At 45.4% G+C, this 255,925-nt stretch overlaps 3 protein-coding genes and 2 long non-coding RNA genes across 11 annotated transcripts in view; 1 reads left to right on the forward strand and 4 right to left on the reverse strand.

The window, feature by feature from the left end:
- PRDM4 (PR/SET domain 4) overlaps positions 1 to 7,747 on the forward strand; it is a 16,220-nt gene extending 8,473 nt beyond the window's left edge. The window contains exons 6-11 of one of the 2 annotated variants that reach the window (XM_035340722.1): positions 582 to 700; positions 1,437 to 1,522; positions 2,625 to 2,752; positions 3,038 to 3,352; positions 5,101 to 5,269; positions 6,562 to 6,868. In XM_035340722.1, coding sequence (XP_035196613.1) covers positions 582 to 700; positions 1,437 to 1,522; positions 2,625 to 2,752; positions 3,038 to 3,352; positions 5,101 to 5,269; positions 6,562 to 6,868 — 1,124 coding nt within the window. Of the gene's footprint in view, positions 1 to 581; positions 701 to 1,436; positions 1,523 to 2,624; positions 2,753 to 3,037; positions 3,353 to 5,100; positions 5,270 to 6,561 lie in introns of both variants that reach the window. The other variant, XM_035340731.1, reaches the window with a different exon arrangement.
- A 1,213-nt stretch (positions 7,748 to 8,960) lies between these two features.
- On the reverse strand, positions 8,961 to 25,101 carry PWP1 (PWP1 homolog, endonuclein). The gene is made up of 15 exons (XM_035340741.1): positions 24,960 to 25,101; positions 24,783 to 24,841; positions 23,598 to 23,782; positions 23,080 to 23,165; positions 20,588 to 20,684; positions 19,895 to 20,005; positions 19,081 to 19,211; positions 17,651 to 17,724; positions 15,433 to 15,529; positions 14,739 to 14,800; positions 12,868 to 12,979; positions 11,762 to 11,852; positions 10,937 to 11,058; positions 10,368 to 10,473; positions 8,961 to 9,614 (listed from the first exon to the last, which is right to left on the reverse strand). The coding sequence occupies exons 1-15, from the start codon at positions 25,023 to 25,025 to the stop codon at positions 9,499 to 9,501; spliced, it is 1,515 nt and encodes a 504-aa protein (XP_035196632.1). The 5' UTR covers positions 25,026 to 25,101; the 3' UTR covers positions 8,961 to 9,498.
- Positions 25,102 to 36,821: 11,720 nt separating this feature from the next.
- On the reverse strand, positions 36,822 to 206,146 carry BTBD11 (BTB domain containing 11). Of its 3 annotated transcripts, XM_035340754.1 has the most exons (18): positions 205,013 to 206,146; positions 114,545 to 114,694; positions 100,766 to 100,970; positions 89,528 to 89,680; positions 76,212 to 76,377; positions 72,937 to 73,026; positions 69,579 to 69,680; positions 68,371 to 68,464; positions 68,125 to 68,260; positions 67,549 to 67,572; positions 66,202 to 66,422; positions 64,326 to 64,504; positions 52,634 to 52,739; positions 51,735 to 51,837; positions 50,163 to 50,244; positions 49,111 to 49,179; positions 45,917 to 46,030; positions 36,822 to 42,161 (listed from the first exon to the last, which is right to left on the reverse strand). In XM_035340754.1, exons 1-18 carry the CDS (start codon positions 205,992 to 205,994, stop codon positions 41,952 to 41,954), a joined length of 3,186 nt encoding a protein of 1,061 aa, XP_035196645.1. In that variant the 5' UTR covers positions 205,995 to 206,146; the 3' UTR covers positions 36,822 to 41,951. The 3 variants fall into 3 exon arrangements, with proteins under 3 accessions (XP_035196645.1, XP_035196662.1, XP_035196653.1); XM_035340771.1 differs by lacking the exon at positions 69,579 to 69,680; XM_035340762.1 differs by lacking the exon at positions 67,549 to 67,572.
- A 7,825-nt stretch (positions 206,147 to 213,971) lies between these two features.
- LOC118160941 lies at positions 213,972 to 218,510 on the reverse strand. The gene is made up of 2 exons (XR_004747769.1): positions 217,207 to 218,510; positions 213,972 to 215,665 (listed from the first exon to the last, which is right to left on the reverse strand). It is a non-coding gene; the product is annotated as an uncharacterized LOC118160941 (long non-coding RNA).
- Positions 218,511 to 227,286: 8,776 nt separating this feature from the next.
- On the reverse strand, positions 227,287 to 242,096 carry LOC118160821. Of its 4 annotated transcripts, XR_004747692.1 has the most exons (6): positions 241,320 to 242,096; positions 233,101 to 233,283; positions 232,860 to 233,003; positions 228,871 to 232,612; positions 228,582 to 228,699; positions 227,287 to 228,051 (listed from the first exon to the last, which is right to left on the reverse strand). It is a non-coding gene; the product is annotated as an uncharacterized LOC118160821 (long non-coding RNA). The 4 variants fall into 4 exon arrangements; XR_004747690.1 differs by having other exon boundaries at positions 228,582 to 232,612; positions 241,907 to 242,096; XR_004747691.1 differs by having other exon boundaries at positions 228,582 to 232,612; positions 232,860 to 232,991.
- Positions 242,097 to 255,925: the final 13,829 nt, after the last annotated feature.

The following is a 255,925-nucleotide window of genomic DNA, read 5'->3' on the forward strand; positions in this document are numbered from 1 at the left end:
AGATTACACTTGTTCTTTTCAAGCTCCACTAGTTCCCAGTTTATTCCTGAAAGCAATTCAGTGTGTTCATGTAGATCTCTCTATATCAATGTTTAATAATAAATAATATGCACGCAGGAATCCCTCTGCCCATGACAGAAATACAGCTGCCTCTGGGGAGAAATGCAGAAGCTGCTTAACAATGCCCAGCAACAATTCTGGAAATTCCTGGGGATTAGGTAGGCAAAATGTAGTTACCGAAACTAGTATTTTCTGCTTCTGCAGAAAGTGCCACGAAAACTTGAATTGGTACAAGTGGCTAGCCTCTTAGTTTCATAGCTTACTAAAAAGTAAATTACCTGCCTTTGACAGACCAAATAAGTATTTGTAATTGCAACAAAGCGGCTCCCACTAGTGTCATGTGGTGGTGGTGGTTCTTGTCTCTGCATTAGGTGTGTTCTACATGTGAAATAGAAGCTTTGATGATCTTATGCCTAGATAGCCCCCTTGGAGCATTATCTCATAAGCCTCCCACCTTTTTGTTAAGCTTCCTTCGTTGTTTAAATAACTGATTTCTGCAGATGTCGGTCTTCTACTGATAGGTGTGTGGACACGAGAAACCATTCCTGTAAGGACTTGTTTTGGACCTCTGATCGGGCAGCAGAGCCATTCTCTGGAGGTGGCTGACTGGACAGACAAAGCAGCTAGTCACATCTGGAAGGTCGGTGGTGTTATGGTTACGGGCTCGGCAGGCACGACTGTATCTGGTGAAATGACACAGCAGCTTTCCCATCATCATCCTTGCCAAAACCAAAAACTAGTGCAGTCTGATTGCTTAACACTTAAACTCAGCAGAGCAGAGCAGTATATCATGTGATATGCTGGTAGTCAGTCCTGGTGTACGCCAAACCTCTTTAATGCCTTTTCTTTTAAAGGGCTGCGTGTGGTTTCCAGTATTTGTGTGGAGTTGCAGTGGAGATTGTATATGAATTTCTAGGCAGCACTTGTTTGTTTTGTATTATTTATAGAAAGTTTCCACAGGTAATAAATCATTTGTTGTAGGGAAGCTGCTTTAGACCTTTCTTTTTCACATCATTTCATGTTGAGAAAATAAAATTGATTATATAAATAAAGTAGGTAACGTATGCCCAGATGCTATGATTCAGAAGGCTTGGCTTGGAAGAAAATGAACTAGATGCGTTTCTGCTGGGAGCTGAAGGTGGCGAGTGGGGAAAGCTGCTGATAAACGGTTTTTCTAGTCTCCTGGGTAGCAGAGAGGTCAAGATTTCTGTGTGAAGGGGAAAGTAGGGTGTAAGAACAGGGCTGTGGTCTTGGCAGCAGAAATGGTGACCTCCTGGCACATTCTGGTTAAACACATCCTCTTAAAGGAAGAAACTGTCTTTCACTGTGTTTGTTGCTGCGTTTCATCCTAAGACCGCATCTGTTTTTCCTGGTAGATCTATCACAACGGCGTCTTGGAGTTCTGCATCATTACGACGGATGAAAATGAATGTAACTGGATGATGTTTGTACGCAAAGCCAGGTGAGAGCCACCTATGCTGTGCTAAGTAGCTGGGAGTCTGGGCTCATGGCAGGCTGTGCTGGCTGCCCAGACATGAGCTTGGGACCAAGGGACCTGCAGGAGTTACCCAGGCATCTTGGAGTGAGGGGAGAGCAGTGAAACAGGACCCCATGGAGAATGTAACAGGGGAACCAGCAGACATGCTGTAGTAAAACAGCCCCAAACCTGTCTGCATAGATTATTTTTCTTGTGCTAACGCTTTAAACGTTCTTTTTGTATTGGCTTACTGTGTATTAGCTTGTCATTGCCTTCCTTTTGTCCCATTCCTTTTGGTTATGTCTGTGAAGACAGTGTTGATTGTTTCTTTTGATTGTGACCTTTGTTAGGAAAGTGTCCCTGGATTCTTTTGGCCAAGTTCCAAACTCTTAGGGTTCATTTCAGTCTTTCTAGAGCCTGCAATGAAAACTATAAAGACTGGCTTCCATATTGTTCCACACGTGGGCCAGTGGCTGAACCTCTTCTGCAGCTCTGCAATGGGTTTCCCTGCAATTCATTTCATTGCTCCCGTACGCAGGAGTCAAGAAGTTAGTGCCTGATCTCCCTTGATCTCTGAATGCTTTTGCAGGTTTCAGATACTGGGAACCAAATATATGTGAGGTACAGCTTCAAAAGATGAGTTATCACACTTGGAAATGGTGTTCAAGAGTTAGGTTTGAAGATAATTTTGCTTTAAGACTTGCCTAATATCTTCTCTCATGTGTTCTTTACTGCTTAAGGGGGTTATTATGAAAAATATATGTATTTTTTTTTAGTTCCTTAAGTGATGATAAACTCTCTTCACTCAGCCCACTCCAATTTCTATTAATAACTTTCTCAGTAAGATACCACAGTTTTGTTCAGTGGAGCAGATTGGTTCTCAAGGTCCAGTTTTCCTTTACTTCCCTTTAAAATAAAGACAGACAGAAGTGACAGACAGATGTGATTTTTTTTATAATGTGCTGGCAAGCACTGAGGTTCTCTCATTACCTATTTATAGGAATCTCCTCTTTTTTTTTCTTTTTTTTTTTTCCCCTCTTTCTGTATTTCTGGAGCACTTTTTTCATAACTCTCTTTATTGCTGTAGGAACCGGGAAGAGCAGAATCTGGTAGCTTATCCTCACGATGGAAAAATTTACTTCTGCACCTCCCGGGACATCCCACCTGAACACGAGCTTCTCTTTTATTACAGTCGGGACTACGCACGCCAGCTCGGTAAGGAAGCACTCGTCTTCATTGGCTTTGCAGGGAGTACCCAGCATGAATTGCCTTTTAGTGCCATCTCTGGGTATCGTGACTTGGGAGTGCTTGGTGTTCCTTGTCAGTTCCTAGTGGTGCACATCTTAGTCTTCTTTTACATTACTCCGGAAAAGAGCTGAAAGGAGCTGGAGTGAAAATGGCTCCAGCTGGCTTTGCTACCACAAAGTGTTAGCATGGCTCATGCTCGTGCTCCGTCAGGCCTTGCCGTGCCTCACTAAAAGCAATGTTTTGTGCCCAAAGGTGTCCCCGAACATCCAGACGTGCACATCTGCCACTGTGGAAAGGAGTGTGCTTCCTACGCGGACTTCAAGGCCCATTTGAGCAGCCATATTCACAGCCACCTCCCCAGCCAGGGCCACAGCAGCAGCCACGGGCCAGGCCACGGCAAGGAAAGGAAGTGGAAGTGCTCCATGTGTCCCCAGGCTTTCATCTCCCCTTCCAAGCTCCACGTCCACTTCATGGGGCACATGGGCATGAAGCCGCACAAGTGCGATTTCTGCAGCAAAGCTTTCAGCGACCCTAGCAACTTACGGACACACCTCAAGATACACACAGGTGAGGGCTGGGGACTTGTGCTCATAAAAACACTGGGGCAGGACCTGCTCTCTGATCCCTGGGCCAGCTGGCGGGGTATAGCTCATGTCCATAAAGCCAAAGCCAAGCTCTTGCCCCCGTTCTAAGAGCAGCATCCTGACTGGCTAGGGGTATGATCTCTGTGCTGAGCCTGACTAATCGCTGGGCATCATCTAAGAGAGCTCTGGTTGGCACGGGATAGGACAGTGCTTACAGGACAGTAGTTAGCCCTCTGTTCTGGCTGATAGTTCAGTTCCGTGCCTAGTAGAGTGTTTGGTAAGTTGAAGTACATTGCAGTTGGGAAGTATTATCAGGCTTCATCTGGAGGACAGAAATCCCTTGTTCCCTCCTGGCAGCTCCAGTGCTGGCAGCTATGGCATAACAAGGGTTCCCTTCTGCTTATGAGAAGCAGCCAGCTGGGTTGGAGGGCTCGTAACGGGAACAGTTGTACACCTACCTGTGGGGCTGAGACCTCTCCCCTCGTTCCTACTTGTTTTTTCATCTTAAGCAAACGGCACAAGACTGAAATTGGTGACTGAAGTAGATAAAACTCAGCACTGTCACTCATCAAAACTTAAAAGTCTGAGTACGCTGTTGACCTCTGTGTGCATTTGGATATCGCTAGGGGCTTTGGAGATAAAGGAAGAATTGTCAGAAGATCTGAGAATGAAAAAATGGAGGAAAAAACAGTGAAAGATTTTTCAGCTTTGTAAGAATGTGATAGAGGGTAAGAAAATGCATTAAACACAGGGTGAGAAGAGGGGAGAGGGTGAAGAGCAAGTATAGTCCAGCAAGAGGCATGTGGAGAGCTTTCTTCTGTTTTTTCAGTAAGGTTGAAATAGCAATGGGGAATGAAGGAATGCACATCACAGAGCTGGAAGTGGATTAAAACTGGGAGTTTGGTGCACTCGAGTCAAGCATAGGAAGCTGCAGGCTCAGTAGTAAACTGCTGGAGTGCAAATGTAGAATATCCCAGTGAGCATTCTGTGGTCACGTGTAGGGTTCAAGTGGTATTCAAACTTAGTCTGGATTCAGTGGTATGTGGGGGTTTGGGACTATTTCTGGCAAAGAATAATGAAGGAACTACAGATAAGTAGAAAAACGGGATAAAACAGGTTACCAAAGAGCCAGTGAGCTTTGTATGTGTGTGTTAGGTAGATAAAAGAGCTTGTTTTTCTAGACAAGATCTGTGTTTGGGGTCCAGTAAGGCATAGAGACAGTTCCTGTGGGAAATTAGTGGAGATAGGGATGTATTAATGTACAATACCTAGATGGTTACTATTAAAAAGGAGGCTACCATTATTTTTACTCAAGAATTCATTTTGGATAATCCTAGTCTTCTTAAATGTTTGTGTGAATCTGGTGGCTGGAAAGTTTACTAGTACCTTGGTGATGTTTTGAGACCCCAAAGAGGGAGGCAGGGTTGGTGCAGACAAGCAGTGGAAAGTTTGACTTACAGACAGAGAAGGCTGAATGACTTGAAGTGGGTTGGTTTTGGCTTGGTAGGGGATGAAATGCTTTGGGAATGATGAAGTGAGATGCTTGTTTTGCCTAGCTAACGGGAGATTGTAACTGGGTAGGTCTTTATGCAGCGTCTGAAAGAGCTGCAGGAGGAAACAAGTCCAGTTCACAAAGATTCCGACTTTCTTCAGAGTAAAATCTTATTTTTCAAGAAGCAGACAGGCTTGTTTGCTTACTGTCAATGTGTGGGTGTACGTATGTAATCGTAGGTCAGAAGAATTACCGCTGTACCCTCTGCGACAAATCGTTCACCCAGAAGGCTCACCTGGAATCGCACATGGTCATCCATACCGGGGAGAAGAATTTGAAGTGCGATTACTGTGAAAAGCTCTTCATGCGGAGGCAGGACCTCAAGCAGCACGTACTTACTCACACGCAGTAAGTGGTCTTCTGGGGATGTGTGCGACTGCAGTAAATACTGAAGCTTAACGGCCCGAGAATTTGCAGTGTGCAAATAGTTTGGCCCGGGGAGTGTAGGTTCATCCTCTGAAATAACAGAGATGTCGGTCTGGATGAATGCCTCGTTACTTGGCCTGCTGCTGAGGCTGGACTATTCTAGCGTTTGTTTGCAATCCTTCAATGACAAAGGAAATTCCAGGCACGCACACTGTCTTGTGAAATAGCATTCTGGAGTGCTCATCACTTTGAAGAGGGGGTCAGTCAGTCAGTTTACATTTAGTTCTCTGCTGAGAACTGTTTCTGAGTCCCAACACGACCATAAAAAATCACAAACTCCTCAAAACTGTTATTCCAAAACTGTTAGTGAAGTCTCTCACTGTTTGCACCTGGGGGAGTGCATCAGCTCCCACCTGTTACTTCCCCCCAAGCCTCATTTGTGCACTTTGCCCCTTCTGTAGGGGGAGATGCCCACAGGCAGGGCAGGGCAGGTCTCCGTCCGCCTCCCCCATTTATCTGTAGCTCTGCCAGGCCCTCAGCTCTGAGAATTTTATCCATCCTGTTTGGAGTTACTCCCAGTCCAAGTTCCTCCCTTACAGGCTGCTTGCCCAAACCTAATCCCTCTGCTTGTATGCACTTCAGATCAGCTTGCTGCTGCTTTCCTGCTGCCTAGGAGACAGCACAGTGCAGCTAGCACCAGGGAGGGAGGAAGAGACTTGCTTTGCTGCTTGATCTGAGAGCCAGAGCTGGGAGCACTACTGGTGGGAAGCGTTCTGCAGAGTCATCTGCAGAATTTGACTGCAGCAGTCTGGTAATTCTCCGCTTAGCATTTACAGCTGAGGTTTGCTATAACACTCAGCAGCTTTGTTCTTTTTTTGTTGTGTGTTTTTTTTTTTCCTTCCTGTTTGTGCAGGATGGGAAGTGGGGAGACTAACCCTTCCACCATGGCAACACCTCTGTCCTTGCCAAAACATGGAGCTTAACCAGGGTTTGGTCTTACTTCAAAAGACAAACAAACACCTCGTAGAATTCTTTTTAAACTTATCAGAAAAGATAAACATTGGGCGCAAGCTAGGAGTTAACCCAAAAAGCTTGACTTTTGCTAGTGGTGGGAGAGCAGAGAATAAGGGCTTTGTGAACATGCTGCTTTCTGAGAGAAAGCTGAACAGCATTTACACTTCAGTGCTGCAGTAATGCTGGCAACCTCCCTACTGTTTAATACAGCATCAGCTGCCTTGCTGCAGAAGCAAGCTGACTTTTTTTTTGTCTCACAGAGAACGGCAGATCAAGTGCCCCAAGTGTGACAAGCTGTTTCTGAGGACAAATCACCTGAAGAAGCATCTCAACTCACATGAAGGAAAGAGGGACTATGTCTGTGAAAAATGCACCAAGGCTTATCTAACCAAATATCACCTCACTCGCCACTTAAAAATATGTAAAGGTCCCACATCCAGCCTGTCAGCCCCAGAGGAGGAAGAGGAGGATTCCGAGGAGGAATTAATAGACTCAATGAGGACTGAAGACTGTAGGATTAACAATGGAGTCTATTCAACAGGTGATACCCTCACTGGACACAAATGAAGAAAACAGAGAGGGAAATTTTCTTGGGTATTAAAAACTGGGGAAGAAAGAAAAACACCACAAAAAAAAACTTGTTTCCCCAGCCAACTGCGTATGTCAAATGAGGAGTTTTCCTTGTTGTTTTGGTCTCCCCACTACCGCCACTTAATAAACTCTGTAGCCAAAACACTGAATGAGAACGGATCATGCACTTACAGTTGCTAAGAAAGAAAGGTGAGGAACGGAGATTTTTCACACACGCTGTGCATACTTCTTTTCCGAATCACTCAGATTAATCCATCCAGTGCTAGGATACATGACACACCTCGCATCGTCCTTTGAGTGAAGAGCCACAAACCAGAAATGTAGTCGAGTGATCGCCGTAACCTGTAAGCCAACTGTCCTTAACTGCCAAAGCCCTGACAGTAAGAAAAACAAACAAATGCTGGTGGCAGTTGATGTGTTTTTATTTTTAATACTTTTTAACTGAAGGATGTGGTTTGGCACAGAGCAAAGAACGTCAATGCTCAGGGTTCCTTCTAAAAATAAAAAATAACAATACTTGGGTTGGAAGTCAGTGAGATCAGCATGTGCAGACAAAGCAATTACCCCGCTACAGAAGTGTTCAGAAAACCAAAAATTGGCTATTGGAGAACAGTCATTGCCTCGTCTCACTCTTGTTCGCTAGAATAGGTACGTGAAGAGGTAAAGGCTGCAGACTAGTAAGGAAGAGGCTTACAGATGATCAGTGTTTACAGTATGCATCACGTCTTATGCTGTAAACCTTTTACCACCTAGAGTGATGGGAGGGTTTGCTGCTACTATTATTTATGGAATGAAAATGTTATTTCATTCACTTGTTTTTTTTCTGGAAAAATTAAAAATGTGGCTCTTTTCTAATGTTCTTCTTTAATTAACACATTCTGAAAGAAACAGCACTTTTTCATTGTCTGCCTCTCCCAGGTTTTCCTGTGTTTAGTCAAGGGAGAGCTGGGATACAAGGTGCCTGCTTGCAATGAACAATTCCTCCCTACAAAACAGAGCCCCATTTCTAGAGCCAATAATACCCACAGGTAGAGCTAGAAGAAACTACTACCCTCAAAGAGCTTAACATGAAGCATTTATTTCAAATGGAAGCTTTGAAAAACTTACAGCTTTTCAATGCAGAGCACTTGATCAGAGGTGGTTCTGGTGCTTTTTACCTCTTCAGCTTCACAGACCCAGTTGTTCATGTGCTGTCCACACGCTGTTCAGTGGTGCCTGGCAGATAAAGGATTGAGACTCTATCCAAAGTAGTCTTGGATCCTGCAGAGCCCTTCTAAACACCTGTCACCAGACTGGAAGCAGCTGACTTGGAAGCTTAGAATCACTTAGGTTGCAAAAGACTCTTTTGTAACCGAATTGGATTAAGATGCAGGCACTTAGAGGAATGGAACAGAAACCTACAGCCCTGCCTTTTCCCATGTGCTGTCTGTACCGATTAATTTCTCTCCTTTACCTCCCCAGAGTAAGTTCCATTGAGCTAGGGTGGAAAGCAGCAGTAACAGCTTGTCAGCTATGTGCACAGACACCACAGCTGCTTTGACACCACTTGTTGTAACACCCAGGGCATTTTTGCTGCAGTAGTGCTTTAACAGACAACCTTCTGGAAGGTGGAGAGGGAAGCACTTCACAGGAGGATGAGCATCATTTAGCTTCTGGCCTACGGGAAGGCACTTGGTGCTCATTTTAAAGGCAAAGAACCTTGATGAGGATCCTGCTGTTACAAATGAATTCAGTCAGTGGTTAGGCTGACACTCGGTGTTCCTCGGGGCCTTCAGGTTTCAGGCAGAAATGCCTGTGAGGGGTTAAGAACACAAGCAGGTAAAATGGATAGCAGTGACAGGGACCAGCTGAGATCCCTGCTCCCACTTTGCACCCTGACAGCCTCTTACCCTCTTCTGAATGGTAGCTCCTTATTTCAATTCAAATTCTTCTTACAGATGTTACATTTAGACTTTAAAATAAAGAAACAAAAACCCTAACAGCAGCACATGCGCAACATCAGTAAGATTCTGGTGCCGTGGAACCAGGGAAAAGAAACCCTTGGTCTTGATAGGAAAGAACAGTAGTATTTCTGGTTGGACATTGGTGATCTGAGGTGTTATATTTAATGAATCTACTCAGGGACTCCAACTTAGTATTCAAGAAATACTCTTTCAGACATAACTTTTTTTTAAAAAAATCTTAAAAACTTAAAATCTGTGTTAGAAATCTGCAAATCCAGTCTCAAGGATAAATCATCTGACTATTTACACTTGCCCTTTCTTTCAGCATTTGTCTGACATTACACAGCTGTTGATTGAAGTACCGTTCCTTTTGCCATTACACGTTATTTACCTCCTTTGCAGCATTCGACAAACACACAGCAGCCCCTAACTCAGGGATCATAATCTCAGACACACGGAAGTCATTCAGTCTTTCAAAGCTGGTGCTAGAGGCAGAAACTCGGAACTCCTGACTTAAGAGCTAAACCACGTTTCTTTGAGATGAAGAAGCCTGCAGATTGCTTGACACGAATCCTTTCTCTGAACTATGTCCAAACAGGGGAATTTGTAGAATACACGCGTTGCAGTCCCTTTAATTACTTTGAATTTCTGAGGTTTGGTCCATCATGATTCCATTGCTGTCTCTGAATTGTTGCTGCTACTGCTGGCCACGGAGCTGCAAGCTGCAGAGTTTGCGCCAGTAAGAACAAGTCTCTCTCTTTTGCCAAAAACTTCGTTCACTGCAACACAGGTAAGGGATTGCTTATATGTTACTTTCCCAGAGATGAGCACTACGGCAAATATACAGCATGGCAAACAAATAGAATGGAAATTCTAACCTGATGCAGTTTCAAAGCTTTCCCCCCATTACTCAGAGTAGAGATTTTAAACTTACACATCAAAACAATCCATCTCCCATGCAGGATAATAAAAATCACAAGTTGTGTTATTTCTCCCCCAGAGAATCTCTACATGTTTCCCTGTGCATAGTTCCTTCACTCAAGTACTGTGAAATGGATGAGTTTTGTAAAGCTAAACAGTTTAAATTATTTATTTCTGGTTCTAGTCTCTCTGGTTCTCACCAAGCTCTTAAAAGCCTTCTAAAAAAAAAAATCACATCACTGAGTTATATGCAACTAAGACAACTGATCAAAACCAGTCCTCAGTTTTATTCGTATAAGTACTCAAGAATGTGATACTTTTTTCTTTATGTTCCTGGTGTAAACAAATACGACATAGGTATTAAAAAAGATAAGGTATTACACTTCAGCTACAAGGAAATAATTCATGGCAAACACAGTTCTCCAAGATAGAAAAAAAAAATAACAAAACACAACAGTTTTAAGCTGGAAGCGTGAAAACATCCAGTCTTTGGGTACTTCGTTAAAAATGTTAACTGACAGTTTCTCTCACAAGCATACATTACTGTATATACAAATACACTCTGGGGGCAGGGAGGAGAACATCAAGATTCCAAAAAACGAGAATGTTACCTGCAGAAATGGTGCTTATATCCCAAACACGCAGCCCTTCTCGCTCTCCTCCGAAGGCAAAAACAAATGGGAAGTCAGGGCAGCAAGCTGCACAGAAGAGAACACCCTGGGAAGGAGGAAGAAAGATTTTATTTTATTTATTTTTTAAATATCATCTTTAAATGATTTTACCATCTGCAAATACTTTCACCAGGCAAGTTTTAGCGAATGTAAGTTCTCTGTTTCTTGAAACTTGACTTTAATTTTGTGTCTTTATAAAACTTTAAGAGCTGTTAATTACAAGTAATAAATCACATCTTCATCTTGACCCCAGCAGATACACACTGGAGTACCCATAGTTCTACTCCTTAACATGGTATCTGATTTTCAAGTCTAAGGCTTTGAAGCAGTCTGCCAATTACATCTTGAATTGAATGCTGCATTGTAAGGAGAACGATTTACACAGAATACACAGTTGGGATTATTTTTTTTCCCTAAAAGATGTCACATAAAACAAGATTCAAGTTAGAAAACAGATTCAGCAGACAGTTTATATAAAAACCTTCTTGGAACCAAGAAATGAAAGTTACCATTTTCATATCCCTGGAATGGATTAAACTTGGTTTGTCTCCCAGGATATCCCAGATTTTCACATATTTGTCTGCAGATGATGTCACAAGGCACCCTTTGACCTGACTGCTCAGCTGTAGCCCTGGAAGATTAAGAATGCAGGGCTGTAAGAACATCACGGAATCACTGTTTCAGACGTGAAGATACATTTTGAAGTGAAATCATAGGAACAAACCTAATGTTCTCCTCACACTAAACTGAGTTTCAGCAAAAAGATGCAAATAGTTATTAACAGTTTTATGTTACCACTGCTCCCTACCCTGAGAGAAGTAACAATCTTTTGAGAGGAAAATTAACTTCACGAAGGTCTATTTTGTTTCTCAGTCTAGTGACAGTAGCAGGACAAAGTTGCTTCTTACTTCACACAACCTGACTTCCCCAAGTAGTTTTTTTCCTTCATTTGCCAAGCACCATCTCTGTAGCTATCCAAGATGACAGGGCATACTCATATGATCTCATTTTAGGCAGTTAATCAGGTGCTTCAAGTTGTGTTTTTGAAGCTCCTATACTGCTCAGCACAGGGACCGTGTCCCAAACGAACAGATCTGTTTTGACTTGTTTATTCTTCTCAGTATTTGCTGAGAAAGGTTCACCGTTTTTAAAGTCCTTCACTTACAGTGGCTTCTCAACACAGATTGTTTCACGGTCCAGCTACTCATGATCACTATGCACAACCGTTTTGTTTTGTTAAGGAAGGATTCACTACCACCTCAGTCATATCAGTTGAAGACATCTTCCAGGTAAGCCTTACCACTGGGAACAAACACGATACACGCTCAACTTACCTGATACCTCTTCCTCGTGAGCCTTCAGAGTAAACAGCGGCTTATCAGAGCGAGCATCCAGACAGTACACAAAGCCATCCTCTGTGCTTGCCTAAGGAAACCACAATACTTTAAAAACAAAAGCTGTAGCCATTCATTTGAAGAAAGCTTCTATGATATAACACCAAGCCTCTATTAAATCCCTGTAGTATGAGACAGACTTACAGGGCTTCTCTGTCGGGCATGTAACGTTGTACATAGTTCTGCACCTCCCAAGTCAGACTCCACATGCCTGGTGCCTCAGCTGTTCTATGTATCTAAACTACACTGCACTGACGTATGTAGAAGACATAATCCTGGTCAAATTTCCTAATTATATTTTGAAGACGTTTGCACTGCTAGGGTTGGTTGTAATGCTAGGCAATGAAATACAGAGCCTTTCATCTCTAAAACAAAAGTTCAAACTTTCTGGAGCCACGTAGTAGCTGCCCAGTAGGCCTGTGCGAAGTTAAGTGTGACTACACTGAGAGAGATCTCCATGGCAAACCCAACAGAACTGAGCAGCTGCTTTTGTGGGCTGCATACACAACAGAGAACGAGGCAGATAACTGAGATATCAAAAAAGATTTGTTTCTAAATTCTGTTCAAAAGCTTTATTGTAAAAATCTTGATAAAAACGAGCTATTTTTACTTTATACCGGATAAGAGAACAGTGCCCTCTAGTGCTGATGTGAAACACTGAATTAGTATTCAGGATCTTAACTGTAATTAGCTACTTCTCAGCTGCAATTGCCTCACTGTATGAAATATAACATTAACTATGAACAAGACAATATATCCTAGCCACTGAGTGCTATGACAACATAGCAAAGATGCCACCTCTGGCAAGAAAAAGGATCAGCATCAATTGCTTTTACACTGTCACAACAAGAAGATACCAAATAAGTAACTGATTTCTATATATGTATGTTGAAAAATCTACCTAAGAACAACCTCCTGCATGTTGCATTTTGAAATAAGCAATGCTGACAGCCCAACTCTCCATCAGCTCTATTATCCGATTCAGAAACATAAACACAAAGATACGAAACAGCCAACAGGCCAAGAAGAGAAGCGTATATACTCACTAAGAAATTACAAGGTGAAAAATGATTCCAAGTTACTCTTTCAACCTGACCACTAAACCGCCAGATTCGATGGTTATCCTGTGGGCTTCTGCAATCATACAGCACAGCTGATCTATCAGGAAAACAGAGAGGAAGGGGAAAAATAATAAAAATCACAGCAGAACACTTTATGAAGTTTGTTTTACCACTGGCACGTCTAGAAGATACGTGTAAACTACAATTCCAAAATTAAAAGGGGAACGACTTCAATATTTAAGACTTCTAACTAAATACAGATGCTGAAACCTCTCAGATAAGCACAAGGTTTTTGAATAAGCTTCACAGTTGCACCTTGGTTACATTCAGCAGGGCTATTTGAGACTAAGCAAACAGAGCCCAAACTCGCTCAATACACTAGGTGCTTATTATATAGGAGACCACAATGCGTATCACTGAATTATCATATATCGACTTTATTCAAGTCAACTAATTGCTGTTCAAAAATAACGCCCTAATTCAGAAACCAATTTATGATACATATACAAAAATTTTTAAACATGCTTTAACCAAAAAAATATTTTAAATTTGGTGAGGTAAATGCTACACTGTAAAGGAGAACGAATAGATGGGAGTTAGCGAGTCCTTTGGGATTCTTTACAGACACATGCTCAGGCAAGTGGTGGCAGAATCTGTCCAAACAAAAAAAGCTCCTGGATGCAAGCACAAGAAAGGAGCAACGCTGCCACTCTTGCAACATCTCACTGCAACCAACATCCACAATGTAACTCATTCCCACTCTACCTTTAATTAAAGCCAAAGAAATGTGAGATCTAATTTTCTCAGTTCCTTTACCAGGCATTTTCTAAAACTGTTTTAGTACATACAGAATTTTTTACGGTCTAACTTTCAGGTTTTGAAAGCATCTGCTGTCATTCACTGAATTGCCTGCAGTCCTTGGATGCTTTACAAGAGAAATCCACAAAGGCAGTCTACTAGTTTATGGACACTATACTGGTTTATAGGTGTGCATGAGATTAAAGGGCTAGCTAAAAAGGAATTGAGAAGCTGAAAGAAGTCCAAACGCTGAGACCATATTTTTATGGAATAGAGGGGAAGAAAGTGGACAGAAGCAGATTCCCAACAACAACGCAAGGTTTTTCTCCAATACTTTCACTTAAGCAGACGTAGCAAGAGCATAAGGCAAGCCAGAGAACAAAAAGGCTTGGCCAAACACCTGAGTTTTTAAATACATTAACACAAGGGAAAGCCTTAAAAGCAGAATAAAAATTCATTTAAAATAAAACTCATGGTTATAACACAAAATTAAAAAGTTATCCCTGTGAGATGAGAGAACAGAAAAGTTTTTTTGGCTGGCAGAACTTCTAAGTATCTAGTCCAAGTGAGCAGACAAACCATTTCACAGCAACTCCAGGCTGCAATTACAGGACTGCCTGCTCAGCTTTGGCTATGGCATGCCTTTCAACAGGGGCTATGCAGAGCTGACTGGGACTTGAAAGCCCTTTATATCTCCAGTCTGATCTTACAGTTTGGAAAAACATAGGTAAGTTTTTGCAGGGATGAGCAGTGGCACACTCCTAATGCAGAAAATGCCAAAATGCCGAATTACAAAATAAATTCAGTTTGGGGCAGACACCTGGCACAGAAAATTGCAGTCCAGATGGTTAAAAGATTTAGCTTAGCTGAGAAAGAGGTAAGGAAAGCTGCATTTTGGCCACGTACAAACCTGGCTACCTTAATGGAAAAAAATAATAACCCTGCTAAAATTTGGCAGTGCTACAAGCAAGTGAAAAAAAAAGAAAGAAAACGTGAGACTTAATTCAATATTAATAGCCCCGCTAAGTGTAACATTTGAAAATATTACCCTGACGTACTTATCGTAAGATCCAGAAATAAGGGTCTGAGTTTCAAATGGATGAAATTGCAAAGTCTGGACCTAGATAACAGGAGATTTCATTAAAAAAATAAGTATTGAGATAACACATACAGAGACTTTCTTTGAACAAACACAGACACAGACACACACAAAATAAACAAACAAAAAACTCTCAGCACTTTCACCAAAAGAAATAAGATGATTAGTTCATTTCTGATGTACCTATCACTCTACATATATACATTTTCTAAATTATATATTTTGGTAAAATTTATTTTAAAGCTTTCTTACTTAGAACACACTGTAAAAAACACTAATTTCTTTACACAAGACTTAGAGTTTGACTTATGTTCAGAGATCTGCTTTTTGTAGATTACAGCAGCACTATCAGATTCCCAACCTTCAGGGCTTTTAAACAAAAGGCGTTTAAAAAAAAAAACAACAAGCAAACAAACAACAAAAGCCTACTGCAAGTCTTCCCAAAACTTCCTTAAGGATAAAGTAACACTTTTAAAAAATCAAACACAATGTCTGCAAAAGGAACTAATTCAGAAATCTAAAGAATTCTGCACAGTTGGCTGGAAAATTATAGAACTGTTGTTCTAAGGGTTCACTTCCAAGCAGCTAGTGAAAAACTGCAGTATTTTCTCTCTGTTTTTCACAGTGGAAGACACACAGCAATTACTACATACCTTGTCTGTGTGTAGCGTCAGGCTGGCTGCTGCCTTACCCACGGACATATCCCACAAAATCACAGTGCTGTCAGCAGATGCACTTGCTAGAACGTTCCTGATAATGCATCAAAAGATAAGTTTAAAAAAAATCTTTATATAAACACAAACTAATAGCAGTCAAAAATCCTAAATACATACAGAGCCTGATTAAGCACACTGCTCTATGGTCTATATATCTCAAGCCTAAGGGATAACTTCCCTGAAGGTAATTCTAAGTTACAAGTAAAGACTACAAACAGACCATATTATTTTAGTAAAATACTTAGAACACTGACATTTTTGCTTGCATTTCCCCCACACACCACTTAAAAATATCATTTAATGAAAGACTTTTTGAGCAAAGCAAAGTGAGAAAGGCTTTGAGGCACTTTGTTTCCTTTGACAGAGCTTTTTAAACATTACCTACACAGCTTCACTTTGTCATCATACCCATACAGCTAAGAGCCAGACAAACTTATTTTTAACAAAATACTTTGCTCTCTGGTATCTGAGTGTTTATATAACCAATAAAGACCCAACACGGTACGCCCATCTTACAATGTTCACGGGAACCACTAACATTTAACAGTTAGTTTACAGACCCCACATTTCAACTTAAAATTGATCAACTGCGTCAATAGCAATAAAAGTTTTGAAGTTTAATCAGAACAAACTCAAAACATTCCTAAAGGCTTGTCAAATACACACTATAACCACTGCCACTGCACTTAAAAAACAGATCTATAACCTCAACATGCTGCTTCTGCTTGAAACTGTTCTTCTCCCATGTTTCCCCCTGCAAGGAAGTGTTTCTGACTGAGAGACCTAACAATCTCCTGGAAGAACTGTTCTCCCAAACAATGTTTCATGAAAAAGTTACAAAAATGCATAGTGAAGGCTATGAGAATATTTTACATTAATGTAAGTAACATTAAGACCTACAGGCAGACAGTTATTTATAGAGAGCTGTCGCAGCATGTCTTGCTTAAAGAAAAAAAAAAAAGCATTCAAATATAAGCTGCTCCAAGGAGTTCTTTGTTTCAGCCCACAAGCCTCCCATTTCAAAGACTGCTTTTATTTCTTGAAAGATCTATCGGTATCAATGTGTTAACTCTGCGTATTGCTGAATTATACATTCCAGACACTGTAATTCTTGTAGCTGTAATTTCTGTGATTTGTCTCCATATTATCACAAGACAATCATTTCCAGAGAGCATGAAAGTTAGTATTTTGTCATATGGGTAGAATGAACGAGATAACTAACACACTCTGCTCCTATGTATAATTTAAGAACAGACTGCACTGTAAATTAAGAGTGAAGCTTATGTATGTTTATTGTATGTCTATGTGGGTGTTTCCTCCTTTGTCTAAATAACAAGGATGCTGATACCTGCTGATCGGGAGTATGCAGAATTGACTACGTATACACCTTCAGAGACATTTATGACAGCAGGAAAAAAAAATTATCAGTCTGTATCTGACTGGTACCGTTTCAAGGCCCATTCTGAGGATCCTTTGACAGCTGAATCCTTAAAAACCACCTAAGCAATAACAACAAGTGGCATCTTTATTTCAGTCAGCACATCGCCCTTGACCTCTCCCCCAGGATGGGCCAGCTTTGTGTTGCTTCAATAGCACCACTTTATTGCTAGCTCATTCAGGCAACACAGAATTCCCAAAAGCCAGAGTCATTTCTATAGCTGTGCTATCAGGGCTTTCACACTGGTTTCTGTTCACGGCTCTAGGGCAAAAGCCAGAGGGGAGAGAAAACAAAAAAAATACGCAAAGTACAGCAAGGACTTTCTTCTATAAAGCTTCTTCTATCTGTTGAAATGGTGTTTTAGGTCATTGGCAGATTGGCACAGTCAGGGGAAACCTTGTGCTATTCCAATTTGTCCATCTGACTTAAATGTAGCTAATTTATTGAATGGCCTGGACACACCTTAGCCCCGCCTTCATCTGGACAACTTGTAAATAAAAATGATCTGCAGCCATATTGACAGTAAAAAAATAAATAGAAATAATAAAAAATAGTTTTGAAAAATAAAAAGAGGGCAGGTATTTTTGAGAAGTGATTCATTTCAGCACTGCTGAAATGTTCAGTGTTATACTACATAAAGTTTTGAATTTGTGAAAAAAACATGCCTAATTAAGTACGCCGATTTGTATCCAGCCATTGCTATTCAAGTACTTTTACCTGCTTTGTTTGTTCCATGAAAGATCAAGCACAGCATCAGTATGTCCTTCCACTGTTCCTTCTGCAGATAAATTCTGTATGTGCAGATACAACATAAAAAGGCCTTAGAATGCTACACCTTCAAAGGAAATCAAACATTAACAGGAATTTTTTATACGGCCTCACAAATAACGGTATTTTCTCTTACTTGCTGCAACAACGCTTTCGACAGAACTGAATCTGCACTACCTGCACTTCTACTTCAAGTCTACTGCTCCATCCACAGCAGGAGAGCTTACAGAACCAGTAACTCCCTTCAGGCTATAGAAGTAGTTTCATTTTCACCAGCTAATGTGCAGCTTCTTCAACTTTTTTCTAAATGCTCCTGGCAGTTTCCTCTCTCTTCTCCCAGTCAACTGCACTTTTGGTCCTTGTAAATGCCAGCTCCTGCAAATTCTAATTTAAAGTGGTTAAGCTTTGAAGGAGTCTCCCAGGACAGCAACTGGAAACCATCTATAAGTCACCCCACTCTTTACTGTTCTTTCCTCCAGACTTCATTTATTCATACACAGAGCAACCAGCTTTTCAAATTGAGGTGACATTTATGAACGGTTATCTTCAACAGCAATTCTAGTAACTCAAGGATTTTCAGAAGCAACTTTCAAAGAACAAATTCCCTTTCTAGGGGTATTTTTTTCCTATTGTTTTTAAAATGAGAAGGTTTGAGAGCTCAAAGAAGTAAAATCCCTTCCCAACTATGCAGAGTGGGTTCTTCAACTGACTAACACTGAAGTGCCCCTTTGTTTGAGAAACCAAGATTAGCTATACATCAAATGTTCTCAACCATATTTACCCTAAAGAATCTTTAAGTACTTCATGAAGCATTTATCATAAAGTCTAGAAGATTAAGTTATGCTACCTTCCATCATTGCTCTACATACCCAAGAATTTGGACAAATCACCAAGGCACATTCAGGTCTACAATGAAGGCAGGATTCAGATCACAGAACTTGGCATTGAGTCAAAACCTACACTTTACTCTTTCATAATTAAGGTTTTCTCCACAGTCCACTGAAAGAAACTCAGTCATTCTCTGGGTGTGTCTCTATGTGTTCACCCGAGATAATCTCAATGACTAGCTTAAAACATGCTTCAGTTCCAGATGGATAAAGCTAACAGAGGTGAATCCTGACTAACAGTGTTTTATTAGAGTAAACCTTGTCCTTTATTGCTCAACGCCTTATCAACTCTCTAAGTCATGGGAAAATAGCAGTTTCAGCCTCCTGTATGCTACACTAACATTATTTTCTGTAACCTGTCTAGACACCATCTTTCATCATGACAGTGGGAATTAAACCAGACTACCCATGGTTTTATTTTTTTCATTGTAGGAAAGAAGCAACAACAACATTATCCTTGCTTTACGTTTCTTCCATTTAACCCATACTTACTTTTTTTCCTTTCTTTTTCTTCTTTTTCTCTTTCTTGTTGCCAAGAGAAAAGACTGGTTCTAAGCAGTCCACTATATCAAGGTCCCAAATATCAATAACTGGGGTCATGTTACCCACTGCAACGTAATTTCCTACACAGAAAAATGCAAAGGCAACCACTTTCAGAGTTATAAAAACAGTGTATCTGGCAACCCAGCTGTTGCTTCTTTCTTTGATTAGGTAAAATTTATGTTTACATGCCAGAATTTTCTATTTGAACGTTTTTGATGATTACAACTGACAAGAAGTGGTTTAAAAATACTGACAGCAGATGTTGCCAGAAAATTTTGACTTGCTCTTTAGTACGCTTCCCCTTGAATACAAGTAACTTTTTGAAGAAGACATATAAAGCACCACATGTAAGGAAAACAAAAAAACAAGCTCTATGTGACATGGAAAAAGTCTGTAAAAACAGGAAAAGGGTTACTAAAAACATCAGTATATATAAATTTCATTGTGTTTTACAGTTAACCAACTGCATTGGCCATAATTTAATTTCATTTACAAATGTGAAAAAAAAAAAAAAACAGATTAGAGAAGAGCTTGTTTTGGTCTGCTAATTAACAATAACTGTCTAATTAAACCAGTATTCTAGTCACGAGTCATTATGCCAGCATCACCAAGATTAAAACTGTTACACATTTTTTTCCTCTTAACATCTTGGGTTTATTTCTTAGTCCCACTGGAGAAAACTATCTAGTGACAACATGGCAATAACATACTTTTCAAGTAAAAATACTCTTACTTGACAATTACAGTATCCTGTGTCATTTACCTAATGATTCATCAGGATTAGGATCAAAATTCAACCACTCCAAACTTAGAGGGTAAGCAGGCAAGATAATATCATGATGTACATAAAATGAGTCCTCTTCATGATTATAAACTGAAAAAGAATTAGAGATATACATGACATCAGTGAAGAGGAAAACCGAGCAACTTATAGTTCACCTCTGTAGAAGGAAGATGTAGCAAACACTACATTCCCAAGGTGACCTGGAACGCAAATTTGAAATGTGTTCAGAGTTTCAATGCAGAGGCCAGAGCCTCCAAATACTAATGTTATGGCTCACAAAATTATACATAATGACCTAACATTCTCCTGCGTACTTTAGATATGGAAGTGACAAGTTCAGCAAAATTTAGACAGTTTGTTCCCAGCTTTCCATACGACTTTGTAAGAATCACTTCAAAATAAATGCTCTGTGCTCACTATCACCATTTTCTACATGAGGAGACATTAATGATTGCTTAAACATTAATTTTACAGAATCAATAATTAAAAAAGGAAATAAGTCTAGATTCAGTCACATGGGAAATCAAGGTAAAAGACAGTTTTCACACAGCAGGGAGCTGAAGACTCCAAAAACCAACCCCCACTCCCTGTTCTACACAGCCACATGGAACAAACAGGCTAGGCAAAACCTATTTCCTAGCCTCATTGTAAGGAACAAATCCTGTTACTTACCATGGACCTCCAAACTACAGTAGTCTTTATCAACTCTGCCACAAAGGACAAGATTGTCACTGGATTTAATCAAAAAGTCTTCCTGTTCATATTGATCCTGAACAGTGAAAAGGAGAGGATGACAGACGTTTGCAAGGCACGTACACACACACACACGACTGCACCAGTACAAAAGGCTGATTCAGTAATATTTTCTAACCAGAACTGAAAGCACTGAAAAACCAACACCCTGCAGCCCACCCACCCAAAAAAACATCTTCTGATGGTAAATGCAGAAAGGCAGGAACCAGGCTCCATTGTGGGGTACTGAATAGTTGTAATGCAGGCTGAAGGAGCGTTTATGCAGACCTAGCTGGATTTGGAGAAATGTTTAATTACTAAACATGAAACCATCCCTTGAGGCTACCACGATGCAACCCGTTGCTGAAAAGAAAATCACCACCAGGGGCCCACAGTTGTATCTTATTTCCCTTGGGCTCTCATGCCTGGAGCATTTATATAATGTAACACAGTTTTACACAATAAGCACACTGTGGCTGCTCTTCACACACACAGGAAGCAATTCCAAGAGCATTAAAGCGTTGGCCACTTTCTGGAAAATATTTCCAGAAAAGTACTGCCTGCAGCTATACTGGGCATTCAGCTGCACCAGAACAGATGTAGCTTCCATCCAATTTCCATTGTTACTGAGGAACGGAAAGCATTCCGGGAATTTTTGTTAGTGGAAAACTAAGGACTGTACATAAAAGTCAGTAATCTTGCACAGACCACCACCCTTCAAATATACAATGCACGCAGGACCTTTCGGCTTTCATGTTGCAAGCTTTTAATAATTTGTTTTTTATTCACTCCAAGCATTTTTTCAATATTTGAGTTCTATTGGGTATTGCAATTCTTTGAATTAGTCAAGTTAATGCTGTGCAGTGCTTGGTCTTCAACAGCGGTGGTAATAAACACCAATAACATAAACTGCAAGCTGGAGAGTACTAAAAAGTATCCAGAACCTGTGGAAAGGATTTGAGCATAGACGGCTGAGAAAAAGGAGCTCCCCTTTTCTGTGTCTGGAAGAAAGCCAGCTTTCCTGACACAGAATAAATAAAATCATAGAATATCCCAAGTTGGAAGGGACCCACGCAGCTCATATCCTCCCAGTGCAAGTACCTCTGACTATAAAATCGCTTTCAAAGCATTTATCTTCTCTGCTGGTACATGTGAGCAAGAAAAATCACCGATGGCTCAGTGGAACACACATAAAACATACAGTGCTCCAAAACACACATAGCAAGTAAACTCGTTTTAAGGATGCACTTCTGCCTTCCTCCCTGAGCTTTGTTATGGTACGTGAAGACACCACAGCAACTTCTCATGTGAGATCACACGTTTGACAAGGGCCCTGGAGAAACAAACTGGACGCTGTGTTAGGAACCTACAGCTACAATTTTCTTTCAATTTTAAAAGCTTTGTGAAGAATCTAAAATAGTACTGAAACTACAGCAACCAGAAAAAAATCAGAACCTTTTGCTTCGAAAAGGTCTCAAAAATTCACCTACTCCACCCCCCTGCCCCAGATGATCACAGTCCTCGCTGCTCTCTAGATTATATTCTCTCTTCTCATGAAACCTCTCCTTCTGACTGACTTCTGTAGCCTCTGCCTGTACATTAAGTCAGACAGCAGTTACAATCAATCTTTCTAAATTAAATTGCTGGGCATTCTTTGAAATCTCTCCATATCACTTCTGAAGAAGCACCCAATATTCTAGCTAAGGCAACACCACTGTTACATACAGTGGAAGGATCATCTCGTGCCTCACATGCTGCACCTCTGTTTACCACAAAAAGAGGCTGCGCCACAGGACAGCACTGACAGTCAGCCTGTGTTAGACGACAGCCAGAGATGACTTCTCCCCCTGCAGAGTTCCTACGAGGCTCCTGCCAGGATGTTCCCCATCTGATGTTCAACAGAAACTGATAAAGGCAGAAACAGGCGATTACGTGGTATGTTGTAATTATAATTAACGCTTATTTAACAGGGATGTATTTCTTCAAGCCATAGTCCTAATATCACATGAGTATTTCACCTAAATCCTGTTTCCTAAAGTAGCCCCAGTCCATTGGTATTTCACCTAAATCCTGTTTCCTAAAGTAGCCCCAGTCCATTGGTTTCTTCCACAAACTGGTGGGAGATGTATGAGTCTTGTAATCTCACAAGTTGTCTAATTTTGGTCATTAGTGACCTGAGATACTGAGACTTGTTATTTCTTCAAGCACTTTCTGTGTCCTATTAGCTGACAAGTCACCTCCATGTACAGAAGTACAAGTCCTAAATCACAAGCAGCCTTAAAAGGAAAATGTTCTTCCTGAGCAAAAACCTGGCAAGGCTTTTAAAAGTGCTGCAAGCACCTAAGACCCCAAGGCTGTCTGGCAGAGAATTAGACTTAAATGAATTCTAAGTTAATGCTGTTTAAGATATTTAGCATTTGTATAGTACTTACAGTGGTTTTTAGAGTGATGTAAGGATCCTGATCGTTGCTCCCATACACTGCCAGGCCAGCCAAAGTCTCTCCAAGCTTTGTGTCACCTAGATGGGAATTTCAGAACATCTTTTACATATGTCAATGACAGGTGAAGTTAGACACTCTTGTACCAGTACCTGTATTGCAAAAATATCAGGAATGGGCTAAATGAACTTCCAGATTCCAAACACGAGGAGAACCTCAGTAAGCTACATTGCTTAGTGCTTTCAGGGACTCTGGCTGCTGTGCACTGACACTGCAGCAGGGGGAGTGACAGCCTTTCCAACGCTGCTCAGGTCTAGCATCAGTGAGGACACTGAACTGTTTCATTCACTAAATCACTTCCTAAACTGGGACGAGGAAATAATTCAGCATGTGAATTTCCAGCACTTGAAAGAAAGCACTCTATAGTTTTAGGGTACTCATGCCTCAAGTACCACAAGAAGCGAAAAGGTTCCTCATTTGCAATGTGTATCTGACGTTTACATTTCTCTTACCTGTGTCTTCTTCTTCATCATACTTATCCAAATCATATTCAGCCAGTTCGTCGTCAGTCAGCTTTTCAGAGGTTTCCTCCTGGTCTTCGTTTTTAGGAGAAGACTCAGCTCTTTCAGCGGCGGCAACGTCCATGCCATCTGCTGTCTGGCCCTGCTCATCTTCATCGCTGTCATCAGCACCTTCCCTGTTCAAAGACACACATCCCCTGAGGAAGTGACACGGACTGTATGCTTCCAGGAGATCATTCAGCGGACTGGTAACAAGATTTCAGCATGCACAGTTCTGGCTGCTCACATGGATTTCTAGTCTTTATATCAGTAATTAGAAGACCTATTCACTCCTTTCCTGTCTTTTCCCAATAGAAGACACTGTTATTATCAGGTTGCCAGAGAAAGTTTTTTCTTGCACATTTTCCTGACGAAGTGTGGCATAAGTTTTGTTTGTTTGTTTGTTTGTTTTTTGTGGAACTAAATTGAAGAGTGTCTAGATCTCTTTCTCTTGCCTTTCCTTGTGGATAATTCAGTTTCTGTAAACGTTTGCGAGGAATTCAGCAGAAGGAGCACCCAGCAGACGTTGACTGAGGACCTAAAGCGGACATGCCAGGCCGCTCAGTGCAGCACGCTCCACAGGAGCTCATCCCTGCCGAACACAGAGTGTGCTGCCCTCCTGCTCACAAAGTTCCCGGGCAGCAACCAGCCAAGATGGCTCTCACAGATGGTCGGACCAGATGATGTTGGAGGTCTTTTCCAACCTTAATGATTCTGTGATTTCTGAAGCAAGTATCAGATGTCTGTTTAGTAGAAGCACTTTGTATGACAGTGTAAGAGCTGACGGTTTAGCCTAGTGTAAGAACTGGAAATGGGATAATTAGAGATGCTAAATTCAAGCCTGATTTACGACCTTTGCACAGGAAAAGAAAAAGCGGTCAATGTCACAGAATCATTAAGGTTGGAAAAGACCTCCAGCATCACCTGGCCCAACCATCCCCTCGCGGAGGGTGCACTCAGCTCCCTCATGCAAGTCATCGGTAAGGACACTAAGGAGGACTGACCCCAACACTAACCCCTGGGGCACACCACCGGTGACCGGACACCAACGGGATGTCACTGCGCTCACCACCCCTCCGGGGGCCCGTCCACGGCCACCGATGGGCGCCCAGCCCGCCCCGTGCCCCCCCAGCTCACCTCAGCCGTTCGCGGGCCTCCCCGACGAGGCGCCGGAGCTCGTCGCGGCTCAGCTGCACCTGGGGGGGACATGGGGCCGTTAGGGGGGGACCGGGAGGGTCCGAGGGGGGGACACCGAGGGGACCGGGGGGATTCTGAGGGGGCTCTGAGGGGGCTCTGAGGGACCCCCCCCCCCACCTTGTCCGGCGTCTCCTTGGCAACGCCGCGCCGCACCCAGGCTGCGCACGGCACCGTGGAGCTCATGGCGGCGCCGCGTGCGGGACGGGGGCGCGCGGGGGTGACGTCACGGGGCGGGGGGGGAGGAGGAGCGGAGGAGGCGTCATCGCCGCGCGCCGTGGGGGAGGCAGAGGCGGGGAGGAGGGGGCGATGGAGGGGGTTTGCGTGGAGGGGGCTGGAGGGGGGGGCTGGTTAATTAGCGGCTGTGTGCAGGGCTGTTGTTAATTGTTTTCTGCCCAGCCGCTCCTGCGGTGCTCCGTGCCCCTGAGCCGGCCTCGTGTTTAGCGAAGCAGCGCCCAGAGGGGGCACACACGCGCCGCCTTCCCTCCGTCCGCACGCAGCGCGCTGAGGGGGCGCTCCGCAGAAAATGGGTGCAGGGGGGGGAAATGGGCAGGAAAGCTGCCTGCAGGGCCTGCCGAGCTGCGGTTACCAGTAAATAACTTATATTTTGAGCCACAGAAACATTAGGGTTGGAAACGCCCTCCAAGATCACCTGGTCCAACCACCCCCCTACCACCAAACCATGTCTCCATGCACCCCGTCCAGCCTTCCCCTGAACACCCCCAGGGACGGTGGCTCCACCACCTCTCTGGGCAGCCCGTCCCAGTGCTTGACCACGCTTCCGTGTTTCCTCTGGAGTTGTTTTGAGCCTCGAATCTCTTAGACCCATTTCTTAGCCTCTAATGAGCAGAGCTGAATTTCATTTTCTCTTGAGGGACCTCCGCAAAGTAAGGCAAGACTTGATAGCAAGTTTCACCGTTTCAGTTCAGTCACCTATTCTGGTGTCAGAGCCTTCTGCCTGTCTGAAGTGAAAAGCACTGAAACCCTGTCCCTAATTCTGGATCTGCTTATGCAGAATTTGAGGCATTTGACCCATCCCAACCTGAGGAGACAAGTGCTGGGTAGTTCTCATCCACGTCTCATCATAATGGTTCAGCTGGGTGAAGGTACCTGGCTAAGCAGAGCAAACTTTTATTCTGGCATGGACTTACCAAGTGAAGAAAAGCAGGGTCAGATGGAAAAAAATGGCTCCTCTGAAAGGAAGGGTCAACTTCTTTTTTAGGGTGTATGTCAAAGCGCTTGGAGAGTATTACCCTTCACACTAAGTAAGGCTGGAGGAGAGAGGAGACCTGAAGAGATACAGAAGCCACCAGTGCCAGCAAGCTTCCCAATAATTATTTGAAAACTTGCCAAAAGGGTGCTCCAGAGTCCAGGGCTCTGCAGAGACCTTGAAATACCTTGAAACTGTCAGAGACAGTGTAAGCCTTTCTAATATGGCAGCTATAAGGTATACTACAAGGCCATGAGAAGGTTCATACTGGAAATCATACGGGCTGTAAGCAAGAAAACAAAGGGAATTTTATGTGTTTTGAGAGAAGTGATGCTGCAGGCTTGTTGCTGTGGTTCAGCTCACCTCTTCAAAGGGTAAAGGCATTGATACACTAACACTGAAAAAAAAAAAATATTCTCTCAGATGAGCTGCAAAGTACGTGTTGTAGTCCCAGAGATGCTGAACAGCTAAAAGGGAAATCACTACATCAAGAAATCCTCTAACTTTGGACAGACATAAAGAAGTGCTTATGAGTGGCTTTGAAACACCAAGGGCAGCCACAAAAGTCCTCAAGGTTACCTTTTGATTCTCTATGTGCATTCCCTGGGTGATTCTCTGAAATAAAGAGCATGAATTGGAGGAATCCAAAGGAAGATCAGATCCCAGTAGGGCAGCATCTTGTCAGGGGAGACAACATACCCTGCTTGCACACAGCAGCATAGCCTGGAGGAAAGAACTCTTGGACTGATAGCTAGGCGTAGGTAAGTTTTCAGGTGGTTGAAACAAGGACACTTTGGTTTTCTTTCATCCATGATCTCAAGGTGTTGTCTGGGAGATCACCAAACTCCACGCTTTAGAAGATAAAACATTCTTGCACCAAGGCTTATTCTCCAAAATCTTAGGTTTGCTTACCTTTAGAATAAACTGTTATTTATCCATTAACTTATTTTTTATTGCTTACGGAGCATCTGTTTCCCCAAAATGTGCCCTGAGAGTTTGGGAGTGAGAACGCTATCACCCCAGCAATAACTGCTGTAAGATATTACTGGAGCCAACGCAGAGGAAGAGAGGGAAAACCAGTCAGCGACCACTCGGCAAGCTGGAGAAAGGATGGCTGGGTGTGGAGAGCAGTCAGGTTTGTCCTCCATTTGAGAAAAATTACTTCAAATATATTGGTAGGAATCCAGTAGGGAGAAAAAGGGAATGTGGGAGGGGAAGAACCAAGAAGCACATGAGGGTAGGACACAGTCAAGGCCTTAGCAAGCCTCACACAGAGAATGGATAAAGTTGAAAATAAGCATAAAATGCTACAACACACTAGGGCTCCGCCAGTAAAGGAAAGTCAGTAAACATACAGGTATGGGCAAAACCAACAGGCAGTGCTCCAGGTGCTGTGATTCTGCCAAGATATGCAAGTTTTACTTCTAACCGTTGTTCTCACAGCCAGCAGGGAGTGGGGTCTGTGTGCCTTCATGTTGGTGTACACATGGGTGAGCACTCGAGGAGAAGGGTGCGAGGTACGGTGTGTCAGGGCACCGTCACATTTCTGTGGGCAGATGCACTCGTTAAAACACCACAAGACTCCCACCCCTCCAGCTGTGCTGCAGCACGGCAGTGAGGGGAGATGCTAGGGGCTGTATTTGTCTCAATGGTGGGGCATACTTGCTACTTCAATGTCTAAGAATATTACCCAATACCAGTTGCTTCAAGTATTCATGATTTCAGGAAGGGACCCTTGTTTTTACATGCTTCTTGGCTCATAGAGCAGAGGGGCTGAGAAGCTCTAGAAGGGGAGAGAGGCAGCAGGGCTGTACTGTGTAAAGCAGCATCCTGGGCTGCCAGGCTATCTGCACAGATTTGTAGATATCATCTTAGATCTTTGTAGCAAAGCTTGGAGATAGACAGCCCACCTCTTACTCTGGAACAACAACCCCCTTAAAAAAACACTCATTAAGAAAAAAAAAAGTCATTGAAGAAGCTTTCATTAAAATATAAAGCTGTCCTGACGTGGAAAAGGTTGGCTGATACTGCTACACACCTACAAATACGCCTGTATAAGTCACTATGCAGTTTTCTTAAAGTTATTATTTCTGAATGCTTTTAATTATACTTCCTAAATAATCTAATTTAAACTGAGATGTAGAATGATCTTCTGTGTGTGTTACACAGGTACCTCTGCTACCAGGAGACCTTCATCAACCACTTCAGACAGTGGTCTCCTGTTTGGACATGGCTGCCCACTTCTGCCTCGTAGAGGAGAAAACACAGCAGTGGGCGAGACTGTCCTAAACCTTAATTATTTTAGTGAATGTGTGCCAAAGTCCTCAGTTTCTACATGTTAAAATTGTCCAGAAAACCTACGAAAAATATAAACTGGCTGTAACAGAAGCACAGATGATTTTGCAGAGAATGTAGAGCAACGTTGTTAATGCATATGTCTGAACTTCTCTGTTTTTCTCAGGGAAGAGTTAACTCAGATGGCCTCAAGTAATATTAAATTGCTCCAGAAATAATACTAAATTGCTCCAGTATTGATATTCTCCTTGGGAAAGGAGACAGACCAGACCAGTTTGCTCCAAGTGAAGCTTGCTTTGCTTTTTTCCTAGTGAATGATACTGGGGAGGAAGGCAACTAATTTTGACATTTGTAGTCTTGCAACCTGTCTTTACCACACTCAGCTCCTGGATAGCTGGGCTTGCAGAGCCTGCAGGCACCTGACAGTGCAGGATCCTGGTCTGGAGTCACCCTGTCGCTTGCAGCAATGTTTAACTCTCATGGCTCACGTGTGGATTTTTCCTTCTAGCCATAATGAAGGGATGTTACCGCCTTGTGCCTCCTGGATCAACCTGTTTTGTAATAATCTGATACATTATAAAGAAAGGATTTGACTCTAAATCTACTAAAATTTACAAGGTACAAAAAAAAATAAAAGTTAAAAAAGCACTCAAAATATTTTTTCAAAGCTTGATTTTACTGTCATGCTAGAATTAATCATTTCCCTCTATTTACTCCTGAATTCTCCTTGATACCCATTTGGCACTTATTTGTATGCACTTACAGCAATACTGCATAACAAAGCAAGCGCCCAGACTTTTGGGACTTCACAAATCCAATCTGGCTGGCTACCATGCATCTGCAGATGCCTAATTTTAAGCACCATGGCACTCGATTCCCCTGTCTTACATGCAGTTTTTTTTAACAGATCAGGGCTCGGACAGAAATTTTTGGAAACAGCCTCCATGTCACTTCGTCAGAGGCACAGCAGCCATGCTGACAGCAGCGAGTGGGGAGAAAAAGCACCAAAAGTTCCCGATGCAAAACGCTGAACACAGGTAGTTTCTGGGAGATGCTTCTTGGGAGCGCCCCCACGGTCCTGCTGCTGTCTGAAGTACACCGAGAGACACCTGAGCAGGAGAAGGAACAACAAAAACACTCACAGCAGCCATTGTCTAGGCTAGAAAACAATGGAATTTTTATTGAACAGAGATGGCTCATAGACACACTCCAGAGAGATCCACCTGCTGTTCAGCCATACTCATTGCCATCTGATAATAACCTATGGGGCAGCTGTATAAAATAGGAATAAAATACCAAATTGCTATATTCATTAATAACTTTGCCTTCCAAATACAGAACCGTATGTTATTTAAAGTCTGAAAATAGACTACAGTTGTTAGCATTTAAACCAAACCTTTATGATAACAAATATACAAAAAGGCAGTCAATATATTAAACATTTAAATCAATAGCATACATTTCTCAGAGGTAAACATTGAGCAAACAAAGCCACCAATGATGTTCAGAAGTCAGGTAAAAGTTTTAAGGTCAAGCTCCAAACACTGTAGCTTTCCTAAAGCCATAGTGGTATTACACTTGTATCTAGCCCCTACATTGAAAACTACATAGCATGAACATCTGAAAATACGACATTTGCTATCCGACAGGAAATTGGAAGTTTCTTCAGTCCTCATTGTATTTATATTAAAGCACCTGCGGAGACAGAGGGCAGTAGGAGTTAAGCACTTTGCTTTGCTAGGTTGAGGTTTTAGTTCTGTTACAGCTGAGGGCAACAGCATCCTCACATCAGACACAAATTCCAGCACTGACGGAAGAGAAGTATTGCCTGACAGATAAACTGCGTGAAAAATCAGCCTTGCAGCTTGCATGAAACAGCATGGGATTTGCATACCTGTCTATTTACTGAAAGGCTGCGCTATTTCTACTGCACAGAAAGAAGTCTCCTTCAGTAGTTGACCTAATGCCTGAGTTTGAAAGCTTGGGATACATACATACGGTCAAAAATAATGTGACAAATTTACTACCAATAAAAACGTGTTTTAATGCCAACAACTGATAAAAGTTCATATTGCAATATTGCTCACAACATAAATGTACAATTTGCACAAAACATGGCTCTTCAACATGAATATTTTGCAAGCTACAATATATATATATATATATATAATATGTATAATTTCTTTCCTTAAAGAATTATATGCTGGAGTGCATGCAGAGAATTTCAAAGCAGTAACACAACAGGAGCAATCACTTGTTTACAGGTTACTGAAACCATTCAATACAGAAACACCGGGATATTAGATAAACAGACAGACAGGTAAGTAGATGTACGGACACACTGCTTTTTCGTGGACCTTCCCCTGTTACACAAGAAGCGCTTGTTCCTTGTAAGCTCAGGTTCCTACGAAAGACTGATCCAAACAGGGCTCTGAACGTCCCCCACACTCTTTGACCATCTGAAACCACAAATCACTTCTGCTGGAGCTGACAGCAAAAGAGGCACTTGTCCTTTAGCCAGGAGCGGAGGCAAGCGATCTTCTCCATGGATAACACCTGTTCCAATCCTATTCCTATGTTTACAAGCAGTGGGTGGTGAGCATCTATCCATCCTATGTTTTGGCTGGTCCCAAGCAGTCTCCTGTAGCCTTTACAGTTGGAAACCCAAGACGGGAGAACCTGGATCCCCTAAACAGCAGTGCACAGCACCGCCACCATTCTCATCAGATATGTACAAGGCATGACACGTCCCCTCCGGTTAAAAATTTACATAAAGTATATACAAATAAAGCTATTCTATCAAGGTGCAAGTTTATTATTCTCCGGTGTGTTCTAGCGAAGATTTCTTAAAAACCTTTATACAAACCCACCGGGAGAGTTTACACAAAGTTGACGTTTTGTCATAGTTCGCTGTGTAAGCTTTGTTCTGCAAGCTCCGGAGCAGAAACTCCCATGCCTTTCCCTTGGAGTTCTGCCTGTGCACAGGACTGGACTTGGTAGACTACAGTCATGTCTAATATATGTTTTTGACCTCAATACATTTTTAACTGGGGTGAATTGGCACCATATTTATTTATTTATTTATTTATATTGCAGGAAGTCATCAATCTTTATGAAATGAAGCAGGACTTGTAACTGGACATCAGGGGGTTGCGGTTCATATGCCCAGTCCAGCTTTCCTGGCTCGATGGGACTGTTTGTGGTATGTGAAGCTGGCACAGTTTGGCCCTAAGGGTATATTTTTAAGCCCTTGGCACTATTTTACATTAGCTGACAGCAGGCAATGCCCTCAAAGAAACATTTAAAAAATAAAAAATAAAAAAAAAGAAAAAAAAGCAATTTGCTAAACAGTAAACATCAGCCTGATCCCCTAAACAGATGGATATGGAATGCAACTTGTCTAAAGTTAGAATGGTTGATGTTTTCTTGGGCAGGTCTAAATTCATAAAAATCTTTCCCACCCCACACAGGGCTCACTCTACAGCATGTAAATATAAGATGCTTCTAATAAAGTCACTGGAAATGCAAGGGCTGTGATCAAGAAGCAGAGGGGAAGCCTACCCTCTCCCACTTCTGCTCAGCAGAAACCTCAGACTTGTGCAACGAGCTCACGTATCTGAAGTACATGTTTGCGATCCCTGCCGAGACAGGGCTGTTCTGTGCAAGGGCAGCAGGGTTCGGCCTTCAGCCCTGCTGGTGTGCCAGCCACAGCCGTGCCGGCGGCTGGATGGGAAATTCTGTCTGCTAGGGCACTAAAAAGCCTTACAACCTTGCTGTATTCCCACTGACTGAAGGAGAAATAGACCAGGCTTAATGAGTGCACGCTCAGCACCATGGAGGTAAGTTTTTTTTCAAAAATCTTCCTCTAATACCATTTTCCTCCATTTTGTGACTCAAATTGAACGAGATGTTCAAGGAGAGGCTTTGCACACGTACTTTCAAGCTACAGGGAGCGTTTTACACTGGGAACAAAAATCTGATTAGTTTTTCTCTTTTTCAGAGTAATACAATAATGTAAAGAAGAACTTACTGCTTTGGCATGCTGTCCCGCATTTTCACAGTGTTAACACAATGACATTTAGCAATGACGAATTAAAATCTAATTGGAGGTTTTAAAAGGATTAGCGTCAGGCTGAAGGGGGTTTAAGATAACATAAGGTGCACTCAGAGAACAGGCCTTCAGAGTTTTCACATTTATGCTAAGGACCTCATTATGTGATGGAACACGTCAAGCTTTCCGATCCAGCTGACTGAAGGAATATGTTATACTCGAGGGAGAATTATGTTCAGATTAAAAAAAGAAAGAAAGAAAAAAATGTAGGATAAACACACTTTCCAAAATAACGTTAAAGCTGTGGACACAGTGGGGTAAAGCTGCCACTTTGAATTATGTCTGAGCTCCTCTATTTTTAATGCATTTCCTCCTAGCTTGTTTCAAAGTGCCCTAAGTTGGTGTCTTCAGTGGAAACGTTTCCTCTGGAGCATTAACAGCAAAAAATGGGCAATTTTCAGAGGCATCTAGCAGAACTGAGAGACTGATACCTTTGAATGAGCTACAGTTATCCCTCCGTCTTTTTGAGGTGAAATACTTGGTTTTTCTTTCTTAGTTCTACTTTTTGTCTGACAAATATCTGCCATCCTAATTTCTGTCCTCTGACTGCGCCATTTTAGAAGCTGAACATTCACAGAAGGACAAGCAAAGGGAAGGAAAGTTCCACCTGTGTTGCTAATTGCAGATGACCTCAAACGCGAGCGTGAAGCCACAAGCCAGTATTGAAGCTACATCTGTGGGATGGAGGACAACCTCTTTGTGTTTGTTGCCGATTACTGGTGGTTTGTGTGATCTTTCATTTGTTTCTCAATAAAAAGTGAAGAGAAAGCTTCCCATACAACCACAACAATGGATGGCAGCAAAGGAAACTACTCCGCTAGGAAAAGGAAAACACATGCACACGCACAAAAACCATAACGAATGCAAGACATTCATAACCATTCCTGGTTTTATATAACACAAATTAGGAGTCTGCCCAAAAGCCATGAAAAAATAAAAATCAAAATCAAGACTCACTCGATGGTTCTGCACCGTTCCAGAAACCATCTTATTTCTAACACATCCTTTCCTCTAGCTTTCATCTTTCTCTTCTGTCTTGAACTTCAAAGACATCTCAGGGACAAGTGGGAGTGGATGTTAAGAGGGATGAAGGAAGCAAAGAGTTGTCACAAGGACAGTGCCAGCTCTTCTGTCTTCTCAGGATGCCTGCACCGGGATTTCCCCACTCAGCCGCTGTTTTCTTGGTAAACAGAAAGATCCAAGATCAGTCCTTCAGAAGTGGATGACAGAGGAAGGGCTTCTTCCCCATTTAAGGACCAAGATTGCTCTTTCTAATTACAGCTATGCATTCGGCTTGGAGAGCATGAGATGTAAAAGGACTTCAAAGGTGACACAGTATGAAAGAGAAAACAGAACTAATCCAGACTAGAAAAATCAATGAAAAGGCTTCCAGCAATTTTAATGGGGCAAATTTCATTTCATGCTTTCATGTTTGGTTTGTGAATGATGTTATAGTAAAAACTCAACTTGCATTTTTCCTAGAATGTTCATATATCCTTCATTTAACATGTAAATTACTTCTTGAACCTTGCATCAAATATTTATAAATGCTAAACTAGGTACAAAGTGAAACCCTTTTGGGAAAGTGGAGCAGAGGGAGGTTTAGCTGCACTAATGGATATTGCATTAATGCTTAGCATCAAGGAAGCCTGACTGCCATTAACAAGAAATCTCATTACAAACATGATTTCACGCCTCATAACATATCCTGTAGATCTACTCACTGTCCATCTCCCGCTCTTGAACACATAAACACACAAAGATATGGATGGAAAGTCCAAAATATTTCATAGCCTTTTCTCCCCAGTCATAATAATCAAATAAAAGTTAAAAAAAAAAAAAAAAGGCAGAAAATTCACAGTTCAGACAATACAGAACAAATCACTTCACAATGCCACTCTGTCCTGAATGACTTAAGATGCTTTCCAGGCAGCAACCTAATAAAAAGCCTGCTCTGAGGACAGTTGGTGCACAGACAAGCTTTGAGATGAGCCAGGACTGTAGGACACTCTAGCAGCCCGCCTGCCACCATGTGGAAGGTGGGACGATGCTGTACTTCCAGTGGTTTTTGTTTGTTTCTGCTGCTCTTCATTACGTTATGATTCAAAACATGCAGGATCCAGATCCCTCTGCTCTGCGGGAGCTGGCAGTGAGAAGAGGGGTGGGAAGTGGAGCACTGGCCCCATGGGGGGACTGTGCAGAGCAGAGATGCGTTATCCCACCTGCCACGCGATGCTGATGGACCGGTGGAGGCAGCATCCTGCGTTGCGGGGATTTGCCTATCCATTATCAGGATAACGCTCAGGCGCCTCTGTTCCCCACTGACACAGCACATGCAGCTGCAGCGCTCAGAGAAACATGAACAGGAAGCACATACCATTACTGGTCGAAATGTACAGATAGGACTTAAATAGATCAAGTTTTTTTCTTTTTCCGGTATTAATTGGAATTTATCCAGGAATGTGAGGACAAAAAGCTCTCAAAATATTTCCTTCAGTCCTCGTTTTCTTCAACGGATGAACACGAACTCGGAGCTCGAGGAGGACCGAGCACTTCACCACGTCCCCAAATGGCACGATCAGTCTCTAGTGCCGTAATCGAGAGGCAAAAATCAGTTCCCAAGCTGTCGAACCGACTGTCCCAGACTTATCGGTGGTCTGCCAGGTGTGGTGGGTCAAGCAGGGTGCTTGGCTGGTGAACGCCTCGATGCTGGGGCAGCTTCCACTCTGTGGAGACCTCAGGGCCCTCCCCAGGGAGCAAACCTCAGCCCGCAGAGTGCCCCGGGCTCTATAAAAGCCACTCGGAGCAGAGCCTTTTGAAAGCAGGCTTTTGAAAATCTCATCTGAAAGCCCCTCATGCAATGTGCCACAGGACAGTCAATTTGTCCACTGCTGGGAAGGGGAAAGGGCAAGGCGCGTTGTCGTGAACCTGTGGCTGGAACAAGTCCAGATGCTTTGAACCGCACTAATCCGTCCCTGCCAGGATATCGGCGGTGTGGAGGCTGCGACCTTAATTAATTAAAATGACCTCCTAACAGACTGGCTTTTTCCACTGCGGCTGTCATTTTTTGTGTGTGTCTGAGCATCTCCGTTTTCTAACATGGCTTATTTTAAAACATGAATGATTTCTGACTGGGCATTTCAGGGAGGTTTTTTTCCCTTTCTTTGTTTGCTTTAGAAAGGCAATAAGAAACAAGATTGCCTCTCACTGTGCAGGGCAAAGCCGCGTAATGGAAGTTTTAATGAAAACACAGCAGCAGAGATGATGGGAAGTGGGAAGACCAAAGTTAACCACACACAAAGGGGTTCAGGCAAATTCGTTCTTGCAGCTGCAGCAATGGAGATATTTATAAGGCCAAAAAAAAAAAAAAAAAAAAAAAAGCTACCAATTTCTGGAGCTCCATGGCCACATCTGAGCAGTGAGACCAAGCAAACCCTGAGCACTGCAGAGACCAGTGCTTGGCAGGGATGCTGAGTGAGGGATCTGAGATGCTCCCCTCTTTCCTCCTGTCCTGTCCTGTCCTCTCCTCTTTCTCCAGCTCTCAGCTGGAGAACAAATGAAGCAGGAAAGAGGGAACTCCACACCTCTGAAAACCAAGGCAAAGACCTGCAGTTAGACACTGGACCTCCTCCCTTACCGAGACCTTTTCGTTAGCGTGCCATCCAGCACAGGCAGAAACCTGTGCCTACCCTGAACATGCCTGCTCACACAGCGTCATCACCTCTGCAGGATGAGACAAAAAAAGCAGCAAAACTGTGCCCAAAGAAGGATGAAAAGTGCCTCTCCAAAGGAGAACAAACACTAAAGTGCTGTTCTGGTACATCGTGTACAATCAGGCGAGCAGACTTGCCAACGAAACAACACAGCTTACACAAACACAAGATGTTAATGGATTTTAACCTATCTAGCCACTGTGACCCCTTCTGCAAGTCGCTGCCATGTGTCCTGGGCGTTTCAGTGACAAGCGATCCCAGCAAAGCACAAGAAGCATCATCTATCAAGACTAGATCAACCTGAGGAAAACAAAAGCGACCACATCTAGAACCCTCTGTGTGAAAAAGTCTAAGACAAACTAGGCCACCCATGACTGATCCACACAAGAAGTCGTGAACCAAACTAAAATAATGAAAATTTAGTGGTAACAAAAAGGAATCAAACAGGGGAGAGGGGGGGATATTTCATTCCCCCAGACCTTGAGCTCACTGAAGACAGCTGACAAATGCCCATTAGCTTCTGCAGATTTCTAGATTTTCCTGCTGCTTTGGGCACCACACTCATAATGTTTTCAGCAGTGGTCTCAACTGAACTTACAGGTCATTGTCTCTCAGCTGAAGACTCAGCTTCACTTTTATTTTTATTTTTATTTCCCTTATAGGCCAGTTATAAATGGTGGGTTGGGTGCAATTCTGCTGAGAAGTGATAATCTGGTCAGAGCTGGCAGCCTCAGTTTTCACCCACCGAAGACAACAGACCTCACCTCAAAATAAATGGCACGTTAAAGAATAAAAAGCATTAGTTTTGTTATAGATGTGTGGAAGATGTGATTGGAAGGCCTAGGAATTAAGAGATACAAATGTGCTTATGTACAAGCATCTAAAATTAGTGATGTTCTCATCTGTGGTGTTTCAGATATTATTTGGCTGTTAGTTCAAGGCTAACTTTCTGAAGGTTGGTTTATTAAATATTAGGACAAATCCTAAGCAGCCTTTTTAATGCTTATACATCTCAACAGGCCTACGCCTTTGTGCTAGGGGATGAAAGCAACATCAGGCACTTCATTTCTGTAAAGCACTTGCAGATCCTCACATGAAAGACACTTTGTCAAACAAACTAACTTCAAGTCTTTGACTTCAGGTAACTCTCGTTCATCAAAAAAAGAAAGTCATCCACTAACTTCAGAGGCAGCTTTAGTGAATGCAGGCTTCGGGATGTCATCCTGCAGGAATGGTTTTGAAAAACAGAACCAGCTCCTGAGGGACACTAAATATACGCAACAGACTTCAATGAGCTCTGCGGGATCCCAGCCTCTGCTGGGATTTAACCCATGGACAGCAGCACAAGGAACGGCCTTTTCTCCAAGATGGCCAAGTCTTGCCTTGACTACGTAGATGCGTGAACTTTAACACCTCTACTTCTCTGGAACATGAAAAAATAAATCTTGTAAGTAGATTTAAGTCCCGCAAACCTGAGCCCCCAGGGGTTTAGTGGCAATCCGTGCCGTAACAGAACCTGCCTCTGATCTGGGGCAGGTCTGAGGGGTTGGGGGTGCCCTTTCTTCCTCCTCACCATACCTCAGAGTAGCTTACTTCAGTGCAAACTGATGATTTTTTTTTTCTTTTAATCTTCAAAAGGCAGCAATTGTTCAACACTGAAATAAAAAATAGAGTTCCCCAAAGTCCCCAGCACACCACAGGCTGCAACACAACCGAGACAAGTTCACTGCTTGGTAGGAAGCCAGTGGTCGGTGGCTGTTCAAGACAAGAAGGCTCAGCATCAACAGCAGCACGTGGAGGAGATTCAGCTCTCATAATGCCAACAAGAGACTGGCTACTAAGCCTTCACACCTCTTCAAAAATGCCTCTCCTCTGTCTTTTAATAGGCGTTTGCACAAGTCTACTCAGAAGCCGAGTCCAAGCAGGCACAGCCTTAGCTGGGAAGGAGTCTCAGCCGTTACAAAGCTGGCCCTTCTCCAGAAGCACAGCATCTGGCCACCAGCTGTCGTAAGAGGACAGCAGGCTTAAGGAAGAGATCAGGGAAAATCTGAGAAAGGAATAGACAGTGCTGAAATTTGTCCTGAAAAGAATACCAGCCTTCCTCTCTGATGTCCAAAACCTTTGCCCTCATACATTCCTCATCCTCTTCTCTTCCCAGCTCTGAAGCGGATTATTGGAAATTTGCCCGTCTGGGAGAACGCAGACACCATTTCTGGGCTTGGGACGGGATCCAGCAGGGCTCCGGAGTAACAAACTGGGAAGTGTGGAAACTGGAAGCATGCGAGGCAAAGTGGAAATGTGAGGGAGTTCAGGAAGTTAAGGGAGGGCCTCGTGGAGTGGCAGAAGGAAAGGCCTGCAGTGAGGCAGGGCAGGATACCTGCAAGTCCTCAAATATTACAGCACTGGGCTCATATGAAAAAAAGACAGATGAAAGGCACTGAAACAGCCCTTCACCCATTACAAGCTGGAAAGTTATGATAAGAACAAAAATTACAAGTTTTTCTACAGATTTTGTATTTTTTCCATCTCACCTAGAGTGGCTGGAGAGCACAGAGGTCACATTTTCCCTCTAAATTTGTAAATTACCGCAACTCGTACAAAGCCTAAAGAAGCAGAAGGCCATTTACTTTCCAAAATGATAATACCATCTCTCCACAAAATGCTAATAAAACGCTCTGATGGAAAGAGCCGTATCTGATAGGGATGGTATTCACAGGCACCCACCGAAACTCATGCTGCTTTTTAGATTAAATTTACAACAGAGCCCTTCCTCCCAGCCCCAGATTAATGGAACGGAGAATCCATGCATGAAGCCACATATAATAAAGCCAGGAGATTATGAAACAGGCTAGAAGACAGGATCAGAATTGAAATTGATTTTGATGAAGTGGGGAAATTGTCCCAATTAAACCAGCACAAATTTAATAAAGACAAGTCTAAAGCGCTATACTTCATAAGGTGTAGTAAACAAATGCGCACATCCAAATGGGAACCCCTGGGAAAGGAGCATTAAATCACCCAGGAATTATAATGCAAGGTAGAACAGATCAAAGCCATGGGATGTTCTTGTAGAAAATATTCTGGGGTATATTTTCTGATATGCTCTACATAAAACTCACGAGAAAGCCACTGTGCTTTGGCTGTTACTGTGTAACTCCCCTGCAGGAGCAGAACATTTTGGGGAAGCTGGGGAGATGAGGGGAAAGACAGCAAAATTTAGAGGCCTAGAAAATATTATTGAGAGGACTTGGAAAGGCTTATACTAGTGAGGAAAGTAGGACAGTTCCTCTCATATGTAGAATGATCTTATAAAAAGGCCGTGGATCATCATCTCTTCCTGTTGACTGGGACCTGAGGGAAAAGTGGCTTGCTTTGCAGTAGCGAATTTCTAAAGAGTCTGTGAGGAAACCCTTCTGACTGTGAGGGTGGTGGAGACTCTGGATCCCTGTCACTGGATGGTTCAAGAGCCTGCAAGCTACACGTTGTCTGGTGTGATCCAGCTATCTCAACCAGAGACAGGAACGCCGGGGTTACACAGGAGCTGGCTCTTCTACTGCCAAAAGTTATAGGGGTTACAGGATGAAAAAGTATTGAAAATTATGACTTTTTAAGGTTTCTTTCAGCTATGTATCTATGACTTTGGGATTACCTGTGTTTTGAAGGACAAAAGTAATTCCCTTTTAAATCAATAGTTGTAATCCCTTCCTGTAAGAGCTTTGAACGCGGGACGTGACACTTGTGGCTACCACTGTAACATCCGATGCCAGACTGCGGGATGAGGACTGCTCCTGCCTAGTTGTTACTAGCACGGGAGGATGGCTTTCCTTGGATGAGGAGGCAAACCGAACAGCAACTGCACGTTGTTGCTGCATCAGCCTCAGTTTTGCTTCTCTAAGATGGCAACGGCCACAAGGAAGTTGCTGTTACCTAAATGTTCCCGACAACATCTTGTGTGGACATTCACTGTGCAGGGAACTGTGCAGGGAAAAAAAAAAAAAAAAGGTTTAATTGAATGACATGCTGTGTCTCCGCGACACTAGTGGCAGTTTAGACATTTTTGCAATTTGTTGCAGAAACTGTACAGGCTTTAAAAGACCAAGCACCCAGGAGGATTTACACCTCAGAGTGATAAAACAGCTCCCTACCGTGTTGATAACTAAAGCCAAAGCTATGTTCTCTGAGCATGCCAAAAACTATCACTGTGGAAGAGCAGCCGACGTAGACACTTCAACAGAAGAACAAGAGGTTACCAAGCACTGCCAAAATAAAACTTCTAAAGTCTATGAACTGGGCACAGTTTCTGAACAGCATGCTAGAAAATAAATATATTAATGTCATTTTTGCCATGGAAAAGGCGATATCTTTGCCTATGTCTTGCTGTGGTTTTCTCCACATTTTAAAATCAAACAATTCATGAAAAGTATCATTCAAAGACAGAGCATCAGGAATGTTGTGGCACGTAGCAGATTTATCTTGCCAACAATACGCTGCAAAGTAAGTGAAGCTCTGACATCAAATCGCACCCTCCCATCCCACCCCACCCAAGCCCTGCATTGTAGATAACCTATACATTCTCAGGATATAACAAGAAATCATTCTATAGTACATATTTAATTATAATTTAAAAAAGAAAAGTCTAACTTGGACACAATCTCTGGCCAGTAGCAAAGTATTGACACGTTACTAGAGGATCTGTTATTATCCCTTCACTGTAACAAACAGACATCAGCATCTCGAGAAGGGTCTCTGGGGCTATCATATCACAAACAATTGCACTGGATAAAATAATATGCTAATTTCACAAATGGAGTTTGACAAGAAGTAACATTGCATTTGTCTTGGCAAAACGAAGCACGAACAGAACATTTCACAGGTACAGTTACCATGCAAATGCATGTTGAGTTTGTCATTGTTTTTAACCCCAAATCACAATTAGCATGCAGTTTTTCCTGCCCCCCCCAACTACTGTATTAGAGATAGTCTGGGTAATGTACCTCTTTGGCGTAACCATAGCCTGTCAGGCAAGATTATACCACCTTAGGAAAGAATACAAGCAAAACTCGATCATATGTATGTTTACACAATGTACATTTTAACCATTTATAAAACAAAACATGTTACATAGATTCTCAAACACAGCTCTGTCGAAAATGAAATTTTAAGCTTAAGAAATAGTTTTTAAACTACAAGGCCACCCCATTATTTTTTATGAACAATTTAAAAAGTTCCCACCCCTAAAAATCTGCCAGTATTATTTCCTCAGTTGCGACAGTCTTACCCACTCTCTAACACAACTGGTCTTTGCTCAACAGCAGTAACAGTTCTTACATTTCTTAAGTGTACGAGAGAATGGACTCCAGGACAGACACAGTTCTTAAATGCGAAACACTGGGACGAAACCGCCTTGAATGAGTAATTGGTCGATTCAGGTGTTCCCTGGCACCACTGCTCAGGCTGGGGCTTCTGCTGTTCACTGATGTGAGTTCTGGCTTTTGTTGGCATCTAGCTCCACGACCACACTTTCATGTTCAGAATTTGAGTACAACAGCGATGCACTGGACGCTCTGGTACCCCTGTTGCTCAGAAGCATGCAGGAGCTACATTTTCTGCATTCCCTCATCCAAACGAGGCTGTGGCCTCAGCACACCGCCTTTGGCCAACACAGAACTATTTGGATGCGAAGGAGAATCTATTTTTTTTTTTTGTATTTGTTTAAGCAACTGCAACAGGAGACTTAACTTGCAGGGTCTTTTATTATTAAAGCGTTACCATCTTCCTCAGCTTTATACAATGGAGCCCTTTGAAGAAGACAAATGAATTGACTGAATCCTTGTAGCCAACGTCCTCTGTAAGTCCTGTAGTACATTTTGACCAGATGTTTCTCCGTTCTTGTCATACAGCAGCTGTTTGAAAGCTTCGTTTTCAATGAGGACCATCATATTTTTTAGAAAGTAGCCTTCACAATAGGAAGATAGCTCTGTGACTCCGAGAAACTACAAGAAGTGAAATTAGAGAAAGATAACCATTCTGATAAAACCTGGTCATCAAGCACAGTGCGTAAGAGCTGCACACAAACAAATACACAAATTAAACCTTTCAGACAGGCACAGTGACACTTACAGATCTATATGTTGGGATGGGGGCAGGAGGTAACCACACAGTATTTTATGCCTGTGATTCTGGTTATAAGTTCCACGTTGTAAGGCCCTGGGTGTCCAGGGCTGACGCTTTGGTCCCTTGGAAATTGGTAGCAGTTTTACCACAGAGTTCACTAGACCCATGACTTCACACCCTAATCCTACAGGTTTGGGAAGAACTACTAGAGCCCAAGTTTCATGAATGCCAACTTTCGCAAGAGTGGGACCATGACTGCAGAAACCTGTCATGCAAAGTAACAGCCTTGAGGGATCTTTGGAGGAGAAATGGAGGCTTTAAGAGGATGTGCTTTGGGCTGTCAGTATTCCTCTTATGCTGAATGCTGTGGCTGGGCAGTAGGCAGGGATACTGTGAAAGCGTGAGCAAACCTTGCATGCGTAAACACAACTGTGTGAGCAAACCTCAGATGACCCATACCAGTCATCTGCTGGGTGACCAGCAGTGGGCATCACCCACTGGCCATCTACAAGGAGTATAGCCATGATACTCCTCTGCAGGAATTATAAGCCGTGCAAATGTACAGAGCAGGGCTCAGCCCGTCCTCCTGCCCAGGTATGCTCCTGCTGGGGCTGAGCTCTGGGAAAAGCAGGAACCGTTGGCTCTGGGGTGCAGCCAGAAGGGCCAGAACTGCTGGGACATTTCAGAGACCTGGGCCCAGACTGGAACAACTGCACAGCAGCGTTACCCAACACCACATTAACATCGTGTTTGGAACTAAGAATGGAAACTGCTAAAAAATAAAATAAAATAAAATAAATAAGATTAGGACTAGGTTGGACTTGTCTTCCAGAGGGAAACTTGGTTTCAAACCACACAGGTTTTCATCAAATTAAGAGTGCATTGTTTTGCACCTGGATGACAGTGTATGTATAAATCAGTATTCTCCTCTTAAACACCATTCATCCCTATTCATTATTTCAATATATTCACAGCATTGAGAAAATAACGTACGTTTCTTTTCTTTTTTTAGACGTGTTCTGAGGCCCAGATTGCAAATTGTGCAAGCACTGAGTGTTCTAGGCGTGTATTTGAAAATATGATTGATTTTGTTAGGAGTTTGGGGCATTTGTGTAAAACACACCTGGTACCCGGTGGTAACTAAGCAGTCACCATTATAAAACATATTTGCCTGGTTACTTCATTTCTTTCTGGAGGCAACATGAAAATGAAACCCTGGAAGTGATACTAATCGGAAGGCTGCCTTTGTAGGTGTTGCAGTCCTAAGAATGGAAAGCCACAGATTATTTAATGCTCTCTGTTCAGCTTTTAAATTGTGAGTGTGAGAAAACCCACATTCTCTCACCTTCCTACCAGTACTTCACCTCTTTAACCCAGGGCTCCAAACAATCGTCCCTACAGCTCCTACTACACAGCTCACCACCCTGCTAAACGCTCCCCTTCTACAACATACGCCCCCACCACAGCCTTCCAAATCTGTGCTCAGTTCATGCTATGCTTTCACCAAATCAGGTCTTTCTCTCAGTCACGATGAGAAAGACTGGGCTCCCTGTGTCTCCAGGCCAATTTGCTCACACATCTTCATCTGGAAAAGTACATCTCAGCATCACCCGACTTCCTGGAGGTCTTGCAAAGTAGCAAGGGCTAGAAATGCTACCTAAAACAGGAGCAAGTTGCGTAAATCCATCACCTGCTCCTGGCTGACATGGTGGTTCCTGTCTTCGGTGCCAGCTCACCGTATTCCCATCCTCACTACTGTCTAACACGAGCTCCTTCCACACTTCAGAGAGCAAGGGAAGGCAGACAGTTGGCTGGCAAGCTGCGGCTGACCTTCCTGTGAGCTTCCCTGTCTCCTGAGGTGCATCTGGCGTCTTCCACCACATACCATCATCTCATATATATGTGACAAACCCATGAAGCTGCTGTATGGCGGGAGCACTCTGAGCAGAATGAACTGGGCTCAGATTGGTAACCTGCACAGCACACAGACCAGGAGCAAAAGGATGGACAGGTCTACTCTGCCAACTGCACAGCAGAGAGCTCTGAACTAACTTTAAATGTGTTAGTTCAAGTTCTGGAAACAATCTAGCTACAGCAGTACGAATCTTAGCCCTGGTAATTTACTGGAAGCAAGGTAAATTGGCCCATGAAGAGCTCTAGGGTGATGTAGCTTAAGTAATTCCAGAAGTCGGGACTTCATTCACAGCTAGCTTAGCTATCCCTGCAATGCACTACATGTCAATGCAAACATGACCCTGGAATTAAAAGCCTCTCAAGGAAACCATTCCCACTGACTCCACTGAGAGATGCAGGCACAGGAAACCTGAATGCTGAGGCCCTTACAGGCAAACAAGGAACCAGATTTACCCACAAACGCTGGGTTAATTCAGTCCCAGCACTGGCAGCGTAGAAGACCCTCAAATAAGTCTAAAGCTTAGTGTAAGAACGTTCTTCAATCAGGACACAAAAACCAGCCACATTTCAAAATTCAAAAAAAGTATGCGAGTTTAAAACAAAATCATTCAGTTTACTTTTAGTAAGAGTAATATAAATTGAGAAGTTCCCACATGAGCTAGAAGACAAATTGAGTATTTTTCAAGATTCCTGCACTGCTGATTTTATTTCCTATTACAATAAATGGACCTGCAAATACACCTAATTTCTTATTCTTCAAGAAGTGGAACTCTATGCTATTTCAAACACTGATTGCATGTTATCTGTACATCAAGACCTAACATTACTAGTTCTGTAGGAAATACCTGAGGGTTGGAACAGAGGTCAGATCTGCAGGGGTTTGGAGCAATCTGCAGGATTACTCTGCTCAATCAAACCTCCATGTCACACTGCAACATTTTCTCTTTCATACAACCCATGCACGTTACAGAAAAATCATTCAAGCAATGCTTTAAAAATATTTAATTGCAACTATATTTGTATCATTTCCATCTTCCAAGTGAAGGTCTAAGCAAACGAGAAGGGGAAAAAATGAAACGAATCGATGTACAATCACTTCCATCAATGACGTAAAATAGTTTTTTTGGGTCAAAAAAAAAAAAAAAAAAAAGCCATGCTTTTATGCCTGATGGTTCTCTAACTAATTTGATTCCAATAAGAAGCTGGGAAACCCTCTTCTCCAAGACATGAAACTCTCATTACCATCTTTGCATAGCTGTGAGACACTGTACTTTGACAAAAAAGTTATCACCAGCATAGAATATATCACCCCTGTGTGGGCTTCAGGCAGGAGGAAACACAAAATTTTAATGTGAAAATGCAGCCTAGAAGGTGAAAAAGAGAAATCTTATTCAGTTAGGTGATTCCTGTTGAATAACTCAGCAATTTGGGTTGCTGTGATAAGGGATAGGTCTTCCGCATGGTAGTACACACAAGTAGAGTTTAAACCATTTAGGACAATTCTGCCCATTCTGGGCAAGAACTTGCCACAGATGCTCTTAGATGTGATTTAGGACTGTAACTCTGCTAGGTATATCTATTACAGTCCCAATAAATTAATGACAATTCTTAAAAATGTAACAAACATACTAAACATATGACATATGTATTACTACTTAGCATAAAACTGACCTACGAGTACAAGGACAGACATATAACACGCATGTGCAGTTATTTTTACCTTGGCATGATTATAAATATCTACGCAGTTTTCTGTATTAATGCTTTTTGCGCAAATGATCTCACAGTGTCGTTGTAAAGCTTCGAGCTGGAAAAATTTAGCAGCAGAGAGAAGCTAAAAAAAAAAAACAAAAGAAAGGAAAAAAGTCAAAACTGCTGAGTGGCACACATTCAGAACTTGCTTCTTTACTGCTTCATTATAATTTTTCTCTGCCCCTGCTTCAGTTTGAATGGAAGTACTGACCCCTGGCAGTCAGCCAGAATGAGAAGGTTGCTTGGTTGCTTTAACCCCTCGCAGTCCCCTCTAGATCAGCCTGTACATGGGGAAGGTGGACATGGACAGACCTCCAGGGGCTGTTGAGGTCCACATGCTGACTTTGGGCCGGGGTTGTGTGTGTGTGTTGTAAAGGAAGTGTCAGCTTGGAGAGTCTTGTGTCACTTTGCAAATGTGACATGGCAAGGAGAGACCTGCAACTACATTCCACGAAAAAGAGGTTTGTGTTCAACAGCTCCCTAAGCTCTGGCTGAAACAGAGCACCTGGGTTAGATGTGGGGATGTCAGTAGAAGGGCCAGGACCAAGTGTACGGAAGAATTCAAACCAGATGACAATAACTGCTCTGGGTAGTTTAAAAACCTAGAGAGGCAATAAACTTCAAACCTGTCACCTGAGCAGGCTCGAGGAAATGGAGTCAGATCTCCATCTGCTCCTTGCTCTAGCTCGTCAGCAGCAGTAAGGTCATGTCTAGGCCACAGGTGCACAAACACTGCCTGGCTCCAAGTGGAGTGGGTGTGCAGTGGGATGCAAATGGGAACCAGCCTGGTGCGAGGCGATGCCCAGCAGCACTAGCACATGGGTAATGTGTCCGCATCACTGTGCTGGCATGGCTCTTGTGCCATCAGGACTCCAGCTGACCTCTTTGTCCCTGCGCCCACCCCATGAATATGCTGCCTGGACTGGCGCTGCTTTGGGATCTCTGCATGCCACTTTACGTGGGGAGCATGACCTGAAGCATGCAGGGCAAAAAACTGGCTTAAACTGTGATTTCTCCAGCTGATTTCAATATTGCTTGGATTTCTTCTGTTGCTTCTTTTATGTCCTTTTACAGCTGAGGAAGGGGATTTCATCATCTTTCCATGGTAGGTTATCACCTCTGTCTCTCTGCTCTGGCTTAGGATGCAGGTTGGGGTTCTTCATTGCTTCACACCTTGCTTTAACCCAGCCAAGTCCCTTAGGCGAGGGCCTTCAGGCATTTATATGGATCTTATCATCTCAGACCCCAGGACTGTGTGACAAAGAGCCTTCCTGTGATTACTCATCACTAGGTAGGGGCGCTGGGGAACAAAACGCCAAAACTGTCATGACATTATTATTCTGACTTCTCCTATGCAATCCGTTCAAGTTCTGCTTTAATCCCATAAATAAATCCAAGTGCTGGAAATCTGCAGTGCTGATGTGATAGCAGCCAGCTGGCCTCAATTATGAATTGCAGCAAAGATTTCTGTGGAGTATTTCTGGCACTTCTTGTTATCATATTTGTAATAAGGCAAGTTGCTAAATGCAGTTCTGAAAGATAAAGCCAAATCCTATTCCAGCTGCCTCTGTGGCTCAAGCAGTCACGTGCTGGTTTGTAATTACTTTAAACTGTGAGGAACCGTGGCCAGATCTGTTATCAACAGATCAATCAATCAGCCATACATTCTAGAGTCACAGAAGTTTTGAGATGTCACAAAAGTAGAGCAAGCAGCCAGCTGAACTGCAGCACAAGCTTTTTAACAACCTAGGTGATTACATATGCATCTCTATAAAGTTGTTGTGCTGTCTTGTCTGAGACTCCTTATTTCAGAGAAGGTTAGAAATTCAGGAGCTTTTTTCAAAACTAGTGAGAGAATCAGTGACTTTTTCCTGTAGAACTCAGATAGTCAATGTGGGTATGCTTAGTTAAAAACCTACTGCTTGCATTGGACAGGGATGATTTCATTCCGGACTAGTTCCATCCTCCAGTTGCTAGCAGGATTCATACAGATGCCCTCATGTCCATCAGAACTGGTTCCACCTGGCCACTTGTGACCCAAAGAAGAGTTGCTCCCAATTTCTGGTTTGCAGTACTTTGTTAAGAGTTAAGATTCACATGGGTGCCCCAGACGGCAATAAAATAAAGGATCATGAGGGCAGACCATAATCTCCACACTGATGATTACCAGTTATATAAGTAGCTCTGGTTTTAGTATTTACTGCCCTGTATCCCTTTTGGCTACCATAATGTGGTTACTGTCAACAGAAAAGCTCCCCAGAATGACTCTCAAGAATTTGCTCAAATGTGTCTTAGTTTTGTTGAGTTGGAGTTATTGGATTGATCATAGCTGGTACTGACAGTGCACGCTATTTGGAAGAGCCTGACTTAACACAGGTTATGGATGTGTGGCTATGCTGAAGGCTCAGTCAGCTCCAATGGGTTTGGAGTGGCTTTTGCAAATGGGCACAATGTCACTGGACTTTTAACACCCAGTGAGAAAGTGGCAAAGAAATCTCTGTATCTCAGGTAGCAGCTTAGTATTTTATTCAGAAAATGAGGCAGTCACATGCTTGAAATTGAACTAACTCCAGTAGGATTTCTCCTGCGGTAAAAGTCTGGTGCATGCCCAAGAATTCTCCAGAGTGATGAACTAAATTGGATTCTGTAATATTGCTGAGATAGGTCTGAGCATGTAAGCCTGAGCTAGTAAGCCAGAAGTAAGAGCGCTGTAGAGAAGCTGACTGGGCCAGCTCTACAGAGCACCTCACCTATCAGGCTGAGAGACAGAGAGGACAGCATAGTATGCTGTGGGAATTGGTTCCAGATTTTGAAAACACCAGCTCTGCATTTCCTTGAAAGAGCCTCTCAAAGCATCTAACTGGATGTTTTGATTTCAGATAATTTTTTGGCTCGATGATCTTGATTTTTCTACTCTTTCTTTTGTGAGTCAACTTCATGCTGGCAGAAATCACCATAACGGGGGACCAGCAGAGCTGGAAAGAGACTGAGTGTCTTCTGCAGGACTGTGGACAGCCTAAACACTCTGGGCACTCAGTGAGGGATGGAGCTGGCTCTTTCAGGAGTGCTCACGTCTTGCTCAGTGGCTCTGTGCCCTTGTGGTGAATGATATACAGATCACTTAGCATTGTTCCCATTGCAATAAAGATGAATGTCTCTTACCTCCATGATTTCATTGTTTTTAATCAGGAGTGACTCTGCACCTCCATAGTAAAGATACTGCATAACCAGCTGTAACAAAACAAAGGGAGTGTTTATACAAACAATCCAGGACACCAGGGAGCAGGGAGTCATGTAAAGATAGCAGGTAACACCAAAGGCTCTTCAATACCACCAAGGATTTGTACATAAAACTGGCCCAATCCGACTGATTTCAGGATATGTTTGCTTACTCTGTTTCTGCACAGTTCAATGGTTCCTTCTCACAGGTAGTCTGACATCTCAGCCCTCACCAGCCATGTTGTCTGTAACTTCTTGTGACCCCCAAACAGTGTGCAAGCTGAGTTAATTCTTTCTGAATTTTCAATGTGTTTTTCAGTATGTACAGTACATCATTGATTCAGGGTAATATAGCATTTCTAATGCTTATTCCCTTATTCCTCTCCTGCCAATGGCACTCACACCTCCACCCAGCAGTTTGTGGGCATGCAGAGATGATGAGAAATAGTGGTGGCGCCTTCGCACTGTAATATGAGCTAAGATCCCTCTGCAGTGAGCTTCCAGCATGCTCAAAGTTACTGTAGGCAGCTGGGAAACATCTGCATCTCTAACAGTTGATACATGGAACTGCCTGAGCTCTGACTCCAGTAAAGGGAAGCGTATACAAGTATATGATACAGATGCAGAAAGCAAACTGTATTTTCATGGCAAAAAAATGATCAAAAAATATTGCTAAATAAAGGAATTAACTGTGTCTGGAAGCCTATCCATTAAACACTGAGAAAGCCAACAACAGAAAAAGGAATCAAGTACTTCATACTGACATTCCCTGCTTTATCTGCATACCCTGTATAAGTGAAATGCTTGTTATTGTATCTGGTTGGGCATGACATTTGCAATCAATAGCACTATGCAGCTTAGTGTATGCAAGAAGACGGAGTCTGTGCTCATGAAACCACAGCTGTAAGTTTATCAAATACACATGTATTAGTTTGGACAGGGCATCTACAATGTTTCTATGTTCCATTCAAATTCAATGTGAGAAGTGACTTTACCTGAAAGATGGGGTACTTCACATAGTTGATCTCAATACAAGTACTATCAGTTGAGGGCTTGCTAGACAGCAATGCTTTAAACCTGAACAGAAAGGAGCAAGGTTGAAATACCAGCCCAATTATCTCTGTGGAAAAGTATGGCAAAGTGGAAGGACAGCATCAGCTCTTGCAGAAACAGTACACTGAAACGCATGGATTCGTCACTGAAAAGCTTCAAGATTTAGACACATGAAATACAGTTCAGACTAAAAGGAAGAAGCCTTTCTTTTGGGAAATTTCAATTGGAAATGTTGGGAAAATATATCTGATATCACAATGGAAAAAATGGGTACAGAAGACTCAGAAGCTGTAATGATGTATATTACAAAATTTTTTTGGAAACATAATCATTTAGAAAGAGTTGCAACATTTAAAAACTGAACAACGTATTTGAAGAAGATCAATTTTAGCCTATTTCCATTATGCTGCTTTAAAAATGTTTTGGAACAAAATATTAAAACAACTCCAGTATGAACTTTAAGGCTTCTATGCAGGCTCAATACAATTGTATAAGAAGAGGCAAGAGAGAAAACTGGATAGGTTGCTTCCTCTGATTATCAAAACCTGAAATTCAGACAGTTTTCAGGATAAAACCCATTTTAAATTGATAATTGCAGATGTATGTAAGACAGATACATGTGTAGCAATCTATTTCTCAAAACTAGATATTCCTATTTGATTAGAAGGTGAAAATGGGAAGTACACTCTCACAAACACAAGCCCTTGTACTTCCTCTTCTCGATAATTCATCTGACCTTCTAGATGTAGTACAAAGCTTGGCTTATCTATCAAGACCAGCATTTGCTGGATGGTAACCTTTTCCATACCACAACTGCATCTTAATTAAAATATGGATAACAACTGATTTGATCTTAATAGTGTCAAACTCTATTGCAAGTACAATTCAATAAGCTTAAAGCTGAAGTTTGCAATGTGCTCGTACACCTTTAATTATAGAGCTGTGTAAGAGTAAGGTTTGTGAGCAGTGTAAGAAAGGAATACACCTGAAGGCTGAGCTGAGCTGGCTGACCCACATCTGGCCTTCTGAGCAAAGGAAACAAACCATACGTACTGCCTTTCAATACAGCATGACAAGTTTTGTAGATATTTAGTTTTACTAAAAACAATGTAAAATCTTTTCAATGAATTGTGTCATAGTAACTTGCTTTTCCTGCAGACTGCGTACGCTGATGCAAGGCAGGTTTTAGCTGCACACAGGGTAAATGATTGCTAAGAATCAAACTATTAAGACTCTATGCTGGATGCGGAAATGGATGCAGCAACGAGCTCCATGCAAAAGTGCCTCCATGGAACGAAGTCAGATGCATGGCCAGAAATTTACAGGGTGGGAATTTAGGATAGGAGCCCTTGTTAACATCCTGCAGATCAACCAGAAACGGGCTGTTGAGATTTTCTGATTAGTAAAAACTTGAAGGTTCAGACATTAGCCCTCAAAGAATCTTAGCAACAGCAACAAAAACAAAAAATAAATTTCTACTTTTGGTTAAAAATAGAAGTATCTTTATATTTTACCTTGGTGATGCAGTAAATAGCAACACTCTATGTGCATAAAATGGTCTTCCTTCCACCAGAAATGTAACATCTGACATCTCTTTGTTGTTAAGAAAATGGGGATCTGCAATCACAAAAACAAAAACAAATAAATAAAACAACCCACCAATGCATTTGGTTTGGAAGAGTTTGTGAAGGTACATAATATCTTCCTGTTTTGACAAAGGAAGACAATAGTGTAAAAGGATATTGTTTTTAATGAGTAAAGCCCATAAAGCTATTTTGGACAGTCTGAGACAGAAGATCCACAGACAGCCACTTGGAGTTCAGACGAAGGAAATTCAAAGCTTTGAAATCCGTGTTGACCTTTGCTGAGATGACATCCAGCCAGCCCTGCTGCAGGGAGCTGGCACAGCTTCCCAGCTCCATTACCGAAAGCAAACTTCATCTAAATGCCCTCAGGCCATACCCTCACCCTCTCCCTGGGCAGGAGAGCCTTTGTGCCAAGGGGAAGAGAGTCCTGGAAATTGGCTCACGTCTTCTCTAGGTCACATCAAACCAACTCAGGCTCTGTCAGCAGGGCTGTGAGGGCCGTGCTGCCGCGGTGTCACCTCCAGCCAGCCACAGTGGTTTGAGATGCGGACAGACGTTTGGCTTTGGGCCCTGGGCTGGGATCCCAGCCTCGTTAGCAACACAGACAGATCTTTGCAGATTTACCGTCCCACTCAGTGCATCTGATGATCCTACTGATTTCAGTGGGAGTTTTAGGACTGGCTAAGTCTGGGGCTTTCATTTTTCTAGTCCTGCCTTCTGAGTCCACATTTTCTTTTGGCTTGCACCTCCTCAATCACCCAGCCTGCGACGCGGACTTCCCACAGCTCTCCTTAAACAACCAAAGATCATCTCCAAGTCATGCTTACCTAAGCGAGAGGTCTGCTTGCGCTTGATTTCAACAAGCTTTGGAATAGGGTAGGGTCCGTAGCAATGAGTGAAAATGACGGACAGCTGCTGACTTATCACTTCGTTCTAAGCAAAAGAAAACAAATACAAGCAGCGTAAACTTAGCATTCAAAGGGAGGTGTTGTATTGTTCTCAAGAGCTGCCTGTTTTGAAGCTGAAAAATGTAATTGCTGAAGCTTTATTAAAAATTGGAACTTATAATTATTGGTAATTGTTGTAAACTAAAATTCCCATTTAGTTGTTTGTTACATCCCCTGTAGGAAGCAGGTAAAATGAAATGACTTCTCTTTGGACTACAAGTGTTCTTTTCCCAACAAACTCTGTAGCCCACGTTCCCTCCAGCTAAACAAAGATCCTTTACAATAGCCTCTTCATTTCATTTGCAGATTTACTTCACTGTAAAATAACTTTTTGCTGCTCTTTGGAAAATGGTCATTGCTCACATTTTAGAAGACCAGAGCTACCAAACAGATGCGCAGCCGGCGTACACTTCTATGCGCAACACCCTCACAAACAGACCCTCCTTTACAGAATGATAGAAGCATCACAGCCTGCCACAGAAGCTCCTCATTTAATCCCAAACATTTCATTAATGTGATCTTATATTCCTGGCACCGGCCTTAGCACCACTTCTCTGAGGAGGCCACCAGAACCTCACAGGGCCATGTCTGGTCCCTGGCCCTACTCATCTCTACCCAGGGCAAGGCACCTGTGAGATGCTTTCCTAAGCAATTCAAGTATTTATTTGCCAGCCTATGCTGGAGTGATAGTGAAATGGATTTAGTGCTTAACTATCTAAGTCACATCTGAAAGCAGGATTTAAAAGCTTTTGCTAACTTTATCCCACTCTTTGCTGGTAACTGAGCAGGTCTAGCCAGGTTCAGTGGGGTAAGATGGCTAATTCCTGACAATGGAGTATTTTGTCTTTTAACTGCAATGTTGGTTGGCAATTCCCTTCCGAACTGGGAAACTGTGCTGAGACACTTAGATATGAGAAGGTTCAAGACCAAGAGAGTAAGCAGGTTAGGGAGAAAAATAATACTAATATAACAAACTGAGGAGTTTAGATGTTATACTAAAATGATCTCCAGGCTTTTAAAGGAGAAAACGAAGCTTTGCTTTCTCTGAGCACATTTCAATTCAGTTCTAAAAGTAGAAATTCCTTAAACCCCACGAGGGGTGAGGAGGAATGGCAGAGATACTGTAATGACTCTTGCACTGTATCTAATTAAACAGGGTGGGAAAAGGAAACAAGCTGTGCCCTCATAGGCACAAGCTGATGTCAAAGGAAATTACATACACTCACCCGCAGGCAGAAGTCGGCTCCCACTACTACGTCAGACATAATATTAAAAGAAATACTGAGATAAGGGAGATACTAAGAAATACTGATACCAAGAGAAACCGTTTTGCACGGCACAGGGAGCAGCCTTCAGCGAGGGCTCACTGCTGTGCCTCTGGGACGGGGAGGATGCTCTGCCCCGGGAGCATCTCTTTGCTCAGTGTCCTGAAGTCGGAGCTCTGCACAGCCCTTCATGAAGGGAGTGAATCACAGGGCAAAGAGAAAAGGAAGATTTAAAGCCAGATTTACAGAAGGAAGTGACTCAGCCGCTGGGAGAGCTGGGGGGAGAGCTCTAGACAGACAGGGCAGAAAGAGCAATCGCTTCTCTGCTCGGAAGGGCTGTGCCGAAGAGCCGCACTGACTGAGTCAGCCAGGGAGGAGCGCATCCGGGGGGATGCCGATTACCAGCAGGGCAGCTCCGAGCTGGAGGCGGCAGACGCTAAAAAGTCAATAAATGCAATGCAGTATGGGGCTAATGCTGTGTTTCAGAGCGCGGGGAAGCTTCTGGAGAGGAAAGGTAGAAGAGCAATGCTCACCTTAACCTGCAGTGAATAAGAGTGACTGCGCTGCCGAGGAGAGCTACTGGCAGCTCCTGTCAAATCTGCCAGGGTGCCACTGTGGTTTCAGTGGGTCCGTGCACTCATCGGCCCCAACCACAGCTGAGCCTGGGCAATAGCTTATTAAAACAGATATATATTTCAATAATGACATCTCCTCCTCCTAGGGGCATCTGTGGGAATGCACTGATCAAAAGTCTGGTATCAAGCTCCCAGCACCTCATTAGGAGCCAGAGGTCTCGCTCGCTGCAGACCAGGACATCCAGGTGCACCAAGATCAGGAAAGAACAGGCCAACCCCAGCCATGCAGGGGCAAGAAGAGGATCCACACTTGTAACTCGAACTGGCACGATGGGCAGATCATACACTGACAAGCCCAGGGGAGTCTGCTGGCACAGGCGAGGCACTGCCAACTCGTGGGGTAACAAACAGGGCACGAACCCTGCCCACGGTGTGCAGACCCCAGCCCATTATAAAGCCACCTTGCCACTGAATGCCCACAACTGTGTTAAAAACTGGTGTAGATTAAGCTCTAATCAGCTCAAACTATGACACATTCACATGAGAGAGGCTTTAAAAACACTAAGGTGCGGAAGAAAGAGGGGACACAGGGAAAAGTGACAGAAAGGGAAGACCTTAGGATTGATGAGTCAAAGAAGGCAGGGCCATCAAGCAGGCAGCGATGCTGTGCACTGCGGACCTCCAGAGCTCTAAGGCAGGGCACTGCTCTTGTTTGGCAGAGAGGAGGTTGGAGACCTTTGCTTTTTGTCGGTAACTTTAAGAAATGCTTGCAGCTAGAAAGCAGAAGCATGTGCTCATTTCGAGTCATCACTAACAAATCACAGCAAGTTTTCTCCCAAAAAAGACACGGAGAGGGGAGCGGTGAGCTATTACTGCAGAACAAGTCCACTCCCCACACAAACACGCACACAGCCAAACCTCCTGGGGCCCTGGCTCTGCTCCCTGCAGCCTGCTGCCTTCACCAATAACCCGTGCAGAAAGAATCGGCAAAGAGGAGAGATAAAAGGGATGCTTTGTCAAAGGTACAGTCTGCGACTGGATTGCTGGGGAAAAAATCTGCTTTTTCAGAAGCCAAATGTTGCTCTTGGAGCAGGCTGAGCTGGGCTGCCTGTGAAGTAACTGGGAACAACTACAAGAGACCATGACCTGATGCCTCAGAATTGCTCTGGCAGAAGAGGATGTATCCAGCCTGTTCAACCTTTCCTCTTCCACAGCACCCATGCCAAGAAGCTCTGAAGCTGCCCTGGTTGCCACATCCACCCCATTTATGCGCTGAGCATAATTCTTCCCTGTTTATCCATCCCCCTACCAGCTGATTGTGAAAGAACAGCTGTAGGAGCTCTCTGCAGCAGTTGTGGGCGGTGATATTAACACCAGAGGAGCAAACCCAAGTTTGTTTTCTTGCCACAGTTTGATGCTGAAAAACATTTTGCCTGGATGTGTGATGCCAAGATCTGGAGCAAGGCCAACTTCCTTTCAGACACTCAGGAGTTCATGAGCAACTTCTGTTGTGGGAGGGGAAAGAAAGCTTGGCATAGGATATAATGAAAATATTTACCTAGCCATGGGGTAGTTTACAAATAGGCAAGAGGGAACAGGGAACCGTGGTGAATCTTCTTAGGGAGATGGTGCTTCCAGCAGCGTTGGTCGATGAGCAAGCAACTTTGCTTTGTAGATACAAGCTGCTCCTGACTTAAAAGCATTCTTCGGAAAAGATCCAAAGGAATTCCCCACACTTGAACTGTGGGGGGAATTGAAGCAAAGCTGAAGGTTTGCAAGTTGCCAGAGATGAATATTTGATTGATCTTAGGTGAAGAACTGCGTGGAGGGTGCAAGGGCACCTCTTCCTGAATGCGTTTCTGATGAAGGTCTGCAGCACGACACAGGAAAGGCTCCTCCAGACTTAGGCCCAAATGCTGCAGAAGTTCGCTTCAGTTCAGCTTACCAGGTTCAGCCTGGACTAGCCATTCTGGGATTTGGTCCTACAAGGTCGTGGACACAGCTGGGAAATACCAAAACAGTTTTCTCCAGTACCTGGGGAAGTTAAGTGTCATCTTGATGGCTCATGGTCCAGACTCTCAAGGGGAAAACCCAGGTTGGCTTTAGCAGTTAGGCTAAGGTCTTGCCCTTTGACTTCCCAGTTTTCTGAGATCACAGTTTGCATCAGTTGACTCCTCTTCAAAGGTTCCCACACTGATTCTCCCTTGACTGCTCAAACCTCAGTGGCTAAGACTCTTGACTGATCTACAGACATCTTGCCACCTCCACCTGGTTGCCCTCTACAAGTTAGGCTGCTTTTCTTCACCAATTTAAGCCCGTGTGTGCCAAGCCCTCAAATTCCTCTACCACAAAGCCACAAAAACAAACGCTCCCAGTGTTAAGCAGAAAAATGGCACTTATTCTGGGCACAGTGTCTGGCAGTTAACGCACATCTCCCCAGCAAGCAGAGAGACCATGCATACAGGGGTTCTGGCAAAGGTTTCTTTTTTCTCCGTGGTCCTGAGGATACCAGGAAGACCCATCTACAAAATACAGAGCACCAGAAGTGCTGCTTCCAGTCACCCATTCTGCACGTGGTCCTCAGCTGCCGTTCCAGCACTGTTGAAGCCTCAAGATGCCCCAGACCCACTGAGGAGTCACCCATGAACTTCCTTCCATGACAGGCTGGGATGGCCTTGACTTATTCCTCTATTTATGCTCCTCTTTTTCCATTAAGAGCCAATAAAGGGTAAAACAATAGAGGGCTTTTCTCAGACCTCCCTGGCTTAAGCACTCAAACTTTGCTATGAGACTTTGTTCGCCATGTCTCTAAATCTTTGTCACCCTTCCCTAGGTGTTTCCGCTACTGTCCTCCAGAGTAATTCACTTTTGCCAGCTGCATCCAAACTGACTAAATGCCACTTTAGAGGGTCACTCTTAGGTGATTAAGCAGCATACACATAATTAATATTAGTCATCAGTTGCAAAGGTAGGAAAGTCCCAGAGGTTGGAGATACAGTTAGAGGCAGTGAACTGCATAACAAAATGGGTTTTGTTAGAGCCAGGCTCAAGTCCTTCCACTGCAGATAGAAATGGAAAGGAATTAATCACAGGTAAGTCACAAATGGACCCTTCAGTTAGCTCTGGGAAAGCTGCCAAGCCTCCCTTTCAAAAGGCTCTTTATATCACAGCTGTGCATTGTATGTAAAAAGCTCTGATCCCCAGGCACGGTCTAATCCCTGGGTGAAAGCCCAGAAAAGGGCAGGTGTCACATCCATGGCATTCATTTATTGTAAATGAAGAAATGGCTCCTGCCTCTGGCAGGGAAACATTTTAGAAGGCAAACATAGGGTAGGAAAGAAATCAAACCTGTGTTAGTACGAAGCCGAATCTGTGTTATGAAAACACAACACAGGGTTAACAGTCTGTTATTAACATGCCACTCAGTACCTGGCGTTCACATCTCACACGGAGAATGCACGACGTACATGTGTGGATGACTTGCGTCCCGGTTACTCTGAACTGTTTAGACACAGAAGTACTACAAATGACAATGGGCAACATTACAGATCACTGCAATTAGGTGAGAACAGTGAAACCTGCCTTAAGAAATCACTCAAAGTCCCAGTCAGAAGATCAATCACTGAACACAAGCTGGGCATTAGCTGGCACACAGAAGGTTATCAGCCACTCCATGGAGCCTGTACGCAGGCACTTTAGCATCATGGAGGGAGGTCTTCAGGGTTATTTCTAGTGCTGGTTTTGATGTGCCTGTCTCCTCTGTGGAAAGTCCATTATTATTTTTTTTTCACTCAAAATATTTCAGCTGTTGGCCAAAATATTCCGTTTCCAGGTATTAATTTTTTTCAAGAAAAGTAAAATATTATGTGGAGAACAAATATTCTAATGAAACCTGTCATTATAATAAAACCTCAATTTTCTGTTGAAAAGCTGTTCCACAAGAATGTGAAAGTTCACCCAGCGTAGAGGGGTCTTTCCTGATCTGTTTCCAGGTAAGAGAAACATGTGCAGCCAAGAGAGGCTTTCCTCTAGAAGCTGAGCAAGACCCAGTGCCGGCACATATCCTGTGCAGGGTTCACTTCTCCCCTCTAACCTAAGCCCTTTGCACAGAAGAGGACAGTCTGGCGCCACACAGCAAACCCAACTTCATTAAGCCCATCAGAACAAATATTCATTGCGGCCCACTGTGATGCAAGGGACAAGAAGGGGAATTTTTTAGCTCCATCTTCCAGAGGCGTGTCATGTGCAGGCTACAGGGAAAGATGATGTTTGCTGACCACTGTGTCTGGACTTTGTAGAACAGAAGCACAAACTGAGTCTGTTGACATTATTCTGAGGAACCTCTTCTGGTGTTTGTTTTAGAGGAATTAAAACCAGAAAGACCATAGCAAACAAGTCCAAGAAACAGGACACCCATCTTAAGCTTCAGCTTCTGAACATTTTGCTGCAACAGAGCAGGCAGGTGTTTCAGGCTTTCCCATTGCTTTTTGTTTGTTGGAGCCATCAAAAAAAAATTTAATAGCTAATGCACTCGTGACAGAGGCTACATGCTGCTATTTCTGAAAGGATGTACTAAAAATATTTACTTTCTAAGAGATTTTGGATTCCAAGTGGCTAAGTCATTGGTTAAAGAGTACTTTGGCTTTTAAATTATATAGGACAGGTTTCTCGAGATATCTACGCACCTGAATCCGTTTGAAATTTTAAAAACTGTTTATTGCTTTAAATCGTTATTTATTCTATATAACTGTCAACATGGGGCTGTTATTCCAACAGCTCAACCTTCCAAAAAAGTCTGTGCACTCCTGCAGGTTTCCTCAGCTGCCTATAGATGCATTTGTAGTGTGTGTGAAACTTGGCATGAATTTTAAATTCTGAGGAAACATCTTTGCAAATAGTTTTGTGTGTCTTTCAACAAGCCTTAACGCACAGTCTAATCAATGCCTTGCTAATGGCCTAATTTTTAAAATAAACTACCTTGTCACTGACAGAAACTGATGGAAAGGATGAACACTACTGAAGAAGGGCGATGAAGGACCTCCCAGGACTTTTCAAGTTGCTTTTGCCTTGGATAATACACTAGCAGGAATACTTGCAGTCCTGAGCCAAGGTTTCCTGGCATGAAGCACCTCTGGTGTCAAGCAGAGCTTCAGAGAACACTTTAGCATGTGCACTTAACACATGTGGACTAACACATGCACTTCAGTGCTATGTTCCCACAAAGGATCCGAAGTCCTGGTAAATAGCAGTTCCATGCCCATGCCACAGGGGGAAGGCAGAAAGTTGTATGAGAGATTTTTTGGAATTAAAAGATTCTTATTTTTCCTCCAAAAATTAGGCCAAGGACAATTTGATCTAAATGGCTGCACACAGAAAAAGCAGTGGATGAAGCTGGCTCACAACCCAGTACTGACAGCAGCAGCTCTGGCTGGTCTGCATGGACGGAGCTGGGTGATTTTAATGATAATTCAAGCTCATGCTGAGCTCCACAATGGAAACCTAACACCAACCTCTTCCAAAGACCAGATGTTTTCAACTTCCAAGGTTGTGGTTTTGAGTCCCTCTCTCTTCAAGTTGTGGAAATGTCCACCGAACAGGATTTTGGTAGACAGGGGAATGAAGAAGCATCCCCCACATTCAGCATGCTAGCCTCAGGAGATCCTCTTTGCAAAAATGGAAGAGCATACATGCACATAGATGTTTTCTTCCCCTCGACTGCTGCCCACCAGCACGAGGGAATGGCCATTAGCCCTGCCTGCTGTCACGTGTGGTTAACCTGCTCCACCTCAGGGCTGGGGGTAGACCTGAGCTCACCCTGCCTGTCCTCCCTGGTGGCCACAGCTGATCTGTCAAGTCCTGCCTCAGGCACTACAAGCCTGTAATTGGGGTGCTTCCTCCACATGGCTCTTTTTAAATTCTCTGTTTGGGGGGCCCAAACTCAGCACTGCAGGCAGCCCGCTAGCACAGCCACTCCTCAGGCAACTGCAGTGCTCTCACACAGTTTGGGAGTTTCCTCAGGCCATGAAGAGTGCACCGCGGATACTGACAGGCAGCAGTTCGGTTGCATCTTCCTATCTTCTTCTGTAACAAGATCTCCACTGTCATCTTAGCTTTGAAGGACTCAACCCTGCAGATGAAGTTTAGTTCACGGCTCCTCGCTCCCAGAATTGTCTCTCCAGCTTTTGTCACACACAGCCCTGTCCAGACCACTCTGAGCAGGCTGTTTGCGAGTTTGTCTGCCTCAGAGATTCAATTGGTCCCGAACTGGCAGAGCCTTTCCTCCTCATCTGGTGCCTCAGATCCCTTGGTGAACCACCACAACTTCATCAACAGTCTTAGTGTTAGGTTTGAATTTTGCCTACTCTTAGGAAAGTACCCTGAAGTAAGCTTTCCACATCCTTCCTACCACCACTACCTTCTGTGGTCTTTGGGTTGGTGCTGGGCTGACTGCAGAACAGCAACAGGGGCAGAGCCATCTGCCTGTTCTGGTAGCTTTGCCTCGGCTGCACGGAAATACTGTCATTCCTCCACACTCAGTCTGAGCAGTGCAGCTGATAAAGACATTTAAAGGCATGAAAGGAAATGAAAGCGCTCAGTCCCACCTGCAGCCACCAGGAGCTGGGTACTGAACCCTGATTCGTGCCTTTAGAAGTCTTCCCCCAGGGCTTCAGTGCAGCAGCGGATGACCAAAGTGCAATTTATTAACTGTTCTTTCCCTCTTATTTCATAGCTTTAGGAGAAGCAATGAAACCAGGGACTTCAGCTTAGCCAGTTTTGCCTGCTTTGCCAATTTTTGTTGCCAGTCCATGTTGCACCACCAGGCCTTCTGAAATTTTTATTTTCTTCTTTCTGGCATTTCCTGGCATATAAATGGGAGCTGAGTGCCACCCTGCCAAGCTCCGGGACACTGGCATCAGTGCTGGTGGCAGAGCTTTCAAGCAAACTCTCACATCTGAACCTGAAGATAGGGTACAGGCATTTTAAAAAACACCTATAAGACAAAAGGGATTCCTTATATCAGGTACTGTTCTTATAGATGTTGCTTAGTTTTTCTTCAGTCTTTTCAGTTTTGTAATACTTGCCCTTTTTGCATATCCTGGGAACCAGCACGAGCCTTATGTCCCAGTGCAGAGTGGAAGCTGGGGGCAGGCCTGCTTCCTATTCAGAGACCTGCCCTATGTTTCTGTGTGAATTTTGAAGTCTGTCAGGCCAAATTACTCAAATTACAAACTGATGTCTGGCTTAGCCAGGCTGTCACAGCTTCTGAAGCTGAGACTGTTGCTGCGAGGCACTGAAAATTTACCTGTTTAATTACCTCAGTTTCCCTATTTGTAAAAGGACTAAGTTCTTCTTCTGTATCTCAACTAATTAATATTTGTAAATTGTTCTGAGACTGCAGGATAGTTGGAACTACTTCCAGGAATGCAAAGTGCCATTTCAATTACGTACAAGTTGCTATGCAATTAAAATATACTGAGCACCATGATATGTAGCAAATGGGGCATCTTGTTTCATATCAGCCAAGAAATGCTAAGTGGCTCTGTGCTTTCTAGCTGTGTCTTTTATATTTTTTTCCCTGAAAAACTCATTAAGGAAATGTATTGGGACAGATTGTGATGTTTAGCAAGAGTTATTATGTCTGTTGAAGTTCACGGCCCATGGGGAAAAGGATGTCCATGTGGACAAAACTCCTCTCCCCACAGCTCTACAAAATGCAGAGCTCTACAGTTCACTGTAGAAAGAGAGGGACATGAACCACAGTTACAGTCCTTCTACACCTCTTAAAGGAGATTTCTATTCTGTGGGTATATAGAAAGAAGAGTCTCTGCTCTCAGCCCTCCCAGAGAAGGGGAACAGAAGAGCCTTAGAATCTCAGTTTTCCTTGGCTGCCTTCTCCAGAGTGACCAGGGAGAACTTTTACTGGCTCTTTCTTCTGCAAATGAATTTATTTTGATTCCTTTCAAAGGGCTGCACAGAATCTGTCCTCATTTCTTTTTCTGAGAGCTTTCTGAGAGGCTTTTTGGACAAGACTGCGGCAATAACTCATGCCATTTGCAGACAATTTGTAAACCCTTACAGTGTCTCAGAATGATTCATTATTTTTCTAAGAATATGAAGCAGTTTGTGTGTGTGCATTTGTGAATATGCATGCTCATGAAAAGTGAAGACAGGCAGTTCCCCTAGGCCCAGAGGTGGGAACAAAGATCAGCACAGATTTTTTTTCTTTATCCTATTTTTTTTTTTTTGTGGATATATCAGTTGCTTCACCCCTGTGCATTTTAGCTTTTAAGTGAACCCAAAGCAGAAGGTAGCAGTCCTATTTTGCTGCTATGTCTCCTACAAGACACCCTGGAAGACCCAGTCTGATATCTCCCAAAGGTATGATCCTATGTAAGAAAATTATTCTAACAATGATCAGCTACAAACACATTCGCTTTGGCTTCAGCCACCCAGGAGAACCACAGTCAAAGCTATTCCTCATCCTAGATTACAAGGCCTAAACTTAATCTCTGTTAAATTTTCAATACAATTCGTCTCATATCAGCTTTCAAAATAAACAGCACCTTGCTGGAAGTCCCTGGATGAACATGCATTAACCCAAGCCAGTTCAGAGCAAGGACTCTAGAAATCCTAGGATTTTGAATGATTTCCTAAAAGATATATCTAGATATTTTCCATAAATACCTATCCAATATAAACTGATCCCAAAGGGAAAGTTCATGGAAGGAAAAATCTGAACAACTGCTGGAGGAAACACTCAGCATTTGCACAAGACTGCACTCGAAGCCCTCTTTTGCATCAGGATCCATGTAGGTTGTCACTAGCTATACTATGTCTGGAACCCTGGGTACTGAGTGCATACAACAGACCTCCCTCCTTTCCGCATTAAGGTTATTGCTGCAGGTGCTAAAAAATACTCCTTGCTGTTATATATAGAGTTGGGTGAGAAATGTTACTTGCTTCCCAGTTAAACAAATAGAAGAGTGTACCAACATGCAAAGCATGTGATGAATGCTTATGTGATGCATACAAAAGAAGCTAACCTTCACTAGATAAGACATGTTCCTCTCCTTGCCGGCCCCATGATCCTCCCTTTGCTATTATACTTGCATACCTAATGGTATCTCCCTCAAAAGGCTTTGTTAGTCTGATATGTCTGGCTAAGAAAATGTCAGCTGAAAGAATAAATCTGGGAAGGCTACAAGTACAAACACACAGAGGATTTTAAAAAATTATTCTGTGTGTGTGCTTGTAGAAACCAGTCTCCCCACAAGTTTGAAAGTCCAAATCCCACATGAAGGAATGAGAAAGTCATGTGAGAAGTTAAATAAATCCAAAGCAAACACGACTATTAGCTTTGTTGCATGTTCCTGTAAAACAAGCTGGGTAAAGTTAGTCTCTGGGTTGTTTTGTTTATCAACATCTCTTGCTGTACTGCAGTTATCCCGGTGACTTGAATTTCACCGCTATGCATTAGCTTCTGTTGTCTCTCCAGCTCATTATCAAGCTTAATACATCAGTATTAAGCTGTTCTAGCACAAGATGTGATTAGCTGGTGTTTTTAACTCATGCTTCCATGGTGAAGAAATCTGAGATACACAACACAAAAAGTAATCATCTTATATGGTCTAAGCAAGCTCGGAAGCAACTGTGCAAAAACGATATTGCAAGATTTGCGTCTTACAGGATCAGCATGAGGCTGATTTCTTTAAAATGCATAATTTATCCTACCTTGCTGGCTTTCAGTATCTCAAACATCAGAGGCAACCCCTGTGTGATGAGCTCCTCTGTGTACTCTTCTTCTTGAATGGACTTGAATTCCTTTAGCAAGCACTGGATGAGGGGTCGCCTGTGCTGCTGGAAGGATGTTCGCAAGGACTCCAGCCATGTGTGCAGCGTCCAGGGAACACCTAGGGGTGGAGGACAAAGCTCATTCTCAGCTCCAGAGAAGGATGTGCCTTTCTGCTATTTCTACCTTTACTTGTGTTAAGATTTTAAGCAAAAACTGCCAAATAACCCTAAAAATCAAATTCCCATTTATCCACAACTGAGAAAGTGGATGGTTATCAAGACATCCCAGACCTAATACACAGAGGCTCTCCTCCAAGTGCTTAGAGAAGACTGTGGTCTCTTTGCTCATCTAGCCTTCAGCTTCTCTGCTGAGACTGCCAATTTGTGGTAATTGCTGTGGTGCTCTGTGATGCAAAACCCTTTTGGAAACTAGATTTACACTAGCTCATTTGTTTGAATGCAGCCCTGGAGAGCCATTAAATGGTAAAAAACAGATTTTGGTCACTACCCACCTGTATTCAAAGTGGTGGTCTTCAGATTACAACTTTCTTTAAGCGCTACCCCATGTCCTTTACTGATCATTACTATTTCCCTCAAACAGCACTGGGTGAGTTAAGCAGATCAGCCTTTTCAAGTAGCCATTTGTCATGGCAGAACCACTCTCCAGGAACTTAAAGGGAAACGTTCCCATGCACTGACTGAGAAAACACACAAAGCTAATATACTACTCCAGGCGTTAGGCTGGATGTGACCTAGTTTCTCTTCTCGCGGAACAGAGTGGGAGGAAACACAAGCCCAGGGCTTGGCAACAAACGTTTTTTTCTTCCACTTCAGCAAATGCCCAGCACCTTGAGAGCAGCCCTGGTGCTCTCACCTTGCTCAGCACCAAGTGCTTTGGCTGCTCAGCCTCCTGGCAAGCCACCACTAAGACCCCATGCCCTGAACCGTGCAAGAGGTCTGCAGGGCTGAAGCACTGCACCATGTGGAGGCACACTGGGCACCCTGGCCTCTCTCTGAAGGCAAATTAATGGGGATTGGGCACACATCAATGAACACACAGCCCAGACTGATTCCTTCCTGTGCTCCCAACTGTCATTGCATGGGCAGAAGCAGACTCCCAACAAGCCGGTATGATGTTCAAGCCCGATGCTGGCACAGTTAGACACTGAGAAGCCAGTTCACTACTCCTCCCCTCACAGGCTCACAAACCTTGGTAAAGAAAGAATTTTTAACTGTGGGACTGCATTATGGCAGAGTGCAGAAGAGGAGCTGTTGGAAGCAGTCTGCAGCAGACAAACACTGCCCCAGAGACCTAGTTAATACTCTGCCAAACAGCAGTGAAGATGGCTGCTGGTGGAAACAGCTCTATCCTGCAGAAAAGTGACTCTGAGCAGGGTATGCTGTGGAGCCCACCTAGGCCAGGAACCTGCAGGATCCCCTATCATGTTCCAGATGAAGGTCAGAGAATGAGGGGCTGCTGCTAGCATGGGTCTAACACACAATTTGACATGTAGGGTGGATGCCTTCATGTTGGCCTCCACCCTTCTGAAGGCCCATTTGAAAGGCCTGTGCCTTCAGTTGGCATAGGAAATGGGACACTTAGCTGCCTTGAGAGATGCTCCAAGAGCCTTGGCACTAAATCTGGGTTGACTAAACTCACTTCCCCATCCTTACCCACAGACTCACTGGGAACCCCCCTGCAATTACCACTTCCACAGGAGTTCACGGAGGTGCAGCTGTGGTCGGTTTAAGCAACAGCACACAAAAGACATGTCTTACAGTGAGGAGGGGGAGAAGAGAAGGTGCTGGCACTGACCTATACTCCGTATGTCAATGGTCACATCCACGTATCCGTGCTCGGCACTGTGGTACATGGCCTCCTTCAGGGCTTTCAGCTTGGCCTTACTGTTGCGGCTGGCGCAAAGCGGAGCTGCTGCAGAGTCGGGCAAGTCTGTCCCCTCAGCCAGGATCTCCTCCAGTGACAGGATATCGCTCTTTTCCTTCTCTGGCTGAGCAAGCAGCTTACGGAACACATTCCTACCAATCACAGCATGATACAGAGAGGGAGAGAGGAGGAAAAAAAAAGAGCAGGAGAGCAGAGTTAGAGGTGCTGCTTTTTTTGTGCCTGGGATACTTGCTGCAGCATGACAGGTTAGGACACCTATCCAGCAGGCAGGTCAGAAACTACTCCAATTAACGGACTAGCTTACAACAGTCCCAAGACAAGCACCACTCCTGCTAACCCACCAGCAATGCCTGGACCACGACTGCAAGACGCTGCTGTAATGACAGCAACAGTACAGATGTCATACAAGTGGCAGCATCTTGTGGGAACACAAAACCATGAGCTAAACGTGACTCTCACGTGACTCATGACTTCTGGCACTTGCCCCACCATCGGGAAAGGCTGAGTTGCCTTTGGACAAGCTTGCAGGACTTTCACCAAGGAGGCCACTTGAGAAGGGAGCTGTCTGGAGCTACCAAAAGCACCACCACTCAATTAACACTCAAAGCAGTCTGGGAAAGCCAGAGCAACTAGACATTCAACGAGGCCAGTCAGGGCAGGTTCAAGCACTTGTGGGACTACTCTGGCTGGGCCATCAAACAGCAAAGCCCAAATTCAGCCACAGATTTAGTACCTTCGGGTTCATACCAGCATAACCTCATCAATATCAAAGGAATCACTCACAGTTTCCGTGGCTGTGAGAAAAGAAACCAGGCTGGCCCCCAGCCCACCTTCCTCATATTCCTCCCTGCACTTGCTCAGAATCTGGCATGGAGTGGCTGCATGGCAAGGGGTGTCCCCAGCAAATGAGTGGTTTGGGAAGAGAGGGAAAGAGGAGGGAGTCTGTGTTCATGGTATATAGGTAGGAACATAAAATCCAGTACTCAGAATGAAGTTGTGGGTCTGTGACATGCACAGGCTGCAGCCAAGCCTCGGAGTCCTCCTCAGGTGCTCAGCTCCCACCCAGACTGGCTGGCGCCACAGCCTGAGCAGTGAATGTGAGACTCCAGCAAAAATACTGTCCTCTCTGTCCTCCCAGAGATACCTCACAGGCTCTAGATGGGCAGCATTGCTTGAACCCGCCCTGACATGCCATGAGCATGTTGTTAGACTGGCAGCTCTTCTCTAAGCAAACAGATGGTAGGTACTGTCTCTAACCTGTATCTATGTTCCTCTGGATGGCTACAATCAGAAAAGTAGGAATGTGAAGATCATGATACTAATCCGTTGTACTGCAGTTAACTCCTGAATATTGCAAGATCATGCATGCCAGGTGCTCGTTTCATTACTGTCTTTAAAAAACTTCCAGCATATGTACAACATTAAGGCACACAGGACTTTACAGTAAACACAGATGCAGAAACTCTGTTCAACAACAGTGAATGGTTCAGCAGTACAGACACAATCCGCCCCAAACCTCAGAAATACATCAACAAGAAATTCAGAAGGAATGTCTTTGGCATTCCTTCCTATCACATCAGCTCCCGTTTAACAGACATCACATTGCAACACACCATGTAGAGTCCCCTTCCATTTTTTTTTTTAATCAGGTATTAAAAAGCAGCTTGTACCACCAACTGGTTAAATTCACATGCCAGCAAAAAGCCTTACATCTCTGCCCAGTTGGTGACATGTTTAATTGCTCATGCAGAATTTTCACCCATCTGCTCAAACCAGACTCCCAGGCAAGAAATAACCACTTGAAGTATGCCACTAGACTTGTTCCCACTCTACCTGTGTCCATGTGCAGCAGCCTGACTGAAAGAGTTCATGTCACCTTGTGGAGTCATGGAAATGCCATTCCTGTACATTGTTCCTATCATGGGATCAGCTCCTCGCTCCAACAGCAAACTGACCAGTTCAAAATTTCCTGCAAGTTAAGAGACACACATTTACTTCTTTTAAAATCCACTATTTGTTCATCCTAATTCACAGATCTCAACTGAAGTACTTATGACAGAGGGAGAAGAAAGTCCTTACCAGCAGCTGCTGCCAACTGTAAAGGAGTTTCAGAGTAATTTTCCTCTCCATGCTCCAAGGAACCTTCTACCTTTGCTCCAGCATCCAACAACAGCTAGAAAGAAAATTCACCATTTAGAGCAACTGGGGGGGTATCACAGTGTTCAGAGCTCATGAACAGTGACAAATGAGAGTCTAATGCTTCTTGTTATCCGCAAACCAGATACGATGGAGACAAGTGACATGCACATTCTGCTCATTCTCTCACAGAGGCAAATCGATCCCTTTTTTAGCTCGTTTTACACTGTCAAGACACCAGGAGCACTAGTGTCCAACTTCAGAGCCAAAAAAGTGTAACCCAGCATTTCTGAATGGGAAATGGGGATAAGGTCGGTGTTAGGAAGTAATGCACTGAAGATGGATATACTGAAAATTAGCCCAACAAGCATCCTTCCTTCATGGTCTAACAGAAGCCCAGCACCATCTTAAAATGGAGCAGATTTCAATTGCCTCCATCTTTTATATAAAGACATGGCCAAAGAAAGGCAATTCTTAAGGACAAATCGCAGCAATGAATCCAAAAGCTGTGGTCTCCATCGGGAACACTTCCACATGAATAATAACAACGCTGAAAACAAAAGTGGCCAAAGACAGCAGGACGGAGCCTGCCCTCCAGCCCCTCTTGTCTATTAGGCTTTCACAGTTTTGGCGCTTCATTATGTGTGCCATAGACACAGCTGTTTTGAAGAACAAAACCTTCTCGACTTTTGCGATGCCAAAGCACAGAACCAGCATATCCCACGCGACGCCTTGCTCGGGTAAGGAGACTGAGTGCTTCTCTCCCTTTGGGACAGGGCGACGGCTCTTGCGGTCTGCCTCTCCCCCACCAAGGCAGCCGTCTTGTGTTTGTTAGAGTATTACAGCGTAAGAAAGTGTAATGAATGAATAAACAAACACAGAAAACGAGTGGTCAGGAAGGAGCACAAGGAGTTGACAGACTTTCTTTGGTGCAAGTTTGCTTTAAAATTGTCCTATTTAAACCTCATATTGGTTAAGGTTTGAACACCGTATTCATTATATAATAGGTTTATTATATATCAGTACACTCTAGAAGAAGCAGAAGTAACCAATATGAGTATGACAAGAGGATACTGGTTTGAGATGAATGTAATTATAACTAAAGAGGAGAAACAAAAGAATGAGATGCAGGTAGGGAAATACAATAATACCTGAACTACAGGAATATGTCCATGCAACACAGCAAATGTCAGAGCTGTCCAATGGCGGGTCTCAGGGTGGACGGATGGGTATTTATGAGCAGTACTGACAACCTACAAACAAATTAAAGTTATTTTTTTAAAGAGCTATACGTAAGAAAATTCAACCCGCCTGAAAGCCAGGCACGTGAGGGAGTAGGTGAAATAGAAAACCTGGGAAAGGTGCTTTATAAAATGATTGGTTTCTTTTTTTCCAGCAAAAATTTTCTTAATACTAAAACTGTTCATGCTGATTTGACAGCTTGAATAGAGTTCATACCAAATGAAGTCTTTTTACCAACTACTGTAGCTCCATCTAAACCACTGGCCACCAGATACTTTTGCACAAGGTCAAAACATCCACAGCTGTTTACAGCAGCACACACTAGGGAAGCAGGGACGGATCAGGACGCTTACAGCTAAAGGCTGCTCCCACTGTCTTCTCCAGACCATGTATTGACAGCCCCAGCTCTTGGAATTGCTTCCAGCCCAAAGGAATTCTTTCCACATAAATCAGTAGGACTTTTGTTGTTGACATCAAGAAAGAAACATCCCAGTCCCTGCCCTAGAGTTTCCAGCAGTACTTCCAGGCTCCTCCTCTTCCACCAGAGGAAAAAAGACGACTGAGAATAGATGGGGCAGAGTGGCGTTTCACAGATATTTTAAGAAAACTCCTTTTTACTTTTTTCTCCTGTCTAAGTTGAGTTAGAACAAAGCAGGGTGGCTACAGTTGAAAGAGATGCAAACTATATCTTCAGGAAAAAAATAAAAAAGGTATTTTTCACATTTCTCCTTCCATTTTCTGTTTTAGTGCCTGTTTCCTCTAATGGAGATGTTGGGGAAGATGAATAACCACTCTCTACTTCAGGTTCCCTGCCTTAAAGTCAGGGATATTAATATTGATGAGGTTCACAGAGATGGAACAATCTAATGAACATTTGCAATCTGAGCTTGCACACTCAGATGGAGTGTGACACTAAAATTCAAAATCTTATTATTGGTCTTTGAAGGAGGACTAAAATCAGCGTAAAAGATGCACCATCTCTCTTCCTCATCAGGCAGCTATGCTTTCACTATCCTGCCTGAATAGTTTTATCCACGTAGGGGAGTGTGGTCAGTTATTAAATGCTTGGTTGCTTTAGCAGATTGCATTTCCAAGTGCCACATGCAGCGTTTTGCTAGAAGCATACGACCAAGCCCTCAGTCCCAAAAGTGAGGGATGAGGACAAAATCTAAAGAGCCTGTGCAGATCCCGCAGCTTGCGAGAGGAGTGGATCTGCACCAGCATCTGGCTGCATTGCTCAGATTTGCCAAGGAGAGAGGTCAAAGTACCTTTCTCTCCTGTGCAGCCCTGGAAGGACCAGTGCTCCGTGAGCCCTGGTGCAACAGAAGTGTGCAGGCATCTGGGTTTGCTTAGAAGGAAAAGGATCAAGCAGCTTGAGCCTTTGGGTTTAGGCTGGGAAGCAAGAGCAGCAGAGGTTGAGAATGGTCATCACAGTTCAGTGAGACACATATCCAGCTCATCCTCCTCCAGCATGGATTCCCACTGCTGTTTGGGGCAGACCACAGCAAGCAGCAAAGAAAATGAAGTCATTTTAACTCCTTTGCTCCATATATATATATATATTTTTTTTTTTTGGGAGGGGGGGGTCAGAATTGTTTTCAGTTGACATTGTGTTTGCAAAAGACCTGTGGCTCACAGGGCTTTTAAAGCCTCAGTTGAGATTTGCTGAGCAGCTACAGGTCCCACTGACTCCAGAGTGAATTGCAGCTTCTCAGAACATCTGGAAATGAGTCCATTTTCACTAAAGATGGGCAATCAGAAAGGGAGGCACCCAGCATTTGAGGCTACTTTTAGAAACACATATATATATAACTGATTTGCAAAAAGAAATAGGGAAAATGATGCAGGCACCTGACAGAATATTTATTTTCGTTCATGGCTGATTTGCCTTTTTTTGCCGTAATTGCCCAATTTGCACAGTTGGTTGTGGTGTGCACAAATCATCTTCTAATTGCACACCATAATTATTCACAGTTCTTGTCCCAAAGTGTTTTCATTTGATTTTAGAGCAAACACTCTACAGAAATGAATCAGGGAGGCTCAAATTCCTCACTGGAGCTGTACTTTCAGATGTCAGCAGTTTCAGGACGACAAAACTCTTTAAATTTGCATTTGGTTCAAGTCTGGAAGATTACTGGCACAACTGGGAGGACAGGACTTTCTGCTCCTGATGAAAGCCAAGTAATGCCCTCCCACCTATGAGCCACAGACTGAGAGCAGCAGGAGACATCAGTCCCATGTCCATCCAATCTTTGATCTGTCTATCAAGAGTGCTAACGAGGGCTCAAGTATTCAGTTATTGCCAGCTCTGAGGGTGGTTTACTTGGATTTTGTGAGGGAAGAAGTGACAGTGAATTCCTTAAGGAACTGAACTGAAATCATCAGATGATTTCACATAAGCCACCAATCAGCAATCAGATAGTAATGACTACCAGTCTTGTGCAGGTGACATCTATTTCTACTTTTAAATTAAATTTTTTAAAAGTGCAAAACACCTGGCTGAAAGTAGTAACTACAATTTATCAGCTCTCTCAAATCCAAACAGAACAGATGGAACACAGATAAGTGAAGCAGACAGCTTAATTTACTCATGACCTCCACAAATTGAAACTGGAATCATTAACAAATAATTCTTTCATGGATTTTCAAACGGCTCTTTAAAATGTACATACCTGCATTGCACGGAGTTGGACCACAATCTGTTTGGTGGACAGATTGTGTAAGTTTATGATGTGCATTCATCAAAGAGACGTTTATGTTCTGGAAGCTGTAAGCTCCTCATCCAACAGTTTTCAGCCCAAAGCATTTCACAAAACAGAACAGTGGAACTTACGTTGCGCTTCTGAGCTGGGGATGCTTAGACAGAACATCCCAAGGCATAGAAATGCTCAAGGTTTGGCAGGCTATCAGATGGGTATTTCTTTTACCCTCTTCATTTTAACTCAGCTGAGATTCAGGGAATCCTTCCAATACCATCAGAGCTGTGCTCCATGGCTAGTGCCTGTATTCATTTGCAGTGTGGAAACACAACTAAATCAGTATTACCTGTGGGGTAAGCCCGAAGACTTGCCCCTTTCTGTGCAGTGAATCCCAATGTTAACCTAATGCAGTCTGATTTCACTATTCATTTCAAGTAGTGCTGTCCCAGACAAGACAATTTTCTTTTATTTTTAATTCCTGGGATTTTCCTTCTATTACTGTTTCAGGAGGTAGTTTAAGACGTAAACAAATAACAGAACAAAGATACAACCAACAAAAAGTCCTCACCTCAGCATTCAGATCTGCTCCAGCATCTAGCAGCATCTGCACCATAGCCTCATCACCCCTGACACAAGCATACATCAGTGGAGTCATGCCCTAGTCATTTTTTGGAGTTAAAAAACAAAGGAATTGACAAATTTAACACAAAACTCTTTTCATTTAAAAATAAATAAATAATTAAGTATATATCATCAAGACTAACAGTATGTATTTAATGACATCCATTATCTCTGTTACAGACATGCCTCTCAGACTAACAAAAGCAAACCATTTTGTAAAATCTCCATTTTCACTGTCACTTTTTGTTGTTGTTGTTTTGTTTCCACATTATCCTTGTCATTCTTGGCCCAGCTACTGAAATCAGGTTTGTGAGCTTCACCTTCATGTTCATGTACTAAACTTAGCATCTTTGTCCTTGGGGCCCCAGCAGAGAATGTTTTTATCAAAACAACCGTATTTCCACAGATAGTTTAAAAAGACAATAAGTCTATTCAGTTTTCTATGATCACTGTTTCTCAAAATCTAACTTTTTAAATAACCACCAGGGCCATTAAAAACATCCAAAGCTCCTCTTAAGACAGGGCAGATTTGGGCAGTTTTTTCCATGTAGGTACCGTAAGGGACTGGAGATGCTAAAGCTTTGCATAGCACTCCCTGGTAAACAAAGACTTAATTTTAAATGAAATGCTAGACAGCATTGTTGCAAGGAAAACACAACCCTGTCTGGAGGAAAACTAGATTAACTGACCCTTTGCTACCGAACCACCACAGCACAATTTGTATTAATCTGACATACCTGCTGCGCCTGATCACCATTTCCCTTAAGATAAGTATTATTATAGCTGTGGTAATGAGTCTAGATGAAACCATGAAGAAATCATTAAATCTACCATAAATTAAAACAGAAAAAGCCACTTATTAAATGCAGTAGGGGGTGTTGATCAACAGTCACCGGTTGTTTTGCAGTAAATTTACCGCAGCGTGCGGCTACCTCTGATGCATGTTTGTAGCCGATCTTGAAGTTGCCTGGTAAATTTGCTGTCAGATGGCAGCAGGTTCACTGTTTAATCTGAGTCCTGCCATGAAGTGAAATTACTTTCAGAGGCACACGGGATGCCCAGAGTGGCCAGACACAGAGCCATGCCACTTCTCTTCCTAGCCAGAGCCCAGCACCGTCATTCTTGCTTATGTGTGGAAGGGTTGCCCTTGTAGAGAAAATACAAATTAAGGTTTGTCCCTGCAAGGTAGTGAGAGACCCCTTGAAAGTCACTGAGAAATTCACAGGATCAAGTCCACTTTTGGAGATCCAGAGAAAGGGAACAGGAATTTGGGGCCTCCTGCCATTATTAACAAAAAACTTCACCCCAGGCAAGGACAGGTTCGGGTGACTTGAAGATACTTGCAAAGAGAATTTGAAATGAATTCAGCTACAGTCAGTGACAGAACATTTCCTTTGGCAGTCAATAAACAGTACCAGAGTAAACAAGACCACCAGAATTATCAAAAAAAGTTGTGCTTGGGCCTTGAAACACGGTGACTGGACAGTAGCTTAAAATTAAGTACATGTTACTTAAGCTATTACTTCAAATTCTGTAAATGGTATAGTTCAGAAGTTAAATCAAGTGGTTAGCACATGACTTTGAAATCCTCATGCATGACCCAGCACTTGTGCAGCCAGAGCCAAGAGCGCCGCAGCAATCCCAGCATATGCAAAGGGGCTGCCTGTGTACCCCATGTGGTTTCTGGCCCTGCTGAGGCTGATGATGGACTTACCGTAGACTAAAAGGGGCCCTGAATGCCATGTGACCGTATCAGGATTTTAAAGAGTTAATGAGGTTTCCAAACTCCCCTCCTCTTGCACTGCTGCCCCTGTTTCTCAAGCCTCTGCCAGTCCCCAGGCTTGCTCTGCAGCTCCGCCTTGTGCTACAGCATCACTCAGCCCCCATCTCTTTGCAGGTGGGAGAAATGGGTTTTTAATGAGCCCATCATTACTGCTCCACACACACAGGAACACAGTAACAACATGAAAAATCAACACCCAGGGCGTTTGGTTTTTGGGAAAATAAAAAATGACTCTTTTTCTTTCAGCCTTGTATCACTTAGGGTTCTACCCTGCAAGATGTGGGATGTCTGGTCCAGGGAAGCATTTAAGCACTGGCTTAACTTTCACTCAAATGGGATGTAAGCATGTGTTCAGAGTTAAGCATATGATTAAGTACTTTGATGAATCAAGCCAGAGTGTTCCCAGGTTTCAGCCTGGAGGACAGAGGAAATATGCTGTGAAAAGTTTCCAGGTTCAGACTAACTTAAAATAATAATGATTTTTAAAATCTGATGTATGACCCTTGGAATGGGCTCTCTCATACATTTTTTTTTTCAGGGAGTACTGCTTTCTTCTAAAGCTTTTCTCAAAGAAATTCACGATATTGACCCAAACTGAAACTACTGAATGCAACATAGCTCACATTCCTAGAGAAGCTTTCCTCTCAGATGACTTAAACCTACTTACAATCCAACTGTGACTTTCACTGGGGGCATCAGAAAATTCAGAAAACTCAATTTCAAAAGGAAGCGGTAATATCTATGTCCATCATTACCCTCTTGGGAATGGGGAACAACCTCGTGAGGGTCACAGTCCAACTGTGCCAGCCACAGGGGCAGGTTTATCCCTGGACACAACTACTCGCCTCCTGGAGAAGCAACTCCAGAGAAATTTAGGCTCCTCAATTGGTGGATGTTGGCCACAAAACTAATGGAGTGGTAACATTGCAGAGAGGCTTTCACATCTAGAAGATCAGTTCAAACAGGACTCAACTCAGTCAGAGAGTGCCAGTGATTAACCTTTTCCTGACAGGGGATCGAGGGTTTATGTAATACGTGTTGCAAATCCCAGGGCAGTTTTCTCTGGGAAAGTGTTCACCTCAGAAAGCCCTGTCCCGCACCACTGTTCAAGACATTTAAACCATTTTAAGTATTCAGATCAACTCTAAGCTGTCTCATGATCTCCTGGCTTCACCCGATTCACTTCTCTGCTAAGAATATTTCAGGGGATGCATTTGCCCTCACGCTGAGTTGCCTCAGTACCAAAGAATCAATATGACTTGAAATGACCAAGCTTATCTTAGATATTCACCTGATGGTGCTTTAACTAAATGTGAAGTGATGCAGGGTAAACGTTAAGGTCCTGCCTTTATTTAGCTGAAAGCTGGGGCTCATTTGCTTCGATAAACAGAAAAAAACTCTCATGTTTCATGATTTTCTTTACATTTCTATCTTGTTACCTGTTCACTCATGCTGTTAATCCCATCCGGCCCCAGCAAGGATATGGCCTGTTTAACCAGATCCGTTCGGCCGCAGTTGAGCATTCGGAAACCCAGGTCTTGCTTGAACTTCGCTTCAGTGGCAACTGCATCCAGTTTCCGAGATGCACAAAAACAGTCGTCGATTCTGTGAACACGAGAAATAAACTCCCTCAGAGGACAGTCACAGGACAGACCTTGCTGTCCCTAGGAAAATAATCCTTTGCCCTGTCTTTGAAGGACGTAGATCATGCACACATTCATTCTCCTTTGACCTGTATGCTCAAGGGACGTGCTGAATGGGAAACGTTAATGCATACTAATGGAGATTGCCCTTGGTCTATCTTTCATGGGGCAAGTCATGTATTTTATTTTTAAAAAATGGGAAAAAAAAGAGCTTTCACTTGATTTTTTTTTCCCTATGGAAGCAACGCACAACGCATTCTCACCACAAGTTCTCTTTCCGCATGGCGAGGTGATCCAGTCCCCCCAGTCTCTGAAAAGCTTCAGTGGCTTCAGTAAGCTTTGAACTAACATCAAACGGACGTATCACCATTGACAATACAACAAAGAGAAAACAACATAATTCCCAACGCCTTCAAGTATCTGACCAGCACAGCCCCAGTAACAGAGGTGCCTTTGTGGAGGAGAAAGCACGAGTCCCGTGGACAAGTAGGGCATCGTGCAATCAGGGAGGAGAAAGCATTCTTGCTAGGTAATTGTGGCAAAATCCCATGAATCCTTACTGGCTGTGCATAACAGAGAATGTCATACTTTTAAGGTCTTATTAGAAAGATCCCCAAACTGTAAGCTGCTCAAAATATCCATTTCAAATGGAAGAAGGGATAGGAGTTAGTTAGCCAAGACGTGAATCTACAGCTCTAAAGAGGGCAGGCAATTCAAATCCGATGTTTATACGACCCGGTTTCATCTTATTAAAAGACAGATTTGCTTTTCTTTCATGCTGAAGAGTGTCTGGGGTAGAGGGTGGAGTCCAAATCCACAGTGCTTTTGGCGTGAACTTGGATAAAGAACTGTTTGGAAAAACATCGCTTTCATTCTCCAACAACACTAGGTCAGAAAACAAGGGGCTACTTATGAATGAAGAAAAAAAATCAGGATCAAAAGTGAAAAAGACAAATAGACATCAAATATTTGTTTTCTATTTTGAATGTAAAAAAATGCAGCAAACCAAAAAATATACAAACAGCACATCATTATCATTTAACTTTCTCCTTTAACGTGTGTTATCAAAGCTTTACAAAAATATGTGACACACTGCTTAATATTCAACAGCAATATGCAATGAATACGCTGTTTATATAGAAGCAGTGGTATGTGGCAATAGCTGTCGTTCTTCCTCTTTCAGAGGAAGGAAAGTGAGACAGGAAATACAAAGCATTTTGATCAAAGCTTCTGCAGGGCTCAGAAACTGGCATCTGAGCTTAAGTTTGTTCTCTGCCTTGCTGGGCCACAACCAGACTGGAAATCAAATATTTTGTTCTTTCCACATGCTCAGTTTTGCTTTTGGCTGCTTAAAAGTTGATGTCCTACAAATGCAAACAAAGTTTGGAGTACCATTATTGAGGGGAACAAGAGCGACGCTGCATCACCACAGCATGCCACAAAGATTAACGCACGACACTCAAACACAATAAACACCACCAGCAGTAACAGATTCTGCAGAAGTAATATGCCTGCAACAGAGATGAAGAAAGAAAACCATAACCAGGCTGTTTGTTGCACAGTTGTTTCTGAGCAAGTTTCAGGAACAAGATAAAGGAGCACAGATATGCAGGGCTGAGCTCGATGACACAGAGATCCGCAGGAGCAATAGCTGCTTTTACACGTTCACACCGTATGGCACATTTCTGGCACAAGAGCTACAGCAACATTTGGTACTTGCTACCCCCATAGCATGGGATGCTAGAGATCATCTGTGCCCTCCTTTAACATATAACAGGGATAAAGCCAATCAGAAGTTAGATGTTGGGATTTTCAGTGCACGGAGAGAGAGGCCGGGCTTCCCAGCTGCAGCTGGCCATTTCCAGATGACTCTGGGCTGAAAACAAGGTGGTTCCTCAGTGAAGTGCAGCCATGGAAAGATCCAGACATCCTCTGAGGACTGCAGAGGTGTCTGCCACTATGAATCACTGCTTGTGTTAAGCCACTGTTTCATCATTTGTACTGAGGTATGTAACAGAGACTGAATAAAATGGGTCAAACTCAGCGCTGGCAGAAACAGGCAGAGCTTCACTGACGTCAGCCAGGCTTGGTGCAAGCAGAACACTAGTGATGATCTTTTCTTCACAAAAAAAAAAAAACAAACACTGGATTTTGACCTGGGATGCAAACCCACACGTGGGAGGAAGGAGGAACAAGGACTTATTTTACCTATTCTGTAGGGGCTGCCCAGAGTTCTGCTCTGGCATGGCTTCAGACATTTCTTACTGCTGCTGCTCTGTGAGTTTGCTCCTCTGTGAGTTTGCTCCAGTCCCTAAGAACACATCAGTTCACCCACTTATAGCCAGGGACTCATTAGTTACTACTGGCATTGGATGTCAGCAAATTGGTACTCTTCGATCAGCTGGGGAGGATGATAGTCTTGGCCCAAGGCTACAGCTCTGGGATGCTACAGCTGTACGGGCACTGTAACAATAATCCAGATTCAGAGGAGGGCCTGAGCTGCGAGGCTGTTGGGCAGCACTGAAGAAACTGCCAACTAAAGTACCACAAAGCAAGAAACCACATCTTAGTGCCTCTACCAGTGGTCTACCCCTCAAAAAGCATGAGAGCCTGATTTATGGGACAAAGGAAACCATGGTGGCAAAAACTGACACAGAGCATTGCTGCTGCCACCATTATGTTGACTAATAAAACAGATAATGATCAAACTGGGGAGTTTAATAAAACCAGAGCATGACACAAGGGAAAAAAATGGAAAATGCTTCAGAAGGGAAAGTGTAGAACCATTTTAAAAAGCTGGAGAGATGAATGAGTTAAGGAAAAGGAGATTTAACATGTACAGATATAAAGCAGTAAAGAGACAGATCAAAAATGATCAGGAACTACAAGTACAGAATAGGAGAACATAGCATCACTTTTAAAACCAGAGAAAGCCAACTGGGAAGATGGTCCAGCAGAAAGAATGAGCAGTCACATTTCAGAATGAAAACAGAAAAAAAGAAAAAACAAAAAGCCCAAAATCATCAAAAATCAACCCTAAGCCGACACAGCACTGCATTTGCTCCCAAGTCCTCCTTCTTACCAGTAGCTGTCTAATGCTGACTCCACCAGGATCACTCTATTGAGTGGAAGAGGGGGTTTCTGTTCCATATTACTCTATGTAAGTGGATGCTGGTCTATCACGGACAACACAGGCTCACAAACATTAAAGGATGCAAGATAAAAGGAGGAAGGGAGCAAGCACCCCAGCCTGACACACTCCGAATTCCCATCTTCGTAATGCAACAAATATACTGACAAGCTATGAAGAGGTGGGAAAAGGATAGGAAGAAGTCTGAAAAATAAGGTTGACGAGGGACGGTTAAGTCAGCTAAATATACAGGGTCTTGCTTCAGAGCTGTAAAGCTGTGCGTGCAAAGTAAGGGACACCAGCATCAGCGATGCTGAAAAGCGCAATGCAAACAGAACTGGAAACCAGTCAGTTCACGGCCCTTTTGCCAGAAAGTATTTGGGATCTTTCCAAACGCACAGGACACTGACACCGGCTCGACAGCTGGACATCGCCTCCAAGGCCACATCAGCTTGCTGCCAGCTCTGCCGGCTGACAGAGCTCTCACAGGTTTGTCCTTTCCCCACGTCCTCACCCTGCAAAAAAGATGCTTCTCCATCAAAAGGACAGGGCTGGCTGATGGGAGGAGCAGAAGATCACAGGGGGCCATGGCTCTCCATCCCCTTTTCCCTGGGGACAGTCTCAGGAGGGCAGGATGTCACCACCCTGGCTGCTAGCCAGGGCTGGTCAACTTTGAGGTCTCTGAGTGGTGACACAGTGGCAAAGGTAGGACTGACCATCACTTTTGGAGTCTGATATCCTCCCTTGAATGGCTAAGCCCATTCTGGATTCCCACATTTAGCAGACTGTGGAGCTGGGCAGGCTCCCTGGGACCACCACCACTGTACATGTGCTCAGACTTCCAAAACTGAGAGGTTACATATATTGCGCTTGACTTAACGCGCTCTGATCACAGGACTTGTGCTCAGCAGCAAACCCGTCCCCGTTAACTCAGGGGTTCAGTCAGACAGCCTACGAGCTCACTAACTGCTCCTTCCCTATCCTGAAACAAGCAAATGACTGCCTTCTCAGGTACAAGGAAAACCAGAAGCAAGTGAAATCCTGATGTTATTTTTGTAGCTAAGCTGTGAGCATATTTTTTAATGTACAACTTTCTCCCAAACCTCTTTTAATTCCTCACAGATATTGCTTCTACAGCAGTTATCTTCAAGATCATTACAGAGTTACCACCGCACATAATTAACTTTACTGGGGCTTTATATGGGCAGTGCCATGGTAACATTAATTATGTGCCAATGGCCCCTGTCAAAAGCTGCACGGTGACCATGACACTCCATCGTACTCCGAAACACTCGAACCTCTGAAAGGAGTCAAAGGCAATCTTCTTCATTTATAACGGCTCCTAACAGTAGAGCAAATTATTTTTATCTTTTCCCAAACTCGCGTTATGAAAACATAATGCGGCACTTCTACAGCGACGGTGAAAGGCAAGTTTTTTCATTGTCACTTGGACTGGCTAAGATAAGGTCTGTGCAGATCTTTAATAAGTTACTCACGGACTGAATGCATTTGGGAAAACAGATGATTCAAAGACAAAGTGTTTCCATCGTAACTGGTATACGCAGCAGTTCTCTTATTATATAGCTTTTTAATTATTTGTTCTTTTGGAGGGGATTATTGCCAGAGTCAGTAGTGGACAATTAAAAAAATGCAACGCTCTGTAAATGTTATAAAAAGAAAAAAATGTATGAACATCCTAATTATGTTCTAAGCTATACACGCCAGCATCTCAAGCTAATAGTTAATTTAAAAGAAATGGAAAGCAGAATTTGATGAGCAGCAGGACAAACACTTCCCTCAGCTGAAATGAACAGATCATCATCGTGATATCCAAGCACTAAAACCTTCTTTGGCCACCTGGGACTCAGTCATCAGCCCTTTCAATTAAAAGAATGATAATCTATTAATTAAGTCCATTTCTTTAGCTCTGTGGAGTTTATTCACTCTGCCTCTGTCCTAAATATGAATGAGGTCTCACGTCAGAAATTATAGTTCAGCTGGCTGCAAGTCTGGAAGGAGTCATATTTTAGCTAGCTACGTGCATGTATTTGCAATGCTTAATTTCTTGGGGTCAGAGATCACGGTTTTGATCTGGGTGTGCACAGCCCATAGCACAAAAGGGTCCTGTGCCTTGCCTGGGGCTCTTCAGTGAGGCTACAGACATGAACGGCAGCAGCAGGAGCAGTAGATGATTTGATTTAAATTTGTGAGTGCTCTTTTCCCAGTGACGTACTCATGGGAAATATGATGTTAATATTAAAAGGACTCCAATATAAATACTATATAGAGTCAATTATTTGAGTTTTTGGTTTGGGGAAAGTAAAACATAAGCACAAACACGTTGATCAAATTGATGAAGAGCACTACTTTTTAATACAGACATAAAGTATCCCTGTTTACTTTAAGCAGGAGCCAACTTAGACAAGAAAATAAAAATACGCTGGATATTTATTAACGAACCTCTTATTCTTGTCAAAGGCCTGACAATAAATCAGTTACAGATACCAGAAAACACATTTAAAAAGTGACGTAACTATCAAAATCAAGACCCAAACCTATATTTCAAAACACTTCTAATATTACAGACTCACATCATATAGTCCAGGAACCATATTCAGAACTGAATCTGACTTCAGACTTTGAAAAAGGCTAATGTATCAGGGGAAAATTTGAGTACAGATTCATCTTTCACTAATCTAAGGTTTCACTAATTACTGGAAGGCAGTATGTTACCTGTATCCTGATGATTGCATAAAGGAATGTACATAGCATCAGAGCATATGAAGCACTGCTGAACTTGCTCGCAATGGAAAAAAACAAAAACAAAACAAACAAACAAACAAAAACCAGAAAGTCTGTTTATCCTTAAGCCTGTAAAATACAAGTGTGTTCTGCCCTGGAAGTGAAGGTGAACATAAGGAGAAGTCCATCCCCTTCAATAATTTTTTTATTACTGCTGTCTTCAAACAGCTGGTTGGCAAGACAGGTTGAGATTCACCTCAGGAAACCCATGCTCTATCTTTTAAGTAATAAAATCTCCCTCATCTACTGGCACCATCTGCCCCAAGGGACTGCTGGATTTTGTCAAGCAGCTTGTTTACAACTGCTTGCTGGTTTGGCATTTTTTTGCCTAATTATGGCAATAGACACGGTTGGTGTTAAAGGATTAGTGAAAATTTGTGGGAAGAACAAGGACATTCAAGGAGGTAGCCAAACACCACCCGTCCCTACTTAACAGTGGCTGTATCTAATTAAATAGCAGATTTCCTTAGCAATTTTCTATTCCCTCTCTCCAGAACCTCAGCCCCTCACCCTGTGCATTTTAAGAGAGTGAAGAACAGTGGAAATATTTTTGTGCCTTCAAATGTCTATTTATTAAGTCTATTTATATTTTCATGCTCTAGTACAAACAGAGGATTTCCATAAATAAAACATTAAATACAACCCTTCTTTCACTTGAAAGTAAGAAGAGTGTATGTGTGGTACGGTATTAAGATGACATGAAAAATGGTGTAGGCTGCTCTGAAAGAAGAAAAGTGCACATCTTGCCTTTGCGTTGCTGTGTCTTTCCCTTTCCAGAGTCTTCAGAAAACTTTCTACAGTGAGCCAAGGATTCCTCATGCTAAATTAGCTTCACTCTTGAGGTCGATAATCCTATTTTCCTAGAGAACCTTCATTAAGAGGGATGGTCCCAGACAGAAAAGCAGACTAGGTATTCCCGGTTCAAGGCTAATTGGAAATTAGGACTGATTTTCAATTAAAGACAGATTTTCAAAGGCATTCAGATACTGAAATTGCCTAGAGATCTTTCTGGATCAGAGCTGCAAATGCAACTCATAGCCCTGGGTGAGGTTGGGATGAGGCAGCCACTGTGGAAGCACACGAGACTGGAGTGTTAAGAATCCCCATCCCTCCCTGCAGCAAGGCTTAGACCCATTTGCACTTTCAGCTTAAACTTACTCATATCCACATATTCCCATGTCCCTTTAAACAGAGAGCATGTTTCCTTCTGTGGTGTTTACTCCCAATATATTTAGAGAACAGCCCCATGTTCCCATAGCAGTCACTCTGCTCAGCTAAATGAGCCCCATTCCTTCAGGCTTCCTCTACAGCAACATTTTGTCAAAACTCAGATCATGCTAGCCCATTTCTCTGTGCCTGGTCCAACGTGAATATTTTCTTGATGTGAACACAGTATTTGCTATTCCCCATCACTTCCTGCCAGCTCCACCTGCAGAGGCACCAGTATTTTCCTCTTGTCATGCACCCTCAAATTGCATTTGCTTTTTTTTCCTAGCTAAGGAAACAGCCATTTGGGTGGTTCACAGTCACCCTGTGATGAAATGCTAGTTTTTACTAACCCATTTCCAAAACTCAGCTCCTGATACAGTATAAATTATACTGTATATACTGTGCATTTTTTTAAAAAAAACTAAGCTCTGTGTGCGTTCCTTACAATTGTGGAAAACTGCATTTCATCTCACTGCTGTTGTCCCAGCCCTCAAGGTCATCCACTCTTTCCTGGATGATTTCCCAAACTTCCTCTGTTTGGACAATGCCTCTCAGCACCATGGCATCAGCAAATTTTAACTTCATGAGCACGCTGCTAATAATCGTGCCAAAGCCCTTTCTGAAAATTAAAAAAGCACAGCTCTTATGATGGAGAGCTGAAGAACTCTGCTGTTAACCTCACTGCGGCCAACCCCACCCCTTGTCACCTCTCTTTAGGCCAGCCCTTGCCCACTTTCCAGTTCCTACTCTAATCTCTAGCTCTCTGTCTTAACTAAAAGCTCTCTGCATGGACTGCATCACTCAGCTCCAAAAAAGATGAAATCTATTGGATTTCCTTGGGGTAGAAAATCAGTTATCTTATCACAAAGTTATTAGATTAGTCTGGCAAGCTCTATCTTTAGAAAATCTGTGTCACATTTTATCCCATTTTCCCCTCAACAACATGTCTTTAATTAGCCTTTGCTTCAAAAACCATTCTAAGGCCTTGCATATTATTGACGTTACACTAAGAGGCTGGAATTTTCCTTGGATCATTTTTCATCCTTTTCAAATATTGGGTACTGCTCTTATTAATCCTTAGCGTTATGGTACCACACTCTGGGCTTTGTTAAAAATATTTCTCTCTGACCTTCTGGTTTCATGAGGCAGCTCTTTCTCATCTCTGGGACAGAGGTTATCTGGTCACCCCAATTTGAGTGCATTAAGCTGCATAATGTGCTCTCTTTTTGATTACTGCTTTTCCATTCCCATAACCTTGTTGTTATTGTTTAGTTTTCCTTTCTCCCCGGGATTTTCTTCCTGAAAACAGAAGCAAAGTATTCACAATTGGGTGCTGGCATCTGTTAGCACTGATGCACACCTCCCCCGGTGCCTTCTCAAGGCTGGGACATTAACATACCAATTTCATCTCTGCACTCCAAGAAGAGAGGAGAAAAAAGGGTACGACCATGGTCAGGAACAGAGACAGGACTCAGCTTCACAACTGGTCAGAGAAGAAACGGGATATTTGCTGTGGTCACCGTATGTGAGCCCAGCACCCTTGGAGAACCCACCCATGACTCAGAAATAGTGCCTGTGTGTATAAGCAAGCAATTAAGGTGGATAAGTTACCTTGGCTTAAACGCCTGCCACTCATCAGCTGAAGGGAAGAACAGACTCTGGGCCCTGAAGGATCGAGAGGAACATGTCAGAGGTGGCCAATGACGCGGAGGAGATGTTTGGGATGCCGCCAGCTGCCATGCTGCCCTTTGCAAGTGGGCTCTGCCTTGCATGAGGCTGCTCTCAACCAGCTCTGGGACAAGCAGCAGCAATGGGGAGCCCCGTAGGCTGCATTCACATTAATCCGGGATGGGGCAAAAAGACAACAGACCCCTGTGGCACTCACCCATGAGGAGCCTGATACAAAAGAGCCACTGCCCATCACTGTCCTTTGGTTACAGCTGCCAAAATGGAGTTCAGCCCTCTTTAAAGAAATGTCCTGGGCTCCTCCTGCCAAGACCTGCCTCCAGTGAAGCAGCTGTGGCCTGTGAGGGACAGCAATGAATGCTGCTGAAAGCAATCTTGTTTCTCCAGTGTACAAGAGAAGACACAGGCCTTTTCAACTATGGACAAGAAGAAAATGTTCATCAAAACTAGTAAAGTTTGCTTCTCTTCCAAATGCCAGCTAGGAGCTTCACAGCCTTCCGAAGAGCTGGGCAAGGGGACAGGGCACTAACGAGCGTGAAAGGGTTTCCAGCCACCAATGTAGCTGCAGAGAGATGCCTAGCCTGAAGGGGAATTGAATTTTTGCTGCTTCTGGATATCAGAATGAACATGCTTGCCCACACATGCAATTGCACCCCAGACCATATCCTTCCTTTAACCTCTGACTGTCCAGAAAATAGCACTTTTACCAGTCAGGAGCAGGACTGACCACAGTCTCTTGCATGACACTACTGCCTCTCTGGTATCAGTTTGTTCCAGCACCTTTACATCCTCCAGGATTGCCCTAATATATTACAAAAAGGAATAAAACCACTGACCCTGATAAAAAGCATGGCAGCCTTTGTGCTGAACAATACAGGATGCTCCTTCTTTGCTCTGTCTCTCTCTGCCTTCAGCCTCCAGTCCCCATATGTAGCCATCCATTAGCCATTCTGCCCAGCACATGTCTAACACATTGGGTATTTTTTCCAAAACAAACATCCTATGGATTGGAGGAAGGAAAGAGACATGTGAAGAGCTTGTATTTTGGCTGAGAAGGTCCAACACAGTTGTTACCAGCATGTCCCTTTTTGACAACAAATTACCTTCATCCCTGATACCTCCATTAACCAGAGGCCTGGTGCTGGGGGCAGAGCGCCCACCTTCACTAGATCTATGCCAGTAGAGAGCTGCTTGGCACACAACTCTCTGCTGACTTTGTCCAGCTGCCTCAGGTGGCACAACACGTCCTGGGAACAGGTGGGGTGTTATTTAAGTCTGGTCTCCCACCACAACAAAGAATATTTTGGACACAACTTGGGCTTCAGTCTCAGCTAGCTGCTGTACAACCAGCAGTCAATCCATCTGTGAAACCTAACTCCTTGCAAGAGGTAGAGACAACTGCTCTATTTAAAGCTCCCACTCCTGGGGGAAGGTGAACATTTAGATCCCTGCTCATTTGACAAGGCTGGGAAAGGGTAGAAACTTTCTGGCATGTCTGCTGCTGTAAAATGAAAAGAGATTAGGAAGGAGACAGACAGCTCCTGCCTGACTCCAGCCTCCCTCAGTCCTCTACCCAGAGCAAAAACAGCTCCTCTTTCAGGAGATGAAAACATCGCAAGAAATTAAGGAGATGGATTTTTGAAGATCAGAAGAAGGGAGAAAGAGAGGAAGTATTGGAGTGAAAGGCAGGAAGAGAGCAGAGATGATTTACAAAGCCACATATCAGGAACCTCACTGCTGGAGTATGTGATTGTGCTGGGAAGTGTCACACAGCTCCGCTGGGAGACCTCCATGCTGTACTTCAGATAAGAAACCGAACATTTGTTTTTTATCTGAACTTCATAGCCTTTGAGATTCTGCCAGAGCTCTGCCTCTCTCCGTATGCGTATTTTTCCAGTGTGGAAGCTGATTTTGCTTTATGCGTTTGCAGTGACAGGTTGTGAATCAACGCCACGGAATGATGCGATATCACAGCACAGGACACGGGCCATGGGATGTAACACGGTGAATTTTTTGGTTTGGGTTCCTGTATTTAAGGGACTAAAGAAGATTGCTAAGAAAAGCCTAGAAATTTTACTGGTTTTAAGGTTCTACTTACTAAGAAATATTTATCCAAGTCACAAAAATATATCAAGCTCACATCACTTAAAATCCTCCAGCTGTCATCCATCCCACAGCTTATTTGAAAAGCCATCCCCTGTACAGCTGTTGGGTCCCCCCCCCACACCCCGTGTTTGCACTTAGGGCATTGGTGCTTGCTGAGGAGCTGATGGCTGGGAACACTTCCTCCCTGCCAGGGAGGCATGAAAGGATGGTGCTCGGCTTAGTGGCAATGAGAAGCGGTCAGGGTCTGTACGGAATTCAAATAAAAAAATTACAAGCTGCAAGATTTCGAATTAACATCCTGATGCTTCACATTATTCTTCAGAAAAGCACGGTCCTTCCTTTGATCTCGGGATTACAGGCACGCAGGACCAGAGCCTCAGCTACACAAAGAACCTCCTGCACAACGCTGGCAGTACTCACAGACCTCGACATAACCACCAAGTACATCGACACTCGTTTGCAGACCCCTGATTTGAGATTCCTGAGATTCACATTTTGGGACATCAGTGGGACAATCAGGCCCCTACAGTCAAATAAGAGCATGCTGCAAATCCTGGTCTTCGTGAAATCCAGAGCTTGTCTCTGGCATGATTTATTTTTTCCCTCCCACCTGATTAATTCTGGGCTGCGCTCTTCAGGCTCATCCCCACTTGTGGGATAAGCAGGACAACAGCCACCACTTAAATCCATTATGAAATGAATTCTTGATGGCAACTTTAAACTAAGTGCTGATTTGTTCCTCATCATTAATACTTTTTCCTCTAGCATAATACAACTCTCCCCAACTTTAAGTGATTTTGAAACTTCTGGAAAATCATCTAACCAGTTGATGGTGTTTTATATTATGTGTGTGTGCGTGTGCATACACACTGACAAAATATAACTCCTTAGAATGATGCAGATCATGCTTTTTTAAATGCACAAATATTATACCTTCATTTTTAAGACAGAAGATTTAGAGCACAAGCCTCATTTGCAATCCTACCTAAATACTGAAACAGAAATTTAATTAATTGTGCCTTTTCAAGACCAAGTGCTAGGTCCTCAGAAAACGTGTAGTACCTATAAGTCCTGACACTTCAGTAGGGATGCAGAACGCTGCACTTCTGGAAATGAGGGTCAAGATGTTCACACTGAAGGGAAGCAATTACAGTCAATATTTGAAATATGAAACGCTCCAGATTTAGCTTTCAAAATTCAACATCTTTCTTCAATTAAATATTCAATAGCCATGACTATAAAAACCTTAGGCAGATCACAAAGTAAAGTATTATACTCTCTGGTGAGAGAGCATGTCAAGGCCAGAGTCAACAATACACAGCTGCTCCGACGCAGGTTGTCACAGCTAATCATGTAGATCGTTCCTCTGCTTTCTGTGTTGCAGGGAAGAATGCACCTACTGCCGTACGAGAGGCAGACTACCGAAGATTGTTTTTTACCTACAAATTTGTAAAGTAGTATCAGTGAGTAATTTCTGCTTCGGCAGATTCATAATGCCTTTTCATATGAAAATCCAAACCAAATCTATTCTTGACTCCAGCACAGCCCTAGATCACGCTGTTATACATGTACATAATAATAAAGCAAAACAGACACTAAAAGCATATCCTGGCAATAAATACTTTAGGACTTCATTAGAAAACCAAAAGGTCACACTTGATACACGAAAAAGTCAAATTATCCAGGCTGACATTTACAACTAATTTGAACTGACATTAGCATGAAAAATACAATTTTACTGCAAGAGGTATTCTTACCTATAAGTTTAAATGTGCCCTTTTACCATTAATGCTGAAAACAAAGCAGTGAAAATATCTGCAGCCCTGCCAATTATATCTCGGTATTCTAGAGCGAAGCAATACGAAGCAGACAATTAGCAGAAGATTTCAGCCCCTCATTACCAAGCAGAACCTAATAGTGAGAGAAAAAAAGCAGGCGAGCAGATGATGGGCTCGATCCAGCTGTGAGATATTCAGGCACCCATTATCATGCAACCGGCTTATCCACGGATGTGAGCAAATACCAGAGCCGATTTCGCAACGCACGCAGCGACGAGCCCGAGCATCCGTGCACCTCTCCGGGAAATAAGAGAGCCCTCTGCCTGCCTGCTAAATCGCTGTCACTAGGAGAGAGAGAGACATTATTTTGCACAAAGCATCAGATCTTTGTGTGGACTTACTTTAACTGTCGAGGTTCACAGTCAACTCCAGGCAGTAAGAGCCTCGCTGCCTGCCGTACGTCATCACTGTCCACCGAGAAGCTGCGACGGTGCCCCGCGTGAGCCACGGCAACCCGTATCCACTCCATCAGGGGAGGCAGCACAATGAACGGCCTGGGAAAGCACACAGACATGAGTGCTATGGTACACCAGCAGCAAAATAACAAGTGTAGGGTGCACGTGTGTGTGTGTGTGTGTGTGTGCAATGTACAGAGAGCACATACAGTAATACAGGGAGAGAGAAGGGAAGATGCAAAACGAAACCATGGGAGAGCAACTGGCTCAGCAAATTTCACGCAGGTCTAAATCAAGATGTCTCACCCTGTCTCTAGAGCAGGATTATCTGAAGAGTGAGATTTATGAACCACACTCATCTATGGGGCTCCGGCGAGGTCGGTGTGGCCCCCCAGCAAGCCCTCCCCCCGCCTCCCGCTTCGCACCACGTATCCCAAAAAGAGGGCAGGAGCCCGGCACAGGACCACGTCCCGCCCTGGGTGACACGCTGGGGCTGGGAGTGCTTCCTTGCTGCTCTGCAAGGACTAACCAGGGCAGAGAGAGGGGACCCCCACACCCCAGGGTGCCAGGAGCGTAGAGGTGATGCGCAAGGCTGTCTCCAGCAGCTCCCATTGATGCGATGTGCTGTTCGTGCTTGGAGCTGAAAGCAGGACCTCTGCAGCTGATCCCACTGTGTTGCTGAGGTTATCTGTGAGCAGCATCAGAAATCAGACTGGTTCGTTTCACTTTTAAGCCTACCGTTGGCTGTATGAAATTGCTACACCTTTAGGTACCAGCTGTTCTGCCACTTGAGCAAAAATACAGAAAACTGCCCCCACAGTGCATGGTGGGACATGGTCGCAGCCCCCACTTAAGCGTGGTCACTGCCAGAGACACGGTCCCTCACTTCACAGGACCTGGACGGCCCCATGTCCTAGCAGGAGCTGCCCATGCCTTATACGAAGCACACAGCACACAGCTTGCCCACATCTACGCTAAAAATTATTTAGGGTCAAGAGAAATGCACCGAACCGTGAGTGAGAGCCATAGTTTCAAGTCTGAGTTTAGAGTTAAACAAACAAACAAAAGAATAACACATCTGTAGCTGACCATCGGAAGGAGCCTGCCTCTGAGATCACAGCGGACAAAATCCATAGAACAACACAGGCTGCAACAACTACTGCCCTTCCATCCCCAGCTGGGCTGCGTGGCTGTCCCAAAGCGTATTCCTCCGAGGGCATCCTCTGCAGCTGTACGCAAAGTCTGGGTGGGGAAGGGCTGAGGAAGGGTAGAAGAAATCCCTCTTTATACAAATGCACTACAAAATTCTAAAGATTGTAAAATCATTTTAAAAAATTAAATCTGTCTAAGAGCTACCTGTGAACTATGTTGGAAGTCCTGTACTTACACAGGAGCGCTGAAAACTACTTAGACACAGCAAGACTGCTTTCATCCAAACTGCAAAGCGGATAGCACAGCTAGGGGATATTAACAGAGATTGTTATAATATGAGAGAGAGAGAGAGATGAAGCGTATAAATGACTGCTGTCCTCAAGGAACATCTGTAATTAACCTGCTCCCACCTTCTTCTTCTGAACCTTATACTTTTTGCCTCATTTCCTCTGTGGCTCCCCTTCCCCTCCTCTTTAGCTAGATATTCCCTCAGTTTATTAGCTCAGTATCTCATCCCAATACTGTTAGTGCAGCTTTTGCTCCCTTCCCTTCTCCTGCTTACTCTTATTCGATATTGCTTTCCCTGCCTTGCCTTTCCTTCTGTGGTCCCTTCCCACAGAGGAAAAAAATAAAAGCCTGCACTGGATGCCCAGCAGGCAAATATTTTACATTTTAAATATGTAACTTTACCCCAAAAAGAATCCACCCTGAGAAAAATGATTTAATAGGATGTTGACTCTGGAATATCCTCTTCCTATTTATAGCTCTTTATGCCATTTATTTATCTTTTGAAAATTTGCCTTTACATAGCTCTGACATTAATATTCTGAAGGGGGGATGAGACATTTCAGAAGCGCTGAAGGACGCAGAAGCCCTAAGGCCTCTAACTTTCCCTGGGACGCCGGGTTCCCAAATCGCACAGGCACGTAGATGACTAACCTCCTTTTGAAATATGACATCTTCTGCTGACTTGACACTTCCATTATTATTCTATCTAAATGTGTTTCCGTCACCTCAAGACCAGGCTGTGTTTGTTTCTCAGCTTTTACCTTCTCCCAGCCTGCCGCCACCGTTGAAGCCGGCTGATAAGAAAGGAACAAATTCTCCCACAGCCGCCGTGAAAAGATTTCCATAACCCAGCTAAATCGCGGTGGCGGTCGGAGGAAGCAGAGTGAGCGCTTCTGTGCCTACAAGCGTGCAAAACACTAAGCTGGAAAGCATCGAGGTAGGGAGAGCTGCTGCGTGCCGCTCGGGGGGGCTGCTGCCAAAGGGCTCCCCGGTACCTGTGCTCGGCAGGGCAGGCTGCCAGCCCCAGCTCCCCACAGCCAGGACTGCCGCTTGTTCACACGCTTTGCAGGATAAAATGTGTGCATTTTTCACCCAAACATCGATCTAAGAGCAGGGCTGCCTGTTAGAGCAGAGGGCGAGGGGAACAACTGATCGGTGGGAGATGCTCTCATCACTTACCTAAGAAACGGTGGAAAAGGAACTGCAAATCACACTGGAGGTGTAAAAACGCATATAATTACGCACAAACGTTGGTGCACTGGAAACAATTAATGGGAAACTGAATTCTAGGCTACAGTTTGCGTGAGTGAACACAGTGGATCACAGAAGTTAAGATATGCTTGTACAGAGCCTTCCTACAAAAAACCAGGGGACTCAGGGGCTCACTCTTTCTTCTCCCCTCTTGCACAGGTCAGAAACTTTCCCAGCAGAAATCCTGCCCCGCTGCAGTATAGAGCAGGGCAAATGAAACTATTTACAGGAATTGTACCATCCTTGCTATAAAATGTCATGTTTTCTCTCCTGGTATTGCAAACTTCAACAAGGAAAAAGAAATGAAGACAGCTACTTGGTGCAGCATATCCTGAAAAGGAAGAGAACTGCTGTTCTGTGGAAGCAGAGGGACTTTCTCCAATGGCCACTTGCACTCTGTCCGGCAGGGCATGTGATTCACTCAGAGTATATTACATTCCTTTTTCCAAGGCAAAAAGCCCTGCCACTGCCTATCTGAGCATGTCAGGGAGTTTGTATTTTGAGAAGAGACCCAAATATGGTTGAGTGCAATAGGTTAAAAATACCCTTCAAGAGTCCATGCACCATGTGAAGGGTTTTTTTTAATGCTATTTGTGTGCCAATGAAGAAAGAGGAACACAAAGTTATAGGGAGGTGGCAATCCACAAGATAACGTGCCATCAGCAAGATACGTACCACTTTCCAAATGACACTGCGCAAAAAAAAAAAAAGATGAGGAGAATGCATCGCATCACTAGCACACACAATTGATTTCTCTCTGCTGCACAAAGGCAGGCAACAAGGAGAGGCTGGTACTTTTGTGTTTCAGAGCAGCCACGCAGCAGATAAGCACCTTATACCTTTGGAAGCACGCACTTTAATTAGATCGGTCTGAGGACAACATGAACCTGCTGGGCTGGGTGGACTCTGCCAGAAGAGAAGTGCAAAGCCAGGAGCATCTCGAGTGCCACAAAGCACCCTGTCAGGGCAGGGATCCACAAGCGCTCTGACCTCCTCCTCCAGCCCCTCTCTCACGTGCCCTCACTGCTAAATGCACGCTCCGGGCTTCTTCAATTCACGGCCGGGAAGCTAAGCGTGAGCTCAAGTCATGTCCCAAAAAAGAACGGAATTCGGCACAGGCTCTGACGTTTGCCTCAGCTAAGGGAAGAAACGTCCCAGATGGCGATGCAGAGAGAGGGATGGGGGAGGAGAACAACGAGGAGACCCCAAGAGGCCAGACCCTTCCGAGCACTGTCCCTCGGTCTCTGGCAAGGGGACAGCCAGTTCCTCTCAGAGCACGCCCTCAGCAGGCTCCTACTTAACCTAAAAAGGGAATTATCGGGGCTGCTCTTGATGCTTTGAGACACTTCTTTTTACAGAAGCAGCACCCCAGGCCTCCTTCCACTTCCACACCTTCCTCTTAAAGCCTGCGGGATGCACTGGGGAGGCGGCAGCAAACGCTCAGCTCTGGCTGTGAAGGCCAAACCCTGACCCCGTCGGCTCCCACCCGCTCTCAGCACCTCTCCCTGCAGCCCAGCGCCCCACGCTTCTCTCACGGCTATTTCGGGACAGCGGGGGTACCTGCGAGCTCCTTTGCCTTGCAGATATCTGCAGGCTGCAACCAGGAGGCATCCCTTCAAACGGGGACGACCGGCAGCAGCAGTCTGCCTGTACACAAACATGAGATACTGATGGCTGAAAGAGCAGGAGAAGCGCCCGCTGCAAAATGCAGTATGCTGCTCCAGTATTTCTACCTGGGTCTGTGGGGAGGCTGAGGAAGTTCCTTTTTGGACATTTTGTTGCTATGCTTGAGTTGCAAAGCACTCACGCAAATCCCAGGTCCAAACAACCCATAGCCCTGGTCGGTCCCTGTCCCTACCACATTTCCAAGTGCACGCTCCCTGCTGCTCATTGCACAGGGCTGTGAGGGTGGGGACAGGGCAGGGGGAATGGCTTTAAACTAAAAGAGGGTAGGTTAGGGTAGATATAAGAAAGAAATTCTTCCCTCAGAGGGTGGGACATGCTGCCCAGAGAAGCTGGGCAGCCCCATCCCTGTGGGGCATGTGGGTGCCCCATCCCTGGGGGTGTTCAAGGCCAGGCTGGATGGGGCCCTGGGCAACCTGGGCTGGTGGGAGGTGTCCCTGCCCCATGGCAGGGGGTTGGAATGAGATGGTCTGCAAGGTCTCTTCCAACCCAAACCATTCTCTGATTCTATGACCTCAGATGCTTCTTGCTGTCCTTTCCTCTCTTTTACCAGCTGCAAAGTGGCCACAGCTGTATAGACCTGACCTCACTTTAACTTAAACACCTTTCGTACAGTTTAACTATTACAGTTCCTTTGGATGATTTCTGTCTGCAGGATCCTTCAGCTGTTGAGGAGGATGCTAGGTGCTTCCCTTCTGCACACACCCCGGCAAGGGAGTGGTGCCCACAAACCTACGTGACGACGGCAGCCACAGTGCTACAGGCGAGTCACTGGTGTTTAGAACTGCAGAAGAGTCAGTGAGGGTGAGCAGTACTTCTGAGAAGCAGAAGGCCATACCATTAACAAGAAAAAGCCTACCCAGACAAAGGTAGGGAGATGTTTCTGCTTGCATATATGAGTCAGCAACTTCAAAATTATGAAGAGATCTTTTCATTTGTTTGGCTTTATGCATTCACGGGAGTTGTTAAAAGAAAATCCCAATATACGAATTGAAAAGCACTCTCAGTTCTGACTATCTTTGTTTAGAAAGCATGATAAAACTATATATGCAATGCGAGTCCATTTCTAGTGTTATTGGAGCACAGAAAAGCACATTTTCTCCAATGTTTAGCACACACTTCACGTGGGTTTCTGGGCTGCAAAATGTGTGTTTTATTATTTAAGCCATCAGCTACTTGTCTTCTTTGAGAGCGAATAGCTCCTGTTGCATTCAGGAGGTCCTGCACAGGGACCTGGCTCTGGCTCACAACTGTCCCACGCTGGGCAGCCCCCCTGTGCCTCTTGAAGCCCCTGAAAAAGTGGCAATGCAACTCATCTGCATTGCACTCAGGCTGAAGGATTGATTCTTGCTCTCACGCAAGCCTCAGAGGGACCTGCCCAGGCGGAGGGAGGATTCACCCCTATGCTCCATGCACCCGGACCTCAGCACTCGGGACCTGCACGAGGACGTCTGCAAGTCATGGCCGGGGCATGAATGCGCAGTCCCCGCTGCCTCCCCTGCGTTACAAGCATTAACGGGCGAGACTTGAAACGCAACCGAGTCAGAGCGATGACTCGCCCAGCAGCGACGACGGGGAGACATTTCCCAGGCAGTCCTGACATCAGATGTGACACGCCTGGCTGCGACATAACGCCCTGGAAGGATGCCAGCCCGAGGAGCGCGGTGCCAAGCAGCCCAGGCATCGCGCTGTTCTCTCGACGCTGCACGCAACTTTCTCTGCTTAAAAAAATCCCACAGCGATCACATGGACAGCTTAGGCTACCCTGATAAGTGAGATTTGAAAGCAGCCCCAGCCCAGCGAGGGTGTCGTGCCTGACAGCAGAGCTACAAACACTGCCTGAGCTGCTCCTTGCAACGTGTGCAATCCAGCGTGCTGCAGGCGGCTGCCAATACCATCGCTGAAGAGTGGGAAGTTTGGTATTCAGGATGCAAAGCTAGAGGATTTCCGAAAGGATGACTTCGGGATTCCTTCTCAGTGGCTCCCAGAGAAATCAACCATGGTGTTAACTCAAGTGCAGTGAGGGCAGTTTTACATCTGAAGTTTTCAGTTAAATGGCGGATAAAACCTGCTGGGGTTAGATAGGGTTACGCCACACTGGCACATCAAGCACATGCAATGCCTTCTGCACGTACAGACTGCAGGGTGAGCAGGTTTCATACCTGGACTTCCACATGCCCAGGTCTCAGGGAGAGGTGCAGTGCTTGCACTTTACCTGTTACTCAGCAGCCTTCCTGATCAGTCACATTCTGCTGGCTTTGCTGGAGAGTGGCCTACCCATGGAGTTCGTACCGCCCCACAGCTCACCCCAGGGGCACGTTTCCCCAGCTACCCTCTCACTGACATGGTTCTGTGGCCCTTGTCTGTGCTACAGACACAGCTGCACCACTTCTCAAGGTGCTTTGTATGAGCGCAGGTTATACTATAGCAGCAGACCACTCCTCCAATTAAGGAGATCGCATCATGTCAATTAGCCAGGTACACTAATAACTACCCAAGGCATGAAAACAGAATTCAGCCAACAACCTGAACCCCTGCTGCTGGTCACAGCCAACTACAGACTACAGTTTTCACATGTGTACAGGCAGACAAGTGTGTATCTGTGTGTGTGCACATGCAAGGCAGGCAGAAAGATGAAAAGCAAGCAGCAGCCCCTGGGTGTTTCGTAAGGGATTGCTTGGCGTTCAGGGAAGAAGTGGTGAAGGCAAGTGGGAAGAGGGTTAAAACCAGACACATATCCATCAACTCAATGAAGACTCGAGGGGAAAAGGCAAAGGCTGCCGGGTGGCAGAGGGAGTTAGTGCTCATCCAAGGCGGAGAGGCGGAGGAAACGCTGGGGAAGGAGCTTCGCTGCCGCGTGAGCAGAATTAATGGGTGGCGCTGGCCGGGCTGCGCTGCTGAGCCACCGCTTCTCAAGGAGCTGTTAATGGGGAACATGGAGAGTTAGGAAGTAATGAGGGCTTTGTCAATACAGCTGTGGGTAAAAGTGGGTAAGGAACCACTTAAGGAAAAAAGCGCTGCACAAATCTGCAACTGCAGATTCTGTGTTTTCCGGTGCTTAAGAAATTACTTGCAAAAATGTTGGAAGTGTTATAGAGGCTGAGAAGCAAAACACAGCCACGGGACAGATCCTTTTATTAAACCAGAAGCAGCAAGCTAGAAAGAAATCTTGGCAACAGAGGTCTAATTGACAATTCTTTCCTTCTTTTTTTTTTTTTTTTTTTTAATTCCCAGAAGAGCAGAAGAATGAACAAACCTAAATAATCTGCAGCCACCCGCAGGTGGAGGTACCAGGGGAGCACTGGTTTCACAGACAGCACCTGGCACAAGACTAATGTCTCCGTTGCATCTTGGCTGGATCCATGAGAGACAGTGGACCCCACAAACAGGTCCAAATCCTCTCTTGTACCTCCACGCTTGCCAAAAGAGCTATCTACATGGTACCTGGGGCCATCAGATAATCCATCCCAGCAGGACTGGCTTGTGCTTGTGCCAGCAGCACGGCCAAAAAGGCACAGAGTTTATTGAAAACTGATCAGATTGAAAGAAGCACATGAATTTGGAGGGGGCGGGGGATGTCACACATCTGTCTTCTGGTTGGGTTTACTGGAGTTGAGGAAGCGGGGAATCTTTTCCAGATTTGCTGAGAAATCCTGGCCACTTTCCACCTCCCCCCATGAAAGCAGCCGTCTCCCCTTCCCCCAGCTTCACTGCATAACCATTTCCCCCTTTTATTTTATGTACAGATAACCACTGTTATAAATACACCGCATTCTTATTTCTTTGCCTCCATGAAGAGCAAACGCTGAGAAATGCTCCCTAGAAAATCCTCCCTAGAAGCGAGCGCTGGATTTATTCAAAGGTAAACATCCCATTTTATGCATCCCAGGAAACTTTGCAGGAGGTACGGATTTTTTTGTGCTAGAAAGCGCTAAGCTAGGCAGGCCTACCACTGCACCAGCTGTAGGGATTGTGCTCCAGCTTTCCTCCCGTACCCAGCTGCTGCAGAAGGACACGCAGAGCCTTTGCAGCTCCCTAACTCAGCTCTGGTTCAGAGCCCAAGTCCAGGTGGACTGGAGATGGGTGGGAAGGACAGGAGCAGCTCCCGTGGGGTCACCAAGACCTGAAAGCACTGGGGGAGCTCTCCGGTCACACTCCGCAACCCTCTGCAGCCTAGGCATGCATGGTCAGAGGAGGAGGCCAAAACGGTAGCAAAGTTGTCCTTACATGAGCTAAGGACAGCCCCTGTTCCACGGAAATACTGTCTATGGCCAGATCCACTCGGTTTATGGCTTCTCAGCACCAGCAGGGACCGAGAGAGGCCTGGGAAGGGGGAAATCGCCTAGACTGCCTTCCTTCTCTCTGTGCTTTTCCAATATAAAAGTCGTTGTCACAGCCTGAGAAGATGAGAGGGAATAGGGAACAGATATAAAGCATAAAGCTTCCAAATATTCTGCATATAAAAGTGTCATGTTTAACAAACCCGCTCCCTCATAAGGCATAAAAACCCATCACGAAAACCAAAAACACCAGAAATAAGTCACGGACCATAAAGCATGGCTGCATATACGGAACAGCACCAATAACCCTTGACAGAAAATACGAAGGGAGGCTTCTCAGAGCACTAAATAGAAGTCAGCTGAAACAGACTCCTTCCTGGGCAGCACAGGACGCTTGCATCCAGCTAGTGAGGCATGATACAGAGCACATCCAGTGGAAACATCTAGGCACGCGTTTAAACCTGCATCACTTCCACTTGTGTTTTCCAGCACTAAGTACTAACGCATGTTTGATTAGGCAACAGAAGGAGTATCTGTTCCTTCCAAAGTTGACCACAAACTCTTGGCAATAACACCGAGTACTTACTTTGGCCCTAAACCACACAGCACAGTTGTTAAACCGGCCTTCCAAAGGAAGATCTCTTGCCAAACTGAATATTCGTAATAAAGTAAAGAAGAAAAATTGCATCTGGCTTTATATAATCAGTATTTCAATTGCACTCACCAAGACAAGATATATTAAGACTACCTCAGAAGAAGGAAAACCTAGTAAAGCAAATGCTAGAAGAGATTTTTCAAATATTCTTGCCATTTTTTCTTTCCACGGGGAAGTCTTTAGAAATCTTACAAAACCAGAGCCTCATTGTTATTCACTTTTATAATCCCACTGGTCGCAATGGCATTACTCCCACAGATGAGGACTACAAATCAGGTGAGGATATTTTCTAATATCAGTTACCACTTTTAGTTTAGTACTAACCACAAACTCTATTGCTCACGAGTTAGTCCTTTTACTATGGAAAGGTTGGCTAACAAATCATGAAATTACAAATAATCTTAAATACATGAAAAAATAATTTTAAAGACATGAAAATTCTGGATTTTTGTAACTTTCCTGCTTTTTTTTTTTTTTTTTTTTTTTTTTTTTGTACTTGGGAAACAGAGCAAAACGCAAAAACCACGCTCATTGAGTGACCCAAACTGGGAAAGAAACAAAATGCCATCTGAAGGAAAATGGCAAAGTTCCCAGTAACATCATTAACACCAGAGTTTCATCTTGCATGATTTTCTATGAATCAATATAAAAATATTTCACTGAAGATATCATATTATATACCGCTCACAATTATACATATGATGACATTCTCAAATGCTGCTTTTAAGATGCAAACCTCACAGTGAAACAATAACCAAGCCCCGTACATGTGGCTGTCAGGGCATGTGTGCAAATCAGAGTTTGGCTCACAAATACAGCGTGATATATACATCAGGACATAAATGTGGAGTTCAGCTTCAAAAAGAAGCTTGCATTTGCACCACCATGATACACATCGTGAAAATGAATATCCACTGCTTTCCAAGCACTGGTCACTCTTCTCATCTCCTTAGTGGTGATTGCTGGTTTTGGGCAGGGAAATAGCATGACATGCCTCAGGCCACAAGCAGAGGCAGAGCTTGGCTCACATTACTAGAGAGGCTGCTGGGTTTTTGACAAGATGACTTTATTTACTTGGCTGGAAAGCTGTCCTGGTTGCCCTCTGATGTGCCTCAATGCTAAGCGGCTGTTGCCCTCTGAGCCAGGGGATCAGCTGCCCTGTGCCAGGCACCCTGCATGCCCATGGGCATTTGGTCACCCCTCACTGGTTTCAGCAGCATCTCCTCCTCACCTTACAGAAGACCTTGAGTCAGGACGAAGCCTCACAATTGCCTCCCCTGCCCTGCTTGTCACTAAAGGGTGGATAAAAGCAGCAGAGCCAGATCTGGCCATGTCCTGAGCAGGACGCCTCACCAGCCAGGCAGGGGCTCGCAGCCCCCGGGTTACTCCTGCACTGGGTACTCATCACGCCTGGGCACCTGGCATAGCTGGGGGCCTGCATCTTTAACAACTCCTTCTTGCTGCACAGTACTCTATTCATTTTCCACTTCCCAAATCACAGCTGTCAGACCCTATTAATGTGTAGAAAAACACATTTAAACCCAAACCTGCTAGGCCCGAAATAGAAGTTCTCATTTTCTTTTCCAAAACACAGAATAGCTGAGCAACAAAGAAAGAAAACGGAAATCTCTACCAAGTGCACATCTGGAATCAATTTGCTGTATGTAGCCACTGGGTGTCACTTTTGATATATATTGGGTCAGCCATGGAGCACTTCAGCAAGAGAAACGAATTTCAAAAAGGTGATCCCAAACCAAAACAGACTGCTCTGCAGCCTCCTATGCACAAGCTGTAATTAGCAATTAGCCAGCAACGCTGATTTTTCAGCGAAACGTCTTCACAAAGATATTAAATACACCATGAGGTGGCTCTTACCTCTCAGTCTGCAGCGTGACTTTGGACGGCTCCACATTTGGGTTCTCCCACTCCATCTGCGGGCAGTGCATGAAGTAGCAGAGGGTGTACAAAGCCTCAGGCTCCCAGTAGAGCGATCCCTGCTTCTGGTGCATCGGCGTGCCATTCCCGTGCTGCTTGGCATTGAGTGGCTGGAGGTGGTGCATGGCTCGGGACACCAGGTCACCTGGAAAGCAAGACCTGGGTGAGCACCAAGCTTTTATCTCTCTCCTTCCTTCACACTACTGCCTTTCTCCCAAATTTTCAAACCAAAAGATGCAACAGGCTGTTTTCCCCTGCCACTTAACCTCAGGTATGTAAACAGTAAAAGGTAGAACAGGATCCTGTGCATTCATTATTAATCGCCAGTTCTGACATGGCCTGGTTGTTTACACAGTGTGGTGACATACCTGGGCTGCAGACAAGCCCCCAAAGGCCTGCAGGGACATGTTTCTGTGAACACAGTGTGTTCAATGACTCTAAGCACCCAAAGGCTGGCCCATCTCAGGACTGCCCAGAACTGGTACACCGGGGTCTGAGTCACAGCTACCTACAGGCAGCCCTTGGAGGCTACCAGAACACCATAGTCCACAAAATTGCAGAATCACAGGATGGTTGTGGTCAGAAGGGACCTCTGGAGGCCATCTGGTCCAAGCCCTGCTCCAGCAGGGCCACCCAGAGCAGGCTGCCCAGGACCACGTCCAGGCAGCTTTTAGAGGTCTCCAGGCAGGGAGAGTCCACAGCCTCTCTGGGCAGCCCGTGCAGGTACTCTGTCACCACCACAGTGCTTCCTGATGCTCAGACACAACCTCCTGTGCTTGTCTGCACCCACTGCCTCTTGTCCTGGCACCGGGCACCACAGAGAAGAGCTTGGCCCCGGCCTCTCTGTGGCCTCCCCTCAGGGATCTGCACACACCGATGAGATCCCCAGCACCTCCTCTTCTCCAGGCTGACCAGTCCCAGCTCTCTCAGCCCCTCACAGGAGAAGTGCTCCCATTCCTCCATCACCTTCCTGGCCCTTCGCTGTCCCCTCTCCCCAGCACATTCCTGGGAGCCCAGAGCTGGGCCCAGCACTCCCGGTGCAGCCTCACCGGCGCCGAGCACAGGGAAGGAGCGCCTCCCTCCTCCGCTGGCTGCGCTTTCCCTAACATGGCCTGGGATAACATTTAGACCTTGCACCACTCATCACCGCACTCTAGGCCTGGCTGCTCAGCAAGTTTCCACCCACCTTGCACTCTCTGCTCATCCAGCCCATCCATCAACAGCTTCTCTATGGGAATCTTATGGGGGACAGTGCCAAAGGCCTCCCCAAAGTCCAGGCAGCCAGTATCTGCTGCTCTCCCTGCATCTACCAAGCCAGTCATTTCCTGGCAGTGGGGACAATGCGGAGAGGCACCAAAGGCTGCATTCTCGTGGTTAGATAGTGCCAGGGAAATCCTGGGGCAGCCACACACATCCCAGCATGTTCCCCTGGGTGCCTGCCCAAATCCCAGCCCCTTACCCTGTAGGGGTGGTTGCTGCCCCCAAAACAAGGAGGGACCTTTGGATGGACCTGTGAGCCAAGCTGGTCCCACGGCTCCGAAAAATGAGGCTTCAGATGGTATCATCAGAAATGTGCAAACCAAAATTACAATTTTTAAGCCCAGGCTGGTCTAGGAAACTTCATAATGTTAGCAGAACAGGAAATCTGAGACGTTGGCTCACCTGAGCTGTTCAGGGGGCCAGGGAACAGAAAATGGCCCATCAGAAAGATGCTCATTGTCTCCCTCTATCATTATGTGGAGCTGAAAGTTTCTTCGCATTACAGGTAAGGGAAATAAGCTGCAATATGCAGACCGTGATCAGCAGACCCAGCAAATGAGATCAGGTTAGCAGGCAAATGTAGAGGCAGGAGCACTGACTCTCTAAGCACCATACTGCTTGTAACTAATTAGCTAAAAGATGTCCCTCCGAGGCAGTGGATTTTACGATGTTAGCTGTCTAGTGACCACTATATAAAAGGCAGCAAAACAATTTTGGTCATAAACTGCCTGTTTTCACATGTTCAAATCATTCCAAAAGTTCTTTGGGGGAAAATAATGATTTCTGATCAAATCAGATGGTTTGTTTTAAATGAAAATCTTAGCAAAAGCCCTTTGGGTCATTCTTGAGCTATACAAAAGCAAGTGATAGGGAAAAGAAGGCATAATTTTCCTGTTCTAAGAAAAAGTCGCACACTTTCTTTTATTTAGTTTTCTCAAATGACCCCTGAGCACTGAAACTTGGAAGGAAAAGTTGGAAACATACACTGAGGTAGGAACATAACACCAAATCTGAAAACAAACCAAAACAACAACAAAAAAGCTGAACAATGAGCCTACAGACAAACTTCAAGAACCATTTTGCTTATGTGCAAGGCAGAGCAAAATTGTGTTGTTTTTTTTTGTTTTGTTTTGTTTTTCCCAAAGTCCCACCCCTGTTAACACATCACAGTGCATCCTCTCTCTCCAGCCTGACTTACACAGGGAATGCTGCTGCTGTTGCTGACATAATGTGCACCAGGGAGAACAGAAACATCTCACTGAAAAATGTTCAGCCCAATCCTCCAAAAACACAGTCTTAAAACCATGAACAGAGAAAACCACTGGCATGAGAAAACTGCCGAGTCCATGATTTCAGGGTTTTGACACAATTTTTGCTGCACTCTGCAATATTCTTCTGATTCAAAGCTTTCATTTAAAAATAGTTTCTGCCTTTTCCCCCTGCCAGGAAATTGTCATGATAGGACCAATCTTGCAGCCGTGCATGCTCATAATTTCCAAGAGAAGCTGTGCATGGGGAAAGCTTGAAGAATCGGGTCCCTGACAGAAACAGATGTGCCTCTGAGATGATTAAACAGTCCTGCTCAAAATCGAACAGCAGCAGCAGGAAAGTTTGGGACAGCGATCGCTCATCCCATTCTGTCACAGCAGAAAGTGCATTGCCAAGACACACACGGGGACATTCAACTGCTAGCAACATCACTAAGAGCAGAAGTAAACTCTTCTTTTTCTGCAAAAGGAATAAAGATTGTGTAGAAATGCTAAGTGCAACATCCAGGTTTAGCAATAATTGCAAAAGCAGAAAAAAGAGCTGCACTAAATTCAGTCTTTTCAGACCCAAGGCACCAAAGCAATGCAGCATGTGGTTATGGTTAAGCACATGACCAGTCTTAGTTAAGTGGATTGGGATGGTATGCATCAGAGAACTCCTCTGGTTTCTGTACCAAAAGATAAATAAAATCAGGACACAGTTTAGGCCAAGGCTCAGTCAGCAACATTACTTCACCCACATTCCTCATCAAGTGCCAGGGCAATGCGACTTGTATGACACATCCAGCACTGGGGGAAACAGCACGGTGAGTAAGGAGGAGCAGCAGAAAGAATGACGTGCGCAGGGCAGCCAGCTCAGCATCGCTGCTGATGCAAGGCTGGAAGAACTTGAGACTCACTGGAATCGATGGCAAAACTCCAATCAATTTCAATACGACCAGGAGTTCATCCTTTTATTTCTGTATTTCCTTAACTGCTTCTGAAGGAAGTCAAACCAATTCATGCCATTAAAGCTCAATTAATGCTTCTTATGTATAAAGCATCATTTAATTACATTATACCAAGAATTGATTGGCTTAGATCTTGCTTTTCCCTTTGCTATGTTATCTCTGGTTACACTTGAAATACAGGCTCTACCAACAATTATTATAACATTCCTCTATCGGAGACAACTCAAGGCTTAAATAATCAATATCTATAAAGCACTGAGCTTCAGAGAGGGCAGTAAGCAAGCAGAAAAAGCCACATTATGATCTTGCTGTCTAACAGGCAAAGCACCAAACAGAGGACAGGAATCTCAGGTTTCTATTTCATTCTGCTGTGTAACCTTGCAGCAACAACCGCACCCCCCAGCGCCTTTCTCCTCCTCCAGCCACATCCTGTTACAGCGCCAAATCTTCAGGGCAGAGATGGGGTCTTTGCTCATCGGAGCCAAGGATGGAGCTGGCAGGCGTGCGTGCACTGTACAGCAATACTTATGCATAGCCTCTAAAGTGTAGGGGAGCGTAACAACTGGTTTGAGATGCACGTGTGCTGCTTGTTTCAGACCCCAACACATTTTGATGTATCTGTTCCTCCTTGCTAAGGTGCTTTTGCTTCTCTGTTTTTTTCCAACAAGGAATACACAAAGTTTAGTTGCTTTATCCTCTGATCTTGAAACCCTTCTTGATTCTGGCCAGGGCGCTCTGAAGCCCATGCACATGAAACCAGCTCCCTGGTGGGGCTCCTGGTCTGGTCTCCAGCAGTTGCTCAGCCAGCTCAAGCCTCATCTGCAAAACCCAGCCTCGCCTCCACGTTGATAAACACCCTCCTTACCAGCTGTAAAAGCTGTAATATACCTGAACACCGAGGGTAACCTTGAATTCGAGGCCAATTATAGAAAGGGAAACCCTGCATTCATCATTGTGTCAGCCGGCTCTGCTCTTTACAGCTACAGCAGTGCTCTTCAAGGCGAGATTACCTGCTCACAGCGTCGCTGGCTCCCATGTGCTTATGCAGCCTGCAGCTTTTCAAGTTTTAACTTCAGCTCCTGATAGGTACATGTGAGACTGGCAGCTTCTGTCAAGAACAAAGCACACCTTTTCTGGCCCTCGCAGTATATCCCAACTGTATCAGCTGAGTGCATCCAAAAGGCCAATAAACTCCTGAGGGCATCATTCCAAAAAAAATGAAAATAAAAATCCCAACAGGGGAGTTGATCCTGCAATGCCAGCAATCCCTCTCCCGATGGCTCTGGTGTCACAACGCAGGGGGCTTGGCGAGGATTCATGCCTCAAGGTCCCCTGTGCTCATTCCTGCCCCTGTACCACAGCCCGCAACCCATCTGAGGAGCAGACCGGGGAACCCAACTGCCTGATGAAAACCTTTGCCAATGTTACTGTCGTTTTAATTTAAACCAAATAAACATTTCCACAATTTACGCAGCACGAGCCAAACGAGCCGCCGCACAAACTGTTCTGCTGGCAGAGGCGTGGAGAGGAAGACATCACATCGCGTGGGATGGCCGAGGAGATGAGCAGTGAGGCAGGCAGGCTCGTGAGGGAGGATGTTTGTGCTGCCGAAGCCTGGGAGACAGCAAAGACAGGGGCAGGCCTCGGGCTGGAGCTAGGCAGCCCTGAGGAGAAACAAGGTGCTGGACATACCTGCCAGCAAAGGACGGGAGAAACCAGCACCACACGAGCCTGCAGCAAAGCCTCCAGCATTTCATCCCTCCCACGACCACGAGAGGAATGGCCTGTCGCTGCTGCTGTCAATTCAGAGCTTTTTAGGAAGGCAAGACCACATACATTCGATTTAAAGATTCAGAGCATTACGTGAGGCGCGTGCTGTGACACGGGCCTGGTTTAAGGCCATACTGAATATTTAAGGAACAGCTCCACTGACTTCAAGCCGAAGATGTGATGTGACAGGGCAAGTTCAGCTGCATGGGGGTGGTACGTTCAGCAACCCACAGCACACAACCCGGCTGCCCAAGCCCTCCTGACAGTAATCAGCTAAGCATTTTTTTGCCTGCGTTTGCCTCCAGTAAAAGCTGCTCTCAGTGCTGTGATTATTTCAGAGCCCAATGCTTACAAAATAACATATCAATTTCAAATCTTGTAATAGACAATGGGAAAAAAAGAAGGAAAACAGAGGAGGAAGAAGGAAGAAATCATAGATGCCCAATAGCCACTTCTGAGAAGCTTCCTGCAGCATTTTATGGTCTGGCTTCATGGACTTGATCGTGGACTTGCACAACCATGACCGGTAGGTGAATGACAGTGGACAAATCCTTACAGAGCCACTCCTGATGACACCTATCTCAAGTTTTTCTTGTTCCAAGAACATGCTCTAAAGCCTTAAAAACAACCTGCAAACAGTGTTTTTGCAGACTGATAACAAGGCACACACTTGTTCAGCCTGTGTCTTTCCTTCAAAGCCCAGGGGAGGGACCCCAAATTGTCCTGTTAAGGCACGGTGCAAAGCAGCAGGCCATGTTTCTAGCATGCCACGTGACGGCCTCCTGCCAGCAGCACCCACCAGTTCGGTAACAGTGCTCTGCTCACCCCTCCAGTTCTCCAGGACTCCGGTATGCGTGCAGCCTGCTCTGGGGAATCGTGCCCTGCAGCAGGGCTTGAGGACAGCGAGTGCTGCTGCGTTGCTGTGCTACACAGATGGACATGATCTCCCAACAGAGTGGGCCAGAGCCACGAAACAGACCTTCAGATCTGTCACCACCCTTCTGTGATCTGTCCACATCATCAAGAGGGGGATTGTTGGTCAGAGAGCTGCACTCCAGATGCCAACTTCTGCAGCATGGCCAGCAGCTTCCAAAGTCTGCCCCGTTGCAGGCACGTGACTCAGATTCAAAATTCACTTTCTTGACATGGATTCACTTCACAGCTCAGTGTAAAAACCTTGTATCTATGTATGGCTTTTGCTCAGGGGAGACTGTATTGAAAATGTGAGTGATGAGCCTGATAATAAACCAAGATCCATTCAGGCTGATTGCTATCTGGTAGCCATGGCATCCTGCATCTTTCCCATACCGTAGCGAAGTCTCTCCCCCTTTCTGCCTGCCTGTTGCATCTGCTTTCTGCACCGAAGTGATGTATTGCTAGAGCCCACCCAGGCGTATGCCTGCAAGCGCATGAGTGCAGGTGAACACGAGCGGTTTAACTGTGCCTCCTGCACGACAGCAGAGTGCCTCCAGTCATCTGCTCCGCCAGCCGCCCGAGCCATTCACACGCTTTTGATTCCAGCTGCACTGCTCCTCCATGCTTGCTCTGCCTCCGGTACTGCACCAAGCTGCGTGTTTCAAAGTCAGCTGAACAAAAAACTGCTTGAGGAAAACCCTCCCTCAGAAGATTTACGGGAGGTCTTTGTATTGTTAACTCGAGGCCCATCTGCACCAGGAAAAGAGGCTGCAGAAAGCGAGGGAGGGTGTGCACAGCTAAGTATCTATCGCCTACCTTAACGTGTGCGTGCTCTTAGCACTGAGTATATTCAGACATGAAGCTATGCTATTCTTGGCATACAGGATGTAATAGATTAAAAAGCCAGCTGCCTGGGGCTGTGGGTGCACTTGGGGTGCCATAACGTGCACCCAGTGGAATATTTCGCCTGCTGCAGATTCATCATCGAGCTCACCTTGCAATAACCTCCCCATTTCTGTCATACCCGCCTGCCTCTGGTGCCCGCGTTGTACCCCTGTGTGAATTTGTTACTCGCTATGCCAGGCAATCGTTTCATCTCCTAACAGCCACTTATCGCTCCAATAGAAAAGCAGAGGAAGGAGTTTGCGGTCCCAAACTCTGCATTTGGCAGCAACAGACAGGACCAGGACACGAGCAGCCAATTTCCAAAGAGCGGCTCCCCTGTGGCCTCCAACAGATCATTTAACCTTTTATCTCAGCTTATCCCGCCATCACAAGAAGGTTCTATTTATATGACAGAGTACGTGTTTGTGTGCAGTTCAGTGTTTGCAAAGCCTTTGAAGATAGAGAAATTAAGGATTGGATATAACCCATAAAAAAGCCGCAATAATAATTAAACCTTTTCAACTTCACATACCTACTATAATAACACTATTACCTTGAGAATCTCCTATCCAATGAGGCAAGCATAATGTTTACGTTTGATTCCCCTCATACCATGTCAGCTCCAAACAAAACAGCCTTTGACTCAGATGAGCTACTCATCTGCCAAGCTAAGGCAGAGCTTTCACTCTGTCTTTTTGGACCACCGTAGCTTTAGCATAACCTGGACCCACGTCTTTAAATGTTGAATTAAGAGTCCCACATGCCTGAGCAGACCAGCAGAAGAGTGCTCACCTTGCCCCAGCTGATTGCCTGAGGTCTGCACAGCACGGGCTGGGATGACAGCAAGCCTAAGAGAATATGCTGCTTTAAGGGTCCATACCTTGAAGGTGATTTATGAGGAGGAGACCTGAGCTGATACACAGGGGCTATCAGAGGAGGGTAGTGGAGGGTTGGAGCTCCAGAATCCCCCACCCACCAAGGTGATGATTGTATTGTCAGTGGTGATGGCTGTATTGTCACATCCAGCTCTATGGCCAAAGCCTACAAACCCTGCAGGGAGCATTGCTATCTTAATTGCAGGACTCAGTCAATATCCCTGCCTAGTTGTGCACTGTACTGCACGAATGTAACTGCTATAGAGGAAAAGTTTTGATGCTCTCTGGTGCTGCTTAGTCTGAGAAAAGTATCTGACATGCAGTGCTTTTGCTCTGGCAGTAAATAAGCACAGCGCTTACAACAATGCTGTTTCAGATGCCACCCGTCCAGCAAGCACCTTTAGCCTGGCATTTGCTTCTAAGCCCCTGTTTAACCTCTTATTTACAGGATATGAATCAATTTGTAAGGCTCCTGCAGTCCTCCCTCCTGCTAGTTGTGGAGGATTGAGACTAGATGAAAAGGCAAGGGAGGAGATGCCGACTTTCATCATCTCCTTGGCTGGGGCTGCGAGGAGAAATGAAAAACAGCATTGGTATGTGCGAGCACATTTCCACTTACACTTGAGCAGTAACCCTTTCTTTCATCCCTAAAGTGTGCCAAGATGTACTGTGACTCTGTTATTTTGGAAATGTATACCTTCAGCACTGCGGAGGCAAAGAGAGGATGATGGGGAAGGGCAGCATTTTTCCAGTGGCAAAAAGAAAAACCTCACTTAGACTTGAGTGGTGATGCAGAGGAAATACCAGCTTGAATGTCAGATCTGGGAGCTGTTTAAGTGAAATATCATTCAAAGGCTAAAAAGCTCTGAGATCAGCAGTGTTAAGTAATATCTGCGTATTCAGATTATCCTAGTTTGAAATAAAAACACCTACTTATTGCTGTTAACACTCGAGAATAATGCCCGCACTACCACCAGTCACCATGATTTGCACGAGACTGGGTGGCCAGCTTCCCACCCAGGAGAGCCAGTGAACTGCCCAGCTCTGGACTCAAAGCAATGTTCTTCTTCTCTGACTTGAAGACATGGTTTGGATGGCATCCTAACCCACAGTTTAGTCCTCTGTGCCCCTCGAGAGACAACACCGTTCTTTGGAGCCTCTCCCATGGCCACAGCATGGGGTAGCTTTCCTAGCTCCGCCTTACGGTCTTCTCCCAAAGGCAGAAAGGGATGGAGGAACATTTCTTGGTGCCGGGGATGGTGCCCAGCATACCCTAAAGCTCTCCTCTTCCTTCTCATCACACCTTTGAGTACACAAGAGGGAGGGTCTTTCTTCATCCAGCACAGCAGAGACCTCCAGCTGTAAGCCCCATCCGTTCTGCATCCAGTCTCTGAACTGGCACCAGTATTTTTAGACGGGTGATGAATAGGTGCGTTGGGAGTGTTACGCAGTTAAATATAACAAATGTTTGTGGATTGCAAACATGCACATAAAGAAGTTAGGAGAAAAATTCAAAGGTCAAAATGCAGTATCACGGGATCTCTCAACAGCCAGAGCTCTCACTAATATTCCTCCTTTTATCTGTTCTGTCCATTTTCCCTGTCTGAAGGGGAAGGAAATGAGAAACTGGAAATCCAGAAGAATTTCCCAAACTTTCTGAAAAATAGAGCAGTTCCTGTTTTTCTCCAGGTCTGGTCTAGAAACACAGGAAACTAGGAAAAATTGGAAGAAGAAGGAGGAAAAAAAAAAAAAGCTTTGTCAAACACATCTCTAAAAATAAACAGTGAAATACTGTCAGGCTACTGTTTAAAATCCTATTATTTTCGCTGTGCTTCAGCTCTTCCCAATGTTCTCTAAATAATATGCATTTCAAATGAAATTACATTATTTTAAAACACACTGTAGTAGGCAATTACAATTCCTGAATACTAAATGCCAATATAACATAGACCAAATTTATTGTTGTTTCTTAACTTTGTGCCATGTTCATTATATTTTAATGAATAAGGTTTCACATTAATTTTTCAAGCCTTTTCCTCAGAATCATGTATTACCTCAGTAATTGCGTTACAGAATTAGGTCTCTATTTACATTCTCCTCCTGTATTCTAGAGACAAAACCTTGCTTTGATTTTCCCTAAGTCAGCAACATTAGTTCTTCTTCCTGTTTTAGGAAGAGCTGCACTACGTTGTCCATTGACAAACAGTGCCTGCGCCATGGCTTCCACCCTGCTAACCCCATGAGATGCCAGCAGAGGTGCCACCAGGCCTGGGCAAGCAGGGTCTGGGGGGCACCAGAGCAGTGTCCATGAGTCTGGTTGCACCTGAGGACCCCTCACTGAAGGTCAACCTTCACCTGTGCAAGGGATGGTGGTACCATCCCGCTACAGCTGTGTTCATCACCTCACCTTTTCCCTCTTTTCTCTTGCCTCTGTCCCGCCCTGGAGAGATGCAGCCCACCTAAATGGTCTTTTCTAATGTGTTGTCAGCACACCCGATCAAATGCTAATATTATTTATCCTCAAAAACCTTCATGAAAGCATCCTAAGAAGCAGTTCTTCATCAGTACAACAGCAGATACGGCACCTGTCTGCCACGCCAGACGATTTCTGTATTGCTTAAAGGAATGATACAGCCAAACCAAGTAGCATAAACTGACACCAGTATTTCCTCTATTTCCTGCAGCCAAAAGGTGGGACTTTTCCCCAGAAAAATCTTCAGCCCTTTTACTGCATAACCACTCATCAGTCCTCAACAGAAAAAAAAAGGGAAAGAAAAGAGGAGTAATAATAAGTGGGGGAGAGAACACGAAGGGAGCAGATGAATGAGGGTACCACATAAGGAGGTGAGGATACCACACCATGCAATGCTTTCCACTTATTCTAAGTCACCCTATTCTCCAACTGGGACAGAGACAAAGACTGGGAAGAAACTGAGCAGATTTGAGCAGAAATACAGACGCCAGCCAGTAAGCGGGCCCCGCTTGCCAGCTGTCGTCTTCCAAGGGACAGATTCGATTTCCCATTCTCCACGTCTCCAGCAGCTCGGCAGCTGGTCACGCTGCTACGTGTGAGGATGCCAGGCAGAACCGAGAGCAAGGGATGTCTTTCCTCCATGTACGTGCACTGGTTAATTCTAGTTATTCTGCATGCTTGCAACACTTTAATTATTAATGTTGATAAACTATAGGAAATCTCATTCAATTAGAATTACTGGGATTCTTCCCTCCGAGATAAAATTAAGTTGCTTTACTGCAAGATCACTCTGCTCTTGTTTTTTTGTGCAGTTATGAAGAGCACAGAAATTAAGTCCTGGCTCCTGGGACGTTGCATGTGGACACATGCTCAGGGTCTACTCGCTTTGCTGCTCCAGCAGGTCAAGCTTTTGTCCTTGCCACTCGCTCCTGGTTTCCACCTCCTCCTTCTCTTTACAACTGCAATCCTCTTAATTCCTCCTATTTCAGAGTCTCACCCATTCCCTTGATTCATCCCCACAAGAGCGGGGGCTTTTACATAGCTAACCCTTCCCTCATATCCCACTTCTCCATGCCAGAGCTTGCTACATCCTCTTTTCTCTCTGCGGTGCCAATTCTAAGGCTCTACCACCTCCCACCCCCCACCATGGCAATGATAAATCCTCCTTCTCCTCCTCCTTCCCCGCCGACCTGCTGTGATGCCCAGGTGCTCCCCCCTGGCTCAGCCCCACTGCTCCACGATCCTTCCCCCACACTGCAGCTCCCCAGCCTCCCTCCATGGCACAGCTTCGCTGTAACCTCCAGGTCACAGCCTGCGCTGAGTCCAGCGACAGAAACACAAGTGCTGCACAGACAAGCAGCAACCCCCCTTGCGCCCCCTCATTTTCCTTCCACTTGATGATTTTCCCCTAAATCCACCAGGTTCTGCTCACCGTGACACCCTGCGCTCCCCTCGATGCTTCAGGATTAAGGCTTGAACTCTGCACCAGCATTGTTCCACAGCACAGATTTTTATCCGATCGAGCAGAAAGCCTTGCAAGCTTTGCCAATCACCACTACTCCCACGATTTCTTCCACGACATGCATCTGCTTGCAGTGGATGGGGAGGTGCCCCCAGTTGTTGTCCAGAGGGCTTTCTGGAGAGCTGTCAGCCTGCTGAGAGTGCCAAGCTCTCTCTGACAGCTGCATCTAACTCCCACTGATGCTCTGTTTTCTTCAAGTTGGCCACCCTGAAGTGTTTTGCCTGTGCTTGGAGTCAACAGATATATACAAAGCAAGCCATACTCGCCAAGCACTTGAATCTGAGGTGGGACTTAGAGATGATGGGTTTCTAAATTTAAATGGAAATTAAAAAAAAATAAATAAGTGGGGGTGGGGGGAGGATGCTAAAGATCCTGATTTTTGTATTGCATACAGTGATACCAAAAAAAAATGAAAAATAAAAAATAAAAATGAAATATCCACAGATTACTTACTTACTAAAACACAACCATACATACTTCAAGAGAGAGAGAAGTATCATGCATAATTTACTTGGCACATGGAAAGTACTGTTGTGTATGTCACGTGTGAAATAAATACGCATAAAGTACTTGATTTGAATAACACCAAACACCTGATTCCAGAGGCTGAGCAACACTTCACGCTAAGGCATGTAAGTGCTCTTGGCTTGTTGACGTTTCACCAGAACAGAGGAAAATTAGCAAGTTGAAGACAGAAATTCGTACTGCGGCTTGCAGACAAACATTCATGGTGAATCCACAGGGTTCATAAACAGCACTGAAACTGAGCCCTGATGATACGAAATGGCTACAGAGGAGACTCCTGTCACTACAGGAAAGGCTGAGAAATTGCACCTACGATCCCAATGTGTGTTCTGTACAATGTCCATCACACAAAATCCAGTATTAAGAACAGCAAGATGGGCTGCATGTATTTTCTTATATTTGACTGCAGTTTCTCCCCAAGATTTCATAATAGAGCTCAGGAAAAAAAATACAAGTTTCCCCACCCATAACTTTATATCTCTAACTGTACTGTAAACATGTGATTGGAGGGCTTCTCTCCTCATAAAAAAATCCCCCAAAGACCCTCCTGGTAACTGTAAATTCCATGCTGTGTGGAGAAGCACATGGCATTTGCCTTCAGCCAACAAGACATCTAGGTAGTATTCAGAAAACTGTAAATTTATTTGTGCTGTAATCAAAAATTTCAGATTTTTACAGATATTGTAGCTTATCACCTCTCTCAAAAGGTGTTTTGATTAGTAACAAGTAATTTATCTTCTAGGTGCTAATTGCTCTGGTTCAGGTTTCAGCTTCCCTCCTTTACTGAAACCGGAGGACAGGAAGAGTGAAGAACCTTCTGTAACAGGCAGAATGAGCTCTACTTTAATTTGTGACTACATAACCCTCATTTATTGAAACATTCAACTTTTTTGCCAGCCCATCTCAAAACGGGCATCCCAGTGAAATGAGACACAACACCAGTATGTCAGACATTTACAAGTCTGGCCAAGCTGTGAGGTGCTCTCAAACACAACATAGGGAAGATGAAATAAAGCATCCCTCACCTTAAAAATTAGAACAATGTGTGCAAACAAGTTGTAGCCATCACTATGAGACTGCACAAGACTTCTTTCCTCCTATGGATTCACAGCTTCAGTTTCCCAATCAGCCATGGAGCATAAACATGGCTCAGGTCAGCCCCAGTGCCTCCTTCAATATCACACGTGTCCCCTGCTCTGTACAGCCAGTTAATGCAGGTGGCTTTGATTTACCCCGAAGAAAGAAACCCAAACATCATAAGCAACCTCATACTTACTGAGTTCGGCAATGCTCCCCACACGCGTAGCCAGTAAAGACTGCTCGATGGTCCTTAGCTCTGACTGGCTGAACATCTGCACTTCCCCAGGCTTGTTGGATCGCTGCTGGTCTTTGTGAAGGTTCAAGCTGTCCGGCAGGCAGAGCACACCTACAGTGAATAAAAAAAAAAAAAAGAGAAGCCCCATGTAATTTCAGGCACTATTGCTGTCACCGCCGCCACATCCTTCTGGGGACATTCCAAGATGCAGCCCATGTGTGCAGAGCTCAAAGACAATAAACATTTATAAGTCAATGTCACAGATGACTCATGCTCTCAGAAGTGACCCTCATTAACTCTTCTGAATATCCTCAAGTCCCTTATGATGTTACCTAGGGACAATTATTACAGAAAATCCCAAAGAACTGTCCAAGGCGGAGGTCAAGAGGATTCTAAAGAATCCTTCGAGAAACTACTCCAAAACTATACGAGTTTAATAGAAAATGGTATCTCAGCAGCAGAATTCTTACAGATTGGCTTTAAAATGGGGTATGAAAAGGATGATACATTTATAGGATTTTCTTATACAGGGAATTCCAGCGACAACTGCCAGAATAATGGACGGTGTCAATGTGCTTGCAGTGTCATTGATGAATCTACTGCATTTCTTTTGTAAATACAACTCCTCACAACTGAGCTGCGTGAGCTTCAGAAGCCCACTATGCAGAAGCCCTCACAGCAGTGAATTTTTATGGGGGAGGGCATAAGCGAAGCTACTGATGTAAAAAAAACTTACGTCACACACATCCATGCAGAGACAAGTCACTTTTTTGCCACGCCATCAAAACCCTCAGGCTCAGACAGAGGGCACACTTTTATTAATCAAAATCACTGCCATGCTACGAAACAGGACTTATGTACAAGAGCGAACGGCTCATTACCATCCTTGAGTAACAGATGCACTGAAGTCCAGCTTGGACAGCAAACTCTCCTCCCTTCCCAAGGTCTGTGAATGGGAAGTTATGGCCATGCTTGTCCATAGCATCACCTCCGAATCCCTCTGGGACACACACAGGTGGAGACCCACAGGAGGCAGTAGGCCTGCACCTCTTTATGGCAATTAAATTCCATCCTATCTCTGACTGTGGGATTTGCAACAATTTGCTTTGAAAAGAAGATACAGTAGGAAATGTATTTTTTCAGTTAGTTTTACTATTCGTTCCTTTTAAGCGTGGGGGAGAATTCTACACTTACTGGCCAAGGAAGCACTTCACAAAATACCTTTACAAAACGCCTTAAGAAGGAGGTGGATGTCTGGTGCCTTCAGAGGGAAGAACTTGCTGAGTTTCCCAGCTCAGAAAGTAACTGGTGCCTAACTCTACTAACTAATGGTTCTGGTATACAACATTGTAGGTCCCCTGCTGAATGGCTGCCTTAACCCCTTGTTTATTTTGGCTTTGAGACAGCCCCACAAACATCACTGCTTTAAAGGACCACAAGGCCAGGCAATACTCCTGGGAAAAGATGTTTCTCAGACACCTTGTTTCCTCCACCTGCCTCACCTCCATCTCCTCCCTGCCTGCAAAGAGTCCAGTCCAAAAGTCCTACTTGCAGCACAGACCCAAAAACACCCACCTTGGGCGAAAAGAGGTGACACAGGCTCAGCGTGCATGATCAAACCGAAAAGCAGGGGGTATACGCTGGAGAAACTGGGACCAAAGGTCTTGTGCACCGCGGCCGTAAGACAGCAAGCTAAACCAGGCTCCCCCTCCCATCACAGCAGTACCAGGGCAAATTCCCTAATAGCCTGCTTCAACACTGGGGATGGAAAAGCAGCAGTGGCCGTAATCCCAGCCCTGGCTCCAGGCCCAGGGTTGTAGCAACCGCAGGCAAACCACGTGCACATGTGGAGGGTCACGGGAGAGGAATACGGCTTGTGGGGAGAGCCCCGAAGAGAAAGAGCTGGACATCTGATGCAGCAACAGGGACAAGAGAACTAAAAGCACAGAGGTGAAGGATAAAAAGGGTCAGCAATCAAAAGCTATCAAACAAGCCAAGTTCTCTTGGGATCGCCTGGTGTCTGCCTTGCATTTCACATTTAGTGTGCCAATCGACATTTATATTCTGCGCACGTCCAGATCTCGAGATGCGCAACACCTGGATTTAAAATGCAGACTTGCCGGCGTATTTTAATAAGATTTCTCACTCGAAAATATTTCTCATTTATTTAGATTACTCTTCATAATTTTAATGGATAGAAATTAAGGCAAAATTGGAAGAGCCTTCCCTGCAGAAAACAGATGTGTAACTGATCTACTCTGAGAGACTTCTGAAAAGTACAAACAGCTTTATGCCATCTTTTAAAAAAATGAATATCCAACAGGAAAATACTGTTCAGTTAAAACACACCTTAGGAATGGAAAAAACACTCTTTTAAGATACCTTTATAAATAAAATTTATATGGTTTTAAAACATAAGGTGCACGGGAGATGTCTCTGAGTGATGAAAGCCGTGGCATATAGACATTTCATTCTCTATTTTGTCTCTGACTCTGTTCCCACAGCCAGGCTTTCCCTCACAAACAGCCCTGATGATTAATTACTCTGTTCTTTAGCGAGGGGAGTGTATTCTTAGGTTTTCAGAAGAAAAGTGCAAATGAAACGCAAAATGTACCCTTGTTAGAAAACTTAGCAAATTATAGGATATGTCACGCCAAGGGTTTTTTTTTTTTTCACTTGGAGTTGAGATCAGTAAAACCATGCAATAGCCAAACATCTGATACTTACACAGCAGCTTCACAACTATAATTGACCACAGCGGGTGACCCGTGGTGCGTTGGAAGACTGTTTACAATTCTCATCATTTTGCTTCATCGGATCTGGTTTTCGCCAGTATGGGGAAAGGGAACTGTATGGCTCGGGCACACAACTCTGCCACTCTTCTAGCTTCAACCGTTCTCCCCGAAAACAATCAATAATGTCACTAAAATGCTTTTTTTGGAAGGAAAACTTGCTCTGTTTTTTCAGTATTTCCTGTAAAGCTCAAACGTGCTGATGGAAGACTACGGAAGGGAATTGCTCCCCCGCAAGCAGAGAGGGAGCTTGGCGAGTCAAAGAGGGAGGAGGAAAAGGTAAAAACTTTATGATTATAATATGTATTCTTTATAAGTAGAAACGTTTAAAAAGCCATCACCAGCTTTCACTGGTTTGGCTACAGTTCAACTTCCTTATTTTAATTCCCTGCTGATTGGCATTATTCACTTGTCAGCCACGGCTTCGCTGCGTTATACTCGACACGCAGGTAAGGGTCTCACGTTTCCAACAGCCTGGAAAACAGAACTTTCTTCCCTTGCTTTTTTTGCTCTCTCAACTGTTGCTGCCGATGCTATCTGTCATTCCAAAACAAAGATTTCTGTGCAGTATCTTCAGAAATGAGCTGCAGTGTCTGTCTTTTCTCTCACCTGGCACTGCTAAATGTCCTTCCTTTCTGCACAGTTACTGAGCCCTGAGCGCTTCTTTGCCCAATATTTTATCCCTCATCTTCCCTCCAGTTCACCAGAGTGGAAATCAAGCAGCCAGTTGTTGCAGGATGAATGTGGGGCCAGACTCGCTCAACATGCCCCTGGCTGCTCTGTGCCCTGCCGTGATGTATGGCAGCCATACGCTGCATTTATGACTGCTATGAATCACTGGAGCAATGGGAAACAACCAAAGCACTCCTGTGTATTTGGCTTTTGTCACCTTTTGGGGTGCTTTCTGTAACCTCGGACGTCAGATCCTTGGGGCAGGTATCTGTCTAAAAGGAAACACACCAAGAATGGGCCGAACCCAAAGTTTGCTTTACGAGCTGCTGTTTTCAGCTTGCCCTTGGCCTCATCCTGCCCTGCTGTCTGTAGGTAACAGACTGAGGAGAAACACAATGAACATACTTAAAATCAGCAGCAAGCCAGAGAACGTAGTGACAAGCTCCTAATGCTCCCCTCCCAAATCTCCAGGGGAAAAAACAAAACCCCCCAAACAAACATCGCAGGGAAGATCTGATGTATGATTAATACACTCCACATTTTTCCTGCCCTCTGGGCTTATTAGAAACACAAGCTAGAGCTCAGTCCCCAAAGACTTAAAAATCTCAAACCGAAGAAGTATTGCACAAAATGACAGAGTTAAGATTGAAGATGCCCCAACTTGTAAAAGAAGCAATTCTTTTAAATCCTTACGGCAAACTCTTCTGAAGCCAGGGGTTCCTGTAACTCTGTTTTGGTTTCCCCACACACATTCCCAGCTCTTGTGCTGGGCTGATACACCACCCTCCATCACAAGGCAGATTTTGGCACAAATACACACACATTCCTGCACGCCCTTTTCGGAGCTTGCCACGGAGCTTCCTGCGCAGTCCTTGCAGCATGGCAGAAGCGTGCAAATACCCCACAAACACCCCAAATTCAGTGCTGGGCAGCAGTGGACAGAACTTGTCCCAGCTCCTCAGCACCTCCCCAGCAAAACAGCCTGAAGGACCTGACGGCCCAGAGCAACCCCAGTACTGGACAAAACGTTGGCTATGCAACCTCTTCAGCTTGCAGAGCAGGAGAAAGAAGGTGTCCATAGCCCAAATTTCACCTAAATACAGAGGAATCATCAACAAATCTTAGCCTCCTCCACTGTTCTTCTATTATATCTGCATTTATTTATATTCCAGCTGTTGCAAGTGTTGCAAAATAGCTGATTCCTAAAGTGCTGGCCCCTACGTTGCCCATATGCCAGGACTGGCAAGCATCCTCCACAATCCTAACACAAATGTGTTTGTTTTGACTAAAAATACAAGCACTGTAAAGACTACAAAGCATTTCTCTTACATTTTGGTATTGCTATTTTTTTTTCTTTGGAAAGACTATCACATTTTTCTCAATATATTAATTTACAGTCCGGACAGAAACTTGAAGGTTTTGCTGCTGCTATATTTTTTTTCCCTTGAATGAAGGGCTCCTATTTTCAGGAGAAAATAATTCAAAGTATCTTTGACATCCCTCCTTATCTATCTATTACATCTTAAGCAAACGCACATATCTGGAAAATAGTTTAAACTCCCACTGCAAGGAGTAGCTGAATTCTTCTAAGAGTTTATAGAGATTAAGTGTGCAGGGCAGATATCAGGCAAATTGCTCTACAAAATGAGCCTGAAAATGGTAGTTAACCCTGAACAGCCCTCAAAATGTGGTGCTGCACGTCGCTCCAGTGAATGCTGGCCTCGCTTAGGAGGACTACATTCAGGGGCAGGAATTCAATTGAATTATTACAGCTGTTTGATTTTTTAGACAGGTGTTCCTAAGGACTAGAAGGTCTTTGAGTCAAGTCTTCTGCTGGCATACAGAATCTTGTGAACTTCAAAAGTTCACAAAACATACAATCAAAAGATCCCTTTTCTTCCACAAGCCCATGTACCGAAATATTTCCCAGCACCAGAGAGCAATCTTGACATCTACAGCAAAAAAAGCCTACTGGAAAGAAAGAAAAGGGACAGAACTATTGCCAAGGACTTGTGCTAAAGCAACACATTTCAGCAGGTGCAAACCCCACGTGGTTGATACTCTGACACACAGAAAAATCTCTCTCTCGACCCCACATTTGGTAGCTGTGGCAGGCAGGAGCATGCAAGGAAGATGCACAGCCCAGGTCCACAAGAGATTTTGAAGCATGCTGCAGACACCAGCACTGTGACCTCAGCATCCTGATGCTGCTGCAGAGGAGATGGTCAATTCCAGCTGACAAAACCCACCAGCTCCAAGTTGGGGAAGAAACCCTCTGTTGCTTGGAGCAACCTGCAGCATGACACTGCAGCTCAGCCTGTCAAACTGACAGGCAAGGCAGATGGAAAGCATCTCGGCTTCTCCTTACAGAAATGAGACCATGGGGAAAATCTTACTGCTGATCATATCAACCCGTGCTTTCAGTTCACTGAAGACCTGGAAAGCATTCAGGGCAAGGAGTGCAAAGTGTCTTCTTTCCACACATTCCAGCCTGGTTAAATAACAGGGAGTGGCTTTGCATGGAGAAAATGCAAAGCACTTGGGAAAGCTAGAAGGTGATAAAAAGTTTCCCTAATCACAGTCTCAGAGTAGGCAAAGCCTCCCGAAGGAGGAAGTGTGGAAGAGGCACAGGAGTCAGATGCAAGACCCTGTAAAGATGTCAGATGCAAAGTAATACTGCTTTGTGTGTCTTCAACACCTACTAACCAAAGACATTAAGAAGCATTACGTGCTTTCCACTTCCACTTTCCACTGATGTTTAACAGGTAAAGTAATATTCATGTCTGTTTTATAGATGAAGTGAAAGTAAAGCACCACAGAGCTTAGTAACTAATTCAAGGTGAAATAAAAAAAACGTCGGAGACAACCAAGAAGAGAGAGATAAGGCCTCTTGTTATGCTGTTTAACCACAAGAGATCACCCTTTCTCTCCTGGAAAAATCAGTAAAAGAACAAATGAAAAAATGCTTAAAAATGAAAGAGCTGAGATCCTAAAAAACAGCCAAAAAACTTATCATCAGCAGCAACCGTTGATAAATGACAAACAGAAGTTGTGCAAACTGTAGATTTTGGGTTCCTACCAGCAGGAACTTCCAGAACAACTGCAAAGAACAATCCTCTCAGCTACACAAGCACAACTTTATTATTTCACCTGGCCAAGTTTGGAGGTTTTGTCTTAGCAATTTTGTCTCTGGCTCCTCGCAACTGGAAATTTCAGTAACTGCATATCTGGAGAGCAGTTTTTTCCAAGGATGTGCGATCGTTTTCAGGGCAGTACCCCAGCTGAGCTGGATTTGATTTCATCAAAAGCCAGAATGGATGATCATTATCCAAAGCAAAATACCTCTGTGAGATATTAGAACAGATGTTATAGGAAGGCAAGATAATAGAATTATATTGCTACACAGGGCTGTGACATCTTTTCTTGTAAGGAGTTTGTTAGTACAAAACATTCCACTTAATTGGGACGTCCTCCTTATTAGGAGCCTTCTAAGGCAATCGTTTTAGCCTAATGATAATGAGTGGCAATCACTGCGGCTTTAACTGGCATTGAAGTAACAACAATTCAACTAAATTAGGATATATTCTGCTAGTACCAAGCAGTTAAGTGGTGCACAACGAAGTGGAACACAGGATGGATTTGATTGTTTAGGATATAAATTACAAAACAAGGAAGAATCAAAAGATTAGATCCCACTAAACACATAAGCTAAACTCCCAGATAAGCCGCTACAGCTTTACATTCATTTTTATTTGGATATAAAGAAAGCAAAATCTTGGTCCCACCAAAATCAATTTGAAAACTTCAAAATCCTCAAAACCACCACAAAAAAAAAAAAAAAGGGGGGGGGGGGGGCCCAAAGAGCTGAACCACAAGCAAGAAAAGTAATGGAGATCCATCCATCTCCCTGTGTCCCAGGTCCCTAACGGTCTCTCCCTTGTGGTCGCTGCTCACTGTTGTGAATCCGTGAGCTGGCTGGTCAGCACGTGCTGATGGCAGGGCGAGCAGCAGCCGATGCAAAGCTGCGTTCCCCTGTGTCTCTGTGGCGAGGAGACTGATGTGCCTTCACCTACTTGCGATTTTCACCACCTCTCTCTGTTGACCGTGACATGGTGTTTTATCGATTTCACAACAGGAAAATTGCTCAACAGCAGGCTGTGATCAGCTAGACTATTCCACTGTCACAGTGACCATAAAAGTTCCAGTGCAAGCTGGGATTTTTTTGGCACAGAGATGTTTGAGCTGACACACTGCATTTATCTCACACAGAGCACCCAGCGGCTCACCCTGGTCTAAGCTATGCTGCCCTGGAAATAGCGATGGTGAGGCGAAAGGTTTTCTATCACACTCTTTGACAGGAGGCATGCAGGTAAATAAGTAATAATAATACAAGTAATAATAATACAAAATACTGCTATCATCTTTCTTCTTTGCTACATGCAAAAAAAATACAATACACGCTGCCATCAGTGACTTGATACCAGGAAGAAGTTCACAGATCGAGAGGAATTCACAGAAAGAAAAGAGAATGATGAATGTTTTGGCAGTGCTGGCTAGCAAGGGGGGTTTTAGATGAATTCGGATGTTACAGCACGTAGCTTAACCACAAGATGCCTCTTCCACATCACAGCCAGCACTCAGGATGGCAGACATACCGAGAGGGGACAAGGATGTGCAGAGGAATAAATATGGACTCTGGAAACAGACAGCAGTACTAACTCATGCAAGGATGGGCTTGTCTAAAAACAGGCAAAATCCCCCATTAGGCTGAGAGTTCGCAGAAGGTCTAAGCCTTTGAGTCACCGAAAATGACAAAGGATGTGCTAGCGGGTTTTTATTTCACAGAAAAAGACCTGTCGGCTGATAGCAGCAGAACAAGAGGATTCAGTGATTCAGAGCTTAATACGCTTTCCTGGAGCCCATAATTTCCATCGCTCGTTACCGTCAGCCCCCCGAAATGCCCAGCCGCGACAGACAAATTCCTGTTCAGCAGCCCTAACATGACCACAGCACAAAAGCACAACTGTGCTGATAAGGCATCTTTCCAAACCAAATCAAGGCTCATCCGTTATGTGATAAACAAATGCAGCTCATCAAGGATTATTGAATAGGTATGAGCTCACACCTGGTTTTTATGAGCTGTGAATTTCCTGTAACCATGCAGGGGTAGACCTCTTGAAATGAGACTGGACCCCATGCAAGCACATAATTCCCCTTTTTTGCAAACCTGCTATCCAGACTCCTGCACTGAGTTCTGCAGCTATATCAAGGCCTTATGAAATGCTTGACACAGACAGCATTTTTCCACTGCATTCTCTGTGCACTGCCATTCGTTTGGCATGGGCACCAAGCATCAGATCTCTTCAAGGGCTGGGCCCATCATTTCAAAAGCACTGATGTGCTCACAATTTCTGAGCAGTTGTACTGAGTACTATACAATAAACTTGGCAAGAAAACGTAGAGTATCTTAAAAAATGCCTCCTCTGTTTGCTTCAGTATTTGTAAAGATTAGTATGTCTTTTGCAGGAGAATGAATTGTTTGCCAAAATTCCTCCTTTTGCCTCAGAACATCATCAGCTTGTTCAAAATCCATGAATAATACATCATGGCACAGACATTCAGAGCTCAGACTGAATTCAGGGCATTCCCAAACCGGCTACCAACCAAACCCTCTGTGTTTCACAGGCGGGCATGGTGTCAGCAGCCTCAGACGGGACAGAGCAGACAAGGACGGGGTTTCTGTGGTCTTTGCGCTCGGGAGCCAGCTACGTGTGCCAATGCTTATGGAAGCCGTCCTTACAGGAATTCACAGCAGTGAGACATCTGACCTTACCAGGGCAGGGTAACTCGCTGACTGGAATATTACACGTGTTTCTGTGGAGCTGGGTGCTCTCTGTATGATTTGTAAGCCACCTTCCACACACACCGGAGTGCTGGCTCCGTCCCAGGGGACGCTCCGGTGGTATCAAGACCAGCCTTCAGCTCTGAAGGCCTAACTTGCCAGCCCCAAATGTCACTGGGAGGGTGCATGAACATGTGATTGAATAAAATAAAAGAATAAATAAAACAAGCGAAACCAGGAGTCGGTGGGGTGTAACGTGGTGGGGCTCCCCCGTGCAGGGGGCTGCGCCGCGGCCTGCAGGCCGATGGGAGGCACGAAGAACAGCACATGGCTGCCACATGCCGCCATGCCCCGCTGGGGGAACGCAGGCGGCTCTGGCAGAGCACTGACTGACTTGCTACGGGTCGGGGTTTTGTCCCCCGAGCGATGAGTTCAGGGTAAAAGGGAGCGTGCTGAGCCCACAGCAAAGGCTAAGTCATCAGAATTTCCTTTCAACTGCTTGCGCAGATGACTATCAGATCAGCTGCTCCACCCTCGCCATGAAAGCCCACGCTTAATGAAAGCAAAGAGCGAAGAGGCTGCTTTAGAAACACGTGCTGCTATTTACTGGCTGTAGGGCAGTATCCCATCACCACAAGCCCTCGCCCACACCTCGAAGGGCAGCGCTGAGCAAACCAGTTATCGCAGCAGCAGGAAAACCACCCACCCTCACAGGCACGGGCTGCAGGAGCACAGCCATCACGTAAGCAGTCGATAACCCCAGAGCAGGATGTGCTCTGCAGCCCCCTGCCCACCCCTAGCCACGTTGGCTGCGTGATTTGGGGGATTTCTAGCAGCTGAGATGTCACCTGAGCCCAGCCGCAGATGGCCATCACCCACGTGGGTCTGTGGTACCAGGCTCCCACCTTCAGCAAAGGAGTAACTAATGGTTTGCCTTCAGCTTATGCTTCAATGGGATTTCACCATGTGCTTAAAGCCAACTATTTGCCTAAAAATTTCACTGACTGGAAAGCCTGGATGCTGGCCAGGTGACGGTCCTTTCTAAAAGTAACCTTTACGTTCTTCAGAAATTCCACTTGGCTTACTAAGTAGAAATGGCTTGTTAATAGCACGTGCTTCGCCATCCAGACCTTTGATATAGATACCTACAGCAATAAATCAGCTCTGACCAGTAAAGGTTAGCCTAAGTGTGTATATATATATGGTAAAATCATTACAGATGATGAATAAAATTTACAAGAAGAGACATTAGCACATGTCTCTGGCACACTTTTACGACTGGTTGCCCCACAAATTGGCTGGCTGAACCCTTTTCAAATAATACAGATTTTACAGAGCTGATGGACACCCTCTTTCCCCCACCCACCTACAATAAAAGCTGTGTTCAGGTACATGAACTCATTACAGGGCTACCAGTTTAACTGAAGAAAGACTTTTAAAATTATTTTATAGAGGTTTAATTTTTTTCTTTGATCCTTGCAGAGTATCCATTCGTAGAATTTGAATTTTATGACATCAAGATATACAGTCTTATTCCTAAAATACCTAATTCATTTTTTTTTTTTTTGAAAATGATGCCCTTTATTACTTTTCCCAGACAGAGAAGGCTGCACATTTATTCTCAGAGCAGTTAAAGGTCAAACCCTGTTTTCACTTTATGCATAATCTTCAGATATGAACCTCTGAATTATTCATCTCCTCCACTTCTTCACCTAGACGTTCACATACAGACCCACAAACACCAAAAACCCTATAGTAAAGGAATGCGATCGTTTCTCTGTCAGACCTTTCTGCAGTGCACCTATTAGACAGCAGTTAAGGAAGAAACAGATATTCAGTACTTCATCCTCTTGCTTCAGTGAGGTCTACGGCATGCCCACATCTCATTCAGTCTCTACTTTGAGCAAAGCACAATGCCGTTCCTCATGGGCTCACCTCTTCCCACATGTGCCCACAGCCACACGGTAGAGCAGCAACATCCATGGCAGTGCCTGGGCTGCCCCACAGATCTGCTTCATCTCCGAGGGCCACTTTGCCAGCCCTTCCCTAGGACATCAGCACCACAACTAGGAGGGGGAAATGAACTGTGGGGTGACGTGGGTCCTGCTCACCCCCACAACCTCCTTGTTGGGAATGGCTGAGCCAACTCTGCTGAAATCTCTCCATATATACATACATACACACACATCTATACGTATATGCATATATATATGCACACACATATATATATATTTAAATCAGCTGGGGGGAAACATCTGCCCTAGAAAAAGTAAAATGCAGTTGGAGCATATTGGAAGCAACTGAAATCTGGGACGTATAATGATAATCAGCATGTAGCCTTAACAGTAGGCCATGCTAACCGCCTCGCCTGTTACATCTCGTCCTCTGGTTTTATTTAGCCTTCTCTCTTTTAAGCAGACTGAAAGGATCCAACTGATGTTTTGAAACACCCAGACTCGGCTGCAATGGGACAGCATTGCATAACAGATGAGCTGACTAAGGAGCAGCACGTACTCTAAAGGACATTGGAAAAACTGAAGAAAAATCTAGTCTTCACTACAGGTGGTTAAAACCACGAAACTAAATAAACTTGTACTTATTCCAACCACATTCTTCTAAGTACTGACATGTTACACTTTCAAGTGCAGCCAGTGTTGTACTTATTCTAACCTCATTCTCTGTGGACAAGCACAACACAATGCTCCCTGGTTTACATCTCTTCATGTTAACAATGATACGAACCACAGGGAATTATAAAAGCTACAGAATTATCAAGATCATAATATTTTAAAAAGGACACAGATTCAAAGAGAACTGTGATTTTTTTTTAGCACAAAAACACACCATGACATGTTAATTGTAATGCACAACACTGCAAGACCTACAGAACTTACAAGCAAATTTTAATCATCTCAGCTGCATGCCATGAGGAAAACCCAAAAAAATAGATTAAATTTCTAGTTCTAAAATAACTTTGGAATTAATTATTTTAATTCCATTCTAGCAAAAAGGCAGAGCTCCCCAATTTAAATAATTTGTCGATCTGTGGCCTCCAGCAATGAGTGGACAACACTCTGCCATTGACCTTAGCCACAGAGACTGCTACAGCCTGCCAAGAGTGATCTATGAGCTTCATTAAGGAATTAGAGTTTGTACAAGTATATATCTATATATATAAGGATATATATATGCACATTTATATTTATATCTATTCAAGGCTAAAAATATACCTTATTTCTATCTACAGACTATTTGCACGCAGAGCTAAACCGTACATTTAAATGGGAAACAGTATCATTTTCCCCTCACATCATTATATGTCATACAGCCACGATACTTGAAAGACATTGCATGTGGGTCAGCTTTTCTGACATGAGGTATGCCTAAAGAAGACGGACAGTTCATCTGGCCCAAATTCCTCATTCCTCCTGTTAATCATGCCTCTAGGTGACTAATGATGGATTTAGCGGGTGCTCAAAATGGTTTGTTGAGTAAGAAAGTTTTTCTTATTCTAGCAGAGGTGGAAACAACCTCCCTTCTCCCCATCTCCTGCAGAGGAAGGCTCCAGTAATGGCAATATTCCAGAACAACAAAATAGGCCCGTCACCACAAACACAGCTACAGTAGGTAAAACCTTCAGTACAACAAATAAAATACAACATTTAATGATGAGGAATTTCAACAAAAAAGAAGTGAGCTTTTTTTTTTTTTTTAAATGTAGAAATTACTATTTTTGCTACTTCTAGAAAACAGCAAAACATTGAAACTTTTTCATTTAATACATCTGTAAGTACCTTCCTCAGACGGTTTCATCTTTGTTCAGCACTCAGGTGGTATTCTTTGTTCACTAAACATAGCTAGGCAATTTTGACACATTTGCCCTGATCAGGAAATAAAAGAGACACTGGAAATTTTGAGACAAGGTTTTCTTCTTCAGATGGGGCTGGGAAGAGGAACTGGAAACTATCCCTCGGTTTTGATTATGAACTGATCATAAGGCTGCCACTTACAAAGCCCACCCACTAGAGTTTTTAAGCCAAAAATATTTCAGAAGAAATCTGATTCAGAAAGGGTAAGTCCAGCAGCATGGCTTTCCCCAGTACGCTCTGAGATAGGGAAATAGATGCAGATGCAGTCAGATGCCCTCATGAAGCACCCTGAACTTGGTTTATAGAATCCAAAGCCTTGTTCTTCACATCATTTTGTAAAAAATACATTCTGGAGTCTGCAAATCCTGGGTAAGGAACAAAGAAAAATATGACTGCTGGAGACAGTGCTTGAAGCTCTAAGGAGAAAAGGAGTACAATGTTTTTGGGATGACTTCAGAATCACGGGAAATATGCGGTATGAAGCCATGGCTTTCATGTGCAAGCGGAAATATGATTAAAATGTTCTTGGGTCCATAATTCAAGAGGCAGTGTAGAGCAATATGATGTAGCAAAGAGAGATAAGGAGCTCATGAACTGTGGTCTATCAGTACGACATACAAGATTAAAGCAAACAGCTATAGAGAAGAAAAACAATAAAAACATCAATGATGAAAAACAATCCTCACACTAAACTGCTCTGCATATTTTTGGGCTATGATCAGACAGCTGAGAGTGCAAGAATGTTCATGGGATCGACCATCCTCTTTTTACAAATTAATATTAGCAGGCTACTAAGCATAGCAGTAACACGAGGACAGTTTTGGAGAAGTAAACCCAAGTTTGCACCTCATTTTAACTACACCGAAAATGTTAATTTAGGTGCTTTAAAAACAGACCGACCAGGAAACGTCTCTGAAGCAAAGCAAGGAGAGACATTCAAAACATGTAGTACTGATGCAGAGAAAGATTAAGTATCTTGGTGGCAGCTAGAACGTTCTGGTCTTCAGCAAGAGAGGACAGTGTCCAAGACAACATCCTGTCCAAAGAAATGTATTATTAGGCATGAACCTACACTAGGTGGAAGCAAATGTACTTCTGTTGTCATTCAGCTGGACAATGGCAGTTTGCCTCCTGGTCACAACGCCCTCACACCCCAGCAAACCCCAACTCGTTTGGGGTTTTGCCTCAAGAAAGAGGTTGCAGCCAGAGTGCTGCAGCCATGCAGACCTCCGCAAGCCCCTACACCAACACATGTCCTCAGAGCTAACAGCTCCATGGCATCCCACCACCCTTGATGCGAAGATATTAACTACCTGGGGTTAATATCCTGTCTGGATATCAAATATTGTATCTACCTTAACTTGGTGCAGGTCAGCACAACTCCATCAGCCTGAAAGCAAGCTGAAGATCTAGCTTTAAAGAGCTACAGGTGGGCTGAAGGCCAGCGGGACACACGAAATGTGCTGCGAAGCAGAGCGGGCACATTTGGATGTGAAAGGTGACTTCCGTAGGCCTGCAAAGTGCCTGCTGTGCTGGGGCTCGGCGGGTGGAAAATACTGATGAGCTGGCCGCCCGTGGAAATCCTGTTCCAGCGACGGCTCCCCGTCGGTACGTGTGTGTGTTTGCCAACACCCGCTCTTATTCGAATGATTCCCCCCGCTGGTTTATTTTGGCCGCCAACCAAATGCTGTAAGCTACAGCCTGGAGTCTGCGAGCGCGGTGGGGAACAGCACGGAGGCTGTGGGACCAAAAGGGACAGGAGTGCAGCGAAGCCACCACTGCCCTCGGATAGCTCCTCCACAGGCTGGCACAGCAGTGGGGGACATCTCTGCAGTGACACAGGCACTGGAGCCTGTGAGTAGGGACCAACCTCTTCTGCAGAGCTGTGGGAGGCCGGAGGCACGTACGTGACATCTTCAGGTGCTGTGGTTTGCAGGCTGTGGTCGCCAGCACACACGGAAAGGGGCAGAAGTGTTTACCGGGACTCGTGCTTTGCAGCATGCAGGCGAGGGCTGCCCCGGTGCGCTCGCCAGGGAGCATCCGCTGGGTTTGTCAAGCCACAAGTGCAAACCAGCCCCTTGCCGGCGCTGCTCAGGAAGGCACATCGCTGGGCTTGCTTTATTACCGCCGGCTAAATGCCGGTGCAGATGACTGCGATAACAGGAGACGCATTGCTATAATAAAGGAAACAATGTTTACGAAGATACTTAGGGTTTTATTTTCAATATATATCATGAACGCAATTAGCAAATATTAGGGCATTAATTTTCTGCAGGCGGTTGAGGTTAGGGCTCTCTTATTGATACATTTAAAGCTCAGTGCTTTAAATCTGCTGCCTCAAATGAGAGCAGAGGTGTTGGCACCTGCAACAAAAGCAAGGTTTGGAAGTTTTAATTCACCAGCCCAAGCCTTCTCCTCCGTAATAAATGAACGAGGTGGTAACAGGGCATGGCAGGTGCAAGACACACTGCCTGGTCAAGCCCAGCAACACAGAGCTAAACTCCACCTAAAGCACACAGCATTAAGCACACAGTCTGTTTTAACACACAGATCCAGTGACGGTTCATAAAGAAACAACGCTCCATCTTGATGCCACACAATGTGGCTTCCTCCCATGCATGTGTGCTGATGCTGGGGGTACTGCTCCTTATTTACACCACTGATGATCCCAAAACCAGCTCCAACTTTGAGTCTCAAACACTATTCACAATGACAAACCAGAGAAGTCCAGGAGCATGCTGCACAGGAGCAGTGAGTGGGCAGGAAGAGGAGCTTTGCTCCCCACGTACGCCCTGTCCAGGCATGGTGCCTTGGTAAGCTCATGTTTGGAGAGCACCGTGAGAAGTGCTGTGCTACACAACCTCCGCTGCAGGAGGTTTGTAAAGCAACTAATTCTCCAGAGGAAGAGTGAAAATGGAAAATGGGAGCTTCGCGGTGGCGTATTTAAACAGACACAGATGACTTGGCCTCGGTAACAGAAAGGCGCGCTCGGCTCCTTGGGTGCATTTCAAAGACAACTCTGCTATGTGGAGGTGAAAACGAAGTGCACTTAAAAAAATACTCCCCTCTCCCAGCACTGTGGACTTTAATAAATCCAGATGTTTAAGATTTCAATTCTTAAAACTGTGCCTTGTAAAAAAAAAAGTCAAAGAAAAATGTGAGGAGAAAAGCACGTTTTATATTCATTAAAGACCTGCATGGCCTACCTGGGAGAGTCAGAGGAAAGGAAAAAAACCATACAGCACAGACATTTCAAATCATACAGAACAAATATTTCAGGGCAGTGAAATGTTATGAAGTAGCTTAGTAGAACTGTTTAACAGTCACAAAGATGCTTTTAAACATTTAATTATTGGGAAATCCAAATGTCAAAAAATCCTGAAACTGGCTTAAAAATAAATACATTTATATGAGTAAAACGGAGTCCTTTCATTTGCTGCTTTATTTTCACAGCTTTCAGCACACGCTCAGCTCTAGTCATGTTGTCAAACTTATCTCTTCTAACAAGAAAAACAGAAATTACATTTTTCTGCATGCCAGAGGAAAAATTATCATGAAAGCATGGCATCCCAAGAGCTGGGGCTTTAGGAAGATCATCGAACACACTGAGATTTTTACTGACCAGCTCATCTGTGGTTCTTAGCTGGATCTTCACTGGTATCTCAGCCATTCAGCCTGAGATTTTTAGTAGCACCTTTCATAGATTTACAGGCAATAAATCTATCAAAGCTTTCTGCTTCTCTTTCATCTTTTGCGGGGGAAAAAATGATAAAAGGAGAATGCCAAAAAAAAAAAAAGTTGATGCAGTCTGATAGGGAAAGGGAAGACAGCGAAAATAATTTGGCACTAGGAAAAGAACCCGTATTGAGAGAGTTGATAAAAACAAGAAATACTCAAAAATGAGTTAATTCAATAATAGTCCCAGGACAACAGACCGTTTTATGCAAGCTGTCCTTGTGGCCTAATTCTTCTTTCTTAAACCACACCAACAGCTTGAGTGTTTCCAGCATTAGCACAGCGCATGCTCCGTGGGTTTGGTGCCGGAGGGGCAGCGCTGGGGCTGGGTGCTGAGGGCTGGAGCTGGGCCCCCCCTCACCACGGGGCTGCTCAGCAGAATAAAGCGACCCCCATCCAGATCACGCTTTGGATGTGAAATGACGCGAGGGACTTAATAGAGATGAATGTGCGTGTGAAAGATGGTGATTCCCTACTTAAAACACAGCGCCCTGATTTGAAATTTCGGGCTTTGGTGTCGGCGTTTCCTTGGTTTCGAAACGTGACATCCTTTTACAGTAAAAGACACATCCTCTCTCTCTTAAGAGAAAGTTTCATGAAAATGCCAAAGGACGGTGATAAATGACTTGGCCACTGATGTAACAGAGTATTCTTAACCAGAGCCTGTAAGAAACAGGTTTCAGACAAGGCAAAACTCATACTGATTTCATTGTGAGCACAGTAAAGATCAAAGACAGTGCAACTATTTTATTTGCCTACTCATCTGCTTTTTGTTTTTTAAAGCCCACCATAAAAACAATGGACCCGATTAAGCTCTCCATCACCACAGTGAAAAACGAGGAGCGATGCGCATACAGTCGCTGAGACTGCCACTGAGCAAAACACTGCAAAATGAAAATCCAGCCCTCCCTCTCCTCTTTCGGGTACAAGCAGACCTTGTCGGGTGGCCGCTAACCGCTCACTCCCAAAAACCAAAGGAAAGCTGCACATGCCAGCAACGCTGGTTGACAGGCAAGCAGCCCACAAAAACAGGACCTCTTGCTCTATGGCACAACGCGCTTATCTCTGCAAAGCCTTTGTTTAACAATCCCAGCTGAAAACACATGTGGATGACAAGCACTCCCATGGAATTTAGCCTAAAATCCATCATGGGGTTTGTTGGTCGCTGCCATAAGCAACATTTGACACCCCCCCCAAGCCCCCCCCCAGTCTCAGCAGTGGGCACTCTCAGTAACACGGCGCGGAGGCTGTGGACATGTAGCCCCCAGCAAGCGTTACCATGTCCTGCCACTCTTTTTTTTTTTCCAGAGATGCTTTTCTCCCTCACTGTGTGAAAAACTTTTGTTTGCAGAACTCAAGGACGTAATCTTAGTATTAAAAAAAAAAAAAAAAAAGAAAAAAGAAAAAAGAAAGAAAAATATCCATGAAAATCTGAAAGAAAGAGGAAGGGAGTGAATAATTTGACCTGAAAGCTCATGTGTTGACCAGATTTTCACTGTAGGACTAATCACTGGAGAAAGCACTGAATGGCAAAATTCACTCATCATAAACTTCAGAGATTTCAAGAAAGTACTTGACAGACTCCATCACTATTCACTCTGGAACATCTTGAAGAGTTGGGCTTGCCAACAAAAATAATTACATCATCAAGTCTTTGTACCAAGCTGCAGCTTGAATACTTAAAGCAAATGCAGATTTAAGTACATGGTTCAACATAAAGGCTGGTGTCAGATCAGCAAGAATTTGCTCACTGCTGTAGCTGGGCACTGCAGCGGCTTTGCTGTGAAAACAAACAAAAATGGTAACGATATATGATTTAACAACAGCCCCCTCCAAAATTCAGACATTGCCAACGTCCCCAGGTCTTCCAAGTGTATCTTAGCCAACACACAAGTCTGATAGAGGCCAACGGTGTGATCCAGCACAGGAGAAAGACGGGGTTGGCAGCTGCTCCAGAGGAAAAAAAAAATGTAATTAAAACACAACTTCCATCTCGCAAGAAGTGATGCCATTTGTAGAGTAATTGGCCATAACTCACAGCCAAGTGGGATAATGTCACCAACTGAAAAAATGGCATTTCTGCTCAGCATCTTAAATAGGATTCACCCATTAAAAAAAATTATCTACGGCTCAAACTCTTAAAGACTACAAGTCTTCAGCTCAAAACGTTATTCCTGCCTTGACACACAGAGAAGAAAGCTGTAAATCCGTGAAGGGTACATACAGACAAATGCTGTTAGAAGCAAGTGTATCAGAGCATTGCGGAAAGTGAACTGAAAAGAAATGCAAGGCTTTACTTCAGGGCTCTCTCTTGTCTGTAGGGTTACCCAGAACACATTGGTAAGGATGCAACAAGAGCAGGAGGTGTGGGGAATGGAAAAAAGTGAAAACGACACTGGAAGTTTTGCATGCACAGATGTGCTTTTTGGAGTAGTTTCTCCTCATCTTCAACTGACTTGGGTACAGGGCTCAGCAGCACGAACGTGGCTGCAGCCACAGCTATGCTCCTCCACCAGAACACACATTTCCGCAGCTCTCCTGCACGTGCAGATACAGTCCACCCTTGCACCCCTGGAAATTATCATATTTACAGGAAAACTGCCTGAAAGAAAGCACCTGGGGGAAAAGCCATTTATCTGACCCCTTGTACAACTCTGATCTTCACCGAACTAAATGTTTTATAGAGCTGTGCTGCAAAACTGGGGGATATTTAAAAGCCATTGCTTAAGAGATGAGGAGATTACCAACTAGAAGTGAGATATTACATGAGAGAACTCCTTCTTTCCATTCTTACAATTTTAATGTTTCCATAAACGTTTTACATACACATGCTCTGTCTTTATTGTAAGGCTGTAAATGATGAAGGCTGATTTTACAAAGGAATGACTTTTTAAAGCAATGTAAATCTCTTTTTGTAAATTGCCCCAAACGGCAAATGCAATCTTCTCTCCACTAACCTACACCTTATAATATACTGGATCTACTAGCAATCACTAACATTTAAGTGACCAGCGTGAGCATGACCTGGACTAAAATTAAACCTCATAAGGCCAATATTACATGACTGACAAACACTGCATGTATTTTAAAATATGCACTAAATAAAAACCTAAGAATCTTAAAAACAAACACACAAAAAACCACACATGCAGAAAATGAACTGAAAAGAAATGACTGCCCTCCTGAATATATATAGGGATCAAAATTTAGAGACTTTTGGAGTAATGATTCACTGCAGTTAGAATGTTCTGCACATGATGTAATCAGAAAATGTAATTTTTTGAGCAACTTAGTTAATTGTGTGTTCAAACCACACTAAAGGGAAGTTAAGGTCACAGAGTCAAGCATTCTGAAATTAGGAAATGACAGATTCAATTTACTGGTGCAATCCTGATTTTATTCTCTTGTGCATGTGCACTACCACACATGATTTTATCCTATGGCTGCATACAATTTACTTCACAAAATTGACAAGAGACCTGCATAAACTACAGCAAAGTTGGAAGGAAAGCAGAAATAACATGAGGTAGCAGTGATTTGCCCATGATTCTAGAGAAAACCTGTAACAAGGAAAAAAAGAAAAAAGAAACCCAAAAACCCGCTGCGTGAACTTGTCCTTGTGTCAATAAGAAGGATGGCTTAAAGTCTACGTGTTAGGTTTCCCAACGTAGTTAGCAACCTTTTCCCTGGCTGAACATCTACAGAGCAGTAACTTCTCCTGGGAGAAGAAAAAATTGATTTCACATCTGTAGCAGGTAATATTCCAGGGAATATGGAAACATAGGAAACAAATTTGCTTTAAATACTGCTCTGCTATGCCAGAGTTACGTTCATCTTAAGTAGGACAGCTGAATACCCAGTAAAACCCAAAAAGGAAGCATCTGAAACTAGATCTCACCCTTTATTCTCTCAGCTTTAAAATGATAACCCCTCATTAGAGGAACATCTCATTAAATAGCCCATCTGGGTCACCCTACAGGTTCTCTGCTTGAACAGGCAGCACAAAACCCCAGAGAACTGGAGAACTGTTGATGTCCAAGAGGGTTCATTTTCCCCTTTTTTGTTTGTTTGGGTATGTTTGTTTTTTTCTTTCTCTGCACTGAACAAAGATTTGCCTGGACTCTCTAAGGACCCTGACGGCAAGGGTGGAAGCCTTCAGTTTGTTCCCTGTATCATTAAATCTCCAGTGGAAAGCACTGGAGTCTTTCATTATTCCAATCATTAGTACTCCCTGACTGCTATAAATTCAGTCCCTTCAATCACCTGTCCCAGCTCTATTGCTGAAATCCTCTGGAAGAGCCTTGTGACTTCTAACTCCAAGTAAAAATGCTCGCATTATTACAAGTTATTTAACAGAAGCTTCACAATGCACAAAAAGCACGTTTCAAGGGTGAGGTTCACAATCAGCATGGGGTGGTGAGCGTTATGGCACTGCTGCAGTCATATATATGTATATATTAACAGCTGAAGAGCTGCCTGCAGGTCCACACGTCCCAGATCTCACACCACTTATTTGAGGTCAGACGCAGGGGTTACTGAAGCTAGACCAGCATTTGTATCCTCAACAGCCTTTCTTTGGCTGTTTAATGGTCCTCTCTGATCTTTCCACAGAATCAGCTGCTCAAGCATCACCTCTGTGAAACATCAGATAAACGAATCAAGAAAAATCCGAGGATGTGCAGGCCAAGAAACTGAATGTCCCAATGGCATTTCTTTTCTTGAATGCCACAAACACAGTCTGTGTGGAAAACAGGACCCAACTAGTATTCCCAAAGGTAACAGTCACCAAACCACACTTCTGATCATTGTCCACACGTTCCTATGAGTAGTCACAAGCTCAGGCTTAGCTAACACTGAAAACAGGGCAAGCGAAAATTTAGACAGGCTTCATAACCTTAGGATGGTAAATGCTTCAAGGCCAAAACCAGGTGTATTCATACCGCTCACAGCACAACAGACCCCTACAGATGTTACCTGTGCAGACATATGGCAAACAAACAGCCCAAGTTATCAGAAAACTGTTGGTTTTAGGTAGGGAGTACAAAGAACTGGTTTCTAGGCAGAACACCAGCAGGCTGCTGCTATACTGCCGACACACACTTGAATTGGGATATCAAAAAGACAAAGCTGACACCCACAGCTTTGAAAGCAGGAACAAAGCAACACCTTACTTAAACAGGCAAGGATGCAGAACTTATATTCCAGCTTGAGACCCAGAACATCTTAATAAAGCAGTGCCCGCACATGAAAAAGCGAAACATCTTAAGCCTTTATAGAAAGCACCCCTTTGAAAACTCTGTTGTGTTTACAGAAGATGCACTTGGACTCTTGTCTTTTATGCCATTATACTGCCTTTTGCTGCTTTCTAATTCATTCAGAGCAAACGAAAAGGAATCGGGGCAGCTCAGCCTGGGAGACAACTACCCACATTACCACTCGTCTAGCACCTCCGACGGTGTGCGAGAGCAAACATCCCAGATGCTTCCCATCCCACCACCCTCTGGCGAGGGCTCTCCTCGCTCCAGCTGCGCTCGGAAGTCCCGCGCGCGCCAGCCTGCCTCCATCTGCTCAGAGCTGCCAGCTGAACCCCGGCCGGCTCTCGTGACAAAATGGCTGTGCTCTGTGAACCAAACAGCTCATGGAGGCAACCGGCAGGGGTCTGCGGTGCCCGGCAAGGTGTTGTGAGGGCACCAGCGGAGGGCAAGGACCTCGCCGAGGGCACTGACAGGGCCAGGGCTTTGTGCCGCTTTCTTCTGAGGCGTTGCACTGGGACGCGGCTGGCCTGCGGTACGTGTGCTTCATTAACGTCCAAAGTGAGAGCTATCCAGAAGCATTAAGTGTTGCTGGCAGGCCAAATCCTCCACATCGAGTGGTATTTTTCTTCGCTCACAGAAACTGAGGAGACCATTCATTAGTGGCAGCCCTCACCCATTAGCTTTGTAATCTGCAAAGGCGAAATACTGCTGAACACTCACATTAGCAGGAAGCCTTAATGAGGGTAAATGCAAGGAGCATGCCTCCAGAAAACCAATTTCCTCGCTTAATTTGGACAAGGTCAACCTGATGAGAAGATACTGCTGTCACACTTCTCTTGCCATCCAAACTTGGGGCAGACGGAGGCTGCTGGCTGCAAACCTGGGGCCCCCTCCATCAGCAGGGGCCTCCCCAGCAGACCTCGTCCTGTCTGCCATGGATCGGGCTCATCATTCCCTCACGGGGAGGTCAGGGAGCGAGCCCTAAGGCACAACCCTATACCAAGCAAACTCCTAGGGCAAAGGCAAAGGCAGCATTGTGCTCGTACAGCCAGACAAGCAGCTTACAGAAGTGGGCTTTTCCTAACTGCTATAATTTCAATTAACTAAAGAGCAGCTCTACAACTCCTCTTCCCCTTGTTCAACTCAAGCAAAATAACTGCTCTGACAACAGATATAATTTGCCTTTTTGTCTGCATCTATGAATGAGGCTACTGCTGGGAGATACCCCAGCCAGACGGTGCAAGACACAACATTTAAGGATCTGGCAATTTTAGGATAAAAATGCAGGCAGCGCAAGACTTGGCAATAGGTGTGTGGGGCTTTGAGGAATATGGTCCTGAATGTCCAAGCACTGCCTGTCACACATACTTATTATTTTCCATCATCCCTTGTTTCTTCTTCATGTACAGAAGCAGTTTAAATTATAAAGAAACTTGTTTTCAAGGCAAGCACAAGGCAAGGTCACTCAATCAATAAAGTCTGGCTTCTGTAGTACTCTGGCTTTCAACAAACACAGACTCTGTTCTCAACTTGAACAAGCCCTAAACTTGCAAAGTGACCTCAAGAGGAACACGCCGGCATCGGTTCTGCAAATATACATGCCTATGTACATCTTTCCTTAATTGAACTGTTACTCATACGTATAGATGTTTGCAGAGCTGGGGCCTCCACCTCTTTGTGTTCAAGCTGCTTGACAAGTAAAATGCAAATGAGGCAATGTGCTGCAATTGCAAATTATGTATTATTGATAAAAAGTTACAATTCAGCACTGAGGATTCAAAGAGAAGTTATCGAGGCCTATGCTGAAGGAAAGGAGTGAAAAGATAAACATACTGAAGAGAATACATTTTTTAAAAAAAGAAAAAAATAGAATGTTTTACATTTTTTATTTTTCGATTTATTTCTACCTATTAAACATTTTTTTTAAATGTACTGTCTTTCAAAGTGGGGCACCTTGCCTTGTCTGCTAACTTCAAACTGCATACAGACACTGAGACAGACCCAGGGAAGAAACCGAGACACTATTCTGCCTATCAAGATGCTGGTTTCGCTACTTTAAAGAATTCCCACAGACAACATCGAAACAGGGCAACAGCAAAAAGGTGAGAGGCAAGAGAGACGGCTGTGCTGAAAAGCCTTGTTGTGTTCAGCCACATTTTTCTCATTTGTTTAGTCTGAAATTCCTCCTTCAATGACTCTGGATTTGTTACCTTTTCGGAAGGCACCAGGAACATCTGGACTCCATATGGCTCGCACCTCCTCCGTGCCAAATGAAGCTATATTCTGTTTTCTAAACCCTTTATTTCTCCAAGTAATGCCACTGACTGGGTTTTAAATATCTCCACACCGGACTAAAGCGTAACCCTAGAATCACTCAGTTTGTTGACACAAAGTTTATGGCGGTGCATTGATGTGGTTGGATATGCCAGGGTTTTTTGTCTTGTCTTCCTTTTTCTTTATTCTTTCTGCTCTCTTTAAGATCAGGATAATGCAGATAGCAAGGCACATATACTGAGAAAGCAGCTGAGCAGCAATTTCACCTGTGCTCAAGGAAGCTGCTCCTGCTCACCCATCACCAAGATACAGGAGGGAAACAGGTCATCCTGACGGTCCATGTGCAGAGAATGTAGGCAATTAACATTTTCATTTGGTCTCATAATTTTCCAGCTCCTGATATCTCCAAGGAGCCATAATGAGATTTCTTCCAAGAGGGTAAGGATTTCTGCATCTCAAATACTGGGGAAAAAAATGGCATAGTTTTGTAAAAGTATTTTCCCACCCCTTAACTACAGAAAAAAAAAAACAAAAGTCTAGCTCTTATTTGAACCACCACCACCCCCCGACATTTCTGTGCAGCAGGATCTGCCACAGGTCTCTGCTACATCCACTGCAGCTGCAGCTGTGGCTACTGCAGAGACGAGGGGGCTGCACTGAGATTTCTGCCACCTGAACCCATTGATCCAAAGGTTTGTTCCACTTGGAATCTCACCAAAATATTGTTTTGTTATTTCTCTCTTTGCAGGAGGGAAGCAGAGACCCAGAATTCACTAATTATTTGGATACTGTTCCAAACCCAAAGAGGATTTGAAATGTTGTCACCATTCTAGAATAATTTACAAGCAGCAATCTGTGCAATTTTCCCTGTTGTACACCAGTTTGATTCCCAGGTATGAATCCTACCAGGGAACACACCAAGCTTCTTTACACTCTATGAAGCATCAAGCCCTGGATCTCAACAACCATTACTTTGCATCTGTCAGTGTTGCAGGGGCCATGCTTATTCCCAAGCAATCTTTTTAGCTCTACCATTAAAAAGGCAATCTCAGTGTTCAGGCACCAGACTGAAAGAGGGAGGACCAGGCTTCATTTCTATGTACTCCTCCAAGGGCCCTGTACAAGGTACCTGCATCAATCTCCCATCCCCAACATCCTCCCTGCCCTCTCTGCGCACAAGATAGTGGGCTTGGAGGGGAAGGAGCTATTTCTTTCTCAATGCAAAAACATCCACCACAATGCAACCAGCAGCAGCAGGAGCTTCTGGATAATAGTACAATAAAATCAGCAACAGTCATGATAACAACTCTTTTCAGTTGATATATGGGCTATTTTCAGTCTTATTGCACAGGCACAAGTCACTACAACAGTTCATCCCAGCATCCCAAATGCTGATAGTTCAAGGGAGCACACCAGTGCTACAGATGTGAGCTTACTCACGTAAGGGCACGTTGTCTCCTTCACAAATAGAGCTTTGTCACTAAGGTCGTACCCAAATACTGTACGAATCTGTGCAGGAACTGATCCAGGTACAGAAGATGGCACCTCCCTTTTCTTTCAGGCCAAGCACCTGCAGTGCTATTAACATCCTTGCTGATTAAGGGATAACATTGCTCAAAGAGGCGTTGGCACACAAGTCTACACACTTACACCGAGTTGTCTGCACAGCCCCATTGCTGCTATACTATGCAGCACCGGTGCTCGCATCCCTCAGGCACCACTGGGATGGCTGCAGTTTCTCCACTCTGCCCTTCACCAGCTGCAACCTCTGAAGCACTTGCAGGGAAAGGGGCTATTATTTTCTCAGTACAAAAAATAAATGCAACTATCACAACGCAACCTGCCAAGCCCTTGCTGTGCTTATTGCTGTGGGAAGATTGCTGTGGGAAGAGGCAGCCTGAGAAATGCTCCTTCAACTCAACTGCTGTCAGTATCTGCCAGTCTGCCCACCTCTGCTGCCAGGGTTCAAACTTGCAAGGTGCTGAGTAACCAGGCTCTCATCCAGGGCAATGCTCAAGGCACCTTCGTGAACTCCCTGCCACTGCTTGCATCTTTGAAGGCTTTGCTGGGGCAATGCTGCAACTTTGGAACCACATACCCCTCCTTACCACAGTCCCCATCAAAACAAGTAACTTGCCCTTCCCTCCTGCTCATGCGTACGCACACAGCGAAACAAAGAGAGCTCCCCGCAGTCAAGCATCCCCAAGAGGAGGAACCACATGTGGCAGATGCTGCTGCATTGCTTAATGCATCATTTAAAGCCTTTCGGGGATTGTACCGTGGTGATGAGTAATTTGGCTGCAATATAGCCCACAGACAGCGCTGTGTGGATCAGGGCACTTTGAAGGTCACCGGCTGGGTGAAAAGCAAGAGAACCATACTGAAAACACGGCTTTCCATCAGCATATACCCTGCAACGAGAACGAGAGCAGAAAAGGGCTCTACAGTGCTGGAAATTTCTTTTATTGCTGAATCACCTTATATGTGGTCTCTGTACAAAACACACAGCAGCACATCAAGCCTTTCAGATTTGTGCCTGAAAGGCTTGACAGACCATGCCTCAATGTCTCAGCCAGCTGCTCTGGGTACAAATTCAGATATAAGTATGTGAGCAAGCAGAAACCAAATCTTCACCGCCAGCACTTTTTTTTAGTGCCCCACGGCAGTGCAAACATCACGTGTGAAAATGAGATGAGACAATCTTACCTATCTTTAACGAAGAGTTTCAGGTCACCAGGGACTGCGAGTGCTCTCTGGGTTTGCACAGCTGCAAACTCTGGCCACACATGAACCCACGCAGAAAGGCAAGTTCATGAATTATGAACATATATTGTGTGCCAAAACACATCAATCATTATCAGTCACGAACAAGCCAAGCGCCATCAATTCATAACGTTGACATTCGCACAAAACTTACACAAAACAATCAATAGAACCGCATGGATCACTGAAAAAGGAGATGTCGTTTTCATATAATTTAACACTAGGCTTTTCATTGAATACAAAATGCTGAAAGACCTGAAAATAAAATTGACAGAGTTGGAGCTCTAGTCTGAAGTCAGATAAATGGCTTTTGCCCACTTCTGATGTCTCTCTCCTGTCTGAGAGAGAAAACAGATGAATTCACCCATTCTTCTCTTCCGAAAAAGCAAGCAAGGCCAGCAGCCTGCTCACTAAACATGTGAAAACAACATGTGAAAACCGGCAAAGTCTTCTTACCCAGCAGAAAATGAGCACTATTCTCCAAAGAAAGAGCATGATATCAAAAGATATGATTGTGAGAGGTTTTAATTAGGTAAAGCAGGCTTTAAAATGATACAACAAGGCTATGATGGCTGGACTCGATGATCCTTGCGGGTCCCTCCTGGCTCAGGATATTCTATGGCTGTACAAATGAAACAAGGAATCAGGGCATTCCTAAAACTAGCAGGACTGACAGTATTTTAATGAGGTGTTTTAGAGAATAAATTCCTTATTGGCATGCCTTCTTTAAATTACTATTAGCAGCTACTCAACATTATTTAGCCTCCTAATTTCCTTAATTTTAGGACTATGGATCGGTCTATTAGGACAGCTTGCAAAATTATCTAGTGTCACGCTTTTTGCAGTAGAGCACGTCTTTGGAGAACATGGCATCATAGCTGTGCACTGCAGAGCTGCCAGTGCTCTTGTTTCTAAGGCAGGAACAAGTATTTCCTGCAACCATGTTTTGGGCAGAGCGCATTGAAAGAAGAGGAAACTTCTGTGGTTTTCTTTCTCAACTGCCACACACAAAAAAGGACTTCCTTGTGCTTGAAATGAAAGGGAACACATACCTTCCAGACATCAGACCAGCCCTTGCAATAAACACAAGGTGAATGCAGCTCTTGTTCTAAAGGCTGCACAGTCACTGATAACGGTTTGTCTTGAAGGCCTTTGAAAAAAAAAAAAAAGAAATGCTGCTGTTGGCTGGAATGCTTTTGCTCTGCCCCTCGGACCTGTCACCGCACTACGTGCTGTGCTACCCTCGACATCACCGCAGGACACAAAAGCTGACAAACGGCACGCTCGGCCGGGCACTTTTAAAGCAAGTGCACCCACATCAGTGCGGGTACACGGATGCGAAGCCCTGCCTCGATGAGACATGAAAGCACCCGCAGAATTTACTCTTCAGCTAGCACTCCCTTCCCCTTCCCACACACACTTGAAAAATAGTGTTCCAATTCAGCCAAGCGCAAAAGCATGCACTTAAATTTCAGGTGGCAAACATTCATTATAGTCTCGCTATAATTATTACTGTTGTTGTTAAGAGCAAGCTCAGGATTAAATGCAAGCACTTTGCTGAATTGATGTCTTGATCTCTTTTTACTTTTATCTAATCCTACAACTGAACCAGGCCATAAACTTCTGAGCACAGAGAAAAAAAATGCACTGTTCTGCACCACAATGGGATGACATGAACAAGAACAGGCATGTGAGAAAAGGGTTAACTGTTTATGTAACATTGGGTACAACCTCAGGTTTCATTTCATACTTCAGTAAGGTTCAGAGCAACTCAAAAAACAAACAAACAAAAAATAACAACAACAACAACACCACACTCTAAACCCTGAAAAACATCAGCGATTCTGCCTCTCTCAGCAGGAGTGGCAGAGAGGGATGTGTATTCTGATTGGAGCTGCACACCCATGTGTGTTTTCTGAGATCAGGACAGGCCCCTGGCAGGCTCCCAGTTTTCCAGCACCACTATGTGGGGGCCGCAAGGCCAGCCTGATCCCACTCGCTGACCTCCACCCCCTTTCTGGCTCTGCTATCAGGGCTGTTCCTTCAAGCATCCTGGTTCGAGAGCATCTCGGTTCGAGCATCCTGGTTCATCTCTCGGCCAGCATTTATGCACGACAAACAGAAGATGCAAATTTCAGCCGACAGCATGACCGAGACTTTCTTTTCCCCCCGGGACGTGGGACTTGTGTGCACTGACGCCTGTGAGAGCAGGGACTGTCCTCCCTCCATCACGGTGCCAGCTGCGGAACCAACAGCTCCAGACTTAGCATGGTTCAAAATCTTATCTGAAGGTGCAGGAAAGCGTTGCTGGCTTTTTGAGCAGTTAAACCACAGGCGGAGCACTGGGAAGGACGAGAGCAGCAGCAGCAGCCTCACTGTACACCGAGAGCAAGTAATTAGTGCGCTCCAAGATCAATGCACCAAGATTGATTTTCCTCTCACTTACCAATGTAAACTGGGAATAATTCCATCACACTTGATGTAAACATTAGTATAAAATTGGTTTAAGTGAGAAAAGCACTGGGTTGACTGCGTTACTGTATTGGAAAGCCAGTTTGAAGAGAACATTCTTTATTTCCTTGTAACTACGTCTACATCAATAAAATTTTCCTGATTACCTTCATTTGTTCTAAAGCTGTTGCTCCAGTTCAGATTATCGTACAAAACGCCTTCAAGTCAAAATCCAAAGGCCCACTGACATCTACAAGCTCCTTTTTGCACCAGTTCTAATACGCCACCATTTTTTTTCTCCAGAATATCCAGGCTGATGGCATCACCAATTACACCACACCCAGCACTTTGAACCATTCTGAGGCACGCATACCATCCTCCCCACATTTGTGCTTGCTCACGCGGGACACTGCAGTGCTTGGATGAGCTCTGAGCCCTGCTGGGACCCCAAGGGGATGCAGAGGGGCATGCAGATGGGGACCACCCCCCAGGACAGGAGGAGGCTCTGACCAAGCCTGGGATTAACAAACAGCCACTAACCCAAAAGCAGGAGAAGAATCTTCTAGACCACCTCAGAATAAGAAGATAAAATCTTCCTGCTGTACTTCAAAAAGGCAACAGCAGATTTGTCTGCCTGCTGCTGAGCAGAGCCAGGGCGTCCCTGCTGCTCACTGCCCTGCGTGGCTGCTCTCTGCCAGCGATGTCCTGCAGTCCGCAGCTCCGGTGTATCCTCCCAGAAACCTACCCAAAGGTGATGCAGTCCAAGTCCACAGCTACCATCAGGAAGAGGTTTGACCCCCAAAGGTTGCTAAAGCTAGCTGTTATTTTCTCTGAAATTATAGATGGTTATTATTATTATTTAAGTAAACCTGTTCAGTGCCAGTCCTGAAGAGGAGAGAAAGCAACACTTGAGCTCTCTATTTAGGTCAAGTTTGTCTAAGTCCAAACAAAGTACCCAAAAGCATAACAATACTATCAAATGCAGATACAAAGCTTAGCAAAACATGAGATTCTCACACAAATTATGATCTCCCAGTAAGCTGACATCCACAGGATCATTCCCAGGCCTTTTAATTTACCATATCTTCTAATTAAATAAGATTAAGTATACTTCAAACAATTGCTCTTCCTTCCCCTGTCAGCCTCAGACCTCTGTCTTCCCCCGTGCGACTTCGGAGGGTGGGCTACCAGGAAAACATGTCTGCCCTTGCCCCTCTCCCACCTGCAGGCCTGAACCCCTCGCTTCTTGTCATGGAGCCAGAGGTGGGAAATTCACTTCTTGCTTCCAAAGCTTTGGTCAGGTGCCTGAGCTTAAATGGGATGCACCTTGGTGTTTGTGCCTGAAATCATGCAGGCAGTCTGGAATGAATGCACAACCATCTACTAACACCCGAGCCTGTGCATGGTGCCTCCCTGCGACCTCCTCGAGAGTTCCCCAGTGCCCCTGACCCCCAGCTCGGCCTCCACCAAGGTGTTTCAGGCACCCAGCTCCCGCTGCAGGCAATGGGGGGGGTTACACGCCTGCCTCTGTTAAGGACACGAGCCACAGATAAAAAGCCTGTCCCTCAAAGAAAGCTGCCGGGGACAGCTGGAGCCAGCAGCAACCACTCCAGAGAGGGGCTGCTGAAATTTCCACCTGAGGAAACATCACATAAAAGAGTGATCCCTTTGATATACGCATCAGGAAAAAGAACAAACATCCTCTCCCACGAAGTGTAAATATTCAAGACTTCTCTGATTGTCAGCGCATCTCTCACTGATGGAGTGTATAAGGAGAGGAACCGCTGCACTCGAGGAATTAGTTCACTGTCACTCTGCCTGTAGCACCAAGATGGAAGCCAACCAAGCTGCACGTGTAGGGCTGCAGTACACCTGCCTGCAGGCCCTGCACAGAGCTGCTCTACCATGTGCTCCACTCATTTTTATGTCATCTTTGGGAACAGTTTTACCAGACATGGCTCTGGTTTCAGCCAGTCCTCAGACCTACTCATCTGGCATGTCTAACAGTGTTTTTAGGATAAATTTGAAGAACAGCTCAGGGGGACTACTTACGATGAGAGGGCTTTCAATGCACCAGGGCCTGAAGCAGAGCTCTGTGCTGCCCCAGGCTCTCCCTTCACACATGCCTCTGTGACTGCAGATGCTGTCTGCCCGGCTGCTCCTGACAGACGAGGGGTTTTTATTCCCCCCTGCTGTCAAAGGGCCATGAGCAGATCTGCCAGGCTCAGCCTGCACCCGTGCATCTCTCTAGCAGGCCTCCATCCCGCTTGGCTCCGCTGCGAGGTCGCTCCCTGTTCATCGGGAGATTTACTCTGCCAGGAAGTACAAAGAGCTGGGGAGGATGCAGCAGGGAAGGGGCTGCAAAATCTAACAAGCAAGAAGATGGAGATGTGAAGCAGCTGCATGCCTTGGCCAGGCTTTCATAGCGATGTGTCTGAATGCAGCAGCTACAAGAGCTGCTCCATGCGTTATTTTAGCAGGCTCGCCCCTACCCCAGTGTGCTGTGCTGGAACCCACAAGCCAGCGTGCGGGTCAGCCTCAACCCACAGCAGTGCTCGGGCCCAGCACGGGCACTCAAAGGGGCTCCATCATGCTTTGGGGGTACTGGGGCTCCCTCTGACCCCAGGGTGCCAGTGGGGTGGGTGGGAACTGGTCCCCAGTGACCTCCCCATCACCACAGCCCACTGCCCAGCTCTGCATGGCTTCTGGCCTACAGCTTCCTGCAAGCAGTAATAAGCCAAAATCAAACCGTACTCCAACCTCTTTGTTCACACATCTAACCACGGAAACAGCCTGGGAACACTGATTCTCTCAATAGAAGGGACTTCAACAAATCACTCCACCCTGTGCCCTATCAAGTTTGATATCCGTAACGATAGCTAACGGCACTGAGAGCAACGGACCAAGGACTTATTCTCATGAAAGCTAATCAAAATGAGCAATATGCCCATTCCACACACTCAAGAATTTGATATAGGACATTTTTTAAATTTCTCAATAAAATAAACTCTTGCATGCTCACTCACTTTCAAAATCAGGGAACAGCTTCATCAAACACCTCTTCCCTCCTGCAGACTGGTTTTGCAGAAGGCAGAGGGGGGTTCGCATTGGATCTGCTGCAGATTTTTGGCGTGGCACTGATGCACTTGTTTGTTGGGGGTCTAACACTTGTCTACCCATGATATACCACCTTCTCCCTGCTATCCGCCAGCTCTCCTCCCTTCCCATTCAATCTGACGCTGTTTACTGTGGTGAATTCATGTCATGTTTGCAAGCAGCAAACCTAGCATGACATAACTCCTGGGCAATGCAAATCCTAAGTCTTAGCAATAACAAAGGTGGGCTGTGAATCACTCCTGTCCTGTGTGGAACAAGGCTGCACTTCTGCTTTTTTTTTCCTCCTCCACCCATCATTTCAAAAACAACCTCCAGCATTACATGCAAGGCTCAGTAGCTCTGGTGCTGGAAGGGTCAGGCCTTGGACATGATTAAAATTTGGTCAAGACGATACCCTGCAAGAGAAGTTTCTTCACAACCGTTTAAAATCTGCCTTTCTGAGCAGTCTCTCGGTGATGCTATAGTACGAGCTGTCTGCACATGGGAAAATGGCACTGCTTGTATGCAGATAGCTCCTAACGACAGCATTTTTATTAAGGGCTGAGTCATGTTCCAGCCTGTGTAGTAACAGCGTGTGAAATAATCCCTTTAAACAACTGCTCCAGGAACCTACACCAGCGTAGCAGCGTGACGGGGACCGCTGCCACCCTCTCTTGCACCACCCTGCCAAAACGGATGTGTGCGTGGGGCAGGGCTGGGAACGGGCAGAGGCTACTGCTGTCCCAAACCTGCAGCTGGCACTACCTCCTTCCCCTGCCACGTCTCCATCTCAAGGCCATGTCTTTGGACCAGGGCAGTCTCAAGTCCTATGACAGGGACTGAAATGGGGGTGCTCAAGATGCTCAGAGCTGCAGCTTGCAGGGGAGGGGAAACCTTACGATGAAATGCTGACTTGTGTTGGCCAAAGCTGCTAGCCCTCAGCGTGCCCGTGCCTGGCCACGGCGGGGCTCCACGGCCCCAGGAGGGCTGAAATCACAGGGATTCCCAGAGCACAGCTCCTCAGCTTTCTTGGTGTTCCTCGCTACAGCACATCCTTTCCCACAGCCTCCTTCGAGCTTCTGTACGAAAGAGATGTGTGTGGCTGTGCACATCCCCATGAAGGCTGAAATTTCTGACTGCGCTGACTTGTGCCTCCTTCGGGGCTGAGCGTCAAGGGCACAGCGGCTGCGTTTGTGGCCCGGGGCTTGTCATGAAGATGGCTATTAAGGCTGGAGCATGAATGAAATGACAGCTTGGAGCAATGCACGGCTTAGTCAGAGGCCAGAGGGGAAGCTGGGGAGCACTGGGAAAGGCAGAGGGGTGGGGAAGGGATAGGGAAGAGAGAAGAAGGGCATCTGAGGACAATGAAGGTAGGAGAAATAGATGAAGAAACACTGGGAAAGCCCAGCTGCTCTGACACCAAGGACCCATTTTCACTCTCTGCACCTCTCACAGGAAAGAGTATTACCAAGGAACGGGACTTTTTCCCCCCACCATCCTTTTTCTGGGTTTCGTTTTTTACTTTAAACAAAAATACAGACCCCTCGTTGTGCCATGCCAGGTGTGAATACAACATTTAGCATTTAAGAAGTCAGAGACTGTTTAAAGGGAAGAGATCCTGTTCTACCCTACAGGCACAGGATTAAGAAGGGCAGACAAGCCAGCTTCAGCCTACAGCAGGATAAGTGTGGCTGCACCCAGGGCATCACCTGCAGTGGTGCTGGCCAGCCTTAAGGTTGGTCTCTTACATATTTTTTTAAGGGAGGAAAAATAAAAAAGACTCATCTTACCTTGTGACTACACGTGGAAACTGCCTCCGCTACAGAGCTCGGGGCCTTCATCACACATAAATTAAGGTTGATGAATTCACATTTACAGGGCGATTTTCATCTTCGTACTGGAAATCTGCTCTGAGCAGAATGACTTCTCTCTACCCCTTAGCAGCTCCTATTCCCCAAGACCTGAAACAACCTGATCTTCCTTTTTATTTTTTCCAGTTTTGCAAGTTTGGACTGAAAGACAAAAGGAAACAGTTGACAGAAGAACTAAAAATGGAAATGTGGAACCTTGTTAATCAACACAAAGAGCTCTCAGACATCAAGAAATCCTGACAAGGGAACTTTCAGAAACTCCAGTATATAGCTTCTGTCATCCTGTATATATCTGCCTGTATATATAGGTATGTATTTCTCCCCAGACCATCCCAGAGGCATACACCCCCTACACCTGGATGTGAACTCAGGGCACTGGACCTGCCATAAACCCTGGCTCTCCTCGTGCTGGACCATCAGCAGATCCCACCCTGTCCTGCAGCGACCTGGACAAGGTATGGAGAACCTGACTACAGCCTATTTCTCTTTGCTGTTTTTTTTTCTACCTACTTGAACACACAGACCCAGAGGAAAATGACGGATTATAAAGCTTTGCAGTGAATTCCAGCCTTGAATCATGGTAATCTCTCTCTGCTCTGCCTTACTTGCTCTTACTTGCAGCCAGACCAAAACACAGCCAAATAAAGATCTGAAATCCTAAAACAGGGCAAGGGCAAAGGCCGTTACAGAGGCTTCTGTAAAGCTTATCTAAACACAGCCTTTTATTCTGTGTTATAACACTGCTTCGTCATCCACTGGCCAGGAACTATGCTGCTGCTTTCCTCAGAAATTCGCCCCAGTGTGAGCACTGCAAAATTGCAAAATCCGTTCTTTTTAACCTGACTGAATCCAGCTAAGTTTCACTGTGAGTTTCAATCCATTAGCTGATTAAAAGCTATAGATCACGCTGTCTGGGACACATTCAGGTCATTATGAATAAGACCCATCAGAAAAGCTTCTAGCGCGACCAGTATCTTTGAAATTGCTATGGCTACGGTTAATAAAACTTCGCATTCAATGTTTCTTCCAGCCTGAAACACCAACAGGCAAAGAAATGTATGGTATTCTTTGAAATTACATACTTAGAAGTGAGTTATAGGTACAGCATCTTTTAATCCCCATACAAAACAAAAAGTCCCCAAAGAATACCAAATACGTTGTTGCACGCCAGTGACTGTATGCTTATGAAAATTACACAAAAAATATCACTGATGGTATTTTGCAGATTAGCATTTTGCAGATTAGCTTCCTACATACCAAACAGACCTTTGAAGTTGCTCTACAGACAACCTTCTTCATATCCATCTGCTTACTCCCAGCACTTCTGAAAAACAGCTAAGAAAACACCCTTCTGAGCAACACGTCCAACTCTCAGAGACTACTACTGAAAGCGATCAATTTCCCAAGAGCAGGATTCAAAATATGAAAACTAGAGTACGCAGGAGACTTTTGCAGAGTTTGCAAACCAATGCTGAGTGCTGAATGACAGCCACCAGCTTCAGACACTGCTGAAAAATCTCTTCCCAAGCCCTGCCCCAAGGTGCCAGAGCTGCCAGGAGCAGTCCCTGGCTCTCAGAGGCTCGCACCGAGGGATTGCCAAGGGAGGTGGCTGGGACTACCCCAGCTTGCCAGGGCCAACACCAGATGCCATCAGCTGTAACAATTAACTTGGGAGAAATGTGTCGGGTTTTTTGAGCTTCCCTAAGCTTTGCTTGACTACCACCTCTAAGACAATTTCTGTCTTGACAGGGAGAACAAGAAAAACCTCGGGGCTCCTCTGCCCACGTCAATTCCCTCTTGTTTCTGTCAGGTGAAAACTCAGTTCTTATAAACACACCTATAAAGTTTCCTGGATGTGCTACTGTCTTTTCATTAGTGTCATTTCAAGCCCCCTATTACAAGAGATTTGTAAGACTTCACAGAGGTTCAGCAAACGTTTGCAGTCTTTAAAACTTCATACAATAAATAAGCCAGGATTTTTCATCGGCACATTACAATGATATTTAAGCACTTGCCTTTCAGAGCAGTAAAAACTAAATCTTGTCAAATTGCTGGCTGCATGTTATTTACCTAAATAATTTATCCTTATATGCTTCAAATGATCTTCAAAGAGGCTGTAAAAGTTTCTAGTGTGATCAGCATTCACAAGCACGAAACAAATGGTTTATGCAAATATTTTTAGCTCAGTGTTCATTTGCCAGCTAGTTACTATGTCCTGATCCCAAGCTCACTGAAAGCAAAGCAAAGACTCTGTAATTATTTATGATTCTTCATTCACCTGCCATTCTGCAGGAATGGTTACCTGTGACTATTTACAAATGTCCTATGACCTTGTGAATTATTTTATTGTATGATTAAGGAAAGCAGCTTTTCAAAGCGCCACAGAGTGATTTACAGACTGCACAGGCTGGCGTTATAAAGTAAGTGAAACCCCACATACACGCATTCTTCACAGGAATTTAAAAATGTCTGCTTTTTGTTAAAGCATTTCCAATTGGAAAAAAAAAAAAAAAAAAAAGAGAAAAAAATGACAATTAAAGACAATTTATATGCATGGCTAAAATATTTGTTCTCCTTATCCTACCAAATAGTCCTGGTCTTACTGAATAAGCAAGCAACAGTAAAGGTTACCAGATCTCACGCTTCCTGAACATCAAAGAGCTTAAATAATAGGAGTTACTCCCTGTAACAGACCACAATCAAAATATTTAAAACTACATTTTTCTACTGAAACTCTGAGAATGAGGAGAAGTACTTTACAGGAAAGGGCCTTGGAGCCCAGTTACAGAGCATGAATGGTGTTTATTTACTTCAGAAAAGGGAGGGACTCTTTGGGCAACAGGAAGAGTGGTTTTAACCCTACCGCACTACGCCGTTCCTAAAAGCCTTCTCGTGGAACCACAGACACACGCTCGAGCTGCGTGACAATGAGCTTGCTTCTCCTGGTTGTATTTTTGCAAAGCCTTGTAGCCTCACAAACAAACCCCACAGGGAAGAGGTCAGGTAGTCTGACTACCACAGATATAAAAGCAGAATCCAGATTTTACTGTTTTCCCCAAAACCTATGATTTCTACACATTTATTCTGTTATGCCCTTGCTGGTCACCTGCTGTCATCCGAAATTGGAAGGACAACACAGCATTTATCTCGAAGGGAAAGAAAACAGGCAATCACTAATTCTCCTGGAAACTTCAACCTTCAAGAACAAAAACTATATTTCTGTGTGTAGGAAGACTGTGAAATAAGGGCATAAGAAATTAATAGAATGGCAACTTGGCTGATGCTACCAGGTCTACAAAGGAAAGTTTTCAAGACTCATGAGCTACTCAGGTCAACCAAATATGCTTCTTCGCCAAACTCATGTGTATCTAAACAAACTAGCATTGCAGAAAAGCATGAAGGAACACTTTGACCAGGGCAAAGGTCTGGACCTGTAAGAAAAGACCGAAGTATCAGATTTGTTCAGAGGTCTGCAAATACATAGAAGGCTGCTGCATATAGCAATGAACTGAGTTGGTCTCCGCAATGACAGTGCAAAGAACTCCTGGGCTGAAAATGCAGCAAGGAAGATTTAATTCAGGCATTAGGGAAGGCTTTTTTCCAATGGTAAAGATAACCCTGGGTATGTTTGCTGGGGAGTGCTGTGGAATTTCCCATGGTGAAGGCACCAACAAACTGAATAGGTAAACTCTGCCAAAAATGGCAAAGATATCCCACCAGGAGTTAGTGGGACGGACTCTGAAATAATTCCAGAACTACTCTTATTAGTATACATTAGACACTTGGAGTGAGTGGTGGTAAATGCCATTGTTACAGGCACAGATTAGGAGCTCCTCCTGCTTGTGGACAAGGGCAGGAGGAAGGACAAGGAAGAGTGGAAGGCCACCATATGCTTTCAAAACTCTTGTTGGCTGGTGTAGCTCAGACTCCAGTGGCAGAGCCATGACTGTGTTAGCCAACAAGTGGTTAGCCTCAATATATGTGTTGCTTGTTTAGTGCTAAACACAGACAAAGAACAGGTGAAAGAACAGTAACACAGTTCTATCAAACACATGTACAAGAGAGTGTATGTTGTTCCAGCTCAGATCCCAAAGCACTTCAACCAGCTTCCCACTGCAGGTGCTAGCATCCCCGCTTTCCACAGAGAGGTGAGGCAGAAAGAGCTTGCCGTTTTCCATGTGCAGCCGTGACCACAGGTACAGACACCCCAGGCAAAGCATTCACAACCTTCCCATCCTCCCAGCGCCCAGCATCTCAGCACTGTGTTAACCACCGTGAGATTTCCAGCTGACTTCTTGATGTCTACCTACGGTCACAAATTGACGAATGGCAGGGACTCCAGAGGACAGCTAAATAGCTCACTGGGGAAAAAGCAGGTCTGAGAGCATCTGACAGAAGACTTGAGGAACAGAGTTAGCCTGCAGATCCGTGTCTGTGTCTTGGGTTTATCCACTGAAAATGGAGTATTTAGAAGCCTAGAAAGGTATCACCGATTAACATGGGTCCCTGGGAGGTGAGAAATGTTTCAGCCACCTATGTCTGCCATCCGTTTTCTATTAGAGGACATTAAAAAAAAGAAGTATTTGGAATGTGGATGTATTTATAAACTAGTCAAATACAAGTCAAGTAACACTTCCATCCAAATCTCTGTTGCTAATCCCAAAATTACAAGTACACTTCCAGCTGAAAGGGATGACAGCGCAGCTACTTTTGCTACGGCATTTGCTCCAAGCACTTGCTCACATTTGCTCTCCCCTGCAATAAAGTCAACACTGCTCCAGCACAAATGGAGGCTTGGGAAAGGAGATAACGCCCCAAACCATCACTTCTCATGCTTTCTGAAGGTCTGGGACAGATTTGATAAACAAATTATTGAGACTCTCTGGCAGCGGTCAAAAGGGAAGTTTATTCTGTGAAACTATAGCCAGTCCACCCAGGTCCCTGCCCATGGCCACATCCCAGTGGTTTTTTTTAGGTGCCACATTCCCAGTGCAGCCGTGAGCTCTCACATGGGTGCCGATGGCAACGCTCACGGCCAAGGGCTCTGCCTCTGATGTCTTCTTCCCTCGTAGCCAGCGTGCCTATGCCTTCAGACTAGCATGGAGCTAACAGCCCCGCTGTACATCTTAATCACTAGATCACCCATAGAGCTGCTAATTTCCTACCTGACTTTGAGCTGGTGGAGTAATCTGACAACATATTTTATCTAAAACACCTCCAAGCTATGAAGACTGTACTGCATGCTGCGTTCAGTACAATATAGCCACAAAACAGGGATTTCCCTTAGGTCTTAACATCAGATCTTCCAACCCAGGGGACCAATCCTGCCAACACAGTAAGACATTTTCCTGTCAACCCTCTACATATGCAGACATCAATATTATCCTTCAGGGCAGGCCCCGAAGTTTCAGAACTGACTAAGGAGAAGGAGCAGTTGCTCATTAAAGACTTTTTTTTTTTTTTTTTCCCCAGGACAGAAAACTTTTTCTAGCTGAGAATTACATTTAAGTTGCTTTTATGGAATTTCTCTCTGCCTAGTAAGCTGCAAGCTTTACAAGCACAACTAACAACAGAGAAATTCAACAGGGAACATGGCAGCGTGAGCAGGTCAGATTTTTTCTCTCTCTCTCCCCTTCCCTCCTTTCCTCACACCAATACACTCCTTTCACCACCCCCTTGGAAGTGATGGTTGAGTGAGAGTGTGTGTGTGTGTGTAGGGTTAAACTTGGATCTCAGAAGCTTCCAGATTCTGGAGGACCCTTCTGAAATCAAAACAGCTCCACAAAATGGCTCAGCTTCAGGAAAACAGCATCGTTAATAATTTAGAGGAAAAGTGCCAAAAATATCCCAATTAGAATCAGTCCTATTATCCTCTCCCAGCTGCTTTTGTTGAGTAACTTCCAGAGCTCTTAACGCTGTGTACCTGAGATCTTACAACTCATCTGAAGGAAAATGAATAACAAAAACCACCTGAGTGCCTGTCTGCAAACTGCAGCTCTGGACCACCTGCAAGGAGGCGGCACTTTGTGCCCTGTTGCCTAATGCTTCCTCTCAGCTGTAAGTACGCACTGAATCCAATAAATTTGTGTTCAAGTTTGTGTTTTCTATCATTCTTGCTCATCTCCTTATGGATGCTGCTGTTATATGTGCTGATTTTGGACATCAATTCAAAGTTAAAAAAAAAAAAAACAGGAAGCTGATGACTTAGTTCAAGGTTTAATCGTGCTCTGATCACTGATGGGTGCGACCAGGTCTCCAAGTCTGGCATACATTACAGGGTGTGTGGCATCCTAAACCTACTCCTACATGCATAAAGGCCGTCTTATAATCATGGCAACATTAATACTGAACCTACTGAAAACTAAGGGCACCACCAGTGAAGAAAGCACCTATGATCTACGGGGCATCGTATAATCATCTTGGCATTTGTCTGAATGATAATTCAATTGCCTCCAATCTAGAGTTAGGCAAGCTTTGTTCTGGTTAAATACATAAGTTATCAAACATAGCACAGTCATCTGGAGTTCCAATTAGCAATAAAGATTAGGTGAGCAACAGTTTAGCTTTTTTAAAATGTATTTATACGTAATTAATTGTCATACTAAATGTTAATGGATCAAAAGACGGTCTATCTGAATGCCTCTTCTCGACTGCCTTGCATGGCACCGCACCTTGCTTTTTACCTACCTCATAAAACATTATTGAGCGCACGTCCAACCATTTGCTTACTCTAAATGCAATAAAAAATGAAGATTACATCTAACCATTCATACTAAATATCCATTTGAAAATCTCTCCGTCCACACCTCTAGATCTGAAGTAGGTCAAATAAAGCACGGGTTAGAGTCAAACGGCACCAGTTTTTCAAAGGCCCTGCTCACTAATTTTCTTGGCTATCCTCTCTCAAACACACACAAAAAAACACCACTCAGTGTGGACGTGATTTCAGACCCTACCAAATTGTAACTACACAAACGGTTTTTATCAAATACCTGCAAACCCAGAATTAGGCCAAAAGAGAATCATTTCTGTCTTGTAGGAAACCAGCTCCATAAGGCAGGTGGAGCAGGGCTGGGTTTTGTGTCATGCCTGCACTGCACCTAGCGGAACAACTTCGATGGTGTTTCTCTGCCATTCCTCCAGCCTTGAAGAGCAATGGCATGGCCCCTGGACAGGATTCCCTGCCCCGTGCCGTGGTGCCCAGCTGCTCTGCTCCTCCCGGCAAACATCCCCGTTTCCTCCTCACACCACCATCCCTCTGCGGCCGCTTCCCCAGCAAACCTGATTAGAGCCACACGTTTCCTCACATCCTCTAAATGAAGGATTTTCACGTATTCATACCCACAGCTACTCTCCCATACGTTTGTCTACCCAACTATTTACATTGGCAAGCGGTCACCCCTCTCACTATTACCGACCAACTGCTTGCAGGACCAAAACAGCACGTTGTCCTGAGCACGGCCTGCCGGTAGCCCTGCAATCACTGCTGCTTGGCGCACGCTCGTTTAAGCTGACATTTCTCCTCCCCAGCAGTTTCATTATCCCAGCCGTCAGCGAGCAAGCCTGTCTCCCCTTGGGAAAGCTCTGGCTCCTTGACTGCACAGGGCACAGTGGTTAACGCACGAGGCTGTGCATGCACCTCGAAGAGGAACCTCAAAAGCCATACCCTGGTACCCCACTGCTGTGTTGGAAGCGCTGGCAATAATACATACATGTGCTTATTTTATACAGCGGTAGACGTCTCCCTCATCACCACTGCTGACTGCTCCTGTGCCTGAATTTCCTGGCCTAAACTACAGAAACCAGCACTGAGACAGCTGTTTGAACCCACGAGGAACTAAATATGCAACAGGTTTTAAGGAACAGCCACTCTGAGTTATTAAATTACCAGGGTGCTTTTCCAGAGACAAATTTTGCCAGTCTTGCTCTTTGCTTCTGCACTGCTCCAATCAACTGAGAAATCAACAGAGACAGCTCCTGGATCAAGGAATTACTTAGGCAAATGGAAACCAGAGAAAAGACCTGAAATTCAACCTTCATCGCTCTTTTGATACTGTGATGAGGGGCTCGCCTGTAGCTTGGAAGGCTGAATTTTTTTCATCCCTTCTCAGAAGCAGAGCAGAAACAGCAATATAAAGAGTATCAAAAACAGGTACTAAATGTCACCATAGAAAGATGACACAGTTACGTGCAGATAAGCAAAAAGAAAATACCGGTGACAACAGGTGTGCCAGGCGGGGACGGGACCGCTTCCTTATCACTGCAAAGAAAAGCAATTAAAACCATCCCATGTCCCAAACGCTTCCAAAGGACTGATTTTTTGTTGTTTTGGGTTGCTTTTTGTTTTTGTTTTTGAAAGGGCGGCCAGGCTGAGACACATTTTGCCAACGTTCATAATACATCTTTGCAACACTCACCATGTTCTCCCACTAGAAAGGGGTGGCAGGTCGCCCTCCATCAGCACGTGCCCGCGGGATCTCCACCAGCACACAAAGCACCCGAGATGCATTTCCCTGTCACCTCGAGAAGAGGCGCAGCGCACAGATTTTTCCCTAGATGATCTGCGGCTTCTTGGGGAAGCCCATGTATTATTCACTGAAGTTTCTAACACCCGTTAAATTATTGCTAAAGGTCAACATTTAATATTTCCCACGAGGACGGATTTGTTTTGTTGCCCTTTAGAATAAATGTTTGTAGTAATGTCCCTCTGAGCACTGGCTTCTCCCCCCTCAAAGACAAACAAAGAACCAGCTGGGGCGAGGACCAGCCCTTTCCATTATTTTCCACTATCAGCTCTACCTGTGCTGTTTTAACTCAGCCCTCAGCATTTGTGGTTGTAAAGCAAGTCTGCGACATGACATAGCGACAGTGAGACCGAACAGGGCACTCTTCATTCAGTTTTTAGGGAAAGAGGGAAGAGGGACACCCTTTAAATGTCAAGGAGAGTTTGGGGAACACCAGCTTTCTCGGTCTGAACTACCAGACGGATTGAGTCATCCCCCAGTTTTCCTATCTGTCGTCACAGCCTCTAAGCCAGTATCACCACTGATTTCACAGGCGATGACGAGAAGCGCCCTGGGGTTGGACTTTCCTGGGGGATATTTCACTGTGCCTCTTTTGGAAGCACCAGGTGGGGATGGGGACAGCGCTGGCAGGATGCACTCAAGAGGGGACATGCCAAAGCCCCCCCAGTGTTCCTCCAGCCCATTGCCTCCCGTTGGACACCAAAGCAGCGAGCAGGCGGCAGGGAGTGAGCCGGAATTTCTCCTTTTCCAGCGCTTTTTTCCAAGGTTTCTCCTAAAGCTGTGGTTATGTATGCAATTAACATAAGGAGGAAGCAGCCTACAGGCTGCACTGTTATTTATTTATTTATTTTAACAGGGACAGCTTCTATTTCCACTGATTAACCCCTCCCACAGCCCTCTGAGAAATCCTGCCTGGCCCCAACACGGGTGCCATTTGGATGGGCACAGCCAAGCACGGTCCATCCCGTGCAGCTCCTGGGGGCACCGTTGCCCTGCGGCGGGCTCTGCCTGAGCACTCAGCCCTTACACGCTGCCCAAAGGGATGGAGAGCTGCCTGCTCCCAGCCAATTTCTGCCACCCGTAGCATAAGGAGAAACACCTGAGGCCGGGTGGTTCTGCATGTGTGCTCCTCCACCTCTTTATTCACTCCTCATACTGCCAAGCTGAAGACTTTTCAGCTACATGATTCTTCTCAGGATCTCTCCTCTTTTTTTTTTTTTTTCTTTTTTTCTTTTTTACTCCATGGAGAGCACGGAAATTTAGCATCCTTGCCCTAAGCGCTCCTTCCAAAGGAGCGGCAGAAGAAATACCTGTATTTCCCAGGGGAAGAAATTAAGCCAGCCTCTCACCGCCAGCATCCTTCAAGGTGATGCTGACAATAATGTCGAAGCTATTGCAGCCGCGCTAACAGTGTATATCAGCGTGGGTATCCAGCTGGAAACGTTCAGAGGCATCAATCCCCACCTCCCCAGCTCTGGCACTACAATTTATGTCCGGACCACCTCTGGCATCCACACTGCCCACCTGACATATGAATATTTGCCATCGCCGCCCCGTCACCTACACGTGTGCCTGCAGAAGTAGTTCACTGAGAGTCAGTGGGATCTATGCAGCAAATTTCCAGTATCTATTCCTCCCTGTTGGTAATGTCTATAAATTACTTGGAGAAACCAGCTGTAAAATTGCTAAATTGCTGATGACATGAAACTGAAGGGAGTAGTAAATACAAAGCAACCACAAGAGAGATCCAGAGGGATTCAGATTGCTTATGTAACTAGGCCAGTACACTGAAAATTAAATTTACTGTGGAGCAAACGCAAACTATTGCTCAGTTATTGGAAAACTGCAGATTCAAAAAACCTGCGCTTCTCAACTAAAACACAAGAGAAAAGGACCATGAAATAGCAGCAGACACCTCTCAAAAACTCTTTCGAAGGGAGAAAATTACTGCGAGGGGCTCCGCGGAGGCAGGGAACGGCAGGGCCCTGGCAGGGGACTGTGCAATTTGCCCATCAGGCTCCACTCCATCTCCCACCATCACCACGTAAACCTGCATCAAAACCATTTCCTTGAATTAAACTCCAGCAACTATTAGGAAAAAGGGACAGCAGGGCCGTGCTACACAGCGTGCTGCAGCCAGCAAGCTGGAAACAAAACTGGAATCATCAAACTGGGGTTCACAAGCTCACGTGGAGGCTCTTGGTAGCCACCAATGGCAATGCCAGTCGAGGACCAGTTTACAGGGGTGGTGGTTTAAAATGTATTTTTGTCTCGACTTGGGTAGATGGACCAGGAATAGGCAGTGGCAACAAGAACCAGCCTGCCCCCAGATCTCAAATAAGGCTGTGGTTCGGAGGGTAGCGTGCATATCCTAACAAAACATAATAAAAAAGAAACAGCAGAAGTGCTTTAAAAATCAGTAGAATATAGGTCAGGTGCCAGAGCAGACTGTCTGCACACACAGGGAACGCTACAGGAGGCTGCAAAAAGATGAGGCCTCCTGGCAGCGAGGGCTGATCTGATGGGGACGGCCACCACAGCAGGGTGGAGGGGAGGAGGATGCTGGTGTGGGGATAAACCAGCTGCCAAACGTGGTCTCCTCTGGGCATGACATTTTCAATGGCTCCCAGAATATCTCACCTGGGCCTTACAGTGTAATTCCCCTTACGATCGCTCTCAGGAAGATCTGAACTATTTTGGCTGAAACTCCTTCCCACTCCAAAATTAAAATAAACAAACACATGTTTTTCTGCTGACCTCCTTGGGAAATTTCAGCGCGGTGATTTACAGTTTGGCAGCACTACGAACAGCTGATTAAGTCCCGAAGTGCAGGAAAGTCAGTCAAGCGACTTGATTTACGGAGGCTGCTACCTGCGCTGCATACCGCGCAGACATTTCAGAACAGCAGAGACGGGATCCCCGGTGCAAAACAGCCAAGGACTGCATCAGATACAGAGAAACACAGGCTCCACTTCACCGGGTCGGTAAGGTTGATGTTCCTGCCTCTGGCAGCAGGACCTGACACTCCAGCAGAATGTGCTGACCCCAGGCTTCAAGGCTGCAAGACCCTGAGCAAAGCCACAAGGAGCTGGGTGCCCCTGCCTGCAAATCCCGCTGGCCGCTGTGGGACCGTGGCAGCTGTGCAATGCGGCAAACCATCCCTCCTGATCTCCAGAGGAGCGGTTCTATCCCGAAGCATGAAATTTGTTTAGCTCTATTTTCCTATGCATAACCGAGTATCTGACATAAAATTACATAATCCCTAAAAAAAAATAATAATTCGTTTTGATACTTGACTCAACGGCATCTAAGAAGCATGAGGGAAGAGAGGAAATGTAAGGAAAAGATTAATTTTTAAGTGGAAAACAGAGAATGGCCTCAAAAAGTAAAACCATTATGATAAAGGACAATATTGAAAAGGTAATTAAAAAAGTTATTAGGCATAATTTCACGAGAAAAGAAAATGAAAAATAATCAGCATTGATAAAGCAAATCTCCTGTTCTGAGATTTTCTCTCACACATGAAATTTCATTGTCTATAAATCTGTATTACGTTCGGCAATACAGGATGGAAAGCTCAAGGCTTTTTTTTCCCCATTTTCTTTTTGCAGCAAACGTAATAGGATTATAGCTGGCTGTGTAAGCTTCATCACTGTCTCTCCATCCGAAGAGCAGCTTCCCAAATGTCCTCTCCCTTCCCTCCAGCCCCCCATGGCAGCCTCCTCTCCTGGGGTAGGTAGGTTCGTGCAGCCTCCTGAGTCCTCTCCAGTTCCTTCTGCACCCAGTGGCCGCGCTCAGCCCCACCTAACAGACACAGCAAGGTTTCCAAAATGTCCAGTCTCTGCCATGAATGAAAATTGACAACAAGACAGGGTTGGAAGGGGCCAGCAGGCTCGCTGTCTCTTGCCTGCCCACAGCAATGGGCTGGAAGGAGCCAGGGACATGGGGGCAAATGGGGATCATGGGGAGCTTGGTTAGGGATTTGGGATTCCTGCAGCTGGGTGACGCAGGTGTACACAAATCCATCCTGCTTTTAATAGCTAATCACAAATAACTTGCTTCACATCTGAGGCTCCGCTGTTTTTTCTCCTTCTGCCCAGTTTTAACTCCTAACTCCACAGTGCATGAGAGCCTCTGCTCCAGGACCCTGCTGAATCACATTTCTGAATACAGAAGCCTCCCAAAACGCTTTTTTGCCTTGCAGTGCCTATTGCGGGGTTTCTACCAGCAGCACCAAGTGGAGATAAACAACCCAGCATGCAAATAAAGCAACCAATGTGTTTCACCCCCGCTCCTGATGAGATTTCAAAACTGACATCAGTTCATGAATAAAGAAAAGGTTGTTTTGTTTTTGTTTCTAAGATAATAAAGTTTTGCCTTATTTCTAGTGCCAATGAAAATAGATACAGAAGAAATGAAAGCAGTGTGGATGCTAAAATTGAGATTTTCCTGAGCTCCACTGCCTCTAGGCTACAACTGCATCTTCCTCTATGTTCACGAAAGGAATGACTGAGCCTTCCTGGGCGTCCATGTACATAACTCTAATTCATACTGAAGTCAGTGGGACAAAGGCACATGCTTAAACATTTTGCTAAATTCAAACAGTTCAGACCCTTAAGGACTGTAGCTCAGCCCGGGGCCTCCTTTCAGAGCACCCAGATACTCTTTATTTCACAGGGATGCTGCATCTCAGCCACAGACTGCCAGAAGCTCGAGGGATGAGCAGGGCAGGAATCGCTTTCTGCGTGCCACGTTTCTTACCACCCTCCCCAGCCACCTGACGGGAAAGGGGGAGTCACAACGCCCCAGATCCCCAGGGATGATTTCAGCTCTGCAGAAAGCCTTGGGATGGTGGCACTGGGCTTTGGCCCCAGCCAGCTGCCACAGCTGGGTTTGTGCCCCTGTCCAAAACCTCACCGCTGGGCCTGGTGCCGCACAAGCTTCAAGCCCACCCATGCCCCGTTCTGCAAAAGCAGAGGTGGCAGGCATCAAAATCAAATCGCAATCAAAGGGCGATCACAGGACCGTGAAATCTCTCCTGTAGACAAAGCAGCTGACTGGGATTCGAAGGATCTGCAGAGGACGAACAAAGATGGTAGGAGAGGGTTAACAGCTGTAGAAGGGCTTGAAATGTGGCAACCAGAATAACCGAGCTTGGATGAGAAACGCTAAAGATTACGGGCCGGGCCTCCTCCGATGGTGTTTGCACTGCATGCAACGCATGTCATTGAGTCTCAGCTCATTGCAGCCTACAACGAAACGGATAGAAGGCCACAAAGGTGGTAATTACCACAGGTAAGAAGAGTTGGGCAATACTGATAAAACACACTAATCCGTATGGTTTCTGACGGACGGCTCTGCTTGTGTTTGCTGGGGCTGGGTGTCTGCGTTCCCTCGGGCATGTGGCTGGTCTCTCCCCAGAAGGAGCAGCACCCAGGTTCAGGTGAGGCCTGCGCCTGCCTTGTTGAGTCCGAGGCAGCTTTAGCCCGGCAGCGTTGCAGGCGCCTGTGTTTTCCCAATGAAGAGAAAAGAGCCCTGTGGGAAGAGCTGGTGGCCAGGTTTCTGAGGGAGCAGCATTCATTTCTATAAGTAGGCTGCACTTCCAAAAAAAAAAAATAACACACTAAAAAACCTGTGTGTTTGTGCTGAGCATGGCTCCTACCTCTGCTCTCAAAGCCATAAAGACCTCTTCAGCTCCTTATAATGATGGCATGCCTGGGGGAGCCACGCTCACAGATGAAAAAAAAAATCTCAAATGGTATAAACGGAACCATTAATTTTTCTCCATCTCTAGCATTTTCCTTACCACTGACCAAACTGACATCCCAGTAACTCTTTACTTACACTCATAGCCCCCTTACTCTTCATTCCAGGAGTAACTTCATCCCCTTACAAACAAGCCCTTTTCCTCCACTGACCCTCAGGTCAGCCCAGCTTGAGGGTCTGCAACGACACAGCTCCTGAGCTGGAGCTAACACCTCACGTTACGGCCTGAGATGCCAATGGAAACGCTTTCCTCCGTGCTCTGGGTTCACTTTACCATTTAAAAATTCACTTTGGCATGATCTAAACTTGCAAAATTTGAAGAGTTACGTTTCTGGAGGAAAAAAAACACAGCGCTGAGGCCATGACTCAGGAAAGCACGTCCTGAGCTCTTGCTGAAATCACCGTGGCCCCAGCACACGCCTCAGAGAGCATCTGCCAAGCGCTTCCTCAACAGCGGGACCTGGGCTGAAAATAGTTCCCAGCAGCTCACGGTGTCCTCCCGCAGCATCCATTCCTCTCCTATTTTCAGTCCCCACACACACTAGGGGGCTCAGTGAAGCCCTGGGTGTCATCAGGGTGGGTTTTTGCCTTTGGGCTTGGCCTAAGCCATCCGTGGGGGCACACACCCACTGAGCCCAGCAGGGCACAGCCACCAGCAAAAGCCTGCAGCGCGTACAGCACAGGTCCCAGTACCCTTCCCAAAATGGTTTTCATCTTCTTTTTTTTTATTTCCCCCGGGCCCCCCCCCCCCCCCACTGCAGCCTAAGTTCCTCACTATTTTATTTATGTCCCAGCTGACTGCAGAGAATTGATCCCTGCCCGCTTTGAAACTGCTCTGTATGTATTTATAGATATTGTGCCTCTCGGTCTCCTTTCTACACAGGGCTCATCCTTAGCCTCTTCTATTACAAATCTTCTGCTTCCAAACCTCATTTTCTGTTGTCATTGATCCCCTATGACCATATTCTAACATATCAATTTAGATTAAGAGATATACCCTGAAGTAAATACAGTAGATGAAGCAGTAATGGCAGCAGAGTAAAATAAATTACCCCACTTTGCACCTGAAGTTTTGCACCTGAATTGCTCCCAAGTTGTCTCTGGGACACTAGCTCCATACTTTACATGTGGTATATTTAAATTTTCCTTCCTGCCCGAATCTCACTGCATGTGTCCTTGCTCACTTTTTCCTTCAGTTCTGAGCCACTGTCCAATCCCTCCATATAAGACTTCATTTTAAACAAAACCAACAAGCACCTTTTTAATTTATAAAACATCTTGTAGCATGCAGGCCCCTTCCAGGGCTGCCCACGTAACTCAGGGGTAACTCAAGACCTTGCATAGATTCAAGCCCACCCCTGTTTAACAATTTTTTTCCTCCGGTTTGGCTCCAAGAACCCTCTCACCCTCACTGAGCTCAGAGGGGACAAGCCAGCAAGCCAACGCATCACCTAGCAGCAACATGTTTTGGGAGGAAACCCATTCCTTTGTTCTTTGTCTACAGTACATCAGAGTCCTGACACACACCTTTGAGAAGAAACAAAATGCTTCCATCTCCATCCCCTACTTCTAGCAAATGCTGCATCCACGCAAAAGCAGGACTGCAGGTGCGCTGCACCAGATATGTGTGGGGGGCTTCACGCTGCTGGGAAGCTGAGGGTGCTGTATGTGCTCACCTCCAAACAGCCCACACTCCAACTGCATGTCCCATGCCCACAAACCTGCAGTGCAACATGTGTGCACGGTGCGTTGTGCACACCTGTTGTAACTTCTCTGCACATGATGCAGAGACAGACTCGGCGCGCACAAGAGACATCTCCAAGCATCAGGATGTGCCCAGAGTCAGGAACATTTCCAGCTTTCTCATCCTGCATGAGCTCAGAAAAAAGGGCCACGTGGGAAAATCTGAACTTGAGATGGCCCCATTCTAGCACTAATAAGAGAAGAGTATCAGAATGGGATGGGAAGGAGAGCCGTCAGACAGACAGAAAGGCCAGAAGTAGTAACTTTCCCTGGAACATGAGGCAAAGAGAAATCTCCACACCTAAAAAGAAGCACCAGTTAACCGCCACGATGGCAACACAGACCATGGATAGTACCTACTTCCAAAAGCAGGAAGCATCATGCTGAGGACAACGCTGTCTTCCAGTAAATCAATGGATGCTGCATACAAGTATCACACAGACCTGCTACTGCAGTGAGGTTCTGAAGGACCTCGGTATGACCCAAAACCTTGGAGCACCAGGCCTAGGAACCCCTCCCATGTCAGTGGAAGGTAGGACCTCCTTGTCCACCCATTTGAGACCCTGCCAACGGATATTGCACAGTCTGAGACAGAGAGCTGCATTCATGTGCCTACCCCAACCTAACATCACCATATCTACCTTCAACCAAATCGCAAGAAGTGGTGCTTCTGCTTTCCATTTTCCATCTCATTCAGTCTCCCCCTTAAATGAACACTGTGGTGGAACTAATTTTCTACAGAAACACACTTGTTCAGTGCCTGAAACACACTTGTTCCACAACTTTGTGTATTTTTAGTGATCATGACAGGTAGAAAATGCTCATCTCCCTCGGCAGACTTGCCTTTTGTCATCTTCACTACCAACAGTCTTCTTTGTTGTAGGTAAGGACAAGCCCCAGGTAAAAGCACTTAATTACAGCGCTGTATGCTATCCTGGCATCTTGTACGATTCCTGTATTTGCAGACTCCAGTTCATATAGCAGGTTGTTAATCTTCAGATAATAAATGTATTTTATGTCTTTGATTACTAGGTACTGCTGCTTCTTACTTTATAAGGAAATAGGAGAAAAAGGTAGTCTGTGACAAACGTACCCATATACACTAAGAACATCAAGCTGTGTTGTGACACTTCTAGTAGAAGGTACATGAATTCTCGTCAGTTCTCTCTGTAAGCATGAATTTGTTGCTAGTGTATGTGGGGGTTGATGTGGAATCACATCCTTGGGCCCAGGGTGAAAGAAAGCTTCTGCACGGGTCCAGTCCTGGACCCATGGCAACCAGACAGGTCTTGATGGCCTCTTCAGGCTAAGACCAACCTAAACCCACCTGGAAGTCACAGCTCGAGTAGAAGAGCATTGTCATTTCCTTTAACTGTATTTTCTCTATGATCAGGAAGACCCACTTGGATAAACCAGATGATATGCCAGTACATGCTTGATCATTTAATCCTTGGGCAAAGCTTTTGCTGTGGTTGCCCCGAAAGCATAAGTATCAGGATGCTAAAGCTAATTATTTAAATAAAAGAATGTTTGAACTGCATTTACAGCAAATTGTAAAGTTCATGTTTAATATGTTATCTAACACCTTTCCAAACACACTGTACTTGCCTGTCTAGACAGAGTTCCTGTGACACAAATAAGCAGTACGTGGGGTAAGGTGTGCAGATCAGCCAACCACAAATATTTAAAATTCATCTGTCAGCTGCCCTCTTCCCCCCTAATGTGAGACTGGCTTAAAAAGCCTGATGTCTATGTTTTCAAATCATAATTCTTTTTATTTGCTGGCAGGCTGCTGAGCCTCTGGAGTATACACGCTTCATATTTTCAAGCTTCTTTGGGCAGCCACAGCATGTAAAAACTGACATGTATGTGGTGGGGGTGGATTTTGAGGGAAGGAGGAAAATTAAACAAACACAACTGTTCCTCTGAAACCCTCCTACAGTAGATGGGGCTTTAAAGGGAGTAAGGAAGCAGTCCCTGAAATACTAGCAGTAAAACCACAGAAGCTGGCAATCTTGTCGCTATTCAAGACGCGCAAAAGCATCAGTACCCAGACGTCAATAAACTGGAGGTCTACCAAAAATCAAAGTGCCCCTTTGGAAACTTAGATCTGGGCTTACTTCAGGGGCACTTCTAGACTTGTCACCTGCTTTATATCCACACCCAACATGAAGGTCACCTCCAATCATCACCACCACGTAACACTGAAATAAAAAAAAAAAAAAAAAAAAAAAAAAAAACACTGCAAGTACCAATAGCAGCATGCTTTCAATGCTGCTCTGCCAAAATGAAAGCAGGTTTAAAATCCACAGTCAAGGATGGACTTTGTGGTCACTTTTTAAATCACACTGGTTCTGTCCCCAACACTGCCTGAGCTGACTTGAACCAGAACAATGTTAAACTCTTCCATTTGTCTTGCTCTTGCTTCTTACTCTGGACTTCTAAACCCTCCCTCCAGAGTCCAGGAATTACTGGTTAATCAAAAACACTCTGTGGTTTGGGATAGAACAAAGCCAACAGCATTTTTTTTTTTATATCTAGCACTCCTATTTTGCAAGCCACAACAGCCCCACTTCAGTTACATGACAGTATCACCCTGCTTTGGTCAGATGAAGAGCTCATATTTTCCTGTTCACCTTCAAGTTGTCAGCTGATATTCTAGAAATCAAAACGCATTTAAATCCTTCCTACCCAATTCTTTTAAAATACCACTATACTGGAAGTTATACTATTAAGCAAACAGTTCCCGTGGACCCAACTAACCAATGCCTTCCATTGAAAAACTGTGCTTTTTAGGTTTTTGAAGATAAGCGTTCAACTATTAGCTCCTTGGTTTAACCCTCTTTGAGAAAAGTTGTTTTGAGTAATCAGATTAATAAGATTGCAACCATTTAACTTAAATTTTCATGAGAAAATGATTTGCATACTTCCATTGTTGAAGACTGATGGAAGATATGAAACAATCTCTCTTAGAGCTGCTGAATATGCAGAAGTTGATTATATTTCTATTTATGTTTATGCAAAACTTAATATGAACGCATCTTTGCCTTAAAGGCAATAATCTATTCCCCACACACATACTTCATTCTGTTTCTGAAGCTTCCTATAAAGAATATCTGGCTTGCAATAATTAATTTTTATAGTAGTGTTCTGGAAAATTCTCAGGCCATTTTTAACCGGAGAAAGAAAAATAATATTCAACTTTCCAAATGGCTACTACAGGCTTTGTAAAACACTACACTGGCTAATTCCTTGCCCACCCCTCTGAAGCAACGTACTTCAGTAACTTCCACATCTTTCACACAGAAGGAGGCAAACAATTCCTGCAGGAAGAAAAACAGGGAATTTTATACAGGATTCTCCTTACTTCAAGAGTCTCCAGCTCCATGAAAAGCTTATTATTTAAGATAATATGATTTCTCCTTTGATGAAGGACCTTTCGGAAAACATCATAAGAATATCCTGAAGGACCGTTTTAGAGGAAGAACAACAAATAGAGTATCCAAGGTCAGTAGCTTCGTGCACAAACTCATATTGATTTTATTAGAATACAACCCAAGGAAATTCCTGTGTTGGTGAAGAACCCAACAAGACAAGTGCTACTAACAGCCAGATGTGCAATAGCTAATTTTTGGAAAAAAAGCAGATCCTCCAGAAGTAGCAGCATGTTAAAATAAAGTATTGGAAATCCGCTCACACAGGAAAATTAAAAAAAAAATAAAAAAATCAAGAACTGACAGCTGTAAGCCCCAGTCAGACTTTTACAAGGATGGTTTTATTTTTTTCAGAAGGTGAACAAGATGTGTGTAATAATATTGAATGAACACAAACTACATTTTTAAAGGTAACAAAAGGTGATTATTACAAAACAAAACTAACAAAAAAAAAACACCTTAAACCAGAATTCCCCATGAACTACAAATGGCCTAGCACAAACTTTCAAGATGACTCCTTTTTTTTTGGCTTTCTGACAAATCCTCATATTCTTTCTTCCTCATCAGGCCATGGTCTTCTGTCTACCTACTTGCTTGAGACAGACTTTACAGAGCTAACGTGTGAGCAGCAGCAAACATCCTTCCATGTGGATTTGTATGGGACGTTCTTGACCTAAATGAGCAAGAACACATTCACTCCTGAACCATAATCTCCTCTTCCATTTTTTTCCTTCCTTTAGCTTGCCTTCTCATCCCTCTTCCCTGTGCTCCAAACTTCTCCTTTGAGCTGGTCTCACCATACCACCAGCCACTTGCAACTCTGCCTCGGCATCTTGAAAGTCAACATCCAAGCAAGACAGCAGCAAGCAATCACTCGGAGAAAGTAAACCTGAAGTCTTCTGCCCTCCAAGTGGCAAAGGGGAAAACGGAGACGATGCCAGCAGGCAGCCACACAAGGTATTGGTTTCCCATGCAATACCCAAGACTGCTTAGTGCCCGGGCGCTGCATCTGTACAGCACATTATAACAAGAGGTCCCTACTTCAAAAGGTTGTTCTGCAGCTGCGAGTAACGCCTTCGATGATGAAACGCACCAAGTGCTTTATAAAGGTCAGTACTGCTGTGCCCATGGTGAAATGAGCTATTTGCATGGCTGTCCTCCAAAGCACTGTCAACATGGAGCTGTCTGGCTTCCCGGGGTTTTGCATGTGTGACGGATGATTTAGAAAGCACATGTTAAACTGCGTGGGCATTATCTTTCCTGGGCTCCACGAGGGAGATGGAGTATCTGTTCACCTATGGAGTACTTCTACCTCTGAATGCGCTCCTGGTACCAGCAGAACGAGCAGTGAACGAGCAGTGACTGATGTCGAAAGAGCTCTGCTGAGAGACCTCACATGAGGAGCTTTGTCCCATGGGATATAATTTAAAACAAATTAGCCACCCCTGGAAACCTGCTCCAGTCACAGATGCCTCTCAATTCACTGAAAACCCTACCTGCCTTCAAAAGCAGGAATTCCAGCTGAAAGGGGGCACTTGCTTTTGAGCTGCGCTCACAGCTGTGTCTGCAATGCTGGTAGCAGGTGTGGAAACTGGGGCACATACATATTTTGAGGTGGCACAGGTTATTCTGTACACAGTACAAACCTTTTGGGGACGGCAGTTTCAGCCAGGGGCATCTCAAGCTGCCCTCCCTGCCCTGCACACTGAGCAAATCCCAGCTGCCACACCATCACCTCTCCAAAGTGCTTCCCAAATACTCTCCCATTAATCCCGCCAGCACTTCTGAGAAGCAGACACCTGCGTTACTCCAAAATTACTGACTGGGAAGCCAAGGGAGGGAGCTGGAGGCTTGAATATTCAAGGGCAACGAACAGAAGGCACTAAGTAAATTCCCAGGTCCCTGCACCCAGACACCCATGGCCCTGGGGGCTTCTGGAGGGCAGGCAGGCAGCCGGAGCCGGCTGGCCGGCAGGGAACACCAACCGCAGGCACCTCGGTTAAGTTAAGCACCCATGCAGTCCTCAGCATCCGATCACAAGGAGCAAGATTCTGAATGAGAAGCCCCGAACCTCAGCTTGCCACTCAATCACACAGCCGTCCTCCCACTGCACTGTCACGCTGCAAGAGTAACATGAAAGCTGGCCTCCGTGGGACTGGCACAGGGCAGAGATCAAACAGCCAGGCGAGCAGACACCTTTATGAACTCATACCAGTAAATACAGGTTGCACATCTCCAGGATTTTAACAAAAGCAAGAATATGAAAGCAATTCCCAAAGCCTGAACAATTCACTTATACTGGCCAAAACAAGGGAATTATTAATTTATTTGCTGAGCAGAAACAGGTTCTTATCCTTGTTATTTGCATTTAACACCTTCGACTGGTCAGCCCTTGAGCAAAGTGACCTAAATTTGCAGATAGTCTTGCCTCGAGCCAGGTGTTGGACTAGATGCTCTCCGGCAGTCAGCTCCAACTTCAGCTCTTCTACCACTGTACGCTGCAGCACTGCCATGCTTTTGGCACAGGAGATTCACAAGGTGAGGAGTGGAATGCTACAGATCACGCTCCTTTCTGAAAGGTCTCGGGGAGCTCAGTGTCCCCTCGGAGGTGCTGCTGAACCACTTGCTCCTTCGGGGGACTCTGCACCAAGGGGACCACATCTGAAGGTAATGCAGTTAATCTGATGGCTGTTGTAATTAAATCACTATTTGGTGAGTAGCTAGTAAAACGATGCATTTGACACGCAAACAAAACCATGTGTGCACAAACTGAGGGAGCTGGAGTCGTTTCAGAAAAACGTGGACCCACAAACGTGCAGCAGAGAGCATACAGCCAGCAGGATGGAAAAAGGACACAGTGCAGAGGGAAAATAAGGAGGCAAAACGGAGAGGAAAGAACGAAGCAAGCTGCAGAGAACAGAGGGGATTTTGCTTGGTCACGAAGCAGAACAAGCCAGATTGCAGCTGGTGCAGACTGGTCAGACTTGTCTCCACCTGGGGAGCTGGCCGCGCTGGGGTGAAACACCGACACAGGCGATGTGGTGCTAGGAGCCAACGCGGTTGGAGCAGCTGGTGTTCTGCCAGGACACGGACACAGATGCTGACAGTGCTATTTGTGGACGATCCGGCACCACTTTTTCCCCCATTATTGTTTAAAGTGCTTCAACAAATATTTAAACTCCTGCAGCCAGTGTTCAGAAGTCCTAGTGATGAGCGTGATACAGAGGCTTTCACAGCAAAGGAAGGAAAAACAGATGAGATCAGTGATCTTCTCCATTCTAACCTTTCCCTCAAACCGTGCTCAGCGCTGCCAGCACATACAAATTCAGCACACGTGAGGCTGGAAGACCTACTGCAACAAGTTTTCTCTACTCCTGCCTTAGATGAGTATTTCCAAGCAGCCTCTGAGCCCAGTGACACACAGAGCTCTTGTTTCCTCCTATAGCAGATAGTGCTGAGGAAGCCACCCCTTAAAACACCGCACTTAAGTGCAGACGATGTGGAACAACTACTAACCTGCACAACGTTATAATGGAAGAACTACTCGAGCCTTTCGGTACAATTTCATAAAGGATACAGCTCTTTCTGCCTTCATACACTAATTGCACTGAAATTGCATCCAGTGAGCCCATGCATTTTTAATCAGGTCCGGGGCTTCTGAACACACCGCTATTGCACGTGGCGTTATCAGCCAGAACCATCAATTATTAACGTCGCCAACTAAACTTCTGCTGAATAATTTCAGGTTGGCGGCACGTTACTTGGCTGAGGCGAAGCTTGCTTCATGTGTCCCTTTATCATTAATATTCTTCCTGGCTTGCTTACAGCACCAAAGCGCCAGAAGGGGTCACGGCTCAGTTTGAGATGGTGCCCCTCGGGAGGACGTGGTGCCTCAGACAGACTGCATTAGATGCCACTGTTGATTTTTTTTTTTTTCCTTAGCAAATGCCTCCTCTTGGGTCATGTCTAATCTCATTGCTAATTATCACTTTTTGTTAAGGCCAAGGAACATATCTGGTAGTCATCTTTATTAGGCAAAGATTAATAAAGAGGCAAGATCCTGCTTTTCAACCTTCCGAGTAATACATAAAGCACAGCTAAGCGCCGAGAAAAAGTGCAGGGAACAGACTGAGAAGCAAGTTCCGCTCTCCCACCCACCAAGCGAACCCGTGCCATTAAACAAACCGAGGCTGTGACAGGCCTGCTTTGCTGCAGGTCCTTCTCACCGTGCGAGCAGCAGCAGGAGCAGCCTGCAAGACCTTTTATAAAACAGGTATACGTAATAGGATGCATGACGAGCAGCCGTGTGTGGGTAGGAGGGGTGTAACCCTCAAGTTGTTGCACAAGTGACGAGAAGCAGAGTCACCCAGCTCCAGTTTTCAGCTTTCCCACACTTTTCTTTAGGGGACAGCGGGGTTATAAGTGGTCAATCCATTGGCTAAATTCTTCCCCAGGTGCATCAGGGTTTGTTCCAGGCCAGCCCACAACTGAATGCATTCTGAGATTTTGGGGATAAATGTATTGCAGAGGCGCAAAATGTTTCTCCCCAGCATTAATGTCATTAATGCTCATTTTATTAGCATTCACCAAGATGAAATTCTCCCCATGGAAGGTGCAAACCATAAATCTTTAGCTGTCAGCCTGCACGGCAGCTGGTGGAGCTGAGCATGGCAGGCATCCACTCACCAGGGATGTTTCCTGACGGCAAGACAGTATTACAGCGAGGCTCTCACACCGAGCTGGTGAGGGAAATGGAGATTTTGAACCAAAGAAAAAGCATGGACTGTATGCAGACCAACGTTTGCTAAGGTACCATTTACAGAGCAAAGCTCATCGCGGCTGCGCCTCCCCCTAAATGCACACCCCATGACAAAAAGCAGCTGGTTAGCAGGCACGGCTGAGCAGGGTACAGAAGCAGCACCTGAAGAACTGCTCAGTGAACCAAACTCAGTGGAATTCGCACAGAAATCGCCTTCCTTGAACGAAATCCCCCCCAGTCACAAGATCTACATGTGATTTGTGCCCGAACTCAGGCAAACTGGTGAAAGGAACCACCTTAGCTTGGCTGACACCAGTCTCCTAGCCTCAGCCCTCAGCCAGCCTTGGGACATTGTAATGCAGATTTACCTAAACTGGCCTGAAGTCCTGCTATGGGTTAAGACGGACAGAAGTCGGAGAAGGCCCAGCTCCTGTCCTGCACCCAAGCGATCCTGCTGACCCATGCAGCATCCCCCTGATGAGCACAGGTTGGGCAACTTGCACCACGAGCTGGTGCTGGGTTTTGCACAAAGTTATAATACGTTCATGGGCTCCCAGCCAAAACAAAATCAGCATTTCAGGGAGAGCAAAGCCAGATGACAGCGGAGACCACAGGGGCGGCTGGGGCTGCCTGGGGATGTGGCGATGGGAAGGTGTCTGGAAGCACGAGGCGGGGGGACGGAAGGCTCGGTGAGGGGCCAGCACAGCAGAAAACACGCAGCCAAGAGAAAGTGGTAACTGCAGCCCCACACCATATGGATTTGGCTCCTGACCCTGAAACACTGCGCATCTGCAAGTCACTCCTGGGGCAGCGGATGGAAGAAGGGAGGGAAGGGTCTGAGGCAATCACAGGTAAGGAGAAGTGAGAAAAGTGAGCTGAGGAGATCCAAGTACAACCGGCTTCCTTTTCAAATACAATCATGCAATCACAGAGGCTCCCCCCTCGGGAATTTGATGAAAAGCCACCCCGAGTCTGCTTGAGTGGTTTATGAGGTCACCAGAATCCCCAGCACAATTACATCCTTCTGGCAAAGCTACTCATTATTTTAACACACCACATCTTCTTTTCTTTTGGCTCACGAGTACCAGTCTTCTAAAAGGCCCAGAACCACGGTGGTACTTTTGAGGACCAAAGAAGCAAGAAAGAAAGAACAGGAGAGAAAGAAGCTCATCCACCTAACTGGCTTGTCACCAAAACACACGTTGCAACACAGGACCCAGCTTCTGCCCTGACACCCGACTGTATTCTTACTCTGATTTCTTTGAAGTACCGTGAGGTAAAAGTAGGGATGATTTACCTTGCAGTGTTATGAGGCTCTCCTCTTTCCACTGCTGAAGAGGAAGATCTGCTGCTTCTGCAGCCAAAGGCCTTTCTTCCACTGGTTCTGACTTAAAGGCACTGGACAGGTATGGCATTGGGTACCCAGGGGCAGCACCAAAAAAGACCTTTGTGGTCATATATGAGAGCCACAGTCAGGATCGAAATAAAAGCCTTCATGATAGAAAAAAGATAGCAGAAGGAGGCAAGAATGAACACGTGGTTCAAAGCATCACCACTGCTTTAAAGAGAAGGGTTAAATTTGAGCGCGTTATGAGCTCACCCTGCAAAACCTTATCCTGAGGTTTTTACTCAAGCAAATGCCTATGGATTTCATCTAAGTGCAAACTTCATGATCTGGCCAAAAGACAGCTTATGAAGAGATTACAAGGTTTGATTTGGGAGTGTATCAGCAGCAGCACGGGTTGAGCTTGCTTAATTTAGGAAAACAGAAGCAAGTCTGCCTCCACAAGACTGAAAGACCAGAAAGGCTGAAACACAAAACCTACATAGGAAAGCGTACTGCAACTGGAAAGGACAGGAAGAAAATGGAGAAATCATTTATGGTTATTTCGGATATGTGCAACTACTTTCCACTATTGCCAAAGGGCTGTGAAACTACCGGAGGGGGAAGCCAGCCGGATAAGCATGGCAAAACCATGCTTCGAAGGGCATGCACATGTGCCACAGAAGCTGCAGAAGAACGACACGTCTCCTAAGCTGCTGCTTCAGTTTCAGATAGCTATTTACCACTGCTAAACCCAGTACAACACCAGGGTTCCCCCAAAAGAGGATGGGCGTGGAGGAGCAGGGAGGTGGATTTCGTTATTACAGCCAAGGAGAGAAAGGAAAGCTAGACTGGCAGTGACAACAAAACGCTGCACTAAAATAGACAAATAGCTACTTTTTAAAAAAATAAAATTGGTGTGCTTTGCTCATGGCCACAGAAAGCACTGCACTCAGCATATTTATGGTCTGTGTGTTAGTTTTCCACATTACAATGACTGCCCGTGCCTTCCAGGGCTCTGAAAACCTAAACTCTCACTGGAGCCCAACTTCTGCTGATCGACGTTTCCATCATCTAACCTCTGTGAACCTACCCTGGTATCAGTGACTAAACTGCTCTGAAACAGGATTATATCATTTCTAGCACGAGCAGTGTGTGTAAACATTGGACTTGATTTCCAGAGTAGTACAGCCAAAACCACTTAGCCCTGCTCTCAAACAGCTGGAACTGGAAATAGAATGTGTTATTTTGTTTTGTTTTAATAATGCTTTTAAGTTAATGCCACAATTTGATAAATTTACCTCTGCATACATACAAATGCTTATTTCCTGCATGTCTACACAAGAACATTAGGGATGCTTATGTCTACCTGTACCTGCATTTTTAGAATGCTTGTAGTACCCCAGTCATCTCATACGACAGCCAAATTGTACCAAATAAAAGAATAAATAAGTTTAAAAAAATAAATAAATAAAATTAAAAAAAAAATCACACCAGACTTATCTTTCATTAACAAACACACACACAAGTGTTTGCAGATTTCAAGCATAGCGTCCTGTTGAATATAAACCTGAATAAAATTAATTTTTTTGGAGTTAGGTATCATCTAGCTCCCGCAGTAGTTCTTGATCTCATGGCTGTCCCTAGTTCCACAAGGAGGAAGGGTCTGCCAACAGGCACAGCATGCTCCAGAGAGACAAGAGCTCTGGAGTTCATCTGACTCACTGCCTGGCTCCTGCCAAGCCACGTCCTCTCCACATGCCAACAACACTCCAGGAACCCTGAGAAGCTGCCTGCAGAGCAGCATATGCTGCTGGTTCTTCGTACCTGGGCCCTTTTCTCCTAACCTCCAGCTGACTTTTCCAACGAGATGTGGCTGTGCTCATCTCCAGAGCCATCACATTTCACCTCAGGATGGAGAGAGCAGTTGGTTTCTAGCTTCTGCTCTTGCACTATTTTGGTAACCTTGATGGGACACTTATCTACCAAGCGGAGAGGGCACTATATATGGGAGCATCTACCAATGCATTCAAGTCTTCCAGCCCATAGCAAGCAATCTGATCCCCACCCCACAGCACCAGAAGACAGTAAAAGCAACTCCTGTTACGACAGCTGACAGGCTAAAGCAGAAGTAACAGCACACCAGGCAATGGGATCCCCAGCAGGTGCTCTCCCCTGCCAGCTGCTGCACGAGGGGCAGGAATGCTTCCCCAGCCCTGGTGCGCTGCCGGTGAGAAAATACTTCCTGTCACCCGAAAAAATGAAGCGTGCAGCAGGGCTTTGGATGTCAAGCTAAAATATTTTGTTTCAGCATGGACATCAGGTCCCATCCTGCTCCTCATACAAGCAACCCTGTGCAATCTCAAGGCATGGGGTGCAAGGCAGGTCCAAAGAAGTCAAAAAGAGCTTCTCCAGAGACATAGCCAGGAGCTGGCCCAGACCATAAGCAACCAGGAAAACTGTCCTCAGAGGCTGCAGGAATAGGATGACCACTCGGCGGTCAGTCGTGACTATCCAGGATCAAGTACGAACTCAATATACGCAGACAGCCTTCCACAAGTAGGTGAAACGTGCTTAGCATATTTATTTTGACAAGTACAGTTTGGTTTCACTTACTGATAACAGGCAGGTAAATGTAATATATATAGCTTGTTAGGTAAAAATCCTTCAGATCCCCTCTTAGCAAGTTTTTCCTGCAAAGTGGAAGGATGCTAATTTTCACTTCATGTGGGAATTATAAAGGCGTGCAGATTAACACCGCTACTCTTATTTTCTTGGAAAACCTGTCATTTCTCGTAAGCTGAATTAAACCCTAGGCTCTGGGTTTTAGAAGATGGTGCTGCTCAGCACTGTGAAAACAGTCAGACTGTGTGCGTATGGCTGTGCAGCATCCACTGCCCTACTGGAGCTAAGTAAATTATAACCTTCACTTCTTCCAGAGGAACAGTCCCAGCTGCAGAGAAATGATTCTTTCAAATGACAATATAAAATGATACAGTCAAGCCTGCCTGATCTCATTCCCTGAAAAGAGATTTTCTCTCGGGATGCAATCTGGTTCGAGTGGAGGGAGTTATCTGAGCGCTGCATCAGAGCAGGGAGGATATGGCTGTTAGCAGCGGTCCAAACCTCTTGCGGAGAGCATTCCTCAATATATGTAGAAACACACACGCGGTAATTGAAAACGAACAGAGTCACCCCAAATGCTGTTCTGTGACCCTGAAGGGCTCCCTGAATGATTTGTTCACTCACTGCATTTCAGCTGGTGCCACTGCAGCAAGCTCAGAGCTCAGGGCTGGGGAAGCACCCCACCACAAGCAAAAGAAAACATTATTGCCAGTACACAGTATTTGAGCCCTGAGGAACTCAAGGAGGTTACTGCATCACCACAGTGTCCTGGGAGACGCAGTCCCCAAGCCTGATCTGTGTGGCTCAAGCCACAGAAGGGCAGCTCACTTCCTCGCCACTCATGTACGCGCATGCATTAGGCAGCTTTTTGAGTCAAGAGCTTCCTTCCAGTCTGCTCTCACAAAAGCACGAGGATAATTGCAAAACAACAAAGCAACAGCGTCACAGCCTGTTTTACTAACACCTCCACTGATGTTCCCATAAAACATTTTGCAATATCACAGGGGAAAGGGAAAAGCCCACACGACCAACCAGAGCTCCACAGGACCAGGCTGCAGAACCTACCTGTTCAGCGAGCGTAAGAAGATAAATCATGCCAAATCAGAAGCCTTCAGACTCTGTTAAAGTATGTTTTGCTTGAACTACCCTGCTGGAAATGGCTAACTGGGCGAACTCTTCTCCAAGAACTCATTCATTACTTAACCTTCACCAGCTGTGAGCTCGCAGAGGTGGGGACGTGACCTTTGCAGGATGCAAGCTCAGAGGAACGACTGAAGTGGCATCTGTAGGCACAAATTATCAGCAAATGCACCTGAAATTTAAGGTAGTTTGAGAAGAGAATAGTGAATGGTCGCTCCCAGCCTGGACACAACCTTCAAATGCCACAACTTCTGGTCTTAACTCGTCTCTTAATGCTGCTGACGAGCATTTAGGTTTAAAAAAAAAAAAAAAAACATTTTAGGTTTTTTGCTATGTGACTATAGCAGGGAAATAGAGGTGAAGCCTCCCTTGTCAGGCCATTGGTGCAGTGCCGGCAGCAAGAATTACCCCATGCCAGCAGTGCTAATGGGCTGAGAACAGGCTGTTAGGGCTGGGAGCCACCCGAGCACCAAAGCAATGGATCAGCAGGCTGCTCCCACAGGCGAGAAACGAGAAATCCTGCACCATTTCCTCTCGCACTTTCCCAGAACCTCTGAAAAATGCTATTAAATGAAGAAAAATACCATTGCCAAAGTGATTTCGGCTTTAAGCTGCTTGCATGACAGACAAAGGTACAATGCATTTAAGTGTGACTCCCAGCCACAGCTAGCTCCCACTGGCACATCTCAACACCGAGAAAGAAAGAAATTTGGGTCCTTTCTCGTTCCCGCCAGCACAAACCAGCTTATGTTACCCCAGCTCGCAGGAATGCTAAGCAGGTCCACTTAAAAATGCATTATTTGCTCTTGGACATAGTCTCTTGTAGTCCTGGAAGGCAAATAACATTTGCTTTCTGCAACACATCAAACTGAATACTCACATGTGATTAGCTCGTTACGCGAGGTATCCTCGGGCTTTCTCTACTCCTCTGCATTTTAGTAATCTCTTTTTAATTTCTGGCTGGTAGTACTTCCACCCCGAGTGTATTAGTATTTCCACACACCTATGCTAATTCCAACGCCACAAGCAGATGCTACCCTTTCAGTCTCCCTGCTGCAGCGATGTGAAAAGCATGCCCGATTTGCCAGCTCCGGGTAACTGGGAGTTGCACGACGTCCCCCTGCTTTGTCGTGCAGGCCACTTGCTAATGCACAGCAAACTTCACAGAGACACCATCAATATTCTTTCACACCGCGCAGCCACGTATCAAGGCGTTTTTCAGAGCTTCAACACCGAGCTGCTCAAAGCCTGTAACCAATCCATTAGTGCCGTATGAAAACTGATTTTTTAATCTTATTTTTCTGCAGAATGGAAATATCATAATGCCAAGCTTGAAATAAAATCATGATTTGTAGTTTAATTTTTTAAGTATGGGAGGATTTTCCAGATTTTGCTTTAAGCCTCTGTTGGTGTCTGCAATTCCTTGAAGCATTCTTATACATCACCATATGAAAATAAACTGCATTTATCCCCCGCAGAGTCAATCTGTGCACCAATAATAAACACCCTAAGCCTGCCTCTTTTAACATGTGAAACGCTGACCTCAGATGTGTATGTAAGGTTGCCACTGACTTTAATGAAGACAGAAAAGTATATTTAAGGGCAAAATTTGGAATACAGTCTGGTTTTCCTCAATATTTCATATAACCACTCCATCAGATTCCTCGGGGCCTTTTTACCCAGGCCTCTGTAATGAGCTTTTGTGAGCTACACCTCTCAGTAAGCCCCTTTTCCCCTTGACTTCAAATTTCAGAAACCTTAATTTAACTGAGAATATAAACAGAAACTCCAGAGACCATTTTTAATACTGTGTACTCTTTTGATGCTGCTTTGTAACATGCTACTCCTTCACAGACTTGGCTCGTATGTTTGCTGTAGCAAGCTGCAAACAACCCCAGCTGGGCACTCAGCTTCCCATGGGGCAGTCACGTAGGAAAGGCTCAGGGCACGTGCCAGAGCCCAGGGTAAAGGATGGATTTAGGGCAGCAGCACATGAGGAAGACTTAAAGCCTTCAGCTCGGGTGGAGAACAGGGCAGGTACCCACCTCGCCAGCCCAGCTCCCTGGATGGGGCTCACCCACTGGGTGAGCATCGCTCGAGGATCTTGCCACCAGCCATCAGGCGTTGACTGGTGTGATTCTCAAGATATGGAAATTACCTCATAGGTGCTGGATTTTGAAAAAATAAAATAAAGCAAACAAACTAAAATATTCAGCCTTATTAAGGGGTGACACTTTCCAAACGAGGCTTCTCCAAAAGCAGCACTGCTAGATTTACATTCTTTCATAAACCAAATCCACATTAAACCTTACTGAATCTAATTCCACCACTGTGCTGAATGATCCGTTTAAAAATTAAGCCCAGGCATGAACCACAGATAATTAATATGATCCAGAGCTTCCTCTTGAGGCCATGGTCAGCACAGAGATCCCAGCTGGGGGTGGCAGCCTCCCCTCCCCAAAACACTCCCCTCCTTTTGTAAGAGGGGAATGGCAGTGCTTCAGCAGCTCAGGGGGGACAACAAGGAGGCAAGTTCAGTCCCCCCCTGCAGCTGGGACCGAGGGAAACACGTCCCAGGTACAGACAGCCACACACAGGTTCAACTCCCAGGGGCAGTGCTTGCTTTAGGAGGGATTTCAGGTTTTGCACATGCCTGCTGCTGAGAAAGCGTTTCTATTGTGTGGAGGGGTGGGACGGTGAGTAAGAGCCCTTCATCACCCCGGTGCAGCTTCCCTCTTCTCTGCCTCCCTCTTCTCTGGGTTGAAGGCTAACTAGATATAAACTAGGTTTCATTACACTGTGAATCTTAATAGCGCTGTCACAGAAAAAGAAATCCCCACAGTAGTTTCCATGAGGCACATAAAAATTCAGATAGCACAAGCATTTTCAATTCAAGGGCTTCTGCTCTGCCCTCACCAGGACAACTCTCCCCAGGGACAAATTCTGCTATAGCCCTACCTGTGACTGATAGCGAAAGAGCAAACACCATGCTACCCCCTTCCAGGTGTTCAGCCAGATGGTTACCTGAAAATAAAAAGCAAACAGTATGCTAAACTCCACCATCTTTTTCCAAAACACTTGCAACCTCTGCACCTGATTTCACACTTGTCCTTTGAGAGGCAGCTTGTTTGAAAGGCTCACATTCCTGGAATGGTTTGGAAGTGTGCAGGTTGTTATCCGTGGCGCCGGTTGCACGGATTAAAAATAGCAGCTGGTAACACCATACAACACTTCTGCCCAGTTCTGAAAAACCAGAAGTGACAGATAAGGTGTGAGAAGATGAGAAAAGTGCAGTAGGTACAACACAGGATTTCACATCTTGTTTCATTGGGAAGGCCAAATCCTGTGTGCAAAGACTAGGAACCACCTGAATGCTGCTGGGCACTGCCCACTGAATCCAACAAGGACATCGCCTCAAACGCCCCCACTATAAAAGGGCTTCCACAAAAGCCATGAGACTCAACAGGCTCCTAAGCTGCTGCCCTGTTAAACTGTGGATAAATTACCACACCAACAGGGCCGGTAACTGGTAAGTGTTAAATGAGTTGAGCCCCTTGTTTAGACCGCTAAAAGCACACAACTACACTGCCTCGATGCGGTGCTGAGAAAATAAACTTCCAGCACCAAACACCTGACTTCTGGCTTCAGGGCAGTGACAAAAGCAAGCCATGCAAAGATGAGCTATGCAAATAGCAATTTAACTCTGTTAAGCAAGTGAGCACACCAGCTCTCCCAACGGGGACACTACAAAACCGTAGAAAAAGGTGTGAACCAGCTGGGTTTCAGGAAAGACCTCACCTGGCATTCGGCAGGCAGCTGAACAGCAGCCATACAAGGATGGTGCTGGGTCCCCAAATCTCGTCCCGCCCCTCAATAATGACCTCTCATGCTAGCCTCCAGCTCGTCATTTAGCCTGCTCTCCTGAGCTTTTCCATCTATAAAATGGGAATAATCACATTTAATTTCCTTGCAGAGCTGTTATTAGGGTAAATTAGCTAATGTTTGTACACTGCTTTGAAAAACGTAGGAGTGCTCTCTCTCGCCTCTCTCACACTCTCTATATAAATATATGATGTCCTATTATCATAACCATCTGTGCCAGTGGGAAATTTTAATTGCTGAGCTAGCTCTTGGGAAAGACCTGCCATTCTATAATATATAGGTCAGAGGACTTTGTGAACTGTGAAGGTAACGATAACACGTTTCAACGGGGAATGCAATGAGACATGAGGTAATGCTAAATTTGGTGCTAACAGGGAAGTGTTTACTAAAAACCTAGAAGAACAGAGAAATGTTGGTGTCCCTTCCACATGAACTGAGTACTAAGGAAGGTGCTTCCAATCTGTATTCAGGAAAACAAACGTATCTTCAATTAAGAAACATGAGAAAACAGTGACCTGCATTTCAAAATGCAAAGGATGGCATATCCTAAAGGCTAACCTGGAAGAACTACATGTGAAAGTAATTCCACTGCTAGAGAGAAACAAGTGGGTCAAAATAAACGGCTCCTCTGGTTCTTGGCATGAAGCGAGCTCATTCCTTAAATGAGAAAAATGAGAGAGGAAACAGAGAAGTTATGAAGCCTGAATATACGCTGGAGGTAAAATATTATAAGGCATAAAGTTAAGGGGGCAAACAGTAAGGTTTCTGATTTGCTTTGAGCTTGTAAGAGTAATGGGAAACAAGTATATGTTTTTACAAATATAACCAAGGAAAATACAGAGCAGAGAATGGGTCTATTGTTGAACGAAGCAGGGGATCACATAACAAGAATCCAGACGGATGAAGCACTCAGTAGTCATTTCTCTGCGTGTTCTGTACAAAGCACACAGAAGTAATTAGGCAGGAGATAAAATTCATGATCTACATAAGCCTGGAAAAAAATGAAGAAGAGAATGTGAAAGTATATCCTTTTAATCAATGTGCCAAAATCTTTCCATAGCAAACATCCACTGAAATCAATGGACTTAAAACAAGGGATAAATTTAGCCCACATTTTATAACTCAGTAAGACCAAATGACACGCACAGAAGGGATCTAAAGAAACCAAATATACACAGAGACCATAAAACTGCTGTTGAGCAGTCTTGTAGCTCATATGGAACTAGCAAGACACCAGGAGTCTGGAGAAAAAGAGTTGATGGCAGAGAGGTACAACATTGGGATGTGGCAAGATGCAGAGTTAGGAAATTCCAATCAACTGTTTTATTAGAAGAAATAAAGCACACAACATAAACCAGCATGATGAGTAAAAAGAGGTTTGATAAAGAATGATTCTGCCCAAAGAAACCTCGATATCTTCCAAACATGTCTTGGAGGGAATGAATTCTAGAGTAATTAAACAGTCTTTTCTGTAGGATTACAAATTTGCATGAGAGTATGATTTCAAGAACAGTCCCACCAAAACAGAGAGAATGGGCAAGCCCTAGGTCATACTGCACGCTCATCTCCCTGGTATGAATCTGGAGAACAGGCACTGGCCACCACAGATTTAGCTCAGCAGGGCTGGAAGCCAAGGCTGGGCCAGCCTTGGACCCGATCCCTACACAGTGTGAACTAATGCTCTTAAGAAAGGTGCTAACTTAGCACACAGGGATAATGACCTTCTCAGCTTGTCTTGGAAAGCAAAGCTGCACGGCGTGCCCCTGCACCCTACTGCTCACAACGGGGGAAGGCAGTAAACAGATCACTGATGGACTGAGGAGCCGCTGGTGAGGCCTGATTTGGATGATCTCAAAAGCAAATTCAGGTGCCAACTCTCTGTTGGAAATCAGCGTCACTAATGGGAACGTGCCCTAAGAGTTTCACTCATCTACATGAACCAAAGAGCACTATCTTCAGTTAGTGTGCCCACTGTGACCTTAAAAAACACAGACATATATCAAAAATAAGGGTAAACAAGCCATTTGGCACTTTTGAAAAAATGCGTGTATGTATACACATAAAAACATTTTTTACAATATTTTACTTCAAAATGTTGCCTGTGTACATTGTTGGTGGAAGAAGAAACTACTACAATAACCACAACCTCTATGCAGAACCATGGTATCTCCCACTGCTGTCACATTACAAATGCCATGTCATTGTTTTTTGTTTTGTTTTACAAAAACATCTTAAAGATCAGAAGTAGCACTTAAATTTCTTGATCACAACTACAAAAGGCACTGATCTGCATCTGATCACAGGAAGAGGGCTGATATGCATCTGCTCCAGTCCTCCACTTAGGGCTTAATAAGAAAACATGTTTGGCTTTGAAGAGTGCCGAGGATGTTACCAGGCATGGCCAGTGCAACGTAAGAGCGCAAGAAAGCCCAGCCAGGCCTGCTGCCACAGCTGTAGATCAAAAGGCCCACGGCACGGCGATTCCTGCTTCGTGGAAGAGAAGCTGTGAGTTCCTATTGTCTTCAGAGGCAGCTTACCTTGTCGAGACAAGAATGGGAGAACAAGTTTATTCAGGCTCACCCAGCCTGTCTGGAGTTCACGGCCCTCATGAAAATAGTTGTGTTTTTTTTTTTTTTTCCCCCTTCCTCTCACTGCTCAGAGATGACGGGCATTTGCAGACAGAAGGTGGAGCGGGTGGATTGCCACGATATCTGCTTTTAACCCAGCTTTCAGCTTGTGTCCCTCCCTGAAACTGCATATGCCACTTACAGTGTGGAGACAGCACTACCACCAAAGTTTCTTGCATTGTCAGTGCGAGCTGATGCATGAAACAGGGTACGTTCCTTTTTGACGACGCTCCCAGCCTTCATTTCTCAGTGACAGGTTCACCACCTAGAAGGTAAACAGTGCTTCAAGGGCTCTTGTCGTCCCTGGTCTGCCTGTGCCAGAATTCGCCACTTTTTGGCTGCCAACATGATTTGTGCTGCCCACCCACCAGGCAGAGACCGGTGTCCCCACAGCACCCGCGCCTCAGCAGCTCCCCTCCAGCGGGACACAGCCAGGGCTGCTGAGGAAGCCTTGCGGAAAGGCGATTTCCAACTGCTGCATCAGCAACTTGGCGGATAAGCCTCTTGCCAGGTGGCTTAGGCAGAGATTATGACAAGCTGTGTGGCTCCCCATGTCTCTTTTTAGATATTTTTCTCTCTTCTTGATGAACCTCCTACAGTTCCTCTTCCATCTCCAGAAGCAAAGGTGGAGCGTCCTTCCTGGAAAACCAATCTTGGAGATGATGCCAGGTGTTGCACTAGGTGACACTGGCCATGCCACAGGAAGTTACTAAGGAGTCACTAAGGAAGTTACTAAGAAGTCACTGAGCAATGCTGCCAAAAGCCCAGTCCTTCGGTGGCAGTAAGTGTCAACACTAGCTGTCCTACCACAAGTGTCATCAAAGGAGCCGCAAGCTGAAGGCACCTTGGGCCTTTAACCTCCCCATGGGCCTTGACTTGGTCTTTGTCAGGGCTTAGGGACACCAGAAGTTCTTGTAGGTCACTAAGCTCAGAAAGCAGAGTGCTAAGAGGAAGGGTAAGTCTTTGGAAACATGTTTTTAAGAACTTTGGGCCTCTGTGAGGGTTTATCTTTCACTGACAGTACACGGATTTACTCAAGATTGGTTACGATATAGATTTCCCCGGACATCCTCTTAGACAGTTGCACAGTGTGAAGTAACTTGATGCATGATGCATAGTTGGCAACCTATATTTGGCAACCTAAGAGACCAAAACACACATCTAGGCAGTTTGCATCTCCTCCACTAGCACTTTGGTAGTGATTTGCTTTGTCCCTTAACCTCTCATGCAAGTAGGATATTAATACATGTTAAAAGTTTCAATCTAACTGCTACAGCCATGCTCAGCAAATCCAGCTTACTTGATTAAGTTTTGTGGCATCAATTAGGAAAGAACTTTTGTGGCTAATGTCTTGTTCCCAGAACAACACGAGCATCAACTCAACTGGAGCATGAGACAGAGCAGCTATTGAGAGGAAACGGAGGCAACTTGGCCATCAGAAGCCAATCTGAAGAAGTGAAAAGCTGCAAAATGCTACAGACAGATTTAATGCCATCCCAAGGTGGTAGAACCAGTAGCATCCAAACAAGCAAACTATTTTCAGCACTGCTGATACAAACTTGGAAATTAAAATACCAGAATATCAGTGTATCCACTTGGTTAGCCTGCCCATATGGCCAAGGCAATTATCTCCACTCATTTTACTTTTCTGCTCACTGGAAAAAAGACAGATTTGGAAAGAAGGATGGAAAAATACTGCTTACAAAAGAGCAACACTTTTTCACAATCTCTTAAAACATTTAAGTATATATTATCTTGAAAGGATATAAAACAGGATGATCATAGGCCATGCTAAACTGTGCCATCTCATAACAGAAAATCACCACCGCACGGAACCTGTACAGGGCAGATCAATCGCCCAGTGGGGTACCAGAGACATCAGAGTGTTCCGGGGCACCGCAGCACAGCGGGGACAGGCTGCGGCAGCAATTTCACAGAACTTCAGAGATTTATTTTTTTAAAAAAAAAAAAAAAGTATGCAACTAGATGCTCCCTTTCCTTTTGCTGCTTGCATATTGTTAAAGGGACGACTCCATTTCAGAGCACTTTACAGGTCACCTTTAAGAATTCACCATTTGTTCCCACACTTGCTTTCTATTTCCTAACCATCGTTTAATGCTTGATAGGATTGTACTGCACAGCCTCGTGTTCCCAACTTTCCTTAGCATCAGGTTATGAAGGACATCAGGATCAGCTACCCCTAATTCTCCACATCTCACATTATTTTAAATATTTTAAAAGCCAGGGAAATCAAACTTCAGGGAAAATAGCAAAGGGAAGATGGCTGTTTAGGCTTACTTAAAGTAAATATCACCCTCCAGCAGATGTCTACCCTATGGACATCACAGCAAGCACCAGAGCCCACCAGCAGCACGACAATTCCTAATTAGTAACAAATGGAAATGAGAATGTATGGAATGGTGCTGCCTGTGCACAATACTTAGTAACACACTACATCATGTGTGGTATGTGACACTGTCACTCCAGCAAACTCCCCTTCAGTGAGACAGAAGCGAAGTCAGACCAAACAAAACATGGAGTTTTAGTTTAAGCAGTTTATTTGAAAGATGCATCACGGTGATAATCAAACACTGAAGCTGGATTTAATATCTGAGGTGAAAACCTCAAATTAGACCCACTACTGCAAGCAGCTTCTCTAGCTTAAATGAAACCTCACAGACCAAATTTAGAAGTAAAACAGTAATCTCATGAAGAAGCCACTCCCTGGGAGAGTCTGGGAGTGCTGCTTTGGACATTGTTATGAAGATATCAAATACAGATGCAGGCAGAAGGCCGTGTTACAGCATGCCTTTGAGACACGACAGCAGAAGGGACACTGCTAAGGGTGTGTTAGGAGAGACAGCTGCTGCTATCGCTGCCAAAGTCACGACAATGCTCCTCTTACTGCAAAGCAGTGGGAACACTTCTACATCCCATCTTCACTGACTGTAACTTTGATGGTTTTTTTGCTTCCACTATTTAAATGTTGAAGGAAGAGACTGGTGTTGGGAAGACAATTCGCTCCCAGGAATGTCTCCATTTGCAAACCCACCCGTTATTTTTCTGCTGCATACGCATGGGTAAAAATAGGCAAACGGCCTCAATAGCTGGTGAAGCGCTCAAACGCTGAACAGATTTGCTGCAGTCTTCCTGGGCACTGCGCAAAGTGGATCCTCCCCTCCAGACACCCGTGACAGGAGAGGGAGGACAGCCATGCAGCGGGTACACTTTGGTATCTAACTGTGCTGCTCTAGGGTGATTGCTTTATAAATGGGTGGAAGGGTTTTCCCCCCTTGCTCTGTTTCTGTCTCAGAATCCATCTAGCCATTACTTTACTGATGAGGACAAGGGAGGAGTGAAGGTGGCTTCATTCAAAGGGAGGACAGCCCCCGGTCCCCTCTCACCCTCTGCAATTGCAGCTGCAGGGACTTGTAGTGGTCCAGCATCCCATAACAAGAAACACGGGACTGTGAGACTTGAGATACAGCCGCTACTTTAAGAGGAGTGAGAAGAAATGAAAACTTTGCTTTCCAGCCTTGCTGAAGCATACTCCCATTGAGCTCAGTGCTGGGTCATAGATGGGGGAGACTGAAAGAAGGCTTCAGAGTTCCCTCCATGAATTCAGCAAGTCCTATTGTCACAGGTACATTATTTGCTCTTTCTTGTTTCCTTTTCTTGCAGATCACAAACTCAGCGGACATTTATGATAACTAAAGAAGCAATTACAGACACCCCACTGAAATACTGCAGTGACAGAATTACTCCAGATTCATGGCACATCCTAACCACTTGCTCATGATTGTATTTGCTACCAGCCTGACTCTCCCTGTTGGATCCATAACAGATTCTGCAAGGTGACAGGGCAGCACTGTGCATCAGGTACCATCAACACCCTGCAAACTGTGGAGGCAGATGCTGAGACAGGTTTTCAAATGTGGGCAAGACAAACTTAGCCAGATTAGTGCAAGTAACCACTGCACAGATTCCTCTGAGGCATATCAACAGCTGGCCATACTGAAAACATGATCTACGACATTTGCTTCCTGCATCTTGAGGAGATTTTGGAAGCTAAAACTGAATTAGGCTGGTCAATCAGTTCTTTTAATTTTCCACAATGCTCCTGGTTAGATGAATTTTTTTTTCCTTAAGCATGTGCACTTCCAGCTGCTTTGCCTCACAGCAGACAGCAATCAAATACAAATGTGGACATTTAAATCTCAGGCAAATTCAGATCTACAGGATGTAAACATGCAGACCCTTATACAGACACATGAACTTCCCAGCAGCGTACATGATACTATAGAAGATAAGAATCTTTTGGGGGTTTCATTTGTTTGTTGCTTCAGAAACAGGCACTGATCCTGATACCCAAATGGTATTTTCTCAAAAGGAGCAAAATTATTCCTGCGTCTATATCTTTTTTCTTAATACAGATTATTATTTTCCTAATACTTTTTTCTTTGCTGGAAATGTTATGTGGATTCCAGAGATCCAGTGCATGCATGGAGGAACAGAACAGGCAATGTCCCACGTTCCCATAGAATGGCAACTGGTACTCCGATGGGGATCTGTCCTTCTTTGCCACTTTAAGTATTTTCACCTCTCTGGAAACTGCTCAGGTATGTGCAACACAGCAGACATTGCATAAACGTTTCCCCAGTTTCCACTGAGTTTACACGCTTGCTTTGCAGAAGTCAGAAAACATTTTTGCCTTTTTACTATTTTTATCTGAGGTCCTACAGAACAACATAAATCCCTCCTTCCTTTTCTGGAGGAGCCAACAGCACTCGTTAAGCCTCCTAGTTCCCTCTGCTGCCATAAAAAGGTGCCGAGTTTCTGAATGCAATCAGCTGCTGTGCAAAGGCTCTGCTGTGGTCTTAGAAAGAAATCAGCACTCATGTACCTCCCTGGCAGATCCTCCCAGGGCTGCTGAGCCGAGGCAGGAACCAGCAGTAGTGGTGAAGGTCACCTCTGAGCAGAAGAGCTTCTAGAGACCCTCTGCTTTGGCTTCAGCTCTTCGGAAACCACTAGGCTTCATAACTATCGGCTACACAAAGCAAGGACTGAAAGGAGCAGTCTGTCTCTTCAGGGAAGATCAAGAAGTCAAAGCACTTAAGACTTCACTTCCTACTACATTTCCAAGATACTTCCAAGACATGAAAGCTGGGCATCCTGCTAACAAAGACAGAAACGAGACACCAACTGGGACATCTCAGCTGGGCAGAAAGAAATTTCCAGCCACAGAGCTGCCTGAAATCAGGCGGCGCTTACAGACACATCAGCCTCCTGAGGTAGACTCCCAGCTAAGAGAAGTGCAGCAGGCATACCCCAACTATACACACTGTACATGGTTTCCACCTGGCAGGGACTACAGCTGGAGCAGGGCATCAAGCCAGGCTGGGCATGCCAGGAGATGTGGCATTTCCATATGTGAAGGCAGTATCCACCCCTGCTTTACATCCCTTTTAGCTCTGTCTGAGGCACAGCTGCTCCAAGTCCAGTGAGCACAGTCTGGGATTTCCCATCCCTTCCAGCTTCCCAAGAGCCAGGGAAAACTCCCCCAAGTCAAGCAGTTGATGCTACACTAAAATGTAAGGCATCAAATTTACTGCTGCTGTAACTGGCTACAGCTGCACCTACCTGAGGGTGCTCTCTTGCGTTAATAGCAAGGTGACTGCAAACCACAACATCCCCAGACTAAAATATGTGCACAAGATTCGTTTGTGTGTGCTCGAGGGAGCTGGTTCTTCCCAGCATTACATTTACACATGTAAAACAGAGGCAAATTCTCAACTAGTGACAGCTTATCCAGCACCTGCAGGCACCAAGGCTGCCTGAAATGACTGCGTTGGAGAATCACCTGCATTCGCTACAAGAAGGCAACCTGATGGCAACAGGCTGTATTTGCTAGATCTGGACAGCATCCCCCTTCGGCAGCCTTCACAAGCGGGTGGCATGCCAAAGCGGTGGCATAATAAGCACTAACATCTCATGTCATTCGGTCATTTTGTGGTAGCTGGAGTGTGTGCACGCAGAGGGCTGCTCCATTAAAAGCAGCACTTGAGACATAAAGACCGGTATCGCTGAAAATTGTCTGAGGAGGGAAGCGCTACATGAAAGCTCAAATATAAAAAGATGTTTTTCTTCAACAGGCACGCTCCCGTAATAGAAACCACCGTAAAACACTGTGATTAACAGAAGGATGTATGTATGCTTTCTAGGTCAGCTCTCAATAACTTGAGGAGACACCGGGTCACTGACTCATTTGGGCTTTTTGTTTCATTTAAAACAACAAACAAACAAAAACAACCACCAACACACAGCTATCTTGACTTTGGTGGAACTTTTCCACTCTTAAACCACGAGAAGATCTGCCTGATAATGTATTTGACCTAAATGGAACCGAAGTAGATTTTCCTCACAATAACAATATGCATAAGGAAGATCATTGCAGCATGTCCTCATGGGATGAGGAAGTGGAAGTTTAAGGAAAGGTTTACAGCAAGACTAGAGGCCATGAAACCAAATTCTGATTTCATTACAAACAGCTCCGTTTTAAGCTTGGACCTGCAGCTCTAAACCCATGGACTGGATGAGGGAGAAATCAGCAAGTATTTCTATGCTCCTCTGTAATTTGAGCCCACTGAGACATATCTCGGGGCATAAATCACACAGCTCTATAAATAACATAAATTACGATTTTGTACTCTTTGGAAGAAAGCTGACACCAAACTCATGTAGCAAATGCAAGAAAAAATAAGCATGGCTTGTGGCCCAAGCACACCAGAAGCTCTCTCTTGTTCCACAGGAGGGAACTCGACCATTAGTTGGCCATGCCCTTCGGGGCTCATGGCTACAGGTAGCCTATAATACACAAAAAGTCTGTCTGCATGTAGCATCTTCAGGCAACGAGGTAAATGTTTATTAACAGAAGGTGCCACCAGCAGAGTTCCCAAGAACTCCCATGAAAAGGTGAGCTCCACTCTCACTTAATTACAAGGGAGAATCTTCCCAGCAAGTCCCAGTCCTGGGTTCACATCACACGGATGTCTCTGACTGCCTCTCTGTGCTACATAAAAGGAAAAGAAGTGTCCTACTTTTATATGCACACTGTCACTTCTGTGAACTGAAGTATGACCTCTCTCTGGCACAAACTTTTTAAAACGAGGCTGCTACATACATGTGAAAAAGCAAATAACCAGCTACCAGCTAAGACTTAGTTTTGTATAAACAAATCATCCACTGCGGCAAAAAGACCAGATAAACACAGTTTTGAAAGTGTGTGGTTATGAAATGATTCAATGCATCATTTTGGCTCTTTTTGAAACCAACAAAAAGATAAAACTGAACAATTCTTTCATTTCATAATAGGAAATAAAGAAAACCTCTTGCAGCAGACAATTGTCATTTAAAATCTCTTCAGAAGCATACTGTTCAGTTTCAAAGTGGGGACAAAGGTGCATTATAAAGGGCTTTAAGAAATGTATTCCCTCCTACTCTATATTCCCACTGTCAGTAATACCTAGCAAAGAAAGCGGGACACATCTCGGAGCCCACTGATAAAAAACCAGCACGAACTCTGCCTGCCAAAGCCACCAGGATCCTTAGGTGTGCTTTTCAACCACTGTTTGGAGCCTGAGCTGCACTTCCTATAGGTTTCCATCTTCCGTATGTTACACGAGCATGACTGGTTACGTGAGTTTCTAAGAAATATGAATGAGCACATGAAGACCATTTCTCAAAATCATTGCAAAATGGGAAGTTGCATTTCTCACCTAGTTTCTAAGAAAATGAGATTTCTGCAGTACCATTTGCCTGTCAGGCCCTCCACTGCCCCCAGCAGCCTCCCAGCTCATGGGTAGCTTTTGACCAGCTCTTGCGAAGCACCGCGACACAAAGGATGGCCACTGATAACTGCACCTCTGCAAGGGCTACGAAAACACGAGATCCAGGAGAGATTATACCATTTTCTCCCACAGAGGGGAAGGCTGGTGGTGATCCGAAGCTTCGTTGGGCATCAGAGAGTTTGCACAGGTGTGTTGAATGACACAAAGAGGGGGGGGGGAAAACTTTCATCAGTGCAACCCAAATGCGAAGATCTTGAATTGGTGCAAATACTTGAAGTCTGCAGGGAGGCCCAAAACACAGACCTGAGAAAGCAGAGCACTAACAGGCCTCTAACACACCACTCACTACCCAGTGAATGAAGAAATCAACATTTTCCCATCATTTTCAATTAACGAGACTTTTTTTTCTGCAGATGGTAGCGATGGCACAGGGTAAGGACATCGGCCCCCTTGCAGGAAGAAGGTTAAGCTCCAGTGCCCTGTGCTCACTTTTAACAGAAATCGTTTGTAACACTAAATTCCAAGAAAGCCACAATTAATTGTGCTACGGTATCAGTAAATGCACTAGTTACACCATTAGAGCCCATTATTTTCCCTCTAAGACATTACACTGCTACATTATTGATGCAACAGTCCAGCGTAATGAAGCGGTACGTGGCGTTCCTCCTACTGAACGCTGAGCTCGCTGCGCTGTAGCGCTGGTGCCAGATTTAGGGAGTAGTAGTTTTTTGGTTTTTTTTTCCAGTAGGTCAAAAATTCCAGAAACAACATAAAAACAGCTGCGCAGAAGTTAAACACCTGTCCTTAATCAAGCACAAATGCTTTGGTTTCTATTTGATATAGCGCAAAATTGCAGCTATTTCTAAGTACTCTGCTTCTGCAGGGAGTGTTTTTACATCATCTGGACAGGCTATTTTCAGAAAGACATTCTAGAGAGATTAAACCAGAATGCAGTAAATTAGCAAGCCGCTTACGTAGATACTTAACTTCCTTGATGTTAAAAAAAAAAAAAAAACACAACTATATCTAGACAGTTGCCAACAGACACTAGTAGTGCAGCAAGCACACGTGAAAGCCACGGATGGAAGTTTTGCCTGTGCCCAAACTGAGGAAGAAAGCCACAGCAGTTTTCAAACACGAGATGCCCAGGATGGTAGGTCATTCAGCTTTGCAGCTCGTATTCATGGAACTACTGAAATGAACGAAGATTTTTTTGTGTGCGAGCAGCACTTCAGGAAGGAGTCTGTGTTTGCAGAGCGCCCGGTCATGCCCAGTCATCAGTGAGTGGTTTTACAGCCATAGAGGAAGGTCAGGGATGCCTGCGTATGTTGTGTAATGCCTGGGAAGGCTGCTGAAGTGAAGCCTGTGCTAAAACATGAAATAGTACTTCCCCTGCAATACAAGAGAATATTAATATAATCTTTAGAAATAGTTTCCTTCGCTTGCATAATTCCAGTAAACTGTTTCCCAGTCACTTCCTGTGGCATTCAGCTTCACAAAGCCCCAATATGCTGCTGAAAGGAGAGAGCTCATTATAGTTATTTTAAATTTACTCTCTTTCAGTTTCATTTAATCTTCTCACATCCTGGCTCTTTGCAAAAAAATTAAGCAGCTGATCAGCTTCTGCCTTGCCACTCGCTCTGGCACAGTTCAATCACAGCTTCTCCTGGGTGCCTTCTTGCTGGACCCAATAATGCTGCTCCGCTGACTTATCACCGTTCCGAAATATTCCCCCCGGGCCTCCAGGGTTCCATTATCTCTTCTGCTGTTTGCTTGAGTCTTTTTCTTTCTGGAAATGAGGCTACTGAAACTGAACTAATTACTCCAGGCTCGGAGGATGCTTTATACAGGTGCTGAATTGTTCTCATTTTTCCTCATGCCACAGCCAATACTCCTGTGTTTACTTAAACACCTACAACTATTGCGGCACATCAGCGAAACACCAGCAGCATTACAAATCTTTGCTGGGAACAACATCAGAACCCACCCCCTGCTCCTCAAGCCACGATCAACACCAGAAATACAAAGTCCTCATTTTCTGAACTCCTCATCCATCTTCAGTGCCATCTTCACCCCCAAAATGGGCGTTTTCCCAGGGGCTTACCCAACTCAGAGCCTACCAGATCCAAAATCCAAGCCTAGACCCCAGCATGCCAGCAACACTTCTCATACCAGTCAATGGACGCCTCGTCCCCACTGCCAGCAGCATGCAACACACATTGCACAAGGTGCCTGGGGCCTTGCAGCTCCTCTCAGTGGTACAGCTTTGTAGCCAGTTTCGCAGTCTGGGTGTGTTTGCACCGTTTGCATGAGAAGAAACTATTAAGCAGGCAGCAGCATTCCAGTTACGCTCCGAGGAGTCTCAAAGCATAGCCCTAGGTTGAGAAATCAGAGCCATCTCATCTCCAGGTGACAAAGGTGTGGGCAGGGGTGGCAGGGCCCCTTCCAAAGGAGACGCCTGCCATCGCTGCGCCTCCCCAAGTTATCTGTGATAGTGACCAACACCTGAGCATCCAGGGCCAGCCCCAAATCTTAGAAAACAGTCTGTGACTCACCAGCTCCTGTATCACACAGGCCAGGTCTGTAATTAAAGGTGTCTCTATAGGGCTAAACCCTCCCATCTGATAACCCCAGAGTCTCTGGGGAACCATGCTCCCAGCCAGCTCCTGGCTCTGTCTCAAGCAGTTCTCTCCCTGTGATGTCCCTGGTCAGTGAGAGGAGCAGAGCCAGCAGACATCAGCACTCTCATCTGCTCTGGTGGTTTGATCAGGCTCATCGCCACAGGTCTCCTTACAAAACCCACCGATCATCCCATGCACACACAGCTGCTATGTGCTGAAGGGAGGTGACAGCCTATGTCCTTCCTGAAAATCAATCTGACTAGCTGTATGCTTAAGGGATAAGCTTTGGTGATGGTATTTTCTCTTGTTTAATTTAATCTTGCTGTAGAAGCCTTCAGCCACCAAAGGTGACTGCTGACGTGTGACAGCCTCACTGACTTAGCTACGTGGGCTCCCAGCTTTTGGCTGCAACTTTGCTACACAAGTTCACCATCTTTCGCATTAGACAGATGTTGATCTCACTCCCAAATTTAAACTTGTAAAATATATGAAATTCCTTCTGATTCTCATAACTGTGGCTCACCAGACGTGCTCTTTTAGGATAGAAAGCAAGGCATCATATGCATTGACACAGGCGGGAATCCTTCTTTATAAAGACTTTGCATATTACTGGCTTCTGTTCCTGCATTCACTCAGCTTGCAAGACTTGCACTATTCAACGCGCTTTGACACACAGGTCAGTTGTTTGTGAACATGGTGGTATAAAGTAGTTAATAGGTAAAGCACAACAGCAAAGCACCAGCAGGTTCCTGCTACTAAGGGTCAAGTTAATTCGGTTGTGTTTTTTTCCCTACATTAAGGGAACTGCGTATTTTGAAATCCCTCCTCCTTACTGAGAGCATGCCAGATAATTAAACTGAAGCTCTTAGTCTTAAAATCTAATTTAGTTTTGAAAACATACGCTGCTGCACTATTTTTAGGATTTTTCCTATGTGGGCCAACAGAAATAGGCTAGCCAGTTAGCCCAATGGGTTATAAGCTGTTCCTAGCGGAGTTCACAGCCTTCAAGCTGAACACAGTGAATCAGTAAGACAATGGGAAAAAAAATCATTTTAAGAATAAATATCTAAAGTGAGATACTGATACATCACCAGAGCTCATCCTGGTGTTTGACAGGCATCAATGGGAGTCCTACCCAGGTGAGGGCTGGGGCTGGGTTCAGCACTACATTTGCAGTATCTTCTGCCATACATCACTCCAAACGTGCCCTCAAGAAGTAACATCACACCGGTGATAAAAGGGTAACTTTTCTGAAGCATTGAGTCTTGTAACTGAATCTAGCCCTAGCACTTTTGTTCACTATACAGCAACCCACAGCAAAATACCCTACCTGCCCAGACTTACAATGAAGGATTCAGTGAAACTAATTTCTGTGAATATGCTGGCCTGCAAAAAAATGCTCATGTATTACAAAAGTCTTAGTGTCCTCCACAAAATGCATCTCAGCGGCTACCCAAGGAGAGAGGCTTGCAAGATCCCATTTGAGGTCCCCACAGGGAAAACCCACCCTTCCCTTACTTGAGCTCCTTGTCCACTCCCCACTGCCAGACAAAATGTTGCTGCGTGGTGGCTCTCTCCCTTTCTCCCTTCAGCCTCCGCTCCCGCTGTCGGGCCTGAGAGCAGTGCAGATAAAGGCAATGTCCCACCCTTGGCTCTGCAGCCCTGACACTCCCCACGCAGCCAAACACAATATTTTAGCAAAGGCACTGCAGTCCAGCAGTGTTTATCCAAGACTACCATGGGCCCAGTGAAACTGCAAAACCCTGTGGGATGCAAAGTTTCCTCCAATTATTTGACAGCCTCGAATGCAAATGCATTCGCCATACCTCTGCTGCAACCCCAGCCCCGTTCACTTCCCTCACCTGGGAGCAGTATTTCACAGCAGTGCAATTTAAAAGCAGGGTGTTTTTTATTAATTTTAAAGCCCCGGATTCTCACAGGTCCAGGTGCTACCCCACAGCACTCGAGGACAGAAATCCGGTCCTGGACGAGGCCCCTTCTGTAATCTTCCTGGAAGTTTCTGCTCTTCCGCTCACTCACGAGCCCGTCCCCAGACCTTTCTGGCTGCCTGCAGCCAACGTGTTGCTCACACGAGCGAGATGTCTGCGTAAGGGCTGGGGAGCAGGCTGTGAATCTGCTGACCCAGGGGTATTACCTGGCCCTCCCGGCTCAGCTGCAACGCCTCCATGGGCTCCTACCTCCTGGCGAGCATCCCGCCTCCCACACGACCTGCAGCTCAGATCCCTCCCCGAACTTTTGCTTTCAGCTTACGTACAACACCGGACAAAAAAAAAAGCTTCTTTCTCCCATGCTTCTACATTCGGGGATCTTTCAAAACCCACCTCATTTACTGGAAACGTTCATTACTGCCTTAAGCACAAAGGGAAGATGAGCTCAGTCCTGAGGTGTTAAGGCAGCAAAGCTCCCACCAAGCAAATCTTTTAGGTCAGCCAACAGCCGCCAGCCATGGACTACTACGCAGATCTACACCAGGTCTGTGTGAGAGCCACCAGGATCAGAACCCGGCCCCAAAACTTTGACCAAGTAGGACACCATGCACCACGGTGCTTTCACACCAACTCAGCCAACTGAGCAAGTCCTTCCTCCCTGCCCGCTTGTGCGACTCAGTTCAGCAGGGCACAGCCACCTGTGCTGGTGCCGATTTGTATGAGTCCTGTAATTTTATTCCTGTTCCTTACTACCAATCCGGCATGGTTTAACCCTAAATCAACTGCCAGTTGTTCCCCTACAAGTGACGGGCCCAGAGAATCCCAGCTGGGGACTGCCAGTGTCCCAAGCACCTTCTCAGCCCCCTGGCTGGTTTGTACTTAACGTGGGATGCAAAGAGCCCACTTAGAGCATTGTATTATAAAGCCTCCTGGATTGTTTCCAGAAACAATTACATCAGATAAAGGGTACTGCTTATTATGAACCGTGTGGGAATCAAGAGAGAGAAGAGAATACCATCGAGATGATGGAGGCCGAGAAAACGGTCACATCTGTTTCTTCAAGCTCAATTCTGACCTCAGCAAGAAAAGAGGAAGACCACATGAACCCATCAGGAGCTGTGTGTGTTCATCTCAGGGTGTTTGCCCCAACATTAACTTCTCCTTGCATTCATTTTTCTAAGTTAGGAGAACTCTCTAGCTACAATAGCAGAAACCAATACTGTGTAACTTCTGCACCACCCAGACCTCCACGGTGAGGGGCTGATAATTCAGAAGCATCAGCTCAGTATAACGGGTTAAGTTAATTAAAATAATCAAGACAAGTCTCTGTAGCCCTAGCGAGGTGTCAGTGCAAGTGCCTGCAGCCCATCCATCCTGCTCAACTGATAAGCACTGACAACAGCTCCTTGCTCTTGAACTGCTCCAAGAAACACATTCCTCACTCCTGCTACAGAAACAAAACCACATCTACTTTCCCGTTGATTCATTTCACTTGAGCAGTAGCCTTCTCGCTCCTGTTTTTACGGAAGAGAGATTTAGCTCCACAGAAAGCAAAATGAGTGACTGACCACCAGATTATATCTCTTCACAGCCCGCAACAGAAGGATTGCTGCATTACCTTCCGGGAAAATGGGAAGCTCATGCATTGACAGAAAAACGTGGCCATGCTGAGCCCGCTTGATGGAAACTCTTTGTTGTAGGTAATCCCTGAAAGCAAGCACAGATCGAGAGCTGCATTTGAGCCTTCCACTGGCACATTTCTCTGTAACGTCTGTGTTTTTTTCAGACTGCCCAACTGAACACCTCTGACAAAGTAGCTCCAGGTTAAGCTGATTGTGCAAGCTCTGGGGTAATTTTGACTCTTATCTGTAAGTCTTTTAACGTCTTGAAACATCTTGTGCACTTATCAGGTGCACAGCAATTGTAACTACAGATTGGCACAGACATGATGCAGTACCTTGCTTTCAGTCAGGAAGAAAACAAGAGCAAAAGAAGAAAGATGTCCCTACTTGTTCCTCATGCCCTGCTGAAGCCTCCTACACCCAGGACAAAGCAAAACACCCTGCAGACAGACCCACGGGAGGAAGAGCTGGGGCAGAGGGACTGGTAGGGCAGCACTGATGCTTGGATGCGACAGCCAGCATGGCCCAGCCCGGGAGACGGAGCAGGAGAAGCAGCATAAAAATGTTGAAACCGAGAAGGCAGTGGGAAAGTGGCCAGGCACTGATGCAAGCTGCAGATATGGGAGATTCAGAAGGAGACAACACTGAAAAATCTGCCCACATGCCACGCAAACAGCAGCAGCACTGCTGCTCTTGATCCCCAAAGTGAAAGAGCACGTCCTGGCGATAAGCACAACCTACTCATCCCCTCCTTGCCTTTTCTGTTCATCCTCTCCTAGAGAAATGACACAGCGATTTTGGGTAGAAGTTACTGGTTTCAGAGCACCATCTGAAAGGACCCTCCTGCTGCTTCCAATCCCCTGCATTTTTCTGCTACACTTCGGCCAGAGGAAATTACTCCCAGCAGAGGAATTAATTCTTGGCACCCACACGCTTTGGGAAACAGCTCTCTTTGCTTCTGGCGTGATCTAATATAGGAGCTTCCTCCTTTCACACCATCGCCGGGAATAAGGTGGGGGAAGATCATAAAGCTTTCCTCTGGCTTACGAGAAAAGAGTATGAGTTCCCCTTCCAGGAAGGGGGAGAAAAGGCTAAGGCTGTAAATGGCCCCAGCTGGTACCCACCGGGATATTTACTGTGGACATTGCAGAAGATTTCAGACATCACCTGGATCACACAAAGGCTGACACACTAAGCGTGGTCTGTCTTTATGAGACAAACAGAAAAGTGAAAAATGACACGGTGACTTTCACCCAAAGTACCTCTGAACTGGCCAGATGGCATTTACAGCCAAATTGGTGAACGGTGCGAAGCTGTCCTAACACTCACCTGCACTTTGCGTCGCTGGCTCACAGGGAGGACTAGGTGCCACCGTTCAGCAAAAAAGGCAGGAAACCAATACGCCGCTAAAATGACACTGTTATTCCAATAACACGCTTCTTGTACATGCAATCATATTTCCCAATCACAATTTCAAAGTCTCATTTACATCAGAAGCTAAGCAATATAGCCGCAACCCAAAAACTCCCTAGCGTGGCCGTAGCTGTAACTGCTACCAAGGTACTTTCCAACCTGATAAAGGGAATAATTACACCGCAATACATCATCTTTATGCTTAGCACTAGGGTGTTTCTAGTATAACCATTTCTGAATTTATTTTTGTTTAAGTTGCACTCATTACTGAAACAAATTATATGAATAAAAATGTCCTGAGGGAAACAAACCTTAATCAGCCAGTCACTCAACCAGCAGCCTCCCGCTGGGTCTCCTCCTCCCAGTCCCACCCTCGCTCCTTCCGCGGAGGCTGTGGAAGTTCACACGGGAGGTTAGCAGGTAAGAGAACCAAGCAGGAATACGCCTCATCTGCTGCACCACTACTGAAGTCAACATCTGGGCAAGGGGCTCGAGTGCCAAGAAGCACATGGGGAAAACGTGATGGCAAAGACCCATAAATTTAACACAGGCACATGCAACATAATAGGGAGGAAAAAAAAAAAAAGAAAAGATACGTTATTGAAACTCCAGTTAAGAAAGCCCAGGAGAAAGGCATGAAATACCATTTTATACCCGAATATTCCTCTATCATCCCAGCTGAAATAAGTTTTAGATTGATTTTTACATTGCCTGTAAAGCCATGATAGCATCTTGAATGGTTCAATTACAGCAGAAGGGAGAGAACAGACACAGTACTCTCTCCGGTAAATGAAGGGAATGGTCCCAACACACCCAATGCACACACGTGTACATGCATGCATCAGAACTTAGAAGCATTAACTGACTTGGTTAAGCTGTGCCAATACCTTGGTCTCTCTCATTTGCTTGGAGTCCCTCTAGTTTGCCTGGATTAGGAGAAGAGGCTGAGGTTAAACTGAGGTTAGCTGACACGTGTTTGCCAAGCCTGACCTAATCCCTGGTTTCTTCCAAGTTGTTGTGACTTTCTATCTAAATAATATTAAGAATAGGACGAAACCACAGGGATACGGTTGGCTTCCAAGTCACTATTTTTAGCAGCTGCACACAAACAGACGAGGGCCGAGTTACGCACGCCGGCTGCTCCGCAAAAACCCACTCCCCAGCTCCCAAGGGACCTCCAGCCTCCGTGTCCCATCCTCCAACGTCGAGCAGGTGACTTTGAGCGACTGACTGGCCCTCCAAGCACTCCCTGCAGAAGTGGAACACGTTTTCTTACTCCTGCTATTTGTGCTGGATCTAAGGTGTGGGGAAACTTCCCTGCCATCTCAAAGCAGTTCTTCGATCTGGCCTAGAAGCAGAGGTTTGATGAGCAATAAAGAAACAAAAATAATATAGCTTAAACCACAGAGGTGCTGTTTTTTACTGCCTTTTATTGAGTATACAATATTTTGCTCCCACTATTTCAAGGAAAATAACACTCCACGCGATTGCTATGGGATGTAAATGCGTGCTCTACTGTTCAGACGGAGCTCGTAATTGAAACATTTGAGCGCCAACGAAATCCCAAGCGTAAAGTTTCTAATTTTCATTCAACCATGACATTAAAATTCTGGTTGTGCAGGGGAAAAAAAATGCTACCTCAGAGTGCTTTTGAGGTCTATTCCTTGTGATATAGTAACTGGCATAAACTCACCCGAGATGCCAGCAACCACTCACGTACTCCAGCAGCTGGTTCCTGACGCTATTGCCTACTTCTCTTTTGTCAGCCCTACTCCCCTACCACAGAGGAGGGTGCCGAGAGGGTTATAAAGGAGACACTTATAAAGGAGACGCAAACCACTGCCTGCAACATGCTAACGAGTGCCATCGCCTCCATCCAGGCACCTTTGGCCCTACCCAAGAAATGACCGGGCATCTGTAGAAGAGCAGGGCTCGTGCAGGCTGACACACCCACCCAAAGAACACCCTCGTCTTGGTGCACGGCCGTCATTTATAGGAAGAACAGGGTTATCTTGCAATGCTGATCTTACTCAGCAGCTTCCAAGATGACTGGGTATGACACGAGGCTAAAAAACCTCAGCTGTAACCACTAAGTGCTCTGCACAGCTGACGGGGAAGCCCTGAAAGAATGGTTTGTGCCTCCCGGATCCTCAGGCCATCCGCCCCAACACCCACGCTCACAACCTGGAGCAGAGCAGCCCCTGACTACCTCACACTCATACTCATGAGCCTCCCATCCTGTGGTCTTCATGGGTTGCCAGTTTCACTGTCCAGGTGGAACTTAAGGTGTTGCATTCAACCTGGAAAAGTTTTCAGGGGTTGACATTTGCCTGCCAAAGAGACACCACCACCTGTCCCATCAAAACTGCAAGCAGAATAGGTATTGACAGAGGGTCTCCTTTTGCCCTCTTTTGCTCACCACCAATAACCATATGGGCCATGGTACCTCCAGAAAAGCCCTAACCAGTGGTTCTCATCTATGTCTGATGGACCAGACCAACCCATTTTCATGTCTGCGTGTCTACTGGCTACCCAATTTATCAACCCCCAGAGCACCAAGACCTGCCTTCTCTCCTGAAGTAGTCCAAAAAGGCATTAGGAGAAAACAACTTCATGTGCAGCAGGCTTATCACGGTGTTTCAAGTTCTGAACACAGGGGAAGGATGAACTTGTGGTTATGCCACTACACAGAGATGTGGCTTCCAGCACTTCGAGCAACCTACCACAGGTTTCCCAAGTAGTTCTGAGCAGGTCAAATAATCTCTCCCATCAGACTTCCCCAGCTTTTAAGTGCCTGGGAAGGAAACATTCGCAACCGACCGTCGAGCACTCAGACATCAAAATGGTGAGGGCTAAATAAACAGATGCGTATCTCCCTGGTGAAGAAACAGCCCGATGTTTTTAATGGCTTACAATGTCTGGTCTAGCTGCCGTGGAAGTGCTTAAGAGTGTGCAGCGCTCCCTTGGATTAAATCTAAATAAATGTAAACAGCGATAAAAAAATGGTTTTCATTACAAAAAGGCCTGAGTCTTGTTTGCACCTGTAACTCTGAATATATGTAACAGGATGTCAAACTACTTCTTGCACGATGCTAAAAAGCAAAACATGACAGGCATTTGCGTAGGAAACAGAATGGCACAGGGAGAGAGGCAAAACAAAATGGACAACTTGCTAGGGCCTGATTCGAACATCTTCGAGAAATGCCATTTGCTCCAGCCAGGACTGAGATCCGTGTCAGGTAAAGCTACAGCAAAATGGAGACAAAAACTCTGAATCATGCCCCTGGAGGGGAGATAACCGAGGGTCAGAATGAAGTTTATCTAAATCCACCAAGCTGCTACAGAGGGGGCTACAGATCCGCAAAACAAAATGAAAGGCTCACTAGGAGCCTGCACTGCCAGTGCTGCAACGTCAGGAAGGCAACGCAGTGCCACCTGAAACCTACAGGCACAGCACCAGGACTCCAGGGAAAACAGCAGTGGCCCTCCTGGGGGAGACATGCATGCAAACAGCGCACGGATCCTGCCACGCATGCCTCTGGCAGCATACGCGTCTCAAAGGGAGGTTCGGCAGAGCCTCCAGGGAGGACATCCTCCCAAACCCAGGGGAAGGTAACGGAGCCACGTCTATTTACACCAGGGGGGAGGATTCGCCCCATTCTGCTTAGCATCCTCCTGTGGGTCTCTCATGGGAGAGAAGACAATAGCAAAATAGCTGTAACGCTTTGGCCGTGCCTCTAACACCTCAACAGGGTTAATCTGTAGCCCCGATCTAGACTTCCAGTTATCCTTGTTTCCCCGGTTTCCTCTTCTCCAGCATTTGCATCTCGGCGTGACAGGTATTTCGTATTTAAGCTTATGTGCCTGTGCACGCCGCTATGTAGGAGAAGCACCCGGTTTTAACGACGGCTGAGACTCCAGCCACGGCTCCCCGAGATGCGCTACCGGCTCGGTCCATTTTCCCTTCCTCACCAAACCGAGGGAGCTGAAACGAGAGACGTCAACTTTGGGATCCTGCTCCCTCGAATGGCAAACTCGGTAAAAATATTGGACTCCTCGTTGGCAGAGAAGCGAAAAAAAAATCCCCAGGAAGTTGATGCATCGCAGCGTTGCATCTGTGTCGAGCCCTGGGTAAACAAGCAGCAACATGAATGAAATCTGTCCAGAAAGACTGCATTTCAGCGCCAACCACGCAATCCCTGGCCAAACCACTGCGTCTGGAACAAAGTTTGATCTCGCTCGCGAGCGCCCAGCTGCGCTCCTGCCATTTCCTGGGGGGAACCGAAGCTCTGCGGGATGGATGCCCACCGCGAAACCCACGCGGGCAGCCCCCGGAGAAGCGCACCCACCCACCCGGGGGTGGGCGGAAAGAAAAAAGGCTCGGGAGCGACCCCCGGAGCTGCAACCCCGGCGGGGGCACCCCCTGCCCTCGGTGGGTCCCCGGCCGGGCCGGGGGGCGCAGGGGGTCCCCGGGGGGGTCGCTCCCCGCCCCGGTGGCGCAGGCGGGGCCAGCCCCGGGGCCGGGCACTCACCGCTGGCGTTCTTGCCGCAGATGAGGTGCTGGTAGGGCTGCAGCAAGCCCCACAGCTCGGGGTCGTTGTTGACCGTCTGCTCCAGCGCCTCGAGCGTGAAGCGCGGCCCCTCGGCGCCCTCCTTCTCTTTCTCCTTGTCCTTCTCCTTGTCCTTGTCGGCCGGGGGGCGGCCGGGCGGCGGCAGGGGGGCGGCAGGGCCGGCCAGCACCCTGGCGTGGATGTCTCGGAAGAGGCTCTCGGTGCCGGCCGTGAGGTAGATGGCGGCGTGCTCGTGGATGCGCAGGGCCACGCGGCTGTCCACCATCCAGCGGTAGAACTTGCCCACGGAGAAGGCGAGCCCGCAGCGCGCCGACTTGCCGCGGCTGAAGCGGTCGCCGCCGCTGCCGCTCATGTTGTAGAGGGACAGGGCGCCCAGCGCCGCCGCCGTGCAGCGGGCGGCCAGCGTCCAGCCCAGGACGATCTCCATGGCGCTGCGCACCTCGTGCTTGGTGCACTTGGCGAAGCGGAGGCTCAGGCGCTGCGCCTCCCGGGCGATGCGCACCAGCGCCCGGCTCACCAGCGTGGAGAGCCGCGCCGCGGCATCCCGGCTCCCGGCACCGGCACCGACACCGGCACCAACACCGCCCGGCGGCCGCGGCTCCCGGCGGGGCGGCGGCGGCAGCAGCAGCGCCTCCACCTCCTCCAGGCTCCAGGGGACCTCCTCGAGGTCGGGCAGGAGCCGGGCGCACTGCTGCCCCGCGCAGTCCAGCACCTCCGAGTCTTCCGCTAGGACGGTGTTGACGGTGTCGAAGCTGTTGTGGCGACTGTGCATGGAGCCAGCTAGGTGCGGCCAGCAGCTGCCTCCATAGGGGTACGCGGGGTGCGAATCCGAGCAGCACAGCGACAAGTTGGACGAGCGCACCGAGTCCGCCGCGCCACCATAGCCGGAGTCCAGCGTCAGGTCTTCCAGCGTCCTCACCGCCGTCTTACCCCTCCGGGCCATCGCCGCACTTCATGCTGCACCCAAGGCGCCCGGGCACGGAGCGGACGAAAGCGGGGGACGGGGAGCGGGCAGCCCCGCTGGGCCGAGCCGAGCCCTGCCGAGCCGGGCCGAGCCGAGCCGAGCAGCCCCGCTCCGCTCCCCCCGGCCGCACAGCGCCGGAGCCGCCCGGTGCCTGCTGCCCGCTCCCGGCCGTGGCCCCGCTCCCGGCCCGGCTCCTGCACTGCGCCGCGCCGCCGGCCCCACACCGCAGCGCGGCGCGGGGTGGGCGGGGACATGCAAATCTACAGAGCGCCGCAGCCAATGGCGCGCGCGGAGGAGGGGTATATGCAAAATAACAGAGCCCCGCGGCCAATGGGGAGGCGCCGCCCGCAGCGAGACTCCGCCCCTGAGCGCCGCGGGGCGCAGCCCGGTGCGGGAGGGCCCCGGCCCCGGTCCCCCCGCGCTGCCCGCGGGCGCTGGGCGCGCATCGGCGGCGGGGCACGGCCGGGGGTGGCTGGGAGCCGGGCACCCGCACGGCCAGGGGGTGACACCGGGCGGAGCCCTGGTCGGGAAGGGAGAGCTCCAGGTAGTGAGCAAGGACGAGAAAGCCATTTAGGAAATCCCGAAATTACAAAATCTTGATGTTTTCAAACTTGAAATTAGGAAATCCTGAAATTACAAAATCTTGAAATTAGAAAATCTTGAAATTAGAAAATCTTGAAATTAGAAAATCTTGATATTTTCAAATCTAGACACTCCCAAACCTTAAAATTACAAAATCTTGAAATTAACTCTCATGAAGGCTCGCAGAGGTAAGGTCTCTCTTAGGATTACAGTTGCATTTCCTGTGCACTTGAAGGTTCCTGATGCAACACACGACTTCTTCCCAGCTAACATATTCCAACCCTACATTGCCTGCCTCGGTGTTATGAGGAGATGCCTGGCTGATAGCCAGGCAACAGGCTGGGAGGGTACATCCTTCTACATTCTGTGTTGACAAAATACCGTATCCTTTTAAGCATAAAATACCGGTAAATATCCCATCCCTTTAAGTATAAGAGCCTAGCAAACACATTCTTCTATCGTGCCAGCAGTGCTGGCCAGAATTCCCGAGCAGACAAGGCGCGGCGTGTCGGAGCGGTGCCCGGCCAAGGGAGCGCAGCCTGGCGTGCCTTCAACGTAAACTTCCTACAGGAAAGGCACGAACGCAGCTACAGGTAGGCTAATTTGTCGGGCAGGCTGGGGAAAGCTACGACACGGCCAAAAACACTGAGGGGTTGCCTTCCCCAGCAGGTCAAGTGCTGTCAGAAACCGGTTTCTCAGCGTAAGCTCAGTGGTTCCGCCAGACACGCCGCACACGGCTGATTTTTCATGGGAATACCCGGGCATCGTATGCTCAGCAGTGGTCGCAGAAAGTAGCAGGGCTCAGGACGGGAGCAACCCAAAGGACAGCCTGCAAATCAGATGCCCAGGCCCCCACTGACAGAGCAGGGGGACAAACAAACGGGGGAGCGTGCCCTGAGAGCAAAATCATGCGGACTTTGTGGCTGTCCTGACCAACATCTCGCAGCAGAGCCCTCTGGTGTCTTCAGCCCTTCAGTGCGGAGGCTGCTCGGCTTCCAGGTTGCTCAGGGAAATCCTCCAGCTCTCAGTTCGGAGGGAGAACGGAAGCATCTCCAGGGCTGAACAGCTCGGGTTGGGTATTTTTCTGAGAAATGCCATCCACCTCACCCTGTCCCTACACTTCCAGGAAGCACTGTGGCTCTGCACTGACCGCAGGCAACAGCAGGTCAAAATTAGGGGAATCCCAAAATTAGGGGAAGCCCAAGTTTGGGGGGAGTTTTGTAGCAGATGGTTTGTTGTGCTTCACGGTGTGCACCCAGGAAGGGTGGGCTGAACAAATGAGGGGGGCGTTTTGGTCACCACCCCTTGTAAAAAGGTCGATGTTGACCTTCGAGGCACCGTTTTTGGGCCACGGCATTACCCACGCGTCGGGACAAATAGGACAAATGAGACGAGGAAAGTTGTCTCAGGCTGCGGGCAGACTCAGGCATTTATGGCACTGACTCAGTCAGCTTGTACTTCAAAAGATCTCCTTGCAACTAACTACAGAGGGTTTTTTTCTTTTAATTTTAATGCAGAAAGCAAGATATTGGGCCTTACTAGAGATTTTGTCGTTGCAGCGAGATCCGTATCACCTCCCATGTCATGCCACCAGTCTGGAAAAAGTCGCGACGCTTGGACACAACAAGCGCGTGTCAGCGCCAGGCTGGTTTGCGCTTTCAAAAGTAGCAGAGACCTGACTCATTTCTTCAAGACGACTAATTGCCTTCTCACTGTACGCTCAGATCAGTGCAGAGCAGCCATTCTGGATCTCCAGTGATCTTTGGGTGCCTGGAGGTCCTTGCCTTCCCAGGTGCAGCCAGCTTGGCTTCTGCATCCCGGAACGAGCTTGGGCATGGTTTGGAAGGACATCTGACAGCGCTCCCGAGACAGGGTGACTTTGTTCTGGAAACTGCCCTGGGAGACGATGGGATCAAACGGTTTGGAGGGAAGCACTCCTCTGCGACAAGAGCAGTGCCCGATGGGGTCAACAGCCCTCAGCTTTAATCCCCAAAACGCACCACGCCTCTCCTGCCCTGGGCAGGCGGGCAGGTGTCTGCAGCCGTACCCTGCTGTGCGAGCCAGCGGGGGTCATTTGCCTACCAGACAAAAACATTCACTGAAGAAAACAGAGTCCCTTTATATGTCACATGCTCGGGGAGGGGGGATGACAATTTTCAGCTAGTTGGAGATGTGGACATTAGTTATCCTGACAGAGCTGGGGATTCAGACAGGAGCTGATTAAGTACCCTCAGAGGATGATAAGTGCCAGCAAAAGCTCAGAAAGAGGTAAATTGAAACACACTTTAAAAAGGTGCTCAGGGCAAATTGAAGCGAATGGGGAAATTAGAGCTTGCATGGGGAGAGCAATAAGTGCCACAGCTCTTTCCTTTTCCTTCCCCACCCAGTGAACTGCCTGCAAATGGCACCTTGGTGAGAGCTGCAGGGACAAGCCCAACAGCAAGCAGGCTGGCAGGTGGAGTGCCTAGGATCAGGCCACTCGGTTTTTGTATTCCAAATTCACTGTGCTGCCACGTAATAACAGCTCAGATCAAAAGCAGCACTCGCAGTATCTTGCAGCTCTATCTCTGGCTGGCAGGAGCAAGCAGCAAGCCACACCAGGGCCTGGCTTGCGTTGCTGGGGAAGTCCTGGTGCTAATGTTTCTGATCACATTTACAAAGCCCTGCTGTCATCCTCTGCCTGTAAAGCATGTGTGAAATGCACCTCCCCTATGGCAAAGCAGCCTTTGGGGCTGCAGCATGCCTGCAGCCTGCACAAAGCCACCCATCACAGATGGACAGGAGAGAAGGAAAGGAGTGCTGCCATCGCAGGTAGCGTCATCCCCGCAAGGCCTTTGGGTGATGGCTGCCAAGCGTTCAGACAAGAGGGCTCGTGGAGGAGGCTCCTGGTGCTGCTTCTTGACCACGTGCAGCACCAAAAGGGGTGTAAAAATCCATGCCTGTCTGGGAGGGGAGCGGTTCCGCAGGATTTCTGAGGAGCTGCTAACTGTGGGCACTTGGAGAAACTGCCAGCCAAAACCAAATCATAGATAACAAAGCCATGCAGCCCATGTCCGTGGTACATTTTGGATGCCAAAATCATAAATGAATTCAGAGAGATCTGGAATTTCTGGAGGCTAAGATTACTGGTAGCTATTGATCACAATGATGCACGTACAATCTTCATCTCTCAAAGTTTCTGAACAGCAGTTTGCCAGAAGTGGTGAGGTTATGCCAGGGGAAGGGGCACTTTGTGATCACTTGGTTCCTCATGGCTCTGTAGCTGGTGGCTGAGAGAGAAGAGACGCAGTGCTGCAAAGATGGGCCAAAGTCCCCAAGGCAGCCGTTTGGTTGCAGCCCTCACTCCCACACCAGGGGAGAGCATTACCAACAGGTCACCAGCTTGGCTTGAAGGTCTGAACAGCCAATGCAGCCACACTTACAGTCCTTATGAAGTGTTAGGTTCTTCGGAAGGATCACCTGCAACCTCTACACCCATCCTGACAGATTTCAGCATTTTCTTTCCCTGAAACTACGCATGATGAAGACTCTACAGCTTCCCTGGATGGTCTGTTTCAGAGTCACGGTGCTGCTAGGAACAGCCTTCCTAGCTTCTGACCTAACCTCCTCTTTGCTACAAATGTAAGGAATAAAAAGATGCTCCCAACCTTTGTTAGCAGATGGGATGGACATCTGTACATTACTTTCTTTTAGGCAGCACTCAAAGCATATAGAGCCAAGCAGGATACACACAGAGTTATCTTCCAGCCAGCAGCTTCCCATAATGTCACTACACCACTCCCCAAAAGCATAGCAGTGTTTGCATGCTTTATGTGCAGTAAGATTATACCTACATGCTATGTTTTGATCAGAACTAAAAGAAACAGGACTAGCAGGCTTCCTTGAGCAGAGACAGGAAAAGGCTATGCTCAGCCAGTGCGAATTTCCATTCCCACCCAAGACAAAACCTGTGTAAGAGATGCATGCATGGGTAGATGAGAAAACAATTTAAAGGTGAAATACAAAGCAACAAAGATGCTCGAGATCAGTAGCAACTGCTTAGTTAGCTGGCCCTTTCGTCTTTGGTAGAGAGGACATCTGGCATAGAAATGGCTTAACTTACTCCACATTTTAAGTATTCATTCTCCCTGTCTATCCATCACCACCTCTTAATACTCGGTAGTGCAGGAATGATAGTCAAAGAGAAGAATGCTCAGGGTCTTTCTGGCTGCTTGCAAGGATGCAGAACCACTCTTATGCCATCACACTTGCTGCACCTGATGCTGCAAGGAGGTGATGAGCTGGATGCAGCACGCTTTGACCCCAGAGTGCCTTGCAACGCCACTGCTCTCTCCAGAGGGATTTCTGTCTGTTAGTCTTTGCTTGCAATTTAAGAGCTGGTCCTGATTAAAAAAGAAGCAGTACTTTTGTATGTGTTTAAAATATGATTCTTTGTGGTCTAATGTGGCTCATTCACAGTCACACATGCAATTTTAGTTTGGAGAAGAGCAACCTTTCCCTCTGGCGAATGCATGAAGAGAAGGGTGGGAGATGGAAGCGAGTCCTGTCCTCCACTTTCCTTACTCCAGGGGTTTCTTTTAAAGCAGGGAGGGTAAAAACAACCTCCAGAAGGTTATCTTGAAACCCATCCTCACCTCTCAATGGTTCTGGAAGGCCTTCATGAGCCACCACCTGCATGGCTGCAAAGCACAATTAAGATAAGAGGCTTAATAAAGATACTAAATGAGAGCTTTCTATTTGTAGGCAAACTTCAGGAAAAGTGGGAAAAGTGCAAAAAACTGCACATTTTTGTGTGAAGAGTTTGTTGTTGTTGTTGTTATTCCAATAACTCATCACTTAAAAAAGAAAGAAAAGAAAGAAAGAAAGAAAGAAAGAAAGAAAGAAAGAAAGAAAGAGAGGTAGAAAGAAAGAAAGAAAGGTAGAAAGGTAGAAAGGTAGAAAGGTAGAAAGAAAGGTAGAAAGAAAGAAAGGTAGAAAGGTAGAAAGGTAGAAAGTAGAAAGAAAGAAAGAAAGAAAGAAAGAAAGAAAGAAAGAAAGAAAGCTAGAAAGCTAGAAAGAAAAAGAGAGGTAGAAAGGTAGAAAGGTAGAAAGAAAGCTAGAAAGCTAGAAAGCTAGAAAGCAAGAAAGCAAGAAAGCAAGAAAGGAAAACCTAGGCATTTTTTGCATAAGAGAACATTTAAGGAACTGAGCAGTATTGTGCCTTTCAATTTTCTTTGTGTCTAGCACTTGCAACTTCTTTTGCGTGTTTTCCTTGCAGTTTTCTTAAAAAAAAGGATTAAAGCTTTTTTTTTCTTTTTTTTTTCTTTTTTTAAATTTACAGCATTCTGTTCATTCCTCAACTGACCAAAAGCATTGCTGAAATGACTATAAATAAATCAACCAAAAAAAAAAGACTCAAAACTAACAAGAACTATCCCCAGAAAAAAAAACTTATAATTGCTGTTGGTGCTTTTCCTCGCAGAGAAATTACATCACTGTAGCACACCAGGTTCAACAACAAACTATGTCTAGATACGTAGAAAAGACAAGGGAGCATTCTTGCTAGAAATTTGCATTTTAAAATATTTTAATGGTAAATACAGTAATATATAATTTTAATAATTTTAATGGTAAATACAGTAATATATAATACAAACCTCCTCTTCTTTTTTTTTTTTTTTTTGATATTGTGATTATTTTCAAGATTAGTAGTAGAGACAGCAGGCAACACGACTCCGTCACAAAGTGCATCTCATCAGCTGTTGTGGGGGCCGTGATGCGATGCAGCATGGTCCTGGTGACAAGGAGATGGAGGCTACAGTGAGATGGGGAGGGAAAGGTCGGCTGGCCCCTGTGGGGGATGCGGTTGCACAAGGTCACGATGAGTTTAATAAAACCGAGGACTTGCCCCGTGAGGGCAGTGGGCTCCACATGGGAACAGGCATCCACTGCAAACCTACTGCGGTTTCCAAATGGAGTCACTGTGCTTTCAGGAGTCGTGCAGTCATTACTAACCACTGGCTTCGCACACAGTGAAGGTGTGAGCAAACCATAAAATATTTGTGGGAAACGTCTGCCCCCAGTCATCATGAAATCCCTGCATTCTCCACCTTCTCCCCATTTCCCTCCCATTGCTGGTAGCAGGCAAACTATTTACGGTCTGTGCAGGGATTATGTTTTACCCACCTTGCCCAGCCAGTGACCTGCTGAGGTTTCATGTACTGTAAGAAATATGAGCTACCAACCTGCCTCTTCCAATTTTCGTAATTTCAAGTATTTCTTGCATTTGCAGCTGCCTTAAGGCTCAGAAAGCGAGCACTGCAGAGGCAGGGGGAAGGGCTGAAAGCAATGGTTTCTTCACCTCACAAGCTCTCAGATGGCTCGCATTTCATTTAAAAACCTGCCAAAGCACCTTTTCTAACAAGCAACCTTTAAAGCTCCTGTACTTGGTTTACGTCACAAGGTTTTGGTAGCAAGGATGGCCTCTGTGAGCAGAGGCCAGCAGCTGCCCCATGTCAGAGCAGAGCCAGCTCCAGCTGGCTCCAAAGGGACCCGCTGCTGGCCAAAGCCGAGCCTGTGAGCAACAACAGTTGGGCCACTGTGAGAGCAGATTTAAGAAAGGGAACAAAAAATTGCTGTGCAACAGCAACTGGGAGAGCCAGGAGTGAGAAACAGCTCTGCAGGCACTATTATCAGGGCAGAAGGGCAGGAGGTGCTCCAGGCACGCAGCAGCAGTTCCTCTGTGGCCTGTGGAGAGGCCCCTGGTGGAGCAGGCTGTCCCCCTGCAGCCCATGGGTCCCACATGGAGCAGATCTCCACGCTGCAGCCCGTGGAGGAGCCCCCGCTGGAGCAGGTGGATGTGGCCTGGAGGAGGCTGCGGCCCATGGAGAGCCCCCGCAGGAGCAGGTCCTGGCTGGAGCTGCAGCCCGTGGAGAGGAGCCCTCTTTTCCATCGTATTCTGTTCCCCTCTTCCTCTGAGGAGGGGGAATGAGAGAGGGGTGGTGGTGGAGCTCAGCTGCCCAGCAGGGTGAAACCACCACAGCTCCCCACTGGCTGCTCTGCTGTACCTTGTCATGGGGCACAGGCTGATGCCATCTGCAAAGGGGTCAACACTGGGGGAAAAAGCTACAATTCCAAGCACCCAATGCAGGGTCTGCAATGGACTGGCCTGCACACACGTGGTTTTATCACGTACAAGGCTGTGGAAGGGAAAGCCAAAGGACACACTCATCCTGGGCTCCTGTCCCCTCTGGGCAGGGCTGGCAGGCAGGGAATTAACCATAAGTAGCTGTGAAGCTTCCAGTGCAAGCAGCTCAAGGTGGGGCCCAGATTAGGGCCTAAAACATCTGTGCACCCATTAAAGACTACTTATTTATTTATTTATTTATTTTTTAATGGAGTTTTAGTCACTAAGATGTGCTCTGCACAGACTGAGAACATGCAAAAATCTCCTGCCTACCAAGTGCAGCAGCTCGTGGCCTTGACCCATGGTCACATCACACTTTTGGTTCAGTGTTAGGCAGAAGCTGTCTTTGCATGCCTCGTGATGGAGCTGCAGGCAGGCTGGGGGAAGTCCAGGGCAGCTGCACCATGCTCCCAAACCCCCTTGGGCTGGCAGAGAGAGGTGGGGAAGGATGGGACATGGTTCCTTAGGTCACCAGAGGAAGCACGAGGCAAAGAGCTGATGATTCAGTGGAGAAACAAGCTGCCAGAGCAGGCATCCCGGACACCTGAGAGGCTCCAGACAAGTCTCAGCAATGGGAGACCTGTGCCTTTTGTGCCCACCACCGTGTAGCTCTTGTGGCGACCAAAGCAATTGGCCTGGGAGGTTTCTGGGGCAACTAACACGCCCTGTATCCTTCATGTGCTCTTGTGGAGACAAAGTGCCACCCGTGCTGGGGGCCTGGGGTGTAACAGCACCACATGTCTGTGGGGGAAACAGCCACAGGACCCTGTGCAGCCCTATCCGCTTGGAAAAGAGCACCAGAGCCAGGACATGGGAGCCAGGGCCTTGTTCTGGGCTTCTCTTCTGAGCCCCATCACTGCTGTGAGACTCATGGATGTGGGCAAAGCACTTCAAGTCTCTCTGCTTTTGTTTTCCAGCTGCAAAATGGTGATAATTATATTGACCTTCGCTACAAAATGCCTTACAAATGCAATACAACAGCTAAGTATTATCACCATTATGTATAAAACAATCCATTATACCCTCTGGATGCTGGAGAAGAAAGGAACAATGGCTGGAGTCCACATAAACACAGTGTAAGATCAATGCAGGCACTATGACAATGTTGATCTGGTCTCCTAGTGTGTGTTCCCACAAATCCACAGGGGGATGAACAATCCACACATATCTCTTGGCTGACATCTGACTGAAGCTATGTTACAGGGAGGAAGAAAACCTAACCCCATCGCACAAACCAAACTAGATATTTCCTGCTTTGATCACAGAAGTAAGAAATGTTTTTTGGCCATGCTTTTTGCATATGAATTGTTTTCAGTTTGTTTTGGGGGTTATTTTTGCAGATTAGACATCTGAGTTTGATATGAAGGAGGCGCCCTACCAGTGCATGTAAATGTTTAACACTCTGTCAAGTGAGGCACTCATCAGCTTTAAAAATTAAAAACTGTCTGGGTTGAAAAATACTGTCCTGATTGCTGACAATAGGAAAGAGAAATCCCAAACCTACCTCCATGCAAACTCAGACTAACATCTCCTGTAGTCTGGCTACCAAGCAAACCTAGGAAATAATTTAAACTTTTTCTAGGACAGCTTCAGAAGGAACCAGCTTATTTCCCCCTGCAATAAAAGCCAGCCCAAAGCCACTTGCCACTTAGTGGTTGAGAAACTGCCTGTTTCCAGCTCCTGCTTGACACCCTGGTCATCACCCAGCAATGCCGATTAAATCATTAGAAGAGCTGCCCACGAAAGCAAAACATGCTTACCACACTTGAACCAAAATGCATTGATGCCTTTCCTACCATGCCACAACCTGTGCATTTTTATAACAAGTACACGCAACAGGGGTGCTTCACCTGCCTCCAGGAGACTTTTCCAGAGTGTCAGAGCACAGCACTTAGATTATCTCCTAACTGGAAACAGAAGATTTCATTTAATGTGGTACCTTCCTTCCTTGTACACTAAGTTTGAAGCCTCAATGCACCTTTCTTAAAGACACCTTCCCAATACATTCACACTCTGCAAAGGAAAAATACCCCAGTGACATACCAGCAGATGGAAAGGCTAGATATCTAGACCAGGCTTCTTATTGCAATAAGCCAATGCCTCAAACAGAACAGATACAGCCTGATGACCCTCCAGATGAATAGGAAGAGGGGAGGGAGGAGTATAGAAGTCAAGGATTCAAATTTTCAATTGTGGGGCCCAAAACCACCCAAGATTTTGTAAAGATTTCTTTTTTTTCCCTCAGGTTTAGGTATTCGCATATTCCCCTTGATCTTAACTACTGCTTTAAAAAACAAACAAACAAACAAAAAAAAAAAACAGTTCCTCCACGGGGAAAAAAATGTGCACAGTATTGAGCAGTTAAAATTTGCCATATTAAAGATACTGGGGTGCTTTGTCTGCACGTATCTGAACATCTCTGCACAGCAAAGGCACTCAGTTCCTGCTCACGATGTGCAGAACTCATAAAGTGAAATACTTCTCTTGCCATAGTCCAAGTTTCTGGTTTGAAAAAGAGATGACATTTATTCAGTTGGTAAAATAATCCACCAGCACATAATATGCCCCTCTCACAGCTTCTGGAAGAAAGCCCAATACACATGTTCTTGCTGCTGTAAAACCTTTGCTGCAGTCACTGGCAGAAGTATTTGGAAGGGGTTTCAAAACACCCATATTAGCAAGATCCAGACTCCTGGGTTTTGTTTACGTGGCCCAGACTGTGTGAAGCAGCCATCATGTAAAGGAATGGTGAAAAGACCTTTAGTTACACATGGGAGAACAAACCACGTAAGCTGCAGTGCTGGCAGGTGGACATGGCCAGCCTGGAAGGAGAACTGAGAAACAGCGAAGACATGAACCCACATTGTTTGTCAAAAGCAACCTGCAAAGCCACAGCCTGAGTGCAGCTGCTTTTTGCAAAGCCATAACCTTGGTACAAGCACTTTTTGTCTTTCCAGTTACTATCCGGCATCAGGCTACACCATGGATGAAGATGGAAGAGAGGAGTGCAAATGGAGAACACCACACACGCACAAAGCTTCATGGTTGCGCTGCTCAGATCCTGCAGTCACACCTGTGCAAGTGCCCATGTTGCTGATGAAGAAATCCACTCTCCACCACCACATAATCCCAGCTGTTCCTACACCAGCATTTTTTTCATAAAGAAGTACCCTGGCCACATTGGCTTGAAGCATGAGAGCGTTTAATTGAATATCTGATTTCTGGCAGAGTCCAATGTTGGCTGCTTCTGAAGAAATCTGAAATATGCTCCATGACACATGCCACTGGGCAGAGATGTGGTACAGAGGGGGATTTTGTTTTGAAGATAGCTGGGGTTCAACATGTTTGTGAGCACACAGGATAAACAGTGTAATTGTCAATCTGTTTTACTATGCAAGGGCCTCAACCTGGCATTTCCAAAAACTGAATACTCCAAGCACTCACCTTGAGACAGCTATGAGGAGTTAGATTTTCACAATTTCCTCAGTATCAAGCATCTTTTGGCTGGGCCCTCTGAAAATGAATGCACATGGAAATCTATAAGCTAACAGTTCAGCAAATTTGAAAAACAGCTAAGTAACCTTCACCCTGGTAATGCCTCGGGATTATTTCTGTTTTGGTGAGGTGAACAGGAATATCATTAAATCTCATCCTTCGCTGAAGTTCTGCCCTTCCTTGATTTTGTACTAAGGTAGGGAGTGCTCAGCAAGCTTTTCCTCACCATCCACCTTTCTATACCCACCTTCTCTAGTTCTGGATTTCACAGGCTGTTCTCTGTAGAATCATGGAATCATCACAGAATCATGGAACAGGTCAGGTTGGAAGGGACCTTAAAGATCATCTAACTCCATCCCCGCTGCCATAGGCGGGGATGCCACCCACTAGATCAGGTTGGCCAAGGCCCCATCCAACCCAGCCTCTATCTTCTACCAAAATCTACAGCATGTTTTGTCTGATAAAAAAATATATTTTTCCCATTTTTTTCTGTTACCTTTCTCATGAGGAAACCAAACCAAATGCTATACTCAAAGCAGCTCTGGTTTTCTAAGCAGGATTAGGTTTCTACCCCCGCACTGTGACCAAGGGACTTGTGTACTTTCTTCCTTTCATGCAACTGCCTGCTGGCTTCCCACCACTGGCACACCTGCAGCTAATTCCCATCACATCCAGATGAGAGAGCAGCAAGTATTGTTCCTGACAGGGTTATTACTTTGTACTTAGGATGCTGAAACATTTAGAAAAATTATTCTGATTTCAGAGTTTATTCATATGGTACAACATCACTGTTCATCTTTAGTTACTTTGCTTCCACAAGCAACGCCACATTCTGCCATTAATCTGCTGTGACGGGGCTGTTCTGCTGCCCACGTTGATAGCATCTGTATGGAAGGAGGAACAGACGATCAAACCACACATAAATCGACTCCAGGGCTGAAATTAAGAAGAGTCCCTTCAATGAAACTTTAAAGGCTTGGAAATAGTTGACATTTTTATAACGTACTGCTGATAAGACAAAAATCCCACAAAAGCTTCTCAGTGCATGAGTATATGGAGGAATGCTGAAAGTCATAATGCACTGCTCTTTTAGAGCATCCATAAAGGATCCAGCTGCTGAGAGCCAAGGTACAAATGAAGAACTTTTTCTCCCTAAATACTTTTCAGTTTAGCAAATTCTGTCTCCAACTTATCCAGATGCTGTAGACAAGCAGAGCAGGGCGAAAAATAGATTTTCTGTTTGATGCCAGTTCTAAAAAAAAAAAAAAAAAAAAGGAATAGTTAGAGAATGGAGCAAACTTTTTGTTTGGTTGCAACATTTTGGCTTCGAGCCTTTAAAAACATCCAAAATGAACCTGAAGGATTTTGAAATAAAGTTGTAGCAAATCGGAAGATGTTGAAAGGAGTGCTTCAGCTGCTTTGAAGTTTGGGCACTTGTTTTTTTCTCTCTCTTTTTGATTTTTTTTTATATGAACAATTCAACTAAAATGACATTTAGGTTTCACAAAGTGACATTTTCTTTCCAAGAACACTTTTGGCCAAAAAAATGTCACTTCTCTGTGCAGCAGATACAAAGAGTAAGCTCTCCAAATGACATTCCTTAGAACAGCTCCAACCCATCCTCAAAAGCAAAAATGAGATGCAAAATCCAAAAAAAACCATAACTTTAGTCAAAGTGAAGCACATAAGGCAAAGTAAAGTAATGAAGACAGTTTTATGCTTGCAGGATCTTCTGACTCCTGCCATCCACTTGCTGAGCTGCAGGTAGAAATACCCCCATGTTCCAGCTGAATTTGAAACAAAGTGATGTAAAGATGAGTTCATAAAGCTCCTCACTCTCAGAAAAGAAGCTTCCCATTGAGAAAACCACAATGAGGAGGACTGCTGCTTGGCTGGGCAGAGCAGCCCCAGTGGTCAAGGCCACAGCCTGTCCCATGGCCTAGCAGGGCCGTGGTGGTGGGACAGGTTAATGCGGCTTAGGAATGGGACAAGCCAGGGAAGTCCCTGCCAAGGTAAGCCCCCAAGAGCCAGGTAAGTGCAGGACCTTGTGGGTCCCGGCTGGCTGTGGGCAGAGGTGAGGGCCAGCCCCGGTGGTGCTCCCAGGGCTGCTGCACATGGTGACATGCACCATGACATCTGTCTCCGACGTAACAGACCTGAAAGCAGCCACACAACTGTATTTGAAACTAAAGAGGAAAGTGCAAAGCTTTGAAGTCATAAGGCGTATAATGAATTCGGCAAAACTTTGTATTTCAAAGCCGGTTCTATTTGCAGAAGCCATCTGCACAGAGAAAAGCTTGAACATGCACCTCTGACAGGAGTCAAAAGAGTGGAGGGAAACAGAGCTCACCGAGCGTGTTTCACATCACCTGTTCCCACAATATCCGAAATGTCACTTTGTAGTGCAGCAGCTTCCATCCTTATATCAATTACAACATTTACATCCAGCTCCCCCGAGGTCGCTGGCATTTGAAGCAACTGTCCAGTCCAGTAGCTCCCAGCACTTTCTAATGAGATCTGCCAATAAGACATCACTGCTTGTCCCCCCTAATGATAACTACGAGCTCTCTGGATCTTCCCCTTAAGCCACTGTCTCACTTATCCCCTTATTGAGATTTATTGATCTTCCTTCTCTTCCTTTCCCTGCACTCAGCCTCTAAGCTGTGCGCTGAGCTGCAACTCCAGAGATGGCTCCAGCCAGGAGGACAAGGAGCAGCACAACGTGTGGCCCTTCTCAGGAACTCATGAGCCAGGTTATGGCAGCAAGCAGAGGATGCAAACCTACCCCTTGGGCTGAGCCAGCAGCTGAGGCAGCTTCTGCCACCACCACCACATCTCCAGGGCGCCCGTCAGCCGTGCTGCTCTGCGGCGTGCGCTTACGTTTCTGCAGCGAGGCGAAAAAAGAAGGATCGCGTAAAGCTCAGAACAAGTCTGTTTAAGAATTCCCTCTGATACCACTAGCCTTTCATACAGCACATAAGAACCATTAAAATTCTGTCTGATAACCAGCTTCCTGAGAGCACAAGAGCTGGGTGATAGCACGTCAGTGGCAGGCTCTACCAATATTTCTCCTGGCTTAAAACAGACCCTTAAGTGAGCCTGGAAGTCACCCGTGAACCAAACCCACGTTGTAGACATTGAGGACAAGTCTTGGCACCACGAGGAAGCAGAGAAGAGCAGAGGTCATTCCTATGGGAAAAGGATGAAATCCTTCCCTGGGAGCTTGCATCAACCGCCGGGCAGAGCAGCCAAAGGGAAGCTGGTCACAGCCACGGCCCTAGCAGAGCCGGGAGCTGCATGGCTGATGTCCACCCACCTGCAAGGAGCTGCTCCCTAGGTCTCTCCCCAGCTCTGCTTCCAGTGTTTGCAGACCTTGAGGGATCCTAATGGAGACAAAAGTTGTTGAGGAGAAGAGGGAGGCAGTAAGTAGGCAGAGAGAAACAGATATCATGGCTGTGTAAGCCTAGTTTTATTAGAAATCACCTTAAAAACAGTTTCCTCTTACTCCTGAAATCTTGGCTGTCTTGGGAGGTTCACAGGATACAGCCTGTTGTGAGCACCTCTGTGAGCATACACGATTCCCACCACTGTGGTATTTCACTACATAATAACCTTTAATACATGTTGCTTTAAAACATTCCTGCCAAAGAGTTATTTCTTCATCTGTGCTAGTTTGCTCAATAAGTATCAGCCTTTGCTCACCTGGGCTCACCTTCCTGCCTTGCTGGTGCCACGGCAGCAGGTGAGAAATCAGCCCCTTGCCCTGTGGCAGCACGGCCCAGAGCCCTGCCAGGAAAGGCTCTGTAGCACACTGCGGAAGGAAAGTGTGATGAATTTTCTGGATGGCCTTGAGACAGCAGCTTTTGGCCCACCTTTGTATGCAGTTCTGTCAGTCCAAGAGGCTGGTTTTCTGTGCCTGTAGCTCTGGCTGAGTTCATGGACACAGATCCTCCTGGCTGTGGCAGCAACTCAGAGCAATGCTTCAGAGCCCCTGGGCCATGCAGACACACGCCAAGGTCCCAGACACATCTATAACCCTGCAACAGAAACAAGATTGCTGCCACTGGAACCCATCTCTGATCTTACAAGGCTAATAATTAAAATAAAGTAAACCCATTGGTAGACCCAGAAGCAAATTCACACCAGACCCTTCCTGCATTACCACAGTATCCTAACAGGAGCCCAGGCCCCACCTGAGCCACAGGGCACCTTCTCCAGCTGGTGTCAGCCAGGAGAAATGCACACAGGTACAATCCTCTCTACAATCCTGCGGCTCAGCATCACGAAGAGTAAGAGAAGGATATGGCCAATACCAGCAGCTGTTTTTTTCCGTCCTTTCTTTTTAAAATGGCAATACTACAAATGTTATGGGGGCATTCTAAATGGAGCGTTTTTTGTTATTTTTCTTCTCTGATACAAACTGAATTGGCTGGCGGAGCAAGCTGCTGCCTAAGCTAGCGGTGAGTGGATTGCTAGGTTTCAACGCGCAGAGTTCGGTGCTAGACGTAGCCTGGGATGAGATACCTTTTGACCCCCAAATCATATATGGCAGGATCAGAGAGGGAACAGGAGCATCGGAAGTTGGAAAAAAAAAAAGTAATAATAAAAAAAAATTAGAACAGCAGCAACCTCTGGTTCAACATTCTGACCCCAGCCCATGGTTGCAGTAGCAGAGGACATCCTCTTACAGGGAGAAGGTGCCTCAGCATGCAGCCCAAAATGATGGATGTGGCATCCAGGGTGCTTGCTCCCAAGGCGTTTTGAGTATATACAACAAGAGGTCAAGAAATTAAAGCAACAACAGACAAATTATTTGCATTCCAGCAACATGCAACTGATGCTTTAATAACTACCAGCAGTACCTGTGAATCAGCATTTCGAAACTCAGCTCATTTTTTTGTCAGACAAAGAGGAAGAGAAGGAGGTCAGTATAGACAATCTTAGTCCAGGCTGGGCACTGATGTGGGGGCTACTGCAAGCACCTAGCTCTGCCCTGCTCCAGGAGGTCTGAGAGAGCAGGAGCAGGGCTCTGCTCCAGCACAATCTGGCATTTAAATGGCACTCTGCTTTGAAGAGCGCCTGCAATAAAACAGCATCTTCTTGCTGAGAAGATGTGCTCCCAGCAAGGATCAGGGTCGTATCTGCTGATTTTAATGACAGAAAATGAGCTTGTGACATATTAGTGGTGCTATCATTGCAGAGCTAACGTGGCCAAGAGATAATTAATGGAAGATGTGTGGTTGAGCCTGTAAGTCGTACACTGGCTCTTGAAAAATAAACTGCACTCCTGATACAGCTTGGAAAACAAACCACGGCACTGTGAAAGAGAAGCGGCCTTCTGATAAAGTGATTTGAAAATTAAAAGTGTTCTGAGTGTCTGTCTGCCAGTCTGTGCTACTCTCTTCGGTGTTGTCCTAAATACCCCCCAGTTTCCCCACCTAGTCTCAGCGTTATGTAGCTGGTGACTCCTGCTGACGCATGTTGATGCATTCAGCTGAACCACACACTAGCACGAACCAGAGCTCACCATATTTCTGGCTGTAGAGCCAGAGTAAACATGGCGCTGTGCCCAGACAGTGTTGGCAGTGGCTGGAAAACCAAGACTGGGAGTCTAACAAGAGAACTGGGAAAAATCTGTGCCACTGAAGACACGGGGCAGGAGCCTCTCTGCCACCACTGAGCACACAGAGTGTTCCCACAGCCCCATTTCAGTGTCAGGAGCAGACACTGCTCTTCCCCTTCCCTGGATCCTTCCTACTCTTCATATCCCACTCACAAACCATGTCCCCATTTCCTACCTATGCACAAGCATCAGGCAGAGCTGCCAAGGAGTGAGGACTGTCCGACAGTTGTGCTGCTCTGCCGCAGGCTCCCTGTGTGGCTTCATCGCATCACGTCACAGTTTCTCCCCAGAAAATCACTTCCTTACCTCCCAGGGGACTGGGAGGATGAAAACAGCAACCACCACAATGTGTGAAGTTATTACAGCCATCAGTCCAGGCAGGCTGTCAGCTTTAGCACGCAGGATGCTGGCACGTGTGGTCCTGAGAGCATTCCCAGCAGCTGCCCTGTTGGACCTGCAGCATGGTCTTCTGCCTTTGGGCTCAGGTCTGGACTACCTGCTGACCATTTTCTGCCTCAGGGTGAGACAATAAATGTCCTTCACCAGGTTTCTCCTCTCCTTCTAAGAAAAGCCAGCAAAGGACACCTCTGCTGCCCTGGAAATGAAGCAGAGGCTCGTGCCCTGCTGTGTGGCAGTCCCCTGATGGGAAGAAGCTGAGAAGCCGTATTGAGAGCCTCTGTTCCTCCCTCCCCGACAAAAGCAAAAGCTAGGTGTGGACAGATGCTGTCAAACTCGGCACCACATCAGCTCTTGCCACAAGTGCTCCCTTGCCTCAAACCACCCTGGGAGGAAGCACAGCGTAAACAGTCTGGTAAGATCTGTTCCAGACGCCTGCTGCGGCGCATCAGAAGATTAACATATTAACTCCGAAAAGCCCAGTAATTTTAAGCAAAGCTCTGTACATAAAGTGAAAGAAGTTTTGCAGGGATCAGCAGAGTTTGTCTGGTGCGGGGCAACCAGGGAAACCTGTTAACAGCAGACTCTGTGGATAATTGAGAAAATTATTCAACGCCGCTTTTGAAGGATTTTTGATTACAATATTGCATGTGTTGGTAATACTTTGCTCCTAATCTTTTCAAATACCCATGCACAATGGTTTGCTTATCCCTAGCTTTTGATTTACCATCAGACAAACATAGGCTCTGCTCCTTCTGGGGCTCCTGCTGAGCAGGGTAAGCCAAATAAGACACTGCAAGAAAGATCACGGGCAAACACGTCCATCTGATGCAGGAGGTCAGTATGTCTTTTTGCACGTTAAGTAGCACGCGCAACCAGGCACTGAAGTACTACTTGATCAAAGCAACAGCTCACAACTACACAAGCTGAACTAAAGGACCTGAGGCCGAGACCCCCCCAGCGCATGGGCCAGCAGGGAGTGAAGGTGGGAAGTGAGAGCCACGGGGGCCCAGCATAATGGGATCTGCCAAAAGAAAGGGGACCGGCCTGGCGTGCCATCCTGCAGCCTGGCAGACTTCTAAGGACAGGCTGCACCATTTTGTCACCACGACCAGGTGACCAGAGCAGTATGCTCACAGCCAAACGTGTCTTCTGTGCAAAGGGAGGAAGAGGCGCTCACACAGCTCGTCCATGTGTTCATGTGGAGAGAAAAGGGGCACGTCTAGGCCATGCTTGTGTGCCTGGCCTGGCCCACACCAGGGCCCAAACACCACAGCCCCAAGCCTGGCGCACATCTGCCCTCACCTCACTCCTGAGCAGCATTGCATGAAGCTACGACAGCCGCCTTGGTTTAAACACCCACAAACCAAACCAGCCGACCATTCAGCAGCCCAGAGTCCCTGCCTTCCCCCAGGGTGGATTTCTTTTGAAGCCAGCTGTTCTCATTTTGCTGCCAACAGTCCACGCGCAAGCTGCTTGGTGAAGGTAGGCTGTCTCCCCAGTTCCGTCCCGTCCCCGTCTTTCACCCCTCCTTCTCATGAGGAAGATGCATATTACATTTCACATAAGCCCAGGCGTATGTGAGTGATTTTGTGTGACCAGCTACGTATAATTATCCTAGATGTAGGCCTATAAATGATTCATTAAGATTTGTATCAGCTGGTTATTTAATATGTCCTGCTAATTAAAACTTTGTGATAAAGACAACTACAAGCTTTCTGTAATTATGCCTCTGGACAGTGCGATGCACTTCCAACTAGTATTTGCAGTCCTGGGTGTGTGTTGACACTTAAAGTAGGGTAGAAAATATAGGTTAACTGCTGCTCTTAATTGCTCTTTGTTAATAAGGTTATTGTAGGATTTCATTGTACAACAGCCCAGGACTCTTCTGCATAGTGTACAGGCACCGTTAGGTGATGATGCACAAGCACTGCGTTATCCTTTGGTATATAAAAAGAACCTGTGAAAACTCTAAAAGGCCATTTCACCTACAAGAAATGTGTCTGGCTTTGGATATTGCTCTTTTGGAAAGAAAAAAGTCATGATAGAGTAAACACATCACATTTCACCCTACAGGCTCAAATGTGTGATTTCTTGTTCAAGTCAGAGATCCTTTTCGTCTCACCACAAGCTTCTCTTGAGTAAGGTCCACAAATCTGAGGTGACCGTCAGGTGGACACATCAGTGCCAGCAGGAGAAAACACAGTGACTTGGGAATCACATCAGACCCTGCTTCATTGGTCTGAAAAGGAACTATGTTAAGTTGGCTTCGATGTAACTAAGCAGGTCTAACTCAGCTTGCCGCCAGTCTTGTTCTCTCAAAATATGGCTTCAAAGGGAATATGCCTATGTGTGAAACAGGTAGGGACTTTAAAATGTTTTCTTGCAATGGCTATCAATGTAATAAAATGTCAATAACAAATGATAAATGCTAAGTAAAAGAAGCTTTTCCTAAGCAGCTTATGCTAAGAACATAAATCTTCTGCCACTACCAAAAGACTACATTAAGTGTAGTTCTTCTAATCTCGTTGGCAGCCTGGTATCACTGCCAGGATAAGCATAAGATCAATCACCTCGGTGGCTCTTCCACTGCAAACTCTGCTTGGTTAATCACGATGGGAGATGACTGCCCTTGTGTCAGCGTTTGGCGTGTCCAGGGGAGGATGCTCAGTTCGCTCCTGTCGTCACTGGAGCAGGGCATGTTTCACTCAGGGGAATGACTCACGTGTAACTTGTTGGCTCTTGTTAGCCACAGAGCATTGCTTAAACCCTAAAGTCCGCATCCCATGGGAGCAATGCACTAATCTATTGTAATCTGTGGTTAACTTCTACAAACACTAATTTGAGAGAAGACACAATGAAAGCTATAGAACAGCCTCTCAAATGAATTTAAGTCCCCCAGACGTGACCTGGTATAACATGCACTACTGTGGACAGCACCAGTAACTCACCAGAGTCAGTAAAGCATGAAGTAAACTCCATGCCTACCCTAAATACTTTTTTCCCCATTCGTCTCTTTCCAGCTTCTCATATCGAGCCTCAACCACATACAAAACCTACTGCAGGACAAAGCTAGAATGCAGTTGGTAAAGAAAGTCTTCAAATATAACTTAGAGTACGTTACAGGCAGACTGACCTTGTGCTGCAATAGTATAAGGCAGTATCTAAAAACTTTGGCTATATCAAACAGCATGTCTCCTCTACGAGAAAATTAACAAAGCCCAGTTTCCTACAGACCTGGGTCTTGCACCATCTTATGGTGGGTCTTCTATTTCTTCTTAGCTACTCTCAAAATATTGTGGAGGTGATTACTCCACAGTCATTCCTGTCTCAACTATTCCTTGGCATGGGGTAAGGTCTGAGTTTTGAGTAAGGCTCTTTAGTGCCCCACAATAACAGACATGGCCCTGTGCATCTTCTCTGACGGTCCCTCAGGGGAGCACTCCCAGCACAGCCGTCTCCTCTGTGGGAGCATTTCACAGTGCTTCTCTATCCAGTGATCTACTTTAATTAAACTGATAGGAACTTAGCCACGTTTGGGACTCCTGCTTAGAGTTTATCAAAAGTGATTCAGACTGGTCAGCCTCAAATAAGGAGGTGCAGACCGATCAAGAGTTTCAGTCTCAAATCTCTCACGGGACAAAGAAGTTCACAGAGAAGGCCTTAGGCCTGTGTGTGCCAGCCCCAGCCTGTGATGGCTGAGATGACGCCAGTACATTGTTATCAGCTTGTGGAGAGGGATTCTGGGCTCAGAAAAGGGGGAGATAAAGCCGAAACTGCCCATTAGTTCCGCAGCAAGCGCCACCCTTGCTACTGTCTTTGAGGAATGTGGGATGCAGCATTAAAATTATGAGACTTTAAACTAAAAGTAAGCTCTACTCTATTTGCCCTCGGTGTACAAGCACACCAATATCTCACATATGTCACTGTCACACCTCAGACATCTTTCCTCTTCAGGAACATCTCGCAGAACAGCCCCACTGAGTAGTACTTCCCAGGTAATAGGGGAAATCAGGCAGCAGGCAGCCCACAAAGGGATCATCTGTATGTGGCTCAGCCCTGGTTTTTCCCAGCTATCAGTATAACTACGTCAGTGTAGTGCCTGGGACAGACAGAAAAATATTTCTATGGGGTGGTAAAAATCCGTCAAACTTACCATTCTGTAAAAATACTTGGAAAGACAGCTTATCCCTGCCAAGGTTCACGCTTGAGCAGTATCATAGGGCAGGAGCAGTAGGTGTAGATGAGGCTTGGCGTTAACAGCAGATGTGGATGTGTGCAGGGATGGAGTTCAAACAGGCTATACTGTCCCTGGGCCCAGCGAGCTTCCTTTTGCATGAAACTGGAACAACAGCAGTGGGAACACCTAAAGCATAAAGGACAGGGAGGGGAAAAGCCTACTAGTTACCTCACATGGACCGCAAACTAGTCTTGGAGCCACATGCAGTGTGAGCAGGGCAGAAGGAAAAAGCCTAAAGCCACTTGCTGCATCCCTTACTTGGTGAGCAATTCCGTGCCACAAACTTGAGAGTAGCTGTGCCTTTCTGCTTGGTTGCTGTTTGGGTGTAGCAGCACTGATGGAGAGGGCACAAATTCCCATTGCAAATGCTATTTCACTAAATAGCAAGACACTTGAGCAAAGGAAACAGGAAACAGTTTCCCTCTTGCTCTGCAGTACTTCTCTGTGGCCTTTGAGTGACATCATCCTGGCATTCTCTTCCAAAAGCAGGTGGTTGCAGGCACTGACTGATGGTAGGAAATGAATTATCACCTCCCTGAAAAGATATGGAAACAGAACAGGATTACATGTCTTACTCAAGGGCCAGAAGGAAAAACGGGGTCAAATCCGGAATTAGAGTGAAGGTGCTCCAACAGGATGCTCCAAGCTCTAGGCGTGCATGCTGCCTAGCACAATGTGGCCATAATCCTGCTGAGGCCCCCGGGCAGCACAGCCGTATGCATCAGCATGTGCTTCTAATCCCAGCCCAATGCCCAACCCAGTAGGCACCGCCTGACTCACAGAAGGGATTAGCTGGCAGAGCATAAACAATAGTTGCAGGAGTCGCTGTGCCCATTGCACAATCATTTTGTGCTGACTGTACAGAAATTCCTGAGAAAATTAGGATGTTTTGGTGAGACGTAAATAACTGAGAATTTCAAATACAAGTAATGGGTATTCTCTCTCGTTGAACCGAGGGATAGCCCATAAATATCATTGCACACCATTCCCGAATCTGAGTCAAGCAGATTAGCAAGGATTGGAACTCACATTTGTACCACGAGGCAATAAAAACAAACTACTTACAAGATGATCCTCTGAAGCATCCGGACCATGTCTACCTTTTGCCATGAACAGGTTCCACTTTCTTTCAACATAAACTGCTTCCATCACAAGGCAGAACATGGGGGAGAAGAAGGGGGTGCTTGGGAAAAATCAGCATAACTTAGAAAAATTAACATTTCTTTATGAGAATGAGAAAATTGGATATCAAACTGATGTTTTTCTATTAAAACACATGCTACTTGCCTAGCATTCAATTCCAGGAATAGCTAAGGGCTGGCATGTAGGAGAAAGTCAGAATTGCTTGAGTTACCGTAACTCAAGAGGAACTCGTCTGAGGACAGCCAGCTTGGCTCCGCCACCAGCAGCCACATCACAGACCACACTCAGTCTAATCACTGCAGTTTCACCAAGCTTGGGCTTCGCTGTTCACTTCCCAACAGAGCTGCATAAACCACCTCCAACTCAAGTTAGAGGGGAACATATTAAATATGAGTTGACCAGGGTCAGTCTTCAGGTTATGCTTCAATTTAGCAAAGGAAAAAAAATGGTGTTCTGTTGTTGCTGTTGCTGTTATTTAATTTCTTTTTGTATTCAGCCTTTTATAATTTGTGATGGTTTTATCTAATTTGTCTCTAATTTCACCACCCTTTCCATAAGAAAAATAAGATATAATAAATGAGACTGAAAGCTTGCCAGTCTGGATGCATTGGTAGAGGACACGAAATACGCTCTCACAAAGAAGGGTTATTGCTAACCTTGTCAGCAAGCGTAAGGAAAACCAAGAGGAGTTTCATGTGTTAATTTTGTTATCTTTCCGAGGCCTGTGATCTCAAAAACCCTCAGGGATATTTTGAGATGCTCCCTCTCTGTCAGGTGCAAATAGGAAGCGTGCTCAGCATGTGTTCCTCAGATCAACAGCAATAACAACGAAATCACAGTTATGATGAATGGTGATCAATGATAAAATAATGGTAGAAGGAGCAGGAGCTTCTGCCTGCCCACCTGCCTTTTATGCACCACCTGCAGCGAGCATCTGTGATAGGCACCCAACTCCCCTGGTGGGACCAAATCCTTTCTTTTTGTCCAGGCAGGGCACATACTCCCACACAGCTGAAGCTGAAAGAGCATTTGCTATTGACTTCCTAAATGAAAGGGATTCCAGTGTGAGGGGCTGGGCCCTGACAAGGAGCCCTTTAAGCTTTGTGCACTGGCAGAGCTGATGGCAGCAATGAGCACTTTGTTGGTCACGTAGTTGGGGTTGTCGTTTTGCACGAGCAGCCTCTGATCCAGGGACAACCCATGAACAGCGAGGAAGATATTAAATCAGATAAGCGCTGCCAAGGCGTTAGAGGGAAGGGAGGATAGCAATGGCCTCTCTGGGAAAACTCTCCCAGTAGTCCTAAGAGAGAACCAGTTTAACTAATGGGATAAGCTATCAAACTGCAAACGCCACTCACAGCTACAACATGCTGAAGTGAATATCCCTTTTGGAGGAATGATCTGACTTACTCTTCTCTTTCGGCTGTAGTTTTCAGCTTGCCCACATGCTCACAAGACAACCTTCATGTAGATGTCTAGTCTTGGTGGTTTTCTAATCACAGGGGCTGAACATAAAAGAGAGGCGTATGCCAATTCAGGGCCTATATTTTTATCCATTTACCTTTTGCAGAGCAGACAAAACAACTAGAGAAACACCAGATCCAGTAGTTGTTGCTGCATCCCTTGACCCAAGGCAAAGCCTGCTTTCTGTGAGTCCAGTGCAAAGTCTCGCATTGGCTTCGAGTACAGATGACTACACGCAGGTTAACAAGGACACCAAAATGAAACAAACCCTGGGGCTGTTCATAAAGATCTGGAAGCAACAAAATAAGAGTAATTCAGTCTGCATAGGCATCCATCATGCATACAGACTGTTTTCATAAACATAACAGCGGTGGAACAATAAAGAAGTTTTGTCATTAACTGCAAGATTTAGGAATTACTTTGGTGCACCTCATACTAGGCCTGACAATGATCCAGTCTCATATGGAAGCAGAGGGGTTGCTGCTTATGGGTACTGCTGCCCCGACATGAAGCATGCTTTGACTACACTTCTGAACATTGGAGCATCCTACAATCCACTGATGTTCTAGATAGCGGAGTAGGAGGCTGTAACTTACTGAATAGCTAATTATTCTCTTAACCCTCTTCCTTTCCCTGCAGTTTTCCAGGTGGACTAGGATTTCCAGGTAATCTAGATTACCTTTGGGATTACTAGAGTATCCTTGCAATGAAATAATAATAATATTAAAAACAAACAAACAAACAGCCCATACCTGTTCAGTAAAGCAGAAGAAATATTTAGAAACAAAACAGGGCCCAATGCTGGGAAAAGGCTAACGTTCAGCTCTGATCATGAGGCTACAGAGAGTCAAAAAATGTGAAATAAGATTCCAAAAGACAGTTATTGAGCAATGCACAAGAAGAAGACAAACTCAAAGGCTTTGCCAGTTCACCACATGAGGAAATTCCTTCCTATCCTAAGCATAGCCAGGGATTCAGCAGCGTGTCCGGGAGCAAATATCATAAGGGTTGATCTAGCTTGTTTTTATCCAGGTGTGACATTGGCACTCAAAAGATGATGCTGGGTTTTGATCTTGCCTTTTAATAGTTACACAAGGAACGTCCTACGGCAAAAAATTCCTAACGCTCATTAACCTTTTAGGGCAAAAGCCACATTTCCAAGTGTTTGATCTAAATTCAGTTATTTTTTAATTTCCAGGAGTAGCCTTTTGTCTTCACTTTGCTACTTAGTTCACATAGTTTCCTTTGCAGGTCCTGAAGATCTCCTGAAGACACGTCAAACCCCACGTAGAAGCCTAAGGCCCGATACGGGTTAATGCATTTAAGCTGTGAAAACACGTTTCTGTAAGTAAGCGGCAGCAGAGCTCTGTAGAAATCTCGAATCGGCAGTAATTTCACATACAAGGAATGCCTTGTGGTTCTTGATGGAGTCAGGTTGCTCCCGTAATTTCCCTCCCTGGGGTGGTGGCGGCGGCTCGCTGGGAGGGCAGGCCGCATGGGGCTGTCACCAGAGGCACCTCGTGGGAAGGCGCCGAGCGCGGCGGGGTTTGAGGAGTGCGACTGGAGTCAGGGTTATTCAGCACTACAAAGGATCCCGATCCTTTAAAATGCTTTTTGCTGTTGCAGGCCAAAATAATTAAAAATTCAGGGCATATCATGTTTGTGTGCTGATGTCTCGCATGTCCAGACGCTTTATGCTAAGCCCTCCTAACGGCTGTATAAACTGTTCCTAGTCTGTTTTGGCAAGCTGGCCTGATGATTCCTGCTTCTGATTAAAAGTGTTTCCTTCCCCACTTGCTGAATCCATTCTCCAGTTAAGCTGTGGCACTGGAGCGAAAAACAGCAGACCCGGGGGGGTCATTTACAGTCACCAGGCCTGGCCGCCCAGCGGTACATGGCACAGGGAGACTGGAGCAGCAGCAGCCCTCCTTGCAGTTCATTACACAGCTTGGCAGGGCTTTTTTGTGTAACGTAGCTTCTTCCAAACCAAAGCTATGCTAAGGTGTAGTCCAAGGGAGACAGTCCAAAACAGCGTTTTGAGGTAAAGCACTACAGACTTTGCAATTACCCCAAAACTAAGCATTATACATTCAGAATGAAAGAGGCACCGAGAAATACTGCAAGCCTGGCTGAGCTTGGAAATAAATACTTACTGCAGCCAAAGCAATTTGCCTTTTCTTTAAGGTGATTCATTATCAGAACCTTAAAACTATAATAAAAGTACAGGCATGGCAGTGCAATCAGAGTGCGGTAGTCTGCTTATCTTACAACAATTTAAGGTTTAAGGTCTAAAAATGATAAATGCAGAATCTGAACATGAGACAGTAAGACAAAATAACATTACCCTACAATATATTTGCAACAAGCTTTGGCAAACCTCCTCCCGTCTTCTCCTCCTCTATTGCCCAAGATAACATATAAATATTTTTCTAGTTAAAGAATGAGATATCCTGGTGCGAGGTGGGGAGAGATCAGACTGTGATTAAGTCCTGAGGAGACCAGAAAAAGGGAATGGGTGAAAGAGGAAGTCTGCTTCTCTATATCTTTTATTCTGTTCTTGATCATAAATTTAAGATCATAAACTTTTTATAAGTACCAAATCCCTCATTACATGAGCTATCTAAAAAATGTGATAGGTGGAAAGCAGAGAGCAAAGATGCAAAGCCTCTGCATTTTACGTCAAGAGAAAAAAAAAAAAAGAAAGAAAAAAAAAGAGCCCCGCTTTTGTGTGCTTACCCATTGTTAAAACTGGTGTATGCCTGTCACCCCCAGTTTGGGATCTGCAAGCAAAAATGCAAAGTCTCTCTTTGCATTTGCTATTACTCTTCACCGAGGTGTCCAAAGGGAGGCAGGGAGCCCTGCACAGAGCTGTGGGAGGCGCTGGTAGCGGAGAGGAGAAAATGCAACCCTTCGTGGCTGCATTAGCTCCGTGGCAAGCAGCAGCACAGGAAGGGAGAGGCAAGGGAAGCATTGGTACCTGATTTGCAAGAGTGCATGTACGCTTATTTCTTCCCAAGTCTTCAGTGCAACCTGCAGCAGCAGCTCCTTAAAACCAGACGTGATGGAAGAGGTACAGCTCCCTTGCTGTTTTTGCCTTCTAGCCAAAGGTCAGCTCGCACTGAGCTTCTGTCCTTCCCGACACATTCACTAGTCACCAAACCTGATAGAGCAGGGAGCGAGAAGGAAATCAATGGACAAAAAGGCTGATTGTGCATCTGTAACAACATGGTTCACATTGGTGATGCTGAGTCTTCCTGCTGCATGTCTACTCAGCCTCCCATGAGACCTCCATATCATATTTAGGATGCTGTCCAATTTCAGCTTAACTTCTTTTCATTTTGCAGAGCAGTGGAATTTAAGATCTGGAAGTGCTGCAGAGCTAGTACACTGCAAATAGCAACCAGCATCTTTCCGCACCACTGTACCCCTGGAGCTCAGCCACAGGACAAATCCTTCCCCACCTATGGATTTATCTAATCATTTTTCCCTGTTCAGACACGAGTTTTATGCTAAAACATGAAGACACTGTTCCAATCCTGTGCATAATCCTGGTGTCTCAGACACATTTTCTGACCAGCATCATCTGATGCACGACCTTCAGCCTCCCCACGATGTGAAGTCCTTAGGTGTTTCCATGCAGTTTTACTACCCAGGTAGGACAATAAAGACCTTCCTAAACAAACCTATTTGCTCACAGGTTACAGCATGGAGGTTTGCAGCCACCTGCCTGCATCTCTCTCCCCCCAGGTACCTGTGCTGCCAGCAGATCCCATGAACCTGGCAGGAAACCCAAAGACTCCAGGTCACCTACTTTTGCCTCTTGTTCTAGAGATCACCTGCTCCTTAGTGGAGGCATTTCTCTGTAAGGCAGTCTGTGGCACTTCTGCCCGCTCCCCTAGATCTAGGATTTTCCATGTGACAGAGCCATTTGGAGGCGACGACTACCAGTGGCTGCCAGGGCCGGGTGCCACAAGGTTGATGTGCCTTCCACGTCTAAGACTGAGCTGGTTTCCTGCCGGCAAAAACCTCATGATATTCACCAGAACAGAAACGAATTCACAGGCTGCTGCTGGCACTCTCAAAACCCTCGCTGTCTTTCCAATTTAGGAAATGGAAAATAGAGGAGTTCTCAGAATCTGCCTTCCCTACAAAGAATGGGCATCGCACAAGTTGTACCTTACTGGCCTGGGCTTTAAAACCTTTATTTGTCTAAGCTGAAACCACAGCACTGCCTCCCATGCGTACTGTGTAAGTGCAGCTCCTGGTCAAAGACAAATTCCCATCAGGCTCCCTCTGTTCCTGCTGCGGGTACCCAGCTGGGACCACGCACAGAGCGCACGCACGGCAAGTACCAAGCAGTGGAAAAGCCTTGTGAAGGAAAAGCGAGTCTCCTGTTTATATTTCAAGCTAGTACTTCGTGCAAGCTGTGATGTTACAAAGTCAGGCACGTACGGTATTATAAAGACGTTTCTCCTTGCCCCTTTGTACACCGCTTGACAGAAGCAAGACAGAGTTTCTGACAGATGCTGATGAGATGAGCTATCTGGTTACAGAGTTGAAATATTTGGAAAGGACACAAGATGTAGCAGAATCTATTGCCGTTGTGGAAAGGGGATTTAATTTCTGAACTATCCACACGTGGCAATGAACAACCTTGTCTCTGCCCTCTGGTGACAGCCTGCAGGCACCATACAATTATGATTAAAGCCCTTTATTGTTTTTGTCCCAGATTAGATTAAGTTGGTATTTAAAGATACAATTTTCTCATTGCATTGTCACGCCAGGATAGAGACAAGGCTGTCTGTGCACGCTTGCTGGGCAGCAAAAGGAAATCTGAATGCTGTGAGGTAAACACAGCTGGCATAACTCCTGACTTCCAGGAAGAGCTGGAGAAGTAATTACAATCTTTCTAGATTATTACTATTGATATTAATTCTTCATTTTCAGTTTAACCAGGAAAACAGCTTAAATGAGTTCTTACAGCTGCGACAGACGAGGCAGGGAAGAGAAAGCCACTGCGATGCATTTCTACTAGGACCTGCAGCAGCAGCAGCAGGACTCCCCCTCCCTGGCCACACTGAGGAGCCCCTGCTCCCAAAGTCAGCCCCACCTGAGCCATCTTGGTCCGGAGATGTTCACGAACAAGTGAGCTGATTCACCTGAGACCAATACCCGCTGCTGTCCTCAGGAGAGCTCACGAGCACCGTGGTAGTGCCTGTGCTCACAAGCCAGCCCTCTTGGGAGGCTGGTGGAGGCAGGGGTGCTGTGCGGAGGAGGACAGGGAAAGCTCATCATCCAGATTCGAGGGCCTGGGGTGAACATACCTAAAGGCAAAATGCATACCTCCAGCCCTCCTCTTACACCCAGGTCATGACCTACACAAAGGTCATTGAGCTATGCACTCCATCACATAAAAGAACAAGACAACTATTACTGTTAACATTACTATGATTTTACACAAACTGTAGCTCACCCGATGGTTGTAATGACACCGCAAACAGGCACACAAACCCCGGAGACTCTGTGACACTCTAAGTGACCCACTGATACAGAGCAATCACCTCGTTGGCCAGCAGCATCTCCTCATGATAGTGTCATCTTTGGCCTAGGCATCGCAAGGGCTCTCCAAACAGATCCTCATTTATCTTGTGATGTTTTTATCCAGTTGACATCGGTCTCTGGTGAACCTTGCATTTTTGCTGCTGGTTCCAAACCATCACTTCAAAGGTCAGCATTATTTTGTCTCACAAGCCAATTTTACTAATCTCTTTACACTCTATTTCAATCACTTTAGTGCAACAGTTTGCACATTTGTTCTGGCAGCTGCCAGGCAGCAGGGGAAGGCGTGTGGACGCCCCTGTGAGAGCAGCAATGACACCTTTCCCTTTTTGCCCAGCACTGCTGTCCTTCATTGGACACCCTGGTGGGGTCGGGCTGGGCTCCGTGCCTTCCCCAGCCGAGCTCTCCCATCACCTCCCAGTGCCTCACCCAATGGCACAGAAAGCCTTCGCTTTCCCCAGCCCAGAGAGAGGGCAGGAATGGGCTCCAGCCCACGTTTCCATGATGTGAAATACTTAGCCACCTGCAGGAACAGAGACTGAATCCAACAGCCCCACCTTTCCTTGCCTTGGATGTAAGACCACCTCCACCACAGCTCTGGGGACTGGCCCTGATACCCCCACAAGCATGCAGGGCTCCCCAGGGCGCCCTATCTTAAGATGATATCCCCTAAATTAATCCCCTATCTTAACATGCCACAATTATAGTAAATAAAGGCAACTGTTAATAATATGGATATTTGCAACCTAAGATTTTTCAGTGCCACCTGGACCCAAGTTCTCATTTTTATTATATGGAGAGTGAGGTATCTGTGATACTCTGCTGTCAGGAGTACTCACAGTAAGAGATTTGACACACATGATAATTTTTTTAGACAGACAGACATACAGAGTGGTGAGGCACTGGAACATGTTGCCCAGAGAAGCTGTGGATGCCCCATCCCTGGAGATGTTCAAGGCCAGGCTGGATGGGGCTTTGGGCAACCTGGGCTGGAGGGAGGTGTCCCTGCCCGTGGCAGGGGGTTGGAACGGGATGGTCTGCAAGGTCCCTTAAAACCCAAACCATTCTCTGATTCCACAGTTCTGTGCAACTATTTTTACCTCCAAGCTAATTAGCTGTAGGATATATTTCAAGTTCTGGGGGAAAAAAAATAATATTAAAAAAATCCTTGTTTCTGTTCAGTAAATATTGCAATGTTTGTAGAAGACAAATCGTATTTTTTCATACAAAAATATTGTGAATTCCAGCTTTACGTACAAAGCAGAACTCAGTTATAACTACAGCATCATGAAGTAAGGCAAGGCAAAAGAGTCCTCAAAATAAATACAAATGGCTTCCAATAGCACAGATACAAAACACACATCTCATTAGCTGGATTCCACTACTAAGAAGCAGATGGGTCCAAGTGAGAGACAAACCTCAGAAATGCCACCAGAGCGAGAAAAGGATGAAAAAGAGCAATGCGTGAGCACTTGCCAGTATCTAACACTCCCAGCTTTAAGTAAAAGGACCAAAGGTGACGGCAAATTGCTAACTGCCCACACATCTACAGTGATATGGGCATGAAGGAAAGGAGAAACAAATGGGTAGGGAGGTTGAGGCAGCATGACAAGGAGCACCAGCCTGGAACTGAAAGTGCAAAGGAGACATTTTAATGAGTCCCATTTAAACCCTCCTTCATAACCTGAGAGGCAATAAATGGCTTGCAGGGATTTCTCCAGCCTATTGATTATTAAGAAAGGCCCAAGGGACTCTGCCTGCTGTCTTACAGCAGGTTTACTAGGGAGTCTCCTACACTTCACACAGGAGGAATACTCCTGATTTATCTCATAAGGCGTGATCAGTCAGCCCCCAGATTTATTTATTTTTTTCCTGCATGGATCCAGAAGGAGGCCTGGAGAACTGAAAATCACAGCTTTCTACCGTGAAGGCACACACAAAAATGACAGAGTCCAGTTTCAGTGTGTCATCTATCAAAGTCAATGGGAGTTTTGCCCACAGTCACAACGGTGCCATGTAAGAAGGACGGCACGCACTCAGCCAGTGAACTACAGACCAGAGGAACAGAGGAGCCACAGGCTTGCTGCATATGGGACTAGAAGCACTGAAGTATGTTATATCAAAACAGCTTTTCCCAGTGTTACAGGTTTGCTTTGCCTTGTGCGGGCTGTTGCCTACGGTCAGCACCAAAACATCTCCAGGGCCATAGTACTTCTGATCCCACACCCAGGTAAGGTTTTGCTTGCTCTCCTAAATACCAGGTGATCCCTGCTGCTCTCCCTGCCTCCCTCTCCCCCTCATCCCTTGCCTCTTATATTTACAGGAGAAGTCCCCAAGGCAGAGAGGCCTTTGACACGTGGCTGTGCAATACTGCTCCCAGCAGGACCCAGCTTCACATGGGGCTCACACGTGCTGGGACACAAATGGATCCCAATGATCCCAATTGGAAGTGGTGCAGGGAGAGACCTGCAGCCCACTCATTTATCCTACTGGGACCACCACTCTCTTGCAGCCAGGCACTTTAATACCTACCTCAAAGAGCTAAAGGGGTTCCTCAGCCTGTGCTGAGGCCTTGGTGTAAGCCCACATGGGCTGCATTCACAAGAGCAGGGCATGTTCGCTTGTTTTTAAAAAATAAACATTTCGTTGACCCGTTCAATGGCACATCTGGAAACTCTGATTTAGGAAGTGGGTTTGTGCCATTTTTAAACAGAAAAAATACTTCAGCTGCTCATGAGATGCTGAGAGTTGTATCACATATGCAGAAAATCTGTCAAGCCCCCATAGAAGAGATGGGTAAGTGTTGCTCTACATTTATTTTTTAAGGCACTTGAGAATGTGGTTTCGTAACAGGCATTGCTGAGAATCTGCAGCTCTCACAAAGGGAGCTGGAAATGTGAGTACAATCAGCAATCTTAGAAGATCCTCTCTGACATGCTCAGGAAATAAAGGCCCCACAGCCCCTGCAGAGTAAAACCCCTGAAAAAATCTAGTCAAAGAGAAGCATTTCACTCATAGGCAGAGCATGCAGCTTTTCTCCCTTTCTGGGCTCTGGGAAAAGCTTTCTTCTGACTTGCCTGAGATTTTCCTTGTACTTCTTCAGCACCTACATGATGAGCTCCCACCCATGTGCCTATCCACATGGCTGGCCACCCTGAGCACTGCCTGGGGCCCTCTAATTACTTTTTAACAATCTAACCAAAGACCTGACAGCAAAAAAAAAAAAAAAAAAAAAAAAGTGACTTCTGAATAAGAACATCCAGAGATTTAGTGCACCGAAGAATATTAATTTCATAGCTTTAGTGGATTTGTCCTAATAACCACTTGTCTGCAGCACCCACTGCTCTCAGGTCCCTCCACTGCTTCTGCCCACCTGGTGTAAAACAGCACCACAACAGCAAGCTTCTGGGGCAAGGAAGAGGAGAAAGACCCTCCGCAGGGGTCACAGACCCTTCTTCTCGGTGCCACACCAAGTCCCCGGTGCACCAAGCCCATGCAGCCCCTTCGAGGGGATGCATCACAGCAGGGAACCCCACTGGGGTTGTTCCCAGCTCTCCCCTCCCGCTCACATTCTCCCAGCCCCCTTTTTTTTTTAATTCTTCTGACTTAATTGGGCGCGCTCCAGATGGCACACACCTGCACATAGCCTGACTAATTACGCTGCGCAAATAAATGCCACATCCAGAGAAAATAAAGGAGGAAGAAATTAGCTAATCACCCTCCCTGGCTATATCGCCGAGATGTTTTACAAACATGCAGCCCACTCCATAAACCAAGAGCACACATTCACGTCTGCTGCCTTCTCTTGGCCGGTGCCGTACCACGGCATGTGCCAGGAGCCCCTGGTACCAGCACACAAGCTCCGAGGCAGCCTCGAGTCATTCCCTGTGTCCTGCTGCATGCACACACAAGCACAACATCCCTGGCAATGCCCCCAGGCTCCTGGAGAGACACTGAATAAAGTCACCTCTTTGTGAGCTGGAGGCCCCAAGCAGTCTCTTAGGATGCTCTGAGCTTCCCAGGCAGCAAAACCCGGCTTCTCCTCCTCCTGAATCTCATCTAGACAAGCTTCCTCCAGGGGAAGACAATCTCCCTGTTTTTCAGGGTGAGGCAGGGATGTGAACAACCAGTGTCAAAACCAGCCCTTGGATGGCTTCCACGCTCCCTGGGCTCCCTGATGAACACCCCCATGTCTCAATATTTAAGAGACACCCCCACCCCCACCCCCCAAATTGCTTGTAGCTTGCTGAACCTTAGAAAAAAGTGAACCCAGCTGCTCCTACCAGAGCTGGCACACAAGGCTGCGGGCATTTGAAAAGCGTTTCAAGGCAGAGTCTGCCCCGCAGCGCTGGGTGGCCCCATTGCCAGCTGGCTTTGTGTCCCTCCTGGGGAAATGCAGCCTCTTTCCCTGCCCCTTTCTCTCGACGCTTGGCACCCAGACCCAGCACAGACAGCAGTACTGGTGTAACGTGTCCTCTGAGGAGCTACGAGGAGGCCTGTTGGGGAGGAAGAACAGTGGAGCAGAAACGTGGCACAATGGACCCGATTTTGCACTACCAAAATTCTAACTCTGGTTCTCTAACTTGTGCTGGGAAAAAATCTAAGGAATCTAACTTTGCTTTTCAAAGCGAGAAAAGAGAAAAAAAGTATGTGTTCTCAGCCATTCCCCACTCCCACCAGGCTGAAGCCAGGCCCACCCAAAGACCCTGAGGCAATGAGGAGAGCAAACCAAAGATGCTCCTGGATGTGGGTCTTGGGGTCTGCAGGGCACAGGTTGGGGCTGAGCGCTGTCGGGGGCTGCTCTTCGGCAGGCTGCTGCTGAAACAGGCCCCCAGGAGATCAGGGCTCAAAGCAGAGCCCCAAAACTGCGGCACAAGCGAAGGAAGGAAACGAACCCAGGGGAGCTGGGACAGCCTGCAGCCTGGCAGGGCGCGTGCTGTGTCGGAAACCTGCTTTTGTGGAAAAACAGGGCAGTGGCGCTGGCATAAGCTCAGGCATTTCTCCTTTCCAAGGGTACCTGCTCTGGAAGCAGCGTCCGATTGGTAACATACCATACAGGAGATCAAACAAGAGCAAAAGAGAGGAAAAAAGATAATAATTAAAAAAAATAAAAAATAAAAATCCTGGCAGGTTTAGAGACAAAGTGTGATGATACACACATACGCTTTAATTATTTCCTCCTCTGAAAGTGGGAAAAGGCCTCACTCAAAAAGATAACTTGCTTTAAAAAAAATAAAAAAATAAAGTGTTCCTTATTGTTGTTGTGGGATTGTTTTTTTATTTTTTTTCCACCCATTTGAAGGATGCTCTTTAAAGAACCAAGTGCTGTAAGAGAGCCTTTGACTTTTTTTTCCTCTCCCTGTCCTTGCCTTCCACAGCTGGGAGAAAAATCTGAAGGGCCTTAAATGAGTTTAAATATGAAAGATAAAAAAAAAAAAGGCTTTGAAAATAAGCAATGAAGGAACACTCTGTGTTTGAACTCCACACAGAAAATTAAAATCAAGGGAAAGCAGAGCTGAAACTGTAGTGCATCAAATTTTTATACGTACATGTATATATATTTCGATCAGAGGACTCAATGTCTGACTTCTTTCAATGGGACTTTTGTAAGGAGGGAAGAACAGGGCTCTGTCTTACCACAGCTCTGTGCTCTGTCTGCTATCTCCAGTCCCCAAATTCTGCTCCAGACAGGGGCAGGATGCAGGCCTCCCCAGCAGAGGGGTGACAAGAGGGGACAGCAGGGCTGCAGCTCCCTTCAGCTCCCACTGTGCCCCACAAACGGCCACGATTCAGCGGGGAACAGCAGGCATGCTCCGCAGGTGTTTTCACATATATACAGCCTGCTCCTCCTGTCCACCGAGGGCCTTGAAGCACGGCCCACTGCTGTGTATTTGAGCATGAGGGCGCATGTGGTGCATGCTGCAGCCCCGGTGAGGCAGCCCCCTTTGGTGTCAAGGAAAATAATCTACAGGCAAGGAGGCCGGGCCATAACCCAAGGCAACAGATAAAGTTTCCTAGTCACTCAACGGCAGAGGAAGGCGATTCTTGACACTTCTACTAGTGTGGTTTCTAGGAGCAGCAAGGAGGATGACAGAATCACCTAATTATCTAGGTGAGGAAAGATCTTCAAGATCATCAAGTCCAACCGTCAGCCTGACCTACAGCATCCTGTCACTACACCACATCCAGGGTGACTGGAAAAGAGTCTGTTTAAATTCACTTACCAGCTGGAGAGGGGAGAAGGTTGCTGGAGCTTCAGCCAGTGCCTGTTGGTTTCCTCAATGCCGCATGCTGGTCTCCAGGGGCAGAGCCACGACTGTGCAATCACAAAACGTGCTTCTTTCTCTCCCCATTTCTGCTCCAGAACCTCCTCAGTCTTGGACTAACCTCCCCCAAGCCTCTGTGCCCCAACTTCCCCACCTGGGAATAGGAATGAGCACAGCTACTCACCTGTGTGACCCGCATGGTGTGGATGCTAAGTGCTTAGATCAAGTATTTTTTTCCCTTCTCCTCCTGTGAAGGCAATTTTCCTCCTACACAGGTTGACTTTGAGAGAGAGCAAGAGCTGTTTTCCATCCTGGTGTCTTCTCCAGCTGCAGGAAGCATATAGCAGTGCCATTTGCTTTGCATGGGAAGAACTTTTCGTGTCCACCAGAGCACACAGACCCAGCTTCTGCCTCCTGCCCGACTGCTTTGAAAACGGGATCGCTTGGCAGAGCGATTACAGCCACAGGGCATCGCTAGAGAGATTAACTCTGGAATAAAAGCTAAGTGATGGAGGGAGGCAGAGACACAGGCATTAGTCTCCATCTGCTAGTGCCGACAGCTCTCAGGGTGGGAGAGGAACAGCAGAAATATCCCATTAAACATTTAGCTCAACAGGTTTACATAAGGTGACATACACGGAGGTGTTGTTTGCATGGCGGGCATTACTGGCAGAGCTGGGTTTTTAAGGAATGCTCTCCCAGTGCATTCTTCTTTCCAGGAGAATATTTAGGGAAATTGTGCAAGCGTAAGGGATACATCGTACACATACAGAGATGAACATTTTTTCTTCCTTCTAAAGAATGGTTTGTTACTCTTTTTATAAGGTATTAATAAAGGAGAACCTACTTCTGATGCTTAGATGCAGCTTCTCAGTTTCCTTACACATGCTCAGATCTTAGCTGATGCAAACCAGCATGTTTATACAAAAGGAAAAGCAAGCCTGTGGTGGTTTTCTGCTGTTGATTTTTGTGCCTTTGTGGTTGAGCCTCTCTGAGATAGCAAGACACAAATGTAGGAAGGAAGCTTTTTCTGTTGTTGAGTTAAAAACGCACAGTCATAGAAAGACAGTTCTCACTGAGTACTCACATTTTATATAGGATCTACAGTCATAGAGAAGGTTGGTGGGAATGCCAAAAGAGACTGATCAGCTCCTGAAAGAGGGCAGAGATTAGGCATTACTGCGAATTAAATGTAGTAAGATCATTAGGAAAAATCTGATGGAAGTCAGCAGGCTGAGATCTTTTCAAGTAATAAGTGTTTTCGCTGTGCATGTATTGTACTAGGAAAGTAAACCCCAGTACCAACAGCACCCATGGACTGCTTGCTCCTGCTCTTACAGCTCTGCACTAAAGGATGCAAAAGGCAGGCAAATCAGCCCCACCACCTCCCGTCCACACCAGCCGCCTCCTGGCTCTGGGCAGCAGGGCCTGATCCTGCTGCAGCAAAACCAGCCTCTGGTCACTCAGAAAAGCCCTCACGAGGTGGGTTTGCCATGCCCACCTGAGGCACCTTTACGTCTCACATCTGAGCTCTGGGCTTCCCTTTTTCAGTCTCATCCAGAATTACAGGTAGAAACTTTTCCCCACTTCATTTTTCTTTTTCCTACAAAAAGGGCAACTGAAATGCAACACCAACCTCACAGTTCTGGGAGTTGCAGCCATGAAAAGGAAAGCACCAACACGTGCGCACACACACTGACTCCATGAGACTTGTGCACGCTGCTGTTTCGCCTGGCCCCGCTGCAATTAATGGCAGTATCGCTGTCATCCCAGGGCTGTCTTCCTCTGCCTGCTGAGTTCTGCCACAGGTGAGTTTCAAAGGGATGAATTCCCATCTAATTACAGGAAAAAAAAGTCTTAAAAAACAAACAAACAACAACAAAAAACCCCACCAACACATAGTTCTTACATTCCTCTCAGAATGAACACATATATCACATAAAGACAGAAAGTAAAGCAAAGGACTGAACTGACTTCTCCTCCTGGGAGAAGCTGGAAACTCCTTCAATGCTATGCTTTTAAATACCATTTTTACTAGTATTTGGTACCTTAGCCATGGAGGACACCATGCTGGATGGAGCTTCTTTTCCCTGTGAAAATCCTTTGCTTCCTCCCTTAGGCCAGTGATGTAAATATAAAAACAGACCACTCTGAATTGGTCTGTTTGCAATGATTTGTTTAATGGCTAACCACAGTGTCTTGGGCTACTGATACATAATTTAAATATGTCACACAAATACAGCACTTGGTTCACAATTCATTCCCTGAACATACTCAGTAAATTGAGCATGGGAAAATAATATGGCAAGCAAGACCCCGGTTATCAGTTCTGACAGGGTTCACAGTCCTTCTAAATAGGTCTTTAAGTCATTTTAGCCCACATTTGAACACGATGGCCCTGACAGACACGGCTCAAACTGAGCTGACAGAGCTCTAAAATAAATACTGGAAGCTGTTCGCTGAGGCAAGGGCTGGGTCCCAGTGCCCCGGCCTTGACGTTCAGCTTCCAGCACCCCCATGTCTTCGTGTGAGGCTGGGTCACAGGCGATGTGGACGTGGGGCCTGCTGGCTCTCTGCACAGAGGTGAGCACCACTGTTATCCTCAAGAGGTTCAGAGAAACCCTTAGGGGTGATGAAAGGGTCCTGAGGTCCTGCAGGATCATTTCTATGGCACAGTGCCCTGCACACCTTCTGTGCCCATGTTAAAGCTCATATTCATGGTTACACTCATTTAGGCTTTAACATTAAATCCATTCCACATTGCAATTAAAAACTGTTCCAACACGTAGCATTAAACGCACCTTTAACATTTAAGGATCCTGTATCTTGCTGCAGGAAGTCAGCTCTTCAATGAGATCTCGTCTGCTTTGATTAATAATTGATGACATTTTTGCATAGGAAAGTCAAAAAAAAGAGAGACACTCTTTCTATTGATCTGAGAAACTCAAGTAAATGAAACAGATGAACATTTTTGCCTACATCTGTTAACTATTGATACAACTGCAATACTGAACAGAGGCTATTTCATGATATATACAAATTTAAGGCTGGGAACAGAGAGTCTTACACTGCATCATGTTCAACTTCTTTGAAAATTTAATTTGACGTTGAACAGCCGGAGAAGCTGTGTATACAGATAATTCAAGGTTACGCCTAGCTTCCCGGCGAGCTGCGATGTTGTTAACAGACTAGAAGTGGTGGAGATTGTGCAGACACTTACAAGTCTGAAAGAGATTTGAAGACCCAAGGGTAGGTCTTGAGCTGGGGAAGAAATCGCTTATAAAGAGCAGATGATTAGTTTGACCTCTATCGTGTACGATGTTTTAAAACAGATATTGGAGTAAATAATAAAGATGCAGAAACAAACAGGTGAAACGTAATGTGATTTTAGGAAAGACAGCTGGCATCAGACTAAACTTGTTTGGGTAACTGCTTGTCTTGATCAGATCAGGGAAAAATGATAGATTTCACCTGCACAGACTTTAGTAGCATTTCACATAGACCCATGTGGGAAGTTACCAGTAGAGCTGGATAAGCCATGTGTGTCTTTTCCTTTTCCTTGAATGCCATTACTCCAGTTCGTACCAACTCAAGATGGGTCCTCTCCTGACTTCAGAAGCTTGCTCTGAGCTTGCTGGTAGAGAATCTGAGCACGATGAAGACAGAGGGTCCTCTCCCAGCAGAAGCTGCTGTGTTTTCCCTCGTCTGACATTGGCCCAGGGGACCCGAGCAAGACCTGCTGCCTGGCCCCCAGGGGCACAGGGTCACCCTCGCAGCCCAGGAAGCTGCTGGGACACTTCCCTGGGTAAGGGACAGCATTTTGCTGCACTCAGTCTCCAGGAGAGCCTTCAGAGGCAAGGGAAGCAGATTATAATTAACCAGCAAGGACACATGGGGAGGGCATTTCCGAGCAATGAATATTGAATTGGAAGAGCTGAGAGGCAGTCCATAAAATAAGACTGATGAGTCATTAGCTGCCAGTCTAATGCCTTCCCTGTGCATCAGTATTTCTACCAGAAGCAGGCAAAATTAAAAATATTACTGGGTCAAATTTGTCACCAGAAGTTTTGAGGGAAAAAGAAAAAAAAAAAAAAAAAAAGGTAAAACCACTGGAAGTATTTCTACAAAATCATTTTCTCTTCCCAGCTACATTTAGCTGATGGCAAGTGTTGTTGTTCTCCAAAGGTTCTGGTCCTGGTGCTTCTTCTGGAGCCCAAGCTCCCCTTGCAAGCTGAATGCCCACTGTTTGACAACTGACAATTTAGTGCACATGTGCATTTACAAACATGCCCTCCTAAAAGAAGTGCCACAGCACACAGTTCTCCCTAGCAGGAGTGCAAGAAGAAGCAAGTCTCATGTCCCAGGCATTGGGCACTGCTGGCATGAGGGAATGTCGGTGCCCTCAAGGTGACGAGCACTGACAGCCACTCAGACTAGCCAGAACCACCAGCCTCTCCGAGGCTTTTGCTTCTTGTATCTCTATGTCATGCTTATACCTACTGCAACTTGTCAATGGTAGACAAATAGAAAACAGGTTTAAATACCTAAAATGAGTTTGGTATATGAAAAGCAGTTCAGATTGACACTGTTTAAATTAGAAGTGAATGCATTTGGATAACTTACCTTTACCTTTGACTCCAGCACTGCATGGGCCAGATACTGTGAGAGCAGCTGGGCTGCGCATTGGTTTCATGGAGCTGGTAAGTCCATTCCTATTGATTTCCCATATGATTATGGCTAAGGATGTCAAACTAGATTCTGTGTCTATGTCTGTACTGGGGCATGCAGAATTTGGGCAAGTTTCACGGCCCTCACCTCCCTGCTAATGTAGATACAACTAACGAGTTAATCCAGTGCCACCACAGACCATGAGCACTGTGTATTGACTTTACTACAGACGGGATCAGAGTCTACATCATCTTAGTGGCTACAATCTACCTTACAAGATAAAGAATGCAACAACAACAAGAAACAGTGTTGAAAGCCCTATTGACTCTGGAGTCACAGGAACAAACCTACAGTGTGAAAAGCCAGCAGGATTCTTTCTGTCTGGGAAGAGCAAAACAGAATTGTTTTTTACTTGGTAAACAATAGAAAAGCAGAACTTCACTGTGGCTGTGAGATGAACTCTTGCAAGCTGAATGTACAATCAAATCAATATTTATGGTTTTACATTCACACATGCAATGGGAGAAAACCCTCTGTATTCTAATCATAATTTCTGATGGTGCAACAACAAAGACAGTGAAACAAAAGGAAGAAAAAAAAGAGTCATTTATAAACTTGTAGGGTGATAGCAACAGCGGATACCTCACTTTTAAGTAGGAAATACTTCTGCTCAAGTGAGCTTAGCAGAGCAAAATAAGTCACTGTGTAGGTTTGCGAGGCATGTTCATTGAGGTCACAATTTGCATGAAGCAGTTTCTTGAAATACCTAGCAAAACCTTATAGAGGAAAATCATTTGCTGAGTGTCCCCTGCAGATCAAATAGCCTTGGTAGAAGGGGAAGGAACTGTAACAGCTCCAGGTTTAAGCATGTACAGTAGCTATGTTTGGGGCAGTGAGAAGCAAGTCTGACCCGAGTCCTGCTCCTTGAGCAGTCCAAGCCCTTCAGCTGACACAGCTTCCAGTGACACCGGGCTTACCATCTGGAAGGAGGTGAGCTGGGTATCCACAGCAACTTCGCAGAATAGCCAGCAGAGCCTGGTATTTCAGAGCAGCTGAAAGCTTGTCTCAAGGAGAAAGTGACACCAGTGATACTATTACTTGAGTTATTTCCAGGAAAAACTATTTTTTAAAATGCTGATTAGAAGCAGATTTTTGTTCCTATAACTAGCTCATCCTAAACATCAGGAAAAATAATACAACTGCCATAGATAGAAAACTCTGACAATAGTGTTGCAGAACAAAGAGAGAGCATATGAGCGATTAGACAATCATTATTGGCTTTGGTTCCCGATAAGCGTGGGAGGCAGCAGTAAAACATCTGCCTTGTTCTGTGCTGTGCTGCACAGCATGGAAATGTCTTCGGCAGAACCACCCAAAGATTTGCAATGAGTAGGTACTCACATACAGCTGTAAAATAAATACCGAGTGGCAGAAAGGGAAAAGCTGATGATTTTTTTTTAGATCACCCCTGTCCTACACATATTTTTCCCTGTTTGAATGTGCTGTCCCTTGTCAGGGCTGGTTCAGACAGCCCTTGTTGCATGAAGTTAATTTCCTTAGTTAAGCCCATGGGCACGGTGCTACATGGCATTGCAGCCCCTACCTCAGTTTCATGTATAAGCACGTCTTGAGTCTGTCAAACTCCCACACCTCCATGGAGAACATCTCCAAGACATCTGTGAGCCCCAAGAGTAAGGATCTCTGCAGTAGGTCCTCCAAGACAAGACACTGGGAACATTATTGGTCAGAGCAGGCAGAAAGGGGTTGCAAGAGCAGTGTGCCCTCTGCAGAGCTGCTGTGTGTTCATGGAGGCATGAAAAGCTGTGGATCCTCCAAGATATACACCACTATTAGGAAGTGGGATGACCTTGGGTGTTTATTACCATTACTTTCGGCCCATCGGTCCCCTGAAGCCGTCCTACCGTGTGCCCATTCTCAGATGTCCCTCAGCTTTCCCAAAAAGTGGCAAAGTTCCTTGGGCCAGTCAGTAGTAGTCAGAAACAAGCTGTTTCAGTGCTGAAATCCACTCAGTTACCATATCTTCAAGGACTGGGGCCATCCACACCCAATGTCTTGGTGTTGCCAGCAGCAGCCCCATATGAGAAGACCAGGGTACAGGGCAGCCTGGAGCATGCTCCCTTCCCCAGCTGCTCCATCTTTGGGAAGGAGAACAGGAATTTGATTTTGTGTGCCTCTGTCTCACATCTTGGGAAGATTTCTTCTGTGATATCACTGTGCCACAGAGCCTCGTGCTGCAGCAAAAGGAAAGAAAAAAGCAATAGATGTGACAGGTGTGACCTTCAAAGAACCGAACAGAAAGGAGCAGGTGAATAAAATGCTTTCTTTCCCTTTTCTTGGATAAAGGGAAATAATCTGGTAAGGCATTTATAAACTGCTGACGGAGATGAAGGGAACACCCTGGCTGTGTGCAGCAGGGGGGGCAGCGTGCCTGCCCCCTGCCCTGTGGAGCAGCCCTCCCTGCAGATTTGCAAACTGCTCTGCTCTCCTCCACCAGCCCGCCCTCCCACCGGAGCGAGGAGTTCAGCCTGGCTTTGAAGGCTTTGACTTGCATCACTTCTGTCCCTGCCACAATCCTCTGGTTACAGGCAAGCAGGAAACACCTTCCCCTTCACTAGGCTGGGTGTGAGGCAGGTAGCTCCTTGCCAGTGAGCCAAAGGAGGGTGGATCTGCTCTGTGGGACACTGAGGGAGCACAGCAGCTGGCTTCACCTTGAGGAACCGATGTTTCCCTCCATGGGGAAAAGGAACGGGCACTGTGCTGGGGGATGCTGCTGTAGTGATCCACAAAAACCTCTCGGTGGGGTAGGGTTGCCAGAGGAGTCTGAGTGAAGAAACCAGGCTGGTTTCCCTGCGGGGCCCTGGGTCGCCTTGGGGAGTCAGCAGCGGCCTCCAGCAGTGAGTTATCGAACAATCGCTGCCGCTTTCTTCAGAGGCTGGGGGAAAAAATAGGGCTTTGAGTGAAGAGTTAATTACAGGGATTGTGTTCCATTTCCTACAATTAAGGGAACCCATCTGTAGGGATTTTAATTAATGGAGATCTTATGGGGAGCTTCAGTTTGGCTGGAGGGTCTTATTGGGTGTGCTGTCTCCTCCTTTAGCTGTGCAGTCATTAGCATTTGCCATTAAAGACAGCGTTAGATGGCAATAAATGAGGGATGGACAACACAATGGCTTTCATACAGAGCAGATGTGTGCATTTGCCTCTTCCTACTCCCACAATCTTTCCCAAATTAATACAACTGCTGGCTACAAGAGTCTTTTATTAAAAATAAAAAATAAAAAATGGACATTACAATTCATGCACATGAAGCCATTTTAAAAGAATGAAATGAAGACATTTCACCCCATATAATATTTGAAATATAAACAGATGTGGGGTGGATATTAACAAGAATAATCTAAATAGGCCTCTTTTCCATCTAAAGCTTTTTGTTTCATTCCATTGTTTTTCTGTGTCACAATTTAAACCTGCCAACGTTATTGTTGATCCCTCTTTTTTTTTTTTTCCAGCTCCCTTTAGATACAAGCCCTCTTTGGGATAGATTATTTTTTTCCCTCAGTTTAACTTACTGAGTTTCTTCAAAAATTACCTCAAAAAAGTGAAAAAAAAAAAAAAAAAAAAAAAAAAGTAGTTTAAATCACGCATGTCATGCCTGGTATGTGCTTAAGACACCCCGAAGCATTGAGTTTGTGCAGCCACAAGGACTGCATAGCGTAGCCAAAAGCCCAAATGACTGGGCATCTTCTGCTTCCTTGGGGCTTTGGATGGGAGCTGTACCGACTCCTTTGCTCCCAAACCGGGGGCACAAGTGCTCCCGGCCCTCCCTGCCCGCAGCACAAAGCACTACCACAAAGCACAGGCCGACTCGCAGGGCTGAGCCAGGCCACGCAGGCAGGGCTCACTGCACAGGGGGCCTTCGGGTCTGCTTCCAGATAAACCCCGTGAGACCTTCAGATGCACAACAGTGAGGGTCTGGGAGTGAAGCAACCCAGTCAGTGGGTCTGCAGTTCCTGGGCCCTGCCTATTTAATGCCACGACATGTGTTTGCCTGCACTGCTGTCTGATCTAGATGCTTCTCCTGGGCCTGGGCCTCAGCCGTATGGGTGAGGCCGCTCTCACGGGCCACGTCCCGGAGCTGACCCATGCACTGTAAGCTGAAGGCAGCTGCACAGACCTCTGTGGGGCACGAGATGATCCCAAGGATACGGCTGGAGGAGTGTCTTACACTACACCTGCAGAGGTGCTTTGAATATCCTGCTGCCTGGATTTCACTTCAGTTCCTTCTATTATTTTTCCCCAGTTTACAGAAACCATTTTTCATTCACTGTCTTTAATGAGACATTCAGCTCCACAACAATATCCATCTCATCAATCTCTTCCCTTTAAGAACACTAGTGCTCTCATTAATGTTCTATCCCCTATATTATATACAAGGCTAGACACATATACACGTGCACATATATGATAGGTGTGTGAAGTAGGATCCTCTCCTTTTGTCTTTTTGTTCTTTGCTGTGTTTACATCAAGTCTGTAATGTTCTTGCAATTACAGGACTGTTAGTCACGTTATTGATTTATTGGGCCCTGAATGATCTGTCCTCCTCTGTAGCAGCTACTTGGATTTTCCTGGTTGCTCTTAACACTCTCCTACATTTCTCTCAGGAAGAATATTAACCAGCTTTCCTGTCGTGTCCTTTCTCCTGCTTGTTAGTTGTCCGATGGGATCTACCCACCCATACCTAGTTTTCTGGTGCGGTATGCTCTGCAGCAGTGAAGTGTATTTATTTATCTCAACCTTTGGGGAGTCAATCTGAGTCAAAGCTGAATTCTAACTAACCTCAGATTATCATTTAGGAGATTTTGCAATGACTGCCCTCCTAACTAGGCCCACTGTGTTACCCAGAGCCCCATCAGACAGCTCTGCCTCCTCTTGTATGTGCTCAGTCTGCTCCCAGTGCAATCATTCCCAAATTTCCAAAGTCAAAAGCTTTACGTACTACCTATTCTCTGTCTCAATGCCTGAAACAAGCCACAGTTGCCTTTACTACTCAGTCAAGTATTGCTGAAAATGCAGTAGATAGACAATATGCTATGCAGAACAGCAAGCCTTTGGGGGTTTGAGGCATTGAGTAATGCAGCTTCTCCTGTGGGAGTGGTGCAGAAAAACAAACCAGCTGTCTGGATTGAAATCACGAGCAATTAACAGTAGTTTCAATTACCCAGAGCAGAACTTTATAAATATTTGCAAATTACACCCTACCTATTTTCACATGAACGGTGGCAACCCTTGAGAGAGCTCTCCCCAGATCAGAGGGATGTTGGCGTAGGGAATTCTGAAGGTCAAGAATTCAGGAGATATTTCAAAATCTTCTTCTTAATTAGAAGAAGCAAAGCCTCCTCTGCTGTGCATAGACGGGCACAAGAACTACAGATAGAAATTAAAGAGGGTCATCAGAGAGAAACTTTGCCAGAGTGCTCGCATCGCAACACATGCCATGGAAGGAATCCCAACAGTAAGAGATTCCACCCCTGCCCAGCCTTCAGTATCCAGTGGGGGCACCACAATTGCACTTACAATCAGAGGAAAAAAGGACCCATTCATATATACTTGTCTTGTGAGAAGAGACTGTCTTGGAAATGAGTGCCTTTGCATAAAAGGAAGATTTCTTTGGGCTGAAGGGATCTCATTTTCCTTGCTGGGGCTGAAAGAAACCTAAGGATCATAATTGTTGCCATGTTAAAATGATAGCTGTAGAGACAGCAACCCACCCCAGATAATCTGATAAAAATAGCTGAGATACATTGGGAATGGAATCCATCACCACCTCAGTGAAGCCGCAGGAATCTCTTTCCATTGTAAATGTGCTCCATACAACAATGCCAGCTCTCACAGGAGCGATAGTAAACCATAAATCATGCTAACTCATAACAGGACCCACCAAACAATGCAAAATGCCTATAAATTGAGACTTGGCTCTACATTCAGAGAGCTGTGTCTAAACTTGGAGCATTTGGGAGGGTGGCTGGAGGCAAGAGCCAAGTCTCTGCTCAGATCCTGGGAGAAGGACTTAAAGATGGGACACCACCTTTCAGGTGAGCTCTGAAACTAATGACACATAAACCATTGCATTTTGTTGCTAGCTCATTCTGGTGACATTATACACTCTCAGCATGTCTAAAAACTGATGGTAAAGGAAGTACTAGTTTGCATTCGGGCATGAGTTACGGATCCAGGGTACCTGTATGATCGTATGCTTCTGTTTGAAATGCAGTTACATATACCCAGGCACTTCAGAATATCGCAATCACCCTACATGCCCAAGTGCTTTGTGGATGGTATACTAAATGCTTGCTTTCAGCAGACAAGAAGTAAGTTGTAGCTCCATGTGTGTAAAGACGGCAGGCTCAGGTTCAGTGGAAGAAAGCCTTCATTCGTAATGAAGGCTGGATTTCCACAGGAAGCTAACCAAAGTCAGCTCTTCCACCAGTGCCCATGTGAATCTGCATTGAAAGTGGATTCAGATGAGGAGCAATTTGGACAAACCTCAGAGTCTGACTACATTTTGCTGTCATTAATTATTTAGAGACTATCTAAAACTGGATTTAGATCCTGAAATTGGGTTTGAAAGTCTTGGCACATAAAACATCTCCCATGGCTTCATTTTTGTCACAAATTTCCACATACATTAATGAGAGCAGAAAGAGGAGAGCGATTTCTTTTACAACATACTCTGATTGCCTACTGATTCAAAGGAACATGCACACACATCCTAAAAATCAACCCAGAATTTTCTGCTGGTGGTGGTAAAATGTGAATTAAATATGGGTTCATTGAGCAGTACTGTTGTGGTTTCAAAATTGCATTACTCTTTATCTGGATTCACAAATGCACATTTGATTAGGACTACAAGCACAAGACAAGATGCCTCACAGTACAAATGCTACCCAAGACGTAAAGATAACATTTCAGTAATTCTTTTTTCCGTCTACAGACATCATTACTTCAAGTCGTGTTTTACAGTATGGAGCATAAAACTGTAGTAAATCTTTCAGATACTACCTACAAACATGCATCAGGGCAATTTTTCCCTTACCACTTGTGAGTTGATTTTTTTTTATGTGGCTCCTCAACACTTCAGCCCATAAAACAGAGGATAAAGCAAGGCTTTCTGAAGCGTGACCGTTTACAGGCTCTGAATCTTGTAGGAGCCCACCAAGAGCCTTGCTAATGGCAGCTGCCCCAGGAGCACCAGCTCAGTGAGTTAGGCAATGGTCCTAAGCTCACTTGGATGCAGTGTGGACCAAGGCTGGGCTTGCCAGGCCTCCTGCCCTGCTACAAACTGTGTCACCTGCTCATGAAGTCTAACACAGATCCTCAGACTGAGGTTTTTGCCTGGAGCTGCACTGGATGATGTAAAAGTCTGACTTTGCCAAAACCCTCGGTGCCACCTAGCTCCACAGCCTCAGTGAGCAAATAAAATAGCCACTGCCTCCTCCCAGCTCATTAGCCTCACCATGCATGCAGCACAGAAAAACATTAAAAATCTCTTGTGAGCTTGAGATGCTCAGGAAGAAGTCCAGCAACAAGAGCCGTGGCACAGGAGGGGTCCTCTCCTCATTAAGTACCCTAATGAGTAGCAGCATTTAATGCCACCGATAAAACTGAGGCTTGACTGCAGTAATAACCAGAAAACACACACGTGGAAATACTTTGTAATAGGTGGTCCGTGTTCTTAAGCACTCAGCCAGGCTTTGCTGAGCTGACCAAGAGTGAAGAGGGGACAGCAAAGCAGCCAGCATGGCAGCAGTTCTGCAGAAGGAAGGGTTGGGTGACCCCACTCCCACCCTGAGGGGCTGACTGCAAGGCCGGCACCACAACCGACAAAATCCCCAGGCACCAAAAAGAAAACCAAATCAGCATGCATTGGAAGTGCTTCAGAAAATCATAGCACTGCGTAATACCCAAATTACTTGCAAAGGATCATTTCTTCCCCTTCCAGCCCCCTCAGAAAAGGCCTATATTACAAAGGGAATAATTATCAGGTTAGTCAAGACACAAGGATGTTAATTTACCCATTTACCCTTATTTGCTAATGCACTTCCCTTATCAGAGTCTTTTCTTCAGCTGGCTGTTTTCCTTACATCATCCTTTCTTTCTCCTCTAAGCTTTCTGTAAAATCTTTCCTAACTTTTATCATTTTCTTTCCCTCCACCCACCAGGCTCCCTTGAAGCCCCCTGCTCCCATAGCAGCCACCCCGAGGTCTGAAAGCGACATGAATCGTGTTTGCTGGGGCAAACCTCTCCTCGAAGCAGCGCTCTGTTTGCATCTACCATCAGGGAGAGGTGGCTTTACTTTGGTAGAAATACTGCTAGTTCAGACGGGGTAAAAGGCACCTGAGAAACACATTTAACACAGGTAATTAAAGACCTTGCAATGGCCACATGGTCTGAAGCTTTAGAAAGCAAAACAGACCTCAAGAAAATCCTCCTTCTCTGTAATTGCTCAGAGACTATAAATTGCTCTCATATTAAATATTTATGGGCTCTCTTGCTGGCTACTCCCAGTCAGAATAGCCGCAGTTAACAGGATTATTGTCTTGTGCTAGGTGTAATTACCAGAGATAAGAAAATCAGAGAAAAGCATAACTTACCTGCATTTGGTGCCCAAGCTGCCACTAACCCGAGGTCCTCAGCTGTGATTCTGCACATTGGCTGCACCTAGGCGTGTTGCAGCCCTTTTGTAGGAGTTTCAGATTGTGACATTTGCACTAAGACCTGTTGCAAATAAAGCAATGGCAGTTTGAGGAGAGATGCTCCTTTTTTGTATCCATACCATCTTCTTTTCTGCATCTCCCATCTTTCTGTTCTGCCTGAGATTTTGTAAAAATTATTGAAATGAACTCCTTGCATTTTTAAATTTAATGTTGAATTAAATTTGCATTTGAAGTGCAGACAATTGCCCTTCAGGAGCTTAGATCACTTGAACATTATTTCTTATGTCTGGCAATGGTGGCATAATTAAAATTATCTGTCTGCTAGAAGTTTCCCCTCTAACCAGATTTTTTTTCAGTTTGATTTTTTTTTTTTTTTTTTACTTTCTGGGAAACAAATTGCAGTAAACAATCTAGCTGAAAGCTGAGGCCATGTATAAAGGGTGAGAATCTTGTCTGCTTGGTCTTTTAAGGGAGAAAAGGAAATTGCACAAGCAAGAAAAAAAAAAAAAGAAGGTTCTTTCTCTCTGGCTTCTTTCAATCTAACCTAACCCCAATCAAAAGAGAACACGGCGAT

Source organism: Oxyura jamaicensis, chromosome 1 (assembly GCF_011077185.1).
Source record: "Oxyura jamaicensis isolate SHBP4307 breed ruddy duck chromosome 1, BPBGC_Ojam_1.0, whole genome shotgun sequence".
Lineage (NCBI taxonomy): Eukaryota > Metazoa > Chordata > Aves > Anseriformes > Anatidae > Oxyura > Oxyura jamaicensis.

Coding starts and splice junctions, on each gene's coding strand:
- PWP1 (XM_035340741.1), bottom strand. CDS start 25,025: ATGAGCTCCACGGTGCCGTGCGCAGCCTGGGTGCGGCGCGGCGTTGCC. Junction 20,685..23,079: donor ACATCACTCTAAAAACCACT/GTAAGTACTATA, acceptor TTCACTGTTCAG/GATCAATATGAACAGGAAGA. Junction 11,059..11,761: donor TCACGAGGAAGAGGTATCAG/GTAAGTTGAGCG, acceptor TTAATCTTCCAG/GGCTACAGCTGAGCAGTCAG.
- BTBD11 (XM_035340754.1), bottom strand. CDS start 205,994: ATGGCCCGGAGGGGTAAGACGGCGGTGAGGACGCTGGAAGACCTGACG. Junction 100,971..114,544: donor GGGGAGCATTGCCGAACTCA/GTAAGTATGAGG, acceptor CTTGCTTTCCAG/GTGACCTGGTGTCCCGAGCC. Junction 76,378..89,527: donor TGTGAACCTCGACAGTTAAA/GTAAGTCCACAC, acceptor TCGTGTTCACAG/AATCGACGACTGTTTTTGTG.